Source organism: Accipiter gentilis, chromosome Z (assembly GCF_929443795.1).
Source record: "Accipiter gentilis chromosome Z, bAccGen1.1, whole genome shotgun sequence".
In the NCBI taxonomy this organism is placed as follows: Eukaryota; Metazoa; Chordata; class Aves; order Accipitriformes; family Accipitridae; genus Astur; species Astur gentilis.
In genome coordinates this window covers 21,794,230-22,082,587 of record NC_064919.1, presented here as the reverse complement: position 1 = coordinate 22,082,587, position 288,358 = coordinate 21,794,230, and the positions used below count along the sequence as shown (strand labels likewise).

At 40.1% G+C, this 288,358-nt stretch overlaps 4 protein-coding genes across 4 annotated transcripts in view; 1 reads left to right on the top strand and 3 right to left on the bottom strand.

Moving 5' to 3' along the window:
- The window catches only part of PRDM6 (PR/SET domain 6), a 74,921-nt gene extending 38,675 nt beyond the window's left edge, over positions 1 to 36,246 (bottom strand). Inside the window, exons 1-3 of the mRNA XM_049794851.1 lie at positions 36,133 to 36,246; positions 34,886 to 35,416; positions 25,100 to 25,407 (exon numbers count right to left, since the gene is read on the bottom strand). Coding sequence (XP_049650808.1) covers positions 25,100 to 25,407; positions 34,886 to 35,408 — 831 coding nt within the window. The 5' untranslated portion in view covers positions 35,409 to 35,416; positions 36,133 to 36,246. The remainder of the gene's footprint in view (positions 1 to 25,099; positions 25,408 to 34,885; positions 35,417 to 36,132) is intronic.
- Positions 36,247 to 69,420: 33,174 nt separating this feature from the next.
- On the top strand, positions 69,421 to 77,858 carry PPIC (peptidylprolyl isomerase C). Its single transcript, XM_049794871.1, has 5 exons — positions 69,421 to 69,601; positions 73,408 to 73,521; positions 74,012 to 74,105; positions 75,759 to 75,943; positions 77,342 to 77,858. Exons 1-5 carry the CDS (start codon positions 69,434 to 69,436, stop codon positions 77,468 to 77,470), a joined length of 690 nt encoding a protein of 229 aa, XP_049650828.1. The 5' UTR covers positions 69,421 to 69,433; the 3' UTR covers positions 77,471 to 77,858.
- Positions 77,859 to 79,952: 2,094 nt separating this feature from the next.
- SNX24 (sorting nexin 24) lies at positions 79,953 to 174,967 on the bottom strand. Its single transcript, XM_049795899.1, has 7 exons — positions 174,842 to 174,967; positions 126,253 to 126,336; positions 119,273 to 119,377; positions 87,247 to 87,341; positions 86,062 to 86,094; positions 85,269 to 85,333; positions 79,953 to 80,502 (listed from the first exon to the last, which is right to left on the bottom strand). The coding sequence occupies exons 1-7, from the start codon at positions 174,899 to 174,901 to the stop codon at positions 80,432 to 80,434; spliced, it is 513 nt and encodes a 170-aa protein (XP_049651856.1). The 5' UTR covers positions 174,902 to 174,967; the 3' UTR covers positions 79,953 to 80,431.
- A 6,728-nt stretch (positions 174,968 to 181,695) lies between these two features.
- SNX2 (sorting nexin 2) lies at positions 181,696 to 218,392 on the bottom strand. Its single transcript, XM_049795201.1, has 15 exons — positions 218,255 to 218,392; positions 208,005 to 208,122; positions 198,466 to 198,629; positions 197,115 to 197,181; positions 196,863 to 196,906; positions 196,631 to 196,772; positions 193,195 to 193,273; positions 191,380 to 191,455; positions 189,983 to 190,096; positions 189,662 to 189,755; positions 187,698 to 187,903; positions 185,948 to 186,091; positions 183,159 to 183,243; positions 182,984 to 183,051; positions 181,696 to 182,183 (listed from the first exon to the last, which is right to left on the bottom strand). Exons 1-15 carry the CDS (start codon positions 218,360 to 218,362, stop codon positions 182,133 to 182,135), a joined length of 1,560 nt encoding a protein of 519 aa, XP_049651158.1. The 5' UTR covers positions 218,363 to 218,392; the 3' UTR covers positions 181,696 to 182,132.
- Positions 218,393 to 288,358: the final 69,966 nt, after the last annotated feature.

Sequence of the window (288,358 nt, the reverse complement as noted above, 5' to 3'; positions counted from 1 at the left end):
AAGGCTATTAAAGGCATACATGAAAACAGTCATGGCACCTAAGAGCCTGCAATGTAAAAGACACAGATAAGGCTAAATGAATTGGGAGACCCAGAAAACATGATGAAAGCATAACCTTTCCCCACTCCTTTCCTGTCTCTTTCTCTCTCATGCATAATCACAAGAAATCTCTGCTTAAATACAAAGAGATTAATAGAGAGTGCAACTTCACAGTTTTCCCGAGCTAAGCACGAATTGCTGCACTTTGCCTCTGCCAGAAGAGAAAAGCCTTGGGTTTCCCAGTGGGGTACAGAGCTCTACCAGCTCACTCCCATTTGTGGAGAAAATAAACCCTGAATATACACGCAGACAAGCCAAAATCTGAGCCCTTTCTTGGCCTGCTAGTATGCCCTGGCTGCCAGTCCATCGGGAACGTAGGTAACTAAGCCATATGTATTAGCCCATACATTTAAGGGCAAAGGGAAGGCATACTAAAGAAAGGGCGGGAGAAGCTAAGCAATGTGTGAAATAAGAGTATATTTGTATATTTTACTTAAGGGTCTCCTCAAACGGAACATGTTCATGCTAATAGCAAGCAAATGAGCAAATGTTCAGCTTCTTTTTTATGCCTCACAGACTGCATACTTACTGTGTGGTGCCGACTGTCCTAACTGGCTTGACCACTGCACTTGTAAGATGAGAGAATATTAAAAATAAATGTGTGCTGACTCTCAGCCATACACTCAGATTAACTATTTTCAAAGAATTTGATGAAGCTGTAATAAAAATCAATTTATCCATAGAAAGAAGCGCTTCTTGTTCACAGATGGCAGATTTATGACTTCATGCAAACATGAATGTCCTAGAGCTCACCCTTTTTAATAAGGAGTCTTTTAAAAGACATAAAATATTTGTCCTAATGAAGTAATGGTTTCCTAAGGTTTTGCTTCTTTTCTGTACTGCCTACAGTTTTATGTCTTTGTTGAAATGTGTCACTTCTTAAATTATGATGTTTTCCTAAGTCTACTATATTCTTTTTCTAACCCACACTAAGAAAGCACAATTGTCAGATGTTATGTTTTGAGGGCAAACTGACCTCCAACATATTGTGGATAACATAAATTTCATATTTTATAGTTATTTTGAAAACATTCCTAAACTTAAACCCCTTGGTTTCTTAGTATCTTGAACTCACTCCACCTATCAACAGTAAACTAAAGAGGCCAATGTTTTCAGCCAAAAATCAAAGTAAAAGGTGAGAGGAGAAGATGAAAAAGTACTTTAGCGTTAGGGAGTCACTGCTATTACAGAGTCACGGCCAACTTTAGATAAGACACTGTACTGAGACAGCCCAAACAGCTGCTGCAATCCCAGGACTGTCATCTCAGCCTGCTCAAAATTTGTCTAAAAACTCTCCAAGAAACTGGGAGTATGGGAAGACTGAGATGGGAGAGGTTAATGCACTATGATTCTAGCCTCTGCTGATTCATTCTGTCAAAAAATACCGAGGATCATCCAACAGAATACGATAGCATGTCACTGTGGAAGATTTTGCTTCTTTTTCTCAAAGACTTTTCATTCTCCAGTAGAGAGCAGAGAAGGATGTGAGTTACTCCAGGCTTCAAAGGAAAGACATTTATTTTGTCCAGATAAGTAAATTGTCTAGTAATCCCATGTGGCATCTGGATAGGAAATATATTACACTTACTAGAAAATTGAGCAAATCCTTGGAATCAAGGATGAATAAACAAACTGACTGAGAGGAAAAGACACTTACCAGAGGCTTAATAATGAGGTACATTCAGGAGCATACCATAATTTAAAGGCTAGTTGCTCAGTGAGCAGGACTAATAAGCCTGGTTTTGGTATGGATGTGTGGTGTCCTTTGTCTCCAAAACTTTCACTGCTGTAATAACCTCCACTTCTACACTGACTCCAGTGTATAACACTGATATCTAAACATTTTTCAGCTATTACATACTTAGCACTGCCACTGATACCAGTGGAAGTTCAGCACATGGAAAGGCAAAATGTACAGTGGAGTGTCTCACTGTGGTTGCAGGAGGAATGGTGTCCTGGTATATCTGGCCTTGTGATGTGTAAGTACAGAAGACATATGGTGGTGACAAAAAATGCACACAAAAAAAACAGTATTTTTTGCTCGACAGTGAGATATAGACTGGGTCAGTGACCTTTGCTGAATCCCATTAATACCCACCTGCATCTTCAATAACCATCTCGACAGCATCTCAAAAGCATATAACTACTTTTAGAAGCTACATCATGAAATGTGAAGTAGCAAGAAGGTGAAATCTGGAACAGTGCTGGACAGAAAAGTCACATGCACAGTCTGCGCACGCTCAAGAAACCTCATGTGTTTGACCAATTGCACAGACAATAGTCCAGATGCGGTTGCTGTTTTCCTGAATCTCTGGAAATTTAAGCTGCTGTGTGTTTGGAAAAGCACAGTTGCCATGACAATATAGAAAAGAGTGTGCCCTGTATGCTTTTCATATTTGACTCCACTATATATACAGGATATCCTGTATTACACAGAATGTCTGGCAGTCCTGAGAGAAGAAAATGTGACATTTCCTGTTGTCATTTACTTTTTTGCTACTTTCTCCACATTTCAGGACATTTAACTCATATACCTATTACATCAAATTTAGTGAAAATGAAGGAGGGATTACTGTTTTCCTAGTGTTATAGTTATGACTATGAATTAAATAAATTCCAATCACTACAGGTAAATCATTAGCAATAACATAATTCAATTATAGATAAATTTCATATTCATTAAATTTAAATGTCATTTTTGTGACATATTTTCTCAATCTAAAATGCGATTTCTCTAAAAAAGTTCAAAATCAACTAACACTAAAAAAACCCCCTCAGTTTTTAACATTGTAAATAGGATTTGAATCAGACCCAAAATCATACTGACATAAGCAACTCTTAACACACAAAATTCCATGCAAGGATGACAAATAGTGTCAAAAGGCATGATGCTCCACAATGCAGAGCATCTATGCTTCAGTCTCTTAATCATTGTGTAAGTCAGTCCTCTAAAAGTCAGTAGAATAATAACCAGCAGCAAGCAGATAGCTGGCAGATTTTTAAATGATTGTGGTGATGGGAAAGAAAGAGCAGGAAGACCTTACCTCACTTAAAACAAATGATTGCAGCACTTTTCACCTGTAATATTACAAAAGATATGTATTGCAATTCCCATTTTACACCTGAGGTAAACCATGCCATTAACATTGCAACTCTGCTTAAACACTCTGTCAACTTTAATGGCACATCTACATATACTGCACACATAAATGAGAAAAAAATCCAAACCACATCACATACATCATTCACATATTGTATACAGTCAGTCCTGAGATTTGTATTGATTTAATATATTTGAAAGCAGAAATGAACAGGACTCAAAAGATCCATCATGATGCAATTATCCAAAGTTTTTCTTTTAAAATGCATCTATGTTTGGTCCCTGCCCAAATAATTTTAACTGTAAATTTGCAAATGTCTCAATTATAAAACTGCACAGATCTGAACTATAATAGTCAAAGCTCAACTGTTTTATAAATACATTTAAAATATTGCATTAATATAAAAATACTATACCATACAACCAAAACAATTTAATATAGCTTGCTATGATAGCCAGATCATTTTTCCAAACAAATAGATAAACTCCATCATGTCATTTTGAACTTCTTCTGACCTTCTGATGGCTACAATTGGGAACAAATGTTATCCAAGAAAAATATTGGTGGCTCTGCATTTGCAAAACAGAGAATGCTTAAATTGAGCAGCCTTTGCTTTAGTAGCCGTATCAGATGCATTGCATAGGAAAAGATACCAGCCCAGTTCTGCTTTCATATATACCTAGTATAATCACAGATCAAAAATTCTACTGATTTAGACCATGTCTACAGTGCAATCAAAGTGACTGGGACTGATGCAGACAAATCTGTTCTCTAGGTTTAAATTAGATATTGGGTCACAACAGCAGGGCAATCACAGCAGTGTGGGATGTACTTAAGACTATTTACCACACTTTACTGTGAGTTTTGTATCCCATGGTAAGCTCAATATTGCTGGAGTTAGTTACATTATTTGTAAGGCTGAAATAATTACCTCGATTAAAGCCAGTTGGCTTGTGTCTGCCCAGAGGTGCAGACACATTTTTGGCTGCAGTGTAACATGCCCTCAGTGAATTTACAATGAGGGAAACTGATAATAAATATTGGGGTACTATTGATTGTTTCCTTTGTTCACACACAGTGTAAAATGAAGTTTGTTAGTGACTTGAAAGTAGAATTCTTTTCACATAACATTAACCAACTAAGGTTAAGTATATAACCTAACCCTATTACCCAATGGCCTTGTAGAGACAATGGAGAGAAACAGGCACCATCAGAGGGCAACACATCATAAGCAAGGTTAACTGACTTAGACCAGATACTTAACTTGCTGATATTGAATGTTAGTGACTGAGAGCGCAAAGATGACCTGCTATAAATTGCCACACCCTGGACGGAGTTCACTGAGACTACCGCTCAAAAAAGTCAGCCATTTTTGTATTGCTTTTATATTGGTGGCTTTCTAATGCTCTTTAAGAAAAAAAAAAGTATAAACAAATTTCATCATCCTAACATTCAAGTGTGACTATTGTAGTGCATTTTTTACTACCAACACAAGAATAGATTCCTTATATAAATACACCCAGAAGTAAATGTATAGCATCATATCAGTCTTAAAAATCCTTAGCCTCTGTTACGACTGGACTATGAAAGCATGCTGTCAACCAATTAGGAGAAATGATGCAAGGAATATCATTCTTTTTTCCACCTTTTTTTTTTTTTTAAAATTTTAGCTTTCTTTCCAAAATATACTTCTCACCTTTTTTTTTTTTTTTTTTTTTTTTTTTTTTGGTACAGTGAACGGCAGCAACAGCAGCTTTTAGCAGAGCTGTGGTTGTAATGCTGCTGAAAGCTGCTTCCCGAAAATGACCTTTCCTACCCAGTAAATTATTCCAGCAGAGGAAGTCAAAAGCAAAAGAAAAAAAAAAAAAAATCACTTTTGTCATATTGCTCACAAAACTACTGTGTTGGGAAAGCTTTTCAGACACATGCTTAAAAGTAAAAAAAAAACCTAAAAGCATGCCACTTCCACTCAATTTTAATTTCAAGACCTGACTGGCTGGGATGCCTCAAGTCATTCTCTGGAAGCCTTGAGATAGTATGCAAGTGGCAGGAATATGACTATGTCTGGAGCCTGACAATAATTGCATACCACTCCTTGCATTGCAGCAAAATCTTGACATTGCAAACAACAGCATAAAATAATAGAGCCTGGTGAGATTAACTACTTCAACCTTATCAGATGGAGGAGAAAAAAGGCTTTACTTAAGACCTGAGGCTCTTATCCTCCCACTGGGAGAAGGGCCAAGGGAAAGCATAGTTTCTGCAGGAAAGGTGACAGTGGCTCCAAGTAGTCTATCACTCCACAGAAGAACCAGGTTGAACTGGGAGGGTAGGTGGGCTTCCAGTAAAGCAGCTGCGTCTCCCTTGCTGACCTGCTCTCTCTGAAGGCACCACCCCAGATCACCCAGCAGTTCCTGCAACACCACAGCCTTGTCTCATGGTGGACATGAGTATCTTCTGACTTCTCCAAAGGCAAAGGTCTTTGCAGGTCTCTTTCTTAACAGAGGAGAAAACACTGCTGGCAAAATTGGGTCTTTGGGATGCAGATTATATTCGGTCTTGTCCAAAATGAAGGACCAACTCTGCCTTCCAGCAAAGCCTAGTCAGAAAGATTTAATCAGACAGAAAATCGTCTTGGTGCTTGTAGCAGTATAAACTAACAGGAGCTGAGGCAGAGGAGACAGTACAGCATATCTTCAAAGACGGAACACAGGCACTAAGAAAAAAGATTGTGTGAAACTATGTAACAGTGTCATCTAGTGACTCCTGCCATAATCTTATTATCGAGACAGTGTAACCAGCTACCAGGAAGGCCCATGTTCACCCTGTTGAAGTGAGGTCTATATTGACACTTAGCATTCAGCTGTGACAAGATTTCACGGGCAAACTGAGTGCCCACATACACAAATATGACATTTGCAAACAAGTGTCTGATGAGCACACGGACATCCTTAACTGCATATGTGGAAATCCCAGTGGAATGCCAATGCCAGGCATGGTGCAGGTCCTGTCTTGCATCAGGGAAAGCATCTGTCCTGACGGTGCTGACATACAGCTCACAATTATACCACGCAGTGAGACTCCTTTGAACTTAGTCCTCCATGTAATCTGCAGAACATTTTGCAAGGTCCTGCAGACCACCAGGGAGCCCTGGACAACAGCTTAGTAGCCTCTGGTGGAAGCAACCACAGTTATGAGTAGGCAACTTGGCTGTTTTCTTTTTTTTTAACATCTGACCCTAACACCAAGGATGATGTATCTATAACCAGTGACTAAATCCTGTACCGTACCTCCTTATTTCTAAGCTCACTCACTGAATGAAAGCTAATCTGTTCATAAGGTTAATGAGAGCCCATTAGCACGATGCTCAAACAGATGTTTCTTTGATTCTTTCCTGTTTCCTTTCTTCTTGGCTGAAAGTCTGTTTCCCACATAAGAAAGCTGCTTCTCCTATGAAGACACACTGAGAGAGTTGGGGTTGTTCAGCCTGGAGAAGACAAGGCTCCAGGGAGACCTTACAGCAGCCTTCCAGTACCTAAAGGGAACCTACATGAAAGCCCAAGAGGGACTTTTTACAAGGACATGTAGTGATAGGACAAGGGGTAACAGCTTTAAACTGAAAGAGGGTAGATTTAGATTGGATGTAAGGAAGAAGTTCTTGACTGTGAGGGTGGTGAGGCACTGGAACGAGTTGCCCAGAGAGACTGTGGATGCCCCATCCCTGGAAGTGTTCAAGGCCAGGCTGGATGGGGCTTTGAGCAACCTGGTGTAGTGGAAGGTGTCCCTGTCCATGGCAAGGGAGGTGGAACTAGAGGACCTTCAAGGTCCCTTCCAACCCAAAGCACTCTATGATTCTAGTATTCGATAACAAAGACCATTAATAAAAATGAAAAAGCTTAACTAATATATTGGATTCTTTCCTTTTTTAGAGTTATGAAGTTCTTCACAAAGTGTAATACTTGCCAAAGAATACAGTTGGAGGCATGAGCATTTTGTTCTATCTCCATTATAATTAATTAAACTGCCAGAAACATTGTCCAAAGAGCATTCAGTCTGACAAACTTGGAAAATCTGGAAAATGTAATGCAAGTGTGACACTTGTCTGTAATTCATGTACCTGTTTACAGGGGTATAAACCACACTGCAACTTTTATTAGATGTTTATAAATAAAAATAACATAGAATAAAAATAGAACAAAATTAAATAAAGTTTAAGAGAATTTGATTTTTTTTGCATATACCTTGAGTTTCAAATCACATTCACCTCCTTCCTTTGCTTTATACAGTACTGCTTAAAGTGCTTTAAATGTTACATATCAAAACTTAATGTAAGCTTCCAGAAAATTAAGCACAAGTTGTATTATTGGTTTGATAATGAATTTGTCTGATCCTGCTGTGACCTTAACACTCAAAATTAAGTGTAAAAAAAAAAAAAAAAAATAATTAATCCAGTTTCAGATTTTCTTATCTGAGGTTTGCACATACCGTGCACCTGAAAGATCTGTGGCATCTGAGCAGAGACCATCATAATAAACAGCTCAGCACAACAGGCAAATTGGGACAGTTGGGGTTTTTTTTCTTCCTAGGACACTAACCTCTTACATTCAGTCTGATCAGTGAGCTCTGCTCAGAACCATGATCATTGATTTAGGTGGCTTCAGGAGCAGAATCTCAAACCTTGCTAGCATTGTGTGATGCAGCCTAATGAGTCACACCTGGGAACACTGCAATGATGCATCCAGGCTAACTATATTGAAAACTCAGCTATATTGTACCATGTAGGTGCAATAGCTCATTCAGAAATAACTCAGCTCAACACCTCAATGTAGAGGGTAGTTATATCTTTTGTGACCAAAGGACACTAGCATCCAAAGACAATGTCTTTGCTTTTGGTGGTTTCAGCTCAGCTCCATCTGGGCAAGTGACTGTAGACTGCAATCTCACTAGTTCTAACTGGTTCATTGTTGGCAGTCCCAACAGAAAAGTAAAAAAAAAAAACCAAACAAAAAAAAACAACCAAAAAAAAAAAGAACCCACCACAACAAAAAAAAAAACAGGAGAAAAGTATTTAAAGTAATGCTTTTGGAGCAAGGTTGAGGCAAGTTGAAGGAATAAAGAGGAAGAGAGAAGTTCCCAGATATGTGAAAGAGTCTTTTGGCTTTCATTTTGAAACAAAGTTATAAGCACTTTTCTTTGCCAGAACAGTCTTAGAAATATATAACAAAAGAAGAAGGGGAAAAAAAAAAAAAAAAAGCTAGCAGTATTTCAGCTTAGAAAAGTCCTGAACCTCCTTTCCATAATATGAGTAAAACAACAGGCTGCTCTGCTTCCTTTCCCAGACCTGATCCAAGGGGCAACTTTCTGGGGAACCCGAGAGCCCAGGAATAAGCTTTCACCAGAACCAAACCATCACAGCCTGTTCCCTTTAGGAAGAGGAAATCTGAACATAATATGAGATGTTCTCAGGTCCCTCTTCTCAAGGGGGACATGAGGGCCAGCAGTACCACTTCTTCAGCACATCTCAGAACAGCTCATGTCCAGCAGTCACCTTGTGTTCCTCATCTGCAACACTCCTGATCCCTCCTGTCTTACACTACCTAGATCCAGTTCTTCCTTTCCCACCCTTTATCCACCCATCTTTTCTTTTTCACCTTCACACACTCTTCTCTCTCAGGCTTTTCATCCCAGTTCCACTTTGTGTTCCAAATGCACCCATTCCTTTCTAAAATAGTGAAGCATTTGGATACCTCAGCAATTTGACAACATTCATATAACAAATCTGAGAAAACTGTATAATTTTTGTTCCCTTGAAACTCATCTTCTTTATCTGCTCTCTTCCATGATTTCTTTTATGGTACCAAAATGACCATGTGCTAGTTTTATGTTGGGACAGGAATTATTTATTTTTGAGGCACATGACTCCAAGGTGCTGAAAAAAACAAGTAATAAAAATGTGAGATGGAAAGAGATTCTTCTACAATAAGTTCTCTTACCTCTTAGCCCACTTGATGAGAATACAATCTAATTACAATACAATGAAGTTAGGAGAATGCTCTGGAATCCTTCAGCCTATGAGTTTGGTGTCCAATTTTATACAGGTAACACCCTTGATACAGCCACCTTTGGATTTACAAGGCATATCTGTAAGGACAACTAGATTGACATGATTTAATTTCAGACAGTATTTTTTCTTCATAACTGCAAAGAAAAATCAAACACATATGAATGATGTTCAAAGAAATACGTCTGATACCCTCATAAAGCTAATGCTGACTTAGAATATTTATAGCAAAATAGTGCAAGATTTTGTATGTGCTGTATAGCCTCATTTGTTAAAAAAATATATTTTATAAGTGACAAGCCCAAGTGAAAAATTTTATATGATACAGGATAAACCACCCAAGTAGTTAAATCAATTCCTTTCTGTTTAATTTTGCTATTTGTTTTTCTATCTGAGCTGCCAATTTTCTAACATATTAGAGAAGAAGTAGGAAAGTCTTTTTGATTGATAACAAGCTCAGATTTCTGTGTCAGATCAGTGGAGACTTTTTTCAAAGTAAGAATTCGGTACGTTGCTCTTACATTCTTAGACAATTATTCTACAAAAATTATTTAAATGCTCTTTTTTTAGCTGCTTTGACAAGAACACCAAAACAGTTCACATCACCCTTGACCTGCAGGGTGTACATCATCTTGTCAACATATAAACAAACACATGATGGGCTGTATTTTAATAGATTCTGTAAATATCAAGATCCAATTCATCAAAAGGTTTGCCAAAGTGACAGCTGTGGGGGTTGTGGTATATTGTTGCATGTCCATTCAGTGTTGTTGCAATAGGATCATTGCAAGAAAATTCAGAGCTACTGTTGCTCTTTGTTCTATATTATTATTTCTCTGGAGCTCTGGGTTAAGCTGCAGTCTGTATATGCCACTTCATGTATAAGGGAAATATGCAGACTTCCGGGCAGAAGCCACATGGCTGGCTTTTATAATAATCCCTCTCCTCTCTCCCCATCTTTATCAGACAATTCCTCTGATGTGCTGCACTGTGTCAGAAAAGGAGGCTGAGAGGAATTTATAAGCACAGAAACTCTTACTTGGGAGAATGAGCAGAGCTTGGTTTCAATAAGGTTTACACAGACACAGTAACTTTTCTTGGTTGGCTTCATAGCTTCATGGATTTTAAAGCCAGAAGGGACTGTTCAATCATCTGCTCAAGACTGTACTTCATAGACCATTAGCTTCCATCCAGGAAAAGGCACAGAAAAAAGGGAGAGAGCCAGTATGCCATGAGTACTTGATGGCCCCATAATGGCAGGGAATTGCTAAGGCAAGAAATGCCCAGATGAATCAGAAAGCCAAGACAGCCACATCTGATGCTGCAGAGATCATGACAAACCTGCAAGTTCATTGGCAGTCAGCCCAGGGCACAAATATGCTAGCTGTGAAATGAAAGACTAACACCTCAAACCACTGTCCCTGACCCAATCCCTGTGGCAATTCTCTGGCCCCACAAAAAAGCAAAGAGAAAACAGAATCTACCTGGACATCTGAGGGAAGAAATTCCCAGTAAGAGCCACACTGAAGATTAAACCCTTATGCAAAGTGCTATGAGGAAGAGGCAGGCAGTCTTGCTGTCCTCATGGGTGGCTTAGGAGTTAAAGCAAAGTGTTCGGAGGTTCACAGACCGTGAAGCCAAAGTCTCAGAAACTCCAACCCAAAGATGCAGAACTTGACACATCTAATGACACTTTAAAGAGTCAAAGTAAGCAAGGTGCCTGCCTGTTTTAGTAAGACATTCTTACGTTTAACTATTGCAAAACATAATTACCACCTTCTTTTAAGATGCATTTTGTCTTAACTTCAGCTTCTAGCCATGGTATTTCGCCTGTCCCATCTCATCCATTGAATAGAAAAGCCCATCTTCTAGGTTTGGGTTTTTTTCCATATATAAGTGGCCACAACTCTAACCTCTTCTATGATGAAGACAATATATTAAGCTCCATTAAGAACTCCATTCATAGGCTTTTTTTCCAGTAGACGATTACCTCCACAGCCACCATGTACTCTCTTTTCTTTTCCCACAGTTCTCTGGTTGTCGTCTCTAGACACAAGGTAACTCTTCAAAGATATTTCAGTCACATGATACTGTTCATTTTATACAATTTATAGCTACCATAATCCTTCTGCTGGAGACTTAAATGCCATAATGCTCATGGGCAACTCAAACACAAATTCTATACTCATGCACAAAGCCAAGGTCTCTCTCCTCATCCCCTGGTGCCTTTCCAACTGACTCCTCCATGATGGAAAGATTAAGAGACTGATGTATGAACTTAAAATATTTGCCTTCTTTGAAACTCCTACCATTTTTGTTTTGGTGGAATGGGGTGTAACACTGAAGTCTTTTTATTCACTATTGACTACAATCACCATGAAATATAGAACGAAAAGACCTAAAAAATCCAGCAATCTGACACTGGGACAAAGCTCAGGAGTCCTGATCTTGGAAGCCACTCCATGCTTTCTGTAAGCTCCTCAAACACCACCAGCTCTCAACAAAGCTGAAGGAAGTAAATGAAAGCTCAGAATCATGCAGCAACATTGTGGTATGAGCTTACAGCACCCAGGCCTCCACTTGTACTATTTAGAGCTGTCATGCACACAAGAGAAGAATATTCTTACCCAATTGATTGTAGTTAGGCACAGCAATGGATTTTTTTATTATTTGTTTGTTTAAATAGTGAAGTTTACTAGGAGTTTTCAAGTCATTAACATAAAACTATTCCTTTCAACATTATGATTTGTGAGCATTTTTCTCAATCATTAGTACTGACTTGATTTGTGTTTATGTGCAAAACTGCCCTATTAAACAATACAACACCTTCTTTGGTATTTGCAATTGCACCATTTGCTCATGATTGACTTGGAGTCACTAAGAAGCCCTGTCAGTAGTACTGCTAGAATAAATCAACTGCAGCTAAAGTGGAAGCTTAACTTATCTTTAAGTTTTCAGAAAATCTAGTAAGGTGTTGGTCAAATTGTCAGAAAAATTGCCCCAGCAGGCACAGTACAAAGCCATGTCAGAGGGCACAGAGATTCAGCTCAATCTAATAATAATAAACACTACCTGGGCATAATCTGGTTTCAGCCCATAAGACAATTAACCGTGCTAGGACTTGTTCCCTTGGGCATGGCACTGTGCTAGCAGACACACTCCCACATGGCTTCCAGTCCACAGCAGGCTTCTGTCTGGTCGATTTAGACCACAGACATAGCAAGTGTGTGCCCGGTTGTGCCTGCCCATGGTCCACCTTTGCTGCGATATCTTATTTCCTAGTGCAGCACTAAGGACATGCTGAAAGATCTCTAAGAAAAGCTTTGCATGCTCAAGAATATTCACAAAGCTACCTTTTGTAGTACTTGCAAGTTTTTGAAACCTTAACTAGATAAAATATTTCAATTAATCAACAAGAGTGTGGGAAAAATCCAGAGCAGAATACCACGAGAACATGAGGGATAAAATGATTAATTCTGAATCCTAACATTGCTTAACGTTTTGCCTGTGACTTTCTGTGGGATATCCACAACTCATCATCAGATAGCACCAGCTCAAAAACTGAATAATAGATAGATCAGCACTGTAATGCTCATGAGACAAGTCTAGCCTAGTTTGTGAGAGAGTGGTAAAATTACCCGTAATCTTTGAGAACAAAGAGAAAGAATGGCAGTAATCTTCTACAAAAGCCATGGTCTGAGAGAGCCCTGGCTCTTTCTCCAAGCTCACTGGCACTATGTTGCCTTGCTGTCCTATTCTCCATCTTCTTCAAACACACTCTTTTAGTAGCCTGCATTTCTCTGTTGCCCCAATTTTCCCTATGATCTAAAAGTCCACTTTTTCAGCCTCCATAGATACATGAATTTGCTGAAGAAAAGTGGAAGATAAGATATCTAGCTCTCCGATTTTTATGGTGAGACATTCAAAGAGTATGAAGGAGGGAGAAATTTAGTCAGACTTTCAGTCTTTGGCAATCTGATCCTTGGATGGTGCACTACAAAGTCTTTCTTGCCTAGAAATTTCTCAACATTACTTCTTTTAGAGATTTACCAGGTAATTTAATACCAAGTTGCAAAGACTGACTGTAGCATTATTTAAATAAAGCAATGGAATTAACTATCAAAATATTAATGTACATCCAGTCCAGCTTTGCCTGTAAAAGAGAAAACTTTTTTTTCCACAGTTAATGTAGGATGGCAGCTAGAACTAGGATGCTCTCAACAGCAAACTTACTGCTAATTCTCCAAATAAATTAAAACACCTTCCACACAGAAGGAATGTTTGCCCTCTTTGTAGAAAGCACTGAGACAAATGCACATCTTTCCAGAAATCATAAAAAGCATTTTTAATGTAAGATTTTTACTGTAATAAATAATAAAATAAGAATTTAATAAAAAGTAAAAAATAATTTAAAAGTAAGAAAAAAAACTAGAACAAAGGAAAGGAAGGGTAAAAAATAGTAAAATAAACACCATGGTGGTCCCTACCTTCACTAGGTTGGCTCTAATCATAAATTATTGCCAAGACATGGAATTGCCTTGGCTTAACTATCATTGTAGCCAGCTGTTTTATCTGTGGATGCAGTGGCAAGTTTAAATTCTTGATGTCTTTCATTGCTTAAAACAGATGATCTGACAGTCAAATGTGATACAGAAAGAGGCATTTTTCCTGAACTACCCACCAACCAGTGGCTGGGTGCAGTATGGGAGCAGTGTGCTGCTCAGCTTCAGAAAGGGGAGAAGACCTTGTGCAGACTTCTTCAGTGGTTGTCATTATTTCAAATTGTGATTGATAGTGTCCTGAGAGGCATTGCTAGCTAGTCCTGATCATAAATACAGCCACTATGACATGCAGGCCATAGAGTGGGAATAAATAGCATAAAGACCTGTGAGATTTCAGAAGAGATAAGTAATAATGTGGAAGAAATATAAACTCAGAATGAAGGATTAAGCAGATTAATACCCTACAAAGTCCTTAAAATAATCCAACATGACAATTGTTATATCTTTAAAAAAGAAGCCATCTGATTTGGCTTGGCAGCAAACAATTAAATTGTACGCAAATCAGCCTTTCAAAAGTAAAGGAAAAATCTATTTAAAAAAATGAAGTAAAACTTCTGCAACACTATTGCCACTGGGACATGTTACTTTTGGGGTATAAAAATTAACATTTTTATTAAAGAAACAAAAGCTCACAAAGGTTAAGAAAAGAGACAGACAAATGTAGTCTTTGGAGGAAAGGGAGGCTGCAGACCTCAGCCTGACCCTCAGCCATCTTTTGTTGGGAATGGCAGACCCCAAGGTCAAATAGCTACTCAGCCAGAGTTACTGTCTGAGCCCACCCAGGCTCAGATATATAGCCTACTCTAATGGATGCACCACAATATGGTGGTCTACATACACCCCTGAGCTCAGGCCATGTGTTTTCTGCTGGAGAATGGTCACTGCAAATTCACGTTGGAAATTCACCAAATCACTAGACTGGGGACACAATAGGTACCATTTGGGACAAACAAGCAAGCAAGTTAATGTTCCTGAAAAACTAGCTCTTATTCCAAGTAACTTGAATGTGATTCTAGTTTGATCAGAAAAGAAAAGACAATGAAATTCAGATGAGACAACATTGATGCAAAGATTTGATTTTTTTTTCCTAAACATGTTCATGATTAGTGTGTGGTCTAAGGAAATGCCAAAGTTCATCTTCACTTCAGTTATCTTTGTGATAAAATTGCACCAGAAACTGAGCTTCCTAAACTCCTTACCTGACTTTCAAATCTGCTGATAGATTTACAGCAAATTAAACTCTACTGTGTTGGTCCACGAATAACAGAAGAGGTTCAGCTGGGTGAAAATTTTTGGTCCCAACACAGAAAAAAGACCTCAAATTTCTCAGGAAGCAGCACCTCTAACCAGCAAAATGCCAGAGCCAGAGTACGGTACTTAGCAATTTGCAGGTTTGTGACCATGGAAAAGAGAACACTGCTGAAAATGCAGCTGAGATCTTAACTTGGTGCACTTTGCCAACTGCCCCAAAGGGTCACAGGAGCTTTAAGTGAAATTTGTAAGTCTATGTAACTCTTTATGCAGTTCTGTTACAGCTGCCCAAAAACTAATCTGCTACCTCCACTTTTCTGCACGAAAAAAACCCATCTTGTTAAAAATTAAACTATTTTTCAGGAACCTATCAGTTTAGCTTAAGTATTCTGATGATATTTTTGGATGAGTTAAAAAGAAACATATTTATTTTGATGAAATATTAGTGTTTCTTCCTTAACTTTCCAAATGCATGCCATCTAGAGGCACATAACCAACCTGTACACCAGTTTTCCTGCTCTGAAATGGAGAATGGCCCCGTGTCATGGATGAGAATAAAATTTTTAAAAACTTGAGGGGTTTTTTTTCCGTTAAATCTTTCTCAGAATGCTTGCTCTGAAAGACAACTCATTTTTTTAGAGGTGGACAAATGTCATTTTGCTACTGCAGGTGTCACTGAAATCCTGCTGGTCACTATAAAATGAACTAACACAAACTCAGGGAAATATCTGTAGCAAAACTTCACATCTCCAATTGGAAATTAAGATGTGCTTTATTAGCAACTGATCTTACTGATCTTACAAAGAAAAAGAACATAACCAAGTCCTCACTTTTCTCTAAGTAACTGTGCATCTCTTTCATCTCATTCTTTTACTGGAGCAATGGAAATGGGGACATAATTCAAGCCAACTTAGAAATAGAAATAGAGATAATAGAATATATTATCTAGAATTCAAAATTAGTGAATTCTGTGATAGTTTCCAGTTACAAGCCAACAGAAAATAGAACACTTTTAAAAAATTATTTTTACTTCAATGTTAAGCACTTTTTGTAAAATAGTGGTCCAAAAATAGTATCAGTCACCAATCCATACTGCTATAAAAGTTCTTTTGACAGATTGGTAAAAACTAATACCCTGCCTTCCACAGTGAATGCTGGCATGGCATCAAGAAAAAGCACATATAAGCTAAAGCAAAAAGTACATATAAGCCATTTTTTAAAAAATACTGACCTTTACACAACTGGAAGATTAGCCTAGGTAAAAATCGTGACCTCTAGATTTGCTTACTTAATTTACGTTATACATGACACTTCACTTAATGTAGGATTATTTTTTTTTCCCCAGTTTAGGACTGTAACAAATACTGACCACTAGTCTATTCCAAATTCAGGGCTCTATTACAAGTGAACAACATGAAAAGCAGAGCCTTCACATGGCCTCTTATTTCAATAGGAGGTTCTCATACTCATGATAAAACCACTTTTCTCTACTTTGTAGTTCCGCAGATTAAATCAAAACCTCTTTAGAAATGCCCTGGGGGTCACTAAATTTGCTTGCTTATACATCAGTAGGTCTCTACACAGAAAGTACCAGGCCGAATTACTGTTAAAATATGGAATTGTTTACATACATCTTGCTAAAGCCATGCAACAAATATGCAATGTAGTACAAACAATAAAATTATGAGCTACAGATTTTTTACAAGATACCAAAAAACTGTTTTTCTTTGATGCTAATATTTATCCAACTAAATACAATCCACTACTACAGTGTCACTGGCACTGTAATCTTCCCGTTCTTCACAGTAAAATATTATCTTTAGGTCATATGAATGCATTTATACAAGGGTACCTTTATGTTAACTGTGTGTTACTGTGGCAGACAATATGCAGGTGGCTCTGCGGTTCTGAAAGAACAGTTGGCCTATCTTGGGAAAAAATGATTTAAGAATTGTGATTAAAATGATACTGTGTTATTCAGTCATGCCTGAAGACCTCATTAAATCAAAGTTCCTAGTGACATCAATGGCTATCCTGTCTGAGCAAGGACTGATTAACAACTGCAGGATATTAGTCCTGGAAGCTCATGATCTGCATGAGGCCGGACACAAATTAGCTTGTTGCTAGCTATGACTGGACCTCATCTGCAGTTTGCAAAATGAATCTCCTGTAATCACCTGCATTTTAAGGTTTAGCATTTATGGGTTTTTCCCATGCATATTGCTTATTTTCATGCAAGTAGAAAGCACTGTGGTTTTGTGGTTGGTGGGTAGTATTTTTCAGCTTTATTATATTTGTTTTAATATAGGAAAACTTCTAGAGCGTATTTGCTTTGTGACATAATGTCTTTACTATGTCTTGCAGAAAAAATTGACTCAAATCAAGTTACTATACACTATATCTATTGGTAAATTAGAACTTTAAGATGCAACAAATAAAACACATTATTGACTTTTAAATCTTCAATCAAATAAATATTTACAGCTGCAATTTGCCAAAATTATTTACCTTTCAATAACGGATCACAAAGAGAATATGCACTACAGACTCAAGTGAATGCCTTGGCCATCAGCAAACAAATTACAAACAGAAGAAAAAATAAGTGTTCCGGCTATCATTACAGTCTATAAATAGCTGATGTGGTTCTCTTTAAAGATGTGTGATCTTCTACATTAGCAGACTTTTTCAATGCATAATTGACCTTGAGATGGAGAATAACCTCGTAGTAGAGTGGCTTTTCTTTTAGGGAACAATGAGTATAGATATTAGAGGATGTGCCTGTTGTCAATGTTCATTGCTGAAATCTGCCTATACCACACTGGGACAATCAATTTTGTAAATGATTGCAATAATCAAGGAAATTGCCTAATTTATAAATCCTGGCATACAGCATTTTAATGGATTCCTACATTTTAATGCTGATGCTTTCAAAGCCAAATGAATTGTTGTCCAAACTGTCACTACACAAAATGATAAAAACATTCAGTCTTGTGGGTAACTACATCTCATGGATATTCAGACCATCAGGTACATAATCACTCATTAGTGAATTCTGTGATCGTTTCCAGTTACAAGCCAACAGCAAAAAGCCACAGTTTTCTTATGAAAAAGCCTTCTCTGGAACCGAGGACTAAAAATAGTTGAGTACTACTGAACTAATACATTAAAAAAATTCCTAGCCTTCTTTATCCCGGTCAGATAGCACACTCTTTTTACCTTCTTCTTTTTTTCCATACATGAAAAAGAATAACCTTATTTCTGTAACAAAGAGGCAGGTCCAACAACGGTTTGACCATGAATCACATCAGTGCAGGCACCACCCATAGGGAAGGAGAACAAATGCAGGGCTTGGTGCCACGGCTGTTGCTGGTGGGTAATTCCACCTAATCCACTCTCCAATTCGCTCTCCATACTTAAGCCGGTTCTGCAGGCGTAGTTATACATGAATTGCTATTCTCAGTTAAACCTTAAGCAATTGATTTCAGCCAATAGTGGGCTGCCAGTACTTTACTTACTGCTCAATCTCACTAACCTGACATTTATGGTGTACTGATTGGCCTCTGTCAGTGGTGGTGGTTGTAAATTCACTTTGAAAAGCTTTGTGTTAACAGCCTTCAACCAGGCTCTGAGACGAGTACGAGCAGGCAAGCTGACAATTGCTCGACCTCCTGCCCTTATTACAGTGAGTAAATCAGGCTTTGAGCCATTAGGCTGGAGCCCGAGGCCTACACAAAAAGGATTGACATGACTAAAGGTCAACCTCTGTCACACACGTGTAACAATTTGGATAATGGAATTCTGTAACTTATCTGGAAAAGGTGCCAAATGCGTGGAAGGAAAGTATACCCTGGGCTGAATTTTGCAGCTCTTATGTTGCTTAAAAGTCTGCATTTTAGAGGCCATGCATGTTTGATGACATGAAACCCAGGGGACCAAAACACGTAAAGCAGTGATTGAGACAGTTCTGCAAAATATTGAACTTCACCACCACCCTGAAAAGCGTATGCTGCAGTTTTGGCTTATCAAATCTATAACCAATATATTATTGGCATCAGGTATGCAACACATTTTGGATATCCATATATCTCATTAAAATACTGCCTTTATTCCCCCACTTTGAATCAAAAGTCAATAGAAATAATTCACTCGTAATGGTACCATAAATTATGACTTATTTCAGGCCTTACAAACTAGGTTTCATCCAACAAAGGAAATACTTTTTTACTAACTAATTAAAAAAAAAAAGCCAAGTGTTTCCATAATATTGGTGATTGGGTCACTTTTGAGCAATATGGAAAGGTAGTGGTCAAATAAGGACAGAAGTGAGCTTTTATATTTATTTGTGTTCCATTTCAGTATTTTTGCGTATTACATAATAAAATCTCCAAGGTGAGATTATGTGCCATGGAAAAACAGACAGTCCCTGTGTGATCTGGCAATTTAGAAAATATTTCTTTTCTGAGAATAGTGTGTCCGGACGCGTGCATGGACGCGTGCAGTCCATGGAATTACTGTTTTCAGTAACACTGTTGAGATTCTGGGGCTGTATCCAACTCCTCACCAAAGTTTATTCCAAATTTCACTTTGTTAAATAGAAAGAGAATCAGTCCCTGTACCAAATTAGATTTATTTTGTTGCACATGTGCTTAGGCTTATTTATCTGCTCAGGGATATAAAAGATACCTTGTGTACATGGAATAAACATACCAAAGACACAGAGATACATGAAGATAAGGTGTGAAAAAGTCTTATAAAAATCGCAGGGTTTCTAGAAGAAACATCAAGGTTTAGTTTAGCTTTTCTAAGAATAAGAATTATCAAACACAAATTTTATATTTGGGTTCAAACTAAGTTTTTATTGACCTTAAGTAAGAAATCTTTAACTTTAAAAAGTTACCTGGAAAAATGTGATACTAAGTGATCCAGAAATACTAGTGTTAGCAAGCTGCTTTATAGCAGCTTAGAGCAATTTTCTTCTAAGCTACATAAATTAAAGGAGCTGTGGCGCTGAATGTGCTCTTACTGAACTTTCAGCTTAGTAAGCTACTGAACACAACTTTAGGGATATTTCCAGTAGGCAGTATGTGAACTTAAAATCCATGTAAAAGTAAAAATTATTGTGGGTTTTTTAATAGAAAATAAGCACAAGGATGGTACACCACACAAAATCCTCAGAAAAGGCAAACCAAAGCAACAGGACAGCACCAGCTGTTACTGTGCATAATTTAAGATATAATAGTAATATAACTAAGGTTTTTTCCCAAGACAAAATTATTTTAATTTCATGAACATGACATATTTGAAACAGGGCTGACAAGCAGTCTAGAATACTAGATGATGGATTGCTGAGAAACATAATTTTCACTTTAATAGAACTACGGCATGCACGTAATTCTATCCCCCAGTGCTTTGCTGTAACAGCAAATTTAGTCCAAAACTACAGCCTTGAGAATCTGAATAGAAATCTATCACCATAAGTGGAATGAGTGCTGCCTTGGAAAGGTAAGAATTCTCTCTGCATATTAATTTGTACAGAAATGTGCAGTACTGCTGCATGGATTCTGGCCAGCATGCATCCGAGCAAAATGCCTGTTCTTGGTCCAGATGAAGTCCAATGCAATGTTTTCTTTGACTTCAGATGAGGTACAAAAAGTCCAATAAGTACCGAAATGGTATTTTATTAAAATGACATGCACACTTTCTAGTAGTGCCAGTTAATCCTGTCCATTTAAGAGGTAAATCAGTAACACAGGTTTAACATTTTGTAATTACTAATGAACCCCCTGCTGTACGTATATTTTGTTCATCCCTGAAAAAAACCTAACATATGAAAAAGCATCTCTACCAGAAAAGCAAAACTTAAGTCAAGTTAAAATAAAGTGAAATACTATATTTTACATTCTTGGGCTATTCCAAGAAAAAAAAAAAAAAATTTGACCTCTGACAAAAAAAAAAATCAAGAAAGACAGCAAACTCTCAGGCAAATGAAGAAAAGGAAACTGTAAGACTCTATCCTTTGTTATGTCTGTCAGTAAAAGTTTTTTCTTCTAAACTGCATTTGCAGGGAAAAAGACCATTCATGATTTAGCTGTTTCCAGAAGTTTGCAGCCTTAAAAACTTCTACTACTAAAATGTATAAGCCGTTTAAACTTCTGTATTTTATTCTAATAGAATTTAAGTGTATATCGTATACATTCCTTAAGTCTACTCTTATTAAATTTTGATGTTAAACAGAAAGGGGAAACCATGTGCAACTAGATTAATTTATCTCCAGGGAGTAAGGACACATTAATAATTGAGATAATGTTTTCATATATGTTGGAATCAAGGGTGCCTTTTCACTTCTTTATTAGAAAATGCATTAGGGGAAAATTATCTCATTTTCATCAGTAAGACCTAATTGCTGAGAAAGTCTCTTGTTTTCTTTGCAATAACAAAAGGATTGTTCTCATTTCTTCAAAATGAAAAAAAAAAAAGAAAAAAGATCAGAATTATTATCAAGCAGAGCTGGAATAAATGCCTGTATTACCAAAGAGAGTGTTTACTTAATACACCCAGTCCTGTTTTTGTTTTAAACAAATCAGAGTTTATTGTATTTTTATAAAATACAAGCAAACTCTAGATTGGATAGAAGTGGGCCAAAGGGGAAAAAAAAAGAATTACAACTAAAAATGACTAGTATTTTTGGCTTTCTGAAGGGCTGGTCTTTCTGTAAGTTATAAAAAATTATCTTGGCTGATTGCAAGAGAACTCTATAATTTCCCATGAACACCCATAGGTGTCAAGGCCTGTTGTGAGGTAATGGAATGGTACGTAATTTACTCTGAATCGCTCTACGTTATGCTGCATGGATTACATACAAAGCAAACATTGAGTGCGTGGTGGGAACACTTGTGCAGACAGACTGGAGCATATTTCCATAGTGTTGAACTATACATCAAATGCAGTGCTTCTGATGTTTCCCACAACAAAGAGAATAAAAAAAGCCGCCAAATCAGTAACTATGCTTAAAAGTCTTTGCAATAGTCCTTCTATTTATCTGGCGTACATTGAAAACAAAGAACTGTAAGTGAAAACAAAAATCTATCAACTTTACTTTGCAGTGCTGAGAGAAAAAAAAAATAGAATCCTATTTACCGTACTAAGAAAGATAAGTTCTCTCTATAAGGTCCATCAGATCCTAATGATGAATAACTGATCTGTATTTGTAGCTATCTTGAAAAGATTGCTGGAAAAGAGTTGATTAAATCCACAACTTTATAAAAGGACAATGATGAGACATTCCTTTAATGCTTACAGCGATTTAATCCACACTCCTATACCATATAGAATAAAAGAATACAGACTATTCAGATACATACTTTCAATTGCTTTTATTTATTTTCTCAAATCAGCTTTGTAAAATCCCCCACACTTTCTGATTACTTTCTTTTGCTATACCTTTTCTTTATTAAACATGAGTTCTCTGATAGATAAAACATACCAAATCAAAAGACAAAACAAATGAGAAACAGCCAAAACTTTTAGCTAGACCTTAGAGTATGTGATTCTTTGCTAACACTTTTTGCCATTAACAGAAATAACCTCAGACCATGGGCTGCCCACAATACTTCCCCCCAAAACCTTAAATTTAATTATTATTGTTAAGAAAATTCACTTAAAATACACACACTCATTTTGCCAGCCAACAGGAAATCTGTGTTGTGTGTTAAGAGCAGAGGAGCAAACCCACAGAAAAACTCATCAATGGCCTGAATCTGGCACATACATCAGTACTACTTCTTACTTTTACTTAACATCTTTTTCTTCCATGCTTTTGGCTTTCTCCCCAGCAACCTCCCTTCCTTTATTGCTTTAAAACAATTTTTAAGTTCATCTGAAATTAGACTAAAAAATTCTTGCCTATTTAAAAAATATATTACTAATATTTGCAACTTAACTTGCATAAAACTGATTTGTAATAAAAAAATAAATTGATACTGTAAATATTTAAGGATAACGTAAAATTCTCTTAACTCCATTTATTTTAGCTAAATTTCAATGGTTTCTGTAGCTTGATGATCTGGCAAGCTTATTTTATTATTTTATATTCTGTTAATTAGCATAGTATAAACCACAAAACCCTTCTTAACGATGAAAGTAAAGCCTCCAACATCATTATAGAGTGTTCCATAAAAAAAAAAAAAAAAAAATTATTAATAACATATCCCAAAATGCTCTCATTATAATCACTGGGCTTTGGTAGGAACAGAGTTAAGTCCAATTTATTAATTTCTGCTATACAAGAGAAATTCCATCCCCACTAAAGGCAGCAACAAAACTCCCAATGACTGCAAGTCATTCAGTTTTACTGAGTACATTTAGGTGTGTTCTGAGACTGGTATTTCACTCTTTAATGTGAAAATCTCCCTCTTGCCACAGTGACTCTTTTGGGTAAATATTTTGGGACAAAGAACCTGATGTGTTATTTAGCATTTGTTTGTGTATAGGAAATGCATAGAAGCTCCTACTCATAGAAAGAAGTCATATGTATTAGATAGTATGCAAAAATAGACCATAATGATTAAAAGAGGTAATCATCACTCCCAATGAGCTGACAACCTAAATATTCACAGGTTTTCTGTGAACAAGTGCTATACACAACCTTCTGGCTCCACAACACCAAATATCTTTTAAAAATCCATTCACCTTTTCTCTATACCCACTGAAGACAGCAAAAACACTCTTTGCATCTTCATGGACTCCTTATCAGGTTTCTAATCAGCAAGCATGTCCCCTTATATTCTGAAGATTCGGGTTTGGTCTAGATGAGTAAATATCACCTGCAGATCTAAAGGCATGTTTCTACTGACTCTCCGTAGCACTTAGTCTTGAGGTGAGCAGAAGCTGCAGCTACAGAGGACTAAGCAGAACTAAGAAACGACACCTTCCAGCACAAAGCAAAGAAGAAATGAATGGTAGACGACTAGGTAGACAGTAGGCTGTTTCTGTAAATAAGAAGTACTGACACACACAGGGATTATACGTGTTCCCTATTAATTATTAGATCTGTGTGTAAAGTAAGCATATACTCTCTTTTCTTTCTGAATTAACTTACCACAAGATGCTGTTGTTAGCATCTGCGTACAAACTATACCTAAGCACAAACTCCAGTGCTTCACTGGAGAAAATGTACATGGTCACGAACAGTAACAGCCATGGATGTCCCTGTACAGCAAAGGAATACAATAGCAGGTTTATGATCTGTTCTGCCAAACCACAATCAGTGTTCATTGCAAAATAAACCAAACTATCACAGCCTGAATGTTTTCATATCAGTTATCACTGTTACCCTCTCTAAGATCGTGACAAATACAAAAAAATAACATCTTCAGAGAGCTGAATGTGACTTTCACACAAAAGCACTGAAAGCGTCATTAGGGGAATGCACAGTCAGTGTAGGACCAGAGTTGAACTAAACTGTGAACAGGCACTAATACCTTCACTGTGCAAACAGCAGGGCTGTAGAATAAGCTCCTGCTAACACCATTTTCAGGAGCCAAAAGCTCCTGAAACACCATTTGTTTCAGCAGCTTTCTTGGACTGTCTGTAGGCCACAGTGGTGGTACAATACGCCACCTCAGCCCACATGTGCTACTCACACTAAGAGGACACAGCTGGTACTGTGACCTGAGAGCTCCATCAGCTCTTGTTACTCAGGTCAAAAGGTAAAGAGCACTGGATGTTGTAACCTTCATCATTCTCTGGCCACATCTCTCTATTCTGCAGTACAGCACCTGCAACAATCTGCTCTTCCCATGCAAATCGGTTGGAGCTCTGAGGTGTCCACCGGTTTTCTGGATACCTCTAGTGCAGCAAGGCTTTTGCTTGCACTGTCTACATTTTCAAATCTGCTGGGTCGGCTTACTTAAATTGTGTTGGGTTTTTTTCATGGCTAGTGAACAGTGCTAGTACTACATATAATTATACTCAATGTCTACTTCAAAACAACAAAATCTGACAAGGAAGGAAAGATGACAACTTACTTCCCAGAGATGCTGAGTGTTCCTGATGGCTCCGGCTTGAACCTTCTCTGGCAAGAGCAGGACTCCCTGGAAGGGCCCAATCCAGGTGCCCTGTTGGATCCTCTGTGCCGCACAAATGCCGTAGGCCAGGCCAGGCACTGTGCTGGTGCACAGGCACACTTCCCGGGGCAGGTCCCGGAGCCACTCTGGGATCTCAGGTGGAGGGGCTGCTGCAGCAGCACTGCTGGTGCCCACCAGACGGCGCAGGGAGTGGAGGGGCCCATGCATGGGGCACTCGCCATTGCGGTTATCAGCGCACATGTCACACCCTGTGGGGCAAAGAGGGAAAACCACCATCAATATGGTGCTGGTGGCCACCACGCTGTGATGTGGTGTGTGGCCACCACCACAGACAACACCATGCAGGCACTTCTAATTTTCCTATCATTTCACGGCAGCTCAGCACTCACACACACCGTGCCCTTTTGCATGTTGCTTAGGATAGTTTTCCTAATCTCACCAAAGCCCTTAATAAGAAATCCCAAAGGCTGAGCAATACCTGCAGACATTTTGCAAGCCTGGTATGTTCACAGACCTGCCAAGACTCATTTATTTTAAGACAGTTTCTTAAGATTCTTTTTTTGACAAATACAAATAGCCCATTTAAACCATCCCAGTGTGTTTCGGTGAGACTTTTTAAAACACAGCCATAACACCTTACAAGTCCCCCTCATTGGCCTTACCACAGCTCAGCCCAAGGGTTTAATTGTAACAGGATTTAATTTCATCTTTATTTTAAATGAACATTCGCTCTACATTTTACATTAACGTGTGTGTGCATGCCTGTCTGTTTAGAAAATACAATAAATACAACAGAACCTCATGAATGACAAATCAGAGCATGCATGGACATTTACTTTTATATAGACTAATCTAAATTGAATTTATGTAGCAAATATTACTGATTCCTAGCACATGTTTAAAAAATTTTATTGAATGGGAATGCATGTTTTTTGCCTGTTACATATAGCGGAGGCTAAGAACAAAACCAGCATGTCCAGTTTTGTGAGCAGCTCCCATGAAAAAGACCAGTTTGTAAAAACATTAATTTCCCTAACTACTGTTATTAAGGGATGATGTTTCTCTATTTTGGGAAGATCCTACAGTGGTTTTCCTTTTTTGAGCAAAGAAAATTTTGGTTAAATGTTTCCACTGCACACTATTGCACGTGCCATGAATATACAACTTCCAGGAAAACGTTTCATCCTCAGGAAATCCATTTCTCTCAAGGTATGCTGAGTTAACGTAACAATAAATCTATCAAAATAGGTTACTGTCTTCTGCACATTTCACCTTTGTAGCACCGTAGAGGTTTTCATATAAATTTATTCCAGAAATACAAGGAAAAAACAATAACTATGCCATAGTACTCCTGTAGCAAGTCCTAGATCTTTCCCCTAATAATTTTATACAACCTACACCCATTCGTATGAAAATAAAGCACAGTATTCACTATAGAAGCTGGAGCTTCTTGGTCTAGGTCACAGATTTAGAATTGCTAGAGTGCTCGTAACCACAGTTTTAATTCTCAGGGGGACTGACTCAGCGGTTCTTCTTTCCAAGGTGGATATACTATGTGTTATGTAGGCCTCTTTCCCACAGAGCCTTCAAAGGAAAACCTTCCTCTCTATTCAGTAAAAGCTGCTAAAATATAACAAAAGCTGCGTTTTCAAAATATCACCTCTACTTGCATTCTCCAACTTTAGACACACTTTCTAAGCACTATTTCCTGTCACCCTCTTTTAAATTGTACCATGCAAAAATGACGCATTCAGCACTATGAAAATATTTGAAAATCACACGCGGAAGCTAATTTCCCTCGAAATCGTTACCCCGTCCAGCCTCGCAGGAAATGCACGTGTCCCTGCTCGGCGCTGGTCTGTGCCAAGTTCCCTACCCCTCACATCGGTGACAGATCTCAGCAGAAAGCAACCAAGCCAGCCCAGAGCCGGGCATTACTCTGACGGGTGCCCTGCAGAAGGCGGCCCCTGCGTGCGGAGCTCGCCCCACGCCACCCCCACGGGGTCACGCAGCAGCAGCAGGACCACCAGGACCAGCAGCAGGACCAGCAGCAGCGCAGGGGCAGGAAGGCAGGAGGGAAGAAGAGCCTTTGCCGGCACCGCAGCAGCTGCAGGACAAAGCCCTCTAGTGGGGACCCTGCTCGTATTGGGGAAAAAAAAAAAAAAAAAAAAAAAAAAAAAAAAAGCCTTTTGGCTGGAGGGTTAAAGCCTTTCCTTAACAATGTAATGCCTGTCGCAAAAACGACTCCTTTGTTGGGTGAAGCCGCAACTGCAGAGGGGATTTGCTCGCTCAGCCACGTCAATTAGAGGTGGCTGGAGGATGAGATTTGCAGGGCCCCAGGGAAAAGGTTTCTGGCTAGTCCTGAGAGAAGACTATTATGCAGCAGATATTCCTACAGCCATTCCCAGGCACGATAAATAAAAGGCAGCAAGTACATGCAGGGGGTGGGGAGGGGGGGGGGGGGGGGGGGGGTGTTATTTCCACAGCTAGTTTGGAAAGCGAGGTATCACCACAACATCTTTTCTTTCCTCTTCTAAACCAGTCATCAAGAAACCCTGTGGTTTTGGCTTATCTACAGATCTCAGGGGCTGCATTGGAGTTTGGCATTGGAGATCATACAGGAAAGGATCTCAAATAGGAAAAAAGAAAAAAAAAAAAAAAAAAAAACCACAACCCCAAACAGGTTGGCATGTAAGCACACTTTAAACAAATCCGGCATCCTACCATTCAAGTTGGAAAGAAAACATCTGACAGAAAAACTGAGGGCTTACAGAGAAGATGTCTAACCATGATGCCAAGCAGCATGCAGGGCAGGGCCTTGAGTCTGACCTGTTTGCATTGGTTGACCGTCTTCCAGATGCATAACTCTCCTCCCAACTACCTGATTATTAATGGCTTTCTTGGAGACATCGTGTCTCTGTAGCAACCTACATTAAACACACTAAGGCATCTTCGGGACTCCACTCAGGCAATTTCAGTGTCAATTTCCTGCATCCTGCCACCAGATAGATATCCCTAACTTTTCATGCACACAACTTTTAGTACCTGCCTAGAACAAGGTTTTCTTCATGTCGTCCTGACAATATGTGTGCGTGAATGTGGATAAAACATTTTATTTCTACCTTTTCAAGGAAAAGAAATTAAGAAATTGACGAGGAGTGTAAATGAACCCTGTGTCACTGTCATTTACCCTTACAGAAAGTCACACATGGTGATATTTATTTTCCACTATCCAAAACCACTGGTAATGTCTTAATGCTTGGCAGAGGCAGTATCTGATCTCCTGCTGTGTTCCTTTCCCTTTGTCCTGCCAAAGCCGAAAATTTGGAAAATGGGACATCTTCTGAAACTGTTTTGGCTTATGGCTTGTTGATGAGAGGGAAGGAGTTTGTCTTTAATACTAAGCAGTACTGAAAATTGTCTCAGTTGCATGCTTTATACATCTATCGTTAGCTTTTTATGCAATCATACAAATAAAATTAAAAGAAAAATCCTCATAAATGTTATAAGGAGTGGAAGCCCTACTAGACATATTTTACCATGCCTTGAGTAAGAAGTTACTGTGCATCTTTTCTGTGACTAACTCTTGTGTAATGATAGGTGGAAGGCTTTTACCCAAGCACACTCTCAGTAGTGTTGGACTACCCATTTAAAGACAGTGACTGCAAGTAGTAGATTCCTCTCCCTCAGAGGACAAGGGAAGGAAGTCCTTAATATCAGATAGGGGAAGAAAGGGAGAACTTTGCACACTATCCTGACTCACAGAAAGGATCAACAGCATCATCTTCATGGATACTGCAAAGGTGTGATACAGTGCACCAAGTTGCTTAATAATGCACGGAAAAGAAGCGGGGGATGGGGGGGTGGGGGTGGTGAGAGGGAGAGTGCTCTGGTCCACTGACAACACTAGAATCTCCAAATCAAATGGCAACCATTAAGACCCACACAGGTGTGGGAAGCTGACGTAAAAGGGGCATGGTGGGACAAGTGTGAGCTTTCCAGAGGACTGCCACACAGGGCAACAAGGAGAGATGTACTGTGCCCTTGCCCTTCCTCCTATTTTGACCTCAGAGAGCAGTTGTGTGAGTACAGGCCTCCCCCAAGGACCACTGAAATTAATACTTCCACTGGCTGTAATAGCATCAGTCAAGCCCCAAATCAAGACAAGAAGGAAGAAATGTGAGAAAACTGAAGGATTTTCTGAAAATGGAAAAAGCAAGGAGGACTGCAGCCAGAGCAGAGTATCTCCTGATAAAATTGGGAGATGTAGAAGGTAAGGTCACCGGGAACGCTCCATTGCAGGCCCAGATGCAGCCAGACTCTTTGGAAGGAGATAATTTTCTCACTTTATACGTTCATGCTCTACAGATGGGAGGATTAAGGCAAGGAAGAAGCAAGAAAAAATATTAAACTAATTCCTAGCGGAGCTGTTTGGTATGGCTCTTTGGGGAGGAGTGCAATATGTTATCGTTTATTTGCCTCCATAAAAATGAACACAGTGTAATGCCAGCACTATTAACTTCATGTGAGTACACTTAAAAGGACTAAACCTAAGCAAAAGGGAAAGGACACATAATTGCCCCCAAAATATAATTCTAAACACCCTCCAACCTAAACAACACTACTACTGCATATTTTAAAGGAAATCTAAGAGGAGAAAGCTTTTGCCCGTGAAAGGTAGAGTCCAACATAGTGTTCTAACCAGCAAACCAGCTGTAACAATAAATGAAAGAAATACATTTTTGTCTCGGCAATAATATGCTTCAAAGGTGCAGTTATACTGGATACCTGCAGTTTGCTGGTATTAAAGAAGGGTGGCCTCTGACCTTCTGCTTCATAATTCACTGCAAGCATGCAGGTATCCGGTGTAAGTGGCCATCATTTCACACGGTATTACTCACTTGCAAGTATAAATCACTGCGCTGCGCCCGGCCCTGCGTCCCTGGCTGGGGTCTGGGTACCCAGCTAAGAGGGAGGGTGGGCTGGGTAAGACGGTACCCTTTCGTTTTCAGCTGGAAACGGGCTGGAGCTCTCCTAGGGATCACGGGTTCCTCGTGCCTCAGTTTCCTCGTCGACCAGCTGGCATCGACCTCTGCTTGCGACATTAATCGCGGTTTCTCGCAGACTGCCTGACTTGAGGCAGGCTTTCGGAGGGGACGAAACACAGATGCACTTTCCCCCCCGGGCTCCTTTTGCTTGTTTGTTTATTTGTTCTAAAGACTCGCTGCGGAGAGGGGCGGGGGGGGGGGGGGGGGGGGGGAGGCAAGAGCCCAGCCTGCTGTCCCGGGGGCCGGATCGCGGGGCGGGGGTGCGGACCGGCCGCCGGAGCCCGACCAGCCACGGCCGGCACCGGGACCCGGCCGCCCCCGCCGGGCCCTGCCCGACCCTTCCCGGAGCCCGACGCCCCCCTCCCCGGGCTTTTACCCCCTCCTCTCGCCTCGCCTCGCCTCCCCGCTCTCCCCCGGCCGGGACCGAGCCGCCGCCCCCGCTGCGCCCCGCCGGCCGCGCCGCCCGGCGGTGTTCCCGCACCGGGGGCAGGGGCTGTCGCGGGGTCCGAGCCCCCCGGTCAGGGGGTCAGGCAGACCCCACACCGGCTCTTCCGGGGAAGACGGTGTGCGAGGGCTCGCCGGGGCGCCCGGGGAGGGGGGGACGGACGGGGGACGCGGCGGGGGGACCGTCCCGCTGGCGGAGCGGCTTTCGGGTTATTTTTTACGAGTCGGGGGCGTGGGGGCCGGGTTGGGGGAGGTGGGTTTGATTTTCCCTGCCTTCGATTGAAGGTATGAATGAATTAAATTTCCGTGTCAGGTATGAGAAGGGTAGGAGAATATTGTGTGTAGATAAACCTTGCCACCCCCTGCCCCTGAGAGATCCCCATATACAATGTAGAGATGATGAATAGGCTCTGGGAGAGGAGATCGAAGTTCAGTCCGCACCGGCTCCACTCTCTCCTACAAAACTATAGGGCAATTAATTGTGGCTTGTCCCCTCATCCTTCATCTCCTGGTGGCACATATCGATGGAGATTACTGCTGATGGACCATTTTATCACCCTAAATAAACAGTCACCACCTTCTCTAACCTCAATCTAATGTATGGCTATCTGCTATGTTTAAGGGTGCTGGGTAACTAATGATGTAAAATAGCTAAATCATACAGGTTACCAGCAGTCTAGAGAAAAAAAAAAAAAAATATCCAAATATTCCCCACACCGATCCACTTCACAGCGTGTTATAGATACACTGTCCTCCCGTAAACTGAACGGGAAGAGGCGTGCAAACGGCTTGCTCGCGTGACACTTTAGTTTTACACTGCATATTTGTTGCAGTGGCAGGTTGGCGCTTTCTGGTGAAGGTAGAGGAGCCGCAGGCTTTCCCGTCGCGAAAGCCTCTCCCAGCAACGAGGGGAGAGCCTACACGGGAGCAAGCCGGCCTCGCACCCCCCAGACTCACCCGCGGAGATCTCCTCCTCGGCGCGCCAGCGCCCCTCCCCCAGCGCCCAGAAATACCCTCACCCTTCAAGATTCAGAGCCGGGAAGAAAACGGTCCCCAGCCGCCTGCCACATTATCAGGGTTTTAACATAATCCCCTTTACTTCCCCGGGAGTAGAGACTGCAGGGCCCTAATTAGGGGGTTGTTTCTTGGGGGTTGGGTTTTTGGGGGTTGGTTTGTTGGTTTGTTTTTTACCCCCTAACTAAACCCCTTTCAGTTTAAAACACTCACATACAGTCACTGAACTCGCAGCTCCTCGGCGGCCCTCGCCCCCCTCCCTCGCCCAGGAGCGTGCCGTACTCCTTGGTACTTGACGGGCAAAGCGGGGGTCTGCGGGGAAACCGCCGCCCCTCCACCTTCCCACGGCGGCCGCCCGGCGCCGGGCCGGGCCTGGCGCAGTGGCGGACGCAGCCGCCGCCCCTCGGGATTTACCGGCGCGGGGGGCAGCACCGCCGCCCCCCGCCTCCGGCCGCGGGAGCCGCCCGCCGCCCCGGGGCGGCCAGCCGGAGAGCGGCCGATGGCAGCGGCGAAGTTTGCGGGCGCTTCTCCCGAGCCCGGCGGGGGGATCCTGCCGGCGCAGCGGGCGGGGTGGGGGCCCGGGGGCGACGTGGCTTGCCCCGGAGAAGAAGGGGATGCTCGGGGGGGGATGCTGGTGGTGGTGCGCGCGCATTTGGGAAAGCAGAAGAAACGGTGCGCTCGCTTAGTTCGCGAAGGTGATGCGTGTAAAATTAAAATCCCCAAAGCGGGCATCAGCCAGGGGCCTGCCGCCAATCCCAAATCGGCGGGCTGCAGTCGGGCAAGGCCGAGGCAGCGGCCCTGCGCCCCCCGCTCGGAGAGGGGGCGGGGGGGGGGGGGGGGATCGGTCCCTGCGGGTCCCAGGCTGGGGAGAGCCCCCTGCCCGCAAGGCGCCCGTTTGTCAGCCTGGGAGTTTCGGTGGGGCTGTCCGGAGCTGGAAGTGCAGCAAGTATAACTCAGCTGAAGTCGATCGCTCGCTCCCTCACCGCACCCGCAAACCCGACCTCCTTTCCCTCAAACGGGCACCTCCGGTGTGAGGGACGGAGTCCAAGCGGCTGGAAATCCCGCCTGCCCACGGAGTCCTTGCGTGACCCCCGAGGCACTCGGGGAGCCGCGCAGGGGTAGCCAGGCCGGTGCCCTGCAGCTTGCCTTGCTGCGCCTCTGATCGTGCGAGCGAGGGGAGTGCGTGGCAGGGCAGGGACTGCAATTCCCGGACTCCTTCCTCACTTACAGTTCGCTTTTTTTCCCCTTTCTGTTTAAGAACGAGTTGCCCAAAGCAAACGCACCTGGACCCAGAAGGCTGAAACACTCGGGTTAAAAAGTTTTGCTCAGAGACAACTAATAACGGCTGGAGCGAAAGTCGCCTAGTAAACAAGTTCAATGATAGGACTTTTTAGACCTCGCTGCAGAAAAAGAAGGGGGGACACCGTGCTGGCAGCACCCTGCCCCGTCCTTCAGACGGCGAGCGCTGCCCCGTCCCAGCCGGACGCGATTCACAAGCGTCCCTTCTGCAATCGACCCGTTTGTTTTCTCGAATCCACCTTTAATGTCACAGTTGGGAAGAAACTATGCAGGCTGTGCCTGCGACTCTGCGGAGTGCTATTATTCCACTCGCTCCTTAAAAATGCTCCCCCCAAATCGCTTTTTTATCTTCCTTTCTCTTTTTAAAACCTTTATCTTGCAGATTTACTGAGCTGCTCCAAGAAGTAAAACATGTATTGTCTGAACGGTTCGGTTGGCGATTCAAAGTGCATGTAATTTATGAGATCACGTTTTCTGCACCCGAGAACAGAAAATACACTAGCACGTTTCACTAAAGGCTAAAACTAAGCACGAGGAAGTCGCTCAAAACAAAGTCGGTACCCAACATAGAAAGATTTGCAGTGTTAAGAAGGGGGGAAAAATCCCCACCAAACTCAGAGTCAACTTTCCTCTCACTCCTTAAGTCGTACACACAGTGATTAAGGCTATGCTAGCAACCACGTAGTTTAATGAATATACAACAGAGTTTTACGGAAACTTTCAAAACAAGCCCCACATCTGAAATTAAATTAAACGAATCTGCAGTTTGCATGGGAATGTGCTTACGGATCGCTGGTTTGGGGTATCGTTTATCTGTTCAACAGCCTTCTTTAAATAGCCATTTTGAGGGGGAGGACAAGAAAAATAAAGACTTTTAAGAAACCTTAGGATAAGAGAGGGTATTTGAAGCAATGGAAGAAAGTGCACACGCTGAAGCCATGTTCCAGTGTTTTAACATGGACAGATCCGTGCGCTCTGAATGTTGGTAATAAGTCTGATGAATTAATATAGTTCATCCAGTTATTTTCACCCCTTGGATTTCCTCGGTTGCATAGTATCAACAGATACAGGAACAAAAGACAGGCAGAACCCATTTCTAAAATCACAAACCTCTAGTTGATACAGACGGTTTAATAATAGGGGCGCCCCTCTCCCCCCCAAAACCCAAACCACTATAATTGGCAACAGCAGTATTAAACGTTTTCTAACCACCAAGTCCTAAGTGAATTCTGACGCTCAGGGAGGCGACCTTTTTCATCGAGAAAACCAGCTTTTCTTATTAAATGACCACATCATGCTCTTCTGTAGGGGTGAAAACTAAAACCAGTGAGGTGTTAACAAGGTCTGAAAGGAAAACGATACTCCGAGATAAGAGGGAGGAAAACTTTGCCCTTGTCCAGCCGATGAAAACTGCAACTTTTCCCTTGCCCAGCTTAGAGCAATAATTGATTTCTGGATATTCAGCGAAGCCTGGGCTTTCCAGGCAGGAACGGGGTGAGTCAAGCAAGGCGGGGAAGGACCAGTTTCACAGCAAGTTGCCCTGAACCTTTTCCGAATCCATTTTCCTAAGCAGCACCCCCCACCCCACCCCCCCAAACCCCCCCCCCCCCCCCCCCCGCCGCGAGAGAAATCTAGCCCCACAGCAGCCTTCCCGGTGAAGCGTGCCTTCCAGGGAAGGACCCGGGTCTCGGACAAGAAAAGCCATTACGGAGGGGTTACCACCCGCCTCCCGAAAGCGCTGGGAACAACGCGAAAGCGGCTCAAGGCAGGGAAGGGCAGGGCGGAGGATGCTCCTCATGGAGAGAGCGGTGCGGGCGCCCACTGCGGCCCCCCGGCTTGGCGCGTCCCTCGGCTGGCCCGGTGCGGGGGGAGGCCGGAGGACGGGGGGGCCGGGGGCTGCGAGAAGGGGCACGATACGTACGGTTGTTGGGGTCACTGGTGTGCTGATTCAAGGGGATGATCTCCATGCGCTGCTGCCCGTACAGGTAGTAGTCCAGCTCCTCGGCCGTGCACCGGAACCGAGCGGCGCCGCGCTCCCCGCATTTGCCGCCGCCGCCGGCCCCGCACAAGTCCTTGCCCTGCAGGGGAGCGGGCGCTCCCCCGGCCGGGGGCTCGGAGCTCTGCAGCGGCCCGAAGACCGGGAGCTGGGTCACGGGCAGGGAGGTCAGGCCGGCCAGGGAAGCGGCCGCCGCGGCGACGCAGGAGGAGGTGGAGGAGGACGACGGAGTGGACGAGGCAGAGGAGGAGGAGGCGGAGGAGAGGGAGGCCGGGCGCTGGCGGAGGCTGTCAGCCGGAGGCTCGGCTCTCTCGGGCGGCTGGAGCTGGGCGAGGGCCCCGCTGCTCTTGAGCTGGCTGCTCTGCGGGAAAAGCTGCTGCCAGTGCTGCAGATAGGCGGGATCCACCTTTAGGAACGCGGATCCGCCGGGGTCGCCGGGCTTCAGCATCGCGCTGCCTGTGGAGAGGAGAGGAAGGGGACAGCGGGAGTGAGACCCCCGCCCCGCCCCGGCCGGGCCGCCCCGACCCCGCGGCGGCCTCCGCGCTGGGACGCGCCGGCCCACGCGTGGGCTCCCCGCGCCGGCGGTGCGGGGCCGGCGGCGGGACCGCCCCGCCCCGCTTCCCTGCCCGTGCCAGGCGCGGCAGAAGAAAAACTTCGGACCGGAGAGCTGCAGGGCGGAGGCGCGGGAAACGCGCTGGCCCAGGGCGACGAGGCTGTCCCCCGCCGCCCGCCCGGAGCAGCGGGCAGGACGAAAGGGGCGCCGGGCAGCCCCGCACGCCCGCGGCCGGAGAACCAGCCGCCCCGAGCGGCGCGCAGCTCGCCCCGTTCCCGGCGCACGCCATGCCTCCCCCTTTCATTCCTTTGCCTCTCTCCGCGGGAGCGGATTCGACTCTCCAAGCTGACAACAGGGAGGAGGAGGAGGAGGAGGAGGAGGAGGAAACTTCAGCCCCACGCACACAGGCGCGAGTCTTTTCTCTCCAGCCGCTCCTGCTGCTCCCCTGCGTTCCGCTCCAGCGTTTGCAGGAGAAGTGCAGGGTCACGGCCGGCAGCACCCTACCCCCGGGTGGAAGCGCCCCGCTGCGGCCCCGGCTGGGCTGGCTGTGCCGGGCGAGGCGGAGGGGCCGCGGCCGCGGCCGCCCCTCGCCGGCCGCGCCGGCCTGCCGCTGCCTTACCTGAGCGGGGTGCGCCGGAGCGGCTGCTGCGCGGTCGGCGTGCGGAGGTGTAGGCAGCCCCGGGAGCCTTCGAGCCGGAGGAGGGTTGAGAGGAGAAGCTTCTCTTTGGTCTTTGTCCACGGGGAAGCGGGGCGATCCTCTTCCAGGTGCCGGGGACCGGCGGGCCGGCTAGCTCCGAGCCGCCGGGCTCCCTCTGCCGTGGCTGCGCATCGCGGTCGCGCCCGGGCTCTTTGCTCGGCTCTGGCAGACTCCGGGCTGGACACGTGGGTTTTACGACAGCGCAAAATACAAGTATGTGTGGTGTGTACGGGAGGGAGGGGAGGGAGCGGGAAGTTACCAGCGAGCCTGAACGCAGCGCCCTTTTTTTGGCAACTTCCCCCACTTTGTTCCTTGCTCAACTTTTAAAGGTGTCCCTTTCTTTCCTTCCCTCCTCCTCCTTCCCTCCCTCCCCCCGCTCCTTCCTCCCCCCCCCCCCCCCCCCCTCCCTGCCTCCCTCCTTCTCTCCCTCCCTCCCCAGCTCCCGGAGCACGGCACCCCGGGAAGAGCTGGGCTCTTACCCTGGCGGAAGGGGAGCAGCGGCCCCGCGCAGTCCCCAGCAAGATCCGCGCCGCTGCGCGGTCCCCAGCGCCGGGGCGGCGGCGGCGGCAGCTCCCGGCCCCCGGCGGCCCAAGCCAGCCAGCGCCTCGCACCCTGCCAGGCTCCCGGGAGACACGGCCTTGCCTCACTTGCCTTTCGCCCCTCGGCGGCTAGGTGGGTGTGAGAGACCTTCCTGGCCTGTTTGCTGTCCTGATACCCTCCCACCTACTTAACGTGTCTCCCGGGATGACCTGCCTCCCGTTCCCCTTGGCTACCCGAGACCTGCCCCAGGAGGTCCCAGCGCAGGTGAGGGACCTCACCTCCCTAGAACTTCTCCCTCCTCGGACCTTGTCCCCTCGAGCAACCAGCACGTCTCTGTCCTGCTCTCTGTGCTCGGCTGCAGCACAGAGCGAGCAGTATGCAGGCGGAGATGCAACCTGTGGCGGGAAACTTCTCATCTCTAGCGACTTTTTCTCTCCACTTTGCTTAAAAATTGGCATTTTCTGCCCCGCTGCTCAGTTATTGAGCTCACGTATCAGTAAGTATTTAACAGCGGTGGGGGTTGTTGTGGTTTGGGTCCCCCCCCCCCCCCCCCCCAGTTTCTTTCCTACACCGTATGAAAAAATAGACGAGAACTATAATCTCTTAGGTATATCGCGTGTACGTAGTACCCCATGCGTTTAAGACAAAATACTTAACGCAAAGTGTTTCTGCCACCAAAACATTTCTCTGGTGTCAGAAAAGCCCCCATTGTCAGGTGTCACGCTGCCACTAAACGCACACTTGCTTACAAACATAACGTGTCTGCGTGTAAACTGTTTTTGCCGTTCCCCCCGCCCTGTTTGTAGTTTATTTCTTTCCCACCCTTCATTCTCGCAGAGCCTGGGAAAGCTGCTGCTGTTTAGACTTTGTCTGTGTCTAAGGCAGGACATTTTAACACGAATTTGAACAGTGCTCGGGCAAAAAATGTTTTGACTGGCGTCATTTTGACAAGGTCATCCGTCATCTGCTCTATAGATTGATAACACCTAAGTTAAAGGCAAACACGAGTAGGAAAACCCCCCGATTTTTATGGGTTATAAAGTTGGCTATAAAAACCTTCCTTATGTCTTTGATCCATCCCATTGTGCAACATGTAATGAATTTTCAGCCCCCTAGCTCTATTAATCCACCTTCTGAAGTTCTGACATTCTGCCGTTCAGCTGAGGGATGGAGGTGCGGGGTGGGGGGACTGCTTGCACGCTCGCTAGCGTGCGCAGAGCGCCGTGTTGGGTACGCTCATCTGCGGATGGGCGCGCTTGGTTTTCTCTGTTTTCATCGCATTAATAGTGTCTCGTCCTTGGCCAGCTCCTTCCCAGTCACAATTTTATTCCGCCCTTCCCGACTCTTTTTTTTTTTTTTTTTTTTTTTTTTAATATGTGCCCGTCTGCGTTATTGGTGTTTTCCTTACCGGACATCTTTTAAAAATACTGAATTGCTTTTAGTGGCAGCAATCTCTAAAAATTCGTTTCACGCTAGAAAAGTGTGATGAAGTGGGGAAAAGCTCCTAGCTAATGGGCTTAAGTACATTGTCAATATCTGCACTTGCCTTGAGTTGTTAACAGAAATATTCCATGCGGGTTCATATTAGGGGGGACTTTAATCTGTTACTGAGGGTTTGGGTCTTTTTTTTTGTCTTTTTTTTTTTTTTTTTTTTTTTTTTTACAGCTATAAAAGTAGCACTTCGAGCGATCGAGGTGGCTGAGTAAAATTTATAGACCCCCTGACACTTTGGGACCCAGCCTGACCGGAGGACAGAGGAATAAAGTAGGAGGCTCGCCGCCTCCGCCCGTCCTCACGGCCGGGCGGCCAGCGGGCAGCGGGAGGCGGGCGGGAGGGAGCCGGTGCCCGCAGGCAGCCCGGCCCCGCGCCCGCTGGCTCTGCGCGCAGCTCCGGGGCGCGGCGGCCGGGCAGCACCGTCCGGCGCTCCCCGTCGCCCAGGCGGGGGCTGCGGCGGAGCCGGTGAGCCTCGTCGTTTGGCGTTTTGACCTTAACGACAAGCACGCCCGCTGCGCCGGATTCGCCCGACAGGGCGAATTCGCAGGGAAGGGAGGAGAGCGCCAGCGGGAAAGCTCAAGCCAGCAGCGGGGTAGCTCCGGTGCCGAGCGGGGAGAGCGCTGCTCCCTGCCCCGGCGGGCTGGCGGGGAAGGCAGCGACGTGTCTCACCAGGACAGAAAACGGCTCCGGCCCCAGCCTCTCCAAAATACCACCGCTCCCGGTCCCTTCTGCCCCTCGGAAAGAGCAGAACTAGCAGATCTGCGGGCAGGGCTCCCGGCCCCCGAACCTGCCCCTCCCCGGGATGGCTTCAGCCAACCCTGACCTCTGGTCTGGCTTCCCGAGGCAGAGCTGTTTGTGCGCGTCCCTTTTGTCTCCCCCGAGTTTGTCTACGGTCTATTTGTTACTATTTCTTGGTTGGTTGGTTGGTTTGGGTGGGTTTTTTTTTTGTTTGGTTGGTGTTTGGTTTTTTTTTTTCCCTCCTGGATGTGACTTCTGTGTGTAAAGATGCAGAAAAAAAGGAGTTTTTAACTATTGCCTCCTCCTTCCCCTTCTCTCAGGCTTTTTCATTATTTAGAGGACGAGCACTGAAACAAATCACATTGACCGTTTAGAAAGCGATCAAACCTTTATAAAAATCCATCGCCTACGAATCGATTGGTGAATATTTGCTAGGAATTTGTTCAAAAGAAATAAATAAGGAGGGTAAGTGTATTAAATGCAAAAGGGGAACACGGTGGTGTTTTTCTTCATTGATTAATGACCTCTAAAATAAAACAAGCGGGAAGAGGAGCCAAGATCGATAAATTAACTACCCAAATTCATCATTTTCCCTGCTATTTTTTTCTTTGGTTTTTGCTTGTTTGTTTGTTTGGGTGTTTTTTTGTTTTGTAAATAACGCATAGGAAGGATGTCCGTCTCTTTGGAAACTCGAAGGTTTTATTTCAGGCGGGGGGTAGAAAAGGGAGCTAAATCCCTTTTCGGAAGGGATTGAATCGGGGACACCCTATCTGATTTCGTTTGACACACAATTAAAAAGTTTGCCTTTCATATTAATTAATTCTCCCGATGTGGGGAAGACAAATGGTCGGTTACCTCTGACAGGAGTCCGATAAAGGATTCAGCAGCTTTCCTTCTTGCCCTAGGCGTCTCCTCATTCCAGTTTTAAGGTCATGAGCGGCTGAGTTAATAATTCATTAATATAGACATTTATTCAGATGGGATTCACGGGGATTCGCGCTCTCCTACATCTCACCGTTTGGATTTACGTTTCCCTCGAAGAGAAGACGAGGGGGAGGAGAAGGGATGGAGGAAGGCTCTACACAATGCACGGACCTATTTCTACACACGTGGTTAAAACGTGGTTACCCCCGGCCAGAACCCGCCCGGGGCAGCTCGGCCTGCCCGCCAGAGCCCCGCTCGGCCGGTCCCGGCCCCGGCCCCGGCCCCGGCCCCGGCCCCGCCGCCGCCGCCGCCGCCTCCGAGCGGGGCCGCGCCCCGGGCCTCCCCGGGCAGCGGCGGGCGAAGGGGCGGCCCGGCGGCACTCGCCACCTCCCGAGCGCTTCCTGAACTGAAGCCAGCCGCTTCCCTCCCCCCTTCTCCTTCCCGAAACCAGAGAGCGACCGGAGACCGGCAAGAGTGGGTAAAACTGACCAAAAACGCCCTTTCCCTCCACGGCCGCCCCGCGTCGGCAGCACGGCCGCCGCCGGGCTCGGGCAAGGAAGGGCTGGGCAGCCGAACGGGCGCGCCCCGGGCTCGGCGGCGGCAAACACCGTGGGGCGGAGAGGGCGGAGGGAGGAGACCCCGCTACCGAAAGCCCGGACCTGCGGCCGGCGGCGTGCCGAGCTCCCCCCCCCCGCGCCGCGGGCGCCCGGCTTCGCCCCGCGGCCAGGTGAAGGAGCGCGGTGCGCGGCGCGGCTTGCGCTCGGGCTGCTTCCGCCGCCCTCCCCGGCGAGGGAGCGGGGGGGGGGGGGGGGGGCGGGGCGGGGCGGAGGACGGCGAGACCCCGGCGGCAGGGCCGTGCAGCGGCCGGGAGGGGCCCCAGAGGGCGCCCGCGCCCCCGCCGGCGGGGCGAAGCCGGGACGGAGGCGCCGCGGGGGCGGAGGGGGGTGGGTCGCTGCCGGCGCCGTCGCTGAGGGGCAACGCCCCCGCCCCTCCCCCCCCACCCCCCCCCCCCCCCCCGGCTCCCCGCCGCGGGACGGGATGGCGGTCCGGGACGACGACGACTCGGGAGAGGCAGGTCGGGGCTGCCCCCCGCCTGAGGCAGCCGGCGCCCCCGTTGCCTTCTCTGCGGGGGTGCTGATGCGAGGGCAGAGCCTGGGGAGCGCCGGTCCCGGGGAGCAGCCCGCTCTGGGGCGTCTGGGGGATGAAGAGGTCCCTCAGAAAGGGGGATGGGGGTCCTTGCTTGGGAGCAGGTAGCAAGAGACTGGCCGAGGAGGTCTGCCGCAAAGCCACGGCTTCGGGGAGAACAGAAAGCACCTGGCCACGTGCGATGGGGGACTGAGGTTCTTAAGTGGTTTGGCAGTGGCCACCAAGCAGATGCCAGCCAGATGCATAACGACTTTCTGCCCCTGTTGACCTGATACGGATGTGAACTGGTGACCCCTGAGGTGAAACGCTCTATGGTCTATTACCAATTCCCCGAGCCACCGAATCCCTCTCACAGACAGATTCAAATACTTACGTCCATCAACAAATCAAACTCTGCTCCAAGCAAGGCATGCTGCAGATGGGATGAGAAAAGGAATTACTCAGTTGTAAAGACCAAGTGAAAATAAATCAAGTCAGAGAACAAATAAAGTTGAACTTAAACGTGACAAATTTAGGTTAATTTCATTCCCACGTTCACGCGCAGCCCATCTGAAAGTATTCTCAATTATCTGAGAACTAAATTAACTATTCAAATGTCGGTTTTGTCTTTGGGTGCCTTTTTGTTTGTTTGTTTGTTTGTTTGTTTGTTTTAAACCAAATATGCAGTTTAATCTATAATGTAGTATAGCACAATGGTTTTCCAGATAGGATTATACAATTTAAATTCCATTCTCTGGGTGATCACAAGATTAATAGGCAGAATACTTTAAGCACACCTGACATCTTTCAGCACAGCTTTTGTGATTTTGTAAAGGAGGCAGACCTCCTTTACAATCCCTGATGTCAAGCTTTCCAAAACTAAGCAACTGAACATTTTGAATGCTTAAGCAACACTGGGTGGCTACTTCAAACAGCAAAACATAGTCTAGAGAGTTTTCCTGTACTTTATCTAAAAATAGCTCTCATAAATACGGAATCTATTAAATATGATTGTTTGCATGTGACATGAGAATGATAAGGTCTGGACAAAACTCAAGAATAGTAGCATTTCAATGGTTAGTATTGTCATGAGAATGCCATAGTTTTCCCATAATGTTTGCGGAAATTAATGGAAATGATGGGGTTCTTTTTCAATTTTGGCTTAGCATCATAATCATGACTCAATGTTTTTTAACAGAAAAAACCAGAAAAACTTACACTTTTTGTTTCCCACTTAACTGCTTTTTCATAACATGTACTTTTTAACAGATTTTTCTAGGCCTGCACTCTGGTAGTTTTTCCTCCCCCCCCCCCCCCCCCCCCCTTTGTAAGTCACCAGTGAATCTATTGATGGAGAAAGGAAAAGACTGACAGTCCCAGGGAACAAAAGTTCAAAGCAGGGACTGTGCCTTCCTTTGCCTTGTGCACCATGTGGTAAAAGGCTGCAAGAACAGGTCTGAAATACCTGCCCTTTGGGTTTTGTTGGACTATGTCTGGTAGATGATTTTTTGCTTAAAATAAGCCCATATGTGGGACTTACTTCAGTAAGTCAAATGCTGGAGTACAAGCGTTCCTTCTGACATGATTATTCAGGAATAGCTGTTTTGGTAAATTTCCACGTGTAGAGAAGGACTTGGGGAGAAGGTAATAGCTCTTTTGGAAGAGGTGTGTGGTGTGTACTGTGCATACTGTGAAAAACATCTGGTCACAGATTTAGCACCAAGTAGAAAACTTGGGGCTGCTACAGCAGTATTAATAAATAGCACCTCATGATCAATGGAGTTTACAAAGTAAGTGAATAAAACTGAGCAGCATATGAAGATGAACTCTTAAGGCGAAATATCAAAACTAACAAGTGAAATAACCAAGTGACTATGGTAGAGTTCTTGCCACTCCACAATAGTTGCTTTAGTTCAGTTTCTGATGCTTTACCAGACAAATGTTTGTTTCAGTTCTTCACGTGGTTAAGTACTTCCCATAATGTTGTCTAGAACTATGGGTTCATGGCAACTGAAGTCCAGAACTGAATCAAGAAATACAGCTGCTCAAACAATAAATGACATAGATAAAACAACTGTCTTTTCAACAGAGAGCGATCATACTGCAGTTGTCAATTTTTCTGCAGCAAGGCTTACTTTCTGACATCCTCCAGTGTGAATTATTCATGGCAAGGGAGCCAAAACCAAAACAGCTGGTGTATGGAAATACATGGAGCAACCCCACACCTTAGGCTAGAAAACTGCACTCTTCCCTTCTGACTAACAAGAAGCAGTTTTGACAATCAGACTGGCCTTATTATCTCACCTTGTGCATCCGTGTCAAATCTATACTGTGAGCTAACTCCCCTGTTTGGAGAAAACAAGTAGGCTCTCTGTATCCTGTCCCAGGTACTTAGCCTCCAGCCAGCAGAAGAGACATTAAAAAAAGACAACCCTAAAACCCAAAGCTCTTAGGGAGAAATGATTTTGTGAGCTATGCCACGTTTTGGCTGGAACAGGTTAGGTTTTCTGGATACATTGGCAATGCAAGTACTGATTCTTGGGTTTAGAAAGAAGAGGTGGAAAAGCGTAGGCTGGAGAGAAACGCTTTGGTCATTGAGTTCAGTACACTACCATTGCAGACAACTGTGGAAGAGCTGTTAAGTCCAAAAATGTTAAAAAACAAATAACTTCTTTCTACTGTATGGCCTACTACGTAAGACCCCTGCCCTCTCCTGCTTCCTTCCCCCCACCCCCCCCAAACCACCCTAAAATAAACATGACACTTTTAGTAGAAAAGAGGAAAAAAAATATCTCCAGAACACTATGTACCATAGGTAAAGAAATGGAAAGACAATGGATGCTATGGGCCTCTGCACTGGGAAAGGAATTGGTCAAGTGAAAATGCCCAGGGGACCTCAGAAAGTGAATACCCCACAGAGAACAGAGGAAATCAAAATGTCTCCAGCAGTTGCTGGTAACCACAGGGAAAGGTTCCACTAGACCAAAACATAACAGTCAATTTTATCTCATAAACATAAGAAAATCGTGACCAGCTAAAATTGAGAACCCTCCAAGATATTAAGCACATCAGTGCGCTTGCAGCAATTCTTGATGCTTGAAAGAAAAACAAACACAGATAATTTATCAGAACATGATTTTGCATCAAGAAAAAGTAGAAGAAACGAGGGCAAACGCCCCATTATGTTATATATAGATACAATGGACGGTCAAAGGAAGTGGGAGCCAGCCTAGAGCAGCTGGGATCAAGTAATGCCTGTGCTGGCAGTTTGGAATAACCATTGAGAAAAACAAAGGGTTAAGAATCAAACAACAAGCTATAAAACTCCATCTAACTTCTTGACAACAAACTATGCAGGAAAGCAGCAGAGACTTAGGCACTGGCTGTCTGTGCCCCTGCTGTGCAAACTGTCTACAGACCAGCCAGTGGCTACAAGGCATAGAAGGATCTTGCCCAGAGTGGGAAGACTTAGATGGCATTCACTTGCTGCTCTGTGTGGATGACTGGGTGAAATGGCACGGACAAAAGTTTAAACCTCTGCCTGACAACCACTGTAGACAAATGTCGCATACCAGAGCCACTGGCTAAACCGTGTTCACCTGCAAGAGTGTCAGATCTCTACACCATTCATCCCTTGCAGCCACTGCTGTGATCACAAGACTGTGGTCCCTCCCCAAAGCCAAGAGCAAATCTCAGAATGCTTTTCCTCCCACACTCCACTTCTGGTATGCAAACAGTTCATCTAGCAACATGTATGGGATATCTCCTTCCACTTAATCGCAAAAGGGTTACCACTGCAGCTTTCAATCCAGTGAGAGAAGCCCACTGCAGAGATCTTAAGACACGTTGTTCAGACCTTCACGACAGTATAGACTGAAGGTCCTGGAGTTTGCAAACTATGGAATTCAATCTTCTGGTGTTCTTCTATGTTGGTTATTTAATTTACAATATGAGAAAGTGCACTTTAAAACAGGTTCAACAGTTTATACATTACATTTGTAGGACAACATGTAAGTAGTAAGGTACAGGTGTTTCATATTTTGGTAATCTAACCACAGTATCATACTTTCACTTTGCAATTTGTTCTTAGTGCATAAGATGCTATTGTCCTCAAATAACTTATCACATCTCTTCTGAAGCTTACAATCTTCAGACAGAAGTAGGGCAAGGAATCATGTCTGTATCAGCCAGCCTAATGTAAAATACCCTCAGAGGCAGGTTAATTTAAGACTTGTGCTGAATGGAAGGGACCTCCCACACTATTTGTTGTGCTGGCTGAACATGCTGTAATTTTTAGCTGTCAGGTGATAAAAATAAACCGTAGTTGGTAATTTCTTCACTCATACAGCTACATCGGGAAGAAATTCTCTGTGTATGCTCTTTGTGTGACACAGAAGGCTGTAACAGCCTGTGTCACTTAAAGAAAATGGGTCCAGGAGGAACTTGCAAAATGGCCTCTACCACTCTACCAGAAAAGCATTCGGGATAACTTCAAGATATTTTTCTCCAACAAAAGGACTACTGAACAGAATGTGCTTAGTGCTAAACTTGAAAATTTGTTTATTGCTACCCTATTTTAGGCTAATTGGTCATATAAATGCATTTATTCTTTCATTGTAAAGCTCCTGGTAAGGACTATTTTTTCCACTAGATCCTTTATGATTTTGTATTTTCCAAATGTGAGTATTTTCAACCTATTACATCTATATTTCCAGGGAATATAAAAAAAGTCTAAGTCCTGTTGCCATTGTAATGACTGATTAGGAACTTAAATGACAAGCAGTATATGCAGTTCAATAGAGCTTTTTCAAAAGCCTGATTAATCATTGCTTGTGTTGCTTCTTTTCAGACATACAAACCCATATTACACTTCTTAGATATGGATGGATTACTGTGCTGTTTACCTGAAAAGGATTCATAACATTCTGGAATGTTATCACTACTTTTGATATGAAACCACCCATTTCTCTGTTAGAACAGACTTTTGATATATGCCAGGCAAGTCAATTAACCTAGTGTCCTCTGACATTGTCCCGGTTTCAGCTGGAATAAAGTTAATTTTCTCCTTAGTAGCTGGTATAGTGCTGCATTTTGGATTTAGGATGAGAATAATGTTGATAACACACTGATGCTTTAGTTGTTGTTAAGCAGTATTTATACTAAGTCAAGTATATACTTCAGCATTTCATAATGCCCAGCCAGCAGAGGCTGGGAGTGCACAAGAAGCTGGGAGGGGACACAGTCAGGACAGCTGACCCCAACTGGCCAAAGGGGTATTCCATGCCATATGACGTCATGTCCAGTATGTAAACTGCGGGGGAGCTGGCCTGGGGGCACCGCAGCTCAGGGATTGGCTGGACGTTGGTCAGTGGGTGGTAAGCAATTGTATTGTGCATCACTTGTTTTGTATATTCTTCTTCTATTATTATTGTTATTGTTGTTGTTGCTGTTGTTGTTATTGTTATTGTTATTTTCCCTTCATTTTCTGTCCTATTAAATTGTCTTTATCTCAAGCCATGGGTTTTACTTTTTTTCCCCATTCTCTCCCCCATCCTACTGGGGGCAGGGGGAAGTGAGCAAGCGGCTGTGTGGTGTTCAGTTGCCGGCTGGGGTTAAACCATGACAGACATTCAAAAGCTTCCACATTTCCTGTCTATTCTGCACCTATGTGGATTATTAAAACATGCCACACACTTCAAGACAATGGCACTACTTAAGATAAGATGCCCTAAAAAGCACCGATAACATAAAAATCATTAAGTGAGTTAGCTTATAGTATTTAGTCACTTAGGGTACAAGTGAGCTTCATTAAGGAGATGAAACAAACAGACTCATCACACAAATCCACCCTAATCTAAACCACGACCTGTCCTAGTCATCTAAATTAAACTTGCAATATTATTAAAGTTCAGACTGATTCTAGCAAGAAGTTAAGTTTACTTTCTCTGTCACCAGGTTGCCGTCTTTTCTGTTTCTGAACAGCAGATTGTAGTTACATCTCAAGGAGGTGAGGCGGGTAAACTCGTGATCTTACTCTTCTGCTCTGTTAAACTTCCCTTTCCCTGAGTATCCCTGGCATGTACCTTTCAAAATGTATTCTTCCTGCCATTTTAAAACTGTTAGTTTGCTTGTCCACCATGCAGTCTTGCTCTTCATCAAACTTCCTGACAGTTTTTCAGATTTGTGAAAAAAAATCACAGAAGAGGAGAGGCAGAAGAGCTGAGTAGCTAGCAAGAAGCCTAGAGACTATTATTTCAGAAATAAGCATCAAGAAATGTAGAGATAAAGAAGTAGTGTACAGGAAAAAAAAGTAAAAAAAAAAAAAAAAAAAGTACAGATGATGTTCTTCTGAGCACCTCTTAGTTCTTTCAGGCTGTAAACCCTCGTACAGATTTAACATAGAACTGCAACATTAGACTCCTTTCAGTGCATGCAGAACAATATTAAGTAGTAGAGACCATAAAGAAATGTTATATTAAAGCATTTCTTTTATGATTATATAAATAGTTCCAAAGCAAAAATAATGGTCTGGAAGGAAAGCAATATGTTAAGCAAAGATAAAACATGCCTTTTGAGAAGCTCCCTTAATATACAATTTCTTCTTTTCTATTTAAGTTTTTGGTAAGCAAGAGATAATAAGAATGGGCAAATTTTGATGCCATCAAACATGTCCCAAGTCTCACTGATTTCAGCAGGACAAGTGCTATAATAAACACCATCAGTCACTCAGAGTACAAAGCTTCCATTTTTAAATCAAGCACTTATCATCCATCTTACCATTGCTGGAAAACACTGAAGATTTGCATGCTTTGATCCATAGTTTAGACAAAATCAGTAAGAATCATTTTAATATAGGTTTATGCCATGGCTAAAGACTACAGTAATTCTCTTGAATAGTGATTTGGAGGGGAAATGATTCCTCAGCTAAAACCACACGGCCTGAAGAAATAACAGAATCATTATTACTTCTTTTTAACTTTGCCTAATCATGTACAAAGGGTGATAACAGTCACAGCCTGAATTCAGAATAACCTGAGAACCTCTTTCAGGGTCAGCAGGAGAATTCAGTTTTTCCACAAAGCTTTTCTAGGCTTTGAACAAGACAACATTCAAAGACAAAATTTTCAGAGTGTATCTTCCATGGAGTGCACTCAATGGCTATTTTCTGTAATATTTTTTATAGAAGAGACTTTTCCAGAAAGGGAAATGGTGTGCTGATGTGTGTGTCAGCAGTATAGTGTTCCCTGAATACAATTTGAACTTGAGTCACAAACCACTAGTCTCTCCATTCATTTCTGTTAAGATCTGCACATATGGACAGATACAGAATTCTGGAAATCAATCTGACAGCTCTGTAATATGTTACCTTTGTTTCCTAAGAAGTAGATTGCAAATCAATAGGCATTCAGTCAGAAGTAATAGACTGTGCATAAAACAGAGTATGATACTGGATTTGTTAGATCTGGTTTAGTATTCACTAGAATTTTGGAACATATTTTCATGTGACGAATGACCAAGGTATATACCTGAGAAAAAGACTAGTTAGTCAAATGTAGTCACCTGCTAACTTGAACAAGCATGTGGAAATTACGATTTCACAAAAGTTTTTATAGTTAAGCATACTTAATTTCAGCTTATTCAATGGGAAGTTTACACTGTACTGAAAACAGTTCCCAAGCCTTTTACACCAAGATTGGTACAATTGAATCTGTTTAAAATCAAAGTGTGACTGTGGTCAGAAAAATGACTATATAAAAATGGTACCTACCCACAGCCTTAATCCTGATCTGCATTGAGTCATAGCTACTTTTCCTTCTTGTGTTTTTCTGTGATTAAAATGTATTTTTTACCACTTTTAATTGCTGGTAGTTGTGTAGAATCAACACAGCTGTGGGAGAATGAGCTAGATACTTTTCCATTTATGTAAGATAAGCAGAATTTATTAGCTAACCTCTGATTCTTTAATTTTTATTATCTGTGATATGGTGTGATGAGAAAAAACGCAGCTTTACTTTTAGAACACAAGTTAGGTTTTCAGGATTGGCTGCAGTGAAGCCTCTCAAAAGAACAAATGCAACATAGAAAATCTAAGAGACAATGAAAAACATAACCTTCATTAGGCTATAGTTACAGTCACTTAAAACCCATATTTTAAGCATTTTCACTCATAAAGTCTGTTAAAAAAAATCACTAGTATTTGATACCTTGAATGCCTGATTACTGGACTCACCTAAAATATATTTTTTATTAAATACACCCATAATATTTCATGTATTCTTACAAATCTCTGAAACAATGACCCAAGAAGAATGGAATTAAGATTTCATTTTTCTAACCTCTTAAGATTTCACTTTCTACTTGAGGAAAGTCAGATCACTTACTGAAATATCCCAAATAATTTCAAAACATTCTGGAGAATAGATGTTAACATTAAGAGGACTTGACTATATAAACCACTTAAAATAATATCATCTACAAAGAGGAATGAACCGGTATTTTGGCAGTCTTTTTAAGAAGCACAACAAATACAAAATACGAGAACAAAAAAACGCTGAGAATAATACCTATCAGTTGTCCATAAGAGCTGGTAAAAAAGGGCATTTGATTTACGAGGCAGGAATACCCAGAGCATTGATAGAGAATGCAAACAAGGAAAATAGGTGGAATTCCTTTCTGGAACCAGTGACTAGTGATTTAGCTTTACACATCTTTGTTTTACACGTGAGTGAATGGCTGCATGGCACTTAGTTGCTGGCTGGGGTTAAACCACAAGACATGTCAGGAAAAGCTGAGCGAAAGACCTGTGCTAATAGACACTGCGCTGTGAAATCAAGTGATCTAACACCTGAATACCTATGCAGACCTGCCAGACTGTATAGCATTAAATTACATCTGGGCAAATGAATACCCAATTGACAGTGCTGTACACAAAAAATGGCCTGGAAACAAACATCTTGCAAATGACATACAAGATTTGCACTGAGACAGACAGAGACTAAAAGAAACAGGACCTAAACCTGTTTGTATCCTGAATAGTGAGCACAAAACTATATCATATAAATAGGTTGAGGCAGGATGGCTGAAAAACCATAAGACTTCAGTAATGATACCCCTTTCTTCATGATACTCTATGCTAATAGCTTGGTTTCTGTTCCCAGACTAGCTACTCTCCCTAATAATACTATAGGCAAACTTCCCTGTCAGCAATAGTGTCTCTACAGAGATACTAGTTCTTACTCATCTTTGTAAAAAGCTCTTATACCTTCTGATGAAAAATGGTGTATGTGCTAGGTATTACATCTGTGAATTGAGTTACTGTGAATAAACGCACTCATTGGCCAGGAGAGTTGATTATTAACCATCGGACCACTTCTGCTTGCCTGCTTTGTGGTGTGGTATGTACAACATACTCTTGAATGTGTGTGCCTGTGAATATATGCATGAGAGAGAGGGACAGAAAGAGAAAGGCAGAATGACTATGCACATAATAGGTCTTAGTGAAAACAAGAGCTAAATCAATCTGGGTTGCCAAGAGACCTAATATTCTATTATGATGAAAATAATGCCAAAGGAAACAAAGAGGTCAAGCAGCAGCAGCAAAAAATTCATCATCAGTCAGGTTATGAAGATCAAAAATAAACTCTTAAGAATATTGTTTCACAGTGTAAAGGACAGGGTCCAGCCTGAGAGGAAGCCAGGAGACCTTTGAAAGATATTGCCATATTTGCAATGTGTTACAATCACTAAAATAAAAAAAAAAAAAAAAAAAAAAAGAATGATGATTGAATACTAGATGGCAACATGCTGGATCTTCTATTGATAACAGATTTTTTTTTCTTAAAAACTGGACTGATAATTGTTTTACTTTGTGGCATTATTAAGAAGTTCTCCACCATCAAAGAAAGATTAACAATGTGAGAACCCAGAGGGATTAGAGAATCAAGAAAAACTATAACTGTTTAGACCAAAGATTTGGCAAAACATAATAGCGCCCTGAGGTGTTGGAGCATAAAATGCCAAAAGTATTTGTAGCTTGAGAATTGTGACAGGCTTAAGATTTGGAATTGCAGAATTGTTAGTGTTGGCAGCTTCGTTAGAGGGCAGCTGACTCACAATGATCTTAATTTTGTTCTCAAAGTGGGATGTGAACAGTTCACAAAGTTCTGTTGATGTAGGAAGAGCCAGATTAGTCAGCTTCCCTGCAATAAATGTTATAAGAGTAGGGCAGTCTGCCCATTCAGCAATTAAGTTGGAATAATAAGCAGATCTGGCTTGTTTCAAAACATCTCTGTACACATTTATATGGTCCAAACTTGTAAGTGTACATGCAGTCAAGAAGTCCTCAAACAGCATTTAACTTGCAGCCCAGAACATGCACTTTTGAGCACATCTGCCAAAAAGAAGTCTACAGAAGTGGTATGCCCTTTAGGACATTATGAGGGTGGTTCAGCTATTATATATTTAGGAGAAAATCTGGAACTTCCTGAAGCAATCAATGGTATAACAGGAAGCTGCTTTTGTCTGGCAGACAGTTATGTATTGTTAAAAATGAATAGAAAGGTAAGGTATCACAAACCTTATTTAAGTTTTACTCAGACTTTATTACATTAAGATTTTTTTTTAATTTGGCTAAGAATAACTGGTAGGAACAAGTAAAAAGTGATAGTGGCAATAGTTAGCACCTCCTTCACAATTTTTACCTACAAAGCCTCTTATCAATATCGATAAATAGCAGATGGTTTCCTGCAGATGAAGAAACCAAGTCAGTGAAAAAAATAGGTCTTGATTCTACATGGAGTAAGTATAGGTTTAGACTTCATGCATAAAAATACATTATTTTAAATCAGTGGAACAAATGTCATGTGAACAGCTAAACATACATGCAGTATTTGGGTTTTTTTGTTATTTGCCCCAGGACACAAACATAATTGTTACAAAACAGAATTAGGACACTGAAATTTCCCATTCCCACTGCCTCTGCCTTTTACAGCCAACCGCAAATAGAGATTGCACTGTCACATTTCATTCCCAGCAGCTGAAGAACAGATGACTTTATAAAGCACTGTCCGTACCTCTGGCACTTCTGAGGTGACAACCTATGTCAGAACAGCTTTATTTATATTGTTTTCCTTCAAGTGGGCTGTGTCAAAACTTGCTTAACTGATGTTAGCAGAGTGTTAAATTTAAAGATAGAAGGGATGCAAATTACGAAGTAATGTCTTACAGACATACTGTAAGAGTATCTAAAAAGAGCTCGATAATAAGGTGGTGGTGGGGTAGCAAAAAAGTTAACCTGCCCTACAGAAGACATGGAGAGAAGGTTCCTGCATGATACAGGAAGCAGGCTAGTGCCCAGACAAGAAACATGAGCATGAAAAAAAGAGCAATGCCTTAAAATGACACCATTGCTGATAGTGTAGGACTGAGGCAGACTGACAACACAGGAAAATGGATTACTTTATTCTATGGGTGCATCTTCTATGACATGTCTGTCCCAAACAGCTCATGATCTCAACTCATCTTTCAGGAAGTCCCACAGGGACAGACGATTTGATTTAGACTACAGAAAGCCTTGGAGGCATGTTCTGTAGAGGAATTCTGTGCTGTCAGAGGATACTGTACAACCTGTAACTTTAACTTTTGCAGTGATTTCAATTCCATACTTCAGCCATAGCCCTATTTCTATTATGGTATTGAAATAACCAGAAAGCTTAAACCTGGAAAACAAATTCAAACAGCAATCCATACACCACCATAAGACATTGCAAAAATTGTTCCAATGCAGTAACAGTGCCTCTCTATCACAAGGGACACAAGTCTGGGAGGCAAGATCCAAGAGTCCTAGATATTCTTCAGCTACCCCTGCTTGTACTAAGCCTGTGGTGTGTACATGCAATAATAATTCATAATGAACTAGTGACATCCATCAGGAGAGGATGGAGCACAAAGACCACAGCTTCATCTAAAAGCCTGAGAAAACCTGTGCATTGGTCTTATCCAATTGCAACTGGCAGTAGACACACTACTGCAGCATTCAGACTGTTTATTTTATGAATTTCAGAGTGGAAAGTCATTCAGTGGAAAGTGGTCCAGAAGCAAATCGATTTCCTTTGCCTGTGCCCCTAAGTTTGATGAATAGAGCCTTTGGTAAAGCTACCGAAACTCTTATTCGTGGCAGCTAGTTCATGGAGTCCAATGTTGTTCTTGGAGCTAACTCTGAGAATGGGACATTCAAGATTTGGGGGTTTAACTACATATTGCAAAATCTTTCCTAAATTGCCTCCACATTAATATAGGTTTTGCCTTGTTTCTCTTACGCTTTTTCCATACTAATTGCTAGCAGAGAGTTCTTCAGTTACTTCTGCATTATGACGAAGGGGATAACATGTTGCTGTTTGTTCTATTTTAGGAAACTGAACAATTCGCTTCACCCTCAATGGCTTCAGTGTTTATTTTTGTAAGATTAAAGACAGAGTGCATATGGCAATAATTCTGGTATTTCTTCTTGTGGATGAATCATACAGAACAGTCGGACACATTGGGAAATCATATTACTGTGTATTTTATTATCAGAAAGGGTCGTAAGCAGTAAGTGATAGAAGTTCAAACTCTCAGTAAAAACAGGAGGTTAATAGAAACATGGAACATTTGAAGTTGGAAGAGACAGATGGAGGTCATCTGGTCCAACCCCCTGCTCAAGCAGGGACACCTACATGCGGTGGCCCAGGACTGTGGCCAGACAGCTGTTGAATATCCCCAAGGACAGAGACTCTATCACCTCCCTGGGCAACCTGTGCCAGCCGTCCTCACAGTGAAAGAGTGTTTTCTGATGTTCAGAGGGAACCTCCTGTGTTTCAGTCTGTGCCCACTGCCTCTGGTCCTGTCACTGGGCACCACTGACGAGAGCCTGGCTCCATCCCTTTGGCACTCTCTCTGCAGGTATGTATACGCATTGGTGAGATCCCCCTGAGCCTTCTCTTCTCCAGGCTGAACAGTCTCAGCTCTTCCAGCCTTTCGTCATAGGAGACATGCTCCAGTCCCTTCACCATCTTTGTGGCCCTTCGCTGGACTCTCTCTAGCATGTCCGTGTCTGCCTTGTACTGGGGAGTCCTGAACTGGGGTCCAATCATCCACTCCAGCATTAAAACCGCATTAAATAAAAACTTTTAAAATCAAAATTATGGCAAATAGTAGCTGGTTTTCCTGATTTGGTATGTTAATTAATAATAGAAATTAATAATGTAACTTTCACTGATGCTACAGGGAAGAGTTCTGAGGAAAAATGCAGACCAACAAGAAAGCTGTTAGCAAGAACTGCACGTGTGTGAGCACAGCTGCATGCTTTAGCTCAACTACCTGAATGTTTTGATCAAAAGAACCCAACAGCATCATTTACCACCTAGATAACTCTTAACCTTTTTGTCTCAGTCCTCAGTTGTGTGAGGAAGAGGAATCCATTCCTATTCCTTTCAAAAAGCCCACTGCAGTCAGTCCTGTTCTGTAGGCCTAGTAAGATACCAGAAGTGGTACAAAAGCAGACAAGAGGAAGCTGGCAACAGTACGGGAGGGCAAAATGGGCAAGTCATCACCAGAATCTACAAGAAATCCTGAGAGGGACTGTGTTGTTGAATTAGTCAATTGTCTTTGCAATGCGTTGGAAAGAAAAATACAAAAGCATTTACATATCTGATGAGTGGAAAGAGAATAGGTACAGAAAGGTTCAATAGACTATGAGATCCTAGAATTGAGTCTGTCCTAGATAGCTACCTGTTGTATTTTACAGTACATCTACATGCTGTTTAATCTTACATAACAGCAGGCATCTCTCACTATCCCACTTTTCTACTCTCTGTCTTTCCTTCACCAGTGTAAAACTGGATGTATTAATTATGAGGCTTTAGAATGAGCTGTTCTGGTTCACTGATCCACCAGACAAATATTCTAAAAAAAAGAAGGGTACATTCTCTATCAGATCAGCAGGTTTGTCTGACTCACTGCATAGCTGTATGATTATTTCATATGACATAAATGACTGGGTAGAGCTTGCCACTTGCGATGCACAGGAAGAGAGAAGAAAGTATGGGAACATCTCTTTTTGGCAACAGCCGACAATTAAGGCAGATTAGGTACAACACAAAAGAGCATCCTCACAGTGCAATAAATAAAGTTTCTGAATCTGGCTTGTCCTGTTGAACCCATAAGGACTCCCATCAGTCTGGGGTTTTTTTATACCACTTCACAGACCCTGCCTCACCACAGTCAGACTTCTTGCTGATAGTAGCATCTCATGAACTATGTGCTAGGCCCTGTACCATCTCTGGTTCTTACACACATATCAGTTCCCCTCTTCAATGACTGGGGAAAAGGCCTTGAAGACAAGCAGATTAAGGAGTGTAGACTACGAAACAACAAAAAATGACATGTGGCTCCAGTTACAGAGAAAGAGGGTAATCTTCTCATCAGTGTTATTCATTGCCTAATCCTCAATAACATAAAGTAACATGCAGGGGCCTAATGTAAAATGAGGGGCTAGTATTATCATTACTGAGTGAGTACTCAGACTTGTTACCTTTTTCCTCTCCAATTCTATTTACTGCAGAGGTCTTCTATTTAAAAGTTTTCTGAGTAATTATGAGTAACACAAAAGACCTTGGTCCAATGCCCTTTCCCCCTTGTCCTGAAATTCAATAGGAAATGCTTCTTTGATGACCTTTGGATGTAATGCTGTAATGACAGCCTCATCGCTGCAGATACGTTGAAGTTACATGCTGGGCTGATGAAACCACAAAAAGTTTTGGCAATTCTTGTCTTGCTGAATAAACATGGTTCTTGGCCCCTAGACATTACATTCAGGAAGGGAAAAAGGGGTCAGTAAAAGCAGTTGAACTACAAAACCAGCTCTCTATCTACAATTCTCATTTCTCGGGCTACTGTTCTGCCATGCTGAGAGAAGAGCAAGATAGTTCTGTTCTTAGTTTTTAGGTGTCTCTTGACTAGCAACTTCTGACACATCTATTTCAGTCCTTCTTCAGAAAAAAATCCTTTGGTCTCCAAAGAGTATTCCAGTCTAATCAAAGTGATTTCTCCCTATTTCTCTACATTTTTCTCAAAGTCCAATATTGATACTCCTATTGGTTTCCTATGTGGTTAAACCAAGGCAGGAAAGTGGAATTAAACAAAAATTAAAATACTGGAAATATGAAATCCATAACTACATTCACAAAAAAGTTTATGCCTACATGATTCATACCAAGAATCCTTGAAAATATAAAGCTCATTCACCCTTGAAACTTTCTCAACCTGTTTCTTCCTAAAACAAAGTACCTCAGCTTTATCCTGTCAACTAGAATTTGACTAAAGACTGCATTTTATGTCATCCTTTCTGATCCTTACTCCTTTCAGAGTCAATAGTAGGAGCCACTAGGGCTATGTGTTGTCACTGGGAAACTTTAATAACACTTTTCTTTTGCCTTCAAGTGAAAAAGGAAACAGAAGGCAGGACTAAAAATATGTATTTCTGAGTGTAATTTGGCCTTGTTCTTATTACTTTCTTCAGTCTATCTTCTTTTTGCACTGTTGGGATTTCTTTGGGGAAAAAAGGCATACAGAATAAACATGAACTGCTTGTCTTTTCACTGATTCTTCTCCTCATAATTAGACCCTTATTTCCATGATAAACTAGAGTAAGTTTGTTCTCCGAGTCCTGTTGAATTTACCACACTAATCATGAGATGGGGCTAAAAGTGATGTGTAGTCTCTAAGTACACAAGATCTGATGTAGTTGAACATAGTCTTTCTTGGTGTTGTGGTGATAGTAGTCTCAACTAGGTCACCATGCAGCTCTTGACATCAGACTGTTACTCCTCATTTAGGGACCCCTGAAGTCAATAGCAGCTTTGATGACACCTGAAGTCAGGACATGCGTGCGCCACTTCTGTTAGCCCACTCACTCTACTCCCACATGTATTTTCTGGCTACTTTTTTAGACAATTTCCTTCAGAGTTTCTTGCAGTACTTTCCAGGCTGGTACATAAAATTCTGAGGCTGTTTTGAAAGCCAAATCCTCAAAATACCAAACTCTCTTTTCAACTGCCAATGTTTTTATGAGAGAAATGGAACTGCCACTGCAGCTTCTAAGCTTTTATAAGTAGTTGGGTCTGAGTCAGAAATGGCTGTGACAGTGTGTGAAGCCTTTTTCCTGCTCCTCAGTCACAAAATCCTCTTACATGAATTGTACTCATTTCTCCTGCTCCAGGACTGGCAGCTGCCAACAACTAGGGTCTGCTACCCTTTAAATTTTATAGAGATAATGTTCCTAATAAAACAGCAAACAGGTCATGCTCTATAGCTACGTATAATCATATATGATCATTTCTCAGTTCCCTGAGAAAAGAGTTGTAGCCACATATTTTGGAAAGACACTGGAGTATGTAAGAGACCTCTTCTTCCCACCCTGATCCAGTTCTGAAAAACACTTCCTTGGGAAGCCCAGGGTTCTGTTAAAAAACAATTCTATTATTCTGAAATGTGATGCCTTCCAAACACATCTGTTATTCAGAAAAAAAAAAACCCCAGATAATTTGCAACTGGTTAGGGGAATCAAGCAAGTAATTTAACTAATTTCAACTACTTATTCATAATCCTGAGTATGTGCTCAGTCTTATAGCCATTACCTGCATAATATTACTGACAGAACATGGTATTACTGACAGCAGCTGGGATTACTCATGCCAGAAGCTTGCTTTCCCCCCAGCCCCGCCCCCAAGGCATCACTTGTAGCTTCTGTAGCTTTGAATGCCTGGGAAGATCCTTTGAAAACATACTTTCTGTTAAATTTACTTGTTTTGCTGACATTACTGCTAGGTAGATAAGAAAGGCAAAATTCACCGTTTGCTTTATCATGTCGTTACGCAATGGGGAGAGAAAAAATTTCCAGGCAAGATAAATGTTACATTAGGCATTTGTAGATACTGATGCTACCTGGTTATCCAATTTCAGACAGGATGCCACGGCTTCACAGAGTGACACAGAGGTCTGTATACTGCTGGAAACAGTATCTCAGACAGGTAGTCAAAGCATCATCTCACAGCACAATTTTGACCTTGCTGTGATTCAGGATGAGCTAGCTGCACTTGATTTCTTGTCAGCATGCTGATGTCTTAATAGCAGAGATAATAGCATCCACTGGAAGATAGAGACACAGTTGTCATTGTACTGCTGGAAGCTGCTCCAGTGAGGACTCATCACTTACTCTCCCAAGAGTAACTTTTGAAAAATACAGATGGTACCTGCAACTGAGCCACTGATCTCTGTGTAGCAATGATGTAGTGATATAAGTCACTGTGCAGGCAGATGAGCTAAAACTTTTTGTAAATCTCTGAAAAAGTCAGTGGGAAGGGAAGAGAAGCAAAGGAAAGGAAAGGAAACCTGAAGCCTTAACTTCATGTTTATCCCAGCTTGCCACAGTATGAACTTGTGCCTGTCTTCCTTCTTAGCTGTCTCTCATAGATGATCTGCTCCTGTCCCAGCTTTCACAGAGGAGTTCTTTCTAATGAATCAATCTGAAAGCCGTCGTCATCTTATTTTCCTCTAAAAATCAGGATTGGGACACCTGACAATTTTGCTTATTCAGGTCATGGCTGAAATACGACTTGTGATAATATCTGTAGTCATGCAGACCTATTCTAGGTCTGAAGGAAGAAGTGTGAATCACACCTTTATCTATGAATCAGTAAGACATTCAGACACAACTATGGATAAGCTTCGTATAATCAGATCATAGCTGTGAAATGTCTCCTACCGCTCATACCTTCTGGCAGAAAAGACGACGTGGATACTCTTAGTCTCAATACAAAAACACCCTTAGCCAAGTTGATCTTTACATGCTGCCAAATGCACAAATCCTACACTACCAAGTGTAAAAATCCTACTCAGACAGAAAATGGAATTAATGGGGAAGCATCACAGACAGAAGACAGAGAGGAGAGAAGGTCAGCCAAAAAGGACACCCCTGCTGGAAGGCTTCCCCAACTTGCTGTTCATGTGCTCTTGAGTATCCTGCTTTGACAGAGGCAAACAACACTTTGTAATAACTGAGTTTACACTGGTGCTAAAGAGGCAGAAAAAGAGATCCCAGTTCTACTTTACATTTCAAACACTCATTTTGGTTTTCTAAATGGTTTGAATCTAATTTCCTAATGACATTATAATTTATGAACCATGTCATTAAAAGACAACACTTCAGCTGTGGATGACATGGTTTATCCCCTAGGGGAACATTTGCTGCATTGGGCATAATATACATAGCCAATGTGTTTATGAAATGAGTACCAATTTTGTCTTCATGTTCAAGAAGATTTACTGGCTCAAATTTACAGATTGGTGTCCTAAGTGTGAAAACAGTAGTTTGCACATCACATGATATATCAGTCTGCTTTTATAGCAATGTATGAACACAACAGTTGTGAATAAACTCCAGATTTACAACACTACTGAGGTCTTCTACAAAGGCATACATATAAAGATGTCACTTCCCTGGCTATGCTGTCCAAAGTTAGAGAATTTTGACACAGAACATTGCTAAAACTAAGCAAGTGCTGGCTTTTCTGTCAACTGGGGGAGAGACAGGGCATAGCCCCAAAAAGGAAAAAGCTTTCCTGGAACTGAATTTTAAGTATTCACTGTAATCCCTTGCCTTCAGCAGCAGCCACAACTGGCAATCTTAGGGGTGACTTTTTTCTCACTTGTCAGGTTGATGGAAGGAAAGATGTGAAGGAAGAGAACTGTAAAAAGTGAGTTCCCTAGAAGCTTGCAGTGCCAATGAAATCATAAGAATGCTAATGTTTAAAGAAGCCTGAACATTTTGGAACAGAGCAGTACATGGACTTTATCAATCTGATGTTTTAATGAGGAGAAAATGCCACCAGTAGTTTGCCAAGCCAAAATTTCTCCAAGAATACCACTGACATATCCCTAGATACAATCAGAGAAACATTGCTCTGTTTCTACTTTGCCGCTGCTTCTGGTAGAAACCAGGGCCATATTTTAAGATATGTAAAAACTGACATAAAAATAAATCAGCTTCCAGGTAGCATTTGTGGGATTTGATTTAAATCCATCAAAGTCCATTTTGAACAGAAAAACAATAATCAATGTAAGGCTTTTGGGGCTCTAATGAGGATTATATAGAATTTAATGGATTAAATAATATAAATGGGATTCTGTAATCTGTTTCACCATCCAAATCATTACTTTGTCAACTAAAACTGTGAGATGTGCCATACAAAACATTATGTAATTAAGGTATGCTTCCAGACATAGAGAAAACATGGCATCCAGCAAAGTATAAGCAATCTAAAGACTGAAGAAATAACAAAAGTTTCAATGGTGTTACAATTACACTAAGCATTTCAGCATATCAAACACAATGTGAAGTCATATTTCTGAAAGCATTTCCCAGTAAAATGATATTAACACATCTGATCCTTGAGCTATTTCCTTTGCTTGCAGTCACAAATTTGATACCTTTTCATAGAATCATGGAATGGTTTGGGTTGGAAGGGACCTTTAAAAGTCATCAAGTCCAATGCCCTGCCATGAGCAGGGACATCTTCAACTAGATCAGGTTGCTTAGAGGCCTGCTCTGTTTTTTCAGACCAGTTTAAATTTCCCAGACCATTTCCACTTCTTCTGACATGTTACAGTGCTTCATATCAATGGGTGATAAAACCAAAAAGCAGTAAAACATTTAATAACAACGTACTAAGAACAAATACTTACAGTTAAGGCTTAGCAGTCTTGCTTCACAGGAAATACAGAGAACACAAATGGCAAGTGGAAAACATGTAATCAGCATCAGTTTCTGATGAATTAAATATTGAGAAGTGACAGCAGTATGAGCAAATTGTCATTCCAGACAATTGCATTTCCATGCATTATGTATATTCTATGTATTTTGTAAGAAGTTCTTTTAAAATGCTTTGTGTAGTCTTCAGGGCTTAGGAGGTTGCTGACACTTTAAAAAAATCTTTAAAACACTACTCTTTTCCACTAGTTTAACTCTGTGAAATAAAAAAACAATACTGAAAAGTTCCCCAATGGCTGAAAGCTCCTTTCCCAAAAGTGAACAAGGTGTTTAAAATCCCCAGCTTTTCATGTCAGGCCTCTTGGCTCCTCTTTTGATAATGGGAGTTCAGTGCTGAGATTCTTCAGGCACCTCTGAACATCTGACTTGTAAATATAAAGTTGTATTGGGTCTGCCTAAGATGGAGCTAATTTTCCATCTAACAGCTCTCATAGTGCTGTGCACTGTATTAGTAGCTAGGAAGGTGTTGATAACACACCAGGGTTTTGGCTACTGCTGAGCAGTGCTTGCACAGCAACAAGGGTCTCTCTCCAACATCGCCCCCTCACCCCCAGAGGCCAGTGGTCTGGGGGCGGGCAAGAGTTTGGGAGGGTACATAGCCAGGACAGCTGACCCAAACTGACCAAGGGATATTCCACACCATATGACATCTGCTCAGCAATAAAGCTAAGAGAAAGGAGGAGGATGGGGGGGGGGGGGGGCATTCATTATTACGACATTTGTCTTCTGGAGCAACTGGTAGGTGCACTGAAGCCCTGCTCCCCGGGAAGTGGCCGGACATTGCCTGCTGATGGGAAGTAGAGAATAAATCTTCTGTTTTCCTTTGCTTCTGCACGCGGTCTTTGCTTTTGCTTTATTAAACTGCCTTTTTCTTGACCCATGAGTTTTTTCTCCTTCTCATTTTCTGGAGGGGAGTGATAGAGGAGCTTGGTGGACACCTGGCATCTGGCCAAGGCCAACCCACCACAAAAGGGTCCCACTGCCATCAGTGAAGCTCTCCAAAACTGAGAATCAGAATTATTTCCAAATTACCTAGAATTCCTTTCTCAAAAATAACACATTCACATTACCACTCATTACCAGCACTACAATAAACCCTTTGGTGAAATACAAGGGTGGCTGCTGTAATAAGTTACTGGACACAAAATGTAGAATTTTCAAAGCACTCTAGAGTAGGATTTCTATAAAATAGATCACTTAGAATAGGGAGAATCAACTTAGAAGAGATAACAGAGAAGAAAAGAAGACTAGCTTCAATGGCATTCATTTGAATATTGCAAAACCCATGCAAACACCACTAAAATGTCAATACGTGCAAAGTTATTGTACCATGCTAGTCAGGATACTGCTTTTTTTCAAGTGCAAGAAACCATCACACTTTCCTAGATACTGTGACACAGAAATTCTTAACGAGGACCACTGTACAGAAGTTTACATATGACTGACAGTAACACTGTTCAAACAAAAGATGCTAAGGAAAAACACCAACTATATATACTTGCCTACAGCTGAGCACTTACTGCTTATCTTGTAAGCAGCACTAGCAGCCTTTCCTAGATCCTTATGTAATCCTGACAGAGTTCCTTTAGCTACTGCATACACTTAATGTACAAAAATTTATACAAAATTATTTTATATAGAGAAAGGATCATGGTATGTATTTCTCAGAAATTTGATCTCTGATTGGCAACATCTCCAGGAAGAATATTACAGCTCTAATAAAATATTTTCTTTACTTCACTGTATATTTTCATAATGACCCCGAAACATGCAACAAATAGGGTGTATCTAAGTCAAGTGTATGCAGGCAACTGCATATGTGTAAGTATGAAATGTCTTTCAAAGTTAAAAAAAAATATGCATGTGAAGAACTGACCCCAAATCTTTGTGGGCAGCTTGAGATATCTTTCTTACATAGTGTATTCTGTAAGATAGTAAATTAATTCATCTTTTTAGTAACACTGCATCTTACTGATTAGAAACCTACTAGATTGATGGGGTCCTTCATCAGACAGTACTTTTAGCAGGGTAATAACAATGCTGAACTTCAGGGACACTGAAATTACACATATCTGTTTCCTCTGTATCTTCTAAGCCATATTTCCTGCACTAATGAAGCTAACTTTGTACTTCTGTCAGCGTAGCAGGCTGCAGAGTGAGTTTGAAGAGAGAAATACAATTTATCTTTCGCTCATCTTGAAACAAACCACCAACATATTTTTGTCCATTTAAAACTATCCTTGAAGGAGCCTTCTCACTGGTTCTAGATACTCTGGTCTTTTCTAAAATTACCACTTTTCATATAAAAGCTCTCTAAACATCTGACCGGTACCTTCATGAATCGTAAAGGAAAAACTCTTGTACTTGTCATTGTCATTTTCTTCTTGAACAGTTGCAAGCCCCACTTTTCCTCTTGAATACTACAGTCCCCTCTGGTATTTGGAAGGTGGAGATCAATCTCAATCACATGCCTGCTCAATGCTGAGCATGTTAGTCATCTTCCAAGTGTTAACCTCTGAGCTGCTACGTACCTCCTAAAAAATTAATAAGCTTTCTCTGTTTCAGTCTTCCAGTTTCCTTCTTCCCCTACTTTCACCTTGCTCAAAAAAGCCCCAACAACTATATTAATAATAATTAAAACCTCACATGAAAAGATCAAAGCTGGATCAATTCTTCACAATAATCATACAACATGATGTTGCTCCACAGCTTTTTCAACTCACCAGTTGCATTTTTAAGGAAGGTATTCTCTCCTCTTTCCTCTTAAGAGCCTAGAGCCACAGGCTGTATATCCTGATTTGCACCTCTGGGCATTATCAAGCTAGAAGTATCGATTACTGGAACTTAAAGTTATTGACAAAGACATACTTTTCAAACACCTATGTACTTACCTTTAAGTGTGAGTAGTTCCATGGCAGAGAGACTGCAGCCATAGTTAAGGCATGTGCAAAAGTGTTTGGAGAACTAGTCTTTATTGTAAGTAATAATCAGAGAAAGCAAAACCCACATACTTTTAAAATGCTATGAAGTTTTAGCTTTTTTGCCTTGAAAACAAAGAAATCTGACTGCACGCTTCCTTACAGCTAGGCTTTACTGCTAGCTTTTTTCTTTTCCCCTAAAGAATCTTATGCAATTGCAGACATTAAGAAAAACAGAATTCAAATGAATGACTATGTGCTAAATGCTCACTGCAGTGAGATATGCAATTGCAGATAGCTCTGATATCCTGTAAACAAATGTGCTCAAAGCAAAAATGGTTCTGGCTCCAGCTGCACTATTTTGAAAACACGTTGCTGGTATCACCTAAATAAATGCTTTGGCCATTAGAGTGGAAAGGGTAACACTTCAAATTGCGTTTGGGTTCAAAATTTTAAAAGCTTAAAAACTATTCACCAAAGGAAGACACTTATCCGGAGCATAGGACACATTTATTTTGCATAAGTGCACCAGATGACATAAGTCTAAGCTATTTCAATGATTTAATAGAAGAGACAGTACATATGATACACTCTATCTTTCTGAAGTCACATAAAGGAAAAGACAAAAAAACCCACAAACAGAACTCCCCATAAACCTCTTTCTTCATTATTCATGAAGACCATATACAGAGACTTACAATTTGTGGACCTGAAGCTGGTTTTTTTTGACTGTGGTCTCTTAGAATTATATGCAATCACAATGGCCCTGATGTGTTACAGCTTTTAACCATTTTATAATTCAGACAATGTATAATATGAAGCAGTGTAATTTCTTAGTCTTTGTGGGATTAAAGTTTGGCTTTAAACATATGACTTTACGCTGCCAGTGATACACTAAAAACCCAAGAGAAGTAATACAATGGCATTGTGAAGCCTGGGAAAGATTACACACTTCCAGTGATTCGGGGTTGAGAATCAAAATCCCATTTCAAAGTGAGGAAATAAAAATAAAAGCTCAGTTACAGCAGGCTTACAGAACACTGTGCTTAGTCCAAGTTTTATTCTGGCAGCTGTCAAGCAGTTAACATTGATGAAAGTGCCTATAGAACCATAAAGCATTATTATTATGTATGTCATGCCCAGAATTCTTTTTACCTGTATAACATGATATACTAGAGCAATTTGGATATGAAATATTTCTATATCACTACGATAAATCATAGCTCACTAAAATGCCATAGTGCTGAAAGGAAGTGCTAGAATTACTGCCAATGCTAGTACTACTAGAAATCAAAATCTGTCAGATGCTATATGCTTAATATATCTCTCTTCTGTACCCATTTTAAATTGTAAAGAGCCCATCAGAAGCAATGAAACACCTCATTACAGATACTATTACTTAAATTGAAGACCGTCAAACAGTAGCAAATTATTCTTTTAAAGGCTTGATTACTTCAGAAGACAACAAGCACTACAATAACGCATGTCTGCTAGCTCTAAGATGCAAAATGTCCTGTGCACCATATTACAAACACAAGATAGTTTGATCATATTCTTTTAATGGGCTACATAATTTTTGTCACAATAGCTTCAGGTCCCTTGATCAATTTAAAAAAGAAAAAAAAAAGGCAAGAAATGACAAAATGTGCTTATCTGTAACTTCTACTCACACTTAAGGATAAAGGTAATATTTCAACTAAAAACTGCGCAGCCAGATGACGCCTGCTTTAATATTTGATCCATGTGGAAAGACTGAAGGAATTGGGGTTGTTTAGTCTACAGAAAAGAAAACTGAGGGGAGAAATGATAACAGTCTTCAAATCAGCTGCACCGAAGAGGTGAACAAATTGCTTATGGCTAGGGAGGATGGAACAGGAAAGAATGGTCTTCTGTAGCAGACCCTCTCCTGATTTTGCACTTTTTTTTTTAATAGAGAGAAACTGTGCCTGTACAAAACCACAGTGAATTCAGTGTCGTTCTCAGTTTGTCTGTGTAGAGAGTTTGTGGAGACTTCCAAAATCTTTAAGATAGTTATGAACAATTAAAGCAGACAAATGAACAGGTCATAACGGATTTTTACATACTATTCCCTAATTTTACTGTAAGGATTTCCTTCTTTTCACAGTAAGTACACAGCGTACTGTTTGTCTGGCTTTTGTGTACTTTCCATTTGATAGTCATGACATCAGATTCCTCCAAAAAGAACATGTACTTCTTTCAGTGTCAGGAAGAGATTTTCCATGTAAAATTGAGTTTTCATTGAACATATTAAGTTTCTGCCTCTTTTTGAGATTTCCTCTTTAAACATTGTTTTATCTGCTTCCAAAAATTATTTAGCAGCATCACCAATGTGCATAAACTTCCCAAGGTAATGTAAACCAGATTCTGTCTCATCTTGCTGTTTTTTAAATATCTTCAGTGCTATTAACCACTCATTTCATTCTTCCTGCCTCATACTGCCATCTTGTACATGGATGAAACATATTTACACTTCAATAAACAGGGAAGACATCCTTGCAAACACCAACATTTTTACTGAGAAAGAGTGAAAGGGAACTCTGGGGAGTACTGTGGATAGTATTATTCAGCATACCTACACTGAATAGGCCTTTCTATATTAAGGAGTATTAAATTAAGGAGCTTCCCAGCCATATCACCTTTTCTTGTCTTCCCAGGTCATTGCCTGGTCCTCTGCATGTCATGATTTGAACCAGTGTACTATTCTGACTGAAGTGCTCTAAGAAAATACAGTCTCATTAGCCTATATTCGTCTTCTTTCAGATTCAAAACTTAGAATTAGTTATGGCTCCACCTTTTCCCACATTTCTGTCAACATTCGTCTTATGACTTGCATGCATCTGGAGCATCAAAAAATGCTCTGTCCCACATAGGTCTCTTCCCACTCACTCCATACCTAAAAATACTACCCGCAGAGTGCTGAGGAATTTTAACATGCCCTCATATATGTTCCAGGAGGAACCTTTTTCCATTTTCATCATATCCCTCTGAACATCCCACAGTCTGTAACATACTTTGTTTAGTGTAAGCATAATGAATACAACTTCAGAGCAGGCAAATACTGAATAGGTAGCTGTAATAAAGGTAGACGGTAGTGATAAAGAGAGATGGAAATGGCAAGTTTTCTCCTTCTAGATTTTGACTACTGACATTTATGTGATTAGGTATATATGTGGGCTGCAAAAGGTTTCTGTGAGTATTTAGTTAAAATCCCTAACTATTTTCTAATATATTTGTAAAATAATACAGTCCTTTTAAATTTTATAACCAACTGCAGCAACAAATCAGTGTATCTTTGGATTTTGTTAGGATTCTGTAGTAAATCTTAACTCCAGAGCTAGTCAAACACCATTATTATGTGGTGACGCAATGCAAGGAAGGCAGCTGAATCATAATTTTAAATTCTTAGTACCTTATCAAACAGGCAGAGAAAATAAACACATACTCAGTTTACTCTGAGTAAACTCTCATACTCACATACTCGCTGACAGTGCAGTGACACATGAAAGAATCTAGCATAAGAGACAGTGAAGGTCTGGGTCTGCTTTGATATTTAAAGAATGTCAGTGTGTGAAATATAGCAACCACTAACAACAGGATCAAAGAAGTGCTTTAACCACCTATACACACATGAACTACTTTTGTTTCAGCACTAAGATGAACAGATCTAATTAGCTACAAGGAAACTGGGTAAATGTCTTGAACCATGCCCTGAAGCCCCATAGCCCCCAGTGCTGACAGTGAGTCCCCACAGGCAGGGCTTCAGTAAAGTCCTCAAGTTTTACAAAATGCCAGCATGTAGGTCAGATGTCAAAGTTAAGCCCCAGATTAGTCAAGGTGGTTCTTTGACTGAGGAGCTACAACCACAAATATTTTACACCTCTTGAGGAAAGAGGATCTATTTGTGTCAGTCAACAACTAAGCAAGATGATCATTCCGTGTTTCTGCTCATGCACTATGTGATGCGGAATCAGTAATCACCACTCTGTTGTGCCTGGGAAATGAGTTTTTACTAGTCGCCTGATGAGAATCTCATTGCATTCAGATGCATTAGTGTAGACAGCATGTGGGGCAGAATGGAAAACAGCGGAGAAGTGACATCCCCTGTGAAAAACAGTCTATGACCAAACTGTAGTCAAAGATGTGCATGAGGGTGTGCCTATGGTACATTTTATTTTGGATCAGGAGTGCACTTTTGAAGTGGATCTTTCCAACACCCCCACTTGCTGTGCTTTGGTTCTCAATGCAGAGAGGTCTTGCCATGCACAAACTAGATTTGTGTCAGATGAAACTAAACCAGAAGCTGTGTTCCAGAAGCATGCCCAGCACTCTTCAGCTGCTAGTGGGCATTTGGTCAGCTGGACAGATCACCTGAAAAGCACACAGCACAGATATATCAACTTTGCAGCACCAACTACTGCGTCTGCTACTTGCTAGCTGAGGCACAGCCTCAAGCTGAGAGGCTCAGTGGCAGTGACAGTGTAGCTGTGCCAGTGCGGAGCTTATTCTCCCTCAGGCACTCCACCTGAGCTCTGGGCTGGCTTTGCAACCAGCACCAAACTCTCTGCATAGGTGCTATGCCATATACCCAGAAACACAGCGCTGCAGAGTTTAATCCCGTGTGTGTTTACACGGGCCGCTGTCAGCCTCCTGCTTGCAGTATATCAGTATCTACCAATTATTTTTCTTCCACATACTGGCACTTGTGAGGCCACAAATTTCACTGTTCCAATTTACAAATTTTCTAGGGACTACTGTAGCAGCGACACCATTTGGGACAGGTCCTGAATGCAAACGATTTTGGAGCAGAGAAGGTAAATGGTCAGTGTCAAAAGCAAAGTAATTTGCTAGACTGGGATCCCTCTTCCCTGTCTCGGTAGGCAACGGCTTGGGAAAGACATTTGCGTTTGCTGAAGTCGCTTGCTGCAGCTCCTTACCGTTCAAAGCCAAGGGCGCCGACACGGGTGCCAAGCACTGCACCTGTACTGCTAACACAAAGGAAACCAGAAGTAGGGCCATGTTTCTGCTCAGCCCATTTAACACCTCAGAGATGAAGGACCAACGGTCCGCTGTCAAAACCCCCTGAACGCCCACTGTTTCGGCTACTGCAGCCACTTGTGGGCTCCTCGAGGAACCCCCCCCCCGTGCACACGGACTGGTTGAAGCCAAAACCCGGGCCACTTGGCCCCTCACAGGTAACCCCTGCTCCTGTTCGGCGAGGCCGAGCCCCCGAGGAGCCCACGCGCCCTCCCACCCCGCGACCCCCCTCTCCCCCCCCAAGCAACGGGCACCGCGACCCCTCCGGCATTTGTAACCACCCGAAACCCAGCCAGGGGGCCGGGGCGCACCCTGGCGGGCCCCCGTACCGAAGAAGGAGGAAAGCCCGCTCTGAAGACAGCCGCGGGGTCTGAGGGCGGGCGGCTGCCACCGCACCCCTCCCAGCGCCCACCTCAGCCCAGGCAGGCTCCCCCGCGGCCGCGCGCCCGACAGGCCCCGCCCGCCTCGCCCCTCCCATCCACCCTCCAAAGTTAAGCAGGGCCAGCCCCGGCCGCGACTCGGAGGGGTGACCTTACCGCCGCCTCCCCCCCGTCCCCCCCGCCACATGGCGCGGGAGGAGCCTCCCGGCGGCGGGCGCAGGCGCCGCAGCGCTCGCCTCAGCGCCATGGGCCGCGGGGGGTCGGCGGCGTTCCTCGGCGCTGTTGCTTGCCTTTGCTTCCTGGCCCCGGTGGCTGAGGGCTTCAAGAAGAGGGGACCCAGCGTGACAGCTAAGGTGACTCTCGCCCGCGGCCGGGGCGGCTCCGCTGGCCGGGAAGCCTCCCCGGCCGCCGGCCTGAGGCGAGTCGGGATCGGCCGGTCGTGAGGGGGGCCGCGGCGTCTCCTCAGCGGGCGCCCGAAGGGGCTTTTCTCCCCTGCCGGCTCCGCGCCCGTTGTCGGCGCTTACTGGGGGTGTGGGGGCCGCCTGGCAGCCTTTTACCCCGGTTTTAGAGTGTCGAGCTGGTCCCTCGCCGGCTCGCTCCTTCCCGGGCCGGATTCCGGGCAGAAGGGAGGCCCCTGCGGGGGTCGGGTTTGGGAAGGGCTCGGACAAGCGCCTTAACTTTCCCGTTGTGTAAATGCGTTGTGTGGTTGGTTTGGGGTTTTTTTTAACCCCTTTGGGCATGCCCTCTTTCTGTAGCCGCTGGCACGCCTCAAACTTGCTGGTTAGCTCAGCCTGCCTCTAGCTTACAGACTAGGGTTACTTGGCAGTTGGCAATTACATCCTTGCTTCTGCCGTCTCTGCCGCTGCCGTAGGCAGCGTGGGGGCTGCGTGGTGGTGTCCGCGCTGCGCTGAGCAGCGGGCTTTCACCCGCGCTGGGGCTCAGCTGTGCTGTATTTATTTTTGTCGTGCCCACCCCCCCGCCTTTGCTGAAACTCCTGGTGTTGTGAACTGCCACCTTATTGCCCCCTTGTTTCCCGCTCCCTGCCGCCACGGGCTTGGGCAGCTGCTGTGGGTCAGAACCGAAGCCGAAGCGCGTCGTCCCTCGGGGCGCGCTGCCGGCGGGGCGGCGTGCCGCGGCGATGCCGGCCTCCGCAGGCGGGACGGGGTTTGCGCCGGCGGCGTGTGCGGGAGTTGCGAATGGCACCGCCCGAGAGACGGACTGGCGGGCCTAGCAGCGGGCCGGGGGTGGACCCGGTTATCGCAACGTAGCGGCATCCCTTCCCAGAAAGTTTTTGCTGGTGCAGGAGGTCCGGCTTGGGATAAAGTAGGGATTAGATGTTTCTGCCCCCAACAACCTCTCCACCTACACTCACGAGGGAGTGCCGTGTTCCTGCTGAAAGATGCCCGCACTGGTGAAAGCGGGGCAGGGCAGGGCAGGGGCAGAGCTGCTCCCTCTGGCGCAGCCTCAGCTTCCTAAGCCACAGGCTGTGCCTTTTTCTCTGAACTTCGTTGTCACCATTGTCTACAACTGTCTACAGTTTCTAGTCCATGAATTGCAATTATTTTTTGGGGGGGTGGGGTGGGGTGGTAAATCTTGTAGGCTTTGGCCTCCAAATCATCTTCTGGCAATGTAGTCCAGTTTAATTGTGCCAATTTTCCTTGTCCAAGCCAGTCATAACTTTACAGAGCTCAGCAAATCACACCAGTTTTCTCTCTTTCAGCTTGCATAGTTTTATTTAATCTTCCTTCATATAAAACGTATTGCAGATCTTTGAGCATCTGTGCTGCCCTTTTCTCTGCCTTTTTCAGGTTGGTTTTACCATTCTGCAATAGAGAAGCCAGAATTACATGCAGCAGTTGGGGTGTGAACGCACAGTACAGATTTATACCATGGCGTAATTATGCCCATCTCTTGTCCTTATCCATTTTTAATTACTTTTAACATTCATTTTCCTTCTCTGACCTTCACAAGTCCAGAGCCAAACTTTCCATCAAAATCCGCATCAAATCAGACTCCAGATGTCTTTTTTGAGTGGTAGCCAATTTAGGACCCCTTATTATGGCTATAGAGTCCTCTTCCACATGTAGTGTTTTGCATTTGTTGTTTTATTGCCTGGTGTCTAGGAGTCTTCCCCCCCCGAATAATTGAATACTTTTGGATGTTTTTTCATTTTGATATACACCATCTTGGGTAAATTATATATAAGTTCATGAGAACCAGCCAGTCTTACTGGTGCACTCTTTTTCATTTCAGTCATGAAATACTTACTGCAAATTGTAAATAAGATTAAGTATTTATATAAATATTAATAAGACTGAAAATTTATAATATATATTTTCTTTAAGAGTTTTTGGTGAAGAATCTGGCCAGATGTTTTTTGAGATTTGAGTTTGCTGTGTTGACTGTGCTTACTGAGTTTCCAGAGAACTTGAGAAAATATGTTTAAAAGAACATGGTTTCTTTACACAAAAATGGCATCTAGGGCTAGCAAATATTTCTGTATTTGATCTCCTGGCCAGAAATGTGCATAGACATGTTATGTGGTGCATAATTAAAGTGCAGAGCTTTCAAAAAATCACCAAGCTTGTAGCACAGGTGTGTGGAATGCTAACAGGAAGCCAGGAACTTACTGTTTGTTTACAAGCACAGAATAACCTGAAGCAATGCTTTTTGGAAGTATTGGATTTGCTGCTTAGGCGAGCAGCCCTGCCATGAATGAAAGCTTCAGGTTGGGTTAGGCTTACAACATATGGTGGATGTGTCTGCATGTGGTCTCTGCAAGTGTTTGATGTTACTACTATCTGGGGTCTTAGCTTGGTAGCCTTGGTTGTGTTACTTATATATGCTTATATATTTCAGGCTGTCTTTCTACTAGGACAACATTTCCAGGCAAAACAAGGTGTGTTTAGAAAACGTAGGCAGGCAATACCCCTTACTTAGATAACCCTGGTGGCAAAATTCAGAGAGGTATGCTCATAAAAATGTTAAGAAGTTAGTGAAAGTGTGCTGTTAATACTTTGGGAGCCACACATCTAAGTAGTATGTTATTTAGTGCCAAGTGCCAAGGAAATGAATGAGGTGTATCAAAAGGAATTTTATTTTCTTTATAGAGCTTTTATAGCATTAGCCAAAAGTTCAACAGTCAAAACCACATGGGAGATCAAGAAACGGTAGAAATGTTTAGTAGGACAGCGTGAAAGAGGCATTCATGTTGGAGAGACTGTGGCCATTTATTATCATTATTGGACTAATTTCTGAGTGTTGCAGACAAGTAATATTTGGTCAAGCACCACAAGGAACAGCAAATACCACATCATAGGAATACACGTTGCTGTTTCCTAGAAGTTGTAATAGTCTTTATGTAACTTTTTCAGAACTTCAAAATGCCTCATTTCCTGACAGCTGTTCCTATTTTCAGTAATTGTTGGAACATTTTTGCATCTTCAAATATGCATTCATATATTCCGAACTATATTAAAATGCTTCATAACTCATTTGCCTTTTTGAAGTTGCATTTTAGCAACATCTATGTTGAAGCTTTTAGGCAATCAGGTGAATAATGTAGCGTGGTTATTTCTCTTATCAGGTTTGAATTCATATTTGGGAAAGCAACTCCTTGCTTGAGTGGTAGGATTTTCTTCCCACTGTTTGTCAATTTAACTAAATTTAGGCTTTCACCTACACTTAATCACATGCATACTAATGCCTAGAACAGTGAAGATTATGAGTGGATAGCAATATTGTTTGTGGGGAGTGTCAGTACTGTAGTTCCTTGTTATTGTTCACCACACTGGAATAGCGTCATTGTTCTTCCTTATTTTCCTATTTCATCTTTTCTGTACAGCTTTGAAGATGTGCATTTCTGGGAAAAAATCTTCTTGAACACTACCTTCAAACTTTTGATACAGCAGTCTCACTGAGCCCTTAAAAGCAGTAAGAGTCAAAATGTATAGTCACCAATTCTCAAACATTTTTCTGCATAATCTGATTTTGGTAGCTCTGAAAGGATTTTTCTTGAACAGCACTCTCAGAAATTGAAGGATACTGTTAATACAGACCAGCCAGAAGCAGTTTGTTACCACCTTATGCTTTCAAAAGCTTGGCCTTTTTGTTGTGCTCATGTTTGTATCACTTTTGTTGTTTTCATAAAAACATTCAGGTGTTCTTTGATGTGAAGATTGGAGACAAAGATGTTGGCAGAATTGTAATTGGATTGTTCGGAAAAGTTGTCCCGAAGACTGTGGAGAACTTCATTGCACTGGCAACTGGAGAAGTACGTTTGTGGTTTTCTTCCACTGTTTACTCAAGTTTGGATTGGGAAGTAAATGCTTGTTTAATGCTGTTTCAATTGTGAACTGTCGATTTTAGTTCAGTAGAGCTTGTGCAAGAGTGCCATCCCCAAGGCTGTGCCCTGGTATGTGTCTTCTCATGTCCTTGGGGCTTGGTTCACAAGATGTAATTACGAGATGTTGGATATCACCCCCTCAATCTGTCCCTGCCATGCAGATCTAGCATGTAGAGGTACTGTGGTCAGATACCAGTCAAATAAAGACAATGGCTTTGATCACCTGAGTAATACCTGCTTTGTGGCAGTAGCCCAGCTCCATTCACCTGTATCTCAGTTTCATTTGTTTCTTGCCAGTATTTGTCTCTGGTGGTGGTATATTCTGTGAGATCTGGCTACTCACTACATGTGACTACTTCCATGTGACTGTATAGAATTGGATGTTACATTCATTTAAAGAATCATTTCATTTTCTTAGAGAGGATATGGATACAAAGGAAGTAAATTTCATCGTGTGATCAAAGACTTCATGATTCAAGGAGGAGACTTCACAGCTGGAGATGGATCAGGAGGTAAACACGCTTAGTATCTTACAGGTTCCCTGTCCTTTTTCGAATGTCTGCTGAGAAGATGGGCAAACCAGCATATTCCCTCATTCTTTCAGCTCCCATAAATGAAAAATAACCCAAACACTTGTATTGGAGCATCTAGTACTTTTCCAAGCATCTTGGAACACAAGGCTGTAATTATGTGGATTTTCTGATTATAAGTATGTGTAGAGCTTCCTTTGTCCTCAATTTTTGCAGATAGCTCTTTTCTGTCTGTGACTTGTCCCCATTCAAGAAGCATGGCTTTGTGTGGTGGGCTGGAGCCACTTGACCAGCTGAGCTGCTCCTACAACATACTGTCTCCAAAAGACGGATGTCTCCACCCTTCCCCTGCTCTGGCTTTGTGACGACGCTCCTTCCCTGAGGCACTCATTGATTGTGTGTATACATGAACCAGTTGAGTCATCAGCAGAAAACAGTGAAAGCGTGTAGAGGGAAGGCAGGTAGGGAAGGAGTAGGCTGTCCTTTCTGCCCTCGGGTCACCCAGTTCTGTGGAACCTTCTGAAATGTGCTGTGGGAGGGAATTCAGGAGTAGAGAAATTAGAAAATGAGGGTCATGCCCTCTGCCCTCTTTTTTCTCCTACTAAGTTTAAAACCATAAACTTACTGGTGGTGTGAGTTTTTGCTGTGTGTATCACTTCTCCCTCCTGAGCCTCCAGAAGACCAGTTCAGTGAGCTAAGGAGGGCAATCCCAGCGCAGCATCTCGTGCATTGCATGCAGTCTGGCTTCTCATTTCTTCTCTTCTGTTATGTGTACATTCAATGTTGGTGATTTCCCCGCTGGGACAGAATGGGAAACACACATTCCTTTTCCTTGCAGAGAACAATGGGGAAGGCCAAAATACCAAAGACAGTTTTAGCATTAAAGGTAGGCAGGGTTTGTTTCCCTGCTAATACTGTTTATTGGGATGGTATCTGCTGGTGTTGGAAGCAGTGTACCCATTGTGGTAGGCACTGTACAAATAAAGAATGAGGGAAGACATCCGTCTGTTTTCAAAGTGGTGATCGTTTGAACAGGACTTAAATGGTTTCCCTTCTGAACAATTTTAGAAACATCAAAATCCTTATGTAAGGATTCCATTATTATTCCACTCAGAAATTCCACACTGAGTCTTTTAAGCTAACTTCCATTTGTTCTTCATGTATTTAAACATGTCTAAAGCAATTTCTTATCAGGAGGAAAAGTTGTAAAAGTGAAGACTAAAATTGTCACAAAACATGGCAACCTTACATTTAGTGGCCATAATTATGTACTTTAAATTTGTTCAACGGGATGAAGTATACTATTGTTCAGTGCCGTATGTAAGCAGGACCTTTGAAGGTACTCGGCTTGCTTGTTAAATTCAAAGGATAGAGCATCATGAGCTTTAAATACTCTCCTCTTATATGTGGTGTTTTAGCCTATCTTTTTCTTTACACATAAAATGCTTTCAGTTATGGAATCACTGATGGAAGTGATGTTGCTGTACTTATTCAAACAATGAATCTTCAAGTTCTGAATTTATACTTTGTTTTTGCCATTTTTGAACAAAGGTGGGATGGGGTGGGTGTTTGATTTTTGTTGGTTTTTTGTTGTTTTTTTTTTGTTAAGGTTTGCTTTCGTATTTTGTGTCATAGGAAGAAGCATCTATGGAGAAAGGTTTCCAGATGAGAACTTCAAGCTCAAACACTATGGAATTGGATGGGTTAGCATGGCTAATTCTGGCCCAGACACCAATGGATCCCAATTCTTCATCAGTGTGACAAAGCCTTCTTGGTTAGATGGAAAACATGTAGTATTTGGCAAAGTTCTTGATGGAATGGTAAGCTAAAATTAGTGGCAGGGTTAATCCAAGAAAATCTGGACAAATTCTGCTGCATTTTATCTGTGTTAGTGTAATTTACACCGTTGTGGTTCGAAAGTGTTTATCTAATATGTACATGGTAGAAAATGATAGTGAAGAGCCTGGAACTGGATGATTTAGAACTGAAATAGCAAATGGTGACTGCAGAAATGGAATTTAAATCGTGCCTTTGGCTTTCACAGCTCTTGTTTCAGACCACTAACCACTGAAATGAACACTGACATCTTTGCAGATTACAAATGGAGTAAGTTCAGGTCCCCCTTTCACTAACACTGTTAGCCATGAAATAATTGTATTTCTACAAGCTAAAATCTAATTTTGTAGCATGTACTAGGCATGGAAAACACTTTCATTGTTACAGTTTTTAGAAGCATGTAAATATAAAGTTTACAAATACATGTATTCAGATCTGTGGGGAAAAAAAATGTAGTTAATTCCCTCAAACCATACACAGCTGCAAAACTGTACAAGGGCCAAATAGAATTTAAGTTTAAAAATGGTTCTTCCAACTGATTATACTTCCAATAGTCTGGTTTTCCTTTTAAATTATTCCATTTAGTCTGTGTTTTGAAACGAACAGGGGAAACATGACCTGCTGCACTGACCAGTTCTTTGAGGAGTTTGAGAACCTCATTAGAACACTTGCACTGCACTCCCACATTCATATTGAAATCTGTTCTCATGAGCTACAGTAGTAGCTGAAAATTTTTGAGGAGAGACTTGGACTAAGTTTTAGTTTAGTTAGATTAATGAACAGATATCCAAAGCCAGGTAGTCAGTATTCCTAACTAAATTTTGTCCTTTAAAAATACTACTTTAATTCGTTGCTTAGCATGAGGCCCGTAGTTTACCTGTACCTGTCTGACTGGAGGGCTTTGTACCACACTTAAAATCTGTATATCTGTGTGTTACACTAAAGGTAGAAGCAGTCATCAGATTTCTTGAAGCATGGACAGTTATGCTGTATGACTAGAAAAATAATTTTTGCTTATCCTTTATGTTCTCTGGATTCACTTTCTGCTCATAGGCTACAGATAGACCCTGTATATGTCCTACGTCGATTAGCTGAAAGGGTATTTTGTTGCCTCTTCATGATATTTTTGTTGGCTGAAAGTTTTTATAGAAGGGCAAACAGCCTCCCATGTGCTTCTCTCAACTGTGTGTGGGTTGTAGAGTGGCACAACTGTTAATGTGTGTGTGTGGGAAAGGCACATGGGAACTCAACAGGGTAAAGGTCTTTGTTCAGAAGTTGCTTAATAAATTGTAATGCTAGGAGCACTTAGTTGTTTACCTGGTACCAGACTTGAGCTATTGGAGTTTCCTTGGCTAAACTGAATTTTATTTTTTTTTTTACAGTCTGTGGTGCACTCAATAGAACTCCAGCAGACAGATGAACATGACCGGCCCCTTCAAGACTGTGTGATTGTGAACAGTGGCAAAATAGCTGTAAAAGAACCATTTGTAGTTGAAGTAGGCGACTGGTGAGACCAACAGTCAGAATGCAAAGTAAAACTTGATCACTTTTCTTTAAGGCCTGTCTTTGACTGATCTCAACTATCCATTGAGTTTGTCTCAAAACATAGGAGGCTATATTTAGACAATACTTACCATTTGCCAATATAACAACTTGATGGAGCTGTCACTCCTTGAAATTCAGGACATACCCCACTAAATACTAGATCTTGCAGAAAAAGTCTCATGAAAAATTTTAGAACTACTTCTGTTTTTTCAAGGTTCTCTGGAAATTTTTTGCAACATTTGTTTCTGCCTTTTCAACTGAAAATATTTTCTGTAACAGTATCAGCATTTTAAAAACAAACAAAAAATTAAATACAGGACTTTTTTGAATAAATAAACTTTGATTTCAAATAAATACTTAATGAAGAGGTTTTTTTATTTCCCCCCACAAAGGCCTTTTTTCTCACCTCAGTAAATTCTGCAAAATAAGCAGGGGGTGCTGCTTTCCAGGAGATGAGGTTGTAAGGTTACCGCAGGGATGGTAAATTTCTCTCAGTGTGTCAGATAAAGTCCAGACTGTCTTTCAAAAACCCACAGTATTCAGATACAATCCTGTAACCAAGAAACAGCAGCTCTGTCTATTGTTAAATAAGATCATCAGTTAGAAACTGATTAAAATAGAGTCCCTTGTTTTACAGCACAGTGAATTTTGTAACACCAAGCTAATGTTATTTATGATAAAGCTGAAATGCTTTTTATTGCAGTTTTGCTGTATATCAGAGATGCAACTTTAGGTTCATTATTTTTAATGCTTCTAAAATAACTCTTAAGCTGACAACTTAACTGGTAGCTTTTAAAGAAAGTCACCATAAGGTACCATTTAAAAGACAGCTGTATTTGTTAGGTTCTTTAAGTGAGTTATGTAGTACTCCACAGGAAGATGTGGATTATTTCTCTTGAGTTTCCAGTGTTGTGGAACTCGAAGATTGAAGAGTCAATGCCAAGATCTGACGAAGGACTCATCCACCTGTGCAGTAGGCAGCATATCACTTAATCTTTGCAGTGACTAGTTTCCTCAAGGGTGTCCTGGAGCCCATGTGAGGTATCCAGACTTTGAGTGGTGCAGGGGAAGAGGGAGTACCTACAGCACAGAGCTTGGAGGTACCTACTGGCACCCCCTTCCCAAGGAAACAGGAAAACACAGTGGGCAGGGATTTACCTCAGGTCCTCCTGACATGTCATTTGTCCTTACAAGGGTGCTTCTGTGGTTCACTATCCATACCTGGGGCCTCTCCTGAGGGTAAATACTGACACTTTTTTTTAGAGACCTGTGAAAGGATTACAGTCCTCTTTAAAAACAGAGCTAGAGAAGAATGTGTCAAGGGCCTCTAAATTTGCCTAGTACTAGGCAATCAGACTTGCATTTCACCCCTGTTCATTTTTCTACTAACTGCTTAAAGTAAAAGTCTCTGAAAAGCAGCGCTGGGAAGCAGTGTTGGGAAGTAAGAGTGAGAATGCCTCAGACTCCCTTGCCCATATAGCTTTCCACTAGTAGCTGAAAGCTTTCCTGGATGTTGATCCTGGAGACAGTGTAGAGAATTCTGCTACCTGAAAAAGTGCTGCAGTCACAGGCTTACCTGTTATACAAGTCCCAGCTTTTCACCATCCCCAAGCAGCTTTAAAACAGATTTAGTAGTCAGCAGAAGGTAACCCATGCATCTCCAGGATCAGACTTCTGTTTGTGTCTAGCTTTGCCATTACCACTTTTATACAACACCCTTCCTCTGATGAACCCAATGACTTGCTGGCTGTTCAATTACACTGAATTTTTTTGCCCCAAGATATACACTTTTTATAAGCCTAGGGTGTTCAGATAGCATGGTGCTAAGAGTTTTAAATGAGTAGACACCCAGGTATTTTCTCATGCTTCATGTGGAGTATCTGTAAAACCCATCTCTGATGATACAAGCTCAGAAAAATGCCTTGTTTGAACAAACACACCAAAAATACACTGAAGCAGTACATTCATGTTGTAGTAATTTATTTTGTAATGTCCAGTAGCACACATAACAATTTCCAGTTAAACCTGAACAAATACATATATATAATTTTATATATATGTATCAGTTTTAGTTTTGTCATTTTACTACATAATCATATTCTTGCTTTAGCTTACCCCAGAGTTTTATGCTCTGTGACTTATAAAATGTTAAGATATGGAATACAGTCTGCAAGTTGATGTGATGAGCAAACATACACACAGATTGGATATCGTAACTGAATGGAGGTGCATAAATGCCATGTAAAATCTCCTGCTAGATAAAATTGTTTCAGCTGAAATATAGAAAATTTCCTGAGAGTGAGCTATGTATTATTTCAGAATGTGGAAGCATGTTTTTGCCTTAGAAACTCTTCATACACATGCACTGGCTGTTTTCCAACCTGATATTAAAAAGCAAATTCAAAATAATTTAAGAAAAATGAACAAAATACTTTAAATCACTTTCAATTTCTTCTTGCCTTTTTTTTTTTTTTTGGCAGTTTCTTACACACTCTTTTCAGTCTCAGCACTTTTAATCCATCCACTGCCAGCAATGGGTAATGTGCTGGGAAAAATCATGGTGTAAAAATGTTTAGTGTCATTTATGATAGAAATTATAGAAGTAATTAGTAAAGCTTTCAATTCTTTTGAAAGGTTAGGGTAATTCAGTGTATGACTTTAAGCTTTTAGTGTTAAATAGTTAGAGCATGTCAATATATAGAATGTATCACTAACTTCAATACTGTTGTTTTCATATCTTCTTTTTTTTAAAAGCAGCAACTGTAGTGACATTGATTGTATTTAAAAAGAGATAATGCTTGAACTTAAACTGAGGTTGTGGCTCTTGCTTCTGAGCATAATTTTCACATCACAGAATTTTACTCCTGTTAATTCCATCAAATGTGTCTCGGAGACTTGCTTCAGCTTCTTCTAGCCACACATCACTTCTACCTGGGCAGTAAATGAGGGTAAAATATTCCATGTAGAATGCCTTCTATAACTACGTTTGGAAAGTCATCTGAAAAAAAAAGAAAAAAACCCCTTGCTTTCTTATCTATGTCAGTAAAATATAAATGTTTTTGTGAAACTTAACTAGGTGAGGCCTTGTATAATTTGGGATAGTGCATCACTCAACTGTTTATCCATGTTGGGGATGTGCTATTAGTAATGCTGTTTCAGCACTAAAGCCACTTCAGTGTAGCACTGGGCATTGCATGAATGCGCTGCCAGATTTGTAGCTTATTGATTTAAAGGGATGTTCTAATACTTAATGCTGCTAGGCTCCAGCTCTTGATCTGAATCTTTTCTCACAAGGAAGATGGATTACACTGGCAATTCAATTTCTAACAAAATCTCAATATACTTGAAGAAATTCCAAGATTGCTACTGGGAATACTTCAAAGCTGTTTTTCCATTGTGGTTTACAGCAATGTTTAGACAGAAGACTTGAGGATGCCTGTACAATCAGAGATGATTATTTGAGGCAGGAAGATTTCAGGCTGTCTAATCAACATAGAGTGTCACGTGTTACAAAAGGCATCCTATAATTTCTGAAGGAAGAAAACCCACTATGTTCTTACCACAGATGTTGAGGAAACTGGCACTTAATTTTCATGTTAAATTCAGCATGAAAGAATTACTTTATAGAGCACACTAATAGATCCACGCAGAGGAATGGCTGGATGTACATTACTGAAGTGAAAATACTTTTCAAATGCACCAACTCCTGCGTTTTTAATGAAGGGTTTACTTAAATCACTGGGCATTAAGAGTAAGAATTTCTGATGACATCTTACAATCTTAAAATTGCTAGTACACTAGGAAATGGATTTGCTTAGAATAACAGAGTATTTCTGATACAGAACTTCCACACTAATCACATCTTTCCATCACCTATCAGCCTACAGGATATTCAAAAAGGGGAGAGGCAACTTTCATAAAAATCATTAGATACTTGATAAATTAGATCACCTAATGTGGGTGGGAATTAGGTTTTGCCCCTAATTCTTTTGCTGAAATAATTTTGGAGGTAAAAATAGTGAGCAAAAGGTAATTTGGACTCGGTAGGAAAAAAAATAATCTATATTTGCTTAAAGGTGTTACCTCATAGGTATTATACTAAAGATATTATACACAGAGATATTTTAGGATGTTTTAATGAAATGCAACCTCCATCATAAACAATATATGCATAATTCTCCTCAACTTCTCATAGTAAATCATCAATATAAATTACTTGTTCATATTTTGAATCCAATAATGATTCCTCCAAGTCCTGCAAGCTCAGCTACCCCAAATAACCCTGGTAGAATAACCATATGCTGTTGTCATTAATGTTATTAAAAATACACTTGTAAGGGCAATCTGATGCTTTCCTTCTAAATTAAATGCTGCAGTTCCAGAAACCAGTTTTTACTGGTTCTTCTATAACATACAGTATATATAGGAAAATGAGTATTGATTAAAAAGATGATGCAACTTTACAGCATCAGATTTACTGTGAAGCTTTGTTGCTTAAAAAAATCAAGCATATTAATTAATTTAAGTTAAATGTATAAGTACATCGAAGCAGTCTTGCAGATCTGTGATACACAGCTTAAAGAATTGTCAGAACAATTTTCAATCAAGTGTCAGTAAATCTGAGATTCCATTTTTTAGCTTCTGAGGTATCATATTCAATTTGCAGAATTTTAGATTTTTCCTTCATTCTTCTTCAAAATAGTAACTGTTTTTTTCCACCCCCTCAAAAAGAAGTGGCCACTTTACACAAAAAAAGTGATGTGCTCATGCGCTCAGACTGTGTTAGATACATCATGAAAAAGTGACTTTGAAAATCAATGTGGTTTTTGGCAAGTTGCCTCGCAACTCAACAATGTCCAGTCATTAGACTAATGGCAAGACTATATTTTATGAAGAAAAGTAACAGTGCAATGAGGGGAAAAAAAAAAATTGATGAGTATTACGTTTGAAAAACAAGTATTTATTCCTTTAAAATCCCACAAATACACACTTTCCTATCTTATAGGAAGATGTTAACACAGGCATTCCTGTATCCAGGAAAGATAACTCCATCTCTGATTCAATCAACTGTCACAATTCACCATCTTCAGAGAGTACACACAATGAATGGTTAGTTGCTAATAGACACTTACTATTGACCATAGTTTGAACAACCTTGGCTGCTTTTTACAAAGGAATTAGGGTCTATTAAATTAAGAACTGATCTGAGAGAGAAAATTTTAGAAAGCTCATCTATATTTTCTCTTTGCTGCAAACTAAAACCAAGAAGAATTAAAGGCAATAGTAGTTGTGTAAAAACTTCGTTTCTTTCTAACTAGACTTAAGTCAACTTGTAGAACCTCTAGACTTACAGCTTGGTTTTCTTCCTTTTTAAAACTACAACTCACATTCTAATTTGTGTTTTAATCCATTATTAAAAAGCATAACTTGCAAATAAATTTGATGGTTTAGGGTCTTCAAATACAAATAATATTCACATAATTCTAAATATTGTGTGTCAAGGCCAAAAAATGCCTTGGCAAAAGCCTGAACAGTCCTTTGTTGCAGATGTCATTAATGAGGCCTACTTAATATTTAAATATGTCATGCATTAGAAGAGACTTTTATCTTACTCCAAGTAAAGCACTACTTAAAAGAGTAGTTACAAAATTCATTATAAAGTTTCTAATGATTTCAAGAAAAAGAAGCTTAGCTTTACTCAGAGCACACATTAGGGAAGGAAGATAAATACCATCACAGAACTGCAAAATCTTGAATACAAGTCTTAAGAGCAAAACCTTACATGTGGACAGGAAACATTAAGCGCTGTCTTCATTCTTCAGGATAACTGTATATGAAATCCATTTTCTCTCTTAGGAATGGTATGGAATTAAATGATGTTCATAATTTACACCCTGCTCTTGAGGAATCCAAGTTTGCAGTTACGAGGAGCATTGAATAATAAGATTAAGACATGCAATGTGCCTCACTCTCAGTACAGGCACTGTCTGGACCAACTTTTAGACAGAGGTAACTGTGGGTGCTTCTGCATTACTGTTGTCACTTGGGTTAGGAGTCATCTTGTGAAGTGACCATATCCCCTTACTCTGCTTCATTTCATTGATTTTGTGATTTGCACTCCAGCCTCAAATGGGCAGTCAGTCCACATGACCAGACTAGTGCTAAGTCAAAATAAAAACAAAAGGACTCTGTAATATGTCTTTGTCCTGGTTTCAGCTAGGATAGAGTTAATTTTCTTTCTAGTAGCTGGTATAGTGTTATGTTTTGGATTTAGTATGAGAATAATGTTCATAACCACATCAGTGTGGTTGTGTTAAACCATGACAGTCTTCTAATATGGACCTTGGTCCCACAGGACCTCTTCACTCAATGTTTCACTCTAGAACTACAACTTTCATAGGGTTAATGCTGTTGGGCCACACTACTAGAGTGGACACTGCCTGCAAGAAAGACTATTTAACCATATCAAAATACATGAGCCTAGTCCCTATGGTTTTGAAAAACGGCTTGTAAAAACAACAGAATCACAGAACAGTTGCAGCTGGAACAGATGAGTGGTGGTCACCTGGTCCAAGCCCCTGCTCAAGCATGGACACCTATAGCCAGTTGCCCAGGACCACATACAGATGGCTTCTGAGTATCTCCAAGGATGGAGACTCTATCACCATTCTGGGCAACCTGTGCCAGGGCTTGGGCACCTTCACAGTGAAAGAGTGTTTCCTGATGTTCTCTTCCTGCCACTGGGCACCACTAAAAAGAGCCTTTGTCTTCTTTACAACCTCCCTTCAGGTATTTATATACAACTTCAGAAAATCTCATGGAAGTACACTTCATTGGCCAAGAAACTACAGCAAATAAGTGTTCTCTCCTAAATTTACTGTTAAAAATGTCATGATTTTCCAGGCAGCTCAACAACCTGACTCTTGATTTCAACACAGTATTTTGTAAAATCAAACAAAATGCCACATTAAAAAAAAAAAATCTTAATTTGCAGCTCTGGGAGAAAATTCTCCCTTGAAAGTGCATTACATTTTTAATACAAAAACTAGTATAAGTAACAGTTCAAACAAGTAAAATGACAAAACCAGGAAGAACACACTACTAAAAATGATACTTTTTTTCCTGCACATATTTAATTTAAGACGGAGGGTAAGTTCTCTGAATTAATAATGCAAAGAACTTTCTATAAAAAAAGAAAAGGGGGATTATAACAAGCTATTTCAAACTCTTTTGAACCATGTATTAAGAGATGAAGGCTAATGTAAATGTCCTGTGAAACACATCAATTATACTTAAAGTATACATTCTTTTTTTTTTTTCTTTTTTTCCTTAAGAGCTCTAGAGGTTATAAACGATAAGAAATAGTAATAGTCCAAATGGAAATACAAACATGCTCGTAGTAGATCGACTGGTGTTTAGGGAAAAAGCACTTACAAAGGACTGGGCCTCGTAAGTTCAAACCCTTCAGGCAAAACAGACCAAAGGGTCAACAAGAAAAGCAAAGCAATGTTCTTTCTCTTTTGATTTGAATTCTCCGTAGGTTTGTCTGAGCGAACAACTGGGGGAGAAAATTCCACCCTTTTATAAATTACCCACCCCACTTAGTGTTTTAATGGTTTCTTACACAAGAACTATTGTTTTATTGGCAGGTTATTAGATTTTGGACCAGTGTCATTTGACTAGGCTGGTATTAATAATAATGTGGTTTATGCGGTGCAGGGTCAGATCAGTAAAGCGCTGTTAACAGATGACAGGTTTGATTACCGTTGGCTTTAGGCAAGACATATGGATCCCTTAGGAACAGCAGCACAGGCTGGTGGGACAGTTTGCTGGAAAGGTCAAGAACAGGGATGTCAGTATCAAGGGACAGCAAACAGAATATTCTACAAACTGGCTTTGACAAAGTGAGGTGGTCGAGCCTTGCAGGAGCCATGCCGGTGCGTTTCTGCACACCCACGCTGCCCAAAAGGGCAGGCTCCATCTCCTGGGAGTAAAGCTGCCCCTCAGCCACACACTGAAACCCTCAGTGTGAAGCTGGAGGTCCAGGGGCTGCATCTAGGAGGGGCGGCTTGCAGCTGGCTTTGAGACCTCCCGATCCTGCTCTGCTCCCTGGTACTTGGTGTAATGCAGGCTACAAAATCACCTACAACCAGGCTCCATGGTCTACAGGCTCTTCAGACCACCAGACAGACTCAAAATTTCACCACGTTCTTCCAGCTCCCAAACTGGTTGCTGTACACCTCACCCATGGAGAGAAAGTCCTTGGAAGCCCCTTACAGGGCTGTCTCGCGCCCTGGTTACGGTAGAGACATCCTCCCCCAGCCAGCACCAGCCCTCTCCACTCTGCTCTGTAGATACACATACCAAGTAGATACCAACCAGATACCTACAAAAATCTATCAGAGGGGAGAAACCAAACCTCTAATTCCTTCTGCTGAATCTTCTTGCTATGAAAAACACACTTTGATGGATAAAAAACATTCCCAGAAATATTTCAGAGCTAGTAGTACTCTATTATGGATCTGGTGTCCTAAAAAAGAGTAGGAATCAAGCTCACCTCGATTCTTCAGATTCTGTTTCATCAAAAGAGCTGCAAGTAAAGTGAGAGGAAACTTTGGTTACAACAAAATTAACTCTACAATAAAAAAGCCCTCCAAATCCTTTAACAGCCATCAAAGGGAGCAACCTTTTTTCTGGTCAATAGCTGCATAATGCAGTGTGATGAAATGAATGTGGGAGATTATCACTTTACAACAACCACTACTTGGAAATGACAGCATCCTTTTTACTGTAACAGACTCACAAACATACCTACCTACCTACCTACCTACCTACCTATCTATCTATCTATCTAAGAAGTGATGGGGTATGGTCCCACTGAGGGTATTGACTGATGTCATTAACTACAAGTCTGTTAGCTTCTGAATCACTCTGGAGACCGCCCTGGGCCATAGACACTTCTGAGTGTAAGAGGACCTCAAAATTATCTCCACTTTTTTCAACCCACCTTCTCTCCACTGCAGATCCACACAGCCTCCCCCAAAGTGGAAAAGGGCCACATAGCTTTTCTGGGGAGCAAGTTGTGGTAATGCTACTGGACTATCAACTACGTTAGCTTGCATAGCTAAAGAAATTATTCTCTCTACAAAGCTTAGAGCTGCAGATGATAAGAGAGCTTCCAGTTACACTGTTTTGGGTATTTCTGTAGTCATTACACTCATCATACTAAGATTCCCTTCTCCCATCCCAATCAAGAACCCTTCCCATGGGAAGGGCAATGGGGCCATTGGGATAGATGTCATCAGAAAGGTGAAAGACCCCATTTTCAAACACACAGAGGGAGATCATAAAAAGACCAAAGAATTAACTTCTATTTTGTGCAGATACTATGACCATAAAACACATGCAAAGGCTTTCTATGCAACTTTAATGAGCATTTATGAATATCTTACATTTCAGTAGATACTTCAAGATCTACGGGAAAATCATATTTTTCTCATCTAAACTCTCCTTTGCTTTCCAAGAATATTACATTAAACCTCACTTCGGTCTTTGAACAGGCTGGATTTATTTTACCACCTTTTGGGGATATATAAACATACTTAAACATGAAGCTAATACCCATTTATATTACAGTGTTAGAGTTGGCAGCAAGACCATTTTAAGTCAATGGAATTGCATCAGCACTGAGTGGATATGGGCCTTTTGGCCTCCATGTATTTTTCAGTAAATGAGAGCTTACCCACAGCTTTCTGCTTTTGGCAAGGTAGGTACATGGCGAACGTTCAAGAAATCAAGAAATATTTTAGGCAGCTCTTCATTTTCTAAGATGACTGTCTGTGAAAAAAGAAAGAAAAAAAGGCACAATCAAAACCCAAGATTTTTTAGTATTTTAGATATCACACACTTTTATTCAAGCTACCAAAGCATTTCCCACTTGCAATACTCTTCAATTCTTCTGCAGTTCTTTTACACCTATTTTGCAGTGCTTCATTTCAATAGGAAAACCACGTTTCTTAATGAATCACATATAAATACATTCAGCTTATGCTACTATAGTCTTTTTCACCTGCCATCACTGGTGCCAAGCTAGCTGCCTCTCAAGCAGAGATGTCCGATTCTGGAACTAAGTTATTGGCACACTCATTTGTGAATAAAATTGTTTATTTGAAACATAAAATAAGGCAGCTACAGCTCAGTGCTTTCACGTTCACCTCACAGAAGACTCCTGTCTGGCACATCAGTGGAAAAAGGAAGTCTCCACTTTGTGCAATTTTATTAATGCATGCCTTGGTAAATGCTAACAAGGGAAACTCTTTGCTTGGCTTGACAGATCAGCTTACAGGGTACTCCTTATATCTGTGCTGTGACTCCTAATGACAAAGCTCCGTGCAAAGAGCTGCTGGCTAGACCCGCCACATTCTTCCACAGCAATGGTGTAACAGCCTGACTCCATCCTCCTTTGTTTTTCCATTGATGAGATGATTTACAATCTTCAGTAAATTAATTGCAAGTACACTTAAAAATATGTAGCAAATACATGAGATGCTTAGGTGCGTGTTCATCATGTAAGAATGACTTTTAAAGGAAACAATAAATCTCTGACAGTTTCATAGAAGCAGACCAAAAATAATCGTTGATCTTCAATTTTCATGAGGCAAACAAAATAGTTCATAAATTCAACCAATATCTCACCTGAAAGATTAAGCTCCTACTGTTCATACTGCCATGTGTTCTGATAACACCTGTACTTCACATGCCAAGGAAAGCCACAAGCTCTTCCCTAAAGAGCTTTCCTTCATAAAAGCCTGATCAGAGTGAACATATGCATGGGAGAACCTTCACTAGATTTATAAATAAAATGACTTGTACAAGTAAAGCTATCCATGTTCATCCTGTTCATTTTCACAGCCTATGTTAGAAGAAACATTCGGGAGGTAACTTACTCCTGTTTGTGTATTCTTTTACACTACAATATCACTAGGGAGATGCAATGGTATGTAGAGGATAACAGGATCACAAAAAAAATAAGGTTGGAAGAGACATCTAGAGGTCATCTAGATTTTACAGCAGGTTTTATAGCAAATGGTTTCATTATTTGTGTAATGAAAACCTAGATAGTGTAAAAATTGCATAAGATGTGCATAGACTTAAAGAGAGAAACACATTTGAAAAGAAAGATATTTGAGGACTGGTTCTTTTTTCTGTTACATTTGCAAGTCTGAATTCAGAGTGTACATTTCTTCAACAGCTGAGGCCATCACTAACAAGTTTGAAAAAAAGAAGTGGGAAAAATGCAGCTTTTGAACTTTTCTGTTCTAGATTTTAACTGATGTAACAAACAGGGAGGTCTGAAATGTTGGCAAGTGTTAAGCCTTTCAGTTCACCTCTATATGAATATGCTGCATTAAAAAATGCCAATTCATTTGCATTCTGCAAAATCAGCACTCTGCTGCAAAATTTGTCCTGTTCTGCATTCAGGTTATGCACAGAAGGAGTGGTGGAGGTGGATGCATATTCAGAGGGTGTGTGAATTGCATAACAATGCGTACGATTTGCTCAAATAAAACCACCTTACTAATTATCTGCAATGAAGAACTGCAAAAAGTTGTATAAACGTGTTTAAGGGCATCCAATGTTTATATGCAACCTCATACTTACACTTCCTGACAGCTCTTTCCAGAAGTTGAACTGCCTGTTGAGGCTGCTGAACAGAACAGTGATTGTCAGGGAAGAAGAGAAGGCTACATCACTGTATGAAAGGAGAACTCCTGACAGCTCTTACAAACCTATTTGTTTCTACTTCCACTCACTCCAGATTAATATCTCATTCCATTTCTTTTAGTTTTTTTTCATGACATCCATCAAGTCAACCCAACCCCTGCTAACCCTGCCCTGACCAAATCTATTTCACAAAAAGGCGTAACCAAATAGCATCTGTTTTAGTGTGTTAATCTGTATAGTTTGTTAACTGTCAATAACTCTGCTTTGGTGATCAAGAAACGTGAAAATGTAGAATTTGCAGAGAAGCAAAGGTAATTTTGCACTGTACTGTATTTTGGATGCTGCTTCTGTTGATTTGCAATTTTGTCATTTCCAGAATTTTATGAAGCAAGGAATGACTGCATTGAACAAAGGAGGATTTTTTCAACTGATGTAACATAATGTGACATGCATTTTAAGGAATTAAAAAATAAATGAAAGTACAAGTTAATTATACTAATAAGGGGACAAATTATCTTCTGGCTTGGCTTCGTTGGATTTGGTACAAAAAAGGGCCAGCACATAATTCAGATGTTTAATATACATTGTAGAAACCAAAGAAAAAGAGAAAAAAACCTGGGAAAAACAACAATGACAAAAAAACCCCAGCCACACTGTATGAGGTGTGTCTGTCTAACTGCATTTCCTGCCTCTGGTGGTGGCCCAAAATGGATATCCAGAGAAAAATGTAAGCATTCTCAACTTCCTATTTAAGCTGTTAAAAAAAATACTCTTAAATCAGAAATAAATGTTATCGTAATTGGTTTAATTTACCTGGAACAACCCATAACACAACAGATCTTTTACTTCTGACTGAAAACTTGTAAGAAATACATATTTTGCAAACTTGGTGATCTTCTTTAAATAATAGCTGAGCAGAAAAGGAACCAGCAGGTAAAGTCTCTAAACCACTACCTATAATTTGTGATGTAACATGCTCAGACATAGCCTTTGTTCAAGTGAATATATGATATTGGCTTGTAAACATGACTACTACCCTGTCTGCTCTGCAGTCAGAAACTTAAAAATCTGTATTTTCAAAGAAATAAAACCTTACAATTAGTTTGTTAGTAAAGTGAATTTCTAATAAGTCCGAATTCTACCAAGCTCATAGCAATGAGTTTCAAATATGGGCCCCACAGTGCTAACTAGACTAACTTAAGAAAAAAACCCAGCATGTGTATTTCCTTCCTAAAATAAATAGGCCCCCCCCCCCCCAATATAACACCTAACACAACCTCTGGCAAGTGATTTGGGAAGTGACTCTAGAAATACATTTTTCAAAGGCATTGATTTCAGCTGAACTAAGAGTATAAGCACCATATTTTCTCAGAAAATCATAAAGGGTGTTTATCTGTTACTGTCACACTTTAATGAACTACTCCGTGCTTCAGGAAAAAACACAAGGGAAAGCCTGATGTTTATATCAGCAGAAATGTCTTTTTCATCGAAAGGGTGCGATTATTATTATGTAACACAAATCACAAAAATCCCAATTTTTCTACCTTATCAGTTTCATAAAATCATGTTCCCTAAGGATGCCATTGATTAGTTGCACATGTTCTTTCAGTGACATCTGAAATACTTAATTGTCGGTTATCTTTTCTCCTTCAGCAAGTAAAATATAGTCACAAAATTGCAAAGGGACTTGTTCTGCCTTAACCTTAGCTAGATGCCATCATGCAGTGGAAAACAGTGCTAAAATATCACAGGATAATGCTCTCCAACAAGGGAGACATATAAACAGCATAATGATTTCCCACGAGTTTCCTTTTTAGAAAATTGTCACTAAAGCCAGGGTAAATGGTGACATATCTTCACAGAGGACACTGCAAAATCGAACACTGGCATTCTAGTTAGGTCCAAACCTACTCATCAGCCAATTATAACAGTAACTGAACATCTTGCTGAAAACCTGAACGAGACCATTTTGCTAACCTTAGGAGATCATGGCACAGGAATGCATCATTTTCACAATTTTTATTATTGTTGTTGTTGTTGTTTTTAATGAAACAAGATTTAAAATTAATTTCTTACAATCATCTGTCACACTTTCTCAAGGTTGCTGGAACAGCTGTTGGAGGGGGAGAAGTGAGTGGGGATGTGAGTTACAAGGTTTTTAAGAGTCCTTACAGACTTTTCCATTCAATCGGGTTTAGTTTGAAATGCTGTACTGTTAGGGTGAAAAAGTTCATGACAGTTTTTCCTCTCTTCACAGGGAAAGATGCTTCACAATACCTAATTCAGTGGTGCAGCTAAAATGGGGGAGAAGAAAAATCAATACCTACCAGCTACAGTAAGTAGGCTGGAGTGTCAGTCTCCACTGGGACCAACCCCCCCATCTTTTAGAACACTTTAGAGTCTATATTCTTCTATTAACCTGCTTTTCCTGGACTGTGTTACACAGTCCCATGAAATGATAAAAAGGTTACCAAAAGAACACATTAGCTAAAAACCAAGTAGACAAAGGAACCAGACTTCTAAGAGCAAGCTTTCCTTTTTTTAAAGTAATAGCAGATAAAAAGTTTTATATTATCCATTGTGAAGAACCATGAAGAAACTCAGTCCCTTCTTCAGTGAGGATGTTGTTACAGGTTATCAACAAGAATTACTTCTAAATAAGTTGTCACTTAAGTTATTGTAGTGAGGACTCCACTTTTCATTACTACCAGAAACATTCACTGATGGGCAGTTTTGTAAGAACAGGAGTAGGTTATCAAACATGCTTAAAACTCTGTATAAAGATACAAGAAGCACACAAACACACATACAAGGACACAGAAGTGATGTTCTATATGAAGTACAAGCTAGCTAACACTCCCAGGCTGCATATCAAAGGGAAGTCAGAACTAAGAGTGACATCTACACAGTGGAGCTTGAAATTGAATAAGGTATGTGACTGTAGGTATTATATACCAAAATACTTCCAACAGGGATACATAAGTTACTATCCAGAAGTTAATGTAAAGTCACAAAACTTAAAAAAAAAAAAAAAAAAAAAAAAAAAAGAAGAAAAGAAAAAGCGCAGAGGGGAATTGCAGCTCTGAACCTCAAGACTGGAGAATAGTAGAAAAATTCCTGCACCAACTTTCAGATCAATTTGTTATACTTCCAGTGAGCTGAAAACTCACCAGATATCTCCTGAGTGACAAATCCATCTATCGCAGCATTCTCAAGCTACACAGAGGATGAATGAACTAGATGGAAGGGAAGCCCAATAGGTGAAATGACTGCTGGATCATCACTGAAAAATATGTATGCAGAAATTCATGGCAGTGTCTATAAGCTATTAACATTTTTACTTTAGCCTTACCTAATCTAACTTTAAAGCACTTTACTAATTTTGATTAAAAATACTAATAAGTAAGTTTTAAGGTAGTGAGTACTTTAGTTAGAAAACTAGTTAATTACACATTTACACTTCCAACTAATATTTAACTACTAAGTGCACAGCGGATTGACTTGAGGCTAAGTGTACAAATATAACCCATTTGGTGTGAAAAATACAATATTGATTTTTTTTCAGAAAACTGGGAACATAATGTAGTGGGAGCAAACAGTGAATCTGTCTGCAGCAAAATAGAAGACTAGCCCTTGAAAGATTAGAAACAAAGTGCAACAGACTACAGTTCCTTTGAAAAATAAAAATGAAAGGAAGCAGTCAATATCATTTCCTGAGACACTGCTCAAAGGATTGGAGGTTAAGACAAAGCTGGATGAGAAATGAAGAAATCAACAGAGCAAAAGGAAAAGCAGCAGAAGGGCAGGATGAGTTAACAATATTAAAAAAACCCAGAAGAGACAAGAAAGGCTTTTAAAACTGAGTAACAGGAAAAGTAGTACAAAGAGTAAGCGGATCCATTTATGACAAAGAAAGACACCAAAAATAAACGTTGATTCTAAAATGGCTGAATTGAAGTGTTTTTTTAAAAGTCAATGGACCACTAAGACAATGGACAATTAACAAGTAATTAAGACCATGTCATAATGCTGCTGACAACAAACAGGTGAAGGAATATCTTAGATAATAATACATACATCAATCAGTAGATGGAGAAACTACATATTCTAGGATGGTAAAGAAATTAGGTAGCTATGCTTGGAAAAGTCTTCTCAAGGGTACAGGGGAAGAAGGTCTGGAAAACAGCAACCACATTTACAACTCACAATACAACAACAGGTAAAGCAGAAGAGGTTTAAACTTGCAGTAGCGTTTTCTGAAAGCGTAAAGAAACTAAATACAAATATGCTGTAATGAAAAAACCCCCCAACATTCAGGCTGCAAACTACAACACCTGGAAAATCTGGAAACTGGAAGGTTTTTTGGTTTCTTGGACAGTCAGATGCTGCCCTTCTTCTATGCTGATCCTTGTGCACTGAGGAAGTCAGATGGGAAAAAGGAAACAAAACCCCACAACAGTATCTGATTAGGTAATTAAAGACTATAATAAATACATACTCTACTTTAAGGTGAATAAAGCTGGTACTGAAAATGTCTGTTCTAGATTTTCCAAGTTTGCAAGTGCTTCTTCAGTCCTAAGACTGTTCCTCCAAATATTGGGGTTTAGTGCATGTTCCTGTCATCTTAGTACGTGATAGCCCTTTCTTAGAATCATTTAGGTTGGAAAAGACCCTTAAGATCATCGAGTCCAACCATTAACCTAACACTGCCAAGTCCACCACTACACCGTGTCCCTAAGCACCACATCTACACATCTATTAAATACCTCCAGGGACAGAGACTCAACCACTTCCCTGGGCAGCTTGTTCCAATGCTTGACAACCCTTTCAGTGAAACAATTTTTCCTAATATCCAACCTAAACCTCCCTTTGCACAACTTGATGCTGTTTCCTCTTATCACTTGTTACTTGGGACAAGACACTGACACTGACCTCATTACACCCTCCTTTCAGGAGGTTGTAGAGAGCGATAAGGTCTCCCCTCAGCCTCCTTTTCTCCAGGCTAAACAACCCCAGTTCCCTCAGCCGCTCCTCATAAGACATGTCCTCCAGGCCCCTCACCAGCTTCGTTGCCCTTCTCTGGACATGCTCCAGCACCTCAGTGTCTTTCCTGTAGTGAGGGGCCCAAAACTGGACACAGCACTCGAGGTGCGGCCTCACCAGTGCCGAGTACAGGGGAACAATCACCTCCCTGCTCCTGCTGGCCACACTATTTCTGATGCAGGCCAGGATGCCGTTGGCCTCCTTGGCCACCTGGGCACACTGCTGGCTCACATTCAGCCGGCTGTCAACCAGCACAACCAGGTCTTCCTCTGTTGGGCAGCTTTCCAGCCACTCTTCCCCAAGCCTGTAGCGCTGCATGGGGTTGTCATGACCCAAGTGCAGGACCCAGCACTTGGCCTTGTTGAACTTCATACAATTGGCCTTGGCCCATCGATCCAGCCTGTCCAGATCCCTCTGTAGAGCCTCCATACCCTCAAGCAGATTGACCCTGCCTCCCAGCTTGGTGTCATCTGCAAACTTGCTGAGGGTGCACTCAATCCCCTCATCCAGACAGGTGAAAAAGTTATTAAACAGAACTGGCCCTAATAATGAGCCCTGGGGAATGCCACTTGTGACCGGCCACCAGCTGCATTTAACTCCATTCACCACAACTCTTTGGGCCCAGCCATCCAGCCAGTCTTTCACCCAGCTGTCCTGGTTTTGGCTGGGATAGAGATAATTTTCTTTCTAGTATTTGGCATAGTGCTATGTTTTGGGTTCAGTAAGAGAATAACGTTGATAACACACTGATGTTTTCAGTTGTTGCTAAGTAGCATTTATACTAAGTCAAGGATCTTTCAGTTTCTCATGCCCAGCCAGCGAGAAAGCTGGAGGGGCACAAGGAGTTGGGAGGGGACACAGCCAGGACCCAAACTGGCCAAAGGGGTATTCCATACCATGTGACGTCACGTCTAGTATATAAACAGGGGAGAGTGGGGCTGGGGGGCTGATCACTGCTCAGGAACAAACTGGTCATCATTTAGCGAGTGGTGAGCAATTCCATTGTGCATCACTTGTTTTGTATATTCCAATCCTTTTATTATTATTATTGTAATTTTATTATTGTTATTATTATCATTATTAGGTTCTTCCTTTCTGTTCTATTAAACTGTTCTTATCTCAACCCATGAGTTTTACCTTTTTCTTTCTGATTCTCTCCCCCATCCCACTGGGTGGGGGGGAAGTGAGTGAGCAGCTGCATGGTGCTTAGTTGCTGGCTGGGGTTAAACCATGACACCAGTGAAGAGTATGGCCGTCCAAGCCATGAGCAGCCATCATCGAGCCATCAGCATTCATCACTGCCAGATTTAAACTCTGAACCCTCTGCATATACTTTTGGCTTCCCCCCGCCCTTTTTTTTGGATCCTCATCAAAGGATGTCTCTAATTGAGGTCATAAAATACACAGAAGAGTATTTGCTTGTTAGAGTACAAGTCAGCAGGATCACACAGTATTCCTCCAAAGGGCCTAAGGGAACCCACTGATGAATTTTCTGAATTAGCGTTGGTGTATACCATATTGTTTATGGCTGCTTTAGAACTGGCAAACTAAAAAAAATGGCAAACATAATTAAAAAAAAAAAAGGTACCATGAGAGAACCGGGGATTTATAAATTAGTATGCCCGTATCAGGGAATTTGTAACAACTAAAATAAGGAGTAGAATTAGTGAGTGCATGGATAAATACATCTGGATGGAAAAGAATCACAAGGCTGCTTTTAAGGCAGACCCTGTTTCAAAACTTACTGCAATCCCTGAAAGGATCAACAAGCACAGATAAATTTGGCCCTGTTGATAGAGCCTACTTTCATTTCCAAAAGGCTTTTGACAAAGCCCCCCACCAAAGGCTTTATGGCAAACTCAGCAGCCACGATCCTTGCAAAGATAAGTAGTTACAAGTCCTGAAAGACAGGTTAGGAGAACACAGCCCAGAGTGAAGCATATCAGAAGAAAATAACAAACAATGGGCTTTAGACTGACCATTAGAGATCAGAGGAGTGAGATGCTGGGGGCTACAATATATCCCTCAAAAGATAAGGTTGCTATTTGGCAACAACTGAAAAAAAGCAAAGCAAAAGTTTATTAGAAACTATTAGAAAAGAAATCAAGAAGTCATTAGAAATTATTATTATTACATATTACTATTATAAAAAAGGAGGTGCTTTAGACAGGAGGGTCTTCTTCATGGAACAGGTAGTTGAACCATGGGCCACAGGACATTGCAGAAAATTTATATGTGTTTAAGGAGAGACTGAATCTTGATGGAAGAGGTTCACTGAACTGAAAATGCATGGAAATGGAGAGTTTATTCAGAAGAAATTATCAAAGCATGTTCTCTCTGTTCTCCCTCATGTACCTGCTTTTGAGCACAATTAGAGGCAGGCTATTCATCCCAGAGGAACCTCTGGTCTAATCTGCCCCAACAATTACTTTATGCTATGCCAGCTGAGTTACAGGGTTAATTGTACTAGTCCGCAGTAGCAGATGGCTCTCCCAGAGAAGGAGGGTGGATTACGGCTGGGAGATGGCCAGCTCACTCCTCCCTCCCTTTCACTCACCCTTTGTGCCATTCAGGTGGTTGGAAGAGGCTGCTCCCACCTGCCAGTTCTCACCAGCAAATCCCCACAGTGAAAGGTAAATTGTCAGCTTTTGTGCATCCACAGTCCCTCTACCTCCTTCCTCTCCCAGCATTAGCAAGGATGGAAACATGCTAAGGGGACATGTGAGCTCTGTTCTGCCTTGTGGATCCTACGTGAAGGACTGCTGGGGACAGAAGACCGAGCTGGACGCTGAGCTGGTGGGCAGCCAGCATCCCCATTTACAGGCAGTGAAGACGAAGGGGTGATGCAGGACCATAATGCAACACTTCTTTCTTGCTGTCAGCTCTAAGAAGTTTTATTTTAGAAATATACATATTACTTAAAGATTTGCAAAGCCAAATAATACTAGGTCAAACCAAATATAAAAGAGAAAAGAGTTAAAGGAACACAACAAATACTTCAAGAAAACTTAAAACATCACTTGGAACCAAATATTGTTTGCCTTGTTTCATCCATATTGAATGCAAATTATCTGAGAGCAAATACATTTCTGAATGTAAAATAAAAGTGAAATGACTGTTATTTCAATTCACTAGAAGTTTTACATAGGCTGTGAGATTTATTAAAGTAACTCACACTTCATTAAAAATGCTGCTTGACAGAGAATACAGTTTTGGCTGCAGAATGGCTGCAGTGTTTGTATTTGCATATTTACTTTCTAGGCATTCTAAAATACATAAAAAATACTTTTTCTCCTGTTATTGTTTCATTTCAAAGAGAAGTTTGAAACAAATTGTAACCTATTTCTGCACAGAGTATATTTACTATTTTTTCCTGTGCTGCTATATTTTCTATCTACTATATTTACTATGCTTGTAAATAGTCCATCATAAGGAGGAAAGGTATAAGCAAGCCTAAAGAAAAGGCAGTGATTAAAGAACTAAGCTGTACTCCATTCTTCAGAGCCAAATGCAACAGAATACTACCTCAGCAGTGAGAGAAACAGAGGAATAACTCTGCAGCATTACCAACTTTCTCTTGATCCCTGCCAAACCTCACTCTCTGTATAATGTCACAGACTATTCCGTTAAGATGAAGATGTTGGATTGGATGTTGGATTTTTTGGTTGGATAACGTGGTTCTGGTCAAAGAGCACAGTTTCAAGAGAACCAAAAAAGCCCAGAAAAATACTGAAACATTTAAGAATAGTCTTGAAATAGCATTTTCACTTCTTTTTTGCTTCATAAGAAACATCACACAGCTCTAACTCATTTTGGGTGTTTTGCTGGGAACAAGGAAAGAGTCAGATGGTTGATGAAGTTAGCTATGAAAACAACTCTTCCTCTCCACAACAATGACAATTTCATGCAAATATCATATAAAAAATCTAGATATCATATGAGGATGATTTCCTCATCTGCATTGTTTCCACAAGGTACTGTAACAAAACTGCTATTGAACTCTACAATAACTTCTTATTTTGTCTCACTGATATTTTCTTGTCAGAGGTTTTTGGTCAGAGTAAACTCTTGAGAAATGGCTCAACATTCCCTTTGAAACTAATTAGACTAAGCAGCAGGTACCCACTCCAAAATCCAAACAAGAGAATGCAGAAAGCACAGGGAATTCACTGCACCTGAGGTTCATGAACTCATTGTGTCATTTTTGCAGAGGTAAAGAAGGGGTAACATAACTGACCAAATATATTTAGATTTATGTGGTGGGATTATTTTTGGGTTTTGTTTTTTAGGTTTGAGTGTTGGTAGCCCTTTCAGCACAAAATGTGGTGTTGCATAAGTACTCTAGGCTATTTTGCAATGTTGGAAGAATAACTGCAAGGAAATTGGTAAGCTTAATTTTAAAAACTCTGAAGCTTACATAAATTTTAATCAGCGTAACAAGAAAATACATGTTGCATTTGCATGACATTTACTTACCTTTAGCAGCAAAAGCAAGGTAAAAATCTAGTTTGTTTTTTTTCCCTGAATTATTCCTATACTAACAATTTACTCTGATATCCTAATTCTGTAGTTAATGAGGTGGTTGCTTACACAAGGGCAAAGAAGCAGTAAGTTTTGACCACTAAAAAACTCAGAAATGTTAGAGATGGGGGGGCTGAGGAAAACTGGAGTCAGACCTAATAGTACAAAATAGATACCACAGGAATAGAACAAAAATATAAATGTATCTGTGAAAGCAACTGGCTTTCTCCTAGAACCACTGTAACAGAGAAAATCCTGTTTAAAAATATGCACTTTTCCAAGTCCCATTAAATTAACTTCTGTTTGTAATAATTCTTATGTTTAAAACATTTCCCTAGCCCCACAGGACAGCGAGACCCAATCAACTTAGAACAATGTGGTAAATGCTGTGCTGACAGCATTAGCCATTGATTCAAAAGCATCTGTTTTCTGAAAAACTCATCAAGGTTTGTTCTCCTGAAAAAACATTTGTAAGAAATTTCTATTCTGGACAGAAACCAACAGGTTAAAGTCAAAGATTCAGACGATCTCTTCTTGCCTGCTTATGCTACAGAAGCAGCATTGTAACAAATGGTCAAGATGGAGTGACATCTACCCATATGGATATTAAAAAAAGCTTAGACAGCATTTCATAAATTACACAAGCAAGTTGGAATCAATGTCAGAGAACAGAAGTTTGAACAGATGAAGTAGGACATTTTTTAACAGACACTAATATGCATGTTTAAATTAAATTCTTGATAAATAGCCAGTAACTATGCTGTGAGAATATTTTGTCAGGGGTCATAATTCATGGATTATTTTCATTAAAAAGGATGACAATATAAATGACATGAAAGATAGCAGGGCAGTCATAACGGAGTAAATTATTTTATTTTCCCAAACAACATCAGAGCAGGAAGATGCTCAAGACTGTTCAAAAATCAACAGTAAGCAGTTCCAGCAGTAAGAGTCACTGCAGAACAGTCAGGTGGGCAAGGAAGACTTTAATGTGTGTTGTCAAAATATTTAACTGGTCCAGTTTTGTCATCAAGAGGCTGAGTTTGTTAATTCTCATACTACCACACTTGTGGATCTTGACAGATGGGTTATTTCTATGTTAAAACAGACTGATTGAGGACGGCACCCCACTTCTCAGTACCACCCACCACACTGCTCTTCCAGAAATAAGACTTCAAATTATCTAAAATATTTTGTCTTAGAACTACCATTCCTATGCTCTATTTACTGAAACCCTCTTCTATCATGTATCTACATTTCATGAAAATCTGCCAAATAATTACAGATCTTCTTCATGCCAAAATTCTGCATTAAATACCCTTTCAAATAAACTTTCAGAGAAAGCTCTCTTTGTTCCTTGCTCCCCCACCCTCACCATTACAGGAGAGATCCAACACCAAATTATTAAATCCTCTACTCATCAGTGAAATAAACTGTTTGTGGAATCAAGCCCAGCATACTGCAGTATGATTTTGTCTTGCTAAGGAGTCGAGAGTCTTTACACAAGTAGGAAAAAACGTCTATAAATAAAAAATACAGCAGCTAAGAAGTGCGGTGTAGAGTCTGCGATGCTAAATCCTGGATGCTCTTTACAATCTTAAGTACTTGCTTGTGCACGGACTCAATCTGCAGTGGGAATTAATGTTACCAGAAGTGCTAGAACTAGACAAAGTACCTCCCTTTCTTTGCAAGCATACAAACCCTGCTTTTTGTTTGCATAGAGCTACTAACCGAAGTTGCAATGTTTTCCCTGTTTCTTCTTGCAAAAAACCCCAACCCCAATACAACCCCCAAACCCCACTGTCCTTTCCTTCCTTTTTCACTCCCGCCACCCTGGCAAAAAACCTCACCTCTCTTTCAGAGAAATGAGCATGCCTTGTTACATGCTGCTGTGTAACTATAGGAGCAAATCAATAGCAGCTGAATGCCATCTGCTTCGGGCAGCAGAACAGCACCAAAAGTGTGAGCAATGCATCTTCCCTTATTGAAAGGTTATTTTATGCAAGTAAACAATTCATCGTCTTCTTGCACGCTTGATGCTCATTTACCACTTTTGATCAATAAAATATGCAAAACAACAAAAAAATTGAATCCTAAGAGTAGTTCTGATGCCAGTGTGATAGTTAATCAATATCAGGTCTCTGTTCAGTAAGGCAGGCAGTAGGCTAACTCCTTTATTGTATGAACCCAGGAAAAAGTGAGGAAATGTGTCTTGCTGCCTCTAAAATGCAATAAGGGAGTGAGAAACACAACTTTTATCCTGCAAATTAAAAAAAGGAGAATGAAAACGGAAGTACTATTTTAACTGTTTTCTTTCCCCCTCATTATGCAAAGGGTACTTATGTCAGCTTGCCTGATCATTTGTTGCAAAGAATCTGCTGTTATGCTGTTGATAGAGCTGTACTATCATTAACACAGATACTCAGTTAAATTGTAGCCATTACAAGACATACTTTGGACAGCAACCCACTCTGTTTCCTTCTAAAGCTGCTCTATCTTATTAAGTCTTGGTCTTCAATGTATTTATGTTTCAGGTGAACTCAGTTTTTCTGTTAAAAACAAACTGCTATGGGAATTTCTTTTGCACAGTGTTTCTTTTAGTCAGACCACAAACTGCCTTATTACATTAAGCCTCCTGACAATTGTTTCAAGTAGAATACTTCTCTCCCAACAAAGAAAACGACATCATTTTTATAGATATTGCAGAACAAAACCTCCAATTTAAACAGTTTCCTAAAATAACATAAAATACTTGAAATAACAGTTGCTACTTGCAAAGGCCCTCTAGTGAGACATACATCCTAATATTTTAAAAAAATTAACTACTCCCTCATTTGATCAGCAGTTTTGCAGATTATATCACAAAGATAAAGCCACAAATTCAGTTGCACAATGTATGTTCTGATTTGCACTTAATACTGTATTTTCTTCATTGTTCTCTCCTGCTTGTACCTAGAAACACAAGTATTCAGGTACGTGGCCTTTACTCACTTTTGGTTATTTGAACTGAAGAAAAGCTTAGTGCACTTCTGTAAAAGAATATCTTCTGCAGGGCTTCTATTTAAGAGAACAACCAAGTACAAGACTTAAAAAAAATAAATACTGTTTTTCTCTATATTTGCAATGCAAAGACACTTCCCAATGTAGTGGTCATGGACTTCCAGAACAGATTTATTAAAGTGAAACGAAGCAATACCGAATACAAAATAATTTCACAATCAGGTTAGAACCAAACACTAACTTGCAGTCAAGCAGCAGCACTTATACATAGGAGAGACAGAAAATATCTTGTTCGTTGTTCAATTCTCATAATTCTTACAAAAAACAAGACAAATGGAAGAACATATCTATAGATAACTTCTATAGAATTTTTAAGGTAATTACTGGTAATTAACAAAGCACACATTTACACATACGAAAAAAGTCTTTCTGACCAACCAATGAAACTTGCTAAATGTAAGATAGGTTTGGGTTTACTTAAATCTGTGAATTAGAGGCAGATTTATAAGCAAGAGTTCAAAATTTTTCTTTTATAACCTTGTAAGACCCCAAACATTTGTAGTTATAACAGGCAGCTGCCCCTTCTACATAACGAAGCTTGGATCAAGCTCCTTCTGCATGCCTTCTTAAAAAATGCTTATTAGTTTCTATGAACTCCAATAGACAGTTTGATCACATTTATAGAAGCCAAAACAATTTTGATCAAATTAATAATACAGAACATAGTAGTGAAAGTGCAGTAGCTTTGAGTCAATGACCCAACTAGCAGCAAGGGTATAATTTAAAGTCAGAAATTTCCAGTGCATGCACCGTTAGCCACAGTGAACCTGTTACTGCTCTAAAGGGAATTGTTTGCCTCTTATTAGATTTTCTACAGCACAGCCATAAGTGATAAATGTACTGCTGTACTCACTGTCAAGTTAATCAATGCTGCCAAAGTTTTGTTGACCTAACAGTAATCCATAAAGTGAGCGGCATTTTCTCTATCCCTATGACATCTCAGTCCTCAGTGGGGATACAAATCTTACAACAGCTTCTTAAAAAAAATGAAAAAAACAAAGCAAAGCAAAGCAGGGGGAAAAAAGATATTTTCAAAATTCTGCCTTTAAATTAGCAGACTGTGAGAATTCCTTGCCTCTCTGACAAATTGTTTAAAAATGAAGGCCACACAATGGATTCAGTTTGATGGTTAAAATACTAGCAAATGGATAACTTCACAGAGGATAAAGCCTTGCCTACTAAAAAGAAGGGAAAAAACAGCTTCAGGAGTCTTCCAAGGAAACAACTCTGAACACGATTTACTTGTGACTATAGATTAGTGCACTGGTTCAAACAGAGCATGGTGCAGCAATTCTGAAGACAGTAATGTGAAAAGAATAATAAAAAATAACCACCAATAAAACTTGTCTGTTGCTGCATCTGGCTGTGATTCACAATCCGTGAGAGGCATCACCACTGAAAAGAAGAAAAAGTCAGGAAACAATCCCTAGTAGAACGAGCTGCGTTATAAACAAACTGCTGCCATGCTCTCACAAGCAATTATAGACATATGAAATATGAATTGCCATTGATTTTTCTTCTAGAGGTCACTCTGCTCCATGTTTTACGCACTCTAGGCATTTATTTGGGTGGCAAACTGACAAGTTTTTACAGAATTAACGGAGCAATGTAATCCTTGCTCAATTGCAGGTACTTCATTATGGTTCTGTTCCTTGACACTTGTCCCTCCCAAAACTTACTAGCAAGGGAGTACTTGATAAAGGTGAGGAACAATGCAATTACTTGTGAAAAGAGACCATCCTAACTTGGTCAGTGAATGCTTATTTACTTCTTCTGTGCTGATGGCAGACAAGCAGCATCAGTCAGAGGGCTGCATTTATCACAGCATAGCAATTCTGCAGGTAATGTTCTGATTTGGCTAAAACTCTCCACATTCTTGTTATTGAAAGAGGGATGACTTCTCCAGAAAGGAGAAACAAGATTACAAGTTAGCCCCCTAACAGAAGTCAGCTATCTGGATTTCTGTTAAAAATTATCGTAACATTTAAATATTCAAGAATGCCAACCTGCTCTCTATAGATCTCATGTTTTTGAGTTTATCTTCACACTTAGCAATTGCTTTATGTTCCTTACTCAGCAACTGGAGAACTACTTAATTTTGGCCAGTAAAGTCCACAAATGAGGTTGAAACCAAGAATCATGAATTCATGAGTCATGTATTCTGGCATCTTTAGACAGCAATCTTCTTTACATCTATTATTCATTTTTGGCACAAATACTTGGTCTCTGGGTTTCCCATGCAAGAATAATTTGCAAAAAGGCTGTGTGGCACCCTTCCTTCCCTGCGGTTATTCTGTTCCCTACGGCTCTGGTTTACTCTACAAGTAAGCCTTGGCATCTGAACCTAAGGTTAAATTGCTTTTTTAAGTCACATTTCTTGGTGCCTCAATGAAAGGAGGGAGCAGTACTATAACACTGTGGTATGGAGAGTTTAATCAGACTCTAGACTCCTTGATAAGCAAATAAAAGAGAGTATTCCATCAGTGCAAGTACGCCTGGAGAAGTGGTACCCCAAAATCAGAGAAGATGTGCATATAGTATAAGGGTTTAGGAAGGATTTATAGTAGAACTGAAGTCTACAAAAAACCTTGCATTCTCTGTTGACTGGACACAGAGATGACCTTCAACACATGATCATCAGAAGACAACACTATGACTGCTATATAGACTGAATAAACCAGTCAAGGGCACAAAACGAAGTTTCAGGGGAAAGAAAACAAAATGAGAAAAGGTGGGAAGATAGGTAGTGACATATGAAGTTGAAAGAATCTGCTATAGATATAAAAATGATAACATGGTGGTTGAGATAACATATAGATACAAAAATGATAACATGCTGGTTATAACTGGTAAATATACTACAGGGAAAATAATTTATATGTCTCCATCCACACATTTACAATCCCAGCTTCTCGACTGGTCCCGTAACTCAGCATCAATCAATGGTGTGATGGTGGACTTCCCCCCGACTTCCTCGGTGAACATCACCACTTTGTAAAATTGGGCAAAAATAATTGCTCATACTAGAGTAATTGGGATTCCGTTTTTATTTTTTTGGCCACATTCAATTTTTTTTGAGATGCCAAGCCTGGCTGCTAGACCTCTTCACTGAAATCTTGGCTGTACTTTTACATTAATAATACTGTTGCTGAGTATCTGCATCAGTCTACAGTTAACAACAGCCTCCTGCATCATTAGAGCACAAATTCACCACAAAACCCACTAACCTTTATTTCCAATACTACAAAAAGTCCCCAATAACCCCTCGTAACTTACTCTTGCAGTACATGTCTTCATCAGTCCAGCATTTAAAGTTGGCTAACTAATTAAGGTCGCACGATTAAACTTGTCTGAATTTGATTAATTATTAAAAAGCCCACCTGTAAAGCAGGTAAGCACTATTGCATGGTATATAAATACAATGTCATTATAAAAAAGCAAACTGCTTCCTAACCCTGAAGTTATACAACTGCTGCTGTTCAAAACTATTAGCATGCATAGCTGCATGACCTTGAGTGAGTCCAAATACACAGAGAAAGATCTGATGGGATAATGTAAAGACAGCTGCTTAAATGCTGGTGGCTGCAAGACTGCTGATTGTGAATCCTGTGTGTGGTCATTGCTCCTTCATAATCTCCTGTTGCTTTATGAGTGCTTTTGAAATGTTACATTAGGAATCTTCTCCACTGAACCAGGTATGAGAGCTGGATCCCACACTGAAAAGCACGCTTGCAGGTCTGGATGCCCTGACATATGGAGAAACTGGGAGAGGTTTCACTCGTGTATCTTCCTCATGGTTTCCTGGGGACATTCTGAACATTTTCCAGAGGCCAACATTACAGGGAAGCTGCTCAGAAAACCACAGTTACTCAAAATACAACTGTGATCTCCTAGTGACTTGCCAGCAAGGATATAAAGAAAAATACTGTAAATGACCTGTGTTCAAAGTGCTACCTACGTCTGTTGCAGCATGTCTGTTATCATCAGCTCATGAGCTGATATGACACCATACTATCACAGTTATGAATGCTGTATTTCCCTACTGATGATGATATTCTGGAAATAAAAAAACCCTGACGCTCGAAAAATGGAGGATGAACTCCCCCAGTCAGATACACATAACTGGAATGACATTTTCTCAGAATGTTTTATTGGGAAAGTTATCACTGACCTTTTCATTTTCCTAGAACAGACATACCCAGTGGGTTGCAACAGCATAAGAAATAAGATTTTTATCCAACCATTTTGAAACTGTAATTCTACAAAAGCAGACTCCAGCCACATCACTGCTGTAAAGGCCAGGGATGCACCGCACAAACTGCGGTCCTAAGAGCACAGTTTTAAAAGCTGTGGCAGCTGGTATATTTGTGCTGTCAGTTTATGTGAGTGATGACAACACACACAGCAGTGATACAACTTACCTAGCCAAGGTAGTTCTGTAAAAACTGACTTAGAAATTAGTCTGTTTAGTGTGTAACAGACTATGCGTATCCTCTCCTGCCGCCTTCTTGATGGAGCACATTACTCCAAAGCCTTATATATGCAACAAACATCAACAACTCAACCAACGTGCAATACTTTTTTTGAACATACTAATACTCAAAGCCTATAAATTTATTTCAATATCTAAGGTGACAGAGAGGCTTTCTCCTCATGCTGATGCACTCATTCTCAAAAGGGGAAAGGCTGGCACTTAAAGGGAGTATCCAGGTGGTTTTCCTACGGTTTGTCATTAAGGGAAATATCCAGAGGATCCATGTGCTGAATGATGCTCACACCATGTGCGTCAATACCATTTGGCATGCACAGACAGCTGGAAGAAAGGAACACCCATCAAAAATGTCTAGATACCTATCATTAGGGACACCCACCTGTATTAAAGAGGAATCAAAATCAAACGTGCTGGGTTTGTCTCTACCAAATGCAGGGGTTACTGGTTATTAACATAAGCAAACCACACTTAAGAGATTACCGTATCTACTACACAGTAACAAACACAAATGTTGTAGTATAAGCAGGGCTTTCTTGAGCTTTAGATGCAATTGGAGTAGATCTTGTGATCAGCTCTGAATTGTAGGATCTGTGATTTTCCCATGTTTGTTATTTCCTCCAGCATGTTGAAGGAGAAATGTACATAGCAAAGGTGTCAAATAAAATTTGACATTCCTGTAACAGAGATCTTGAAAAGAAATGGCTTTTAGTGCTTTTTTTGTGAGGAGAAACAAACAAGAATAATTTCTGTATCACAGATAAAATTTTCCTTTGTGCTTAGTGGTTACTCTCAACTCTATTTTGTTGCATCAGTGCTTCTTATTGCATTATGTAGAATTTGCATTCATTGATAACGTTGGTTTACTCTGACTGTTATACTGAGCTTTGAACTAATTGCTCTCAATTAATCTGTTCCACTCTTTGATAGCTTATTTATCAGATTGGGAAAGATAGATTTAATGGCGCTTGCTGGAAACAAGTTCTTTAATTGGAAATACCAGAGTGTTTAGCTCACTTCGTGCTCTAGCAATTAAGGACAATTTGGAAAAGCGTTTTTCCCCCTACTATTGTCTCCTTGATTAGATATCCAAAGAAGCACACAAAACAAATGACAATACCACCTAGCAATATTGGTTCAAATAAAAGCCCAGCAGCCAAATTACTTACTATGAGAAATGTGAACCATCCCCATCAATTCCAATGCTGTGTTACATTCATTTTGCTGTATCTTTCCCTCCCAAGTAGGTAAATGGCAAAATTTCTTTCAAAATGCATAGCTCTATGCCTGCCTCTATACAATTATCCCTTTCCACAAATAAGCCAAATCAACAGAAGAAATTATTTTTCTTGATTAAGCTCCCACATTTCTCTTGGGATGGAACAAAACAAACAATTAATCTTTCCTTATTTGTTCTCAGAAGAACCTGCATCCCTTAAATGCACGATAACCAGGGTACCTGTGGCAGGCAGTCGGCAGCAATTAGGCTTGTGCTGAAAATGAATGGACTAGAGTCAGAATGCCTAATCTGCTGAGAGTTTCTACAGGAGGGCAAGGTTAGACCAGGAAAATTCCCTTGCTGTGGAAATACTGTTAAAAATTACCACTTGACTTCAGCATAATTAACAAGGTTTGGGAATTTATATGAACTGAGTAATTGAAAAGAATTAGCAAGAGATATATACATTAATCTTCACCAGTTACAACATGCCTAATGAAATTAAAGGTTCTACTTCTACTTCATGCTTTATTTCTGCAAACTTTTTCCATCTACAGAAGAAAAAGTATATTAGATAAAGACAATGATAGTTATGAGAAATTAAAAAGAATAAACTGCGTCACAGAACTCAATTTGTATATCAATACTTCTTGAAGACTTTCTTATATATAATTCATCGTATTTATCATAAGAAACTCTATGAAAGTTTCTTATTTTAATGTCCATGTTTTTAAAGTCAACAGGAAAAATCCATACCTGAATTATAAATTTAGGCATCATGCAGTAATGCATATTTGCTTGTAAATGAACCTCCACTGAAATTCAAGTCTGCCTGAGTCAAAACATTGTACAATTAACAGTTTCAGTAAAATAAGCTTTTTTACACTTAACTAAATCAGTATTCTATTCAGATTACAGGGACAATAAGCAGGTGAAAATAAAAATAAAGGCAAGCAGTGCTGATGTGTGTGGAGATAGATGTTAGCAGAAGATAACAAGCATTTGTTACTCTCCTAGGCTACCCATGAGCACAGGACCTTCTCCCCTTAGTTCACTCTGAAATCCTTCAACATATCCTTTAGAAAGGAGACGTGCAAGATTGCATAAAAGCCAAGAAAAGGGAACACACACAAGGGAATTGTATCTAATGCAGGAGAGTCCAATTTACTGCAGCACCAAAGGAGAAGGCTCACTGACCACCTTCACACAACCAATCTGAGGAAGACTAGTCATCTCCTCCTCTGCTCACCTCTCTTAGCTACTATGGAATAGCTCTTCTTGCTTAAGCAGCTCTTCTTGAAAAGAATTTTTCTGTTCCTGTGCTTTTTCCTTGCAACATCTTTAAAGTAGAAGCTCAAGAATTACTGCTTATTTAATTCAGTATCTTTCTGGTAAAACCCCGTGTTTAGGTCCACAGTTTGTGGGGGATTTTTTTGGTTGCTTTTTGTTTGTTTGTTTGTTTTTTGTTGTTGTTTTTTTTCTGTCCTTTCAGAATGGTCTACACTAAATGATACAAATAATGTTAGATAAAACCTTTAAAGTTATTATGGCACACTTCAAAGTGAAGAAGTCAGGTTAAGTATCAATCAGACTTTAACTCAGCTTCCTTATGGGTAAGGATTTATATAATGTTGTTTACCTATGTAGTATGATCCCATACTACTTTTTCCCCCACAATCAGTTCTTCATCAAAAGCACAAAATGGATGGTGTTCAGTTACTCAGCATATATTCACTATTTAGTTTTCTTCCTCTCACCTCCAAATGTGGCCTGTGTCTTATGTGCAAATTCAGATCCTGCTATAAAGACAAAATTGTTCACCTCTTCATGAACTTTTTTCCCCAGCCCTCATGTGCAGTTTATAAGTGCATAAAGAATATTAATGATTGGTCTTCAGTCACACAACAAGTGTAGGCAAAAGAATACTATCAGATTGCATAAAGGCAATGATTTGCTAGCTCTAGGTCTAAACTACATGCTAATTTAGTGCTGTACACTACTGAATAACCTTAACAGAACAGTGTGTTGCACTACACATGCAATAATAAAATACTCTTTCACTAGAAAATAAGTTTTTCCCTTCATTGGCAATTCATTAAGTACAATTACAGATTAATTTTGAAGAAAAAGCCCCTAAGACTTAACTTGCCTTGAAAGGCCAATTTAAAAAAGCAATACTTATTTGCACACCAAAAAATATATGTAAAACAACACAGAGTAGGAAACGAAACTATGTTTAAAATGCTGTAGACTGAGTAAAAAGATGGGGGAAACCAAGTCTTTCTACCATACATCAGGTGGTGATAATAAAGACTCTTTGCAGGAATTACAGTTCCCTCCTTCCTTCCTTTACTATAATGGACAAAAATTGTTTGACTTTACCCCATGCCCCCAACAAGCTCAAGAAAATCTATTAAACATTTATTAAGGAAAAAGAAAATTTAATGCTTACATATCAAATGAAGAGTTGCTTTCAAGATAAGGAAGGTGACCATTTTTTCTTTCATCATGGCTAAATTAAATAAGTATCTCACACTTTGTATTGCTCTAGAAGGAATCATGGCTATTAGAACAACTGGCCATCAGCAGACTATAGTGACTACAGCAATGCACCAATACTCGAATTTTAATATCCCTAGTTCTGCTTTAACAGGCTGTGACATCTTAGGCAAAGAACTTAATTTCTTTCTCCCTCCTCTTAAAATATCTTACAGTTGTTCTGAGCATATGCAGGTCATGACAGAGACCATTTCTCACTGTATAGAAATGCACAATTAGTACAATTCAATGTTCATCTTAACTTGGGCAAAAGTATGTGATACAATACCGTTATGATATACAGTATAAAGAAAAGAGAACGAGGACTTAGACATTTTCTAAACCCGTCATGCTTCTAACATAAATTCTGCTTTTAACCCAGCAAAATTTATTTTGATGAGCTCTAACATGTAAAAGTGAAATGAGAGAGAAGTTCATGCAGCACAATTCTATATACAAAAACCAAACAGATTATTGAAGATGAAGGAAAAAATATGAATCATAAACCATAATGCAGCACCACTTGAAAAGCAAAAAATGTAACTCTTAAAACATAAACCAGGTAATTTTCCTAAGAATACTTGAAAAATGCTTGGAATATTTCTGCAGGGAACACCTCTGCAAACAGACACTCTTAATAAATGGCTCTCCTTTAAATTATCTACAGAATTATTTTGCTTTCCCATTTTCTCTTGCTTTCTGCCTATTCTTAATAAATATGCAATCCTCCATGTGTCAAGCACACTTCTTTAAAATCCACAGCCACCTAAAACCAGCTATGTATCTGGTTTTAGAAAGAAAGATGTATGCACAACAGAATCTTAAAAAAGCTGGTCGCAGCAATGATGGATTTAAGTTATTAACCGATCAAAAAAAGATGGATGGTGGTCTGCTTTTCTTAATCTACATCATCATCTAGATCTATTTAAAGATATGTGGTACACTAACAAACTTAGTTAAGGTTTCGATAAAATCAGTAGAATAATCTGCCCTGTTACATTGAGACTGTATCGATCAATAAAATCACTTGTACTAGGAAAGTACTGTTAAGTACTGACAATCCCAGCCATTAATATTATTTAACACTCTGCTCACAATCTTTAATGAGGACAAAGAACATCTTGTCTTTTTATACTTATCATACCATTTCTTTTAGAGCTCCTTACAGGTACAGTTCAACCTTGATTACTGCAGACTAAATGGAGTTAGAGAATGAAGACACTGAATAATTTTGGATAATGGAGAGAATTTTCAATGTGATTAATAGATGTGGGTGATTCAACAGACTTTCCAGCAAAACATCAGTTAAATCTTATTTCACTGTATCCAATGTTTGCTTGAAACTTTCTAAGGCTAGGCTCATTCCCAATGTATTCACCTGAATTTAAAACAAAACTGGTTTCCAGAAACAGCAATCGGGAAGATAAGCATCTGTTCTGGACTTGATGGGAATTTTTTTTTTCTGCAAATAAGCCAATTTGGTCTTAAATTAGTTAGAAATAGATCCCAACAGCGAATGTGTACATAGGATAAAGGGAAGGACTGCCTCCACAGAAATCTTTCTGGTGGTTAATGAATGAAAGAAGGAAGTCAAAGTGATTTCTATCCAGCTCCTGCTCTCAGATATGGGGTATGGTTAAACAGAAGCCTAGTAGGAAAAACGCCACAGGTCAGGCATGCACAGAATAAGGTGGAGAAGAACAAAAATAGACCCACATTTTCCACAAAAGTTTTACAGCTTAAAATTTCTTCCTCTGAGTTCAGCTTTTAAATATACAGCCACTTACCTCCTATGTGTAAAGCATTTGGTCTTAAAAGGCATTAGCCTTTACAAGCTGCTTTGCACAGTGGCATCTGACCTGCATACATCTTCATTATATCAACATGATTCAACCCCGTGTCTTCTGAGCCATATGATTCCATCTTTTTTCTTTTAAGAATAGTGTTCATGATACATACAGGGCTCAGTTCATGAAAACACATTAATGTTTAATCAAATCTAATAACAAGCTGAAGCACAAGTATGTGTTTAATTAATTTAAAGACTATATAAGAAAGGTTCAGACCAAAAGTCCATTTAGCACTGTATCCTGTCTCCAAAAATGGCTATAAATGAATGCCAAGGAAGAGTATAAATGAGCAAGAGTAACATATGAGACAATTTCTTTCAATACTCTAGCAGCCTCAATAGTTATTTCCAGCTTGAGGACCTTCTATGCTTGATATAAACTTCTCTTCCATGAACCTTTCCAGTCTTCCCTTGAACCAATTTAAAATTTTGCATTCACAACACCCTTTGGCAAAGACACACAGGTATACAGGAATAACTAAATGCTTGACACAGAGTGCATTTCTGAGACTATAAAGGAAGAACAATTGTAACGAATATTAACATTGACAGAGTACATAAATGTGATGAATGTGAACTGCACAGAAATAAAATTTGAATAGCTGAACTATCATTGAATAGTTCTAAGATCATTTTGCCATTACATTTCCAGAATTAAATAGTAACCAACTTGATTTATTTTCATTGGGCAAAAGCAAATGAATGTATCATAAAAGTACACGTATCACACATCTCATAAAAATGTACATATCACACGCAGAGATCTCAATATTTCTATACAGCTCCAACAGCACTGGTTCAAAACCGTCTACCTCTACAGACATTACATTTTTTTCTTCTTTAATATTGATAATGGAATGTCAAGAACTGTTCCATTTGGAAAGCACTTACAGATTACTTCTGATCCCAGAGAACTACATGAGCTTCAACCAACCCACAAACCAAGATCTCCCTGTCTTTATATAAAATCCTAGCTTTCGTTCCGCCTAGCAGAGCTCAGGCTGACTTTTATATACTACCATGGGACACTTTTTTCCTCCAATTCACAAAGAGAAAAGAAAAAACTGAAAAATCCTGTGCATCACCAAGGATTTGTTTTCCCCACTTTCTGATCTTACTCCAGCCAAGACAGCTGTGAAGCAGTATTTCAGCTACAGTTACAGGGTAGTGTTTGGCTATGGAAAAGCAAAGCTCTAGCCAATGCACAATGTGGAGTACTTGCAGACTGGCATCAGGAGTCTAGAGGGCTTTTCTTAGAGCAGAGCCTTCTCCAGTCTTTTTGAGGATGGACAAGGTTATAAATGACTTGAGTTCACATTCCTCCTTGTTAGAATAGCAAGAGGCCAACAGAAATTGAATCAGTTAAGCAGTGAAGAACTAATGAAACCTCCCACTGGGTGATGGAAAACTCCTTTTCTTCACAATTAGATAAAAAAGCCTGAGAAATCAAATTATTTCACTCCCCAGAATGATAGTGAAAAGGGGCAATGACTGACTAAGAAAGCAAAAGATTCTTATCCTCAGTTGCAATATGAAACACTGTATTAGCTCTGAAATGCTCTGCAACAGTGTTACCAAATAAACAAAAAGATCCTCTCAGTATTTTAATTTTTTAAATTGAATCTAAAACTTCTATGAAGCAACAGCACACAACTAGATCAACTTAAAGGAAGACAGTTCAAAAGCTTTAGAATACAATTTGGATTGATGACTAAAATCAGAAGGTTTTTTTCTGGGGCTAGGGAAGGTTATTTAATCCTTCTATCCAGACTTATTGATTTGCTCATACGCATTGTCCAGTCAGAAAAGGCTATTTATTTATTTATTTAAACTTCACCACAAGGATTTTACTATCAACAGTTATTGAAGTAGTTAAAAGAAAATCGTCATGGCCCATGAAGAAATGACACGTTGAGCCAAATCTTCTGTAAGATGGTTTTTCTTCTGCAGTCACTAACTGCAGAAGTAGTTCATTTGTCTTCATTGTTTTGCAGTTGCTGTTGAACTGTTCCCCAAAAAAGAGTAAAAAATTGCAATATAATAATGGGAGATTTTCTCCTTTATACTTCTGATTAACTTACTCATAAAGCAACTACATATTATTCATCACCCCATCCACTGTTTTCCTAACTCCACCCTGCTGGAAATTAAGACAGCTAAGGAGTATAGGATTGGATTCTACTTTAAGAACAAAGTCATAACAGATATAGTTTTATTTATCTTTTTTCAGGAAAGATTGGTAGTTAAAATATTTTTAAAGAGAACTGCATTTTGAAGAATACTGAAATATAGGTCAAAGTGCTTCTCAGATCTCCAGATTATTTCCTTAAATGGAAAACAAATCTCTCGTCCAGTTTCATAAACTCCATAATTTATTTTGAAGATTTGGATTCCTGAAACTTTTGGAATGTTCAAGTTCATCAAGTCTTCAAGTCTCACAGCCAAGCAGCACTTTAACCAATCTTATCTCCAGGAATCAGGACTGTTCTTTTTGTAAAAAGTTCAAGAATAAATAAAAGGCAAATATGTTTTCTTGACCTCAGCTGAGAGAGAAATATTAGCTCTACATATTAACTTTGGTTAGAGACACACATACATACAGATCCTACATACATACAGAGCAGCTCAGAAGGTTTACAGCCCTCTGTTTTTTATTAGAATCTTGCCAGTCAGAAGAATTTCTTCAGGTCACCCAGACCACAAGAAAAGAGTTAGTATCCTGAAGCTCATCAAAAATATAGGCCTCCTCCAAAATCTCTCTCCATAACTAAATCATGTCAGTGAAGACTAGCAGCAGCTATACAGACTCATGCTGAGGTGTGGGTGCCATTTCACAGTGAATTCTGTTAACGATGCCCGTTATCTTGTTGGACTGATGATATCAGCAAATGATGAGATTTCTTCTGCCCAAGGGGGTTAAAAAATATCTATTCCATTGAACTTTAAAAGGCAGACCTGTCAAAGGGCACGTCCCTGGGGCAGAGAGACTGGATGGCAATAACATCCAGTGTCAGATTGCTGGGACAAGGATATGACCTAACTCCAAATCAGTAGAGAGCAGGTGGCTAGATCAAATTCTTCCCCATTACCAATTCACTGGAAATAAGCTCCATAAAAACGGCTCCTCCAAAAGTACATCATATAAAATCTATTTGTAACAAATACTGATCAGATTGACAACACAGCTGCAGCCACTTCGATAACCAATTAGATAATGTCCCTCAGTGCTGCCCTTAGGAATCCCAGCAATGTTTTCAATGTCCAAAATAAAACCCCAACTACCTGTTCAGTTGGTCCATCCACAAGATGACTTACTGAACTCATATACAATAATAATTGTGCAAGAGGGAGTATTTCAAGTGATCTATAACTCCTTTAAATACACTTCCAAAGCGGACTATATTTCTGTATTGCTTCGTGATAAACAGCCAGTCCAAGATTATACAGTGGATTTAAAAAAACAACCAAACACCACTGAGAAGCTAAATGCTGATTAACAGTCTGCCCTATCATCTCCTGCATGTACCTTCACCTTCTGGTACTCTCAAACAAACATATTTCTCCAGGCTCACAAACATACTATCAGGAGTCAAACAGACTTTCAGTGCATGTCCACTTGGCAGCCCTTCTCAAATAAGAAGCCCTCTATACAACCAGCTACCTCAAATCTGTTTCTTCTAGCTTTTCTCAACACCAAACTCTTCAGGAATCATATAAAGAGAAGACATTTCATAGCCATAAACAAATCATAGCGAAATTAAAAAATCTTGCTACAATCTAATACTACTATCATAGAGATTTTGTCAGCAGTAGTGTAATCCAGTGATTTATTTTGCAAATTTTAAATCAAAACCACCTGGATTCTCATCTCTGCTGTATTAAAAGCTACAAGCTCAGATATAGAAATCAGTAACTATTAAGCCAGAATTTATATCACACACTAATTGATTTATAGTACCTCTTAGCTGATAGCCACCGCAAGGTAATTAAAGCTGGTTTAGTCATCTTCCACTGTCAGTAACAGGCATTTTCTTATTTAGCAAAGAGAAACCAGCTCAACTTAAGTCCTGTGTGCTGTAGATTATGATCATGCAGAAAGACAGTTACCACAGATCAGCAGAGGAGCAACAGCTTATTGCTTCATACTAATCTGCTTGAATGTTTGGGGCCACACTCTGACATTCACTTATCTTTGCATCTGTTTCCTCATTAATAAATTAAACATAATCTTTCTTTCCTCTCGTCAGTCAGTTGATTGTTCTCAGTATTCACAAGGGCTCTGTGTTATTATACATGCAGTTGAATTACTATGCATACTAGTGCTTACTAGACAATTGTTCCACAGTATGAAAAACGTAAGTTGTAAATTCTGGTCAAACTTGTAAAATATGAAAGTCACTTAAAAATAGTATAGATAAATCATTCTTTCACAATTCCATGAAAATTGGTCTATTATAACAAGAAAAAAATCCCCACTCAACCTTTCAAAACCAAGAGAAAAATAAAGCCATCTGATGAATATTAGCTGACAGTGGATATTGATAAATTTAAGAAAAAGACTATCTGTATCTCATAATTTAATAAGATTTGATTTATTCATAATTTTGCTATTCTTCAGAAAGATGTAATGCAATGTTTCTGAGCTCCTGTCCATCCACTCCAAGAAACAAATAACCTGTGCTGAAAGGATTTAAGGAGGCAGTTTCACCATGAAAAGGCCACAAAGAAGTAACAAGGTACTGGCAACTGCAGCACTTTCCAGCTCAGACAGGGGAATTTCTTGCTTTCTTTATTACTTGATACAGACTGATTCTACTATTCTAATTTCATATCATTATTTTTATCTGCATTTAACTATAGAGGACTATTTAATTGAAAATATATTCAGAACCTGATATGATTAGACCATGTCAGATGCAGGTCTGTATTTGACTGCTATCTGTATGGCATGTTACTTCTTGCCTGTACAGGTTTTCAAGGTGCAAAGTCCAATAATGAGAAATTAATATGTATTGCAAAAAACATATTATTTGAATGTAACACCTGTCTAAACGCTCAATCTCTGCATGAGATTCTGGCTGGTTTTGAAAAAACAGTTAACGACTACCATGACTCCATGATAGTTTACCAGCTGCACAAATGTCTGGCTACTAGTACCACCACTGACTAGTGATGGTAGTAGCCAAACTGCTCTTCCAGATTAAGTCTCATTAGTATCACCTGAAAATATGTTTGCAATATTTTATACACATGCTGTTAAATTAAAAACTGATCATGTCTTCTGAAATTGTAGCACATTCCTACACTGTGTCTTGGAAAATGCCTGGCACTATTAAAAACCTTCTGATAACTGAAGTGCCTTAATATGAACTTTTAATTATCTAAAATCAGGCTCTTATTATTTGAAAAGTTAAAATTTCACTGATGATTAGTTCTGCTTTCTATTAGCAGAAACAAAAATTAACGACTTTGACAAGAATATTAATGACTTTTGCTCTTGTTTTAATTCAGTATGCACATCAGTATAGATGCAGCTTAGACGCTTGTCATGTTTTAATCAGATGGTGTTCAGCACTCCCTTCCAACCTAAACCATTGCATGTTCCTATGATAGCCAATGGTGATCGAAGAGGTGAAAAGTTAATTAAATGTACAAGGCTGTTACAAGAACAAGAGTTGACTAACTTTTCCAGTAGGGGGAGATGTTCTTTTAAAGTTTATCAGCAATTAAAAAGTGCTAACCAATTTACCCCTGTATCTTTTTAACAAAATCAACCTCATAAAAGAAATTGGTACATGTGCCTTATTAGTGATATCCTCCAAAAGACAGCTGTATGAAAATCGGAAAAAAATAAAAAATTCACAGCAAATGGCTGTTAGAGAAAAACATATTGATGATGGAGCAAGCTGTGCTAATCACCATCAAAACCAAAGAGGCCCTACTCCTTCTCAAAACCAAAGTCTCTCCAACAGCAATATTTTTCACCCACACAATAAATGTAATTTTTAGATGACAAAGATGCTATAACTATCACAGAGCAAGAAGGAAGAAAAGGATTAGTTTTTTTAATTTAACATCATCAACTAAATATTTAAAAATAAAAAATAAACTATGTTGCCTGAAACGCTCCTTATGTCTCAGAACAAAATCCAGGCTGTGCTTTCCTCCTCATTTCCAAATTTCTTTTAAAAAGCTTAATGTCAGAAGTAATACTGTCTTGTGTCACACTATGATTTTGTTCTCCTCCCTAAGCAGTTTTCTTTTACAAATCTTCCTGAGAATCAGGGAGGTTCCTGAGCAGTGCAGGTTACCATCTTTTTTCTATGAATGCAGCTCACTGTCTGTCACTTTGCAGTTCATGATTCTTTCAGTTGTGCCACTGCAACTGTGGATGATGACATAAATCAGAGCTCTGAAATTTTTACTATTTTTACTACTCTGATCTGAGTAAAAATAGAATACTCTCACTCTTGTGTTTCTCTCAAAACAATTCTTTTTTGACTCAGATCATTTCTATGATCCCCCTTCAATAAAACAGCACTTGCTGTTCAGTACAGCTGAAGGTGCAGTGAACTGGGAACATGTCTAGAGGAATACCTTAATCTGGCTTTGTCACCAGAGAAACAGCTGTGAAACTACACCAGAGGGCATTTTTAAAGCAATCATGGTGAGAGTAGAAATTTCATTTATTAAAAAAAGCCTTGGATTTATCACTGGTATATTTAGATGTCTACATGTCTGAGTCATTCCTGAAGACTCCTTTTACAGCCTGTAGCAAAATCAGAACCCGAATAGGTAGGATCTGGGACTTCAAATGCAAGTTTCCAAACCAACTGAGATGAATATGGGATGACAGGTGCGTATTTCAACTAGATGAACAATTCAGAATCAGGCATATACAGTAGAGGTATATGGATTTGACGAGCTGATTCTTCCCTAGCCTGTCTAAATAGACATTAATTAAATAAAGCCTCCTTGGATCTCTTCTGCAATACTTTTGATTTTTCCACAGGCACAACAACTGTGGAAAGAATAACATTATTTTCACCATTTTAGGCACAGGGAAACGAGGTACTAGTATGTTCGCCAAAGTCAGTCAGCACCTTTTGCCAGAATCAAGAAAAAATGCAAAACAGTCTGGATTTCTAGCTGCTAGTCTTGCTAGGTGAACAGAAATCATCACTGCTGGTAAGTATCCAGCTCATTTCCCACCTCTAAAATTGCCTATCAGTAAAACACCCCACTACATACCTTCAAATGCTTTGGATACTACCACTCTGAAAATGGATGCCGCTTTTACTTTCAAAGTGCTAAGAGAGACTCACCTGCAAGTACAACTCCAAGCCTTGCCGTCGCTGCTCCAGGACCTTGGGGACCCAGTTTCTCACATGCTTTGAAGGGATCTCTGGAGTTCTTATGAACTTCTTGAGCTGCAAATGAAAAGAAATGCAGACAGAAACAAAGTATAATAGCATCCTTTTAAAGTAAACATGTTTATGTTAGAGATGAGGCAGTACAGGTAAAATAACCACGTATAAAGGACAACAACACGGCAATGAAGTTACTCACCATCAGCTCACGGAAGTAACAGCAGACTTCATACCTACAGGCTGCAGTTAAAAATCTCCACGTCTAGCTGCCCTGGACAGTGAAGACCCTACTAACAATTTGTTGTGACTAGCAGCCTTGAAACAAACCAGCAACAACTACATGAGAATACTTGAAATGAGCTCCCCGTTAGCCAGCCTGGGATGACACCACACAACGTCACCGCAACGTAACCAGACGCTACCTTGCTAAGTGCGGTGGCAAAATCCTGTGATGATTTCTAACTCTAGATTTAGGCTACTATGAACAGGTGGGAGAAATACAGGGAGGAGAGCTAACTCTGGAGCTGGCAATCAAGACAGCAAAATATCCATGCTCTCAAACTGCACCAAGATATTGACAGTTGTGTTTAATATCTTATACACAGAAATAGCAAGATCGCCACTGAATGTATTTCCAAGACAGCTCCATAACTATTCTTCTAAAGATTCCCACAGGAAAGCTTTTATAAATATATACAGAAATGTGTATATGCATACACAACTCCATATACATAGACACAAGCACACAATCTGACAACACTAAGAATCCTCTTGCTGGAGCAACATTTTTTTCCAAAACCAAAAATTATGACTGTTTTCCTCAAAACTACAGAGCAAAAATAATAACTGGAATACACTCCACTGCAATTTAATAGAAGGTGACATTAGACATTCCTTCTGTTGGATATTGCCTCTGAGTAAATCCGAGGCAAGGAATGCAAGAAAAGAAACTCAAAATTGACTTTGACATGCATACCCATGGGAGGCTGAGAATTTACATTTCATCTTTGAGCTTGCTGAGATGTCACTATAGGAAAAAGCAGTGCCAACATATCAACGTCTCTACAATCACAAGTAACGAAGCTGCAGCAAGGACACCTCAATTGCTGTGGAAACATTTTGCAACTTCCTTAATAGTGCTAAATTACAATTAAACGTGAAGTGAAAAAAGCAACCCACCAAAACAAAACCCCAAACCCCTTTACTTTTACTGACTTATCTTAAAGCCAGAAGATGAAACCCCATTTTTTCCTCTAAACTGGTCGAGAATGTTGAAGAAGCTATGGTCACAGCTGCTGTGAACTATGACAGCACCTGCAGATGAGTAACAAATGAGGAGAATGCTCCAGATGAGGGGAGACAAATCTGAAACAATACAAGCATCCACCAAGGCCTAGCTGCTTACAAGATAAATACTCTGTGGCTGGTACCTCAGCTGATGAGTAGCAACCCTTTTGTGTTCTGTGGCCCTGTTATACAAAGCATCCGAAACCCAGCTGTTTAAATGTGCAAGCATAGGTGCTGTGTGTAAGTATAAAGCACATGCTATACAGATATACAAAGAATAAAGGATAAATCCACTTTCTTATGCTTACAATAATCCAATAATATATTGCAACAAATAATTATTACAATGCCAAAGAATATTAAGCAAATCTAAGTATGTGTTAGCTATATTGCTTGAGACCTGTCCCTATACAAGAAATACTTATCTGAGGACAATTATTGTCTGTAATATCCTCCTGTCCATAACACTGACCTAAGGCCTATCTGATATACTGTAGTCTCTATTTCCTGCAAGACTAAAAGATGGCTCAAATTATCAAGTAAAGAATTATTTGTTCAAGTGTCATGTCAGTATGATTTAGAGTGTACACTAATTATTCTAAAATTATAAATAGCTTGCAAACAAGATGTATAGAACTTAAGGCTTCTGCAGATTTCACTGCAGTAGTTGTAATGCTGTCACCTTCTAGCATTCTGGTGCTTAAAAAGAACTACTAATATTTAAAAATGTAAAGAAAAAAAGTATAAAAAGGAATTAGGGAATAAATATGAATAAATGGTTGTACTATGTTATACACATTGAATGAATTTAATTCTTTCTCAAAAACTCTCCGTATGAGAATAATAAAACTTTTGTTCAGATTTGAATACCATACTGTAATGTGAATGGTGCACAGCCTGAAAGGTCTGGTTTGTCACTCATAGGCAGGGCAAAGTATAATGGCCTATGCAAACTACTTCAAAAAAGCCAACAGAGGTGGATGGTCTCTCTCAAGGGAATAATTTGTACTTCTGGTGTAGCATGACAGTCTTGAAAAGATTGTAAACCTTTTCCACTGCAGCCAGATTGCACAGGAGGTGGGGGTTTACTTTTTTACAACACTGGAATGTAAGAAAGGTTGAACCCAGGAAGGAGACAAATCTAGCCATGTTCCTGGAAATGGCTTTGTCAAAAAAATAAAAAAAAAAAGAAAAAATCAAAATTAATCAAAACCTTGATTGGCATTCTGATGAATGAATAAATGTCCTATACGGCAATGGAGTCGTCCTTCCTCCATACAATGCCAGTAGAGCATGTTGCTCTCCGGTGAAAGGCACGATCTCCCTTTCAGCCTCTATTCCCATTTTCTACCATGGTTGCTCTCTACAGAAGCTTTGTTTCTCCTGCTCACTACAGACAACGCCAGCACTAAGGGCACCTTGAATATGCATTAAGTCTAAAGATACCTTTCCAATTGCCATGTACTCACAGCAGTTTAGAGTGAAACTTACATTTTAAATTAAAGGGGAAGAGAGGAACAAAAAAATAAATACTCTATTGGCATGCTGAAAGCAAACTGGTATCTGGACCTGAGTATAAATAATGTCATGGGATGTGAACAAATTGTTCACAAAGAACAATCCAGATACAAGTTCAAAATATTCTTCTCCAGTAAAAACTGTTCAAATACACATCCTACTTTTTTAAGGGCGTTGAGATTTTCTGCTCTAACACAAAACAGAGAGGAGAATAAAGCGTGAAACTGCATACTGTATTACCAGGGAATGCTTTCTTCAGGATTTCTGTAACACTGAAAGGTTCAGAGCACGATCCGTTCAACCTTGTTTACTGAAATTTTACTACAACTTCAAAAAATAAGACTTAAGAAGTATATTGTTGCCAAAATAGGCTGGGTGCTTTGCATCTGTACAGGGAACAAATAAGAAAGTTACTATCAAGTTCGCAGAGTAATATAAACAGACAGCAAGCAGATGAGGAGTAAGATGAAACAAGTTGAAGAGTGGTACAAAGCATCTGGTTAGAGTACCTGTTTTTCAGGTTTGTTTATTTTGCTGCTATTTCTGGAGAAAGAGTAAGGGACCATCGTTTATGTTTTTTTCAGGTGTTCCAAGGAGAAATCCCTGCAATGGGAGTTACACTGCAGAGGAAGCAGTGTACAAGGAGACACATCTGAGAGTGAGACTGTAGTAATTTGTGACTTCTGTGTGGAGTAGCTGTGCAACTCCAGAAATTACAGTGAAATTAGACAACAACAAAGGGAAGAAGGAAAAGCAGAGGCATTCAATGCTTTTTTTTTGTCTCAGTCTTTAATAATATTGATAGACCTTGGGTTGCCCAGTCCCTGAGTCGGAGGACCACGAGTGTGGGAAGAGTGACTTCCCATTCATGGACACCGAAATTGGAAGGGACCAGCTGTATCAGCTGAATGTTCACAAGTCCATGGAGCCTGATGGGATTCATCCCAGGGTACTGAAGGAGCTAGCGGATGTTGGAGCAGGATCCTGCTCTATCATCTACCAAGGTCTTGGGAGTCTGGGGAGGCCCCTGCTGACTGGAAGGTAGCCAGTGTTAGTCCAGTTTATAAGAAGGGCATGAGGGATGACACAGGAAACCACAGACCTGGAAAAATTACGGAGAAGATCACACTGGATACTACTGAACGGCATTTAAAGAACAATGCAATCATCAGGCACAGTCAACATGGGTTCACAAAGGGGAAGTCCTGTATAACTAATTTGATACCTTCCTACAATAAGGTCACCCACCCAGTGGATGAAGGGCAAGCGGTGGATGTAGTTTTTCTGGATTTTAGTATGGCTTTTGATGCTGTCCCTCACAGCATCCTTCTGGACAAGCTGTCCATGTGTGGAATAAGCAGGTACCTGCTGTGCTGGGTGAAGAACAGGCTGGAGGGCAGAGCTCAAAGGGTTGCCATGAGTGGGGCTACATCTGGCTGGTGACTGGTCACCAGCAGTGCTCCTCAGGGCTCAATTCTAGGGCCGGTTCTGTCCGATACATTTGTCAATGACCTGGATGCAGCAGTTGAATGCACCATCAGCAAGTTTGCTGATGATAACAAACTGGGAGGTGCTGTTGACTCTCTCAAGGGACAAGAGGCCTTGCAGAGGGATCTAGATAGACTGGAGCATTGGACAATCATCATTGGCATGAAATTTAACAAGAACAAAAGCCAGATTCTGCACCTGGGATGGAGTAATGCCGGGCACAAGTATAACTTGGGAGAGGAGTGGTGGTGGAGCAGCCCTGCAGAAAGGGATCTGGGGTGCTGGTTGACAGCAGGCTCAGCACCAGCCAGCAGTGTGCCCTGGCAGCCAAGAGGGCAAACCACGTCCCGAGGTACATCAAACACAGGATAACCAGCTGGGCAAAAGAGGGGATTATCCTGCTTTATTTAGCATTGGTGCGGCCTCACCTTGAATACTGTGTGCAGTTTGGGGCCCTGCAATTTAAGAAGGATGTGAAGGTCCTTGAATGCATCCAGAGGAGGGCAGCAAAACTGGTGAAAGGACTGGAAGGTATGTCCCGTGGGGAGCGGCTGAGGACTTTTGAGTTTGTCTAGTTTGGAGAAAAGGAGGCTGAGGGGCGACCCCATTGCTCTCTACAGCTTCCCAAGGAGGGGAAGTGGAGAGGGAGGTGCTGAGCTCTTCTCCCTGGGATCCAGTGACAGGACGCCTGGGAATGGCTCAAAGCTGTGCCAGGGGAGGTTCAGACTGGACATTAGGAAGTATTTCCTTACTAAGAGGGTACTCAAACACTGGAAGAGGCTTCCTAGAGAGGTGGTCAATGCTCCAAGCCTGTCAGTGTTTAAAAGGCATTTGGACAATGCCCTCAATAACATGCTTTAACTTCTGGTCAGCCCTGAAGTGGTCAGGCAGTCAGACTAGATGATCGTTGTAGGTCCCTTCCAACTGAAATTCTTCTCTTCTCTTCTTCTCTTCTCTTCTCTTCTCTTCTTTTCTCTTCTCTTCTCTTCTCTTCTCTTCTCTTCTCTTCTCTTCTCTTCTCTTCTTCTCTTCTCTCTTCTCTTTTCTCTTTTCTCTTTTCTCTTTTCTCTTCTCTTCTCACTACAGGAGATGGTTTACTAGGGGGTAGGGTGTGGTTTAAGCATATAAAACCTGATTTTCCCCTCTTAATGTTTCCTAACTTATGTAGTTGTATAATCCCTACTCATCTGCTTTACTTTCAATTGCAGGATTATCCTCATATGTTAAATAAAGCACACATGTATTACAAGGCTTGGTGGTGGGTGAGTGAATTGTACTACTGATTCTGACACTATTGCTTATGTGGCATCATATTAGATGTGAACACAAGGTGGAAAGTATCTGAGACATATCTGAATTAACACAATAAACAAGGAAATGAGTATTAAAAAGTGGCAGCTGATACCACAACTGGAGCAAGAAGCAAAAAGGCAAGAAACACTAGCACATCTTAATTATGGTGCAGTAAAGCAAAATACATTCTCGTTCTTTGGACTTTGAGGGCCAACATGCAGATGGGTCAATAGTTGCCTTTTATTGGCCCAGGTTTGCTTCTATCCATATAAGGCTGGCAAAATCCATCCTCTCTGCCACCAGGCTAATGCTTCTTCCCTGAATGAGATGATTCCTGAGCTGATTTGGAGTTACCAGCAAACATGCTGGTGTGGATAAGCTCCTCTGACACTGCAATGGCAGGAGCTGTAAATGTTCATGCTCCTCTGTGTTGTTTGCAGAGGAAGCTTTTCCACACTGAAGGCAAGCAGCACCAGTCAAAGCAGTTGAGTGTGCACAAGCTCCACTGCCACTGAGAGCTACAAACCAACGAATGTTCAGTTGACCCAGGTCCTAGGAACAGACTGAAGCTCTTCATTGCAGCCCCACCACTGGTAACTGGCTGCAATGCTTTTCCAGAATTCTTTTGCGCAATACTTGGCCTCCATAAAGCAGAAAAAATGTAAAACTTGCCTTTCAGCTGCACAACTGTATAGCAGCATCCAGTTCAGCTTGGAGAGAAGAAATCATACTTTTCCTTTAACAGTGATCAAAACAATTTAAAGAACACTTAGTGGATAACCAATCTTGAAAGTACAGAGTTTCGGTGTATATATTAGAAAGATGATTAGTAAACAAGCTTAGCAGATATTTTATATCACATTCATTCTATGAAGTGCAGCAGAGTGAGATGGTCTACTCCATCTTTTTCATGTCTAGTTTCCTGGTGTACACAAGTTGTTTGCTCAGCTTTACATATAGCCAGTTAGCAACACAATTTATAGAACTAACAAATTATTTGTCTAATTGGATAAAAACCAAAAATGTATTTATTTGCTATAGGAATGTGTCTTATTTTGTGATTTTACAAGAAGAAGAAAACATACCACAGACAGCATTTTAGCAATACAGCATGTAAACAATAATCAAAAAGAAAAGGAGAGTTAGTAACAACTGAGAAGTCATCATCCCATTCCACGAAACAGAGAAGAAACAGAGAAGAAACAGAGTTAGTTGGAAACTCATTTCCCAAGACATGAATCACAAGATGCATTTAAGATAAACCATGTATAGTAACAATTTCAAGAGAGAGGAAAACATCACAGCTAAGGCAAAACAAAGTTACATTTTACAAAGAAAGAGATCACTACCTTTTTATGAAGTGCATGGAATTCACTATACCTCTTCTCCACAAAATGTTTCCTTCCACTCATTAGCACCTCTATCTTAAAGACCTGAAAATTACAAATAATAAGGAGATTAATGTTACTTGCACAAACAGTTCTGTGACATGGCTGTGACTGCACATTTTACCAGTCATTCCAGTAGGTGGTCCCCAAAACCCCGTGATGACTCATGAGGCACAGAAGTACAGCAATTAATGGGAAATATGGCTGAATCTTTTGTTAACAAGTTTGCTCAACAAACATACAAAAGACAAGTTAAGCTTGGACTGTATAGTGTACATTAAAAACTAAGCATTACAATATTCCCTTTTAGAAACATTTAATATATTTTGAAGTAGTTTAAAAATATTTAAAAAAAGGATGGTAAGAACAAACAAAAAAGAGAGAAAAGAAATAAAGAGTCATTCTTTTTTCCTCTTACAATATGGCATACTAACACACTCATACATGTTCAGTAAGAACTGGATAACAGATGCAGTGTGTTATGCATGGAAAAGAAGAAATAAATGCAAACACTACATTGTGGGTTAATTTCCTCGTAACCTACAATTTCATCTGTAGTCACAATTGAGCTTGTGCTACTATCTACACCCTAGGAAAAAAAAACCCACCCAAACATGGCAAATGCTTATTTTCTTTGTATGATACATGTGACAGCTTTTGTTGCTGCCTCTGGAAGGTTGAAAGGCCAGGAGAAGCAGCTCTCTGGATCCACTAATTAGCAGTCACTAACATGACATTTTCTTGATTCTCAGGTCACTGGGTCAGTTCTGAGGGCAAGTGATGAGAAATATTTTGAAGTACTCAAGAAAACACAGTCTATTAAATGAAGACAAAATCAGCAGAAAAGAAATACAGAAAAGGTGCCTGGTCTATCTAGGAGTTCTTTGTTTTCTGTTTTGCTCAGAAAATGCTGGAAATAATTATTTCCAGGACAATGAGAGACGATGTTCAGGACAGATGATTACATTAAGACCCAAGACTCAGGCCAAATAAAAAGTTCTTTGAAATAAATTTACAAACAGTGTTTATGCCTGAATGCAGAAAAAAGGGGTTTCTGTCACAACATGCCCAGCTAGCATTGATCAGAGCAAACACAGAGAAACCATGCTGAATAAACACTTTCTATTGTCCACTAGAACATGCCTTTCAAACAGGTCAAAATGCTATGGTTTTCACTGGCTAGCCAAACCACATTAGAAACAGACAGCATTTTATTTAATCCAGACTGAAATGCATCTACCTTTGTTTGAATGCAGTATGGATGGGACTGCAGTCATTTCACACCAATGTTTACATTACCAAAATTAGTTCAGATCATTGTAATAACTTATGCTACATTCTACCTCTTTGAAAAGGACTATTTCTGTGTCCCACTCATGGCGAACAGATGACCTTATTTGGGTGCATACATTTTTTTTCCCTTCCTGTCTATTTAGACTATTTTGGGAGAACAGCTATTGGCTATTGAACAATTTTCCTCTATACATGAAAAAAACTCCAAGGCACCCGTAGGAATATGTTGCAAGTTCAGAGTTGTAAAGAGAATCACATGCAAAGAAAATCAATGTAGGCTTTTTTCTTTAGTTGAGACGTAACATCCTAATTATATGAGAGGAAAACACTATTTACATATTATATTCTACACACTGTATGAAGAAATAGTTCTGCAAGGAACAAAATACTCTGGATTGCACAGGAAAGCCACTATGAGTTTCAAGGATAACTTGGTGGGAAGAATAGATAACAGAATATGAAACTAGTTAAGTTAGAAGTGACCATAAGTCACTAGTTAAGGTGTTGCAACAGTTTTGAATTAACTTGATATTAAATCTCCAGGAATTAAGAGCAACTCATAACACCCTCTTACACCTCAGTCAGCTAACAGCCACTGCACCACTGTTAGTTCAGCACTTCTGTTGGCTACAAGGTTTGCCAAACAATTCGGAGAAGTCTAAGGGGCTCCCTGCCTCAGCTATAAGCACTCCCTTGACAGGTAACTTTCTTGTGAATCATGGCTTGGCTTGTGCAGTCCCATTTTGGTTTTAGTCATATATGTGCCACTTCAGAGAAATGTATTTCCTTCTGAAGTCTATAAACCTGTCATTTCACAAAGGAAAATAGTTGGAATATGGGGAAGAAAGGAAATATAAATCCCTCTGTGGACCTTCTTTTCAAAGCATCTATCTATTTTGTTCTGTGTTTCATCACTGGTTAAGGAATTACAGAAATGGCTTCAGAACACTAAAAAGTATACAGCATTTATTCATACTCCTTCTTAATCTTAGCGAAGTTTTAATTACTGTTTCATAATTTTTGCTAACAACATGACACTAAAGAATGCATTTGCCAGTCCCTTTCGCAGAAGATGTGAGAAGAGAGAACCACAGTTTCCCATGCACAGTGATGTCATTTCCAAAAACACATATCTGCTAGCTTTACACCCTCAACTGGTTGTACTAGTATAGAGGCTTCAACTTTGCCTCCTACTGTCCACAGACCTTGGATCCAGCTTTAGCAGCCATCTAAAATTTGAAAAGCTGGACAACAGATCTGCTATGCTTCTAGTGAAAATTACTGTTTGAAAACAAAATGCTGCAAATGGCATTTCTAATCTACCCCCTGTGGCACCTATATTCCAGAAATATAAAGCAACTTGTGATAAATAAATGGACAATCTGTAAATGCTTTAGTTTAATACAAATCTAAATACTAAATTGATTTACAAAGTAACTTATAAATCAGAAATGCGAGTGAAATAACACATATTGTGCTTATGAACTTCATATTATTAAATGACTTTATTTAGACAGCATAAATTCCAAGTTTGCCTCATCACTGTTTACCAGATCACAATTCACAAGAGCAAACTAAAAGCACAGCAGTGAGTTTCTGTGCCACTATTTCATATAACGACATGGCTTTGTGTGAAAGACAGAAAGATACATTAGCTTATGAGAGAGATAGGATCTCTTCATGGATTCAAAATAGCTATAGACAAATCTCACACAAATTTAACTGAGCAATTGCAGGCCCTGACAGAAAAACAATGTAAGGAAACTGGTGAACATAGATGAAAGTGCCAAAGTAAAGACAGGGAAAAAATGCAACACTGCAAGGAAATTACTTTTCTTGTAAAAATGTTCATGTTCTATGAACAGATAACTCTGGAAAGACATATGACTTTGTATAAGTGACAGTTAGTTAAATGAAAAATGCAACAATTAATCACTGAATAAGACAAGTAAAATGCTTTTCCCATAGTCATTGAAATACCAGAAATTACACTGCACTGAAAGATTTGCAGTTCATCCTGACTAGGACAGAAGGAACCATAGATATGAAGACACCAATTAGAAAACTCTTTACAAGTACTCTGAAACTAGAAATGTCTCACCTTTCTTGGTTACTACCACAACAGCTATCAACAATGTTTGCACAAAGCCAGAAGATCATTATCCATTAAAAGCATTCTTCCAACAGAATTTAACCAGCACAAGTGATGTATGGGACAAACACCTTTGGAGTGGATATCAGTATGAATAATGTTGATCTGCCTAGCAGAACTGCAGATCTGCCACTGCAATTCATAACCAGCAAACCTGTGAAGGAAAGTCTTCTAGAAGAATTCCTAATGTTTTTGTTAATAAGACAGTAAAAATTTTCAGGTCCAACTACAAAAGATATTTACGTATGACTTTAAAAATAAAAACAAACCCAAATTTTTTTGTCCCTCTTATTTGCCTCCACTTTGCTCCAGTGGTATAGACTATATTCAGATCTTGGAAACCATTTTCTTCATTTCTTATTGTTAGCAAGCCTAATTTTGCCATTTCCCTGAATTTATCCATTTTGATTGTTAGCAAAACTCTGACTGAATGGTCCTTTTTCATTGTTTTCAAGAAGAATACTTAACATTTCTCTTCTTGCTGCAGAAACCGGACAGTACTACGTAGTAACTAAATTGGATTATATACAGGCAAATAATTGGTACCATATCACTGTGAATTTCCAACACAGAAAGCACAAATAGAAGAAAACAGGAACCAATAAAACATACAAGAACCACCCATGCCTTCCTGCAAACCCACTGGTGATATAAGCGCACATCAAGAACTGTGTGGTAGATAACATTGATACTGCGCCCCTTCAGATCTTACCTATGTCAAATGCTTACACTGGATACAAAAAGACATATTTTATCTGATAATTTGATACGAAAATACACATCTCCAGTACCTTTGTCTCAGAAACCCCTGAATGATCAGTTTAACAAAAAACACAGACAAGAATGACAAACATGACCAGGAATAGGGAGGAAAACTGCAGAGAATAGTAACTTCTCAGCTTGGTTTTCTATTATGTAAGAAATACACAGATGGCACTTTTATATTAACTCATGGAAATTACATTAACCACAGAGTTCATAATTATGGTAAATTAATACTATCATGTTGTGTATATTTATACATGGAAAAATGAATTGCAAAATATAAAAACTTCTGAAAAATTACAGATGAGAAAGAGATTTGGGGCAGCCTTGTTTAGAATGAGGAGATACAAAAACCAGAAGCGGAAAAAGAGAAGTTTACAAAAAACAGATACATTTGTCTAACACTCACCAGGAAAGAAAACCCCACAAAATTCTAGTACTGTGCTTCTCTCTCTCAAGACCAAGCTTACCAACACTAGTTCTATTTAATATATTACTTACAGAAATAAATACATCCCTTCAGATGATTTAGTATGGTTGACAGACTTTTGTCTGAGGAACAGCTAATGCATTCAAAGTGTCAAGGAACTCAACCTTAAACCTTTGTCATGGCCATATGGAAGGAATTCCAGAGCAAATGAAATGACAGCTACAGTCCACGAAACAGTAATAGGATTTCCAGTGTTTAGTGTTTCATTATTGCTCACACAATGGCACATTTTCTGTCTCAGTTGTCCTATGACTAGAACAAGACCACGGCATATAGTAGAGATCAAAAGATGACTTTAAACCTATTCTCACCCACCTGATCCGGGAGAAAAAATTATTCCACAGAATTTAAGAGCACCTGCGTGGTGGCGGTAACCAGAGCTGCACAGAGCAGCAATTTGGTATCTCAGGGGTGCAACAGCCTCATGGCAATGCTCCATGCTTCTGAATGCCCTCCACAGCAGAGGCGGAGATGAGGACAGTATTCAGAGCCAACTCAAACTTCAGAGCAGCCTCGATAAAACTGAATCTCGCTATCCCCCAAATGAAAACAAATTAACTTATTCTGACTTCATCCTTTGGAAGGGGGTACAGCAAAACTCAGTTCTGTAGTGGGCACAGGGCAGCTCAAGGGTGCAGACAGGCTGACATGGGTCACAGAGGCATGAGGCGAGGAAAATCTCCCTTTTTCTCTCCTCTCCAACAACGTGCCCCTCCCGTTCCAGTTCCCCCCGCCCCGTCTTCCACCCACTATTTACTTTGGGTTATCTCCACGATGTCCACTTGCCGAGACTTAAGACCTTCTGTGCCTTAGGTAGGTTGCTTATAGTCACATCTTTGCCTCCTCTCTGTAGCAACTGCTCTCCCCACTCTACCCAAGCAGCCCCTACACAAGCTCCTGCACCATCTTCCCATAAGGAAAGGGCGCCCTTCCTGCTGCAAAAGTGGGAATCAAGTTGGGGCACAGCAAAGAAAGAAACAGGTCAGCCCTGAAGAGCTCGGTTTGCTCCACTTGGTTTCACTGGGGCCCTAAGAAGGGATGAAAGTGGCTGCAAGAGGCAGTAAAGGAAAAGAAGTGAAAGATTAGGTATTAGAAACGGAAAGCAATCAGAGTGTTGGGGGGGAGGACGAACAGCAACAGAGCTGAGAGTCATCCCTCCTTTCTAGCAGCAGTCCCCACACATGCTGATGGCCACGCGAGCGGGCAGAAAGCAGGAGCTGCAGGCGGGCAGCTCAGCTAGCGCAGGCATTTGGAGCACCAGTCCTCCTCGCAGGCAGGCAACGGGCCCACAGCTACCGCCGCTGACCCGGGCCACTGCTCGTCCCGCCTGTGCTTCGACCTCCAGTGGTACGGCTCTGCTCAGCACAAGTGTTTTGCTTGCACGGAAGGGCCCCAAAGACATTCAAATCCATTACGTTATCCATTACAAGATGGGCTTATCTTACCTAAGTCAGCTCAAAAGTTGGGTTGGACCCACAAACAGCCCCTTTCCCCCAGCCCAAGCACTGTCACGTTTGTTACATGAAATCATACTGTTCCACTTAGTCCCAATTACAATGTACAATATTAAGTTACAGCACAAGAGAAAAAGTACCTAGTTTTATTAACTATGGATATCAAGGCTTGACATTATGCAATTATGACATTGCTTTGTCCAGACTCTGTGAAGGAGAAAGACCATGTCAGAGAAGTGAAACATTCCCTGCAGGATTTCCAGCGAGTACTCCCAACAGCTCCAGTCTGTGTGAAGCAGTTACCTGATGCCTCCTGGCCTGGAGAAGCAGCCTTACTGTTTTCATAATACAATAAACAGATTTTCTGCTGTGATATAAGCCCATTGAGAGGACAAGTATGTTGTTTCACTGACTCCTTCTGCTAAAGCTCATGTTACTGCAATCTAACTTGGACCTTCATTACTAAAAAAAAAGATGTGTACCTAGGAACAATCACAAGCACATGTTCTTATAAATGTGGCTCCTGCTTCAAATGCCTCCTTACTAATTTTATGTAACCTTCAACGATTTATTTACTGAAAAAGCTGTCCCTTCACTAACACTTACCAGTGCTACTGGTACCAGTACCTACCTAAACCAGACTACAGTCTCTTCAAGAACCATTCAGCATGCAGTTTTTCTTTCCCACCAGTATTACAAAATAATTAAGGGTATTCCCCCTCCTATGCTCTTTTGCAGTATGGGCCTCTTCCACTGATAAAATGGCACAGTGTTAACAGGAATTAGGCACAAAAGGCATGCATATAACTCAGTGGTATTCTTTCTGAAGATGGCCTTTGAGAATTGTATGTCGTATTTCCTAGGGTTTATAGGAAGACTTAGTAAAACAATTTATACTGCAACCCAGTCAGACAGTTTTGTAATTCCTACAACATGGAAGCTCGAGGGAGGCTTCTACGGAGCTGTCACTGTTGAATGAAAGAGTAGCTGACATATAAGAGTAAGTAGTTTTCTGATTTTTTCAAACTCTCTTTAAACCAATCTTTTCCAAACACATGGTTCATAAAATCCCATAGGAACTTCTCTGTCATTTCCTGAAAAATAACTTACTTGGCTTTCCAAGCTAAAAAGCCTCTCCCTTGTCAGCGAAACACTGACTATGGAAATCTAATTTGTAACCAAACCAAGAAGCTACAAGGTCTGACTTGCTTTTGATATTTTTCTTTATTAGCCTTGCAGAGCACAAGTGTTACACAGATGACACCCTTTTAAAATCTCATTGTCGCTGTGGTCAACTATTTGGCTAACTTCCTTAGAATGAAACTTAAGGAAAAATGTGTTGATCTTTTACTGAAAAAGGAAAAAAGTTCCTAACACATGCTAATGCCTACAGTTACACAGACACAAAAAAAATTAGCCTGCTCTGCTCTATTTGTCCATCTGGATCATCTCAATGTCTCTTATCGGAAGTGTTCTACTAATAGAACAACAATGGGCCTTTTTATGGAAAAGATGAACTTTCCAATGAAATAATACATCAGGATAAAATACATGGATATTACAAAAAATAACTGATGGCAAAAGTGTATTTACATGAAACAGATGAATTCTAAGTTTGATGAAAAATAAGGACTCTTCTATTTTGTCACAAAATCCTTTGGAGAGTCTATAAAGAGTCCTCTCACTTCCCAAGGCAGGATGCAACTCCTAGCCACAACGAAAGTGCCCTCATATTGCAGCCAACTAGCTGCAATAAACTCCTTTTTGCAAAAAGCTAGACACAAGACTAAGTTTTTTCCAGAAACTTTAAGTCTATGTTACTTTGTTTGAACTTGTATTTGCTGTCTGGAGAACACCAGGGCCACCTAAGACCTCCAAAGCACAGATGTTTTGTTTACAAACAAAAACATCAAATGGTGTCAAAGAACACATTAAAAAAGTATATATGCAGCAGGGTGATGAGCATTACGCTTCAAAGGAGCTGGCTTTGTACTGTTTCACATTCCATGGTATGTCTACCATGGTATGTGAATTTAGCCTTTTCCTCTGCTAGTGACTAACTATACACATATGAACAGGAAACACAACAGTATTTAGTCAAGTTACAGTATACACAAGCTATTAAAAATCAGCTCCACATTCCTCGTGGTTAGTAAATACCAGAGGAAAGAAATACTGTATATCCACCTTGCATCTTTTCTTACTAGGGTCTCTGCAGTAATCCATCTGAGAAGACTGCTCCTCTTTACCTGTAGTCACAGGAGGTTGCTTTTCCAAATGTCTGTGCAGCTTAGCAAAGATCCTTCACATATTACATTTAAGTATTGGGATCAGCCTGTCTTCAGCCCCAAAATGGAGGATTCAAATGCTGTTTTATTAATAATGAAGATGAGCAGTCAGGATGCATGCAATGTTTTCAGGCACTTCAAGGAGTTAACTCATGCAAATTTTCACTAAATTAGCATTGGTCTGCCTTCCAAAATGGAAACCTAATTACTTCTGCTATTGCATGCCATCTGCATTATTCTTACATGCAACTGACAGCACTATTCAAATATCAGCACTCATTTCTGAAAATAAGAGTAATTGTATCAATTTATCAAAGAATACCATCCTGCTCACCAAAGGCTTCCCTTGCCAGGTTAATCTCTTCTGAATGGTAATTCAAAGTGGGAAGAAGAAGTAAGCTCAAATAGCTGTAAGGCAGTTTCATTTCTTATTGGACTAAGCCTGCTGTGACTGAGACAAGACCTGAAACAGATTACCAGGATGTGGTTATTGGTACATCCAATGGCAGAAAACCAGGTGGTTCTTCATGTGCAAGGAAGGTGGAGAGAATGGGAGCAACAAACTCAGCACAGCTACTGAAGAAAATGCAAGAGCAGCTACCACAAACAGTGCCCCAAAATAACAAAATATTGTGCCCAAACTAAGATTTAAGTCTTTAAGCTTCTGAATTTAAATCCTCTGATAGTCACAGCATGTATGTTGTAGTTGGCTTGGTGGCCACAGTGATCGCAGATATGCCTGAGCCAGATTCAAACTAGTTCAGGTACTGCTGGCAGCATAACAGTAGCAGCAGTGTGGGCAGCACAAGCTGCAAAACTCATGGCAAAGGCTGAACAAAGCCCAGGGCCAAGGGCGATGCTGGCTCTATCCTGGGTACATCTGCAGGAGTTGCAGTCAGCAAGGTGCAGGTGTCCCATAAAAGGGACCAGAGGGAGTGTGAACTTGAGGGGGATGCAGGGTTTGCATTTGACATCAACACAAGGGAAGAACGCAGGGAAGAGAGAAAAATATTTCCTAATTTGCTTTTCTTAGACTTACAGCATAAAACACAGCAAGTAGCTGGATCATAGACACTTCATGCAGAACTGTATTGGTATTAGTGGAAGAGCTAAGGCAGTACAGAATTTGACTCAAACACCCAGGTCTGAGAAAAGGCAACATCTAAACTTCTTATGGATACTACATCCAGTGCAATTATGTCAAGACATTGTATAGGTTCAAAGGCAGTAGAAATACTAATACAAACCAATATCCACAATAATATATATAACTAAAGTATCCTATTAGCAATTTTGTGATAAAAGACTGAATAACCTATCAGAGAACACTGGTTGTACAATTAAATATTTATCATTTCAAAGACAATGAAAATTGATTCAGTGAGAATTATGTTAATTGGCAACTTGCCTCTCCATCACTTGGAAGATAGTGAGGCAAACATCAAGTAATTACATGCCTGCACATGTATTCAGCCAGATAAAGTATTATGTATCCAACACATTTCAGAAAGGTTTTAAGTAAGTTGTTATAAATTGAGCCTGATGCTGGAAACATGGAAATAAAAGTGTGCATACTGCAAACAAAGCGATAGGCAATGGATGACTGAAAATTGTGCTAAATGTTTAATTACTGACTGTTGCTTGAACTGAAGATGACACAATGTACCAATCTCTTCAAATGTTAACTAGAAGCATCAGAGTAAAAAAAGTATCATTCAGAGGTCTAAAAATCTGTGACTGTGTTTTCCTCAAGGAAGAAAAAAATTAAAGACAGAGCCAAGCACAGACTGCCTAAGAACTAACTTGCCTTGAACACTTCAGTAATAAAAGCTAGTAAATTCCTGAACACAGCATTGTGAGGAAACAGTATCCATATACTCATTTTTAGCTGAAATTTGAAAATCACATTTACAGTCCTGGTTCTTGGGTGTAAAAGAAATCATTTACTGTTCTAGAAAATTCTGGATGTTCACCACCTGCAGATACCAACCAAGTCTCCTATTTAAATACATACAGACTTAAACCCCTAAACTCAGTTGGATAAATTCAAAAGTACTATCAAGAAAAAATAAAAAAGATAACAATAAGATGTCATTACAGATACAATGTGATACTTCCATAGATATCACTCCTCCCCTTATTCTGAGGCTTCAAATTTTCTTTTTGCTTTATTAGGAAGTTAGTGAAAACTTCACTTCCATATGCAAACCTCATCAAATCTTGGCATTTTCCTAGTTCTCACCTTTTGTACTGAATAGAAAAACTTTTGCCATTTCTATTCACACAAAACACTGCCATATATAACTTCTTCAAATGTTTTTTTTTTTTGTTACAAGGGCTCTATTATTGGAGTTCCCAGTGCCTCCCTGCAGAAGGAATGTAAACTTTGCTTAGTTTACTTTAAGTTCTTAGTTGCAGCGAAAGTTTATTCTTCTGTGTATTTACAGAAAGTGCCACTTCTCTATTTACGGGGCAGAGAAAATGCAACTTACCTCATCCCGTATGTGTACAAGGTGCCATCTTATCTCCAACTGCCTCAACAAGCAACTGCACATCTTTCTGTACAGCTTCTGTTCCTACTTACCTTTTCTTCCGCCCACATATGTTTTCCACAGGTAAGAAATCTGAAGGGGTAACGAAGGGACATTCACATTCCATCAGCCGATTCCTCACCTTCCTGCTTCACGCTACAGCTTACTCACACTACTGCTATTTTTAATTAACTTCTCAATAACATTTGAAGAGGGCCTGAGATGGAGTTAATTTAATAAAATTTATCATAGGAGTTAACGGCAGTACTAGGATTAATTAGAATAATCTAATATTTTCCATTACAAGACTGTTCTCAGTTACTTACAGTTTTGCCAACCTTTAATTTTTGGGCTTAGATTTTCCATACCAGGTATGTGATTCAGACAGAAAATATTTTTAGAAAGTTACAGCTGAGACAGTCCAAACACATACTTAAAGAAAAATATATTTTACTTTACCCATGCCCAAAAAACCCAAACAAAAACCTGAAACCCAACCCAAAACAAAACCCAAACCATTTCACACAAAATCCCCCAAGACATGGACAAGAAGATGAGGAAGACAGCTAGGAAGCAAATTTGGCCAACCCATAAACTTCTGGAAAAAAGCATAACTCCTAACAAAACTTTGCACAGACTATGTGCATAATGCAGGTTTTCCAATGGCATCAGCACTAATGGTGCTCTGTTACTTGTACAGTGCATCCGTACTGACTGAAGTTTATGTCATCTCCACAAAGTTAGGGAAAATTTCAGGCCTACAGAATGCTTTTCTACGGTTCAGGAGCCACTATGATGTTAGGAAGCAAAAAAAGCCTGGAAGACGGTTTTAAGTTTTTGTAAGATAGAGATGCTGGACAGGAATCTACACTATGGCACAGAGGAACACCACCTGAAAAGACCATGCTGCGTTACCATTAAAATAAGCAGGCCAAGGAAGAGCAGAAGAAGGGCCTTTTAGTTTAAATCACTTGGGCTCCCATAACCTTGAAGGAAACCGACAATTTCATCGTGTATGAATCAGAAACGTATGTCACTGAATTTGCTTGCTGTGAATTTGCTTGCTTTGCCCATTGGTAACGCATGGTATCCCTCTCCCTCCCTTCACTGCTGGTGGTGCAGCTGGATGATAAACACTCAAGCGCCTCTTCGTCTAGAGGTCTATACTAGGGATCTAAAAGCTCCATGTCCACCAGTCATATGTCTGGGGCAGTACCTGTCCAAATGATATATCCCCTTCCCTTTATTCCCATTTGCCTGCTTAGGGGTAAAAAGTAGAAGAAAGGGGAAACCATTAAGAAATAATGGTTGTGAATTTAAGTACTCATAGTGTCATTTAAGCTTTTCACACAATGCAACCCAGCGTCCCTGCGTATACTTACTTGTAGCAGTCTGCCCCATGCTACTTTTCTCCCCTTAGTGTCTGCTTAGCTCAGCATGTGGGACTGACAGTGTCATGGAAACAAATGAGCAAAGGACAATGTCCTTAGGTGCTCTTTCCATGTAAGAACTAAAAACCATTTAAAAAGGGAGGAAAACCATATGTACGGAAAGTATGGCCTTGAAATCAAGGCAAATGGCCACTTTGGAAAATTTAGATCTAAAATCCAAGTATTTCTGCAATGCTGAACAACTTATTTCATGCGTTTTCCTAGGAAAACCTACTTAGAGAACCCACCTGGGAACGATTCAGGGGCCCAAGGTTAAAAGCCCAAGCCCTCAGAGAGACCCAGCAGATGCAGAGCAGAGATGTACACAGACAGCAAACTCATCCCACTTTGCATACTGTTGTATAGGTCCCTATTTCAGGACATGAGAAACTAACCCTGGCACTTACTTGCTTCCTTCTCATTTTGTCAGGAAGGCTTTTCAATAAGGATTGCATGTAAAATGTGGGTGGAAAAAACAAGAAAAACACAAAAACCCACACCATCAAACTTGGCAAGTGCACACACAAGCCCAAATATCTCCTGAAGTCAGCTCCTCCATGCACTACCAGTGCTGGCACCTAGCTGATTTAACATAAGAAGTTGTATTACTTGCAGGGACCACTGTTGTTCTACATGTATATCCAGCATTTCTCAACTCCTCCTTCCAGGGTATATTAAAGAGGTGTAGGAGGAAATAGAAGAGCTATTCCACAAAATGCAGTATTGATTTTTCTACCTGAGGAAAGAGACTCTGAGTGAAAAACACCTCTTTGCTCTTCTACCTCACGAGAGAAGAAAAGTCTCAAAAAAGACATTATCCTGCAAAACCATGAACCACTGCAGAATTTTGCTCTAGCCAGTGTTTTTGGCATACATTGACACTACGTAACTGAAAAATCATCAAATACACTTCAGGTATTCTTGAAATACATAAAAGAAAAAAAGTTATTTTTCCTCAAAACTTCTTAATCACTGCAATTACTAACAAATACTGAATGAAAACAGTGGAGGATTTTTAAGTAGAACAAACTCCTCTACTTATTCTTTAAGACCACAGAAAACAGAGCATTAAAATGTGTAGGTAAAAAACTGCTTGTGTTAAAAGGGTGACATTTTCTTACTCCTGTATTACATGTTAGCTCTGTAAGATCTTGACCATTAATTCTACATGAAATTGTAATGCCCTACTAAAACTGAACATAACATTTCTGACAATAAAGACTGACAGGATTTGTAACTGTCTTAAAGGAAGATATGAAGTATTACTGTAGTTTACAGTGACAAGATAATAGCTATAAAATAATTTCAGAAAAAAACTAGGACTTGAATGGTTTAGGACAGTTGTTGCTTGATGTATGTATTATCCAGTATGTTGGGTTTCAAAAAAGTCTTCCTCCAAGATGTGTCACCACATCAATCTGTAAAATAAATAGCTTGTAAAATTCTACCCATCAGAAATAGAAATAAATATTGTAAAATGTATAATCCTATTTCCAAATCTTTCTCTGCACTGAAAACAACATCAAACATTTCTATCAAATCTCCTTCTATTTTTTTAAAAGATCCAATGGAAAATTACTGCATGCAAAGCTCACTCAGCTTTTCTAGAGAAGTAAGACTATTACCAGATCTAGTGCCAAATCTAGCCTATTTAATGGTTTCATCAGAGAGTCTACATTAGATAAACACTGGAGCTGGGGCCCAGAGAGATGGTGAAGAAAGCTGAAATGTGATAGGACAAGACCCTGTGCAATCTGATCTGTGTTGGCCCTGCTTTGAGCAGGGGTGGGGTGGGGTGGGGGGATGCCTGGATCTCCATGGGCCCCTGCCAACCTAAATGACTCTATGATCCTATGAAAGCTCCTTCCAAGTCAGGAGGAAAAGTAAAAAGAAAAAAAAATTTGCTTTCTTTTCTGTGCTTGTTGTTTGGAAGACAGAAGATCCAGTTATACATTCACAACTCTTCCTCCATCACAAATTTTTACAGTTTTGTGCTATTGAGCCGCAATTTGCCCTTCAGCTTTGCAGAGTAACTACCCTGAAAAGTTAAATTTATTCTGATTTATCAAATTATATCCTCAACCTGTTGTTTCTCTGAAGATCCTGTTGCAATATTTTGAAGAAGGTGGGTGGGATGAGTGATGATGGATATTCCCATTAGCTTCACACTATTTCTCTTCTTAAGAGCCTTTCATCTTTCCCACCAGGTACAGGAAAAAAAAAAAGTCAGGTCCAAAAGTCACTGTTCAAACTGTAATTTATTTACAACTGACAAAATCATTCCTAAATTACAAATAATGCTGGTTTGCACAAAGAACAATTCCAGAGAGCCAGGAGAGAGTCTCAAGCATGCCTCCTCACCTTTGCGGTTCTCAATTTCCTCTGTGACTCCAGCAGTGCTTTCTTACACATTCATTATTTCCATTCCGAACTAGGATAATATTAGCTTTTACGGGTACCGCAAACAAGAAATTTCTCAGATTGCTGGTGATCTAATAGTGTCTTCTTTGTTGTTATCACTGAACAGTGTAGCACACTGCCTCAAAAAAAGTTCAAAAGCTAACTAGCAACCACAAGCACTCTCTGTATGTCATAAAAGTTGCTGGATTCATGAAGCAGTTTATCAGATTACCAACATGTATTAATCATGCATTTAAAATTACATAATGATTAATACATGTATATAACACAATGAAAGTTACTATTTAAATTTGATCTTATGTGATTAGGACTTAAGGTGAAGTTTCTAGTAAGAGAAGATCAATGCTTTTCTATGTTCAGAAGCCTTCAAACCAACAATGCATGTTCAATGAAACATACTGAAAATAGAAAATTCAGCAGCAATTTACAGTAAAATGAATTTACTATTCAATAAATAATCTGTATAAATTTACATAAGCAAAACTCTCTTTTTCCGTGTTTATTGAAATTGGTCCACAGAGTCATAAAATCACAGGATCTATGCTCTACTGATGCACACTGATCCAAATCTCACAAAATGATTCAAGCAAGACATGTGCCCAATTCTGTGAATATGTCCTAAAAAGCAGCAGAAGAAAGCATAATGCTGTCAAAGCAAACTATTATTAAATGTGTAGCATGTAAGTGGGACTGTACTGTTGGGTAAAAGTAAGGTTCTCCAAAAATGCTGAAGATATTAAAATAACCTTTCTTAGGCACAGTGCCTATTCAGAGGACAACTGAAGCAAAGCCCAATCTCAAAACACTACAGAAGACGCAAAGGTACCCGAATGATCATTATCAACAAAACAGCTCAGTTACTACATGAAAAGGGAAAGCATGTGGAGGCAGAACAGTAAATAAACCTGCTTTAAAACACAAATCTTGCAAGCACAATACACTGCAAGATCTGTATATATTTTAAAGTTGTTTGTTTTTTTCTTAAATTTTAAGGTAGCACAGAGCACCCATTTATTAAATGAGCACACTGCGCTAATAAATAAATAAATAAGTAGATTTCCTGCCTGTAAGAGAGGCATTTAAAATATTCAACATATCAGGAATAGAAGTCTGAAAATAGTTTTCATGGTTTTGCTTGTTCTTGAAATGGGAATTCAAATGCCTTAAATTTTTGGTGAAAAGTCCCAGTAACGACTAAACAATGACCCAATACCTTCTCTCTTCTACCCCCTTCATACAAGTTGGCTCACAGAGCTGTCATACCAGCCTCAACAAACATTCTTCCACAGATTATCGTCCAGTCTAAAATAAGAACTTAAAACATGCTTCCTCTTTCCCCCACCTCCCATCTCAAGGTATTTTAATCAGTGAAAAGTTGTACTTTCTAGACTTTTTGTTAATGCTAAGAAAAGAGAGGTTCTCTGACTGAAAAAAACCTCAAGTGACTTGCTTCCAAATCAGATTTGTACTGTCCCCTCTCAAGACACCTATTTACATGAAATCTCTTATAGTTTCTCAGCCTGTATAAAATGCAGATGCCACTGCACATCAGGCATGTGTTTGCCTCTTTGCACAGACAGTCCAAAACAGTTTTCCTGATCTGTTTCAACTTGAAATGTTGTCAATATATAGATTGTCTTGCTTTCTAATTCAGTGAAAAATCTAGTTTTCCATTAGTCTCTGCCTTTCTAATTTTCGATACAGCTTTACTAAATGTAATTATTAAAGGCAGATTCAAGAAAGCAATTACTGAGCTACTGGTTTGTATCTCTGAAGTCTTAATAAGGAACAAGAAGTTGAAGTGACAGAAAGACTGCAAAAGCTGTAAATAAAAAAAAAAAACAACCAACAAACAAACCTGGCTATGTGTTTACTTTAATATATGTAATACAAAGAGAAAAATCAGACTGGTATGGAAAATTGCTATGATCAGTATATGTCTGGGGTGACCACACAACTCCCTGTTGTCACAAATTAGTTTTAATCTTTATATCACTGTGCAGTGTATTAGGATTGCAAGTGTATTTCACAACTGTTGCAGAAATAGCTCTAGAAAGCATTTTAAAAATATCATACATAGAGCGGGACTGTGAACAATGGGAAAGCGGCACTTTAGCTCTTCATTTGGGGACTTTCGATGTATTCTGGACGTTAAAAGATTTGGAGGGGTTATACTGGACTATGAGATACCTAATTTCACTTGCCAGTACAAGCAACCAAGTATTCAAAGTAAAATAAAGGTGCTTTTGGAAAAAAAATAATTAATAGGTAGAAAATACACAGTAGATTGTTTTAAACCTAAAAAGTATCCTAAAGCACAGGACAGCACTAGGTTGCAGCAGAGCCTCTTGCTATATTCCAGAGAATTTCAATAACCATTCTCAAGATTTGAGTCCAGACACACAAGACTGCAGCTAGAATATTTTCCTTCTGTGTAATGAATTCCCCCATCCCACAAGTCGATCACCTCCCTTTCTCCCCCACATAAAAGTGGGTAATATCCTGGCCACAATGAAGTCAGTAACAAGTCCCGCTTAACAGCTACACCTTGACACCACTCTGGTTTTGTGACAATTATTCTACACACACTAACTTTGTTGTAAAACCATTTTGGTCATTTTAGGTATCAGAAAGAGTGACGTTTCTCATTTGCAAGGCAACACTACTGGCTCTAAGTGAGTTCATAAGCCAAATTAGAAATCAACTCAAAATAATTTTCTCATTTAAACTAAACATCAGCCTACACAGAGCTCTCCAGCAGCCTCCCTGTCATCACAATAGTTCATCATACGCAGTAAATTAAGTCAAGTGTACTAGCAAAGTAGCAATTAATGACTTAGCATCACCTACTTTACTCTCCATTGTACGCATTACATACGTGTAACAGCAGATGAGCACCTAGCCATTCCTTGTATACAACACAAAGTTAAGTTGCACCAAATAATTACCAATATAAAAGAAAAGTAGAGGTAAGACCTGCTGTCTGAGAAAATAGGGAATACAATTACAGTGGTTTTTCTTCACTCTTGGCTATTCTTAACCAAGATTCATGCCCCTCTAAAGAAAGTTGGTCTAAGTTTTCCAGCTGAGGACAACTATTTGAAAGGGCTGTAGAAAATCCCTTAAGAGATGCAGAGGCGACCAGAAGTCAAGGGAAATCGTGACCCCTGCTCTTCAGACCAGGCCTTGCAGCTGGGACATCGTGGTACACATAGGCAGCACAACAAGTGACTGGTGAGGACCAAATCTCCAGTACGTAAGCACTGGCCACATGGCACACACCCGAAGCCTGTAGCAGTGGAAGCACAGTACCAAATCTGAGGGCTCTTGAGCTTTTCTTCATAAAAATCATGCTTCACTGTAATGGTACTATGGTAGTGAAGACTCAACTGGATATGACAGAGAGGTAGCTTCATTATACACCTGTATACACAAGCACCCACCATCACACAAAGACATCACCTCTACCTTCTCAGCAGTTTTGCCAGTGGCCAGGAAAGCAGGGTGGAGGGCAACCTAGTATCAGTGAGATTGCTATTGTAAGTAGACTAGAGTACAGATCTCTTTGTTAATACATCACCAGGTGTTAATTTAGATTACTAAAACCATGGATTTTTTAGAAACATATTTCATTTTACTAATGTATTTACTTTCTCTTCAAAATCACAACTTCCACATTTTCCGTCATGCCGTAGCAAATATGGTAAAGATGTCTATGCTGCATAGGAAAGATTAAACCAACCCTCACGATGAAAAGCCAAATACCATGCTCCTGTTCAAACAGCTTAAATGTTTATCTAGCCCCAGTGATCTATTACAGAAACTTCCTCTCCTCCCAGAAAACTGTGGTCTGGAACTTGCGTTGTAAACTCCTTATGGCAAAACTGGAGCAAGAGTCTGTTCCACAGTGTGAGACCCATAATACAGCAACCATAAATGAAATACTGAATAGTACTAACCTCTCTTCTCTTTGTACTAACTCCTATGACAGTTGATCCTCACTGGAATCATGAAGTATAACCAAAAAAATTCAAATTAGAAAAATATTGCACATTTCAGCTACAATTCCCCACCCCACTATGGAATGTAATTGTTTTCTTCTTTACTCCCCTATTATCAATTTTGAAAGTTTTTTTAAGTTTCTTCACAAACGAAAAAAACCCCTCCATTTCTTGATTCTGTGGTGAAATATTGAAGAATTGAATTCTCTGATGCTTTGAAAGAGTATGCTAGCAAAATAGACATTTTACCAATTGTACACTGACTAGGAGAACATTTACAATATTTATTTAATCTTCCTTCATTTTAAGAGCAAGTAGGGCCCAAGACTGAGTATTAAAAGACAAGAATAAAATAAGAGGTAACTTGTAAGTGAGCCATTTAAAACACCGTGTTCAGAGCTGTCCTGTAATATAAAAAGCCTTTTTTTTCTTCTTCAGTATTTTTGAATGATTTGACTTGTACAAGCCACAGTCATTTTGTTGCATGCTTATGGAAAATGAAAAATCTTGTCTGTAGCAATATCAAATCATTTATACACAGCAGACATCAGCTGTCATTTGTCTGTCCCAGCAGTACAACCCCTCCTACACTTCTCTCTTCAGTCTAGGTGAGCTGTCAAGTTTCTAGTTTCTGACGTGTATTTACATCATTCAATGACATCTGACAGTAGTGAAAGGCCACAGAAAACTGCTTATTGATCAGAGCAAAACTAGTTGACGGAACAGATGAGGTTGTATCACAGAAACGCAGCCACACTCAGGTGATGACATTTTGCTCCCTTGTATACAAGTGCTTAATGGAATACAACTTCATTATATCATGCCACTAGTGCTTAAAGAATTGCACAGTTCTCATGAGTGTTTTGTCTATGCGGTGATGAGGACAATCTATTCGTACTGGTACCAATGTATTACTAACCTGTTTTGCTCATGAACACTTGCAAACTACCAGCCAATGTGTCCTGATGAATATACTAAGAGACACTGAAGACTCAATCTTGCCAAAATCTAATTGAGCTGACCTTTTAAAAAAAGATGGAATTACCATTTAGGGAGCCAGATCTACTCGAGATTTAGTTCTGCAGAATTCTGTGCTGCTTAGTAAAGACATTTTAAATGACCATTTTTATGCTTGGGACTGGTACAGTTTCCTAATGGAAGTGATAACTGATCATTAGTATTTCAGAGGTTATTATATCAACTTGCAGGAGAGTCTTTCAAACTGTATTGATTTAAATGCTGAAGAGTTCTTGGGCAGAGGGTCTCCCTACAAACTGCCCTGCAGCTAAAATATTAATTTTCTTATTTTCATTACTTTCTTCTTTTTGTTATCTTGAGTAGAAAACTACATCAGTGGAAACTCATTTTACACAGAGGAACCTGTGAGGATATAATTACAGTATACAGCCATTCGTTACAGAATCTATGTTTGCATTAGCAGTCTAACTGGAAAACTCGAAGCATTTTTAGCACCTAGTAAACTGCAGTGATTCAAAAAAGCCAGCATGTTACAAAAAGTACTTGAATAACTTGAAATCATGAAACTTCTAGGGGTACACTGATCACAGCACAGACCTCAGAAGAACTTGCTTTCCATTTCATATCTTACAGCAGACAGGAGCAGTTGGTCTCTGTTTCAAAGAAAAAATATCCAGACGGGGAAAAGATGCTGATGGTCCAAAAGTCGCTCTTCACAATGGGGAAGTGTTGCTCAGCTTTTCTAAGTTAAGCCTTGCATTCAGGTTAACTACTTATAATTGAAACAGTTTTCAGATTCAAAACAATACTGTTGGCCACCTCAGACACTCAGAAAATTCCTTCCATTTCAAGGGGGAAGAGATAAAAGACTCAGTTCTCAGAGAAGGCCTTTCCTATCCTTTGACCTAGACAAGCAGCATGAGACCAGAGGTTGACTAAATCAAGTCCTACATAACTAAAGAAATCCAAGCTTTAAAAATAACAGAGAAATGCAGGTGAATAATGTCTTAAGCAGAGCACATTTTTTGCTATTTCTCTGTAGAAACAACATGGACTATCACATACGACTTACAACAAAGGAAAAAAACGACAGCAGTCTTGCTATTTTCAGTTCAGATGTATCACTGAAACTTCTTTCAGGCAAAAAGAGTAACTGTTAGAAGTGTCTTGTTCTTTTCTTGGTGTTTTTGTAACACACTTGCAAGAAGTCTAGAAGAATTTTGCTTTCAGACTGAAAAAGACCTTGGGGTAAATCGAGATTTTCAGCGGTCATCTGGCTAAGTTTGGATCAAGTTTCAGGTAGACAGCAATTACTTTTCCCACTCTAATAAAATCCCACTCCAATAAAGCTTCCCAATTTCTATTAAAAAAAGAAAGAAAGAAAGAAAGCAGCAGCACAACAGTTACAAGACTGAATTTATTTTATTAACTCTGGCAAAACACTTTTCCCCCCCTTTGTTTTTTTTTCTTAGAAGCAGATGAATTGATCTCACTGAAACCTAAGAAGAATTTCAATGTGTACTAATTACTTGCGATGGAAGATTTCAGCCCAGAAGCCAATATTTACAATGATTCAGGAAAATGAAACCAAGGACTTGATCTTACCAAATGGCTTTCAAAAATGTCTTCAATGCTTTTCCACAGCTAGCTTGGTATACATCTGACAGAAACTGTGTCAACCATACTATGGTTAGCTGTCAGCATTTGTTTGCACATACACAAAATCATGCATTTTTAATATGTACAGATCTAAGAGGAAAACAGAAGATAAAGAAACAGTCACACATTCAATGTCTGTGATGCCAAATGTCCGAAAAGTGAACTCTCTGTAATCTTCTTGAAGTTAGTGGGAAGGGAAGAAGTACTCCAGACAAGGGACAGTATAGATGTAATGCTATTTTATGTATATTCAAGAAACTTATTTTAGCACTGACTTTTTTTTTAAACAAAGAAAATCAAGACAAAGAAGTGTTCTGCATTCTGCCATAAAATCCTTTATTACATAAACTTTTACTCATAAGAACTCAAAATTATCAGGAAGAATATCTTTAGAAAAGAAGTTGCAGACAAATTACATTTTGTCCTTTCCAAGTCTGGTTCTTGTACTCTGTGCTTATGCAGAAAACAGGAAATTCTCTTCATCTCAGTTGTCTGATATGCATAAATATCTGGGCTCAAAGCCTTGACACTGATACTGATGATGGCAGCAATTCATAACCAGTTATGAAAAAAACAAAAAACACAAGTGAACCTACTTTTAAATGAACCCTGGATCTAGAACTGTTTGCTTTATTTGAAGTGCAAAGGATCTAACCAAAGCACAAGAAACATCTCTCTTCATTCAATGAAGTTAATCTATTTTGAGTCACCCTGAAAATCAAGGATACACTACTTGGTATCAATCATTCGCAAGTTTTGCTGGACATATGTTGGAGTGAGTTCTCTCAGGAAAAGCAAGAAGCCATGCATTTCCACTGCAACAGAATAGAAGCTAAAAGGACTGGAAAGAGAGACTGTATGACAGGCTGCTGACATATGGATGCATAGAGGACATGGAGAATTTGAAAGTGAATTATAATAAACACACTTTGCTCTTTCAATCTTTAGATAACATAAAATTACTTTCACATCAGATGATGTTACTACTTAATTCCTTTCAGATTCAGCTTTTATTTTCCTAAAGCAGATCCTAACTGCAACATGCAGTAATCTAAATTATTTGCTCATATTTAGGGATTATTTTAATATTCCTTTATTACCTTACACAAAAACCATCAAAGGCATTTCTTTCCATTTTAGAAGAGACAGAAGACTTTTTCTTCCCTGTGAATAATTCACAGAAAGGCTACATCACTGCATCTGACTTCAAAAGAACAGAAACTGACTCTTTATGACAGGGATATATGAACTGGGTAAATGCCCAAGCCATTGCTCAAAGCATGCCTGTAGCAGTATCATCCTTTCTTTCTAGACAGGCACACTAAGCTGAAGCAATGACTTTTCTGTTTTCCTAGTTAAACTCAATGGAGTTAAAGTCAAAGTCAAAAGAAAAACTAATATTTTGATTCATTATGCATTGGAGGCATCTTTCTTTGTAGTGGATAAGTATAGATTTTAGCCCCATAGGCTATTGCCTTATAAAAGGTTTACAATAAACCAAGAACCTATCATTTTTAAAAGGAATCCTGAAAGACTAAGAAAAACAAGTGCATGTAGTCACAAACACTTAACAGTGTTTACAAATTTGCAGTAATTTACAGTTCTCTCTCCTCTGTCTTGAATCCCAAAGCATAAGACACTACAAACTGCATCATATAACCAGATCTTCCCACTGGAAAACACATCTCTTAAGAGAGCTCCTTTGAGCAAGGATTCATCGTTGCACTGACGACACATCATTCAAAAGGGTTCCACACTGAGGATCTATGACAACTTCTGCAGTGCACTTCATGTCACTTTTTGCTCCCTCCTCCAGCTTCACTCCTCTTACTCTGCTCCTCGGCAAAATGACCAATTTGTGTTCTGTACCAAATTCAGTGTACATGCAGTAACTTCCAAAATGAATACAACATTTATTACTGTACAATGTAACAAGTCTTTTCACCCTGCCCAGGTGGCTCGACTGTTAGCAACTCTCAGTTATACTACTAACTGCTTGGGCCTGTGAACTGTTTTTATTTTTTTTACTAATTTTTACTTTTTTAAAGTTAAGTTTTAAGGTTTTTACGTTAAATACAAGTACACCTGAAAATGAGATTGAGTTTTAAAAAGGTACATCTGTGATTTAAGAAAAAAAAAGCCTATATAGAATCAAAATTTAAAAGGTATGTACAGAAAAGCAGTACCTAAATTAAAAAAGAATCACAGGTTCATTTAAAACCACAGAAACATTGTTTTAGTCAATAAAGTGATAAAATATTTTTATCTTCTCAGATCCTGGAACCTGTTCCCTTCATCTGGTCTGAACATGCAAGTTTGGGATCTTGTCAACATACTTCAAAAACCATTCTTTGGATATATTTGGAAGAGAGATGAGTGTATTTTCCCCTCATAGATGAAGAAGCAAAAGGATTTATCTTCTTTTTTTTTTTCTTCTGGTATCTCTTTCACCAAGTTGCTGTTTGAAAGTGTAGTTCAGTATGCTGACATTTTATCATATTCCTAATTCACATGAAAACCCTGAAGTCTCCTGGAAAGCCTTATTTCAATCTACCTCAGAAAGGACAGCTTTTCTGAAGAATAAAATTGCAAGAAGTAATACAATTAATCACTAAGTAATACAACAATCATTTGCCCTATCCAAATACTCCCTTTTAAAAAACCCATACTATAATCTCCCAATTAGCACTACTCATTTATCATCAACCATCAGAATAAATCTTATGTAGGTCATGTTAAGTAGTACATGCTATGGTAACTATTAGTGTTACCTAACTGAAAGTAATAGTCTCAGTTGCTATCATGTTAGCTACATACCATTAACTTGAGCTTAACTTGAGCCACTGCAGAATTTTGCTACATACACATCTACTGAAGAGGTAGAAATATTCACATGTTTAATTTTTTAAGGTTTTGATAAACATAATAGAAGATAATAATGTATTTGAAATGAAAAGGAGAGCAACTTTTTGTTTCAAAGATCAGTTTTGAAGAAATAAAGGCTACATATAAAGGTGTTGAAATAGGTTAGGCTTAGATGACCAGAACAACCACTACACCTGGGGGCAGAGAGAATCAAGAAAAGCTGTGATTCACTTATGCAACAATGAGTTCACTGGACATGCAGAGAACAAACATTAGAAGAAGGAAAAACAAGTAGTCTAATGTTACACTAAAAAATACACTGAAGCTGAAGTTATTCTGTTAATTCAAATAAGATTTGTTGAAAAGATGCTCATAGCTTTTTATCACACGATTACTGAATTTCTTATTCTATTCTGATCAAAAACATATCATAGTCATTTGAAGACATTGCTCTGATTGTAAGATACCACTTTTTAGACTACTTAATCAAGCAAAATATCATTTTTATAAAATAAAAATACAAGGAAAAGATTGATACTCTTTTTCACCACTTGTTTCTCCACCATTCCCTCTCTCCCATACTATACAACTCTTAGTAAAGAGATGACAGTTAAGGAAAGGAATAAACAAAGATATTCTTTATTATAATGCACAAATTACCAATATAACTAGAATTTCAATCAATTCACTGAAAAAGGAAGAAAGACACACACTTGTGCAGATCTTTGGTTCTCTGATCAGAGCGGAATGTGTGCAAAAGTGATCAGCACAAGTTTTCAGATCCCACTCATCAATCAAATTAAGCAAATCTCAGCACACACAGCAAAATAAGCAATGCTGCTGCCTACTGTCTTGCTATTACCTCTTTCTGCTCCCATCTGCTGTTGTACCAGTATTACAGAAATTAATCACTTCATTCTTACAGGCAGCCTCTGAAGCAAAGACTATGAGCATTCCAAATAGGCTCTTATTCTCTGTATCAGTTTCACCTGACTCCACATGGTTCTGAAGCAAACTACCAGACCACTGTGACTTGCCTGAATCAGGCACTGAACTCTCAGGTCCTACATCTCAGCTAGGGCACCAGACTGGGGTGGTTTCTTCTGGAAAACAGGGCTTTCTCCACAGACCACTTAGAGTGAAGATTTTCAGTGGCTTCAAAATATTTTCAAATAAGGCTCAAGATCCATATGTGAGCTCCTGAAGGCACAGCTGTGGCACAGAATAACACATGTACAGAAATAACACATGTACTGCAATTAGTCTGGAAGAGGAGATCATGGGAAGGATATGAAAATAAACAGCACAGCTAGTTCCATCTAATTATGTGCAATAGATCCCTCATTAAGAAATCTCAGTAATGAAAGTATTACAAACAACAAATATCAGTCTTCATACTTAATTTAAAACTGGATAAATGCCCCATTTAAGAAAGGATTAAGATGCTTATATCCTTTCATCTTTCTTCAATCTTATATAGAAAGTATTTCAAATCCTAAGATATAGATTTTAGGGGAGGGCAGGAGGGAAGGAGATCTTTCACAACATTGCCACTACAGAAAAACAGGAAACAGATGGATCTCATATATTGGTTCAAAGTAACTATATTGATTATCAACCAGTTGCACAATAAACTACCCTACTTAGAAAGGCAGGATATTACCAGCCATCTATTTCATTTAATAAATGCATATTTTAGAAGGAAAAACATGCTTGGTATCTTTCCACTAGGCTTGTTACAATGGCCTTAAAGTTTGGGGTTTTGAGTGAAATGGAAGAAAACATTACTGAAGCTTTTATGTGGCCCATCAATCTGCCTCACCAGACTTTCCAGCCTCTTTTACTGTGTTAGGGCATGGATATACAGCAGCTCCAACCGGAACCACTTTCTTTTCAGCACACTCTGTTTTTCAGCAAGCTGAAAAGACTCTCTCAAAGTCAGACCCTCCTGAAACTGTATCATTAGACATCCAGACTCTGACATATCCATGCTTCGCAGTTAGCTTATAAAATGTTAACTATCATAAATGTTTTGGACAGATACTCCCAACTTAAAGACAACAGAATAATACAATAAATAATGAGTACAAATTTTGTCTAGGATTTATTATTTACAAGTGTGCTAGCGTATGCAATTAAAAAAAGTAATTAAAATGACTTACATATTTCCTAAATTCAATGCATAGAGTGACCCCTACTGGCCTGCTAGGCACCCCAGCAAAGATACAGACAAAACCCATCACTTTAAGGAGCGAACCTGAGCTAACTTACATGGACAATCCTCAGATAAAGAGCATGCATACTTTATTCAAGTTACAAAATGACTAATACTAATAAGTAAGTAGAGGCAAAAATACTCCAGTGCATTCTATGGACTTTTAAACATTCATTCTTCTTGTTACTATAAATAACAAAATAACCAAGTGAACAGCTTGTAAAGAACACTTAACATATACCAGTATCTATAGCTGGGAGCCACATTATTATGAAGAGTTTCAATTTTTTCAAAAAATTTTCTTAAAAAACACCCAGGAGAAACAAACATCAGTCTACTAGAGATTTTAAATGAGAAAAATGCATACTTCCTGTACTTTCCCAATTAAACATGAATAGCAACTATGACAATAAGCCCCCATGAATGAGACTGTGCTTGCTACTCTTTTATTTTATACATGAAAAGCAAGGTCAAAAAAGTATCTAATTATTTGTCTAAATACTGTCTGCTTTAATACACAGCTAACTAATAAGCCAGGTAAGCAATAATGTGCTCTGTAATACACACACTTTATCACCTAATACACTATTTTATTAATTTAAACAATTAATGTTGTAGGAGAATCAAGATCTTAACACTAATACGAGTACACTCACAGATTAATAAAACAAGAGTATGGCTGTTTATTTGAAATACTGAATGTTCCCTTATTTTTTATAAATATATATATTACACACACACACACATACATACACTTACATGTGAAATCAGTACCCAGCTAGGATCAACAACTAGAAAGCAGCAAAGCTTATGCTACATGTGAATTCCAAGTGCATTTCTTTGACCATTGGGCTTTTTAATCACAAACATATGATTACAACATAAAGCATGCAGGAGATTGACCAAACAAAGCAAACATTTGCTTCTGACTTCATTTCAGCCAGGATTAATTACAAGAATCTAGTAAGAGAAAGCAGTGCAAATTCCCACTCCTGAAGGAAACCTTTGCTTAGAAAGCTGAAGCAACAGAAGTCCACTCCTCTCTCTGCTTCACAACCCCTGCAAATTAAAAGGAATATTCTGTAGCGACTGCAAGTTTCCACTGCGTCTAAACCAAGTCAGTCCAGTGTTGCTCAATATATGCTCATACACAGAGTTTACAAAAACATTCCTTGTCCCAGCTGCTCAGAAGTCGCTGGAACTCGGAGGCAGAACCTGGACCTTGGAGATTATCCATGGTCATCAGCCGGCTGGCCTACGCCCTGCCTCTTCTGACCACTAGTCGAAGTTGTTGAAGCGAACAATTACAGCCAGAAGTTATTTTTAAAATGCATTCAACCAGTTCTAACTTAGCACACCAAATCCCTAGAGCCTTCAACAGGAGCTCAACATTTTATAGAGATTTTATTTTTGGGAGCCATATTTAAATATTTACAATGTTACACAAAGGAGAATAAAAGAAAAAAAACAGTGACATGCTATAAAACATTTAAGAAGCCTGTAACTTGGCCTTCCCCCCCCCGAAAAACCCCATACAGTGAACTTTGCTACTGTTTTCACTGAAATACTGAATACTACAACATCCACTGTAAAAGTATAAACTTAGACATTATTACGTCAAAAAAAAATACAACAAAAGTTCACTGAGATTAAAAGTCAAGCACTCCAAAGTCAGGGAATTAATGAAATAATGCTGTCCATGTAAAACTTAATCAATCCCTTTGGGCTTAATGCCTCAAGAGATAATTAAAAACTTGTTTCTCAAGGTCTTGGCGCTATTCAGTGAGCAAGTGTTCTAGCATTGTTGTGGTCAGTCTTGCTCATGTTTAATCCCAGACCTTCTAAGTGCCATCTAAACACAAAACTGAGCCAAACACCAAGCTGAGTGGTGCAGCTGATTCACTAGAGGGATGGGATGCCATCCAGAGGGACCTTGACAGGCTTGAGAGGTGCTCCTGTGTGAACTTCATGAAGTTCAACAAGGCCAAGCACAAGGTCCTGTACCTGGGTCAGGGCAACCCCCTGTATCAATACAGGCTGGGGGGATGAAGGGATTGAGAGCGGCCCTGCAGAGAAGGACTTGGGTATACCGGCGGATGAAAAGCTGGACATGAGCCAGCAATGTGTGCTCGCAACCCAGAAAGCCAACCGTATCCTGGGCTGCATCAAAAGAAGGGTGGCCAGCAGGTTGAGGGATTCTCCCCTCTACTCTGCTCTCATGAGATCCCACTTGGAAGTAATGAATCCTGCTCTGGGGACCTCAGTAGAAGAAAGACATGGACCTGCTGGAGCAGGTCCAGAGGAGGGCCACAAAAATTATGAGAGGGTTGGAGCACCTCTCCTACGAAGACAGGCTGAGAGAGTTGGAGTTTTTCAGCCTGGACAAGAGAAGGCTCCAGGGAGACATTATTGTGGCCTTTCGATATATAAAGGAGGCCTATAAGAAAGATGGAGAGAGACTTTTTAATAGAGCCTGTAGTGACAGGAGAAGTGGCAATGGTTTTAAACTAAAAGATGGGAGATTTGATTGGAGCTAAGGAAGAATTTTTTTATGATGAGGGTGGTAAGACCCTGGAACAGGCTGCCTAGGGAATTGGTAGATGTCCTATCACTGGAAGTGCTAAAGGTGAGGTTGGATCTAATCAGCAACCTGATCTAGTGAAAGATTTCTCTGCCCGTGGCAGGGGTTGGACTAGATGTTTTTATAGGTCCCTTTCCAACCCAAACCATTCTATGTTTCTATGAAAGGGGACTTTTTACACTTCCAAGCTCTCTACACCAAGAGAAGGGCCCCAAGTCTGTTAGAAACTCAGATTCCCTCTCTGTGGTAGTAGAAAGTAACACAATGCCAAAGGTATTGCCAAGTCAGCTTCAGTACCAGACATACTACTACGTCAGTAGGCTGCTCTGATCAAACTACAGCTTTTTATCTGTATTAGTTTCAAAGCCCTGATCTCTGTACAGCAGTGTAATGCCGCAGTGTGACAGCATGGGTGTAAGAGCATATTTCGCTGACTTGGGGATTTCCATACTCAACTCCTTCTCAGAGTATGATCTCATGACACTTTGTCTCTTTTGCCCCCTGCTAGTGGCTGGGCAGTCTGTGCACCTACTGAGCTTTCAGGTTAAAACCACTCATGAGGACATTAGTCAGTAATCAAAGTTAAACCTTCTGTCTCCAGGGCTTGGGTGATCCAGCAGTGAGGCCTCCAAAAGGTTGACAGTCAGTGTATGTCAGCCGTCAGATAGGTTACCTGGCTACTAACTTGCCGTTGCTGGGGAATGATAGATTAGTCCCCAATGCTCTTCTGCAATTCTGCTCATGATTCGTAAACGGAATCATGTTTTACTATCTACAAACTAGAAATTAAGAACTGTTGTAATGCAGGAGGTAAACATGGGTTTGTAACTGGGGACTGAGTAAACGTTGGCTCATGTTGCCTACTTATCACACTGCCCACCACAATCTCACCCTGCTACCTTAAGAATTATAGAAATTGTCTGCCTCTGTCATGAGGAATAAAAAATTTTCACTAGAATCGTATTCCTTGTTAGTGACCATGATTCTTGCATACTAGGGATTTTTAAATCAGTTAGCATCAAACATCTGCTAAGCAGTGAAATACAAGGGGTTTATATTTAGTGTTCAGCACAGAGGCACATCACCAAACTGCTGTACACCTTGTATTTTGTACCAAGTCTTCTGTTTTAAGGTATTACTCTCGCACAAGCTGCAGAAGATTCTTTGATCATTTCCTTGGTGTTAAGGGCAAAAAGCTACATCTAAACACCAGCAATAAATGAATTACATACATCAAGAATTAAGTCAAGCTAACGTATCTGTAGATGCCTCTGGCTAAAAAAGAGCAAGAGAGGACCAGAGTAGCATATGGCAGAGCATTATTGTATTGCCTTGCTCTGTCTGCAACTTTTGGCAAAATATACAGTCTGTGACAATGGAGCCCATCAGTGCCTGACAGAAAGCACATGCCAACAAGCACACAAGAACTTTACTGAGTCATCATGTAATGCCTCCTGCACCAGGGCAGAGACAAGGTCTGCGTTACTAGTGAACATGCAAGAAACATCAGGAAAAGGAGATGACAGTGATCTTTGAGTACCAAAGCTCACTGACAAGCAGCAGTTCATCCCACAAAGTTAAAAATATGTGCTTGACTAATTCATTAACCAAATACAAGATTAGGTGATACCTACAAGTTCTGCAGATAAAGGTATATAACTTGGCAACAATGGTTGCCCTACAAATCCCCCTGAAATACTCTTTTAAAAAATACAATTCTTTGATCAGGTCCTGAAAATATTACAAAGTGGCACAAACTGCTTGGCCATTGTTCTGTTATCTCTGTCATTAGTAAACCTGAAGAGCCTTCTAACTTTTCAAACTTGCACAGTCTACCTTCATGCCTCTTCAGATGAGACAGGACTGACGTGGAACATGTCTGTGCTCTTCAGCTGTTAACTCTGGGAATGGCACCTGCATGGCTTTCCTCTCCTTACAAAAATGTGCCTGTCTCCTTTTTTTAACAGACAGATGAGGACAAAGGGCTGGACTGGGGTTGGGAGACCCAGAGCTCTGATCAGGATTCCTGTCACTTCTGTACCTGTGCTGCTTTCTGCCTCATAGCTAAGCCACCAATCTAGCCACCTCTTAATAAGCTACCCATATAGCAGTTTAAACATATAGAAAGATTTTGTTTTATGGCAGATATTACACTCAGGAAGAGGTGTCCTGAGTAAGAGTGGGACTGAATTTTTGCAGTTTCTTGACTAGCTTATACAGGGAGATGTTGTCCCTAATGCTCTTTCTGCACCTCCCTTCATTGCTACATGCATTTACAGTTATGGAAACAGATACTAGTGGTCCAATTCTGAAGTACTAAAGATACATACTGAACACAAATGCTTTACTGAATAATATTAGCAGTGTTTTGAAAAAACAAAAAAACCCTCATGTAACAAGTCTGCTCGAAGCACTGCTGTCATCTCAAAATATAAAGCTGGGAGCAGAAAACAATGATTACCTCCCAGGAAGACCTTGCAAAAGGCTCTCTTGAGCAAACTAACAAATGATGTTTCTTCTCCTGCATGCAGAGACAGAGATGAAGAAGCTCACGATTGTTTCAGCAACTGTTCCACTATGGGATGCTTCTACAGTTCCCAGGAGAAGAGAACAGAGCTACTTTGGGTGAACTCTCAAGAGTTTTAGAAAGCCACAAAATTATAAGTAATAAGAGGTTAGGGAATGGATATAAGTAAAATTTTTTAAATAATGCAAAGGACAATTGCTGAGTGTCAAGGGAGGCTCACAAAAAGAAGCTTGAGGAAGGCTTGCTGGGAGATGGCCAGCTGGGCTTCAGAACACCCACAGAATTTTCTTACATCTGTTTTCTGCGTATTACCTCCCAGTACTGAAAGACCTCAGGTTGATTCTGGCTCTGTATTTCTGGGAGGTATCTGGCCTACCCTGCTGCCTCCAGGCAGGACCAACTATACTTCTTACTCTTGACAGAAACATCTAAGCCTCATAGAGAGTTCCATACCCTACTCTTGAAGGGTGTTCTGGTGCTGCAGTATCTTTATTATTCAGCACCATTTCATAATTAGTCTTTCCTACTTCTGGTGGCTAAGACAGGAAATTGCACAGCATAGGACCACAGCATCTCCAATCCACAGACTGATTGCCTCCTTTCCTTTTTCAACAGCCTTTTTACGTTACTGAGGATTGTTATGAAGTTCCTGCTCCGTGTTTTCTTTTCGATCTAAACAGCACCCGGTGTATTGCACTCCTCCCACTGATCAGAGATCCAGAAAGCTGTGTAACACATCGTATCTCCTACACTGCCTTCCCCTGTACACTCACATGTTTTTCAGAGTGCAATACCTAAAACTGGACACAGTACTCCATGCTTAGCATACACTCCTCATCATTGATCTCTTTTTTACATTCATCTTTCAAGACCCCAACAGGCATTTGGCTTTCCTACAACAGCATGACATCAGTGACATGGCCATCTTGCAATGCATGATAAGCCCCTGATCCTTTCAGGAATATCTGTTACCTAACCTGCTGGATCTTACTCTGTGCTACTGATTATTTTTTATAAATACAGCACTTGACATCAGTTCCTACTGAATTAGCATCCCATGTTCCTTTCTTAAATAATCTTTCCAATTCACCAAAATTATTTTTAATTCCACTCTTGTTCTCCAGCACGTTCACAGTCACTTCCACCTTGGTGTTGATGGCAAATTTAAATCAGGACACTCTTACTCTATCATCCAGGTCATTAAAACATCAACTCATATAGGACCACAAGCAGACTCCTCTGCAATACAGCCCAATAAATCCTTCCATTGTTGACATATGCATGTGCTTCTGTGTACCTGAACCCACATACGTACAAACATGCGTGCGTACGCACGTCTATGTTCTGCCCCTCTCTGATCATAAGGAGGTTACACTGACCACAGTACTTTGTTGGTTTTGAGGTATGCTTAGTGGCAACTGATTTAGATTGCCTTCAGTACAAACAAAACTTGTGTTAACAGCATGCTCACTGGATTCAACTAACTTGTACTTTCCACAACCAATCACATTTTTTAACTAGGAAATAAGCAGAGATGCTTTACTGATGCACAAATAACATACACATAAGCTAGCACATTGCAAAAATCTACATTGTTTTATAAGTCGTCCTACAAAAATCTCCACCAAGAAATAAAAGTAAAACGTACTTTCAAAAGTTGGTCTATGTCACGCTTAAGAAGAAACTTTCCTTCTTTCTTTTTATATGCAATACTGAACAGTGAGTTCTGATCCTAACCCAGAATTTATCTGAGGAACTGTGTAACACAACAGTATTTTCCTGAATATATTTAGAACAGAAAAGGAAAAAACACAGGCTCATTTTAAAATTTTGCTTAGCTATGCAAAACTGCTAAGCAAATGTGGAAGCTACAGTGGGAAAGAAAGTGGCAGACTTGCACAGACTTGCTAGCGGGGTGCCCAGAGTTATACCGCTGTCAGAAATTCCCTAGGTAAAACTAAAAAGAAATAGTTTCTGCTCAAGCATTTTTATAAATTCCTCAGAGATACCATAAATATTAATAAGAACATATTTTAAAAGTCAGTTAAATATTAAGGCATGTGCATGTATGTTATACTAATATACAACATTTGAATAAAAATCTGCTTTTCCCACAGGATTCACTATTTTTTAAATTTTTTTGGCTCTCCAGAGAAATCCTTGTTAACCCAAACTAACATGTTCAAAATAACAAGATTCAATGATCTGGCAGATTTTAAGAACAGATTACTGACATGGTTTTGAATGGTTCTTAGATGAAATCACTAACATTAACACCTTCACATTAATCGATTAGTGTCAGCAGAATTCTGGAGAGCTATGCTGCAGGCTCCAACACCAAAGTAGTAATCAATTAAGGAAGTCAGCTGAAAAAAATGATGCAAAGATCAGAGTTGTCAATGGCAAAATAATCTCATCTCAGTGGTGTCAAAGGAAGAGTAAAAAAATGCCACATACTTCATAATGCAAGAAAACTATTCCAAACAAAGATTCAGTAATCCAGTAATTGTCAAATAACTATTGCAATTAAAATCTATGAAGAAATTCTTCAGGAATCTATATTCTAGACCATATTTATGTAATTTCATATAAGATACATTTCAGTATAAATTACACAAATTTGGGTGGTTTTTTTACAGTATTAAAGAACATACTTGCTAAAAAGTCCAGTCATTTTATTTAGAGAATGCTAAACCCCAAACAATTAATACAGAGTTAAACACAAAGAAAAAAAAATATACAGTTTAGTCCCTGGAAATTAATTAACATTTTTATACATCTTACACACTTTTTTTGAATAGGGAGAAACAAAGCCACTGATTTTTGGCTATATGTTCCATCCATAAACAACTCTTAAGCACAAATAACACTGCTTTGTTGAGTTGCTAAGTTCTTGAACCTGCTGAGTTAGCAAGGATGTCCACAGCAGGGTGTTGAGAAGGGGAGCGTTAAAATTCCACTCAAAATAGGGTTCTCATTTCTCCATACTCTTTGTTTGGCTATCGCCATCATGAGGGCCTCTACCATGCTACATACCATAGAAAGCTACCTGACACAATCTGTAGTGCATTCTTTACCTTCCACAAGCAAACCATCAGAATCTATTAAAATTACTTTACGCCGATAGCACTAGAGACATGACAAATCACAGGCCAAGAGTCAGATACCAAAGAATGTGTCTCAGGGCGTTGGGGCCAGGCCCATTTGCAAGCAAATGGTATTGTGTGAAGCTGGCATGCTCAGTGCATGACAAACTGATGCAATTTCAGTACTGTCGGAGAAGCTGGGTGAGATTTCTCTGATGCTGGCTACGGTTAGTGTACAGAATTGTGCAGAGTTCCCAGATTTGAATCACTTGGGGCCTGAGAGGGCTTCACTTGACAAGCCACAAATAATTACACTACACTCTTTCTATTGTACTCTATTACTTTGCCTCTTATCTCTAGGCTTTGAGCACTCATGAACAAGCAAGGTCGCTTCTATTTTGACCATGATGCAACAAAACATTGTTCTTTTGTGATATGATAAATAAAACACAGCCCTGCAGACTAAACATTTTTATCAGGTCCATTTTCCACTTTTATAAGCAACAACTTTGGGAGCTTGTTAGAAGAGTAGAGGTTGGAAATAACCATGCAGGCAAGTTCATGAGCTTTTCACTTAGGAGTGTGATACAGCTATCTCGTTACTGTAAAAACTCATTTGAGAAATGGGGCATTAAGTTCTTAGCCTGTAACAGATAACAGTTATATCTGTGATTACTTTAAGCAGGTTTTTACCCCCTTTCAAATCAGCAATTTTTGACAATTTAGTTGGCGAGTAGCAAAAAATAGTTTTGAATGTGCAGCGTGTTGCCAGTTCTTTCCCAAACACCAAATACACTTAAAAACTAAAGTAACTGCATTTTCTGTATCAGTTCACAAAATGTATTATTTAAACACCTACGCAGTTAGGAAAGTTTTGCATGTGGTATTATCGTGGCCACTGAATTTGAAAAGAGTAATGACATTCATAACATTCACACTTTAAAAAAACAACAAACAAAACAAAGGCAAAAGAAAAAGCAGTGGCTTTCATGGTTTACGGAACTAACTTCTAGTCATATTTTCTTAGTTTACAGAACAATTCCCTCTTTCTCCCATGGTCTAGGCAAAAATGAGGCTTTTAATTTAGAATTCCATATTACACATCAGATGGTACCAGTTTTTTTCAGCCTTAAACCTATGTTTAGAGGTCTTCTAAAGCTGCAATTAGATACAAACCATCTAGTAGTAAAGGAGAAATTCAAATACAAACACTAAATGCGTGTAGAGAAAAAATGATTCTACGAAATACCTTAAAACTGTTTCTGATTCCCATTCATGTATTCTCCTTTTGTTTATTTTCCAGATAAACATATAGTAGTAAGCAGGCACCAAAAGGTAAAGAGAGAATGTTAAAGGACTTCTTAACTGCAAGTGCTGAACTTACAATATAGTCTCCTACTTTGTCTCTAATTCAGGCCAACATAAGGATGGTCTTATTTGAGAAGAGACAATGACTATCCTCAATAACACTCCTTACAAGTTCTTACCAAGCTGTTTTAAAACACATCTAAAAATATTGTTTCCCTCTTCCCAACTGGCACTAGGAATTTATGGCAAAACCTGGAAGTCTGAGATCGTAACATTTCTGCCAAGGGAAGGTAAAACCAAAACTACAAAAGGAACAAATTTCGATATAGAGGAGAAATATGGAAAGAAAAAAAAAAAGCATACTCAGCCGTACTTCAGAATCTACTTGAGCTTTGTAAACCCTGTGTCAAACAGGAACTTTTAAAACATGAAATAGTGCAAAGATTGTGCTCCTACCAATCACACATCCACATCCACATTCTGAGCACTCAGCAAAAGGAAAGGCCTGTGACATTTTCTATTCAGTATCAAAAATAGACGTTTTCAGTATTTACTGACTTTTTATGCTCCCTCACCGCAACATAAAAATTGAAGCTAGGTCTTTGGCTTTTAGAGTGAGAATGGATCTTTAATTAAAACCTAGCTATTTAATGTTCTCTAACTTGCTTTTAAGAATGGAGTGTTTTGGAGTTTCATGTAGCATATGTCATTGTGGGACATCATTTTTCTTAGAATTCAGAAGAAATCAGAAAAACAATAAGCTAATATATTTTCTGATTCTTTACTGGCATAGGACTCAACTCCAAATTTGGGGGTTTATTTTTTTCCTGAATATTAATTTCTTCACATCTTTCAAGCAAAGTAAATATTTTTATAACATTCCCTGACATTACTATAAATCTATTAGTCCATTAATTATTGTTAAACTGAAGACACATTTCTTATGTTTCCACATCTCAAAAGAACAAGAAAGTTAGATTGTAATTACCATCGCAGCTTGACTGCAAGGAAGACACATGACCAGGGAGTCCTATTCCTGGAAAGGGCTTGATTACTAAGTAAAGAGCATGGAAGGGAATCTACATGCAATGAAACAGAGTCCTGTGCAAGACCAAAAGTAAAGGCAGTTAGCTGAAATACGTATGGTCACTTTTCATAAAAGCAGTTCATTGTAATCAATACAAACTTGCTGCTGAACAATTGATTGTTTCACCACATCATCAAGATTCTTTGTTTGTCCTTATGTAAAAGATGATAGTAAAAGCTTTAGATTTCATTATTTTCCAATTTGGAGATACTGCAGCACATGAGTACCTTCTGCCATGGTATAAAAAGGGAATCCATTTTTAAGAAGTTAATCAATTACACAAGACACAAGGAATATAAAAAAATAAAATAATTAAGATTGGCAATTCTTATCTCACAGTTTTCAAGGTAGACTAGTGGGAGAAAAGATTTTCACAGAATTTTTATACCATTTTCACTATATTAAAGAATTAAAGTCAAACAAGAGTAATACCATTTTGGATAGACATTACTTTTCACAACATCTCATCAGGCAAACAACTATCACCAATTGTAGGCAACCCCTTTCAAGACCGATTTTTGAAACTTCGTGTACCATGTACACAATTCAACAACTGTCACCTAGAGGCAACTAGGACCCACAAACACTGTGACATACAAATAATATACAAAATGGAAGATGCAGTGGAGGTTTGGCTGTCATTTCTTATACATTACTTAGTCTAGCTATGCTGGTGGCAGCTTCAACATCCAAAGGCATCTTCTCAGATTTCCTACTTATACATTTTTAGAACTGAAGGTTGTTTTGAACAGGAGGTGGAGCTCTCACTACACCAGCAGAGGAGGAATGAGCAGAAACATTTTCTTTAGAACTTTTAGAGATAGTGCTCCTTTCTCATGGTATGCTCTTTCTGTCCCGTCTTACTTCAATGCCTAGAAGTATCCAAGCATTACTGTTGTGTCCAAATATTTATTTTAAAAAACCCCAACAACCACACAATGTTCATTGGTTTATGAAATGTGAAATGTTTATAACGTGATATATAGGTTGAAATAATTAAAAAAAAGAAAAAAAAAAAAAAAAAGGCTGCTCCCAGAAAGAATCTGTGTTCTAGCCCCAATATCTTTATCATCAGGACATCTATGAATAAGTAGTTTGTTAACATACTACACACACTTCTCCTTTCATTTCCCATTAAAAATACAATGCCACTTTCAAAGGTAATGATGACACTTAACGCTTCATCACCAAAATCCCCTTCCAGAATTCTCTACAAAATGCTATTTTAGCCTTCCCCAAGCCACAGAAAGTTCAGACTTCTAGAAAACTGAAAATGAAAAGCTGATAAAAGTGCTCATGTAACTCTTGTAAACAGGAGAAATAATGATTGCTTACAATGAGAGCAATCAAAATGCAGTAGCTTGAAAGCCTCCATTAGCACGCTTCCATGGTGCACACCTACGTAAGTACTTCCACTGTACCCAGACGTACCACCAAGCACCCTGCCATGCAAGCCCATCTTCTTAATGTTCTCCTCACTGCCAGGGCACCAGAAAGACCTTTCTCCACCTTGACAGAGCTAGCTTCAGACAGACTAAACTTTGTCCTCAGTGACCTATTGAGTAAGAAACACAATTAGGTCACTAAGCTGCAGTACAAAGTCCCATCAAATTTCTTTCTTATTTCTTGTGAATTCAGAGATAATCATTACAAGAACCACTAAGATTTACATATATTCAGCCACTATAGAAGCAATTCTTTAAATTCCTTCATATAAAAAATTCACAAAGGAACTTAAGAGAGACAGCTAAGGCTAAGAATGGATTCATGTAAATTAGCAGCACAGACAACATTCTTCATGAAGACTGCAAAAATTAATATCTGTAAGTGGGTGGATATCTGGTGGTATTTTCCAATGGATAATTTTGAATTGTAATGGTCTGAAGAATTGTCATTTAAATTTTTCAGTTATTATAAAAAAAAATACCTAATATTAAAAAGACAGCTTTCTAAAACTGCTCCTGCAGTACTAACTTAGTTAATTTAATAACCTAGTCACTGCTGTAGATGAAAAACATATCTTCAACTTCTTCAGGACTCACCAGCCACCCAACATAAAAATGGTATCATATACTGAAATTCCAAGATATCTTCATAAATGCCATGACAATGATGACTAATTATCAATCAAACCTGGAATGAATTACATCAGGAATTAAAATGTGCATTACAGTAATAAAAAAAGGGGGAGATCTATTACATCTTCCCTCATGTTGCATTTTAAAGCCTGGTGTATTTTCACTCCTGGGAAGTAAAGAATGCACTATGCTTAAGACCATCTTTGTTGACAAATTTTACAAGTATTACAACTTGATGCTATACAGACAGAAAACACCAGCAGGAGCAGTTAAGCATGAATCCTCTGATGAAATAACTCCACTGGTAGCATTATATTATTAACAAAGTTTTGCCACTATGTATTGGGTTTGTGTGGCAGGGTTTTGGTAGGGGGGGAGGGGCTGCAGGGGTGGCTCCTGTGCAAAGCCGCTCAAAGCTTCCCCGGCTCCAAGTTGTACCTGCCTCTGGCCAAGGCTGAGCCCATCAGCGATGGTGGTAGCGCCTCTGGGAGAACAGATTTAAGAAGGGGAACCTGCAGTCAGTAGGGGGAGTGGGACGTGAGAGGAGCCCCTCTCCAGATACCGAGGTCAGTGCAGAAGGCAGGGGAGGAGGTGCACCGGAGAAGGGGATGCCCCTGCAGCCCGTGGTGAGCCAGCAGGCTGTCCCCCCGCAGCCCACGGAGGGGACTGGGGGAGCAGATGCCCGCCTGCAGCCTGGGGAGAGAGGAGCTCACGCCAGAGCAGGTGGATGCCCCCCAAGATGGCCGGGACTCCATGGGAAAGCCTGCGCTGGACCAGTCTGTGCCTGAAGGACTGCAGTGCCTGGAAAGGACTCATGTTGGAGAAGTTTGTGAAGAACTGTAGCCCATGGGAAGGATCCACACTGGAGAAGTTCGTGAAGGACTGTCTCCCGTGGGAGGGAGCCCACAGTGGAGCAAGGGCAGAGTGAGGAGTCCTCCCCCTGAGGAGGAAGGATCAGCAGAGACAACATGTGGTGAGCTGACACCAACCCCCATTCCCCATCCCCCAGCGCTGCTGGGGAGGGAGGAGGTAGAGAATATTGGGAGTGGAGTTGAGCTGGGAAGGAGGGAGGGGTGGGGGGAAGGTGTTCTAAAGTTTGGTTTTACTTCTCATTATCCTTGTTTTGATTTGATTTGCAGTAAATTAAATTGATTTTGTTTCTTCCCCAAGTTGAGCCTGTCTTTTGCCCATGACCATAAGTGGTGAGTGTTCCATCCCTGTCCTTGTCTCGACCCATGAACATGTCTTTATATTTTCTGCTCCTCATCCCACCAGGGCCAGGGTGGGGAAGAGTGAGCGAGCGGCTTCATGGTGCTTTGTTGCTGGCTGGGCTTAAACCACGACACACTACCACCTCTCAAAGATTCAATGGAATTAAAATATATCTTTATTGTGATGCATGTTTGAATGCTCTGCTACCCCCTATCTTTCTGAAAATGTAACTTCCTCATTGAAACCATAAATGTGTAGATCTTGGGAGAGAATTGGGTAATGCATGTTTTGCAGTTATGGTTTACTGACAGAATGTGTCAACTTTTGGTCTTTCAGATAGTAAACTGATATAGGCAATCATGCTGCTGCTTCTTTATCCTACTGCTGATCCACCCTCAGGAATACAGCATAAGTGATTCCTTGCTCAGAGAAATCTTACATGGCCCTTTCCACTAGGATTTCATGACTGAATCAAGGGGGCTTTAAGCAATTGCACAACAATCAGAGATCACTGGAGCTATATGTCTCTGTCTAATCTGTCTACACCCCAAAGCAGATTAAACACACAAAAAAGGAAACAGCTTTAACTGATTGTTATGTATACATTCAGTCAGTTTTTCACTTTGGTTTTACTTTTTTCCAGTTTCTGCCTTAGCTGCCTTCATGTGCACTGAAAAATTCTCTGTGTCTTACTTTATAGTCTTCAAGTTCCTGTTGCATACCAAGGGGTATCTTTGGCCGAAATTATCAGATCTATTTCTTCCACTAATACATGCTCCTTCACTGGAAATGAAAATAACAATGGTCAAAGTAGCATTTTTCTGACATTACAGAATCATTGGCATCTGTCAAATTATCTTTATCCTCTTCGTCTTCCCAAGTAGGAGAGAAAAGCAGCTGTACAGACCTACTCTGACTCCCTTGTAGAATAACCAGGACATTTAAAAATTCTCTATGAAGACACTAAGACAATAAAAAAGTCTAATTTATCTAACAGATCTAATATTTCTGTTTAATTTCCTTGAACTTGGAGTAATTGGTCTGTCACTGATTTCAACAGGACTTGGGACACAAGGTAACACATGGTGGGCTTGTACAAGCCAGATGGGTAAGCAAGAAGTCGTCATACTGGCAGATTTCATACCCAAGGCACACACAGTCTGTTCAGATGTTTTAAAACTACCAAGTTCACACAGTCCAGAGACTCAGTGAAAGGGTTAGAATAGTAATTCAAAGTGTTTTTTACATAAACTCATGCACATAATTACTCCCTTCATGCTTTGTAACTACAATACTTATAAATATTCTCACTTTATCTTTCACATTTATCACTTGCTATTGTGGCTTACTCTCAGGCTTCATATGGAAGAACATCTAACCTTTTTCACTCTATACACATTTACTTTAACAGTAAAAAATGCTGAAATACATAAGCTATACCAGACTTTCTAGCTTTGTACTTCCACAAACAAGAGTAAAACCTATTAAACTGCTTCTTCTACAGAGGTAAAGTCTATGGGCTTTCACAAAATCCACAATACTTCAGGATCTTACATGTCATATCTTACTTGCACAACATTTGCAACTCCAGGAGAAATTTGGGGAGTAGTATTGGAAGCGTTAATTAAAAACACAGTAAGCACATGTGTCAGTCAAGTATGCCCTCTGCTCTACAACACATTTAAATGTATGTCACCTTGACCTGCAATATACCACTGTAAAATTTTTTTGGTCAATATAAATCAAATGTACACTAATTTATTCAGTAAGTTTCCTAGCATCTGAATCAACATCAGAAATCTAACTAGTATTTATTATTCTGTTATTGACAAAGGGAGCATATTTAAATGATAACAAGAACACATGGGTGTCATTTCGAAGTTGAATTGTTCCCTAGGGACATCCTTAGTAAGCGTCTACATTTAAAGGTCATTCACTGCCAAATTATGAACAACTGTTGCATTTATTAGCACAGGCTCAATAGTTTGGAAGCTCATGTCATCAATTTAAACTGACAAAGAAATCTCATTGTCCACAAGGAAAACAGACATTTTCCTTATTCTGTGTTTCATCATTTTATGTATACCTCAAACTGGAACTGGAAGTGCAAGTTTACTCTGGTTTTGTTTTTTTTTTTGCAGGGGCTGGTGCTGGTGGAAAAAAGGCTTTCAAGGTTTTATATCAGAGGAAGAGTGTTTTAGTAAAGCTGAGCTCCTGAAACAAGGACTGAGAGTGCTTCCCATTTACTTTGTTGACAGAGCCCTATCTCAAGTGCTGCATTATAGACTTTTCCCTGATTTTTCTTTCTAATCCTTTATTTCCCTAAACCGATCTTTCACTAGTCTAGACCCCACCCTTTCTATTTCTTAATTTCTCTGTAGTTTTCCCTTTGAAGCTAGGGAGACGTTTCCAGTTTCTGTGGCAAGTCACTTCCACCCTCTTCCCAGAACTGCATACTGCTTCTACAGCTAGCTGGTGGCTGATGGGTCTCTGTCCATTCTGCTTCCCAATGCTGCCTAGCCATACCAAGGAGAAAAAGAAAATCATCTGAAACAACAGGTTTCAGAGAAAGCAAGCTGAAAATCAACAAGTTGGTAATGAGCTTCCTTAAAGGAAAGGACAAACACTGTCTTTGTGACTTTCCTTTCCAGGCAGTGAGAATACATAGTGGCAGGCTGAATCCAAGAACTGTATTCTGTTCTGCTGAAGAAAGGAACCAGAAACATGGAGATATCAGGAAAGAGTGTTTTTTTGGTAGCCATGCAGACCCACCATAGAGAGGAAGCAGTCCCCTTCCAGTCTCTCATTTCATGCAGGAGGTCACCACTACCACTGTTTCTAGCAAAGAAACTAGGACGACCATCACCACACTTCTCAAAAAACCCCTTCTTCAGCACTGTTTCTCTCCAATGGCCCCTGACAGTCACAGTGCAGAAGATACTCTCTGTAACCCTCTGGCAGGTTACTGGGCTGGTGGGCAGCCAGCATGTGAACAATATTCTACCTGCCCCAAGCTCCATCATCCTCTTCTGCAACTAATCAAATAATCTCTGATAGTTCCTTGTTTCAGCTACTCAAAGAAAACATTTTCATTCTAAGCAAGTTAGCACTTGTGGGAAAGAGAATAGTAAAATATCAACTGTGTAAAGCAGTACTCCTGTGTCGTGGCTTAACCCCAGCCAACAACTAAGCACCACACAGCTGCTCACTCACTTCCCCCACCACCCAGTGGGATGGGGGAGAGAATCAGGAAAAAAAAAAAAGCTAAAACTCATGGGTTGAGGTAAGAACAGTTTAATATAACAGAAAGGAAGAAAATAATAAAGGTAATAATAACACTAATAAAATGACAATAATAATAACAAAATAATTGGAATATACAAAACAAGTGATGCACACCAGAATTGCTCACCGCTTGCTGACCAATGCCCAGTTAGTTACTGAGCAGCGATCGCCCCAGGCAAACTCCCCCCAGCTTATATACTAGACAGGATGTCAGATGGTATGGAATACCCCTTTGGCCAGTTTGGCTCAGCTGCCCTGGCTGTGTCCCCTCCCAACTTCTTGTGCCCTTTCAGCCTTCCTGCTGGCTGGGCATAAGAAGCTGAAAAATCCGTGACTTCATCTGAACACTACATAACAATAACCAAAAACATTATTCTCATACTAAATCCAAAACAAAACACTATACAAGCTACTAGAAAAAAACAAAACACTATCCCAGCTCAAACCAGGACACTGTGATCCTGATCACTGTGACCAGTTACAGAATGGTTTGGGTTGGAAAGGGACCTATAAAAATCATCTAGTCCAACCCCTGCCACGGGCAGAGAAATCTTTCACTAGATCAGGTTGCTGATTAGATCCAACCTCACCTTTAGCACTTCCAGTGATAGGACATCTACCAATTCCCTAGGCAGCCTGTTCCAGGGTCTTACCACCCTCATCATAAAAAAATTCTTCCTTAGCTCCAATCAAATCTCCCATCTTTTAGTTTAAAACCATTGCCACTTCTCCTGTCACTACAGGCTCTATTAAAAAGTCTCTCTCCATCTTTCTTATAGGCCTCCTTTATATATCGAAAGGCCACAATAATGTCTCCCTGGAGCCTTCTCTTGTCCAGGCTGAAAAACTCCAACTCTCTCAGCCTGTCTTCGTAGGAGAGGTGCTCCAACCCTCTCATAATTTTTGTGGCCCTCCTCTGGACCTGCTCCAGCAGGTCCATGTCTTTCTTCTACTGAGGTCCCCAGAGCAGGATTCATTACTTCCAAGTGGGATCTCATGAGAGCAGAGTAGAGGGGAGAATCCCTCAACCTGCTGGCCACCCTTCTTTTGATGCAGCCCAGGATACGGTTGGCTTTCTGGGTTGCGAGCACACATTGCTGGCTCATGTCCAGCTTTTCATCCGCCGGTATACCCAAGTCCTTCTCTGCAGGGCCGCTCTCAATCCCTTCATCCCCCCAGCCTGTATTGATACAGGGGGTTGCCCTGACCCAGGTACAGGACCTTGTGCTTGGCCTTGTTGAACTTCATGAAGTTCACACAGGAGCACCTCTCAAGCCTGTCAAGGTCCCTCTGGATGGCATCCCATCCCTCTAGTGAATCAGCTGCACCACTCAGCTTGATGTCATCTGTATACTTGCTGAGGGTGCACTTGATCCCACTGTCTGTGTCACTGACAAAGATATTAAACAGTACTTGTCTCAATATGGACCTCTGAGGGACACTACTCATCACTGATCTCCATCTGGACGTTGAGCTGTTTACCACTACCCTCTGGATGTGACCATCCAACCAGTACCTCATCCACTGAACAGTCCATCCATCAAATCGATATCTCTCCAATTTAGAGAGAAGGATGTTGTGGGGGATCATGTCAAATGCCTTAGAGAAGTCCAGAGAGATGACATTTGTGGCTCTTCCATTGTCCCCTGATGTAGTTACTCCATCACAGAAGGCCACTAGGTTGGTCAGGCAAGACTTGCCTTTGGTGAAGCCATGCTGGCTGTCTTGAATTACCTCCCTGTCCTCTGTGTGCCTTAGCACAGCTTCCAGGAGAATCTGTTCCATGATATTCCCAGGCACAGAGGGGAGGCTGACAGGTCAGTAGTTTCCAGGGTCCTCCTTTCTACCCTTTTCAAAAACGGGTGCGATGTTTCCCTTTTTCCAGTCTCTGGGGACTTCACCTGACTGTCACAACTTTACAAATATCATGGAGAGTGGCTTGGCAACTGCATCTGCCAATTCCCTCAGAACTCTGGGATGCATCTTGTTGGGTCCCATAGACTTATGTATGTTCAGGTTCCTCAGGTGGTCCCGAACCTGATCTTCTCTTACAGTGGGAGGGACTTTGCTCCCCTAGTCCCCATCTTGAAGTCCATCCACTCAAGCAGTGTGGGAAGAGAGGTTGCCAGTGAAGACTGAGGCAAAGAAATTTTTAAGTACCTCAGCCTTCTCCTCATCCATTGTTACCAGTTTGTCAGTCATGTTCATCAGGCAGGTACACTTTCTCTGAGCTTTATCAGCATACTGTTTTAAATGTTAATACTATATATAAGCCTCATGATGCACAATACCTGAAATTGAATTATCTATATAATTTCATAGAAAAAAAACATACTTCACTGAGACCCACTGCACTATTCCAGGATTGTACCCACCCCCTTTGATTTGAAGGTTACATTTCGAAGAGATTCAATACTTCACAGTGTCACTTCCTCCGCTTATCTCAACTTTTCTAATTCATCAGATTCAGGTAGCACAGAACTGGTGAAACATCTACTCAATCACAAAGTCTCCAAGACCCTGCAACCCCCATATTTTATAGTGGTATCTACCAAAACCACATCTTCTGACTGTTAACCCTCACATAATGGGGTTCAAAAGAATGACAGCTGATGTGGTCTGGACACAGAAATATTCACAAGCTCCAACCGTCCATGTAAAATCACCTTTTTGTTCAATGCAAAATAATTCCTGTGTTACTGTTTCTTCTTAGGTAAATATCTCTGCCTACACAGTATCTTCCTAGCTAGTACAGAGCAATGGTAAGCTCTCATTAACCTCAGTTTTGCTGGAGGGAGGGCTTATAGTGTACTCATTTGCACTGACCATGAATTTTTATGCTTGGAACAATACTTATGCAAATTATTTGGCAATGTAACAAACTGACAATTACATTAGAATAAGCCTTGCTCATGCATAGTCCATAAACTCTTTAAAACATAAAGGAAATACACCATGTTATCAGAACAGACTTCCATACCCTCTCCCACAAGCATGCCTAACCCAGAGGAACTTTAGCTATGGCTTCTAGCAGTTTCGTGGTCAGGGAAATCCCTGAACTGATGCATCTGACAGCATAGAGCATGATAATTTTTGTACGGAATGTGGTATAGAACCCCTCTCATCTGATTGAAGAGGCAAAGTAATCACACTGGAACAACTACCATATTCTACTGAGGTACAGCAAGTTTCAGATACATGAGTTTGACTCACCACCAGTGACCAGAGAGGAACAGTGCTGTAATAACCAACAGGGTTGTAATAATAAAAAATTTTCACTTTCAAGATCATTTTCTTGAAAGACTTCTAGAAAGACACAGTTTCATTTCTGGTTTCTTTGAAACTTATATAGCTTAACATTTATAAAATTTAAAAACCCAAATCCTCTAGATAGCTGGATTCATTGACAGAATTACCATTAAAAGAAATAAAAAACACACTAAAAGCAAATACTAAAAACATATATTGCCACGAAAAATCCTATTTGTGTGATATGCACAGCTTAGAAATCACTCTGCCACCCAACTAGCCTGCTCAACTGGGACATGCTGGGATCAGTATGTGCTATTGTAACCACACTCAATCGGAATGTTTTGAAGCCAGTTTCATTCCCCAAAAGCACAAAGACATCCTGTAGGGGGCCACTTGCATTTAAGTTCAACTGAGGGGCAGAAACATTAATGCAGTTACACTCCCACATTAGCACATCTAAAGTGGTTTACAAAGCTTCTAAATACTTGCCAAGTACTGAGGACCAAAGAACATACAGCATTAGCATGAGCACTTGCCTCATGCAACTATGCCTACATGAATCAATCTTCTGACAGTTCTACAGGATTAGATTTTTTCCTGGTATTTCTTAACAGCTCAGAACTACTGAACGTTCAGATTTAATAGAAGAAGCTAGCTTTGAATATCCACCTTCAGTCAAATGCCTTGGGCTTTAGTCCAGAGCATCCCGTCTTCACCCAGCAACATGTGGAAAAGTGTTACAGCTCAACAAGTCCACTGGATGAGAAAACCACTGAGATCAGAAAAGACCTCTGAAAATTGTGTAGACTAATTTGTCTGCTCGAGCAGGGTCAGTCAGGCTGCCCAGGACCACGTCCAGTCAGGTTTCGAGAACCTCCAAAGATGGAGGCTTCGCCATTCTCTGGGCAACCTGTGCCAGTGCTTGACTACCTTCACGGTGACAGAAGAGTTCCGTCTTATGTTTAAATGGTATTCCCTGTATTTTGATGCGTGCCCACTGACGCTCGTCCTGTCAAGCGGGCACCACCGAGAAGAGCCTGGCTCCCTCTTCCTCACTCGCTCCATTCAGATTATTGTACATAGTGATGGGATCCCCCTGAGCCTTCTCTTCTCCAGGGTAAACAGTCTCAGCCCTCTCAGCCCTTCCTCACGGAAGAGATGCTCCGCTCCTTTCGCCATGCTTGGCCCTGCACTGGACTTGCTCCAACCTCTACGCTGGGGAGCCCAGACCTGGACCCAGCGCCCAAATGTGCCTCTCTCAGCAGGGCCGAGCGGCAAGGAAGCACTACCTCTCCCCACCCGCTGGCCACGCTGCATTAGCCGCCGTCGCAACCGCCACCGCTCCACGACACGAAGCTCGCGTGGGGCAGGAGACGCAGACCACCCCTCCTGCGCAGAAGGGGGCAGGGCAGGGCAGGGCAGGGCAGGGCAGGGCAGGGCTGGGCTGGGCTGGGCGGCCCCGCCCCGCGGGCCCCTCAGGCCGGCACCTGCACGGCGGCCCGGCCCCCGCCGCGGACCCGCTCGCCGCCGCCGCCGCCGCCAACACATCGCCCCCCCGAGGCGCGGGGGTCTCCCGCCCCGCCGCCCCTCACCGTGTAGCCCCGCTCCAGCTCGCTCTCCTCGTAGCGGAAGGAGGGGATGTACACCTCCATGGCGGGCCGGGGGCGCCGGCTCTCCCTCAGGGCCGCGGGCTCTCCGCCAGCAGCGCCGCCGCCGCCGCGGCCCTCGGCACGCAGCACGTAACGCCGCGCACGTGACGGCGACGGCGACGACGGCGGGGGCGGGGCGCGGCGCGGCCGCTGGGCTTCGGCCGCTGCGGCCCCTCCCCTGCCCCCCCCCCCCCCCCCCCCCCCCCAGCCCGAGCGCGGGCGCGGGGCCGGCGGGTCCCGCCTCCCACCGGCCGGGAAGGGGCGGGGCGGGGCGGGGGTGGAAACCCTCCGGGAGCGGGGGCGAGGGAACGGGGCCGGCCCCGCCGCCTTCCGCCGGGGAGAGCGGCTGCGCCCCCGTCACGGGGGGCTTGGTGGGTGGGGTGTGCGGCAGGAGGGGCGCAGGCATTTTCGAAACCGGGAGGGTGGGAGCACGCGCTCTGCTGTGCCAGGGCAGCAGCGTTGCTTTGGAGCGGAGGGAAACGGGAAACTCCCGCAGGGATGGATTTTCCCAGCCCTCAGTGCGGACGGCGGCCCGAACCACCAACAGGGCCTGCTTGGCCCACAGGCTCCCGTGCGAGAGAAGCTGCCTCTCAGTTCGTTACTTAGCAGAGCGAACCAGACCCTTTCAGCGAAGCGCAGATGCTTTCTAGCCATTGGGGAAATGAAATAAAACCTTCTTACTCCCCCAGATAAGCAGCTGTGTTGGTGACTTAAAGAGCAATGGAGGCAGCAACAGGAGGTGGAATACTAGATGCGTTTCGTAGGCAACGCTGTTGCACAGGGCAGCACTCCTGCCTCACGCAAATTTGCTGACCCCAAGCTTCAAACCGTCTGGAAGCCCTACAAAATGACAACAAACCACCCCTCTATTAATTAGATGGCAGTAACTTAAAACTCGCCTTGTAAGGTTTTCTGAATGCTGGAGACTTTCAGAGGCTAAATGGTTAAGATGTGCAACTGAACCATCTCTCGCAGATCTTTTAAAGAGTAGCTACCGTTATAATTCACGTGTATGCAGGGTTTGATTTTGCATAAGCAGAGTCAAGTATAAAAATATACCTCAAAAATGGAGAGAAAACAAATGATTACTTTTATCTGACCTCTGCGGTTACATTATCTCAGTGCTTCTAAGATCAGCTTCTTGAAACGTCTTCTGAAAACTAAATTACTTCCTTCTAGACTAGTAACATCAGGGGAAAAACATTACAAGCTCTTTTTTCCCTACATTTCGCTGACTTACTGCCAGCTAAATTTAGTTATCTTTTGCTCTAAGCAAAGACCTGTAAGTTAGAGAATTCAATACAAAATACAAGGCTTTTGACTAAAACCAAGAAGACTAAAGCAAACTAACAGTAGTTCACTTCGCTAAATGAAAGCAAAGTGCATAATAAAAAAATGACCTGGAATCAAAGCACGATAGTCCTCTGACATTTGTTTCTGCACAGTCCTGCTCCTCTGCCAGTGTCCTCAACTGCTGATGACCAGCAGGACAGTCCCAGCGCTGCTCTGTGGTAGCGGTGACAACAGCAAACAGATTTCCAGTGCCCGTGTGCTCTCACTGTAGGGACTACGTCCTTGGAACATGGTGATGACTGAAGGGAGTGAATAAGGAGTCCCATTTTCCCCCAAAGCATACTCTTGATAAATACATTACAAACATCCCAAGGAAAGACAGGCCATATAACAATCGTTTAATCAGTCTGGTAAGTGCGGGCATGCTACAGAATAATTATTGTGCCATCATTATTGTTAGTTTCTGGTTAAGATTCCAGTCTTTAACCTTAGTTTCTGTTCTTCCCCTAATACAAAATGGATGGGCAATTCTAATGACACCATTTATGCCATAATGCATTTATGCTGATGAGAAGCCAGCAGAAAATTGCATAGGGGCACTATTTGCGGTTGCTTGCAATCTCATAACCAGTTATTACAAAAAGCTACTTTTCTCCCTAAAATCATATAACCTATTAACAAAGAGAAGTTTGAGACATTAATCTGGTTTCAAATTCAATAGTACATAATGGAACTTTTGACTGTGCATCAGCCAAGAGGAACCAGGAAGATTACATGGTGAGCTGAATTCAAATACGTCGATATGTTTTGGAATGTTAAATACTTAATTTGCACAATACATCATGATTAGTTGGCTAATCTTTAAAGTTACATCTAAAGAAAAAATAGGATTTCTCCACATGGCTGGCCGGCCAAGGATTGTCTTTCTGTCTCATACTTTGAGGAACAAAAATTTAAGAAACATGAATTCATAAAACGCTATCAACGTGTTGAAAACCATCCAGGATTCCTGTTTTTGAAAGCTAATTGCACAAATAGTCCAATGATTCCCACAAACAACAAAGCAAGGAGAAGAGATTTTAAAAGTCGCTTGATTTGAACTAGTGTTACATGTATTAAAATCATGTCAGTAATCTTAAAGCAAAACTGTAAAGGGGTTGAGCTCTACTGGTAACAATTACATAGGCTGCCTTCAAATTCACCTGTTGAGCAGGCCCCAAAAGGTCCTCTAGGAACTCTAGGTATTTGCCTTCAATGCTGGTTTTTGTTACAGCTATCAGTATCTTGGGTTATATTATTAAGCTAACTTGATCCAGAATGTAAAATCAATGAGTAAATACACTCCAGTTTTAACTGTTACCTGTCATTAGACTCTAGCTTAACCTTCCATTAGAGAAGCTATGAATCATCACTGTTTAGAATCAGGTCCAATCAGTGAAGTATGCCACACTTAAATAATTGATTAAAATGTGGCATTTTCACAACCAAACTTTCAGACTACCTGATGAAAAATGAAACATATTTTTGAAAACAAAAAAACCCCAAACTCCCTCTTTGTTGGCCACTGCTGTTTTTCCTTTTTTTCCAAAGTTGTCACTGTGCAATTCCTCCTATAAGGTGGGATTCAGCATTCATTGTGCTGGAATGATTTGTGAGAGAGAAAAAGGAATGAACATAGGCAACTCTGAAAGATCAGTTTCCACTAATTGTCATGATTCAAGGACTTTCTGAACAGCTAGTTTCCAGAACAGAAGTAGGCAAAGAAATGCATATAAAAATTTTAATCGAAGTGATAAGTAAAGTACACATCAAAACAAGAGGTCAGATTAAAAAAAAAAAGGTAGTCCTTTTAAGTTCACAACCTCAGTTTGCTGATTTTTCAGTTCCTGCCAGAAAGACTTGCACCTCACCTCACTGCACTCGTACAGATGGTGGTCTCCTAAGTAAATAGTAGCAAAATTCAACATACTTGATAAAACTTTTGAGTAAAACAGCATTTGCTTTTTAAGGGGTTCATGTCTTCCTCATTCCTCTAAAAATTTAGTTGCATTTTTTTTTAAAGCAGTGTAGTTTTTTGTAAAACATCACAAAGCACTTTCATCAGCCAGTGAGTATAAGACCACTTGTAAAGAAGACAAGGCTGAATCTTAACCCCAGAAAGGTTAGTCAATTTTCTACATGAGTGCACAGAATCAAATAAAAACCTCAGTACTTCTAACAGCCACAACATTTGGAGCTGGTAAGTAGGTAGTTTCCTGAACAGCTCGAGTGTGTGTGCGCACATGGGTGGGTGGGGCAAAGGGGGAAAATTTATGTATTAGTACGATGTATGATAGCTGCAGGTTTTCATATGCTGCGGTGCACCTCTACGGTGCTGAGACCTCCCCTGGAAGTTCCACATCAGATGTGAGGCCAAGATAAAGCATTTCTTTTCTCATGGTCTGTGCGATCTTCCTTCCTTGTGCTCTTCTTATCTTGATCTCTCTAAGCCATAAATACATGGTTTACCTCAAGTCTTTTCTGGCCCTTCCATTTTCATTGCATATTTCTTTTACTTTAGTTTTCATACAAATATCCTCCTACAAGTATTCTGCCTAAGCTGCCTTGCATACTCTTTAAGACTCTCTTTCTTAATGACAGATTTTCTTAATGACAGAAAACAGATTTGGATTATTTTATATCCCTTCCCTATGTTAGTCATTTCCTTGCTGATATGGCAAAAAAAAAAAGTAGTGTTCAAGCGGTGAAGTTAAAAGTTATTGTACTTATTAGCAAGCTCACCCCCCATTCAACTATGGAAGACAAGAATTTTTTAAAAAAGGAAGAATCCCCTTAGCAGACAACAAGTAACACTGTGAACAACCTGAAACATTAGCTCCTTACATGTTTTAATATTGAACTTTTTTCCCTCACAGGTTGTCATGGACTCACTTTGCCAAAGATTCAAATTATTACACAGCCTGTTCTACTATAAAGTGGAACGACAGAGATAAAAAAACTTGGGTTTTTTCTTTTTCTTTAAGACAATCATTTCACTTACACATAATTTTAGTGGATGTTGGCTGTTCACTTAAATGCATAGTGATGAGCCAGCAGCTCATCTCCACCAGAATTTGAAAGAAACTGATGTATCTGGGGCATGAATTCCAGAGATGCCGGAACAAAAACTCCCATATGAGGCATTCAGAGGGGAATATCTTAGGAGAGGTAAAAGGAGGAATAATTGATAGGGAAGCAGAATATTCCATTTTAAAAGGGACAGTGACTAAAGAATCAGAGACTTATTGCAGACTGAATGTGAGTTTAAGAAAGAGGGAACAAATGTCTTCAATTTGAGACACATTATGTCATATATTTTTAATTCAAAAAGCACCATGGACATGACGGATACAAGAATGGGGATGATTTAAAATTGTTGTAAACATCTACAGAGGTTATTTTAACCTAAAAACTAAACTAGACTTCAGTAGCACCTTGTCTTTTATACAGTATTCCAAAAGTACTTCACCATTTTGCAAACATTCATTTTGTTCATGCTATGATTCTTCAGTGATACACTGGCTTGTTGTTTCAGAGAAACACTTAAACTTGCTACAAGATCCTGTAGTGAGCTCCACAGAGAAAACAGTTCAGCAACGCCTCCATTCACTTGGTTTGACAAACATCTGCTAATATGGATGCTAATTGTACTAGGAAAGACAATAAGCAAACCTCCAGTCTTCATAATGTAGGGGAATATACACAAAATAAATTAACACATGCTTGAAACAGCAAGAGTCCTACGCTAGCCTAATGTGACAGCTGATCTGGGTCTTCTTTTCAAAAAATCACTTGTGATGCAAAAAAACCTACAAATTTTTTGTATTAGCAACCCTCTGTGACACTGAACTCCAGAAAGGCTATTATCCTTTTGTTCTTCAACAGCCTTCTCGTTTTAAGAAACAACAAAACCTACCCAACTCATTTTCAGTTGTCTAGTATAGACAAAGAAAGTCACGCTAATCCCTGCTAGGAGACTAATGTAAAAGCTATTTCCCACTCTCTCATCACAGAGAGAAGAAATCTGATCCATAATTCAACTGAATTACAATCCTGCTAGAAGAAAAAAAAAAAAATAATAAAAAATCGACAGCTAAGAAAGTTAGATAAAATACTTAAAGAAAAAAGATCATGAAAGTTTATCTTTACCCATTTTGAGCTCTGCATGTCCAAATTGAGTCTTTAATTCTGGAAGTACCCACTTTCACTCTCACTGGAATAAATCTGAAGTTTAATGTTGAGCTGTTGGTCAATTTTCATTTGCACCCAGCAAGCCAAAGTCAAGTGTATCGTAACACTTAGCAGACTGTTATGCCTAGATCCATTTCTTCATCATAAACCTATTGCATACTTGAGCTTTGCAAAAAACAGTTACAAGCTAAATGACTTAAACACTAATGCACAAGGTATTACAAGCTTAAGGTTTTAGCATTTCACCATTTAAAAAGATGCTTGATAAAGGGTTGATAAATGTTTTTAAAAAATAACAAGTTTCTGTACTAGTTTCCTCAAAAACTCCTAGAAATACTGAGTCAACAGAACTCTGTACAGAAACAATAGGAGACTCTAAGCTGGAAAGTTTACACTAGTTTCATTGCATAAGTCAGTGTATGATCTTCCAGCTGAATTTAGGTTTCCATTCTGTTCAGAATTAGTATTGGGAGTTTTGTTATGCTTGACCACAAACAATCCAAATTCATGGGCTTATCCTACAGTCTTAGATTAGCTGAAAGCAACAGGTTCTCTTATATTTTATATGATCGACATTTATCTAAAATTTGTTAATATTAGTACTTTCCACCAATATTAACACATGCCATTTACAAGCTCAGTATGTCATTAAACTGTAAGGGAGACACATCCTATGTTAAGATGGTATATTTCAGAAAGATGTTTAGCTACTCTGATTTCTTAAAAAGATATAACTGGTCCCTGCAAATGTGTTTTCTACTCAAGAAGATCCAAGTAGAGCGCTAGCTCTTACAACTAGCTTACAACACTCAGCTGAATTACCTACTTTTCTTACTCCCCAATTACCAGAATTATTGCAAGATTTTTTTTTCTTTTTGTATCCTGAGACCACTGAGGAAATTTATCAGTCCAGTAGGACATCAGTATTTGACCATGCTGGTGATCTTAGCCCTTCAGAAGCTCTGTAAAACACTGGAAGAGATTTTGGTTTATGCCTGTCTGTTGTCCAAGCATCAGTCTTTTGACCCTATGAGTATTAACACATTACAGTTTACCAAAGCAGTGATAACTGCAGGTGAAAAGAATACCTGTAATGAAGAGATTCAGAATTAAAAAAACAGAATAATTTACCACACATACTTTTTTGTGGATCTTTAGTACCATCTCCAGCATTCTTTACTAAATGTTGTTCCTGCCTTTGATATAATCTCAATTTGTTTTAAATGCTACTTCTAAGAACACCAGTAAATATCTACAGACACAAACCCAGAGTGTTCAATGTTTCACAAGGTACATCCCTTTATTATTGTAATCACAAAAACATGATTTTTGTACAGGAATGTTTAAGTGAACATTAATCAATGCAATTAAATTTGTTTCATAAAGATCAGGTAAACATACTACAGAACATTGTATTGTAAAGAAAAAAATATCAGCTTTCTGGCCTTGCAGTGCACATTTTAGTGCAAGTATTAAGACACAATAGTGTTCAATTCAGCAATGTATTGCAGAACATCATGCCACAGTCCACTTCAAAGAGGGTCAGGACATGCAGCTTGTTAATAAAATGCTGTAGTATATAAAAAAGCCACATGTTAATTCATAAAATATATAGTGGTTTATTTGGATGATTTAAAGTGATTTCACTGTGGAATTTAGTTTTATCCAGGACAAACATCCAGAGTGTCTTGTCATTTGGAATATTCTTCTTTTAGGCGATGGCTTTGGCTTCAGGTAGGAATGCCTCCCAGTATTTTATTAGCTTGAAGAGAAGGGAAAACCACTCATTATTAAGTACTAAATGTTGGAAAAGGAAACATATATACCTTCTTCCTCTTGTGGTAAACTTGTGTCCACCGGACAAAGTGAGAACATAGGTGCTTCATATTACCCATTTACATTATTACATAATGCAAGAAAAAATACAAGTAATAAATAGACAAATCTGCTCAAAGCAACAGAGGCATTACCACACATTGTACACAATGCTATAGAATACAGTTACACAGAATTTGTTTGCAAGCTCAGTTTGCTATTCATACCTAAGGGTACCACTTTTTTTTTTTTTTTTTAAATTAAACAAAACCAGAGGGCTATGTTCCCTGAAAGAACAAAGGAAAGCCTCCAGACACTCTTTTGAGAAAAAGGTCTACTTCTGAGTCATTGGAAACTGTTATAATGCTTCACAATATTCAGTAATATTTTATACTTTGAAAGAGGAGCATTAAACATTTAAGTATTCAAGTCTCTTCAATCAAAGTACATATTCATGCAATTTACTCCAATCTACAAGTGAAAGTATTCAGTTTCAGAAGACGACAAGACGCTCCACTTGCCTGTATCCCTACGGGAGCTTCTCCCTTGCTTCCCTGAATTAGAGCTGTGCAAGGGAGCGTGGCAATAGCTGGGAAACTGCAATCACTGTTATTCTACAATACAGTACAGACTAGAAGTAGTTCTTTATGTTTTAGAAACTGCTATACTTAAAGCCTGTCTTTTTTAACTAACCTAATATGGAAGGTATTAAATATTAACTTGTACAAAACTTAAAATTTATCTTACCTGCTGTTGTGTTTGCACTAACGACTCTAAGTACTCGATAATAACAGTTTTAAAGTCTTTCACTCGTTCTTTCTGTTAATAAATAAATTATGGCATATTAACCTCTTAACCAATTTTACTCAGAACGTCAATATTATCTAAAGTAAAACTGTCATTTACTTGGACAAAATTATACGTGCCTCAAATCTTCCCACTTCCTTGCGAATGGTTTTGGAGATCTGTTCAAAATCTTTTTCCCCTTGCTGAACTTTTGTCTCCCACTGGCAAAGGAAAGACATGCAGAGATAATAAGACTTTGTGTTGTCCATTCAGTCTATCAGTATCTGAACTTTTTTTAGTATATCAGTGATAGTCAATCAAGAGCTGAAAAGGACCTATTTGGGTTTTTTTGCATACTTAAGGGAGTCTTAAAACAACAATTTCAAAGTAACAATTTATGTAAAAGGATGTAATCAAATCAGTTAGAACAATAGTATCTCTAAGGTAATGCTATCTGCAGATGAAATGTGAAAATATGTTAGTATTGCTGTTCAGGAACCCTTAGTAACATTTCTTTAAAGATTCATCAGAAAGGAAAAAGGATCTCTAAAGCTTTACCTGCTATTCCGTTTACAAACACCACTATAAAAGGAATCTAAACCTGTAAGTTTTCTGTGACTACCTGTCCCATCAAGTGTGAAGGAATCTCAAAAGTCAGTTCCCTGTACTTTCCTAATCCCAGAAGAGATGACTAGATCTTCATCTCTGCCTATAGTCAAGTATATGATTATCTCTATCATGTTTCTGTTGCAGGTGACAAGCTATTAAGAATGTGTTTATTGGCTTTCCAGTCAGAACAAATGCATGTTGCTTAAGCAAGCCAAAGCACATGCTTTCTTGTTCTGTGGGAACTGTTTTCATAGAAAGCAGGAGTACAAAAGTTATTGCAGTTAAGAATAGCACAAAAGGAAAATTCAGAGGAAGTGATGCTGCTTGTGGAGTTTTGCCATACTGGGAGTGTGGCATTCATGTAACAGCACATGACACTAGGTTATGTTTCTCCTTAGTTTATGGGAAAAGACATCCAGCTACACAATAAGAGATCATCATCATCTACATTACCTTGTAACTGCTTTTATACACCTATTAATATTGTTAAAGTTAAGCTATGAGCCTCACACTTCAGATGCATGCAGGCTACCATATTTAAAATGCAGTTGTATTTGCTCACCTCAATATACTAACCAAGTCATGGGAGCCAATATATCCAATAACACTTTTCTTCCTCAGAAGAGGGCAGCAGGGAAGCAACACACTTCAATATACCATATTCCTGTTAGCAGTCCGGGGGTGCTACTTAGTCACAACAGCATTTTGTGGTGCAGTGCCAAGTTACTATTGTGGTATGAGATGAACATCATCTATTTACCAACAGATTTCTACGTATTTATATTTTTAGTTTATATTTGTTCAGAGTCCCCTTACTGCCCTTTCAGATATACATTATGAAGCTATGCAGTAAGTCCTAATAGGATGTCCTTCACAAAAGAACAGCCTGAAGAGTTATCTAATAACTGAAACAATACAAAACTCAGCCAAGGAAAAGGTAGATTAAGACTGCCTGTGCCTTCCTACCACAGCAACTAGAGGCGCCTACGACTTTTGTGAAAGCTTCTATAGGCCTAATGGATCCAACATCCCAAAGTTTCATCATGTCCAAATGCCAGGTCCTATACGAATTATCACTAGATAATAGTCTGCCATCTTACAGTTTCTGACAAAAAGAAATTTCTCCTTATTCAATATGCTGTTTCTAGGACTGTTCTTTGGCCATTTATTGGCAAAAAGCAACTAAGTCATGGATGAAGCTCAAGCTGTGTAGGCTTCCACTTTGCAGTTTCTCTGCCAGAAGGGACTACTATTACAGAATTCAGCAACTCTGAACATATTTCAATGGCAGCAATAACTTCAATCAGCACATTTGAATTGTGGGTTTACTAACAACCAAGAAAGTAGGAAAAATAAATCTTCAGGAACAACATAATTAATTCTTTTAATACTGAGACTAGAAAAGGATCACCAAGTATTTCCTACTACTTCCAATACTCAGGAAGTATTTTCAGCAAGGCATTCCAGCTCACTTGTATTGTGGATGGATGGGTGACATCAAGAGAGGCAACCAGCAAGAACGTGGTCACACAAGAGTGACACTAAGTTTTCCCAGTAAACAAAAGCCTTTTTTAAGAAAAAGAAAGCCAAGTTAATGAGTAACTTCAACACTGTATGCAAAATATATTGAAGGGCAGAAGGAACAAAGCAGCATGTGGTTAGTGACCAATGAGGAAGCCAAACAAAGTAACTGTGTAAGAGAGCTTGAAATCTGTAATGATGTTTTCCCATTATTTAATGGGAGAATACTGGTGTGTAATTAGAATGCATTAATGTTAAATAATTAAGTTGTCCTACCTCTTCAATTTCCTTAGTGAAGCATGATAGAAAAAGTGTATAAATTATGACACTTCAACATGTTAGATTTATTTTTACTGAAATTACACCATATATACATACATATATATATATATATATGGGTAGATATGCTGCATAATTAAGCAAAACATGGGAACAGTTCTCCATTAGTTATCTTAGCTGGATTTTAGCTTTAGAAGCCCAGAGATGCTTCTCTGCCTACCCACACATTCTGTTAACAGTTAAAAGCATTATTTAACTTGTCCATGTTCCCCTCCTCCCATCTCCCAGACTCTGTAGAGACAGTATTAACTGCCTTACAGATCTTACAATGAGTAACAATTGCATACATTTAATATTTTAAATAAATTCCTTTTAACAATTTCAGTAAATATGGGAAACAGCAAATGAGTAAGTGATTTGTAAATAAAAATGCTATAAAGTAGTGCATTAATGCAGAATGAATGAGTTAATGCAGAAAGTCTGACCTCCAAAATAATGTTTGATAAAAGACATTACCTCCTTTATCTCATCTTTAGCTTGCTGCAATTTATCAGGTTTGTTGGCAAGTTGGAGCTTTGCTTCAGCTTCACGTTTTTTTTGTAAAGTGACCTGAGCATCTTGCCACTTCTGCCAGCATTTCATTCGATGATCAAACACACCCTGTAAGGATAGACAAATTTATTAAACAACTGGAACTGTCAGAGCTAAATTCCTAGTAGGAAAAGGTAATTCTGGATAAAGCTGGAACAAGTATACTCAAAGAAATGTCACTATGCCCACCACATGTCGTCTTGCATTTCATTTGATGGCATGCTTGCACAGCTCAATACCTTCCACAATGTCGTGGTTTAACCCCAGCCAGCAACTAAGCCCCACGCAGCTGCTCACTCACTGGCCCCCACCCCCAGTGGGATGGGGAAGAAAATCGGGAAAAGAAGCAAAACCCGCAGGTTGAGATAAGAACAGTTTAATAGAACAGAAAGAAACTAATAATGATAATGATAACACTAATAAAATGACAACAGTAGTAATAAAAGGATTGGAATGTACAAATGATGCACAGTGCAACTGCTCACCACCCACCGACCGACACCCAGCCAGTCCCCGAGCGGTGATTCCCAACCCCCACTCCCCAGTTCCTACACTAGATGGGACGTCCCATGGTATGGAATACCCCGTTGGCCAGTTTGGGTCAGCAGCCCTGGCTGTGTCCTGTGCCAATTTCTTGTGCCCCTCCAGCTTTCTCGCTGGCTGGGGATGAGAAGCTGAAAAATCCTTGACTTTAGACTAAACGCTACCTAGCAACAACTGAAAATATCAGTGTTATCAACATTCTTCGTATACTGAACTCAAAACATAGCACTGTACTAGGAAGACAGTTAACTCTATCCCAGCTGAAACCAGGACACACAAACAACAGGGTATTCAAGAAGCCTTTTCAGAGCAGTCACCTTAGTGCTCCAGACCATTTTATGTTCCTCATTCCATCAAAACACTACCAAAACAACAACTACAAAGTGCTCTATTATGCAAATACTTCTCTAAATGCAGATTCTAGCAAACTTTTCATGCATATAGATTACATGCATATTCAGCAATACATTTTTGTTAGCAATGGACTAATGCAGCAGAATTGAAGTGCACATATGGGGGAAAAAAAAAAAAAAAAAGGAAACTAGAAGGAAAAATATATACTCCCAGCAACCTAGCAAGTTCAAAGCTATTTCTAGATGAAAGTCATAGACAGACCTTCCCATGTCAAAACCTAATTATGTTATGCAGCATAACTTACACCAAAATTGAGTATTTTCTTTAATGACATATAGATCCACAAATTGTATTTGTTTCTTATTTACAGAAACTATTGGCTATCTACTGAATACAGCCAAATTATGTTCTTGAAAAGTTATGGGCATACTGTAAAAATAAGTAACCTGAAAGAAACAAGTACATTATGCTTAGTCACAGCAGTGTATGGCATGCCCAAATACTGTGTGCAATTAGTACTGCTCAACGTAGAAGGTGTTCACCACTTACATTTTGTCTGTATCTTATTAATCCACTCCTAATTTTGATCACAACCATTTTTATCATTGGAATAACTGATCATGGATGCATCATTTTACCTAGCTACAACTTCAGGCAAAAACTTAGTCTTGACTGTGTTATGATGTGTGCAAATGCACACATTCATTTACCCTAAATGTACAAGTTGAGGAATATGACTTTAAACACAAAAATCAGTATTTTTCCTAGTAGTACTCACTTTTACTGCAGCAATGAGACGAATGTAATCACCAAGAAGTTCTGCGAACACATAGAAATCAGCAAAAGCTTGTTCTTGATGCAACTGATCTATCTTCTCCTCAACCTCTGCAAGCTGAGACAAAGCTCTAGACAGAGCAGTGTGGTCCTCAGAATTACCTAACATGGCAGCACTTTTAGCAAAGGCAGCTATGTTGGCTGAAAGCTCTGAAATACAGAAGTAATGTTCAGTACAATATAGTTAATTTGTTACATTACTCTGTAGCATAGATCAGTGGAGCAGAGACCTGTGCCCTATTTCAACCCTAACTTCACCAACTGGAAAATATTAGCTGCATTTCCTAAAGCTCATGATAAAATACACAAGGAGATCATAATGAAACCACATGTAGGAGAACAACTCCTGCACCAAAAAAATCTGCACAAGTAAATGTTTTGCTGAGCCTGTTAATGTCATGCCTACTGTCTACCAAAAGACATGGAAAAACCTGTCACTTTGCTATTATCCAACTGCCTAGTTCAGAGAAAAAGCAAGCCCACAAACCAAAAGCCAAGTCACCTACATAGCAAATCCAAAAAAATTTTAACAGGTCTACAGCACAGTTGTTCCATGCAGTTCAGAGTGGGAAAAAACCCTAACTATTTCACAAAACCACCACCCCCATGAATGGAATTTATTTCTGTTGGACTTTTTTACTGACTAAAGTACCTTTAACTGTGCATACTGTAATGTATTGCCACATTCTGACATGCCTTAAAAGAAAAAAAACCCCACATACCAGCATGTTTGGCATCTATGAATGTCAAGTTTTGAGCTTATTTATTAACAAATACTAGGGCAATTGTCTCATCAAATCCCATGAAAGTCATCTTGTACAAAGTTAAGTCCTATAAAGGAACTTTGAGCAAATGTTTAATCCAAATTGCTTCAGGATTAAAAGTGCAGGTTTGTTTGCAACTGTGCTGCTTCTGTGGAATCATTAGAACACCTGAAATGTTTGTAGAAGCAAAATGTCTTCAAATATTTAAACCCTTACAATTTAAGCACAACTCTTCAAAAAAATCCCACCAAAGCAAACCCAATTCTTCAGATCTATAAGCAGGTGTCAAATCAACAGTAAACAAACACTTTCATTTTCCATTTATTAAAATACTCCTTAGCCTTGAGGACATCTGGCCAAAGATTTTTACTGTGGAGAATAATTCCTGATAGAGTTATGAGAAAGCAACTTGTGACATTTTCATATACTTTTGAAAGTGTAGAGCTGGAAGGTGACCCCATATTTTAACATAACACAGTAGTGTCAGAAGGCACATTTATGGTCTTCCTTGAACTACAAATCAAAGTTTTAGTGGTTTAGTTTTTTTAAAATCATCTGATGGAAAGCAATATTTGACAAAACAGCAGCACAGGTGATTAAAATATAAACTTACAGGCTTTGCTTCTCTCTAAAATAAGTAAAACAAAAGCCAACATTCTGACACTAGTTATCTTTCCAGAAAAGTTTACCTTAACAGTAACTTGATGTGGACCAAGTTAAGAATAGTAAATTCCTGTTTGAGAGCTTAAACTCAGTTAACAGAACAACACTGAACCAAAAGATATCTAAATGGATTTACGCAGCCGCTTTTTGTTCAGAAGGAAACTACTCTTGCCATGAGACCTACAGATACATTTATGGATGTCTACTGTAGTAGAATTACTTGCTAGATATTGTACTGAATCTTTGCAAAAAAGAGATAAATATGCTAAATCAATACTTTAGGAATGGCAGATATTCTGGTTAAAATTAAGATTAAAAGCAGCTATAGAAAAATGCTAGGGCTGTGTAAACTAAAAGCTACAATTAGAATATTTTAGCATTAAAATATACTGCATAACTCTGACATACTAAGCTCGTTTCATCACCATTTCCTAAAGTTCTAAACACTTCAGTTCATGCAGCCACACAAAAATAAAGTTACCTTTTCTGTGGCAGACTAATGCTTCGACACTGGCATGAAGTTTCCTAAGTTGCTGATCCAGATTCTCAAATTGCTGCTGTTTTTCTTCAAACCACTGACAAAAGATGAAAGAGTCAAGCATTACAAATTAGATTACTAAGAACATTTCTGGTTTTAAAGAAGCAAATTATCCACATACTGCCAGGGTGGTCAACTGATACAGCTAAGAATTCCAGCCAATAAGCAAATTAATAACCCATTTTCTACTTCTACAGCTTTAAAATGCAATTGTTGAGGCTCATTAATTTGTCTCATTATTCAAGCCAAAAAATCAGCTCTTACTGCATCCGATTCATTCATCTTGATTGTCATTTTGTTGACAGCATCGGCAGCCTTGTTCACCATCCTCAATATTCCTGCTCCACTCAGAGCCTGGGTGTTAACCGCTCTCGGCAGCTGGAATTGAATGACAAATAAGGGCAAACAGACTGGTTAAAAGGATGGAGGTTTAACTGGGCACAAGGGGGAAAGAAAAGGATATAGGGTTTTCTTTACTCCTATGTTTTTCAATATAGTGGAATCTAATTTCTCAGATTTACTACTTTTACATTCTCAAGAGGAAAACTTAAAAATATAGACTATTTACTTTTCTTCTACATTTTTACATTTAAATGGAACAAACAACCCACTTGTCCAAAGTTATTATGCACTAGCCAAAGGTCCTAACTAGCCACCTATACGCTACAGAGAACAAACTGCCACCATAGGAACAGAAAAGCTTAGATTTACAACAAACTAGATGAAAGAAATTCTGTAACTTTTAATTGTAATGCAAGATTTGCACTGAGTGCTGATTATAAAAGGTTAGTATCTTTTTGCTTTTCAATATAGGCCAGATTTCAAAACCTACCTCATGCATATCAAGAGACCTCTGTATTTGTTCAGGTACTTAGAAATCCTCAGGAGTAAGTTAACAAACTTTAAATTTAATTGATATTGTTATTCAGGCTAGTCTGAATACGCCATACAAGGTAGCCCCTATGTCAGACCATTTACCCTCCATGAGACGTTTTATCTATCAGCAGCATTGACAAATCCACTGTAAGTTACCTATCAACGATGTTTTTGTCAGTATCGAGGTCGCTGTGACTTATTAGTACAACTAAGATACTGATGTTGACCAAAGGACAGTTCAGTATTACACTGAATCCGCTATGTACATTTATAAAGAGATATTATGTATCTTTAATATATTTAATATTGCGAAAGGTGCCAAACTGATAGCACAGGTGACTGAAGTCCTCTATTCACAAAACATCTAGCCTGGCCTGCAGCATTGATAGCACTTTCACGTTATCCTACCCATACACCTCAAGTTGGACTCCTAGAAGCAAGAGAGCTGCTTCCAAGCCAGTTTAATTCTTGATCTTATTTAACAATCAGTAACATCAATTATGGGTTTTCACCACGTATGACAAGCTTCACTCAGAACTGGACAGACCAACTCACTTGAGAAATTGAACAGCAAATAGCTTTTGGTCATTACCACTCCCAAGTTTTATCCGAGGCAGAGGCACACCATTACCTAAGTAGCCTCTGCCATTCTATCCCATGAAGGGTACAATCTAATTTCATTTCACCTGAGTTTAGGGGATTACGTCTCAGTACAAAGAGGATATATTGCTTTGTAGGTTACCATATCTAGAAACAAATAGGACAACTTAAAAAAACTTAAATACCTCGGAACTTTCCAAGAACTGTCTTAAATCTGGATCCTGTAACAAGGTTGGGTGTTTTACTGTTCGTTGTAGATACCTATGATTTTAAAAATTAAAATATTAGATAACAAAACAAATTTAATATGCCTGACAGCATTGAAAAGTGTCCTTCATCTAAAAAATGGGTACAATGCAGCACACAGTTTCCCTCGTTATCTAAAGGGGCTTGAATACTCTTAAAAAGTCACCTCTAAAGGGTCAGATGATACTTCAGTCTCCATGCCCCTTCAATCCTTTTCCTCTCTGCTGACTCTTCAAACCATATGTATGCAGTCTGTCACCTTCCTCCAACAAACACTTAGGCTAAGTCCTACACAGAGTTACAGACTAGGACCACTAATCCGTTGAAACATTCACTGAAGCCTTACTCCAGTAAGGCTGCCACAAAACCTGGACCTTTTGACTGAAAGTGATGCAGCCCCATGCACTCCATACCACAACATAACACACCAGAGGTGTGGGCAGTGGTTTCTAATATAGTTTGTTTACACCAGAAACTCCTTAAAGTGGGGCCTGCCATAATTGTATGTTCCACAGTGGTAAAATACTGTACTTCATATTTTCAACAGCTGAGTGAAGTCCTCCTCCTCTAATAATAGCCAGTTTATGCCAGAAAAAAACAGATGAGCTTGTTAAAACATTCTTGTACAGTGCAGTGGACAGGCTTTTTGTTACAGATAATTCTGGCTGACTTGTTTTAGAATTAAAGGAAATCTTGGAGAAATGAGCTGATTATGTTCAATATGTCAATCTCTCTCATGCCAAAATTCAGCTAGTCACATCAATGTACTGTAAGTATCAGAAGGCCATTTTACTTCCAAGTGACTGAAGGTCTCTTTCTCCCATCTCTCTGCCCAACAGTTGATTTTCTATGTAACAGATTGTCCTGGTTTCAGCTGGGATAGAGTTAATTTTCCTTCTAGTAGCTGGTATAGTGCTATGTTTTGGATTTAGTATGAGAAGAATGTTGTTGACACACTGATGTTTTCAGTTGTTGCTAAGTAGTGTTTAGACTAAGTCAAGGATTTTTCAGCTTCTCATGCCCAGACAGCAAGAAGGTTAGAAGAGCACAAGAAGTTGGGAGGGGACACAGCCAGGGCAGCTGACCCAAACTGGCCAAAGGGGTATTCCATACCATGTGACATCATGCCCAGTATATAAACTGGGGGGAGTTGGCCTGGGGGATCACTGCTCGGGAACTAACTGGGCATCAGTGAGCGAGTGGTGAGCAATTCTGTTGTGCATCACTTGTTTTGTATATTACAGTTATTTTATTATTATTATTGTAATTTTATTATTGTTATCATTATTATTTTCTTCCTTTCTGTTCAACTAAACTGTTCTTATCTGAACCCACTAGTTTCACTCTTTTCTCTCCCCCATTCCACCAGGTGGTGGGCGGAGTGAGTGAGCAGTTGCATGGTGCTTAGTTGCTGGCTGGGGTTAAACCACAACACAGATATACTGAAGTGCCCTAATTCCTTAAACCCAAAAAGCCTAAGTAAGCTGATAAAGTTTTACTTACTGAATCTCTGCAATCTTAATTTTAAGCACCAACCAGTTTGGAAAGAGTTAGCTGTAATCCTCTCAATGAATAAGGCTGCATTTCCCATTACTAATGGGAATTATTCCATTTCTACAGAGAAATTTGGCAGCAGCATACAGCCTCCAGTGTCCTTCTAAGCACAGATGGCCCAGAGCCCAAATACAGAGCCCATGTAGCATATTACAAGTCATTCTGAGGCCAAACAAGTTTTCGTTAGATATATACATTACCTTTCTAGCGCTGCCCTTCTTTTCTCTACAAATTCAGTAGATGAAGAATCTTCCTTGCCTACTTTAACCTTGGTCATGCCTTTGAAGAAAATAGCATCATATTGATTTTATTTTATCATAAATAAATCATGAACATAATTGATGTGATTAGAAGATATAACTCACCTAAGTTTATGTATTTAAGTCAAATTACAATGAAAAACACTAGACAGGAACAGGAAAAAATATCAACACTGCATGCTGCATGGTTTTCTGGAAGCAGCTCTGTGAAATACGCAATTTCCTGTAATATATTAATTGTGACTACAAGTTACACAAAACTAGTTTAATTTGCATTTTTAAAGACAATCTAAATGAAGATCAGAGTCTTACTGGTCACTTATGTTCAGAAGAAGACAACAGTTACCCAAATAAAGCAGAACAGGAAAATAAAGCTCAGGTTATGAGCCTGTTAATTGGTAAGCTTATTACCAATATTTTCATGCTATTACTTTTTTTAAGTTCTTTAAGAGTTTTTCAGTCAATTAAGGCAAACTAACCAGCTCTGAAAATTCTGAAGCATATGAACAACTACAAACCAAATGGACAATAATATTAGCAGTATAACATGTATGCAGCTTTACATCACTTCCTCTGCCCAAGTCAAGAGTGGCCAAAAAACTATGACAGGGAGCCAGAGTTACTAATAGATCGTGGTATGGGAAATACATTCAACCTCAGCAATGGAAGAACTCTAAAACTGTCAGATTGAGGTCAATATTTTTCATGCTAAAGACCCAAACTCAGAGAGATTAGGAACCTGTGTCCTATTAAAAACCACCATGAAACACTGAACATTCATAATTATTATTTCCTAAAACACAGGAGAGGTATGTTACGATACAGTCCAAACATCTTATTTCTACCTGTAGTGCATTCTTGTTCTGTTAGTTCTGTGCTTCTCTAGCTAAAAGTTCTAAGTCTGAGATTCTGAATATGTACTCTGTGATCTGCTAGGTCAACAGTTCCCAAAGTTGTTCCTCACCCGATCTCCCTTCTGGCTTTAGAAGTTTCACAGAGTAACCCATGGAGGGGACAAACAGCATCCCTACAGGAACAAGGAGGGACCCTTAACCTCTCAGTGAAGCCTTAGTTTTTCCCTTCTCTGTAACATGATGAAAATAAATCCAATCGGCATTTTTTTTTTCCAAAGGTATACTACACAGTGTAATGTAACTGTAAATCTACAAATTTATCTGTAAAATTGAGTGTGTCTTTAATTGCAAGGATTAAAGTATTGAAACAAAAGTGAGGTAATTCACATGCCTCATCTTTTTACATTAGAGTATTACTATTCATTAATATTTCACTGCAGAAAGCACGAAATGCTGCAGTTTAATTCAAAAGATCTTTCACATTTGATAGAAAAAACTGAATATGTAATCAAATGACCAACATGAGGAATTCCTAACTTGTGATATTGGCAGTTATTTCTAGATATCATGTCAGGTTTCTTTTGCTGCTAATATAAGCCTATTTAAATGCAAGTGTAAAGGCAGTTTTGGTAGCCCAAACATTTTAATCCTTTGCAGGAAAGGATCCATGACTTAATAGACTATTTTCTTAAAAATGGAAAACGTGATTTTCCAACACATATATGTAAATAGTGAGTTCATCAGTTTGGATGAATGTCCAACTCTAGCTCACCACTGACTCAGTTTTATCCTGTTGCTCCATAGCCAGTAATTGAAGACTTGAATTTGTGGCTAAGGTCTAAAGTGCGAGCCGCTCCCACCAGTCACCAAAATAAACTTGGAGCTTAAAACTCCAGGTGTTATCAACAGTGTAAAAGAATGAACAGACTAAGGGCTTTTGTACAATACACACTGCATAACACTGAATGTATGATATTTCGTACTAAGACTTTAAAAATATACACCTGTAATGTAAACACAATACGTCATCTCACTTTCAGCTGTTTTGCCAGCTCTCTGCTTTAGGGTGCCACATTTTAAATCAGCCTAGAATCCCTTACCTTCTCCAGAATTAGAAAGGCATGGACTACATATTTTGGGGCGGAACTAAATACCACAGTTGCACTGAAGTTCCAAGTTTAAAGCAGGAGTTTCATGCTCTTTGGAAAATGTCCTACAGAGTCTGTGAGTTTTCCCAACTTATCCGTAGCTTAACAAAGCCTCTATACGAGGTTCTGAAGTGACAGCCAGTGCTTGCTTACACTGCAATAAGTCCCATCATTTTACACTCTTCCAGGTCTATCAATATTTATGCCGGTTTTGTTCAAGTGGTACTTCAAATCCAGTCCAAGCTTTGTCTTACAGATGACTTTGACTGTGATGCAAGTACTGCATTTTCATGTAATTGCACACTGTCATAAATGCCTTAAATGTTGTATCATCCAAAGGACATGACTAGAAGCCTCATTCCATCTTTATAAGCCCTGTTAGCATTTGTAATTAAACTTATTCTTGTTACATGAAAAATTGGTTATTACAGAATCATACATTACTTTCAAGAAGTACCAAAAATGCTGATCAAATTTTCAATCTTACAGACTGAAAAATGCAGTGCTTTTCCACAGAATTAAAAGCATGATTTTCCCAAGCTTTCTGCTGCCTACATCTACTCAGTCTGGCTATTCCTACTCATATGAAAAGCTGCTGCTCCAATTAGCTTTACAGACTAAACTACCAAAAAAGAAGTCCTGTCATTCCCTACATCTCAAACAGCGTTCTACAGTCCAATCACTTATTCATAGAGGTAAGCCAAAAGACTTCAACAGGTTTTATGGTTTTAAATGTTCAGTTATTTTGAAAGAACCTCTACTATTTAGAGCTTATAAAACTGAAGTTGCTTCAATGCATCAGGCATGCTTCTTAGTTCATGAAGAAAGGATCTGATCCTTCAAGGCATTCAGGAAGACTAGCATCTCTCAAAAGTGTTTTCTGAATTAGATGTTTGAAGAATTAACTAGGGGTTTTAGTGTTCAACATAACCAAAAGAAACAAACTGAAGTATTTGAAAAGTAGTGTATGTATTAAGCTTTGCATATTGCAGGCAACTGGTAACAGCACAAGTTAAAAAAACTTTCATTTAATGTCTTTGTTTTGATAGACTAATCAGCTCTTGAAGGGCTACAGTGAAGAAAGAATGATAGGTAAGAAACAGGCAGCCATGTATTAAGACAAATGTCCTTATTATTATCAATGCCAGCCTGAGCTGGGAAGAGGCCAGTACATACCTTTCCAAATTAACCTGAACTTTTAAAAAATACAGAACGGGAAGAATATTTAATAGTTTGAACCACCTGATAAGCAGCAAGTAACATTTGTACAGAAATGTATTTATTTTACAAGCCCAACAGATATTAAAATACTTAATTTGTATTACAGTGCTTAAATGACATGCTTAAATTCAACTTTAGAGGCACTACACTTACCTACAATACTTTTTTCTGGAGCTGGAGGCACAATGTAACCGATATGCATGTACTTTGTTGCTAATTTGCTGTGCAAGCCAAGAAAATCACTGAACCTTCTTTTAACCGAGAATTCATTTTTGTGGAACATGGAAAGTGAAGTCTTAAAAAAAAAAAAATTTGTTATGAATTACTGATCTATCTACTTAGCTACAATACAAAGTTATCTGCAAACGTTCGTTGCACTAGTTACCTTTGTTGTTACTCTGTATGCCATATAAGCATTCATGCCATCTCCTGTAAGAAAATTAAGATACTTATCCTAGGTCAAATTATTTTAATCCCTCTACACACTTTTTATTCCAAAATATACATTAAATAGCTTTCATTTAGATACTTAAAAATGCCAAAAGATAACAGGATAAGAAATCATGCTAAAATCTCAGAACAGTCTTCAAGGGATAAGACAGTCTACCATCTGACTTACTAAGCTCAAGGAACTTACCAACTTTCTCTGGGTCAGATACATTGATTTCTATATCAAATAAATCTCCATTTGCTTCCTCTTCAATCTAGGAAAAAGATATGCCATATATAATTAGGTAATATGCATTCATATTATGTATGGTTACAAGGATAAGGGTATAGAGGAATGAGGAAGTCAGTACGTTTGTGTAACTAAAAAACTGTTCCAGACCAACCATCCAGTGCTAAGTAAATATAATTTCTAACATTGACTGTCACTGCAACAACGTTCATGTGGTGGACCTGGCAGAGTTAGGTTTACGGTTGGACTCAGTGATCTTAAAAGTCTTTGCCAACCTAAATGATCTATGATTCTATGATTTTAGTTTTAAGCCTTTCTGCAAAAGCTTTTAGTATGGTAGCCTTTTCACAGGACTTGTTGGCTTCAAAATTTTTAGTAAATACTTATCTTAGTTCATTGTATCTCCTACAATGCCAGCAGATACAATGGTTCAAAAACCACTCTCATTTGCGATGTTTCCATACGCCTCTAATGAAAGGACAGATATTCCTTTTTATTAATGGTATCCATAGCAGAAGAACTTGGAAAAGGAAAAGTAACAGAGAATTTTCTGATACTTGCCTGAACTCTAATCATGCAGAATTTCATAATCTTTCAGGTTATACACAGAAGACTGATAAAAACAGAGATATTAAGAAACACCATGGAAGAAGGGACAGTGTACCAGGGCTAAAGGGGAGGAAAATCAGAATAAAATGCCATCTTGTGGTATCTAGGGAAGCAGCCACCATTGAGTGACAGGCAAGTTTTGTTTGCAAACTCATTTAGCAGGGGCACTGTCTAGAAAGAAAACACTCCAGGATGAATGGCATTCGGCAATGCCCAGGCTTTGAATGGAATGCCAAATGTAAATAGCAATGTTAAAACCACCATTAGCCTCAGCTGTTTGTTAGCATGCAGGATAATGCTAGAAAGTGCTTCCTCCATTTCCCCATTAACAACAGCTTTAGAAACACAAGCTGAAACCTGTAACATGCTAGTAAGAGTTATTATAAACATTTCTGCTGTATCGAGCTAACGGCTTGCTCTAACATACACTTTTACAATATCTATTCTGAAGGAATGAAGCTTCTTACTCCTCGCACTACAGATCTCCAATATAATCACCTAAGTAATGAATCTTACGGTATTTTCATGAGTCAAATTCACACTAAACTTTATATGCAAAATAAACAGAATAGGTCTTCTTTTACATACTTCTTAACAAAGAATGATCGTGAGTCAACATTTAGGAACTGTGATTTTAAAAGAAGAAAAAACTTCAAAAAACAAAAAATACATTTTCATAATTTAGAAGTTTACTGTGTACCTCTTCTCTGGATCTATCAAAAATCACAGGGGCTGTTACACTTTTCGATTCCATTCTGGGAGCTACTAATGTAGTAGGTGTTACAGGAGTGATTGCAGGAGTAGGTTCTGGTGAAAGTATTGGATCCCTCTCTGGACTGTCCAGTGAAACTTCTTCTGTTGCTTCTAGATAAACATATTGAGTTAGCAAAGAAGTTTTTGTGCAATAGAGATGGATATGCATCACGAAGACAACACATACGCACACTAAAAAATAATGATATACAAGTTTAATAAGATCATCTGTAAACAGCATCCATTTGTGCCAGATAATTTCTTTCAATACATAGCTAAACATTTGAGCTTGTAGTGCATAATGGGTTAAAGTAAGATTAACGTTGCCTTTTTTTTTTAATATATACTGTTTAGTAAAGAGCCTTTTAAAGTAGTCACAAGTGATAAGTCATTTATATCTGCATGAGATATTGTGAAAACTAATGATTTGGGGTTTTTTTTACCACAAACAGCTCTTTTTCAGCACCTGTACCAATTTTAGTTTTTGCACTTTGAACAACAGCTGATTTAGTCATATAGGCTGATAACTGAGCAGACCAAGCCATATGTTAAATGAAATTACACAACCATAACATGCCCCGAACCCTGCCAAAAGCCCACAGTCTGTAAAATAGAAATATTAGCAGGTGAGACATTCCAACTAGTAAGACTAACTATCTTTAGTCTCTATCTATCTTCAGTCTCTTTGGGGCTTAAAACAGCTCACTTGAAACTGAATACTTTCTTCAGACAGTTCATCTATCTTTAAAGAGGTGATAAATCTCTGCTCTACAAATCCCACATGCTTTTCTCCACTGTTTTTGACCACTGGCAAACTACACACTTCCTGGGTATAGGGAAGTTCCTGTTTTAGTTTGAACAACTAATGCTGCTGTTGTTGCCAAATGCACATTTTCAAGAATTCTAGTTCCTTAAAAGATAACATTGACCACAGAACATTTGATACCAAAATTGACTTCTCAACTGATCTCCAGTCTTATTACAAACTAGACCTACTGTGGCAACTACTTTACCAAGCAGGTAAAAGGCACTAAAACAGATACTCTCTAAGTTACACAAAGTTACCAAGAAGGTTCACTATGCAATTTGGAAAAGACCTGTGCTCGCAACTTCTGTCAGTGTATACCACTGAATTTTCAAGAGAAAATACGCCATCTTTCTTCCAAACTTTTTTAAAGCCTGGTGCATAGAACTAGTCGTTACTCAACAGTTAAGAAAAGAGGAGTTTTAAAGGTCAGATCTACTTTAAAATTTGTGAGATAGTTACATTGTGTGTAAAAAAAAGTCCAATTTTTGTCCCATGGACGACTGTTTGCTTCTCCAGAACAGCCCGTAATCTACTAGCAATGTGAAAATAGAACTGGGAATAGCATCCAATGAACTGTATCATTTATCACTGCAAAAAGTAGTATTATGATCTTTCATAATCAATACATCAAAACCACTCAGCTTTATCCCTGCTGCCGCTTAGAGATACTCTGCTAGTCAATTCTGTTTCCTGTTCTTCTGTAACACTTTTTTTGCCAGTCCCTGATTTTTTTCATAAATGAACAAAACTACACTTCCCTATTTCAGGGATGAAAATGACTCTGTACCTAAAATTTGTTTGATACCAAAGCTCAAAATAAATTGAAAACCAAACTTCAAAGTCACTATGCCTTAACCTGGTTTGAAGCAGAAGCTCATTCTGGCTTGAGACTGACAAAAGTTTGCTGTCATCACTTTGTTTTGGCGTATATCACGGAATTGCTGAGCTTGGAAAAGATCTCTGCAGATTGTCTAGCCTAACCACTCTGTTCAAGCAGAGTCAGCTACAGCAGGCTGTGCTAGACCACATCTGGATGGGTTTTGAGCATCCCCAAGGATGAAGAATCCACCTCCTCTCCTTGGACAACCTGTGTCAGTTCTTGACCACCCTCACCATTAAAAAAAACCAAAACCCCAAACAAACCCAATGTTTTTTCTTATGTATTATCTGTATTTCCATTTGTGCCCATTGCCTTTTGTCCTGTCAGTGGGGACTACTGAGAAGTCTGGCTCCCTCTTCTCCATTCCCTCCCATCATGTATTCATCATACACATTGTAGGATTCCCCCCAAGCCTGCTCTTCTCCATGCTGAACAGCTCCAGCTCTCTCAGTCTCTACTCATATGTCATACACTTCAAGCCCTTAATCATCTTCATGGCCCTCCACTGGACTCACTCTAGCCTGTCAATGTCTCTCTTGTATTGGGTAGATCAGACCTGGACTCAGCACTCCAGCCGTGGCCTCACCAGGGCTGAGCAGAGGGGAATGATCACTTCCCTCAATCTGCTGGCAATCCTCTTCCTAATTTCAAGTTACAGATTTCCATAGTATTTTCAAACTAAACATTAAAACAAGTACCTAAAGCTTTCTTTGAAAAGATTTATTTTCCTACCATTGCTTTATTCTTACTTCTAAATCTTTCTGAAGAATCGTGCTGAATCTTCCTGCCCTCAGATGCCACAGGAGGCATATTACACCAATAAAGACCTTTATTTCAAAACCTCAAATCAGGTGGGAAGTCATGCTGAGGCAGTTGCAAAAAAAAGCTTTTAGATTGGTAGAAGAACAACATTTAAACATGGAAAAGAGGTAATTCTCTCCTTTAGTGGCTAACAGCATTCAACATGTGTTATACAAATGACTATGTCACAGAAACAGAAAAAAAATTATATATACATATGTAACATGTCATATATGTAATATGATATAATATAAAATATTTTAAAAATTATAAAATAAAGCCATTCCACTTCAATTCTTCCTTTTTCTATCACCAGCTATATTCCAGCATGCGTGTTTGGGAAACAAACTACTAATCACCACTAAGTACTTCTCTGTACCTTCAAATTTTAGACAGGCTTATAAAACAAGCGATGAAACAATTCAAAGCACACAGATTTCTCACTTTCATCAGCTGAAAAAACATTCCTGTTACTGCAAAATCATGACTTCATGAAAAAGGTGAGAATTCAATGTAACAAACCAGCATGCTATCTGATGAAACAAGCACACTCCTTCCCAGCACCTCTTTTTCAGACTTGTATCTACACACCCATTAATATCATGAACTGATCCAGGTTGTGTATCACATGAACTCCAACCAGAATTAGTCCCCTGCTACTGTTCAGCAGATAACTGATGCTACTGCTAAACTGGTGCATTATTTTTGTAAAAGAGAAAGCAGCAGGAAAAAGCAGCTGGAAAGGCAAGGAACTTTCTTTTCAGCAAGACCAGCAACATTAGACTTCATCCACACCAGTATTTTTAAAGCTGTGCAATCCCAGGTTGGTTGGGCATGAGCAAATTTTTAAAGGTGCTGCCTATTAGCCCTCCTTTTCTATTTTCCTGGAGGAACTTACCCAGAGAAAATAGTACCTGTTTGATTGACAGCAGCAGGTCAGCTCTTTTAGGAAGAAGAAAAGAGAATTTATGCCACCCTCCCTCCTGTTACATCTCACCCCCAAGTCTTCATGCATCCTGAACTTTCACATAAATTTGGAAGAGTGAAATGCAAAAGATAGTGGAAGGGGGTGATGGGACAGAGCAGGACAGAGACAAGGATGTTGTACTTTTGTTTAAAACAAAAGTATTAAAAGATTCTGAAGGGAAAAAGAAGTATTAGCTTTATATAACAACAGCAGGCTCTTACACTTTCTATTTTTTTCCCCATCAGAAAAGCAGTTTTTGAGTAGTACATAAGCTGAAGATCTATTTTGCAAGAAATAGATTGTTCTGATGAACTCTGGCATTTATGCTTCTTACTCACATTCTTTCACTTTGAGAAATCAGATTACATGGTCTAGATTAAAAAGTGTCATTGAAAATTCTCCTGTTTGCTTTTTGTTGGTATTTTTTTCATGGAAAGATGAATTTGGTAGGTTTCAGAGTAGAAGCTATGGCACTTTCAGAAACATTTGCTTGATTTATTAATTTTAGATTTTTCCCTGAAAACTTCAGTATTAAGTTGTGGGTTTGTGGGCATTTTTTTGTTTGGTTTGTTTTTTTTAAATATTCTGTATTAGTATTTGCATGAAAAATGAAATCTAGATGTCTTGCTTTCTCAGAAAGCTCTCAAAAGCATGAGCTCTTCTTGCATAAAAAGAGGCAACTGCCCTACCCCACTTTTAGGAGGAAAACATTGAGATCCAACACTCACATCAGCCATGGCAGTGATCAGCACATATTAAGCACTCCCACCAATCTAATGCTGTAAGACTTCTACACATAAATATCTACTCTACAATCCATAAACAGTCTTTGTTATGGATCACTGTCAAGATGCTTAACTCCAAAAGAATATGAAACATCTCATCCTGCTGCAGAAGACAACTATTTATGATTAATTAACATTCTACAGCCAACTACATCATGTTTCTATCAGCACGCAAGCATGGGGCTCAATCTCAGCATTAGACAGCTCTTGTTTCTTTACTTTTCACCATTAGTATTTGTCAAACATCATCTTAGAAAGTGCAAGTTTGCAATTCTTCACTAGCAGCTCACTTCAGCTAAGTTATTTTTACTGGTCACACTTCTAAATGTCAGACCTCTAACATTCTGACATGGCTTGACTGTTTAAATTGGCTGATTATCTTTGAAAATTTACTCAGGTGATCACATAAATGTGGAAGTAAACTGAAGTAGAAACTGTTGTCCAGAACAGAGGACAAGTTATTAAAAAAAGGCTTCGCCAGGTGTAGCAACATTTCAGAGACAGATATCCTAAGAGAACTGTGAGAACTACTACACCTAAGTCATAGCCCATGACCCTTACTGTTACACCAGGAGTACTAAGGATAATCTTAATGAGAACAGAAAGTTTTAACAGAACAGTCAGCCACTAATAAGGCTGCTTTCTGACTTCAAAACTGTAGGTTCATGGGCTTTTGTGCATTTGTTTCTCACATAAGAGATCTAGAACTGAACAACCAGCTTCTATAAAGCAGTGAGGCATCTGCACCAATCTCATCTGATCAAACACACCCCATGACAGCAGCCTGACAGACAACATCAGGCAGAAACTTCTGCTGTTCAGCTGGTCTTAAAGTACATGTCTTGTCTGGTCCACAGAATTAGCATTTCCTTTTCTGTATCAACTCCCAGGAAAAAAGCCTAAGACAAACCTATCAGGACCTGAAGAAAAACAAACAAAAAAAACCCAATAAAAACAAACATCATCCGCCTCCACCTCATCGACTTTCCCCCAGGACACAGTAACTAGATACTTGCATAAGATGATCCATTCCCAAACACCTTTCAGAGCTGAAAAAATAAAAGAACATAAAAACTAATCTTTTACCAGACTAGGGCAGAGGAAAAAAATCGTAATTTTCCATTTTTCTGAAAATGGTGACAGAGCACTGACATAACTTCATAGACTTGCTCATCATCTATGAGCACTACAGTGAGAAGGCACACACAGCTATGTCACGCACAGGCGGTCCATGGCACATTGCTGCAGCTACACACAGAACTTTAGGCCAAGATTTTAGAAGACTAATTCAAAATTTAGTTCTTCACTCTACAGCAGAAGCTTATGGACAGACAGGTTTTAAGACACAACCCAAAGCCTCACAGATACTCTTAAGACTACTGTCCTGGTTTCAGCTGTGATAGAGTTAATTTTTTTCTAGTAGCTGGTATAGTGCTATGTTTTGGATTTAGTATGAGAAGAATGTTGCTGACACACTGATGTTTTCAGTTGTTACTAAGTAGTGTTTAGACTAAGTCAAGGATTTTTCAGCTTCTCATGCCCAGACAGCAAGAAGGTTAGAAGAGCACAAGAAGTTGGGAGGGGACACAGCCAGGGCAGCTGACCCAAACTGGCCAAAGGGGTATTCCATACCATGTGACATCATGCCCAGTATATAAACTGGGGGGAGTTGGCCTGGGGGATCACTGCTCGGGAACTAACTGGGCATCAGTGAGCGAGTGGTGAGCAATTCTGTTGTGCATCACTTGTTTTGTATATTACAGTTATTTTATTATTGTCATTTTATTATTGTAATTATTATCATTATTATTTTCTTCCTTTCTGTTCAACTAAACTGTTCTTACCTGAACCCATGAGTCTTACTTGTTTCTTCCCAATTCTCTCCCCCATCCCACCAGGTGGGGGCAGCGGTGGTGAGTGAGCGACTGCGTGGTGCTCAGTTACTGGCTGGAGTTAAACCATGACAACTACCTGGTTTGGAGCATTGACCATTACTGCCTCCACATGCAAAAGCTCTACAAGGTAAGATAAGTAATTCTTTTTTGGCCAAATAATCAACACACTGACTTTTATTCTAAGAGTAAAAGTGCTTAAGTGGGTTTAGCAAGACAGTTTGCTTTTTTCCAGAACTAAGAACCACAATACTAATAAATGCAGCAGCAAAATTTACTGGTCTCCAATGACAGCTGGAAAACTCATTTTTGTTCACCTTTGAAACCCAGTTTTAATAGTTCAGCCAAAGTACTTATGAGTCACCAGAGACAAGGTAATGAATACCTAAAACATTTTATTGCACATACTATCCTGTAGCTGCCGCAGAAACACAATAGCAAAGAAGCTTTAAGTCAAATAGCCTAAAAAAAATCCCAGGTTCTGAACTGCATTAAAACAATCTAGGAAATCATATAATTTGTTCTCCCTTACCTCCTTTTCTATTAGGTTGCATTATTAGATGAAATAATGAAAAAGATTTATCAAGCCTACAATAGCTAGAGAAGCATTCCATCACATTTTTTACAAATAAGTCTGCAAAACTAGAATTGTTTATGCCCCCAAAGCATCAGAGTCCCTCCTTTCAGAAGCCACCCATAGGATTTCCTTTACCTGGATTTTATAGTGTCTAATAATTCAGTATGAAGGAACAACATAAGTTAGAAACCTGTGGAACTTCATTCTCTTCCTCTCCAGTTAAGCATTCCTACAAGCTGTGCCAAGATAGGTTCCTCTGGAATTTCAACATGTTGAGGAAAAAATACCTAGTCACACTCACTTGTTAATTAAGTTCTGCTTTCATAGAAAGCCAGGCTTATGCAATCATGCTGGAAGCAAGAAAATAGGTATCTCATGTTGCCTTCTCACATTGTTTCTATTCATTGCAAATCAGTATCAGAAACTTAATCAGATGGATTAATATCATTGTCTAGCAAAACAGTCCTAAGAAAGAAAAGAATAGTTATACTTGTGAGTGTACAGCACTGGAACACAAATTAGATGTTGTTTTTGAGAACGCCTATGCTGACAGCGATACAAAGACAGAAGTTCATCACTAGGGTACAACTGTATTACGCAAACTTCCTGCTTAGAACAGTACACCGTGAAAGATGTCATATTCTGTCTTAGGCTCCATAAATCACTCTTGGTTTTCGCCCCTCTTTGAGCATTTGTACTAACCTCTGCCTCTATATAAATTGACCTTTTGAAGACCAGTTTTGGTTGTGTTAGACATGCAGTATGTTAGATGTTTTTAATTCAGTACTGCATGCATTTAAGAGAACGTCTTCCATAGCAAAAACTCAAACTCATTAAATCAGTTCTGTGTGTTTTCCTCGCAGCATTCATTTCAGTTGAAACAATCTGGCTGCTAACATTTGTTCCTTCTGTCTGGTTCCCCTCAATATTTACTCCAGCCACCTTTTTTCTTAATATCATCCAAATGAGAATTGGCTCTCCTAAAATATCCATTCCAGATGGCTCTATGGTTATAAAAAGCTGGTTTTATATACTGAAGCTAAATAACTAAATTACTGGTACTAGAAAGTTTCGTAACTAAAGCGCTGCTGGTCTTTGCAACTCATAAGATCAGGTAATATAAATACAAAAGAAGTAAGATTACCCCTCTATTCTTTATTCACTTTTTCTCTTAAAACTCTTCCAGAGAGTGTCATGGTTTAACCCCAGCCAGCAACTAAGCACCACGCAGCCGATCATTCACTCTTCCCCATCCAGTGGGATGGGGGAGAAAATCAGGAAAAAAAGTAAAACTCTTGGGTTGAGATAAGAACGGTTCAATAGAACAGAAAAGAAGAAACTAATAATGATAATGATAACACTAATAAAATGACAACGGTAGTAATAAAAGGATTGGAATGTACAAATGATGCTCAGGGCAATTGCTCACCACCCGCCGACCGACACCCCGCCAGTCCCCGAGCGGCCATTCCCTGCCCCCACTCCCCAGTTCCTATACTAGATGGGACGTCCCATGGTGTGGAATACACCGTTGGCCAGTTTGGGTCAGGTGCCCTGGCTGTGTCCTGTGCCAACTTCTTGTGCCCCTCCAGCTTTCTCGCTGGCTGGGCATGAGAAGCTGAAAAATCCTTGACTTCAGGCTAAACACTACTTAGCAACAACTGAAAACATCGGTGTTATCAACATTCTTCACATACTGAATTCAAAACATAGCACTGTACCAGCTACCAGGAAGACAGTTAACTCTATCCCATCTGAAACCAGGACAGAGTGTTAAAGTAGTCAATACATTCTAACACTGTCATGAGCAAAATCAAGTTCAAATATATGCAAATACAAATTTAGTAATTTCAGAACAAAGGTAATAGGCATGTATATACATGTATCTATACAAAATAGCCCAGAACTAATGGCTATGAAATTTATGTTCAAACAATTACATCAGGGAATCAATTGAGATGAAGACTGTATTCAAAGCAGACTGCCAACTGACTCACTCAATAGGTAGGAATAGGTAAAATGTTAGTATTGAGAAGCAGCACTCAGAACTGTCTTTTGATGTACAAAATATACTTCAAATATTACATCTCCTTTCTTGAACAGTTAATGCTCCTACACCTGTAATTGACAGCAACCATAACCCATGTTAGGAAAGTCGAAAACCAACACCAGAGTAGTGACTGATTAATGAAGCACTAGAAATGTGTTGTCTATTGACTGATTACTTATCAGAACTTTCACACATCTTTCTCCTAAACATGCAATACTGTCAAGTATCACAGACAGAATCATGCCCTAGCAAAATGATAGGACTGGTCCCATACACCAGTTTGTTATCTTTTTATTGTAACAAGAGTCTCATGAAAAAGGAAATACCCTCCAGCTTGCAATACGACCTCAATTATCTTTGTAATTGGAAAAGACTGGGACAGGTTGTGTATGGCTATTAAGCAGAAAACAAGAATGCAACTTAAGTCATGTTTTTACACACAGATTTTAATATTGTTAATTACATAATGATAAATACTATTATTACTGTCAGCAGAACACATTACTAACCAGCTAACACTGCCACTGACAGGACAGTACACACCACTGAGAAACTTGCATTTAGTAAACAAACTTAACTAATGTTATGAAGTACCACAAGAAAAAAATTGTACATAAGTGCCAAACTATCTAAAAGGTTTTAACGCTCCTTCCCAGAAAAGCACATTTCTTTCAGCCCAAGAGCAAAAGAGTTTATGCAGACACATTAGAAGCAAAGAGTAATTACCAGCAAAGAGGTCTTCTCTGTCATCATCTAGCATGATTTCTGCTGGCTTTGGACCATTGGAGTTTGTGCTGAGGTCTTCTGCAGGAAGACTTGCTGGCTCTGGAGATGAAGGACTTGACTGTTTTAAAAAAAAAAAAATTTAAAAAGTGAAGTAATTAGCAGAGAACCAGTTGCCATGTGTCAGTATATAAGAATTACTGGAACAAACATTCTTTCATTGCAAAGAAACAAGGCAAGATGTACAGAAAGGAAACCCTGCCAGCTATTTCCATTTCCTACTCCTAGCGTGGTAACAATGAACAAAGGTTATGAGCTAGTCAACAGCTCTTTTCATTTCTTTGTCAGAGAGAAAAAAAGTAACCCGTTTCCTCAGGTTTAAGTAACATGAAACAAAAGCTGCTACAGAAATATATAGAATAATTATATTAGTATTGCTGAATGTAATTTGATTAAGTTCCTTTTGGAAAGGCTTAGATTTAAGTCTGGATTTATACATAGAAAAAAATTAATAAAGAAATCTCCGAGAGCTCTATACCAGTTTTTCAGAGATTAAAATAACACGTTAATGCCATCCAAAGAATTCAAGGCTGCTTGTGGCCGTAAGAAATTTTAATAGCTTTGCAACAGGTTGAACTTGGGGATTATTGCCAGAGGGTCATATTGTACTGTACATGGAAGGTAGGCTTGCCATAGATACAGTTCCTTTAATTCACTGAAGACTAGAACTTGCCCTGTGAAAAAGAGAAATACTTGCAGACGCTCAGGAAAATTAAAGCAATTTATAGCTTACTCACAAAATAAATAAACATCTGACTGAAGATCAGTGCTTCAGTTAGAAAATCCTTGTTGAATACAAGTATCAACTATGTTTACTGCATAGGACTAGAAAATTTGCAAGACTCTCTTCTCACAGCTTCATCCAAGACAGCTAACTAAGGAGTTTTCAACAACAGCATATTTATTCATGAATGCGTGCACTTTAAAAGGAGCATTTGTAAGCTGTGTCACTACTTGCTTCCTAGTTTTTGCACAGAGTTGTCATAATTTAAGTTCAGAACCAGAATTCAAAACAGGTAGTAAATGTTTCAGGCTACATGTCTGTGGCAACAAATGCCACAGGCTATGAAAGATTTAAAAAAGCTTGAAAAATACTGAAAAGCCACTGAAAAAGTCTGTCCAGATTGTATTTTCACATTCATAAATGTAGCAAGGCAGCAGTTCTAAGGGAAGGCCTTTCTTACAGCTGCCTGTCCAAGAACAGTGTAGGTCCTGACATGGAGTATGGCACTGCTGCTTTACTTCAAGCAGGAGAGAGCAAGATCCTTACTCCCGCATCTATCCAGACCTCAGCCACCTGAAATTCTGGCACAGAGGAATTAAGCAAGAAACAGTAAAAATCCTGCCAGACAAATTCAGACACAGTACAAAATGTTTTTTTCAGAGGACATATGAAATCAAGGCTCTGTTGACCTGGAAAGTTGTTAGCTCAAGGTTTTCCCTGCTGAAGACAGAAGGAAGATGAAAGCAAATATGAGAATACCAGAAAATTTATATTTCTTAAACAAGATTATGGTTGCAACAAGGAACCGCTCCATTCAAATGACAGAAGAGGTTATATACCCCCTTCCCTTTGCCAAAGGCTGCCACTCTCTGAAAAGCCCATATGTAAAGTGGGGAAACCAATAAACAAATCAAAGTGATGAGCAATGAAAGAGCAGCCTCTCAGACTGCTTGCTGGATTTTGCCCTAGAGCCTGCAAATAAAGTCAAAGCAGAAACACTTGGGAACTGTATGTAGGTAGTAGAGTTTATAACCTTACAAGGAACCAATCCACTAGCCCCATGTACACTTCTCATCTCATACTAAACCAATGCCGAAATGATCCCACAGCAAATAGAGTGCTCTGAGGTAAAAAGGTCTATTTGTTCACTCTGTGAAGTATGATCCTTAAGTTGTATCACAAGATTTGCAACTAATTTAGACAAAATTAACTAGGAAATGTAAGAAAACCTCACCACTTGACATGCTTTATTATTCTACAAATGATGCTACAGATAGTATGTCACATGTAATAGTCGATAGTTTTAAGTGATTTCAGAACTCAGAAGTGGCGTATTCCAGGAGAAACGGTCTGTCTCTCCAGGCAGTGCTTCACAGAGCTGCGAGTTCAAGATCTTGTACTTCAGCTAGAATAGCAAAGCATGGAAATGTTTGACTTCCCTGTGAGGTTCAAGCAGTTTAAAGTTTTATCAGCAAAAGCAACTCTTCACAAAAACGTTACAGATACTGATTCCAGGCCAGTTTTGCTGCTACTCAACTTTGAACAGCAGCCCACTTACATTTTGATAGCTCTATTTTGATAGTTCAGGACATAGTGGGGACCCCACATTACGACAGATGCAGAGTGGCATGCAGCTCATGCTTGTCAATTCACCTCCATGAAAAACAGCTGTAATACAGCCAGACATAGGGAACAAAAGCCTTCCTGCACACTTGCACATAGCAAAGGGCTTTCTGTTTTATCCCTTAATCGTGCTCTTGATTAATGAGTGGTGGAAAAGAGCCCTTAGAGAAGACTGACATCTTCAAGCTATTCCCTCAGTCTATCTTCTCAGTTTTATCTGAGGTAGCTATTTTCATTACTGATGATTACTTTTGACTATACCTGGCTTCAAATCACAAAAAGAAATGCTACAATACACAAAATTCACCTTGAACATTTAAACCTGATCAACATATGGCATAATACAAAAACCTAAACATTTACATGCCTAAAGTAACAACCAAGGCTAATAGAAAGCTATTCCCACTTTGAAAAAAGGAATAGATTCATCCTAGGAATAGCTATAAATACATGCCACCAGGTCCTGGTAGGATTATGGATCCCTTTCTATCACTGAGCTGGTGTTGTGGTTTAAGCCCGGCCAGCAACAAAGCATCATGAGGCCACTCACTCACTCACCCCCTCCCCAGCCCGGGGTGGGATGAGTAGGAGAAAATATGAAGAAAAGCTCATGGGCTGAGACAAGGACAGGGAGGGATCACTCACCACTTATGGTCATGGGCAAAAGACAACTTGGGGAAAAAACAAAATCCATTTGTTTTACTACCAATCATATCAAATCAAGGATAATGAGAAGTAAAACCCAAATCTTGAAACACCTTTGCGCCACCTCTCCTGCCTTCCTGGCTGAACTCCTCTCCCGGTTTTCTCTACCTCCTCCCTGCAGCAGCGCAGGGGGACAGGGAATGGGGGTTGGGGTCAGTTCATCACACCTTGTCTCTGCCACTCCTTCCTCCTCAGGGGGAGGACTCCTCACTCTTCCTCTGCTTCAGTGTGGGGTCCTTCCCACAGGAGACAGTCCTTCATGAACTCCTCCAATATGAGTCCTTTCCAGGGGCTGCAGTCCTTCCGGCACCGGCTGCTCCAGCGTGCCCTTTGCCATGGAGTCACGCCACCTTTGGGGGCATCCACCTGCTCTGGCTGCAGGTGGGCATCTGCTCCCCTGCTCCCCTCCATGGGCTAGGGGGGTCAGCCTGCCGTCTCACCAAGGGCTGCAGGGGCATCCCCTTCTCCGGCGCACCTCCTCCCCCGCCTTCTGCACTGACCTCGGTATCTGGAGAGGGGCTCCTCTCACGTCCCACTCCCCCTACTGACTGCAGGTTCCCCTTCTTAAATCTGTTCTCCCAGAGGCGCTACCACCATCGCTGATGGGCTCAGCCTTGGCCAGAGGCAGGTCCGACTTGGAGCCGGGGAAGCTTTGAGCAGCTTCGCACAGGAGCCACCCCTGCAGCCCCTCCCCCACTACCAAAACCCCACCACACAAACCCCAAACAGATGTGTAAGATCCTGTCCATTGGCACGGTTAAAGAAAGCCAAGAATTCTACTCTGGATACCTGGCTTCACAGCTGTCATTAGCATACCAGTTACAGATGGCTTTCTCCAAATTTCACATACCATTTCCACAAACCACAACTGGAGGATACTTGCAAAAGGAAAGGACTCAAACAGACCTTAGGAGCACCTCAGAAAGCTCAAGAGGCAAAGCTTATTCATGCAGCTAGTATAATTTGTATACAAGACACAAAGTCTAGAAGTGACTCTTTCAGGCAGATTTCCAGTGAAACAGAATTTCTGTCTGTGTGGTATTTGTTTTATAAAGATACAATAAATTTATATTTGTTATAAAACTCAAGTTCCATTTTTAAGAATAGGAGATATTAGTTATGTGGTTGATTTACAAGTAAAATGTCTTTCCTTTGAAACACCCTTTCAGCTGTGTACTGGTTTTGGCTGGGATAGATTTTCTTCATAATGGCTTGTATAGTTCCACAGTTTGGATTTGTGAGCACGCAGCGTTGACAACACAGGGATGTTTTAGTTATTACAGATCACTGCTTACACAGCATGAAGGCCTTCTCTGTTTCTTACTGCCCTGCAGTGAGAAGGCTGATGGAGGACAAGAACCTGGGAGGGGACACAGCCAGGACAGCTGACCCCAACTGACCAAAGGAATATCCCATACCATGTAACACCATGCTCAGCAATAAAAGCTGTGAGGAAGAAGGGAGGATGGAGAGGATATTTGGAGTTAATGGCATTTGTCTTCCCAAGTAACCATTACGTGTGATGAAGCCCTGCTTTCCCGGAGATGGCTGAACAGCTGCCTGCCAATGGGAAGAAGTGAATGAGTTCATTATATATTGCTTGCGCATGCAGCTTCTTCTTTACCTATTAAGTATTCCTTATCTCAACCCGCAAGTTTTCTGACTTTTACTCTTCCAATTCTCTCCCCCATCCTGCAGGGGGGAGTGAGTGAGTGGCTGTGCAGGGCTCAGCTGCCAGCTGGTGTTCAACCGCAACAAGCTGACAGCTGAAAAAGGTATTTCCTGGCCTATTTATTTTTCAATGGCTCTTTGGTATTTTTAAACAGCTGTCATTCTCAAACAAGATAAATTAAGGATGGGGTTAAATAACTTCACAGACAGTTGGGGTTTTATATGAAAAAGATAATGTGTAGAAACTTATTAAAAATCATTACCGGTCTGAACACAGCATCAGCTTGTTTTTAAGAGTTTTGCAACAAAGTTCAGTTCATTATCTTCAAAAGTTATCTTCAGAACAGACATAGTCCTCAGGGAACTATGAAAACCCAGAAAGCCACAGCTCTGAATGTATCAGAAACTACAGTCAATTAATTCCTAATAATCTGATTATTTTACATAGTCAGTGGGTCAGAGAGTACTAATCAGCCTCTCAAAAAAAGCACCCATGCACCCAAACAACAGCTATTCCAGTTACGCCCTGCTACAGGTGCAAGCTAAAAGACAGGACGCCAACTTTGCTCTTTTATCTCTGTGAAGAGATCTAAAAAGGTGATTAAAATGGCTGTTAGAAGAGTTAGTAGTTAGCGCAGTGAAAATCTGAGTATCAGACAAAAAATGGAAGATGAGCCTAACAAAAAACCTCATGGCCCAGACACACATGGATGGCATAGCTGTTTAGAAATTTTAAACTGATTTGATGCCAGCAATTCAAGAAATGTCACAAACATGTTCATTTCCTGAAAGGTACAGGCCTGTGAAATTTCTGAGAGACTCCTGAGCTGAAAGTAAGTCAGGTGAAGCATCCAACAACCAAGATACCCAATGGCCAGGACATTCAGATATGCAGGGCAGTCAGGATCTTGCTTTGCTTGTTTCCTAGAAAACAAGTTTCTGGTGAGAAGTCTATAGGCCCATTCCAATTTGCAAAGGCAATAACAAGCTCAATTTTCTTCTCTTTCATTGTGCATTACATTCAGCGGCAATAACTGTTTTATAGCTTTGACTTACAAAGAAACAAGAACAACTTCTCACATTTTCTGTTGGCTGAAATTACAGCCCTAGATGCTTGGACATCCTCCCTTCTCTTAATAGTAGAGTCCGCCCCAAACCAGTTGAACTACTTGTCTGAACCCCTCCTAGCCTCCTTCGGTCAGAACACAATAACAGGCTGACAAAAGCTAACCAGCATACTATTCTAATTGTTCAAGTTAACCAGGCTCATTGTCTGAAACAGGGTTACAGAAGCTCACACACTACAGCATGGGCAGAGAGAACAGACTCAACAGCAGGACAGTAATATTTTCAGCAGAAAGTAAGAGGACACAAGCAATCACACTAGAACGAATACCTACATACTTCCATTACAGCCTGGCTTTAACACCAAGGAACAAGACACACATTTCCAGTAGAATTACACCAATCAATCTTGGATACAGAGTTAGTTTTGTGCAGAGGTAGAGTACAGTGTTGAAGGACTTAATACTTTCCTCTCAGATATTCCAATGGGATCTTTACATACTTCCTCTACAATTGTCACTGTTAAATTCAATAGATATCATTAAAGACATCTGGACTTCTGTGTCTATCTAATGTTTTGCCTTCTGTGCAAAAACCAAATGCATATTGCAGATCTTTGACATAAACTGATAAACTGGCAATGAGATTATATACACACCCTGCCCTAAATGACATTCCTTGATAGATTACCACATCTACTGCTTACTGATTGGTTTCAAGTGCCTCCATGCATTCTTCCATTAGAAAAAAACCCAGGAATATAAACACCAGTTGAAATGAATATGTGGCAGCTTAGCTACATGTTCACACGACACCTGCTTTACAAAACAGAGACAGACAGTACAGAAATGAGTGAGAAGTTTAGGGGAAATGAAGTAAGAAGTGGTGCAACAAGGAAGGTGGCAGAGAAACACACTAGGGCAAGGAGGAAGGAGGAGGGGGAAATGATGAAATGAGGGTAACACTAAACATACAATTTTTCAGAAAATCTAACATACTCTTTTTTCATATATGTTGCCAAAAGTGACTTTCATACAGTTGTTTGTGGTCCCTCATAAGAGCAGCAGAGGACATGGACAGTAAATCAGCAATTTGTTGATTACAAACTTGTAACAGGATGATTCTTCTCCTAATGCACAGTTAACTTCCAGAACTTCTTGTTGTGCGTGGCATAGACACTTTTTTTTTAAACAAAAAACCCCAAAACAAAACAAAACAAAACCCCATGCACTTAAAAATTCAGCAAGTAGGTAAGTGCTTGGAAGATTATTAATATTGTAATGCTACCTAGGGCTCAGGAGGTCCCTGAGCTACAACAAACTGTATGTGAGAGAGTACTGCAGGTGACTACCAGCACACACATAAAATCATCAGCAATATTCTTCACACAGCATCCACCACTGAGTATTGTTGTTAAATGCAATCTTGGCTGAGACTATTTTTCTGATTCAGTCCAGCTGTTCTCATTGAGGAAAGCAACTCTGACAGGTAAAGGGAGACCACTCAGTGACCACAAATTTAATGGAGGCAGTCCTCCAGACATTATAATATGGTTGGCACAATGAAAACCAAACAATCCTTCTACTGCTCTTAGGCACTGTGGTTATCTGATGACGAAATAAGCACTCCACCAGCTCAGACAAGCTGCTGCTCAGCCAGGTACCCAGAGTTCATAGGTGCCCTACGTTCACTGAAAGGGAAGCGTTCTCATTCTCTTACATCCAACAAGTTTACAAGTCCTAAAACGTGTTCCCACCGCACTCCAGAAATGCCAGGTGTTACAGCTCAGTGTGTTTTACATTCTAGAATTAAGAGGGTTTAATTTAAGTCACTAACTTTGGGTACGTGCACAAAGAAAGTTAAAACTCCAGCTTCTTTTTCTTTGCATCAGAGAATTCAACTTGAAATAAACAATATTCTCCATTTCATTATCCAGATAAGCCACTGAAGTCAGTCAGCCTTCCTGTATTTAAATATTTCATATTTGCTGTTCATAATATACACTGAACTTGTATTTTGTCAGATGAAACTTAGATGAGTTAGCATGTGTTTTCTAAATGGAGACTTCATTAACATGGAAGCTATTTGGAAGACATGTTAGAAATCTTGTAGCTTCTCTACTGCACAACAAAATCATAGGTAAGAAAGGAACAGCCTTTTGTGAGCTGCAAAGAGAATGAAAACAAGAAAAAAATAGGAGGGGGGGCTGAAATTAATCATGCAAAAAGCAAATGGACAGCTCCAAGATAAACCAGTTGGGAACCCTTTCAAAGTACCATAGCCTTCATCTAAGTTGGCTTTGGACCTCACCGTCCCTTGCCATGCTCTCTCCTCTGGTATCAGCAAACAAATACGTGATCTATGAAAAGCAGGATGCCATTCCGTTGTTACTATAGAACTTCCATTGCCATTTAGAAACAACTACTTCATGAATATTTACAGGACTAAAACAACACTCAAGACAGAAGTTTAATTAGGCCCACACCAAGAGATAATTGTTCTTCTCTGGACTAAGGTGTCCTATACACTTGAGTTAAATAATCTACATTCAAGCTAGTGAGAAGTTTAATTTTCATGATCTCTTCCTTCCAAATTTGCAGAAAAATCACGAGATTAAGGCTCTTCCCTAAATGCTGTAGCTGATTAGACATCAAAAAAAAGCTTTACTGACAAAGCTTTTCAAAGCTTCTCTTTAAGCAAAGATGCTTCCCTTTTCTACTTAGCTACTTTCTTTCAAATAGACTGTCTGCAAACACAAAGCAGCACAACATAACTGTCAGCCAGACCAACCAAAACAAAGTGCATTTCTTTGCCAGTTTTTGCGGTTAGAGGAGTTTCCAGTAAGTATTTTTAATCATTAAGATGAGGACTTCTCATTGTAACTGTGATTTAAACTCTAAATCTATCTTATCTCTTGCAGCTTTAATTCCAGACCACATCAGTTAAGACTTTTGTTTATGTTATACTGCAGCCTTTCTTAGCGCAGAGACCAAGGCTCCAATAACACACTGTATCACACAGAGATACACAGAAATCTATTGATACAATTCTTGTCAACTGCAGGTTCACATCACTTGCTATTCCTTCACAGCACATCTCCACAGATCTTCTTCTACCAATGCACAGATTATGCATTGATAAAAAGAAAAAAAAAAAAGTGACTTGAGAGAAGGCAAGTGACTTAAAAATACATTTAAGAACCTCTTTGTATACTGGCCTTTTTTGTTAAGGACAAGCAACAGCCAGCGTAAAACAAAGAACCACGCACTGATCCTATTACCGTAAAGGTCAGGGACAGGAAACCCTTCAGGAAAAGAGGAACAGGAACAATTTTCTTTTTGAAAGGGCAACTGCATACAAGAAGAACAAAGTTTTTCCACAAGGTACTGGCAAAACACACAGGTGAAACATGACCGCAACAACTCAGCAAGAAAAGCTCCCGCTGTAGTGAATGAACGCAGAAGCATTTTTTCAGAACGACGACCTATTTACGCATTCAGTTCTTCCGGTTTTTGGTTGGGTTTTTTTTTGCCTCGCACGCACGGAAAACAACCACGGTTTGGAGACGTGTTCACCCCCAGTTTTCAGACCTTCCAGACTCTGGTTTCTCTGACCAACTGCACGTTTCACAACGCCTTGCACGCATGCATGCCTCCTGCCTTCAGCCGCCCGTAACGGCCCCTCCTGCTCGGCGGCGGCGGCGGCGGCGGGGTGGGGGGGCACCGGCGGCGGCAGCGGGTGGGGGGGCACCGGCGGCAGGTGGGGCGGCGCGGCGCGGCGGGGCAGTCACCGGGCGGCCGCCCGGCGACGCCAGGCTAAGCCACCGGCAGCCCCGCGCTGCGCCGGCTCCGGCGGCAGAAGGCTTAGAGAGAAATAATAAGTTTCTGCAAGTTTTTTTTGTTTGTGTGTTTGGTTTTTTTTGCAAACGAGAAGGGGATGAAGCCTCGGACAGAAGATGGGTTGTTATCAATCCACACAAAGGCTAAGGGGGCGGGGGTAACAGGACCAGCGAGACTGGCGTGGTGTGAAGAGGAAAGGTGGAAATACTTATTTCCCCGGCTGTACGAGAAGGGGGTAAGACGAAGGAAAGCGGCGACCTGGCACAGCGGTACTTGGAGAAAGAGTTTCGGGTTTCTTTTGGCAGGAGAAGACCTGAGGGGGACCACCGAGCCCCCGCGGGGCCGAGGCCACTCGCCCGCCGGGAGGGAAGCGCCGAGGAGTCGCCGCTACCGGAACAGAGGCAGGCGGCGGGGCCGCAGCCGGGGGCCGGGCCGGTCAGGGCCGGGGGCCCCGGCCAGGAGCGCGGCACCGGCGGCCTGGCGGGGAGGGGAGGGGAGGGGAGGGCCCCGCGGGCGCCGGCGCGGCCGCGGCGTTCGGGCCCCGCGGTGGACGGGCGGGCTCTCACCTCCAGGGTGGACACGGTGCTGGTAAAGAGGTCCTCGCCTTCCTCCAGCTCCTCGAAGTCGGCGGGCCGCGCCTCCCCCAGCGGCGGGGGCTCCCTCTCCGCCGCCATCTTCCCTTCCAGCCCGGCCGCCAGCCCCGCGCTCACGTGACGGCCGCACACGCCCCCTGCAGCCACGTGACTGGGGGGGGCCGGCAGGCGGCGGGAGCGAGCGGGCGGGAGCGGGGCTGGCGGCGGCGGCGGCGAGGGCGAGGACGGGAGAGCTTCCCTTTCCCGGGGCAGCGGGGCCCGCCGTCGCCGTCAGAGAGTTCCGCGAAGTCGGTCGCTGTCCGCGGAACCCCCCAAAGCCTGCGTCCCACGGAGGCAGCGTCCACCCGCCCCGGCGCAGAAAGCTGGCTGTGCCGGGGGTCCCCCTGCCTGCAGCGGCGTGGCGTGGGCGCAGCGTGAGGCAGCCGTGAGCCTTGGGCGTGAGGTGTCTGCTGGGAACGAAGCCTGGGGAAGCTCCCGTCCCCCGCCGAAACCTTGCGGGGCGTTTTACCTTGTCCCCCTTTCGCGAGGAGCCGGCGCGGCGTGGCGCCGTGGCGACCCTCCACCCCCTGCCCTGCACCACGGGGTTGGGGGGAACTTCCAAGAAAGACGGTGTTCCGCCTCGTGTCGGTCGTTGAATTAAGAACGGGTTTTCCGTGAGGAAACTCCACTCATCACACTCTTTCAGATGAGGTCTCGGGGAGCGAGGGTTAGAAGTGTCATGCCCCACTCCTGCAGTCGTTTGGTCGGGTGCGGTCCTATTGACGACCACTGAAGGAACCTCTCGTGCAATTAAAGCGTTTGCCGGCCCGTTCCCTCAGTTACTATTTCCGAATTGCTTTTCTTCCCTCCCTCCTAGCTCACAAATGATACCAATTCTTTCAAAATTCTAAGTTGTAATACTCGTTTTAAAAAAGATCAAGTCGGATGTCAACACTGCCTATGTAGTAAGCATTATCTTAGGGCACTTACACTGGATTTGAGCTGTTACTGTTGCTTCTGCTATATCGAATACAAGTTTCAAAAAGTATCTTGATCTTCCACATTGATAAAGCACAGGTTTCATCCGCTCGGCGACCTCATGCTTTGTGAGGGTTTTGTTAATGTTTGCTGTGTTGAAGTTAACTTCTAAACCATCTCTGATGGGGACAGCGCTCTTCACGTAGAACGGATGCGTCTGTTTCTACAGACCGTAAGCTCTTTGGGGCAAGGGTGGCACCTCTCTAGTGTTTGCAGAGTGCCTAGTAAAGGCTAAATGGAAAGAATATATGGTCTTACATACTGTTTTCCTTTGGCCTCTTGCCAATCACATCATGAGAAAGTTGTAAATATGTAACAGAAATACATGTCATCTTAGAAACATGTAAGTGTCGTGCATAATTTTACCTGTACTGTTCAAGCTCAAGACATCAGAAATTGTGGAGAGCTCTCTCCTCACATATGTGAACTGCTGACTTAAGAGAGAATGTCCCTTGTCCCTGCTGATGTCTGGGGACATTTCATGACTCAGTGCTTTGAGTGAGACCTTGTAAATCTCCTGCTCAGAAGAGATGAATTTGTGTTGAGGCTCAGGAACTCCGAGTTTCCGCTTGCAAATAACAAAGAAGTTATCAAACAGAGGAGATTTATGAGCAAAAGTTCCATTGAAAGTAACAATTTGTCTTCTTAGACATCTAGAAGTAGATGGAAAAGGAATAGCCAAGCTTTCTTGTTTTCCTCAGATCAAAAAAAAGTTGTCTGCTACTGGAGTAAAAGACATATTTCGAGACCAACATAGCTACAATATCACTGTTACTAGAAGCTGTAATAACTTGCATGTCGTTTACCAGGTTGAATAGTATTTTTAAGTTTCATAGGAATGGGACATTTTCCAGCATATCCATGTTTCCTTTTTCTGTACAAAACAAGAACAGCAGTGATGCTAAGGTTGTCTGCAGTGACTATGAGATGAAATATAGTCTATTCACATATTTACTCTATTCCTTAACTCAGCCCACTGCTGTTCAGTACATATTTACATAACATCCAGTGGCCTTTTTAAGACTTAAAAATGCAGAGTAAGAAGCTGAAAAAAATCTATTCAAAACATGCAAACATTTTCTATCCAGAAGTGCTGTTCTCTGGCATCTACAGTTTTGTGTATGGCACTATCATTACATGCTTACTGCCTTCCTAATTTCTTGTGGTATTCCTGTTTCGCTATGCTGCTCCTGAAAGCTTTTCAAATAACTGGCACGTGCACACTTTATCTAGAAATTATGATACAATCACCTCAGTAACAATTCGGTGTTCTTTGACATTATATGTTAAGCTATGTCATCATAATTTTATTTGCTGTGATTAGAAAGATCACATGATATGTATTAAATTTTTTAGATTTCTGGGAAGTATACTAATCTAGCATAGTACTTAGGTGTTTAAAAGTTTTCCAGTAGCCTGACTAGTTTTCTGACTTCATCAGGATTCACACCCATGCTTTCAACAATCATGTGGCTAGACTACAGATCGGCTCTCTCAAACACCTTAAAGTAGTTGTCTATCACACCAGTTGAGTATGCTACAGAAGCAGAATAAAGTGAAGAGCAAACAAGACAGCAGCTGTGGTGGTTTGCTTTTTTGTTTGTTTTTGGGTTTTGGGGGGGTTTTTTTTTGGGTTTTTTTTGGGTGGTTTTTTTTTTTTTTTTGGTTTTTTGGGGTTTTTTTTTTGTGACTCATTAAGAAAGGTATATAAGGAGTTTAGCTCCTCTGATTCAAAGTAACATTGCATTTATAGGCTGGGGTTTTTTTAACTTACTTTTCTAATGCTTCTGGGATGTGTAGCCACAGAAATCTATTACAGATTTTTTTGTGGCAGTGGGGTCAAGGAGTAATACAAAGGTAACTACAGGACCTCGATTTTTAACTAATTGAGATTTCAGTTTGAAAAACTGTGGATTAGTAAATCTGGGTGGAAAAATAATCCAAAATAGGGAAAGCCAATCAAGGAAAAAAAATGGAAAACCATTAATGCTGCAGAAAAACTTAGGATGATTGAAAAAAGCCAATCACACATGAGATCGTGATGTGTTACCCCTCAGTTTAAAGCCAAGCCTTGTCCCTGTCAATGTGGGTATTAATATATGTGTTATTCAACAGATACGTAATAGCTGTCAACTCTACCTCATGCTACTAAGGCAGAATCTAAGGGAGAGGAGAGGAAGCTGCCCACGTATCCTAATGGAAACTGCAGCCACCCCTTCCATTGCAGCCAATAAAGCCACCTCTAATGCTACGTGAGAAGGATATTAAGGTTGCAAAGGCAAGAACATGAACAGTAGAAACATCAAGGCTAAATTTACATGTGGAACTTTTTTCAGCCCTTTGTGTATATGTGGTGTGCCTGCTTTAATTACCTGGTTACATGCTAACACTTCTATAGGAGCCTTCTTCCCAAGGAGATTGACTGCACAGTTACAGACACTGTTTTTCCCTACTGCTTCCTTACAGTTAGCTCCATACTTAATTTATTATATGCAGTTCCACCCCTACTCTGAAGACAAAAAGATTTGTCTCCTCATGAGCTTTTCTCTGAGGCTCGTCACTATAAAATCTAAGCGTTTCACAGGCACTGATGAATTTTATCTTCAGAATATTCCTGTGGGAGTATATTGCCCATTACACAGGCAATGAGCAGAGACTGAAAATTTAAAACCTAAAGTGTTTACTGATTTGGATGCCTGACCTGAGACAGCTAGGATTTGTTTTTTTCTAGAGTACCTAACATTTCAACAGTTTCTTCACGCAGGCAGCAAGCCTCAATATCACAGTACTAGCCTTACCCACAGCCATCTTTAGGGGCGAACTTTTATTTCTTTCCTTCTCTATTCTGTCCCTTCCTTTCCTTTTGTTAGCCCTTGTCAGTTCCACACTTTCTTGATGAACCTTGAGGGGAGTTGAGAGTCCTCCAAAAATGGTCATTTCTGGTTTTGGCCCACCAGCCAGCAGTTCCTCCAACTCAATACATCTGCTGCACAAAACTTTCACCATACCTCTCCTGCTTCTGCCTGCAGCATCTGTGGGCTCTGCGAACCTTTGCAGTCCAGCCCTTCAGAGGAGATGTGGAAATCAAAAATGTCTTCTGCATAATCACTCCTGGGAGACGTTATGCAAAACCCCCCTTCCTTTCATCATGCAGAAACAAGTTTCACTGAGGACTATAATCTTGTCCATTTTAAATGGCTTTTAAAAGGAACAATACAACAGTGTTAGGGCTCCACATCATTTCCGTAGCTCAGGCCACAGAGATGCTGAAGGGGTGAAATAGTTACAAGAAATTATTTGGAGGTGGGCAATATATCATTTATTGCTTAGCTTGGATATACTTCTGTCCATCTGTCCAAAACAACTTATATTACATGCAAAATAAAGATGGCAAAGTTTTAAGCAATGTGAATCAAGGTTTTTTAATCAAACATGCCAGATTTTTGTAACTTCTTACATGTGTCAGACTTCACTGACTCCGTCTTAGTATTGTACTAATGTAATAGCCACTGCAATATCATGTCATTTCAATAATGAAAATATCAATGAAACTGAAAGAAACTCAAGACTAAGAAGCAGCTATTTTGAAGAATAGAGTGATAGTGAGTTATACAAGCTCTAGGTCAGCCCTTGTGGTTTGGATCTGCAGGGAGCCGCAGGAGGTTTTCTAGTCCATTTGCTGGAAAATGTTTATCAAACCTTTTCTTAAACATCTCCAATGATGAAGACCCCAAACCTCTGCAGACAAGCTGCTTTAGTGCTTTGCTATCTAGCACCAGAAAAGATATTCCTCATCCCTAACCTAAAATTCCATCGATATGCTGCCAGTTATAAATCCTCATATGAAGTATGACTTTGTAGCAGCATGGCGCTGTTGGGGTTCCTTCAGTTTGTGATCATATTCAGAACTGATACTGGCCTAATTTTGCATCTATGAAGTGGTTTAGTCAGACTTCCGAGTAAAATCTCACATTCCCTGCTGAATATTGTCTTTAATTTTGCTGACATTTACTCCAATCCTTTTTGACCATTTGAGTTCTCTTGCTATGCTACAGCTGTTTGGTATCACTTGAAATGCAATATGCAATCTCCCTGTTCCATCACTGATGAGAATATTAAATCATGTCAGGCCTATGGTAGACCACTGTCATCTGTCATTCAATGCATCCTTCCATAAAAATGGTAATCACTGAAAAATAGTCTTTGACTTTTTTTTCTAACCAATTTTGTACCTACTCTATGTTAGCTTAACATATAATGTGTCATTAGCTTCCTTATGAAATTGTCATAAAAGATAAATGTTCAAGAAATACTAAAGGAATATTTCCTCACTAAGAGGTATTGTAAGAAAATGGCTAAGTGCAGTGAGGGAACAACAACCACCAGAGTGCTTAGAATTAGAGTAGATGAGTTTTGGAGATTTTATTTTTCCCATTTATAAAATATTAAAAAAGGAATAATGTGATAATGTGTAGTGCCTGCACTTGCACACAGCAGTAAAGCAGTGTGGTGCCTGCACTTGCACACAGCAGTAAAGGTCCTCAGTGAGTCAGCCTTCCTAAGAAAAATTACAAAATGCTAATATTTACAAAGTCTGTGCATTTGACACATATGCCCACTCATCCAGTCAGCCAAATGAACATTACACTTCAGATCAAGATGATTGTTCTTCTGTGAAACATATACCATCTTTCCATCTGAGTATTTAACTGCATATTTTACAAAAAAAATAATTTGTTCTGTTACCTTTTATTATTCTTTGCCAGTGAGTGGTAAGTTTTTTTTCATTTATTAGAGAAAAATAATTTTTGTATATGTGAAAGAGGCTGGTTCTTTTACCACTTAGAAACTTTATTCACCTTTGGAGTAGTGACGGGTAGTGCCCTCAATCAATTAATGGGATGGGAATTTCTGCTCCCCAGTTCATCTAATGTTGCAGTACACTAAAATATAAAGCTCTAGTAGCATTAGCTGGGTATGTTTATCTTGTTACAATAGTAAGATGATGTAGAAGAATAGTAATTTTTTTCCATCTTCATAAGCATTGATGGCAGGTGACTACTAAGCAAGAAATATTGACATGCAACTTTGACATGCATTTGTCTGCTGTTGGGATTGTCCTTCACTGCTCATGCTTCACAAGAGAAAGAATGCCTTCCAGCAAAGCTTTATTTTTATTTTGGCACTACTAGCCTTAAATCTAAACTGGGCCATTGCAACTTGATGAGAGACACACAGCAACCTCTGAGATATCCTGATTTGCTTCAGGCTTCAGTCACCTGTTCACTGACCACTGTCTTTCAAAGCTCATAAGGAGTTGCGTCCCAAAACAGACATCATGCTGAAAACAAATATGAGGATGTTAGTAGGTGGTAGACCTGAGGCATTCCTTGCCAAAGGAGAAGCTGTGCATCTAAAAAGCCCCAGGATGGTTGGAGGTGGGACAATACTTGGAAGAAGCATCATATGCACTTGCCTGAAGCAAGCCCTTCTTTAAGCATCTGCTTATGGCCACAGAGAGAAGTATAGTCTTAATCACATTTAAGTATGCTAAGGGTTCTTAAATGATGAGTAATTATTTGTTCAACTGCAGCCCAGGAAAATTTTTGGGTCATGTAACTGCAAGCCCATGGTCCATGCATAAGTCAGTTTCATACATTTCTATAAATATAAAGCTGTCTTGACCTGCTTTCCTACTTTCAGAGAATATAAGGAAATCATGTAGTTTGCAGCTGGTCCCACATAAGGTATGAACATTAACAGCATTTTATTAATCAATTTTATCTCATTTTATGAGGGATAAATTGTTACAAGATTTTCTGACAACAAATCAATAAAGGCAACATCCATTTTTTACTATTTTCTAACTTGCTAAGACTTTCAGTTAGAGGTAGAAGCACTAGAAGCGGTCAGTCTGCTTAAAGATTCATATGCAATCTTAGCTGCTGGGCAGCAATTAATTTCAGTACATATTCTTTGACCCCTTTTTTAGAGCTGTCTGTTTATATTGATGTTTTGAATTGTCTTCATTCTTTCAACCAACACTGGACAATGCAAGGGTACCTAGAAAAACAGAATGGTGGGGGGAATGAGTCTGGACCTTCGTCCCAGTCTCAGAGATGAGTAAGTGCACAGTCTCTGTTGGTGCCATCCCTGTGTGGCACATCAAGTGTTACCATTTGAAAATCCCTCCAGTCAGAGAAAAGGTTTCATGTAGCTATTATGCCATTTTTCTTTAACAGATTCCAAGTTTCTTCAACTGTGAACCATTTTCTATTCCTGTTCCTCAGCTGGGAAACAGGGTCAGAGGTGATCCTCTTTTTCTGCAACTAGTTTCTGGTACTGTATTAGGAACTGCTCAGAAATGCCTTCTGACTCTTACTATCTCTGCTTCACCAGGGGAGAATTTAACATTACCATTTATTTTTATCTAATTTCTCCAGGGGAAATTTAATCTAGTGAGAACATTAGGTCAGAACCATAATGAAAACAGTTTCAGGGGAAAAAAAACCCCAAACCAAATCCCTTTCCAAATGTCCATTCTTAGAAGAATAAAAAAAATCACCTGCTGAAAGCACACACTTCGTTAAAAAAATCCTGTAACCAGAGCTGTATCTCAGTGTACGTCTTTTAGCCAGCAGTACTATCCCCATCTAGTGTAGGACTTGGTAAGATGAGAGTTCAAAATAGTTACGTGTTATCACTTGGTAGGTGAAGAAAGTTTATATTGTCTTTCTCTTTCAAAGAGTTACAATTCTCCAGCTAATCTTCATTTAGAAGATTTGAGGAGGGAGTAGGGGAGAATGTGAATGAAAAGGAAGCTTTTTTCATGTGTGAGAACCTTATGGAGAGTCATGGCAAAAGCCTGAAGGTAAAGAAGATGGCAGCATGGAAGAAAGTGGAAGTGACACGCAGCAAAAATCAGTGTAACTGCCTCTCCAGTTCACCATCATAAACATAAACCTTGGGAACACTGTATTGTTCTGCCAAGACTTGAGCCTGTGGGAAGGAAGTTTATTTTCCTGCTTGCTTGGCGCAAAGCAGAGGCTGTGATACTCACGTACAACATCCTACTCCTGTTTCGTGGGATCCCAGTGATGGGGGCCTTGCTAAATCCTAAGGTGGCTGAGAGTTTTCTGTTGTTACCATAGGAACAAAAGCAGGTTTTACTGTTCGCAGGACTTTTCTGAAAGAAGAGCTGTATTCTTAAAACATTAAACTGTAGTGCTGGCTAATTCATCCATTTATAAAATGTGCTCAAAAGGCAAGGGTAACATTGCAACTAGTTCTTTGGGATAGATAAGGAGCAATATTTGTTATTTATGTTTCAGACATTGGAGACAATGTATTTTGTATGTTCTCACGACTTTGAAGCCATTGCTAGGCAGTTGTCACGAGGGTCTCCAAAGAGCTTGTGGAGGGTTGGTGTTTCAGGTTCCAGCCATTCCTCTGCTGGAATTATGTATGTGCAAAAGGAGAGAGGTATTGCATCTGCTCTTTCAGTGCTTTAAAATAGTTGGCCCCTCTCAGCTTGCTGTGTGTGGTTCATTTGAGGTAATTCACTTTGATTTTAAAACAGAAAGTAAGAAAACGTAAATCTCTCTGAGACCACTGTTGGAATTTTAAGAACGTGCACATCCAACACATAGCTCCAAAACCCTGCCCTTTGGTTCTTCCTTAGCATTTTCACATGCATTTTGGGTACAGCTTACCCCTCATAACTTTAGCTGGCTAAAAGGCAAGAATCTAGTCTAAGCTATGCAGCTCAATTTGTAGGTTACAGAAGACAGTCAAAGGAAAAGACGATGTCTCTAGAATCCTACCTGTCTTTAACTCTTGCACTAGGATGGATTGCCTGATGAGTGCCTATTTGCATTTCCTAGAGAGGATGATTATACAAATACATAGATAGACGCTTGACTGTAGGACAACTGCAGTTAGGTGAGAAAATCTCATTCAACAAAGCATATGCATATATCCTAAATTATAAACTTTCTAAGTTATTGAGCCTTAATCTTAAATGTGGCTTGTTGGCTGATTATGGTATTTATCATGATAAAAATTATGAAGTGGTTGTAGAATTAACCTGACACAAAATACTATTAATAATACTCAATCCAAAATTAGTCTGAGAAAAAATGATTTCCCTCCCCTGCAGATGCACTGGCACATGTAGTGCTGCTGCTTTAGAAAAACCAGAGCCCTAAAATTAAATAAAAGAAAAACCACACTCAGACTTAAAAATATCTCTCAAAATGTTTACATTTGCATGGATTGAGAGAACTAGGAGCCAGAAGAAGTTGTTTCAAATGTCTCCAGTCATTTTTTTTTTTGGAGCATAATCTACAATCCACTGAGATTTTTTTCCCACTTTGTGAACATATAAGATAAGGGCATGTGAAAGCAATTTTTCATTGAAAATTGCGCAGTGAGTATGCACAAACCAGTATTTGCTTTATTTCAAAGTTCCATAGCCCAAATGCAGCTGTAATTTGCATCATTTACAATTTTGCTGTAAACTGACCTGGGGCATCTGTCTACATTATAGCCAGACCAGGCAAAAGATAAGTAGGAAAAATGAAAAACTTCTAACATAATTGATTTCCACCAAATAGTACTGTCTCTGACTGTTATAACAATTAGTTTATCAATTTAATGTTGATTACAGCTTTCCCAAAAAGCAATAAAAAGGCTTGAAAACATGCACTGAACAACAGTGCAAAAGAAGTCTGGCACTGTTGCCACTAGAGCTAATACATATGTTTGTATATGTAATACATATATTTGGTTTTCTTTAAGGTATTTTCAGACATGTTAAGCCAAAATCTGGCTTTACAAGATTGTCTTTCTTTGACAAATTTAATTTCACAATGCTCCAGCTAAATTTATCCTGTGGAGGCGTAAGTTTGGGCTTGGAAAATCTATTTCCTTCAAGTTTGTGCTTCAAGTGATAACAGTTGCTAAACACAGAGTAAGAAAAAAAGATTAATCTCTCAAGAGCATTGAGAAGGCAATCAACATATTGTCTAAATAAGTTAATACATTTTCAAATTTCTTAGTAAGAAAACATCTTCAAGACCTCATGGAAGTCCTTAGAGGAGCATGCAGTCATAAGACAGTGAGAAATCCATTGATAAAGAGGTGGGAGCTTCAGAAACTAACTGTTGAGATGCACTTGATGTCTTGGAAAAGATTTTCCAAGTACTTGACCCAGATAAACTAGAAATTTAGCTACAGAAAAGTGCATGAGGTTTTCTAATCTTCTATTTATCTAGTTTATGTTGTATCCTACAATATATTTTCTTTGCTTTGCTTAACCTAGTGTTGTGTACATCAAAAATCAGGGCATCAAGCATCTCATTTCAATCTGTAATTTACAAGTATGATTCTGCCAGTAAGTTAATGAGTGAATCACTGGGCATGTTCAGGATGAATTTAGTATGAACATAAAGTGATACTAATGAAATTCTACATAAGCATTCCAGAGTGGCACATGGTGGGACTGCCTTAACTTCACTTAGACAGTCGTCCTTAAAAAAACTAGCACTATTGTAAGGACAGACTTTCTATCCTAGGAACGTTTTCCTTTTCAGGTAAAGCCAGATTGCAAAGAGCTTTGTCTTACCTAATTTTAAGCATGATATTAAATTGCCTGTAATATAAGCATCCACATTTCTATGTTCCCTGTTTAGTTGACAGGAGATACAGACCTTCAGAGAGCAATTCCAATTTACTCTAGACCACCCCCACTTATCTCCCTTATCTCTTTCTATTGACCATGCAGGAAACCTATAACAAGTCTTACCTTACCTTTGGCTCTTACCTTGGGCAACTCAGGTGGATGTCCTCTTTGATCCACACAGAAAAAGCCACTATAGAACAATACATAGAGAGTGGAAGGGTGGGAAGATAGAATCTATCTATCTATCTATCTATCTATATCTATCTATATATCGGGATATATAGATAGGGTATTTATATAGAGAGATATATAGTGCATATATATGGTATATAAAGACTATATATATAGTCTATATATACTCTATACAGAATATATATACTCTCTGTCTATATATATATACTCTCTCTATATCTATTGGTACTCTAAATACTCTCTCTATATCTATTGGTACTCTAAATACAGACTGTATATATCTCAGTGTATATATATCTATCAGTCTCTCTCTCCCCCCACAGTCAAACATTTGAAAAGCAAATTTTTTAGTATATAACAAAAAAAGTTTGTTTGTCCTGGAGATCACTAAGTTCTTTTCCTGTGGCTGCTAGTATACTGGCACATTAATGTAAGGATAGTGGACTGATATCTTAGTTCCTCCTTTTTTTTTGCAGTTCTACATATTAAAACGGAAAAAGGAAGAGCAGCCTTCCACTTCCTACCTGATGCTAGGAATACAGATCATATATAGCTGACAAGATGATTTATCCACAACAACAAACACATCAAGTCCATGGAATTAATTATTTCGAGATATTTGAGCTCCTTGAATTATTTTGAGTAATTTCCTCCAACAAATGTACCCACCTTCCTCATCATAGACCAATTCAGTTTCTACAAAATATGTGCTATTTTGAAGCATTTGTTTTCAAAAGAGGTTCATATTTGTGGTGTTTCAAAGCTACGTGTCGTGGTTTAACCCTAGCCAGCAACCAAGCACCATGCAGCCGCTCTCTCACTCACTCCCACCCAGTGGGATGGGGGAGGGAATTGTAAAAAATGTAAAACTTATGGGTTGAGATAAAGACAGTTTAATAGGACAGAAAGGAAAAAGATAATGATAATGATGATAATGATAATATGGCAATACTAATAATAAAATAATTGGAATATACAAAACAAGTGATGCACAATGGAATTGGTCGCCACTCACTCACTGATGCCCAGTCAGTGCCCAAGGAGTGATCCACGCCCCCTCTGCCCTGGCCAACTCCCCCCAGTTTATACACGAGGCATGATGTCACACGGTATGGAATACCCCTTTGGCCAGTTTGGGTCAGCTGCCCTGGCTGTGTCCCCTCCCAACTTCTTGTGCCCCTCCAGCCTTCCTGCTGGGTGGACATGAAAAACTGAAAAATCCTCGACTTGAGTCTAAACACTACTTAACAACAACTGAAAACATCAGTGTGCTAGCAACTTCATTCTCATACTAAATCCAAAACATAGCACTATACCAGCTACTAGAAAGAAAATTAACTCTATCCCAGCTGAAACCAGGACACTTTGTCTTCCCAGCTGCTCACCTGGTTGTCCACGGTTGCTGACCTCTCGCCACAGCAGACCTGCCTGCAATGCCATTGGGAGCGATCGCTGTTGGAAGCCATCAGATGAACAGACAAATGAGTAAGATCAGCGTGCTGGGAACTGCTTGGTGGCAATGGGCAGTACAAGGTGTGTGTTGGGAGCACTACTTGCTCAATGCAGATGGGTCACCTGGCTCTGCCCAGAAGTCCAGCCCCGTTCCCTCTGTGTTAGCAGAGGATGCAATTGTGCTCTGTTTTTTGTTGCCGTGTCCTACGGGAGGTTATTGCTGTGCTGATCCTCCAACTAACCAGCTGAGATGAGCAGTCAGAAGTGATTTTTTCCAGCCCAGGCAGGATCCAGCTGGGTTTGCCATCTGAACGAGCCTGGCTGATTTTGCCCCAGGTGGCCTGGAAACAACTCCCACATACTTGGTGACAGAAACACAGGACTAAAATTATTAAACAGGTCTTGCATGGCAAATAAGTAATGAATAGCACATGTGAGAAGTGGTGAAGAAAACATGATGGTTTTGGAACAATAGTTAAGAATTAAGTTTCCTGTTTAGAGAATATTTGTTTTGTCATATTAAATGATTAAATTATTATTCAGTTGCAGTACTTTTTGATCTATAAAAATTAAATAAATCTGGTTCAGTACAAAAATCTGAAAGTAGACACGCTAGTTGAAACCTTCAGAAAGGCTTAGACATTCATATGGTGTAGCGTTAACCATAGTTAAACTAAGTTAAATATTTATAAGGTTAATTAGTCTTAATGTTTTAAAATATAAATAATCTGCTGCTTGACATTTGGAAGATTTACCCTATATTCATTTTATATGTGGGAGAAGAATTTTTTTCAGTGGTTGGGATAGGACCATAGTTCTGCTTCATTGTGGTGATTCCTCTGTTCCTACATTTGGCTAAGTTTTGTCAGCAGCATAGACAGAGAGGCAGTGCATACAACTCTGATTTGCACAGACGTGCAGTGAGACTAGTAACTATCTGCATGCTTTTAGTTATCTAAAAATTTACCTTACATCTCCAGGATCATTCAGGTACCCGTTTCCTAATGAGATCAAAAGAGTTGGACTCTGGCACACCTGTGTGGACTGAGGTTTAGTTATTCTTTGGCTTTTAATTAAACAGTCCAGACACTTCCTAGAAGTGCACACTACTGTGCTAGCAATAGGGAGCTGCTGGGAAGGTGCCTGCCTCCATCAAGGAAAAAATCCACTTGGGCCTCTCAGAGCAGTAGGAGCCATGTCCAGAGTAAGCAGCTGCCTCATCCATGCTGTCTAGAGCACAGGAGACGCCCATCCCCTCTCCAGATGACAGGCAACATGGAGCAGGAGAGGATGGAGCACAGCCCATGCAGCAACAGGATACGGTGTGCCCCCACGGGAAAGGGTGCTGGTGTCTGCGGGCGTGTGGTCCAGAAACAGACTTCGGGGCAGTCTGTGTGGTCCTCACCATCACTGCTGTCCCTGACAGCATGTTGTCAGGAGTATACATCTGGCAGCTACAATTTATTCATTTTCTGACTCTGGTATGTGCCCCAGCATTTACTGTCATTGAGCCAGGCTGTGTGCCAGGCTGACTTCTGTGTACCTATTCATCAAGGAATGGCTGAAAAAATTATGCTGGCATATCCTTTTTGTGAGCAGGCTACTCATGTAGCAGGACTTGTCCCAGAGGCAACATTACCTGAAGAACTGGTGAAGACTGGGAGGAATGGGAGAAATGCAAGCACAGCACTGGCACCAAATTTTTTGTGCAGGTGTTTAGGCAGCAGGAACCTGTGAAGACAGATGTCTGCGGTGCTATCCAATACAGGTTGCCAGGTCCAGCCACTGACTGGTCATGGAGAAAGGACGAGGAAGGCTAAGCATCTCTCAAAGAACTGGATCCGACCCCTGCTCAGCACTCTCCCTGTTCCAGGCTCCAAGAAACAGTCTGGCAATGGTCCTTGCATCCCTCCACTGGGTACAGAGTGGATGGGGATTGGGGAAGGGTGGCATATCTTGAGGCACTGTGTACACTCTCCCCTGTACTTGTGTCATCCTGAGGATATGGCTGGAGCATTCAGGAGGTATCTTGAAAGCTGGCAATGAGGACATAGGAAGGTATAAAAAGATACGGCCATTTGCTTAGTTTTTCTGTATGCCCTGAGGCAATGTGGGAATCAGGGTAGAATTAAAATTATTTAATATATCTTCATCTTTCAGTATGATCTATGCAATTTACGATACTGAGTCAAGATCATGATTAGTGTAACCCATTTGAAATTACATGGGATAAATTCCTTTGTTTTTTTTTTTTTTTTTTTTCCAGGGGCTAATATATTTTTACTTAAGCCTTTTAAAACATAGAGGAAATTAAAGTCTTCTCTGAGGTTCTGATGGATGAAAAACTTAAATGCTGACATTGTACTCTTTATTAGATCCAAGCATTAGAATATCCAAATTAAGTCAAATGGAAAACATTAGTGGATTTGTAATTATTACTTCAGTATGACAGGAATGCATTGTGGGTTTTCTGGTTTAGAGAGCAAATGTTATTTAGAAGCCACTTCTCTTAAAAAATCATGAACATAAACCATCAGCCTTAGGAAATTCCCATACTGTTATTTAACCAGAAGTATAAAAAAAATGAACCAAATGCTATTTTGAACTAGTCAGCTTTTTGTTCTCTTATAACAGCTCTAAGCTATTGCCAAGAATATACTTCTCTTTGCTAAGGCAGTATGTTGACATGGAACCTATTATTTTAGATGAGCATGTTACTTCTGGAAAAGTTAATTGGTCTCAGTCAAAAGATTTTGTATTTTGTCTGCCTCAAAGAAAAACAATGCATTGGATTTAATTTTTCTGAGACATTTATGTCAAAGCTGGCATAAGCAACATGTTACTTTATGAATTCAGTAAATTAAGAGACTTTCTTTTCTAACACAGGTGTGTAAACTACACTTGGAAACACAGTTTATACCCAGAACGTAGTTCAAGGTATGTCCTTATGTTCCATATTCTCAGACTTCTAAAATTTATGGTCTGAAATTGTCCTTTTCTTATGAGATCAGAGTATTTTGTGTTACTTTTGGAGCTAGGTAGACTCCCTCTGGTGGCTAACTTCAAACTTCGACTGTCCAGGGACCACCATTTCTCTAGGTTGGTTAAGTGGCTACATTGGTAGAGAACTATGTGCATCGAAACTTACTGTGAAAGTAATGTGACTGGAGCTTGTCTTCATGTTTGTTTATAAGGTTGACACCAAATTCAGTCACAAAAGTCACAGAGATGTACACCACAAAAGCATCATAAAGCCTGTGCACCGCTTAGCCAGATAAAAAATGCTTCACACATTGTCCATCCAAGTAGATGAGGAATATATGAACAAACAAAAGAGTAAGAAATGACTTGCAATATTGAAAAATGCTAATCTACTGAAATCAAAGCCATTGCACATCACTGACCAGCAACCCTAAGTAGTTTGTTGTCTTTAGAAAAAGCATTTCTCTTGATAGCTTTGAGTAATTACCATAATATGCAATTTCAGAGACACATCTGCTTCCCAGAGAAGCTATCTGAAACTGATGGGAAGTGGCAGCAAGTTGTTATCTCATCCATCTACCACAACAGGAGTCAACAAGCCATATCAAAAAGGAATAGTCAACACTTCACAGCCAAAATGCAAAGACATTGTAAGTTGATATCACAGGTATCTATTCTGGGTCAGTCCTTCAACTGTGATTTAGTTGATGAAACAGATTTAGACTTAATAAATTTGTAGATGCTTTATAGATAAGTGAGAGGAGCTGAAAGAGGATTAAATTCTGAAATTAAAGAGCTTGAGAATTGCCTGTTAGAATTTTAAAAAAATAAGTATCATAGTCAGGAAGCAAATATGAAATGCACAAATACAAAACAAGGACTAACTGGTGAAGAAACAAAACTGTATCAGGAAACTGAGAGTGTAGAGCAGACCACAAGTTGATCCTGAAGGCATCACCTGCAAAACAGGCAATTTTCATTCTGGGAATATTAACAGGAGCATTTTATGTGAGGCATGAGAAAGAGATTAGGGTTTTTTTTTTATCTCAACTCAGTGCTCAGGCCCCAGGTCAAGACTATTGTGTCTGCAGAGCACAGTAAGAAAGGTGTAGACAAACTAAAGGGACTTCAAGGGACAGCAACAAGAAGGATAAGAGGCTAAATAACATGATCTGTGAGGAAAAGCCGAGAAAACAATGAGGGACATGATACTAATCTATGAGAATTTGTAAAGAATGGTGTAAAGAAAAGTGATGGTGAGCCATTCTGCATTTCCCTCATAATGTGGCAAGAGGTAAAGGCTTATTTGCATATGGGCAAATTTTGGGCAGATAATAAGAAAGCTTTCTAATATGTGCAGAATTGATCATGTGTGGATCAACTCTTTCATGAGACACTACGCAGTAGTCTGAACAATGTCTTTCAAGAGTGGTCTGTATATATGTGATCTTAGTCAGAACAAGGAGAAGACTGGGTCACTTCCTTTCTTCTAGGTTGCAGGGTGGCATCTGTTACCTTTAGACCTACACAGTTTCTGTAGACTGGTTCCTTTTTCTTGCTTTCTTTTTTTTTTTTTTTTTTTTTTTTTTTTTTTTTTACTGTAGCCATAAATGTAAGAACAAGCACTGGATTCTCTCATTGCACTGGAGATACCCATGTTTCATGGATTGTTGAAAAGTCCTTATCAAAGGGAACAGAATTAACCTCTCATTTTTTCTTGCCTCAGAGTTTTTTTGAAAAAGGTGACTAGTGCATAAAGCTTGTTGTAAAACTTATTTGTTATGTTTGGCATCTGCTGCCACTGAATGGTACCAGGGAGTCTGGATTGGTTGTTTTTCCTCCTTCATCCACACTTCACATTTTTTTTTTCAACTTTATTTATATCTGAAAAAGAAGCCACAAGGGATTTTTTAAAAGGGAAGCATCCAACACAAACAAGTGTTCCAATTCACGTGAAGCAAGATAGTAATCCTGAAATGTACACCAAAATCACTTAGATCATTCTGTCACCATATAAATCCTATATACAGTATTTTCTTAAGAATTCTTAAAAAAATTATCTTGTCTCTCACATTCGTTCAACCTGATCAGTTATTTTTGTCAGTTACGTATCTGTCTGTGATAACATTCTGCCTTATCATAGTATCATAGGAGATGGAGTTGGAATGGAGCTCAAGAAATTTCTGGTTCATCCCACTGCCTTATGCTCATCTGTCTCCTATCTGACAAAATGCACAGATCCATTTTTAGAACATACTATCTTTTGTTTTTCATTCTAATTTTTGGAACAAACTGACATGAAACTTTCAAGGTAGAGGAAAAAATACTGCATGCCTAAACAGAACCTGGGACAATGTGGTGATCCTCCCTGCCTGCCTTCCAATATTTTGCTCTATTAGCTTATTAAATTATGTGTTTTGTTTTCCTTTTCCTCCTTATGCTGTTTTACAACTTATTTTTCTAGAATTGTTGCTTTCTAGCTTTTGTCTTTCTTTTGCCTTTATTTCCTCTGTTATCTTCACAGATGGTGGTGCAAGGAGAACTGAATGAAACGACTTGCTATAGAAGAGCCATCAGCAGCACTGTATCTTTCCATGGAAGAAAATGGAAATGCAATAAGCACAGAAATGATGGTGGTAATTGTTGATAATAATCTCAAAACTTTCCCAGTCCATTTTTCCCTGCTTTGATTGCATTTATGTTGTGGTCTGGACATGCCACATAAGGACACAATGATTACTCTGTGTTGCATCCAAGCAGCTCTTTCCTGCCCTCAGTTCTCTGGCAGCTGCTTGTTGTTTCCCCTGGACATCAGATTCCCTTCTCCACTCTTTCAGCATGGATGTGATGCCAGGAGCATGACTGAAAGCTGGGCCAAAAGTCATGGCTGACCTCCCACCTGGGTACTTCTTGTGGGAATCTGATCTGCTGGAAAAAAACTCCCTATGAAAAATCCAGACTGTTTCTTGGTTTACCCAATGTAAACCTGAAGGCAGGAAATAACTCTGTAAAACAGAATGTTTTTTTAAAATTAACGAAATCTGCCTGGAGAATAGAATCCCATTTTTCTAAACTCCATGATGATGCAGTACAGGCTACCCATGCGTTACCAAAGCTGTTTAGATATGCTAAAGTTAGATTTCAATAATGTAAATTCTTGCAGAGTTTTTTGCAATCAATTTTCAGCCTCCTTTGTGATTTTGTTTTTCTCTCTTACTCTCTTTCAGTAACTGTTGCTACATCTGCATTGTTCTGCAGCTAGTACTATTGTCAGGTTATGGACCAGCTGGAAGAATTGATGACAGCCTCTGCTCCAGATGACCTGCTGTCCTTTCCAGTACTGTTCTGGAATGGATCCCCAAGGCTAGCAGCTGGATTGTGAAACTCAGTTTATAAATCATGATTTAAAATGGAAAAGAAGAAAAAAAGTTTATGCACAAAGAAGAAATGTCAAGCACCGGGTTATTTATAACGTACCTCATTAGGCTTGGACCTTTATGTTTAATTTTATACTCTATTTTCAAGAAAAAGAATTAAAATAGTTGAGAAACGTGTTGTATTTCTGAACATCTGATAGAAAAGATTCATTTGCCCTGAAAGTAGGGAACAAGAGAGAGCTTAGTGCACATATAGTAACTTGCCATGTAACATTTGCTTGTATAAATGGAAAATCTATGTTGATCTGCTCTGAGCAGTTGTCTGAGTGACACCCATCCATTTCAGTGAAGATTCTGAGGAATTCCCCCAAAATATTGGGACTTATGTAAGGTACCTTTCTTTTCAGTAGGCAAGAAAAGTCAGGTGCAGTAACAAGGAACTCCAACAGTTACCAGAAAGAAAGTGTGTAGGCCCTTGGAGAAGACAAATTGATAAATATAAAAATGTTCTGTATTTCCCCAATTTAAAAAATTCACAGGAATTCTTTTTATATGCAGGGCCTCCCATCATTCCTACGAGGTGGATCTGTTTCAGAGCTGTTAGCCAGCTTTTATGCTAAGAAAGAATTCTCACCAGTCTTAGATTGTCTCCACAACATCCATCCAAAAAGGTCTATTAATGTATATGTTAAAACAGAGATGACAATAAGTAGAGGAGTCGAAGGCTCCACTGATGAAAGTAATGAGCTAGTTCATCAGAGAAGAGCTAGAAATATAATTTCTAGCAAGCTTTTCTCTAAGAAGCACTGTGAGTTGACATGGAATGTACTCAGGACATTTACACCAGCAGTGCCTGTGAATCAGGATTTAGTTCGTTGATGTTAGAATTAAAGTTCAGTTAGGAGAACGGCTCCATCATCCTCTCATTGGACACCATGGGAAAGCAGATAAACTTGATATATTTTATGTTATACCAATAGTAACGATCGCCAAGAATTCATTAATTGATGGTCTAAAGGCTATGAAGAAAAACATTACGTTATAATTCCCAGAGCAACCTGCTGAGGTTATGACTGTGCAAAAAATAAATTCAATGAAGTCCAAAACTAATGTCAGATTTGGCTTTCATGAGCTGATTTTCCCCAGCCGCATTCTCACATCAGTTTGGGATTATTTTTCCAACTCTTTGAGCATTACATCTCTTTGCATGGCTTTAAGTGTTACAAAACATAGAAGGGACTCTGGAGGGACCTATACACTGTCTTCTGCCACATCCACCATGTGATATCTGGGAGAGCCCTTTCTTAAACTGGTTGGATCCCAACTCGCTAGGGAGTGCAGAAGTGACTGGATGACTCTACTACTATTGAAGCTAGTCTCCTTTCGGTCTTGCAGGACTATCATAAGGTGAAATAATCTGCTGCTTCTTGTTATTGTTTGACAGCATCCCAAGTGCCTGGGAGAAAAGGTTGTGAATACTGGGAGGAATATACAACTTTTTTCTTACCTTATTTGCCTTTGCCTTATGTGATTTTATCCCTGTCTCTTAGTAATATCTGCAAGCTTTTTTTTTATCAGAGAGAATCCTAAATCCTTAACTTACTCTTTGATTTGTGAAAGAGCTACAGAGCTGAATATCTTGCTGTCATTTTCATTTATGAGGAAAAAAACCTTGGACTGCATTTTGCACTATGAAATTTTGTGGCATCAGATCAAGAGATCAGGCAAGTACAGGCGAACCATATTAATGCCCTGTAAAACACAAAGTGAAAAGAGTAGATTAACAAATGGGGAAGATCTGTTCAGGCAAAAGGAAATAATACAGTGCTTTCCTGGGAGAATAATAGTAAGCACTGTCTGAATATTAATTAGCAGAACTAAACAAAAAAATTACAGTATACTTGGAACGAAGGGATATTTGCCACAGGGGTACTGCAGTACCTGCTAGATGAATACACATACAGTGCTTTCTCATCCTAAGCTGCTATGTGTGTTAAGAGTTAGTGACTTTCTGCAGGTAAGCCCATTAAGTAAGTAAATCTATGTTTACTGCCTACAGCATATGTATTTCATAAGAATAGATCTCTGAACTGTCCTATCTATGTAACCTGCCCTGTGGATAATAAAAAGGCAGCGCATTCATGGTTGTTTATGGCACTTGGCATGAAAGCAGCATATTTGTCATGTCACTAGGTAATCACCTGCCAAAAGTTGCTCATACCCTGTTATGTGCCTATGTGTCAATAATATACTTATCCTAGTTGTCTACAGTTAAATGAAGTCAGTCAAGTTTCTATGGAGTATAGCACTGTTTGTATGCTATGAAAAGAGTGCAAGGGAATTTGGGTGCAGTGAAAGAAGGTGAATGTATACTTTTAAACTTTCTAAGTCATTCAAGCCTAACAATGTCAACAAAACACACTAATTATTTAAACAAAAGAGAGGAGCTCAGACAAGACTAGTATTTTTATACACGTTCCGTCTTACTCTGTATAAATGTCTTACATGTGGTAATGTTGTTTGCCACAAAAGAAATGAACCTGTTAGAATTCAAGAAAACCATCCAATGCCTGGAACAGCATAGACATATGTAATAAGGGCTGTACATTCCAGTAGTGAGAAACTCAGAGTCATACCCTAAGATGTTCCCAAAATGGTATCTGAAAAAAACCTCAACATTGCTTTTCTGGTGGTCCAAGCTGGTAAGTGTCAGGGTGCACCAAGCAAGGACAAGCGCTATTTGCTATGGCTGTGGGAGGAGGCCTGGTGGTCTCTCCTCCTTCTCCGAGCAAGCACAGGCAGGGTTAGCAAGGCAGGGTCCCTACAGTATCTGGAGGCCACAGAGATACTGGATAGTGCTCTGGACAGATTTGGCAGTGAGCAGTTGAGCTGGGTCAGTGTAAACACCTGCACTGTATCTGAGCTGTTAACTTCTGAATAGGAATTTCTCCTAATTGGTTTGTGTAAAGAAAACTAATGTTAGGTGGGGAAAAAAGCATATATTGGTCACAGAGCAGATAAGAACCTTGGTCTGACCCAGCTGTGTCTTGTCTGTGACAAAGAAAAGTGAAATAAATTGCAAGGTCATCACACCCTGCCTGTATCAGCCTGTCTTTCATGTTCAATAAATTATGTGTGATTACAGTAAGCAGCTAGCTTTGAGGGAGTATATTTTGTCAAGGCCTCTCCCCTCTCTCTTCAGCACTGGTACTATGGCTTTGTGCCATGGTATCCTCCTACCTGTCAAAATACTTCAGTCTAAGTGCACTGACTACTGCCGAGTGAGGAGTAAGCCTGGCGTTAGGCAGCTGCCTCTGGAATGCATCTCAGCAGGGTGAAGTGGCTGGGCAGAGAGGTCATTCCGCCTGTACCCGCAAAGGTCATTCTGATATCAATGGCACTTCCCTCTACAGACCAGAGAGAGGAGGGTTTGGAGCTAACAGGCTATTTTGTTTGTGGAGGATACAGCAAAGTGATTTTCTCCATCTATTTTTCCCTATTTCCCTCTCCAAAAAGACTGTGTCAAGAAGTGGTGGGTTTTTTTGTTGGTTTGGTCTGGTATTTTTTATACTTAACGATTGTTTTTTTCTCATTGCTTTCCCTCAAAAGCTCAACATTTGAATTTGTTTCTTTTATGGGTAGCATAAACTGAGGACAGATTTTGTTTGCTTCCCTTTACTGAACTTCTCTTGTTAAAAATGACTGATGCTTGTTTGTCGTCTCTTTTGTGCTTTGTAGAGATATCAGATCCCTTGCTTTGAGAAAGGAATATAGAAGGGGATCATGGATTCATCATCATTCATCATGTACTTCTATGTACATGTGTGTGCCTCCGCTGCAAACTGAGTGCACTGAGATAAATTCATTTGTCTGCTTGGAGTGAGCTGTAATTAGACTTCTGACTAGCTGGAAAGTGACTGTTCATTACACTGCAACACTACAGAGCTAGATTAACTTTTTTTGAGGCTTTTCAAAAGCACCATTTGCACTTTCTGTCATCCACTGAATAATAATAATATAACCAAATAGCTTCTTAGTATTTTGCAGTGCAGTAGCATATATGAGCCCGTGTCATCCACTGGGAGCCTACTGGGTTAGGTCCTGTACAAACACCATATGTTTTGGCTCCATCCAAAAGGTCTTGTAGTCTAACTGAGCAAAACTGAGCCAGAGAGGGCTGTTTTTGAGGCTGTCAACTTCCCATGTAACTCCACACCTTCTGGGACTTGCTGCATAACTCTGCGTCAGAACGTGAGCAGCATTTGAGACAACAAGTCTCATTTTTCCTTTACAGTAGGTGTCTTTATTGCTCCACTCTTAGTGTGGATAGCTTCTTAACGGTAGAGTTGTCTGTCATGAGTGGAGTGTCCCAATGTAAGCACCATCTGGCAGCACAGAGCCAGCAGAGAAACTCTGGTGTCAGCCTCTGGTTGACTGATAGTACACAAGGATGGCCACTGTTTGTGCCTGCAAACTTTGGCTGCTGTCTTCATCCCTAAGGTCTCCTAAGAGCTAATTCAGCTTCAAAAAGTACCAGGAGAGAAGACTTTTAGGTGCCTGGTCCAAAACACAAAAGTGTAGAGGCCACCTTAATGGGACCACCAGCTCCTTTGAACCAATGGGTATGTTCTTCAGCCACAGTCACAGATTTAGACCTGGCTGTCTAGTCCTTGAAATGACATAGGTAACCTTCTAAGCCTGTGCTGTATATAACATGCAAATATGTATTCCCCTGTCTGCAAACATCTTGGAGCAGGAATTCTTCTAAGACAAATAAACTTCCTAGCAGCCTTTAATTGGAGAGGTATTTTCTCCCTTAACAATATCAAATTCTTACCTTTTAGGCGGAAATATTCTGTTCTCTTATGAATAGTCAGGTTTTCTTGGAAATTTGAACAAAATCAATGTATGTACTTTTAAGAAGAATAAAATACAATTGTATTTCTGCTGCTACTGTGAAGAAAACACTTGGGCGTTCTTTCTTACCAGATTTAACACTGAAGCCTAGGAAGTCAGAAAATGTACATCTGGCATAAGAACACCTTTAAAACTCCAGTAGTGTCTTTCAATGCTCAGATAAAATTCTATTTTGATGAGTAGAACTATCATATTAAAAAAATTCTGTGTATATTTGAACACAACTGTTATGGACTATTATTTAATTCTGATTTCCTAATGGTGCTTGTTTGGATAGGTACACTGAATGAGTTTTGAATCATACTAAAAATCAATACAGGGAAGTTTTTGTTCTCAGTGTGTAAGAATTTGTGTCTATGTGTGAATGACTTAAGGGATGTAGAGAGCAAATCAGGCTTCCTAACAGAAGGCAAGCCAGAGAGTGCAGCTACAGTACCTTAAATGAAGCCTCAGGTTTAATAAGGTCTGTTCCTCCTCAGAGATGACTCTTTACCATTTCTTTAACCAGGAATTATGCATACAACAACACTAGCCCCTTGACACAGTCCAAAAGTTTTTGATGTCCTGAAGACATTCAGGAAAACAGGTTTTTAATGTTTCTATTTCTGTTTTAGTGTTTCATGTCTGCCAGGTTTACTGTACCATTTCAGTAGCCTTTTGCATTTGTTTATACTACTTATTGTTTCTTGTCTTAAACTATAAATGTCTAAGCACAGTGGATATCTTTCTGTGCTCTATGCACTCATCCAGTGCCAAAAGACCTATGACTTGTTATCTATGACTAGGCACTCAAAGAACTATAAGATAGCTTTGTGGAAGATTTGCTGTGACTCAGATAGAAGATACCTGGTTCTTACAGAACCTGCTATTGGAGGGACTGCTGTACTGCATTATGGTAATGACTCTTTCTATCCTGAAAAATAATAAAAAGATAACCCAACTAATCTGCTGCCAACTTTAGGATTTGAAAAATGAACTTGAAACCCAGCAAGAAAACTTTTACAGGTGCTGTGAATTCTACTGGAGGAGAAGAACTTACCATGGTATGCTTGCATTTCTGTTATTTAGTACAGGAATGAAACCCTCTGACAGAGAGTAAGTTATCTGCCTGGAGAGAGACCCCTTAATTGAAGGTCCTGAGGGAGGCTGGGTGTTGTAGAGCATTCTAGAAATACCCTCTTGAACCTTTTTGAAAAATTTGGCTATACTGAAGAAGAACTTGGGATGTACACACATGGCATAGAGAAAGGAGGGTCAGCAGGAAAGAGCATGCTGAGGAGCAAGTGGACACATCAGAAGTTACTTGCTGCATCCCCTAGGAGCTACAAAATTAAATGTGCTTTTGAAGTTTAGAGTGGAAGAACCCCAATCCTTTTCTGTCAGTGGGCCAGAAGCTGAGAGCAGCTGCAGCAGCATTAGAGAAATGTGGTGAGACCCTGCCAGGAGTGGCCAGACTTTATACAGGGCCAAGAGCCAGCGAGCTGCAAGACAGAGCGCCTACAGCTGATACTGAGGAGTACTCCTTGGTGGTGCAATGTATATGCATGCCTCCCAGATGACTAGGGGAACAGTGACCTTAAAATAATTGCTTGCTTCATGGAGTTACCCCCAAAGCCATTTATGATCCAAAAATTATAAAACTCACTCAAGTAGGAAATTGTTAAGTTCAGTGTTAAAGATGCCACAAATGGAGCAAGTGGTTGCTTGCGATACGACTGGATGTAAAGAAGCTTTATCCCACTGATTAGTTCTCTTTGAAGAAGAATGGTAATTAGGCCTAAATTTTATTCATAGATGTCAGAGATAGGAGGAATTAATACATCTTCCTTTCCTTTGTTATAGTATGTTAAGTAGCAAAATCTAGAGGAAGTTCAAAGCTCAGTAGCCCTACATTTTTCCACTGATCCTAATGAGAATGTGTTCATCATTCTTAATTTTGTCATTGCTAATGACTTACTCTGTAGTTAGACTTCATGTGTCACAAAAGATAATTTTACTCCATGCCATCGCTGCAGTAATTGTACCGTTCATTCCTGTCCCTCAGGGACAGCACTAGCTGTGCAGCTGCAACATGATCTTGAGCTCAGTTCCTTGATATGTGCTAATTTGATAAATCATTGTATTTGGCAATGGTTTAAACTAACATCCTTGCACTGAAGCAGAGTCTAAACACTAAGACAGTAAGACACTGTTCAGGGAGAGATCAGGGAGCTCTTTTTGCAACCACTGAGCTGCCAGCCCCGACCTCTGCACTTTCGCAGTCAGAACTGCAGGCTCGGTTTCACAAACGGAGCTCTAATTTTAACTTATTATTGTGCAGCTTTATTGCAGCTTAACTACAGTTTACACACGTACAGTATACACTAGATATAAGGATTGCAAATGTTTTGGTACCAGACCATGCTGACTGCTCATACAGCCATACCCTTAGCAGATCACGTAACCAATAGTACTTTAAATAAACCTTCTGTGTCATGGAGTTGGTAGTGCTGTTTAGATGTTTCAGTGAATGTGCCCTGCTTATTACTATTTTGCTTAAGAAGTCCCAGATAAAACTTTGTATGTTCAGGGAGGAATATTTACCAAATAGAAAATGGAATCAGTTTACGCCCTAGTTAATTAAAACTTTTTAATTTGTTCAGTGTGTTTTATTGTGTATAAAATTATCTTCATCTTACCAAAGTAGGAATGAAATCTGGAGAAGGCATGCACACCATGAGGTGCTTTGCGGTAGGACACAAAATATGACATGAATGTGAACAACAGGTTTATCATGTGTACTTTCTTTATCATAGATAATTTCATTTTTCCTATTCCCATGAGTCTTTGCAAGGGTTGGTAGGAAGTTCCTTAAATACTGAACATCCCTTTCATAAATAGCTACAAATAAGTATGAAAATGCAGTGTTGAAAACACAAGAGCTGGCTTTGGTTTCTGAACGCAGCTTGAGCACACACTGAGAGCTTAAGTTTTTGTATGGCTCCTAGGCAGTTTATCCACACCGACCTCATAGGGCAAGCACTGATAACAGTAACAGTCATTGCAGCAGCACAGTCTGGGTGTGCACTATCAGAAAAGAAACCCTCCAGGGACCCTTAATTAAATTAGAAGTGGTATACTAGGATGTGGTACAACTGCACTTCCCTAGGAAGACATATCTTTACTTTCTCATCAAAATCACCAAGAAGGTTAGGAGCACAAATCTTTATTGACTGCCAGTAAAATTTGTTATACTAACTCACTGAGGCACTTCATAAGTCTTCCTCTAACTTATCTTTACAGGTTATACATGTAATAAATATTGTTATTCTGTCCATCCATCAATCAATCAATCAACAAATGGGATTATTTGAGCTAATGGTGAACTAATGATATACTAACGGTTCTCTCCAGAAGAATAAAGCATGCTTCAGCTTTGTAAAAAATAATAGTGCCTTTCCTGCTCTGAATTTGACAACTAGGTAAAACATACTACATGATACCATGCTCTAAGAAAATACCATTAACTACCTCTGTATTAATAGGGGTGGGTGGTTGTTATCAAGAAACATCTGCAATCATCTTTCTTGCTACAGTTCATTCCGCTGTTACGAGAGCCAGCAAATAAACACGTGACATTCTGACAGTGGCCCAGCAGTTAATGTAGATTTTTGGAGTTACACGTTATAGTCCATAGCCATTATCTTTTAATTTATGGAGAGCTTGGGTTTGTATGTATATATGTATGTGTGCTGTATTAACTTTAGAACAACTCCTCTAATTCAGCCAGATATGCCTTCTTTTACGTACATACTGTTTATGGTCCTGAGTTCTGTTCTGCACTGGTTCATAATATAACAAAAATTTGTTAATTTCTCTTCCTTATGAAGACTTACAACAGCCCTCAAAGCCTGACAAGAAAACATGTATTTTAAAAACATTCAATAATAAGTGATCTAAGGTCCAGAGAGGTTGAGTGGCATTCCTGTAGGGATCGTCTGTTGCAGAGTAATTGTAACGTAGAAACTCTTCAAAGGACATAAGTAGTATTTTGATTCTTAAAAAATATCTCTAGGTATAATGCATAGGCTGCAGACATACAGAATAATTCTTAGAGGAGCTAGCAAGTAACATCTTAGACTACACATCTAAATGAAATAGGATTTCACATTCCATTTCAGAGCTGATTTAAGAGCTGATGGTTTTGTCTGGAACATGCAGAAAAATCAATCTGAATTAACTTTTAAAATGGATTGGCTAAACCACTTTAAATTTGTGTGTAGCCAGCTCTCATTTAGAATGTATTAATTTACTTTGGAAGTAAATATAGTTAAATCAAATTAGGGCCACTTTAATTTTGAATGAGAATGTGCACATAAAGCAGCTAAAATAATCACAACTTTAAATTCACACCTTTAGTTAATTTGAATTAGTTTTCTTGAGTGTTCCCATACATATAAACTCTAATCTCACTGAAGTCAATAAACATTTCTTCAGATGTGCATTCTTACGTATCCAGATAAAACAGAACAAGCAAGACAGCCTAAAGGAGCATGTCCTGACAGCCAATAACGCTGCTGACGCAGGGTGAAGGTAGAATTTCCTATCTAGTAAAAGCTACAGTGAAAGCAACTGTCTCTTGTGAGTGGTATCATCCAGTACCTGAACACTGGAAACATTTAAAACCACCTACTGTCAACATTTCATTATATCTGTGATAGCCAAATTTTCAACAGGGAAATAATGTTATCAAAATTGACTGCAGTGGGTTGCTACCACTTGGCAGGCAGCATCACCTATGACAACCGAGGCATTTAAAGAACTGTGGGTGTTGATTAAACACACCAAGCTCCCTGCTCTCCCTGAAAACTGCAAATCTTAATGACCTGGTTTGCTGTATACCTGATGGCCACCTGCTGCTGGGTATGCTTGCCGCTTCTTCGAGGAGCTGCAGATGGAAGAGGCTGAAAAAGCATTTACTTGAGCTATTGAGAAAACAGTGGGAGATGAGAGGGAAGAAGGCAGGGATAATACAACCTCTAATAAGACCATCTTTACTCTTACAGTGCAGATTAAAACTTGCTCGACAGTAATCAAAGTGCCAGGTGAACTGCAGGATTTCTGCCCAGAATCTCTGTTCAAAGGTAACAAAGTGCAATGACTGCATGGCTGAGAAATGCCAAGGTATTTATGTGAAGTGAATCATTTGGTAATAGCTGCATACGGATGAGTGGACTGTGAGAAACAGGACATCTGGCCATCAGAACTTGATTGATTGAAATTTGCTTTTGTGCAGGTAAAGCAAAAATACTGCAAGACTGTAAATCTCCGAATTTAAAAATCAGAGCAGTATGGCTTACAGTGAATTTAACTACCTGTGATATTTCAAAAAAAGATAAAGTTATCTAAATACCTTTAAATAAAAAAATTACTGCGTTGCAAACACTGCTATCACAGATTTTTTGGAAAGAAATTGAAGGTATAAGAAATTTCAATAAGCAAAATTTTGAGCAGAGCTAATGTGCTTCATTTCTGCATTATCTTACTTTTAAATGTGGTCTTTTTAAAAAATTGCATTGAAACAGGCAAACTGTTTCTCTTTTCCAACAGATACATCAGATTTATAATGAAGACAGATTTTAAAAACTGTATTAACTTCTGTCTTAATCTTACATAATATGAAACATGAATCCTGGACTTTCACAGTTTTGACACATACAAGCCACCTGACAATTTCAACTTAACGTGAAACTGGGCACCTACAGTTAAATGAAAATTTATAGCAGGTTCCTATATAAATAAGGTATAACATTCTAAATCTACACTTAGGCACTTAATATATAATGGCCTTCTTTTAGAAGAGTAACATTATTATATTTGTTAAAAAAAAAATAATCAAACTATTTGGTATTCATGGGCCTATGGATGACTTGTAAGTACATCAAGTTTGCTCATAGAGAGAAGTCATTAGTGAGAGCCAGGAAAAGAAAGAAAATACAGAAAATAGCTTTGATAGAAAATAGAGTCCATATGTATAATGCAATGCATGACAGATTACATTTTTGCATTTGTTGTCATGATTTTCAATTTTCACTGAGGTATCATTTTCATTATGCTCAGATTCTAACAAATTTCAATCCAACAACAAATTTCAATCCAACAACAAATTTCACTCATTAGGGTGAAACAGATTCAGGATATGGACTGCAGGCAGTTTGCTGCTGTTGCTGAATGTTGCAAATATATGATCCTATTTTATAGTTCTAACCCAGTTAAAAACTCCTAATGAATCATCAGTTTTGTGTATATGAGAGTATAAGTGTCGGACAGAATTGAACCATGGCATCCTTTCACAGGCCTCCCACTATCTTCCATGAGAGCTGGCCAGCAGAATCGATCCTCCTGAGTTTCAGTTCAGCTATAGAAATGAAATACATTGTCATAGAGATTTCCCCTGATTTGACTAAATGTTATTTATCCCAGCTTCTTCTTGTAAGCAGTTTATCAAGAGAAAATCCTCAGCAATCTTTTAATTCAGAAGCTGCATCTCAAGGTGGAGGAACCTCTATGTGCTCCAGGGCAAATCGTAATGAAAATTCCAGGTTTAACAACATCATTTTAATGGCAAAATACTTATTTTATCCTTCTCAATTGCATTTAAGCCACAGGCTTTCTATTATGATTATTTATGGTTATCATTTTGGCTGCTCTGAGCAGCAGTGTCTTGGCTTAGTTGTCTTCTCTGCTCAGGATGAAAAATGAAGTTTGAAAGAATGTTCATTACCTTCACGGCATGTGTTGACTGCACTGATTCTTCATCTGCCAAACTGCATATGCTGGCTTCTGTCTCATCTGGAGACCTCTGGAACGAAAAGTAATTGATCAAATTAATTCTAATATAATCCCACACAGACCCTGCAACCACTGCAGCTTGTTAACCTTATATGCAAACAGTTTATTTAAACTATCTGGATGACATCATGAAAACTACCCTCAATACATCAAAAATAGGAAGAAATGAAAGCCCGTTTCAACATTTATTCCAAGATATGACTTGGGTTTTGCTACTTTTTTCTAAAAAACGGAATTTGGAACCTCAATACTTACTGCATTAATTTCAATTCAGTTGTCCATATCTCCCAAGTTACTGGATTTTTTTGCACTCTTCAAAAAAACCAAACACAACAACTTTCAAATCATCAAGTTCACCACAGTAGCTTTGTGCGTAGTACAAAATAGCAACTGAAGGATCCTAGTACCAATTTTCTGAACTGTGTGCTCCCTTTTCTTTCATGCTGATGATTCTCATTCCTGCATTTTGTGGACCTTTACATCTAAATCAACTGACTTGACAGATTTCGTCATTCCTTATGGACTCCAGTCCACCTATTGCCTCCCTACAGCAGCTACAGTTTTTGATTATGCAAAATATTAAATCAGTTCTAATAAATTCCTTTAGAGTTGTTTCCACCATCCTGTTTACTTCCTACTTTCATACTGGCTGTTGGTGGTAGGGCAGTATTGACACCACACATAAATTGTGCCCCGTGCAATGACCTGGTGTAGTGTGTGAATGCCAAAATGTCTCTCATTGCACTGTCACAGCAGAATATATCATTCGGTATAAAAGTAACTATTCATAAACCTTCAGAAATGCCAAGGGTGCCTAAACCAGCAGAAAGTGATTCTCATAACAAAATAAGAGTGAGGACATAAGTGTGCACATGAGTGGTTGTGATTTATAAGCACAGAATGTTCCCCACTGCTTTGGGGTCCAGGCTGTAACTAGATACAACATGGTGAATTAAAGATAGCACAGCAGTCTCAGCTTCAAAATTTCCTATAATTTATCACTTTGGCCCAAGCACTTAGCCATGGTGATGTCATATATATATTAAATGACTTTGCATAATATTGCAGAAAGACTATAATCATGATTAAAAGGTTATAAAGACATTACCACGATCATAAAAATTAAAGTAGTGTATCTCCCAATCAGTTGCCCTCATCACTAATGCTTAGCTGGGTAGTTGCTACGAGCTGTTAGACCTTCTGGCACTGACTACCTCAGGGAAAGTATTTAATACTTGTTGAACATGGTTTCTGAATGGGAAGGATGAAGACTGTCATGAGAGCACTCCTAAAAGGACAATACATTGTCATCATGTCTTGTGATTATTATGCTACTTAATAAGGAGAAGTGTCCTTTATAGGTAAATTGGGCTGGTTCTCGTAGGCTTTCATGACAGCTTTATAAATTTTCTTGGCTCTAGCCTAGCAGGCAGTTTTCCCAAAGCACCACAGTTGTAGTAGAAATGATATAACACTCATAAAAGTTGATTTCTTCTAGAGTTGCTTTATGCTATATACTATATTCTGTATTCTAGTTAGGGCTAATTGGCAACATTTCAGTAAAAGTTTTTTCTGAAAGCAGATACCGGGATGCAAACTTTTTAGAAAAACATCATTTTTTCAGATCTAGGGTAAATTTTACAGTCAAAGTGAGAGACGTAATTCTCAAATTATGCTGTTCTTCTGGGACATAGGAGCCCTAAGTTCAAGTCCACACTCTACATCATTTCTTTTAACCTAGGAAAGACCAGTTCCACCATTTTGACAACAAAGGAAGACAATATAATCTTGGTTGAAAAAATACCTTATTTCCTCAAAAATTAAAAATTGGCTTGTTTCTGAAGTTATTCATGCAAATAGCTGCAAAGACAACACAGATATCTGGCAATAATGATATGCTCAGTCCTCTAGCCAATTTCTGGGGATATCAGGATGCAAAATGTGATGTATGGTGGTTGTTTTTTAACTTACATTATGCAAATACCAAGTGTGGAGAGATACAACTACATTTCATGTATCAAAATTCCCAGACCTGGTTTGTGTGCTGGACTGCCACTCTATTCTTTTCTTCTGGTTATATCAGCTTATGTAGTAAAAATGACTACATTTTCCCACAGTTCTTCTTCCAAATATAGTAATTCAGAGTAGTCCAGTGATCCTTCAGACCATTACACAGGGAAAAATTCCTTAAGACAATATCTTAAAACCAAAACATATTTATTGGCAAGAATAGTAGGTTGCCTTCTGCTAAGCCCTCAGTAATCACCAACAATGATCATCCGTTACCTAAAGAGGGAAGTGTAACAACCTATCCTTATAAACAATGCCAGTTAGGAGAGTTAGAAAAAGATATCCCTCAAGCCACAAACCCGAGGGACTTGTGGCAAAATTGTCTGTAAGAACCACAGCTTCCACCTCAAAGGTCCATACCACAGTCTCTGCAACAGCAGGGGTAAAACAGGCTGGCTTGGAAAGCATGGAGCACACCATAACTAATCAGCCTGTAGAAGAAGTGAACTCAAGTATTTTCAGTCTTACAAAGTCAACAGGTCACTTTATCTATTTTTCAGCTGAGCACATGCACGGGCTGGCAAAGTTCCCTACTCGCCCAATCTTTCTTGATTTCTTTCCACACAGCCTGTAATTCTATATTAGCCTTTTATAAACAGTTCATGGTAGGAACAGGCACTTTCTGTTTATAGCTAGGGATACTTTAATGCCATGTGTGTGTATTTTGAAATTTTGAAAGGAAAACTAATCCCAACAGAAATTATTACTGCAATAAAAAAGTCACAGAAGATTGTATTTATGGGCACATCAGTTTCAAGTTCTTCATGGATTAATCAAGAAAAATATTTACAAGAACTGCAAGAAACAAAGAAATAAGATTATATTTTAATTTTTTCTTTTGAAAACAGAAGCAGTGTGGACTACTATTTCTGAAAGTGCCACTGGTTTATGCATCATTGCAGTTAATAACTTATTCAAGGTATTAAATCTGTCACATTCCTTTGACTTAGAATAGAATTGAAGAATTTACAGCCAGAGACCCAAATCTGACCTAGCAATTTGAAAACATAACAGAGATATGAATCCAATTATTCTCTGTCCAAACACTGACACACATACCTTGTATCGGAGAGACATCTGAACAAGTTGTATTTAATATCAGACTGAAATGATTACAAAAATAAGAGCATGAGGATTATTAAACACTCATTTGCTGAAGACACTTCACTGCTGAAAAGAGACCGTCAACCGGCTTTAGTTGATAATGTTAAAATTCTCTTCAAAGAACAATAAATTTGGTCTGCTCTTATTTCCCACATTCCATGCCCTCACATTTTTATAAACACCTGTTTTTTCAACTTCACTAACCCCCCCCCCCCCCACCCACTTCATCTTTGCGGATATCTTTGTGACAGCAGCAACATTAACAACCTATTACTAAGGTCCAAAGGATTACTCTCAAGTTTGGGAAGGTTGGTTTGTGGGTTTTTTTAAATGTAGCAGATGATAGAATTGTGTAATTAAAAAAGGTGAAAGCACAACTGTGGTAATCTCCTTTTGCACTGTTTTTTCAAAAGAATTACAGAACATCTTTTCTCCTGTTGGGTTTGCCAGTTGCAAGAATGACTTGGATATTATAAAACACTGAGAACAAATGGCTTCTCTTGAAGATGTTAAAACACCAAACAAGGGATGGAAGACTTCCCTGGATCACAATACCAAGAAGAGGCGAAATTAGATGTGTGTGAAGTGGCAGTGAGGCAGGGGCATAACCTGCCAAACACACCTGTGATCATCGGGCACCTTGAGCTCGCGCAAGCAGGAAGACAAGGAGCCACGGAAGTGTGATGGAGGAGTACATGTGTGGGTCGGGAAGCCCGGTAAAGGCTTTTGAAGGCATGAGCTCACTTTCCAACCTTTTTCTCAGGTAAGAAGAAGGTGGAAATGTTCCTGTAACAATAAACACAGGGTCAGGCCCTCATCTCCTTCCCAAACAGCAGTGGGAGATAGGGCCGTGGCAGCAGCAGGGAGCATCTCCTCCCACCACATACTTGCTGGGTAGGTCCCAGGCTGTTATCTCGTCCCCCAGGCCATCCACGCCATCCATCAGCCCTTATCTCCTCATGGACCCAGCACTGCCTTGCGCCCTGGATGGTGACGCCGTGCAGGGAAGACAGGGCTCGGGGTCAGCAGCACCGCGTGGGGCAGCAGGGGAAGGCGGATGGGGGCCTGCTCCTCGCCACTGCTTGAGCCTGCTGAAATGCCAGTGCCCGGGTATGGGACGAGCCCCCTGAGAAGGGACAGAAGCTGAAGACTTTGACATGTTTCAGTCACATTTAAGTTCCATTTCTTTGAAGCTCAGATGGGCATATCTAATCTCTTAGGACGTCTGCACATTTTCCCCCAGCAGCCAGATGCTTGCAGACTAGTACAGGATCTCATATCAGAGCAGGGATGTTAAAAGCACTAAGGATGCCAACCTTCTCAGTGTCTTCACAGGCTGATATTACAGTATCTCTTTATAAGAGCTTTGTTGCAGCACCAGAGATGGAGTGGTTTGCTCTTCAGAAATTCAGATCATACCACTCATCAGAAACATAGAGTGAAAAATTCTTGATGTTGCTCAAACAGGGAGAAAAACCTGGAAAGATTCTGCGCCTTCAGATTTCAGACTCAACTCTGCAACCTCCTGCTCAAGTCAATAGCTGCCTGAGAGTGGTTTACGTCCTTAGAAGGGCAGCTCTTAGATTACATGAAAGCAGGAAGAAGATTTGGTGACTAAATATCCAGTTTGATTTCCAGGAGAGGAAAAAGGAGAGGGAAGGACAGCAAATACAACAGCCAGGGGCGATCACAAAACAGCGAACAGTGGAAAAGGATGTTTTTACTCCCCATGGCTGGGAGCAAGACATTTCAGCTGATGGGTATGACTGTAAGGGAAGAAGTTGAGTGCCAGGTCTCAAATGTGAGTACACAGTATATGAATCATTTGCTTTCAAATATATTAGCATTTACCCAAGTGCAGTGCAAACAAGTCAGGTAGCATTTTACACTTTCTGAGTTCTGGTAAAAAATAGGTGAAATATATACAGAGCAATGAGGGATTAGGCCTTTAAGAGTACACACCATTTTTGGTGACAGCTAAATTATAATTGACTTTCATTTTCAGCGTAAAAGCTCGTTCTTCTGGTAATTCCTTAGACTCCATGATGAGATACCTCATATAGTCAGTAAGGCAAAACTGAAACCATTGGAGCTAGAGCTTCCTGGAACACAGCTCCTAAAGAAAACATTTTTAAGGACAAGAGATGCTACTAGCATTGGACACATTCAGGGAATTAAATCACAGCAACGAGATTTTCCCAGAGGATTTCAGTTGTTTAATATTTACTGCTGTTAGTTCATCATGTCCATTACCTGTTTGCTAAGGAAGGAAGGCTAAGCTTTGCTAGGAAATGTCAGCCCAGTAAGGGGGAGTTTGAGAGGTCCCTGGCTGTGTCAAAGCTTCTTACCTCTTTACTCCATAGGCAAGAATAGCATAACTCCTGCATTTTGCAAAGCAGTAGCTTTAGATGCTGCTGGCTTACTTTCTAATTCATTTATTTGCCATCAACACAGGACATAACACACTTACGCTACCACTGGCAGTCTCCTGGGCAGATCTTTCTGCCCGGGCTACACTAGCTGTATACCACTGCTGTGACAAACTGGTCCAGCTTACACTCCCATCTCTGTAACACAGCTATTCACTGGCCAATGCTGGCATGTGTGAAAAATTGGCCAGTATCAATACCAGGGACAAGAGGTAAGGTTTCATGGGTCCCTATCCCAAGTCTGAATTTCCTGGTTTACAATGAGTGGATTTGTACAGCTGTCAGTACAGCAAAAATCCTCTGATGTAAAACATAGGTAAGTGTTAAACACAAAAAAAGGAGGAAAATAATAATTTACCTTGTCACCTAATTGAGTCTGATTATTGTTTAATGTTTCTGACATGCCTTAGAAATCAGGAGTATTTGCTTCTTTTACTTCTTTGAAAATCTCTGTGCTTTCCCAAGAGGATACATAGCCCTCAGTTAATTTTCTTAAATCTATGTTCAGAATATTCCTTTGAAGATATAGAATTTCTTTCTCTGTGTTGTATTTAATGACCCACTTGTCTAATAATGACAGAAAACTTGAATTAGCAAATCAGTGCTCCAAGCTATAACTTTTTTCCATTTAAGAAACAGACTTTGATTTCTGAGTGCTATCTTATGAATTTCATTGTTTTAAAATAAATGAAAAAAGCTTGCTATGAGCTAAGGGACAAGTGCAGCTTTTAATTATCAACTTACTTGTTAAGTGAGAGAAAATATGACGATTCTGACAGAGGACAATATTACGTAGTAATATCAAGTAGTTTACATGACACAATGCCAAAAAATACAGATGTTAAGAGGAGTAAAACTCACTATGGAGAAAAATAGCTTAAAAATTATTTTTCTAAGGGGAAGATAAAAAAATGTATGAAAACAGCATAGTACTAATAATTTGCAAGTGATCATTATTTGACCCCAATACATTGCTGTATGCTGAACAGGCAAAGAAATATTTTGTGTGGACAACGTGTGGGTCAGTGCTGAACAATTTAATGCAAATAAGAGGGCAAATGTAGAGTACCTGTAGACTTTTGACACTTGGAAGTCTGCTGAGATTTGTGTGATGTGGGATTAGGCTGGTCTAAGATGGAAGCACAGAATATCAAGACACAGAGTATCCATTGTGAGAAGACAACATTTGCCTGATGCAACAGCTGCATTACAGGTATTTTTTGCAAAATGCACGCTGAAGAAATCTTGGGGAAATTTCTTGGCCAAGAAAAGAAGTATGCTGATATACTCTCTTCTCTTCCTTTCACTAACACAATCCTTATAAAAACCTCTTACACCAGTCCCAGAAAGGAACATGTGGACAGCCTGCATTTTAATAGGAGCAATGTGTTTCCCCAAATTGGCAGTGCTAATGAGAACTAATAACAATAAATTCACTTATGAAAACATTTAAAAGCAAGATACAGGAAGAATAGGGAGCATTGCTGTCAGTCTGCTACGATAAAGCCTGAGCTGGGAGAACTCTGTTTAATCTTTTTGATTCACTTCCAGAGCTGTGCTTGAGAGAAAAACAGATTTAGATGATGAATATTTTCAAAGTACATTAAGAAAAGGCTGATGACAGTGTGATATACTTGTATTTGTGAGTTTACTGATAACACACTACCAATGGAAAAAAAGTGGAAATAACTCTATTGTGTGCAGCTTAACTCAAAATGTGTCTGTATACTGGGATTTTTTTGACTTTACTGTTTGGGCTTATGAGCTGAATTATTCTCTGCTGCAGGTTGTTTTCTGCATTTGGGAATAACAGGGACTCTAGATTGAAGGGATCTCTCTGGCTTTAACTTTTCTTTGCACATACGTATTAAAAGTATTGCTAGGATTACTGTTGTGCATACACAGAGTCTGTGGTCAGATACAGATATTTCCACGTGCTGACATAGATACAAGAAGGGTTTGTGGGGTGATGAGCCAGCTCCATATATGTCCTTCAGTCCATAAATAGAATGGAGATAGGTGTCACAGGAGAAAACATTGAAAGACAGCCAGATGGCAAAGAGGTCTCAGTCCAGGCTTTTCCAGTATTTAGGATAATGGACTGAGAATGAGCATGTAAGGTGTCAAGGGCAAGTTATCTTCTCGGTCATCTCCTGTCAATGCTGTATGGTGAAGGCAGCAGTGCTTAACAAAATGTATGGTCTGCATAAGCATCTGTTATCAATTAATGGTTTCTTACATAATATTATATGCATCGTTTACCACAAAAGAGAGAGGAATGAACAGATGCAACTAAAGGCTCAAGTAGCAATTTGCCTTTTGACCATTGCAACCTGGCCTGATCTTCAAAATAAGCCTGTGCAAAAATTAACATCATTCCAGTTATTAATGGCTTGCAGGATCAGACCTCAGTTATAACAAAGGTCAGAAGGATACTATGTCCAAAGCAGGCAGAAAGTAGGAAATAGTAAAGCAGAGGCTTTGTAAAAGTCCAGTCTGTATTTTTTTTAATTTTATTTTCTTTTCAGGATTAAACAAAACATTTACTTTTTATTTGGGTTTCAGTAACATTGCCTAAGTATGGTTTTTCTTTACTTACTGGATAACTCTCTTCTCAAAAGAATACTGAAACAATAAACTTGTAAATTAATGAACCTAAAATTACTAAAAAGTCTATACAAAAGTGAAGATTACTAAAGCTGGTCAGTGTACTTGTCACTGTACTTGATTGACTGAACTACCTAAACAGGATTATGAAAAGGCAGATGCCTCTACTCAGATACTCAACAGAGTCCTTTCTGTCAGAAGAGTGAATAGTGTCTTAAGCAGGGACTTTTTGTTAGCAATTCTTAAAAACATAAAAACCAAGTCAGGCCAACTGCTATCCTGAAAATCTGAGGCTGGCTCTGGGGATGAAACACACAATCTCCCTGTGTAGATTTTGGTATGTTCATCTTAGCTTTGCAGGAAACCTCTGACAAGTACCCAGTTCATGCCCGCAGGCAGCCAGCACCACTGCGTGGGAGCTGCAATGCTGAGGGAATCACACACAGCATCCTGTTGCCTGGTCTGGGCGGTCACTCGGTGCCTGCATTTCTGAGCTCCTGCTTCTTGGAAAAAAAGAAGAAATAACCCTTTGTTATCCCTGGGAAATGCAGGATAATAAAGGTGCCCAATGGCCTGGGGTTTAATGCTGTGACAGTAAGGAGCACTGGTCTCTGACCAGCAGCAAGTGTTGCAAGGATGGAGCAGAAATGCTGTGCTGGCACTGGCAGGCAGCAGCTGACCTGCAGCTCAAGGACTCCTTGAGCAGAAGAATGGGTCGGGCTGGCACCGGAGCAGCCCCAGCAAAGAGTCACTGACTGCCAGGAGCAAGGATGGGATGTAGGAGCACATGCAAGGTAAAGAGATAATGCTGATCTAACACTAGCTGTCCTACCAGGACAAATGACAAGATCCCCTGGGAAAAGGTCAGGGATGAAAAGGGAAGATGCTCAAAATGGCATCTTGTCCTAGACGAAAGGATGATATGAGGAGGAAGTCAACTTCAAAAATGCTTTCTCAAGAAGTGGTCCTATTTGGCAGATGGACTCTCCTTCGGCCCTGAGGCACTATCTTTTGGGAATGGATGCTGCCATGACTGAAAGGAACTTTAAATTAAGGGGAAGCAGTTACGTATCTTCCAAATCTAGTTTTAATTCAAAAAGCTCAGGTATGGAAGAGCAAAGGAGGAGAAAAAAGAGGAACAGAGAAAGAAGGATAATAAGAAAAATGAAGACTAATATGGATAACAGCAGAAGTCTTGCAGATAAAAGCATCAGCAAAAGGCTGGATATAATTCTTTGAAGAATTTGAGTGTGGCTGGAGAGAAATAACTGAAATGTTTTTATACTGGTGCAAGAAGCTCAGACAGCATGCTGCAGGAACAACCATTACCAGTGCAAGAAATGAAACCAAGTATTATAGAAATAATACAAATGGGCTGGACTAGTAATCATGCTTGCAATACTTAAGGGGGTGCTCTGCTTGGGGAAGAATGAAATAAATAATGATAAAGGCTGGAGGAGACAGTAGCCTATAAAGTTTTAGTAATGATACTCTCAGATTTATGCCCTTCAAGCCACTATTTCTTATATCTTTAGGACTGTTTAGTCTAGCAAAATGAAAGCCAAGGGTAGAAAAGACTATTCTATAAATACAGCTAGGTATGAATACCTGTGAGGGAGAAGAGCTATCTAAGGAGAGTGTTGATACAAGGAAAAATAAATATGACCTGGCAATAAATAAACTGAGGCTGAAATTCAGAGGAGCATTTCTGTCAGAGCAGGGAGGTCCAGAAAAATGGCTCAGAGGTGTAATTTGGGCAAGAAAATGCTGCTTTGACCAGCAACATCAAAACCTATATAGCCTCTAACTTTGTTCAATACCTAACTTGCTAGATGTTCGTGCAAGGATTTTCTTTTTTTCTTTTTCTTTTTCTTTTTTCTTTTTTCTTTTTCTTTTTCTTTTTCTTTTTCTTTTTCTTTTTTTCTTTTTCTTTTTCTTTTTCTTCTTTTCCTTTTTTCTTTTTCTTTTTCTTTTTCTTTTTTTCCTTTTTCTTTTTCTTTTTCTTTTTCTTTTTTTTCTTTTTTCTTTTTCTTTTTCTTTTTCTTTTTCTTCTTTTTCTTCTTTTTCTTTTTTCTTTTTCTTTTTCTTTAAAAAAATTATTTTACTTATTTTAATATATATTGAGTACTAACAATGAAAATATTACAACAACCTAGAAAGTGGCAGAAGCATCAAATACCTTCTACAGCTAAATCACCTGGCTTTAGAGAAAATCACAGAAAGAGGCAGACAAACTATAATAAGATGCTTCCCTACTAGAAAAAAAATCACCTACTAAAGAGGCGGTTGGGATAGGGATCAAGCTAATACCACAGGCAGGTAGCAATAGAGGAAAAACCTGCTGTGAAGTATTTCATTTTTGTGATTCTTTAACAATTTACAGAAGAAATGTCACATAATAGAAGTTTGGCTCTCTTTTGGGAGTCATAAATAAAATACAGCTGTAATCAAAGGACAGAAGAAAAAAGACTTTGCAGATATTTAATTCTTATTTATGCTCCCTTCCATAACTTATGACTCAAATGTAAACATGGAAGGTTGCAGCATACAATAATTCAAACTCTTATATGTTCTCCTGGTGCACCCTCCCTGCTAAGCATTTCCAAAGCCTGAACTTGCTGCTTTAATTTACTGCTTTCTACCCAGTGATTAGAGAAAGGTTTGAAAAGGTCTCCAGAAAAAAAGTGGTAAGCTATCTCTAGGATTTGTTACTGCAGCCCATTCATCTGTGATCAATACTGTGTAGTGGTCTGGGTCTCCTCCATGGTCTCCCGAGAACCTGCACTTCAGCTGGGGGAACTGCCAGAAAGCGGATTTCATGTAAGCACACAGTCAGTTCATTTTCTTCATGCCAGGTGCAGAGATCTTCAAAGTGTCTGGAAAAATTAGGACAAAATGTTATTTCTAGTAACTGTCAGTACATAGTAAAATATTAACCAGTAAATTCTATCAAATATAATTTAAATTAAATAATAAATCTGTCTGCTTTATCAATATCCCTTGTCAGAATCAGACTCAGAAGCAATAAATATACTGAGGGAATGACAAGTTTTGTGGGGATAAACTGTGAAAAATCCACTGCATTACCCTTGATTTATCTCTAAATTCAGTTTGAATCCTGTAGGTTGCATAGATGACTGGACTGTAAATTGTCTCCAGGGTATTGCCTCATCCTTTTTCACACAACAGAGAAAGGGAGGGTTAGGGGAAGAACTGAGGGACCTGCTTTGATTCCCTTGCCTCAAGCCACATCATCCTCAGCCTTGACTGAGACTGAGAACAGAGTGGTCTCTGGGATCAGCTGCTAGCCAAAAGCTTCCTAAACATACTTTCATTTCAGTCTACCCCCAGATCAACACGACCTTTACAGCAGGAGAGCTGTCAGATTCATTGCATCTGCTGGCTTTAGATCTGCTGAAAATTACCTTTTTTCTCTCCAAAGCTAGACATTCTCCATGGCAGCACCTTGACAGGTCCTGCCTCTTGGCACAAATGTTATGAGGGCATACGAAATGTGTGGGACAGGGACCCTGGGGTGTGCATTTTCTCTGTTTTCTTTTTATGCTGTAGAGCAGTGCTCTTTGTTTTAAAGGGGCAAGCCCTGCATCTCTTCTTAGCTATTACTCACCACTTGGTAAACTGTAGCAAGACACAGGAGAAATTTTGTTTCTACAGCCCTAACAAACAGGTATGTGCAAGTAAGCTCCTCCTCATTTAAGAAATATACTGCTATGCTTAGATGTTTCATACTTTATAGAGGTCAACTCCTAGACAAAGATGTCACCTCTGATGAACTTGGCAACTCACTTCAGATAGGTTGCGCTGAACAAATCTTTCTGTAGGGTTCCTTAAAAAATGTCCTCCAGTGTTACATGCCTCAGCTGCTCAGTGGCTTTGCAGTGCACCCAAGGCAGGTGAAGCAGCTATGAAAAAAAAAAGAGAAAATGGCTTTAGAGTGGTTATATTTGTTGGGTGCCTGGCTGTCAGCTGGGACCAAAGTGGCATTATGGCACCTGTGGTTGAGAAAGAAGATAGAGTAGCCCAAAGGAGCCTTGTTTTAAAATGCAGAATAGGCCAGCAACTCCTGTGTCCAGCAACAAAACTGTAAGAAGTAGATGAATGCCAGCTCCGCCACCATGGAATGTGACTGAGTGCATCTCAGCCACTCCAGTAAATGCAGAGTATGTTGTGTGATCACTATATCTGCCCTCTTTTCTCAGTCCTTCCTATACTGTCCTTATTCCAGTTTATGCATCCATGTTTTTCAACTCTGGTGGCTAATGTCACCAAGAGACTGCTGTGTGACCTCTCGTCAGAGGCCACATTTTACATAGTACCTCTGAACTATTCCAGCTGGTGAATGCTGCAGCCAGGTTTAGGAGACAACTTAGCTTGATATAATTAAAATTGCGTAATGACACTGTTACCATATCTTAAAAGTTGAAACTTTTTCAGACTGGGACGTGGCAGGAATAAGATTTACAGTGTGACTGACTATGTTCTTTTTCTTGTATGATGGAAAAACATCAAGGCAACTATGCTATGCAGTACATCTTTAGTCCACATAGAAATGTCTCTGTTTTTTGGGAGTGGAGCAACACCTATTCTTCACAGAACCATATGGCATTGCTATGACCTGCGGCACACCCAGAGAGTACAAAATACTCTCTTTTTGCTGGCCACTGAACTTGTCCCAGCCAGTGATTCAGAACTCAGTAACGCTGCAGTGATAACAACCATTACAGCTTCTCGGAGAGTCCTTCAGCTCACCTTTGTGGAAGGCTTTCCTTCAGGTTTTCCTGTGGAGCTACCATAAACAGCATAATCACAGACAGCCAAAGGCAACATTACGTGAGAATTTATGCTGCTTAGCTAAAATCTCAGTACTGTGTTCTTAAAATGTTAGTCTGCACATATGAATTTATAAAACGATGATATGCACCTCTGCATAAAAACTTATTTGCATTCCTACAAATCCCTACTTTGGTCTTCACGAAGCTCTAATGTGTTGCACACTATGGTAGTGCATAATTGTTGAATTCAAATATGAGGAATATAATTATTTTTTGTAAATATGACCCTGGTTTTTAGCAGAAGTGAAACACCACTGAGAATCAAGAAAGTGATCATCTAACTTTCTAACTTGGTGTGGGATTCTGTGGTGCTAATCTTCACTGGTGCTCTCCAAGAAAGGCTATATACATTAGAAAAATAATAGGTAGACAGAGGTCAGAAGCTCCACAATTTAGTTCTAGTGTTTATTTCTGGTTCATATAACCTGAACTATCAGGATTTTGTGTAGCAGCAGAATTTCATCCAGAACAGAGAGCAGAAGTGCAAAAATCCTGGAGAGGTAAAAAAATCTCCGCATTTCTGTTTCCAGCTTGACATTTGAAGAAACTGATTTTTCTGCATGTTTCAGAAACCTGGTTTCTAGGATTGAGTGATGATCCATGGCAGTAGGACTAGCAGGTGTGTGTTTGACAAACTGATCCACCATCCCACCAGTAAAGTCCCTGTTCTCTGTACACACAACTGCAATAAAGTTAGAGTACTAATGGGCAGTACCAGAACATACATGTACATGGAGGAGAACACCATGCAGTGCATGGAGTGGACCATTTTAGCAAATGTAAATCTGAAGAGGCAGCTTGCACTAGAAAGGCAGCTGGCTCATTTTTATCAGTTATGACAATTTGTTTTGCCTTTTCTTTGCCCACACAGAAGCTAAGGCCATTCTGAAAGGGCAGTTTTCACTCCTAGCAGGATGTGTGGATTGAATATGAAACAGCTGGTATGATCTGATTGTTGTATATCCTTAGTGTATCCTCAGTATATTGAAACAGTGACTTAAAAAAAAAAAAAAAAAATACATCATCACTGAAGCAATGCAGAACAGACAGTATTACATAGGGAAGTGGGTTTTAGTTTCCAGTGAGAAGCCTTTTTGTGTTTTGATGGAGCATGCAGACAGCATTTCAATCATCAAATTCTAGTTGTCAAAGTCATCAGCAGTCCAAGATTCATGATTATGACATACTGAAAAGTGTCGGTCCTATGGAGTTATATGTAATAATTAGGAGGGATACTAGAGAGCTCTATGGTGTCAATCTGAAATGCCATTTCTGTGGTCTCTCTGCAGCATTTACCTGGATCTTTTGAAAGCTCAGGAGAAATGAAGCAGTTTTACATTTCCAGTTCATTCTTCAAAATTCTTTGTCCTTTTCCTGCCTCCAATAAAGTCCCTTCACATAAACCCTTTTCTTTCCTACTGCCCAAGCAGAGAGGGCAGTAATACATTGCTAAAATACTAATGAGAAAATACCTTCACAGCTCAGTCAGAAGGACTTGAAATCAGCATTGCAGACCTGCATGTACAGTATATGTATGGTAATGTTTGTTACCATAGATATGAATGAAGGAAAAATAGCTCCTAATAGTTTTAATTTTGCTGGTGGTGTCATGGGGCACGGTTCTGGGACTCATGCATCAACATCCACTGAAACTGCAGCTTTACTGAGAGGGAGAACACAAGCAATGAAGACTGGAGACTTCAGCTCTTTCTTAGACTTTGGCCATTCAGTGCTGGTCACCTCACTTTCCATATGCATCTTTACAGCAGACATAAATATTATTAGTTACCTGAAGAAAAATACAACTAGATTGTTGGTTTCGTTCAGCTGCAGTGAGATTCTTAGATGTAGAGGGAGCAGCAGAACATAGTGAAAAGGAGACTGCTGCAAAAACTGCTGAGCTGATGCACAATTTCTGCTATAACTGCCCTTTCCATGGTTAACCAGCAACCATGCCTGAGCCCAGAGAAGAGGCTGAATCTATGCTAATACATTAAATGGGGTCAGCTAAGACTAAATTGCATAGAACAGCCCACAACTATATAGATAAACTCCCTTTAAGTCCCAAACAAGCTGGCTGCATGTGAACTGTCTTTTGGGAACAGTCGAGCAATGCTCTGCATACTTTGCAAGGTGCTGGCTGGCAGCACCACATGGTGCCAGGGAATTTTAGCAGGTTACTACGACAGGTAATTGTGCTCCAGTGCTAGAAGGTGTTTCCCATGTGCTTGAATACAGTGCTGTTCATATAACCAGCAATGTCATTCTCTTTCTCAAAATTGGAGACCCATGTTCTTTTAATTTTCTTCCTATACATAAAATGGCATCTCTTCTCAACTGAAGAACCGAGTTTGTCTATTGGTTTCAAATATCCTACATGCATCACATAATCACAGAAGAGTTGAGTTTGGAAGAGATAGATGGAGGTCATCAGGTCCAACCCCCTGCTCAAGCAGGGACACCTACAGCCGGTGGTCCAGGACCATGGCCAGACAGCTGTTTAATATCTCCAAGGACGGAGACTCCATCACCTCTCTGGGCAACCTGTGCCAGAGCTTGGTCACCCTCACAGTAAAAGAGTGTTTCCTGATGTTCAGAGGGAACCTCCTGTGTTTCAGTCTGTGCCCATTGCCTCTGATCCTGTCACTGGGCACCACTACTAGAGCCTGGCTCCATCCTCTTGGCACCCTCCCTGCAGGTATTTATATATGTTGATGAAATCCCCCTGAGCTTTCTCTTCTTTAGGCGGAACAGTCCCAGCTCTCTCAGCCTTTCCTCATAGGGAAGATGCTCCATTCCCTGATGCATTCTTCAGCCAAGACTTTCCATATGAAAGCTCAAGGCTTTCAGACTGATCATATGAGAAACAAATAGTTCATTTGTGGCAAGTGAGGAAGTTGAAAAGGGGTTCATACAGAAAAGCTGTTGGATGTGTTGGGACACAAATCTAGACTACCCTTATAACCCCTCAAGCTTTGTGCATGCTGGCATTATACCTGTCCTCCAAACTTGGAAATTAAGGCGGTTAACCATGGTTGCGGAATCAGCTAATTTACAAAGAACTGTGCTAGTACTGACGGGTTTTCAGTGAAAGGGATCTCTCCTCCTAAAATTAAGGACAAAAATTAATGGGATAATATAAAGGTAGGATTTCTAAATGACAGTTTTATTTTGGGGAGATAAACATCAATGAGTGAATGAGAGAGCAGACAGAGGGGTGGACAATGGTTGAAGAATGATGTTACCCTTGTGTGCAGCATTGTTAGCTCTGGCAACTGTACAGGAATGAAGGATGGAGTCCTGTTTATTTACATTTGTTTTCTGTTTGAGAGACAGCCCAAGAAGTAAAATAAAATGAGAGCCTACTCAAATACCTGCTATGTTTCCCCTTAAATTGAATTTCTCATTTTATCAGGAAGCAATACTTGCACTGATGTTAGACAGGCAGCTAAAAGGTCAGCAAGTTCCCTTGGTTGCCTTTTGTCAAGGGTTTTTGACTTGTCTGTGAATAAAGATCTCCCAGGAGGAAGGCAGACCTGAATTTCCTGTCATCTTGAAGACAGCAATGAATTTGAAAATGTTACAAAAAGCATAAGGGACTTGACGCACACCTTCAAATGCACTGCTGATGCCAATAGCTTCCCATGTAAACATGCACACAGAGTTGTTTTGGATTTGTTCTGTCAACTTTTTGTTGTGAAACAAATTGTTATACAGCTGCCCACCTTGAATACTGAATGAATCTGATCATTTTCCATTACTGCACTACGCCTAATCGGGACTACAATCTCTTTGGGTTAGCTGTGGTGCTGGTACACTTCCAACAGGGGTGTGCTGAACCACTTTCCATTTTCTGTCATACTCTCCTGTGACTTGCCTGGCTGTCCCATCCCATCCTGCTCACTTGCAACCCCTTGATAGTCTTTAAAAGTGCCAAGGGTTTAAGATGGTCTTAACAGGTATCTGGGCAAAAAGAAAAAGCTCTCTCACGCATAAGAAGCATTAATCATTCCAAGAAGCACATAAATTTCTCTCCAACAGACAGAGCTAGAGTTACCACTTTTTCTTAACATCTGTGGGGAGACACTTCTTGTTGCAGCATTAATGGGGGACATTTTTTCAGAATACACTTCAGTTGTTAAAACCTGTATAAATTGTTTTTTCCTCACTTAGCTTAGTTAGTGAAACACAGTAATATCTGTGAACAATATATTTGTATCTGCATATATATAGCATATAGGGAAAAAAAGCTTAAGAGGGTGAATGAATCCGTGTTTTTAAGTCTAGAGAGCCAGCTTGTTTTTCAGTGTTATATCATGTAGCAAATAGTGTTGAATACTACTTATTTAGTTCAGAAATTCTGTGTCGTACCAAATTTGCAAGTAAAAAGTGAAAGCTCACTGTAATCAGAAAGAACATACAAAGTTCTCAGGATGCTCAGGAAGTTGCTGTATAATGACTGCTGGTAAAATTTTTATTCTGTACTCATCTAGCTATTTACAGATACATTCTTATTGAAAACAAATGAATAATTTAATGTAAATACTGTCCTCCTGAGTAACTGATGTATCCATTATAAATTGCTGTGAAAATGAAAAAACAAGCAGAAATGACAGGGTTGCCAGCTACTGTAATATATTGCATTCTTTGCCTATTTGAGACTCCCTTTTTTTTTCTGTCCCAGGAAAGTGTGTTTCAGAATAGATTATTGAAACAAACTCCACCGGAAAAATAGACTACTCTTCGTTGCGTAGTTTGGAACATTTACAGAGAAAAGAAAACTAATTTAGACATGAATCATGACAGTTTATCTTGGCTGAGAATCTAATTATTAATATTATAAAAACTGTTCAATATAGTGAAGAACTTGGTTTCTTTAGCATTACCATTCATTTAGACGTCCTTCTAAATCTGCTTGTGGCAATTCCAGGCAAGTGTAAGACACAGATATGCTGAGACCATGGCAGAATGCGGATAACCAAGGAATATGGAGGTTTGCCATTTATGTTCCCCTATTTTATAATCATATAGGTGCATAGAGACATGCATATTGAAGCAAGAACTTTTCACACAGCCATTAATGGATTTGCAAGAACTGGAGATCAAACATGTACAAAATAATCTCTGAATTTTATGGATTTGTATTACTTTTACACAGGGTAAGCCTGGGTCTTCCAGAAGCTGTATTCTGAAACCCTTCCTTCAGCCCTGCAGATGTGCTCACTGAGATTACACTACTACAGGCAGTTATATTGTGTAGGTATTTATGTACAGATATTTACCTGTTCCTCATCTCCAGTTAAGACCTTTTTATACCTGGAACTTGCTTTGCAGTCAGCTGCACTTCTGAACATACAAAGATGTTTGTATCAAAAGGTATATGGCAACAGAGATTCAAGCCAAGTAATTTTAGATCCTCCAGCTTTCTGATTCTTTTCTAAAGTTAAATGTTACTTCAAAGGATGTTCACTTAACAGTCTTTCATTTGTGCTGTCTGATAGGTTACATATGACTGCAATTCACCAAAGTTATGTCCTGCTCTTATTTCTTTTGGTTACAAATAAAATGCAAAGCTCAACACATGTTAATAAAACTCCCAGAAGGAAAAAAAAAAGCCCAAAACTATGTAAAAGCCACAAAAGTAATTTGGTTTAATTAAATAAGGCCTAACATTTTTATTTCCCTGATGGATGCATTACCTGAATCAATAGGAATGTATACAGACTAAGGGCAGAAGAGTACAAATCCAATCACAAAGTCTTTTCACTATTGTACAGAACAACTGCAAATGGATCATCTGGTAACACTTCCAATTAAAAATCCCAAAGACGTATTTCATGTAGCTCTACAATGAAAGCAAATGCTAAATAAATACCTATTTACTTGCAATAATCAGTTACTGAAGATAACTACCCTTAGTGCAGATTACCGATACTAGCAATACAGGCCTGTGTCTAATATGTGGTAGATGCGCTTGTTCTGGTTTGTGATACTGTGTAAGTATTCAACATACAATGAAGTAATCCAGGGCTTTTTATCTTTAAAGCTTTAAAAATATTCTGCCCTGTCATTTCTTTTCCAAAGAAGAAGATACACCCAAGACTCCACCATGTATGTGTTGGCCAGATATCCATGCCCAGTGCATGCACTGCTACAGCCTCTGGTTTTCTCAGGTCAACAAGGTGCTCACAGTGGGGTTTCCTTCTGTGGGTGCCACTGGTGTGCTCTAACCTCACAGCCTTGGCTGCAGCCACCTTAGGGATATGTCCCTGCAGCACATGCAGCTGTCATAGACTCATAGACCAATAGAATGGTTTAGGTTGGAATGGACCTTCAAAGATCACCTAGTTCCAACCTCCCTGCCATGGGCAGGGACACCTTCCACTAGACCAGGTTGCTCAAAGCCCCATCCAACCTGGCCTTGAACACTTCCAGCGATGGGGCATCCGCAGCCTCTCTGGGCAACCTGTTCCAGTGCCTCACCACCCTCACAGTCAAGAACTTCTTCCTTACATCCCATCTAAATCTACCCTCTTTTTCAATGTAAAGCTGTTGCCCCTCATCCTATCACTACACGTCCTTGCAAAAAGTCCCTTTTGGGCTTTCTTGTAGGTTCCCTTTAGGTACTGGAAGGCTGCTATAAGGTCTCCCTGGAGCTTTCTCTTCTCCAGGCTGAACAACCCCAACTTTCGCAGCCTGTTGTCATAAGAGAGGTGCTCCCTCGAGAGCCCTCTCGTCATCTTCATAGCCTTCCTCTGGACTTGCTCCAACAGGTCCATGTCCTTCTTATGTTAAGGGCCCCAGAGCTGAATGCAGTACTCCAGGTGGGGTCTCACCAGAGCGGAGCAGAGGGGCAGAATCACCTCCCTTGACCTGCTGGAGATGTTGCTTTTGATGCAGCCTGGGATATGGTTGGCTTTCTGGGCTGCAAGCGCACATTGCTGGCTCATGCTGAGCTTCTTGTCAACTAATACCCCCAGGCTTTCTCCTCAGGGCTGCTCTCAATCCATTCTCTGCCCAGCCTGTATTTGTGCTTGGGATTGCCCTGACGCATGTGCAGGACCTTGTGCTTGGCCTTGTTGAACTGCATGGGGTTTGCACGGACCCAGCTCTCAAGCCTGTCAAGGACCCTCTGGATGGCATCCTTCTTCTCCAGCATGCCAACTGCACCACACAGCTTGGTGTCGTTGGCAAACTTGCTGAGGGTGCACGCAATCCCACTGTCCACGTTGCCGACAAAGATGTTTAAACAGTGCCGGTCCCAATACCAACCCCTGAGGATCGCCAGTCGTCACTGGTCTCCACTTGGACATCAAGCCGTTGACTGCAACTCTTTGAGTGTGACCATCCAGCCAATTCCTTATCCACCAAGTGATCGATCCATCAAATCCATGTCTCTCCAATTTAGTGACAGGGGTGCCATGCGGGACAGTGTCAAATGCTTTGCACAAGTCCAGGTAGATGATGTCCCTTGTGATGTTCCCAAAGCCATGAGCAACACATTTCTGCTGCTCGCCTCCATGTGGTGGGTTACTTTTATGAGAGAGGAGAATCGGCCACAGCCAGGGCAAACCTGGAGTGGTGCTGATCTCTTTTGGCCAGGGGCAGTAACGAGCCCCATGAAACAACAGCATTAACGCTCTGTCTGCCAGGCTAATGGGATCAATGACTGGCCATGTCACTGAGGGGAAAGACATGGCTGGGCACTGACTGCTGCATGCATTTGTTCCTATGATTTCCAAAGAGTTTGGTCTAAACAAGCCTCCTAGTGCCCAGTGCCAGATGCTGTGCTATGGCCTTGTCTCAGCAAGAGGGACTACAATGAGCAGCTCTCACCCATCCATCCACTGTGAGCCTCTACATAAACAAACACAACCCAAGATGAGAGGATATTTTTCCTCCTTCCCAGTTCCCATGACAGTTTTGGCTGTCCCACAGACTCATTTTACCTGCCCCACCCTTGCAGTGCAGAGTGAGTACCTACACCTCTAAAAAGAATGAGCACAACATTGTAGTAGTTTTATAGCTGCTCCCAGTCACCTAAAAGAGTCTCTAGCCACCTACCTGGAGATGTTCAGAGAAAACTAAGCCATGGCAACTTCCCCCAAGAAAGGAAGAATACTATGCATTTTCTGGGAGGCAGAACAAAACTGTAATCTTATCCAGTGCTTATATCAGTTGTGTCTACATGGACACAGTGAAATAAGGTCCTAAAAATCATTCTGGCAGTTTTGTAAACAAATAAACTATAAGATCTTATCCAGTGTATAATTTTATCTGCTCAGGTGATAGATTTATTGTGTTAATACGAAACATGACTTTAAAAAATTGTGATTGCCTGTAATCTAGCCAGTCTTGATTGTATCAATGTTTTGCTGTAAGGCAAAAATGTGACTCTGAAAAATATCCTGATCTTGTGCAATCTGGAACTTACATGGGAGAGATGTTATCAAGATGTATCCAAACATTAGTTACAACTCAAAAAAAAAAAAAAAAAGAAAAAAGAGAGAGAGAGATATCTGTATGGCAACACTAAGCTGTGTTTGTCTTCTTCAAGGCTTGGACTCCAGTTGATTGACTGCTAAAGACTGCTTTGTAGGTTTAAAGAATAGTATGATATTGTGCTTTCTGCTGTGATTGAAAAAAAATACGGTACACAATGAAGTTTCCTCCAGCCTGCTCTCTTCCTCCTTCTGGTCTTTTTATGCCAAAACAATCTAATTAATATTAATGCAAAAATAAGGTTACATTTCCAGCCACCTGCAGACAAATTCCTCTATATTAAACATTTCTGTAACTCCACTGACTTCAGTACAGAGACTCAGTTTATTCTGGTGTAAGATGACTCTGCAAATTCCTTCTACAGATTAGAACAAAGCTCAGAAGACCAGTCTAATTGAGCATCTGTCATTAGAAATGTTCAACAGTTTCATAGGAAAATATAAATTTTAAAAATGTATGAAATCCTGATAGATAAGTGAAGAAAGAACTTTAAAAACGTCCAGACTGCACAATGTGAAAGTAAAGGAATGATCACTGTTTTTATAAAACAGCTTTTTAAAGGGAGTGTGTTCATCTAGAAATTATCCTATGGTTCAATATATGTGATTAATGTCATATGTTAGTCCATTCCCTTTTGAGTGGTTATGCCCCCTGGTGTTACTTAGAGAAGATTAAGGATGGGTAAATAAGCTTTTAACCCACGCAAACACTTTTTATTTTACTGTAAATGGTTGAGACCATTCCCAAATGCAGTGAACTTACATGAAGTAAAAGGTCAACTTGGACAAAATATTAGAGGAAACCAAGTTTTGCCACAGATTTCCGATCCCTTTATGTACAAATTCTGAACACCACAACTGTGTTATTGTGGTTATCCAGCTAAGTCTGCTCACAAACCCTTCATACTGGTTTGCATAAAGGGATTAATTGAATTGCTCACTGACAGTATCTAGTACATATGCATATACTATAGAGCACTCACAATCATGACTGCCAAGACTTCACTATGCCTGAAGTGACATTTCTTAGTCCCTAGAAAGGTATTTACTACCTCTAAATTTTTAGTTTGTGGCACCTACTTTAAATACATTATTAATATTACCTAAAGAACATGAAATATCACTGGCTTCTTCTGAAATGTCATTTGCTTTTGCTAACACGAACCAAAGGTACCTGAGGGTACTAAGGTCCTCCACTGACTGTTCTTGGAACAATCTCATACCTTCTTTATAAACTTTGGAATATTCAGTTCCAAAATCTAATTCTTTCTCTGGTGTACAGTCACTAGTAAGAAAGGTCTTCATGTGAGGTGTGGTTTTCCAGCTGGCTGGAACTGCCAAGGCAGAACTCCAACCAGCACACATCTGTTGAGAAGGCTGAGGTTTCACGATGGATTTACACTGGATCATTTGACAGATCAGTTTAAGACATGATCAGGTTGGGTGTGATCTGTATGAAATTAGCAGGAGCACAGGGTAGTTTTTGTGCCATTGTTGAGCATGCAGCTCAAAACACCCTCATTCCCCAAGGAAGCAGATGTGGAAGGTGGCCTTACTGGTTGATCTAGCCTCTTGCTCTTAGCCTTCTACTCTGGCATGCTTGGTAGCCTGTTTGCTTTCTAGGAAATTACTTGATTAGATGTTTTTTCTCAAGTATGTGGTTGTGTTCTGCTCATAACACTGCTGCCAACGGATTGCAGCAGTCACAGCCATCAGCAGATAACATGCCTCCCCAGACCTTCTCCTGCCACACCACGTCTGTGTAGGTAAGAAGGATACGAGGTGTCTGTAGTTCAGGCTACAAAGCAGGGAGGATCATGCAAAGATGTTGATGTTCACAGGCAGGGAACCAGTATTCACAGGGCTCACTTCTGAGCTTGGCCTTTGTGTGTTGCATCATTGAACAAATGCACTCTTCCCTTACCCGCAAGGAAAAAAACCTGTCCTAGTCATTTGTCAACTGCTCCTGCCAGCTCCAACTTTCTTCCTGAGCTGTTTATAGCAGCAAGGTCATCAGTGCTTCTAGCAGTCTGTGAGAATACATGGCTTGTTTGCAATCCACGCTGTCTTGATTTGATGCACATACCAAAACAAGGAGCATTGCATGCATGGGCTTTAAAGGCTGCGCCAGAGGTATGGACACGATGCTAATTGCTAATTTGCTCTTCTGTGGGCCGTACAGGTCTTCGTCAGCCTAAAAACATACCGTACTATTGTGTTTTCAGGCCATCTCCACTGGTATGTGACTGTCATCAGTGGCAGGCAGCATGGGCAGCTGCATGACACCCATGTGTCCCACAGCTCTAGCTGGGCTGAGCTTAACCAGGCCTACTTTTAACAGCCACAGGAGCCTGTCAATTTGTTACCTAAGTGTGCCAATACCACCTTTGTGTGCCCCCTGCTTCACAAAGCCATTCACAAGCATCAAGACACCTTACCAAAGGACATCAGTTAACTGCTTTGGTGACTTCTGCATGACACTGCAAGGTGTGTTTGGTGGTCTGAAAGGGAAAGCAGAAGGCTATTTGGATCACAATCAAGCCCGACTCTCAGTTAGTCAAATTTTTTTGGCTATATTTTACAGCAAATGGGGAATGGGATCATCCCATTCAAAGGGGAATAGCAGGACCCATTTTTTCTTGTTTTGCTACTTATAAGAGCAAGAAAAGTCTAAGTCAATCTTTTGTAGGCAACCTAAAATGTTTGGCATCTCATATTTTCTGAGTTCATAGCTCCTTCTTTCTGTAAATGTTTCTCCCAACACCACCTCCCATTTGGTCTTGTCTTATTCTTTTGTCATTTCTTCCCCCTACACCTTCTCCCTTCCAGTGTGACTGACTGCATATGTAGGCAATGGGCTTTGCACAGATCTTAATGTTATCCTACTCCTTCATGCCTGAGCCTCTCACCTGGAAGGCAGGCCGCTTGTGCAAACAGTGCAGTGAACCAGAAACATTTAATTGGTATAAATTGTGCAAACAATGATATCAAATGCAAAGAGAGATAAGAATAGAAGTCAAATACAAAGAGATTGCATGAGCAAACTGGAAAAGTAAATGAAGTCAATGATAGTAAAAATAAAAAAATTAGTACAAACATTAAAGGAAAAGAGAACAGCAGCAAAGGTACATAAAAATATTGAAAAAACGGCATAAAACAATAAAAAAATGTAAAAACCAAGCAACTGTGTAGGCAGTGACAATTCTTATAGCGCAAATGTTCTGTAGTCTTGAGAAAACGTGGGTGGTAACGTCCACGGTGCAGTGAAAGGAAGATAGAACTTAAGAAATAAACCAAAAGGTACAAATGAAACAAACTTGTGTCAGCACTTGAAACAGTGACCACCGCTGAACATGGCAACAGCAACTGAAACTGCTGCTGCAGGAAACAACTGCTCCAGTAAGAGCAGAGAGGGCTGAGGAGAAGGTGCAAAGGCTGGAGGGTGACACACAGGCTGTGAGGCTGGAGGGTGGCTGCTACAGCCTCCATGGCTCCTAGATGACCTCTTGCTCAGGCAGGTCTGGCTGCTGGGATGTGATGGGAGACGTGCTGGTGTCACTGCTGTGCAGGGAGCAGACAAGTGGCCTGTGGGGAAGGGTGCTGGAGATTAGGTGACAAGTGGGCTAACCTGGATAGCCACCTGGAGGGGACACTCTAGCAACAGAGCAGGCATACGGGTGTTGTGATAGAAGAACTGGCTAGATATTGCTGGCCTGATCGATCTCTTCAACCTGAGAAAGTCCTGGAGATGCTGGGAAAATTCCTGACTAGTATCAAAACACCGCTTTGCTCCGCAGTGCTCTCCCAGGTGTTCTCATTCCTCCTTCCCCCTTGCAGCCAGCTTCTCCAACAGACAAGGAGAACATCTTCTTTCCCACCTTCCTCCTCTGTTGAAGCATCTGCCTTGCTGAGTTCTGGTGGGCACTGGCTTAGTCTTAACTTGTGGGCCAAGCTGATCTGCTGGGTAGACAGACCACCAACCCAGCTTTTGCCCTGGGGTCTTCTGCTCCTTCCATCCTCTTCTTGCTTTCAATACATGAACTGAACCACAACGCACTGTTGTACAATGCTTCTATTGTCCCATCCTCTGCACATTCAAATTCAAGCATCATCACTCACAGGGAGATCAATTTTTTTGTCATTAAGTAGAATAGCATAAATTATTACCATGTAGCTTCTGAGTTTGTAAAGACTTTGCCCCAAAGAAAAAGACATCTTTCCAGGTCATGGCAGAGTGACATATTTCACCTGGCTTCAAATGCTGATGAGGAGCAGAGGTAAACTACAGAGTGGGTAAATTCACACAAATTATGAATATAAAAGTGGGCAAATTCTGTTGTCCAAGAGAAACTCTATGTACTTGTGTATGCTTTTGATACCACAGCAAGGAAGCTGCAAAGATTCTGCTAAACACTAGGAAGCCTATGCTTGCCTGCTCTACCTTCCTGTCCAAGAACAGATTGGTGATATTGTGCATTTTTTTCTATGTTTTATTTCTAATTCCAGCTAGAATTCTAAAAATGCAGAAAAACTTAACTACCTGGAAACAATTTAACCAGTTTTCTCTCTAAGGCAGGAAAAAAAAGGGGGGGTGTGGTGTGGTGTGGAATTTTAGGGTTTTTTTGAAGGAAAGGTGGAGAATTAAGGTTGTACTCAAACCCCCGTCCAGACTTTGTACCTCCTCTTTAGATTTAGTTCTTAATACTAGGTACTCATCTCAGTTTACTCAGTTTTATGACTATTATAATTTAACAATAATGAGATAGAAAACACAGATGGAATATTCTGTCTAAACAAAATATATTTGTATTTGCTCTATGTTACAAAAACTCCTTCTAATAGAAAGCCTTGTTATTTCCATTCTGCTGTGTCTGATTTTCAATATGAAGCTGTTTCTATGGTCCATTAATACTATGTCCAAAATATATTCCAGCTAAAATGTTTAGGAATACTTTCATGATATATGTTAGTTTATATAGCCATATCTTGAACATGAGAATAGTAACTACTTAGTCTTGAGGCATGTAAAGATCCAAGAGAAATTACCCACAGTACCTGTAATTGGAGTTCTCTTAAAGGTCATAACCCCCTATAGATCCACACTTACCCTTCTTCTTTCTCTTGGGATTTGGAATAGATTAGGCTTAGGATGGATTGTTTAGTTCTCTTTAGACCATAAAGAAACTGATGAAGAATAAGCCACATGGTGCACCCTGTAACACTTGTATATAACTTAGCATATATAAGTCAGCCTGACAGATGGCCAGAAATAAGCTTTCCAGTAACATGATTCAAATATTGCACTAAAAGTAATCATGAGTAATCACAAGTTATTTCAGTTACATAAAAGTAGTTTAATTTCCTTCTACTGTTATACCATTTACCAAGCCTCTTCTTTTAAGGATATGAGAGGTGTCTTGGCTGATAAACAATTCCATCATCTTCGACTGAAATAGCAACAAACAAAAAACCCGCAGAAAATATTTGTTTTATGTAGAAGAGGACTGCAAAGAAATTACTGTAGAAACTTCTGGTTCTCAACTATGACAATGATGCAACACTTCATTTATCATCCCAGATGGGGCTTTCATGTTTTCTATGCAAAAGATTGCTACTTTACCTTACGTCTCCAATATTGAGTGCATGAATATAAAGGGCTGGTATGAAGTTATAGCTTTCAGTGTAGATAGCAGTTGCTGTATTATAACTCTGATTTCATCCTGAATATATAAAAATGCCTACTTTTACACAAAGATCCCCCCCCCCCCTTTGTTATACTTTCAGTTATTTATTTCAGCATCACATAGTATTAAAATGCCTCCATAGAAAAGGTCACTCTTTTTCCTTTCAAAACATTTCTTTGTGGTTTCTGTTCCCAGAGGTACACACAGAATCAACAATCGATAAGAGAACATCACATAACACTCTGACTTACCTTTGAGGAATATCATTTAGGTCAACACATTTTATCAGGGAAAGACTTTTACAGCCAATCATTTTCCTTTTAATGACATTTTCTAATCACTAGGTAAATTTTCCTTGAATAGCAATAATACAACCCAGTTATTCAGTTTGATGCATTTTAACGGGGAAAAAGCACTTAAAGACTTAATTCTGATGAATCCTCTTTTCCTAATTGCAGCCTGTTTTTTATGATTTGAAGTGTTCTCCTGTTATAATTCTGAGCATTCCTGAAATGGATAGCGACTTGATATCCTAAAGGATGTCTTAGTAAGTTTCCACTGCACTGTATAACCAGTAGGACGCTAACAGAATCCTAACAGTAGTATCCTGGATTCTCTTACCATCTCTGATATCTTGAATTTTAGTTGAAAAAGCCAAATGCATACAGTTCTGCTCTTTAAGGTCAAACACATCTTTTTAAAACCACTGTTCAAAGTTCAGGGAGGCTTTCTGATGATGGTGATATATCCTTCCAAGGTGTCACAAAACAACATAGAAGAGCTCTTTTAAAAGGCATGGTCATAGGTTGCTGTGAACAAGGTCACTGTCCCTAGGCCACTGTCAAAAACAAATCCAAATGCCACATAAAGTAGCTAACCTTATCACTTTCACAATTTACTGGAAGAGGTAGAAAACACAGAAAAATTGTGATTTTGGAATGATGTTACTCATGAGGAGATGTATCAAGGTTATTGATTTCAATGTAAGAGGGAAAAAAAATTTAAAGTATGTATTCAGCAATCACGTAGTACTTGGCAATTTCTATAATCTGACTCCTGTTTTCCAACGTGGTATGAACAAACATTGCTCTCTACGGAGACATATATGAAAGCCATTTAAGAAAAAAATATTATCTTTACAAACTATCTGCTCAGTTTCTGTATTGCAGACAAAAAACTTTGTTGAAATAATATCATGTTTGCACAATGCACCATACCCTCAAAAGTCTGATTATTCGAGCTGCGAGGTTGTCCAACTAGTCCTATGCATGATGGTCACATATTTTTCATAGGTTCATTTTATTATTCATTACAAAGAAAGAAAGCATATTCAATATTTTATTTTCTCTTAGACTCATAGAATGGTTTAGGTTGGAATGGACCTTCAAAGATCACCTAGTTCCAACCTCCCTGTCATGGGCAGGGACACCTTCCACTAGACCAGGTTGCTCAAAGCCCCATCCAACCGGGCCTTGAACACTTCCAGCGATGGGGCATCCGCAGCCTCTCTGGGCAACCTGTTCCGGTACCTCACCACCCTCACAGTCAAGAACTTCTTCCTTACATCCAATCTAAATCTACCCTCTTTCAATGTAAAGCTGTTGCCCCTCGTCCTATCACTACACGTCCTTGCAAAAAGTCCCTTTTGGGCTTTCTTGTAGGTTCCCTTTAGGTACTGGAAGGCTGCTATAAGGTCTCCCTGGAGCTTTCTCTTCTCCAGGCTGAACAACCCCAACTTTCGCAGCCTGTTGTCATAAGAGAGGTGCTCCCTCGAGAGCCCTCTCGTCATCTTCATAGCCTTCCTCTGGACTTGCTCCAACAGGTCCATGTCCTTCTTATGTTAAGGGCCCCAGAGCTGAATGCAGTACTCCAGGTGGGGTCTCACCAGAGCGGAGCAGAGGGGCAGAATCACCTCCCTTGACCTGCTGGAGATGTTGCTTTTGATGCAGCCTGGGATATGGTTGGCTTTCTGGGCTGCAAGCGCACATTGCTGGCTCATGCTGAGCTTCTTGTCAACTAATACCCCCAGGCTTTCTCCTCAGGGCTGCTCTCAATCCATTCTCTGCCCAGCCTGTATTTGTGCTTGGGATTGCCCTGACGCATGTGCAGGACCTTGTGCTTGGCCTTGTTGAACTGCATGGGGTTTGCACGGACCCAGCTCTCAAGCCTGTCAAGGACCCTCTGGATGGCATCCTTCTTCTCCAGCATGCCAACTGCACCACACAGCTTGGTGTCGTTGGCAAACTTGCTGAGGGTGCACGCAATCCCACTGTCCATGTTGCCGACAAAGATGTTTAAACAGTGCCGGTCCCAATACCAACCCCTGAGGATCGCCAGTCGTCACTGGTCTCCACTTGGACATCAAGCCGTTGACTGCAACTCTTTGAGTGTGACCATCCAGCCAATTCCTTATCCACCAAGTGATCGATCCATCAAATCCATGTCTCTCCAATTTAGTGACAGGGGTGCCATGCGGGACAGTGTCAAATGCTTTGCACAAGTCCAGGTAGATGATGTCAGTTGCTCTTCCCTTATCTACCAATGCTGTAACCCTGTTGTAAGGGACTACCAAATTTTTAAAGCATGATTTGCCCTTAGTGAAGCCATGTTAGCTGTCACCAGTCACCTCCTTATTTTCCATGTGCCTTGGAATAGTTTCTAGGAGGCTCTGCTCCATGATCCTGCTGGATGCAGATGTGAGACTGACTGGCCTGTAGTTCCCCAGCTCTTCCTTTTTTTTCCCTTTTAAAAATGGTGGTTATTCATTATTCAGAGCATAGCCCTACGCTTAGGATACATCTTTCACACCTCTCATTGCATCAGAAAAAGGTTAATTGCCTCATGAGCATTTCTATGTCACTTACCAGTTTATGCAAAGGATGCAAAGGATGCTCTAACATGGAGTGTTACATTTGCTCCTTTTAGTACAGTCTTTCTCACACAGCATGCAGTCACTTAGTGGACAAAAAGATTAAGGATGCTGGATACAACAAACAGGAAGAATACCAGTTATCGACACTTCGTTATGCAGTAGGACAGATAAAGGAAGGGATGGCTGGGGCTGAAAATAATGCAGGTTTAGTTCTAGAAGGCCATCTTGTGCTGTCTTTGTGAAGTAGTTGCACAGAGGAATGAGATTGCCCAAGCACCGCAGAGCACCAGCTGGAGATCACAAACCCAGATGTAACTCCAAATCTTTACTTCATGTCTTGTTATTCCACTGAGCCAGTCCTGTGCTAAGCATAGGCTTGAGGAGCCTAAAGTTTAATGCATGTACTTGCATTGCTAGTAAAATTTTACTGCTGGAGAAGCTTACTTTCCTGCTTTTTTTATGGTGGAAATTTGCTCAGAGAGCTTATATTCTGGCATCTCTGTGCCATGAGATCCAGGCTCAGTTTACAGATCTAAAAGAGCTCAAGATGCTCATCCAGTGGCTGGTAAGCTGCTGGGCCAACGTAGAAGGGCTGACTCCAAAAGATTTGCAGAGCAATCAAGCTATAAATAACCTGTGACAATTTATGCACAACATTTTTTTTTTTCCCTTAAAAAATTATCCTAACAGCCTGCTGATAGTATGGGAAAAGAAAAATTACTTGTACCACAGTGACTGAGCTTCCTTTTCTTCAATTCCAGGCTGTGCATGCTACAAGTTCAGCTTGGTGCAGGCAACGCATGTAAAGCTTAGTGCTACTGTAGGGCATTCTGTGCTATATCTGAGTGAGATTAACAGTGTCCTGCTGGCAGTAACTAACCTGTCAATTCAGGTTTGAATGCAATATTTAACATAACATATTTAGGAAAACTGGGAGAGGCACAGTAAACTTTCTAGAGCAGAGAAACAGACTTGATGCCATTGCTAGTGCTACCAGGGTCAGTATAGATTTCTTCTATCTGAATTTGTGTGGAAATCAGAAGAAAATCCTAGGAATCAGTTGAAAAGACCATGGTCACCTAAAGGCATTTAGCAAGGAGCCTCTAAGAGGAGGTTCAGCCATGAGCTGATGTTTTTCACAAGTATGCTTACTGTGAGTGTTCCCTTTCTGAAGCAATAGATAGATAACAAAGAATAGAGGGATGTTATAACATACCTCTCTGGTTAGTCAGATGGCTTCTGTGAGAAAAGGTTTTCCAGACAGAGTTTTCGAACGTGCAAATCAAACAGAGCTACCACAGGGTCATGATGCTAACTCCAAATCTGAAGATTTAGCTGTTTAAGAAGGATGAGTGAGTGCCTTTTGGTTCAGTGCTGTGTGCGTATGCATCATGATCTGTACTGGGAAGCCATACAGAGAAGTGAGAACACCATGCAGGCCAGTTTGCTGGGCCTGAGTTTGAGGATAGACATGTGGAAGTCCAAAGCATTTGATCACTTGTCTCTGCAGACAGCCCAAGGGCACTCCTTAGAATAAACCTGATGCATATTTCTGTCTACTCCCCAATTTAAACTATGCCTTTCCCTTCTGGGACCTCTTCAAACTCTGTAACTTCTCATGGAGAAAGGCAATTATTCAAGGAGATGAAGCATGGCAAAAGTGGTGGTGAGGGAGGAATGTTTCAACTTTTCTTTGCTACTTTTATCACTTTTCTTGTTCTATGGAGATAGGCAATGGCAGGATTGTCTCATATGAAGGTTTTCTATTACTGGCTGCCTGGGTTATGTTTGTAGAAGGCAGAAAGGAAGCACATTAAAAGGAAAGAAGATGTCTTGAAAGGGTACGCTTCCCTGACTCCTGATTCCGATTTGCAACTTAGGAAGCAAATACGGAAATTATCTTTCATGTGTAGCAATAGGGACTCAGGAGCAGAAAAGGGTTTGCCCTGAGTGAAAATGTGCTTCCTTGTGATCAGAGGATGACAAACTACAAAAAAATTACAGAATTTTTTTTTTTTTTTTTTTTTTGAGACGTTATATTTTTAAAGCATACTCTATTGGACATAAGGTCCAGGACGAATGGCTCTGGATTTGTACCATGAACAGAATCAGCCTGCAAAGGTGGTGGTGATATGAAACTGGCATTGTAAGATATGCTTTTATAAGTGATTCAGCTCTATTTAAAAGACAAATCTTATTTTCATGCAAACAAACCACAGACAAACCTATTGTGTTCTAAGGCTAAAATGATGCAAGGGAAAGATACATGTCATGTTGATAACTTAGTGCTCTGTTAAAAGGCTATAAAATATTCAACTAAATGCAGTTGAAAAGTGGCTTGAAAAATGTCACCCCAGACACAATTCTTTCGTTGCTCTAGGAACTTTAATGTAGTTTGTTTATTGTGAGCGAAGAACAAAAGGAAGGAGCAATGACAGCATAAATTCATGTGGAAATATTTGTGTCAGCATAAAGGACCCTTTGTCCTCCTGCCAACAACGCGTCTGCCTCCTCAACTTGGCCTCTGAAAAGATGGCAGAATTGTATTTAGTGCATTGCACCTTGTGGAATTAAACAAGTCTAAAGAAAACTGCTCCAGCATCTGTCTTCTTTCAAGCAGATTGTCAACAAGAGGAGGGGGGAAGGGAAGAAGGGGAAACTTTGCAAGGATGTTTTAAACCCTCCAGATAAACTGTCGCTTTGAGCCTTGACAGCTCAAGAACTTGACACATGCATCTGCTCCCTGGAGGTTGTCCCCTGCATGCTTGGCAAGCTGATCACGGCTGCTGAGCTGTGACGCCACAGCGCTTGCCTGACCTGACATAATGGGCAGCTATTTACTGCAAACAAGGTAGATGGAAGAACATAGACTTAAATGATGCTCTGGTGTAAGAAGGAATCCACTAGGGTCCCCAGTCAATCTTCAGTTGTTTTTGGTTTTTTTTTTCTTCCTTTCTTCCCCTTCTTTTTCTGGGATCGTTTATTCTTTCCCCAAGGAGCAGGTGACTGTGGCACAGCACTAAGCCTCCCCTCCCCAGATCAATAAAGTGGGTTAAAGGAACAATTGCAGGACAATAAACAGAAAGAGAAAATGAACTTTGGATAACCACACCAACAGTTTGCTCTGCTTGTTTTTCATCTATTACTGTGAAAAGTAAAAACATAAGCCCCTGGAGGGCCTGCAAGAATGCTGTCAGCTTCATTGCAACATGCAAGCACAATCACACTTGATTGGTGAAGAGCAGGTGTCAAAAGCTAGAGTGAACCCTACAAATATTGTGTTTATTACATGAATCCAACTGCTTCTGGTGTAAAGTATTTCATTCACCTATGAGTGAGTTAAGGAAGATGTACCCTACATTTCTTCTTCCCACTGTGGCAAAAAAGGCAGCGAGTTCAAGAAAACCTCAGCCTTTTCTTTTAGCATGCCAGCTGCATAGTACAGGCAGCATTCTCCACTGATGTAAAACACTAACAGCATTGATCCAATATGCTGGTTTAAATCAGCTGAAAAAGTCATCCTGCTTGGCAAATGCAAGCATATGCATGAACATGGTGATTAAACAAAGTTTAGACCTATATGACACTGGTGTAGCTTCAGCTAAAGCAGAAGGCTAAGACAACCCACTGAAAGACTCAACTTCATTGTATGTTTCCTGACCCTTCTCTGTTTTTATGACGTTACTAAGTTTCATTGTTCTGCCTAAATTACTTTGGTTTATAGAAGAAGTTTGGTAAAAAAGTCTCAAGAGATTTGTACAAAAGCTGTTCTTTCATTTATTTACTAAAGAAGGTTGTGATTTTACAGTCAATTTTGGCAACTGCTTGAATTCATATAAGGCCCATTAACTTTAATATATTTACATGTACATCCAAGCACCTGCCTTGGTCGTGAGTGAAAAAGCTGAAGTGCTCTGATGGGCTGCAGCCTTTAAATTCTACAAAATACAGAATTCTATAATGGAGGTATGATGATTTCAGAATATTTAGCCCAAGACATTATCAAAAGTAATGCACTTACATTATAATGTCCACATGCACATGTTTTATATATGCTACTCCTTAAAATATTTATTACTTCTTTCATTCAGTGTCCAAGCCTAGATCCTTTGAAGCCTTATTAAAATCTTCAGCTAATGTGTATAACTCGGGTGCTAATTATGAAGTAGGAAAGGGCACTGCTTACTCATAAACTCTGTTAGAAAAGCCTAATTACACAGGCATCTCAATGGTGGGTATATTTAAAAGCTAGCTCCCATACCATTTACTGCAAAAGACTTGAGTCTAGGACCACATTCAGCTGTGCCATGGATGGGAAGCTGAAGAAGTGGTGCAGTGGTAGCTTCATGCCATAACCTGGTGATATGCTACAAAGCATTAGCAATTCAATAGGCAGCTAAGGTACAGCTGCTCTAGCCTTCTCTGTCTTAACATAAACCCTTTGCTTGTTTTACATTCAAAATTTCAGTGGCATTAGTCAGGATCCCTGTGTATGTTAAGACAAAATTTACCTATTTACTGCATGTGCAGAGACTAGCTATTCCATGCACAGAGATGTACCTAATCTATGTGCACATGCCACACACAATACAACCTCATCAAATTCATCTAAAAGAGAGCTACAGCTTTTCCTTTCCTGCAAATCTGACTAGAGGATAAATGGACAAATCTGGCTTTGCACAAACACCAAACACACACTTGCATTTACACACAGATAATGCAATACTGAAATACAATTGTAGATAGATTTGTAGTTTAACACGTACCACCATCCATCTGCATGTTGGTATGACACACGTATTATATGCATCTGAAGGATACTGTCAAGGAGTATGCAAATGGTGGTCTGGAAATAAAAAATGTTGTTTGATCAGAAGCTATAGCATATATGACTAAGCATGAAGGGACTGACAGCAGTATGAGACTGTATTCCTCAGTACTACAGTGAACAATCACACGTGTATTTTTTATACTGGGATACAACCATTGCTGCCTCTATTTTTTGTCACAATTATTGTGATACAGTTGAAGTATACTGAAAGCCCCTTGAATAAGTGTCATGTTTTTTTCTGTCTTCTGTGAAGCAATCAGTATGCCTCAAGAAGAATAATAAATAACAATGCATGGATTTTTTTTAATGGATGGTGAATTGAATGATGAGCTGTATGATGCACGATGCATTACTTAGCTTTCCTGAAAGCATCACTGTTCCCACAAATGACAGCTTATGGAATAATTTGGGAAACACTTTGCTTTGAATGAATTCAGTCTTCTTTGCAATTTTTAGCATACAGATTGCCACTTGTTGTTTATCTTAAGGACTTAACTAATTACCATGTAGACAAGCAAAGAATAACTGAAGAAATTGTTGTGATGAAGTTAAGTTAGGATGTTCACCACTTCAGTAAGAAATACCACTACTTGCCTTTTTTTGTTTTCTTGGGTTTTGATTGAAAGTAGAATCCATTCCACTATGAACAGAGCAGATTTGAGAGCCACAGTTCTCAAGCTGTACTGGATTTTATCTTCCTAGCATAGAGGAGTATTTCCAACTTCATAATGAAACACAGAAAGGATGTTGACTGCAGACTCAGCCATTGTTGCCAATGTTTCCCACACTGCCATAATTACATTGGGAGAATTAACCAGAAAATTAAAAACAACTGCAGGGGGAAGTGTCTGTACATTTGTTTCACACTGTTTGTACTAACACTGTGGAGCTATTTCAGTTTCAGGAATGTCTGAAAATAACTCCCTCTCTGTTCATACAAGGGCTGTATGGAACAAAAATCTCCCACTGAAATGGAACAAAACATTCACTGACAGATTTTTTCAATGAGGCCAGGCCATGCTCCTACTTTGTATAATGACACAACACATGACAGAAACATAAATGGATACATATACGATCAAACTTCTGAAGGATTAATTAGTAAGGTCAACTCCAGGGTGACACCAATACTTTCAGAAGTATCTGAAAGGGATCTAAAGGGGAAAAAAACAACTATAAGAAGAATTGTTCTAATCACCATTTCACCTGTCTATGTCCTTTCTCTGTAGGTCCTTGTCTTTGGCACACCTGTACTGCTGGACCTCCAGGGGACTTCACAGTAGGCCTTACCAGTTTCATGGCACCTTGCAAGAAATCTACAATTCCAGACATGTTGCTTTCACTGGCAACAGAAAATGGCTGCTTCTGTTTACACATTTTAGAAACTATCTGCTAAATTACAAGGACAGTGATATACTAATTCCCTGGTAGGATCAGCCACTTGAAGTAACAGTACATTTCAAAGGACAAGGCTTTACACTGGTTCTAGAAGAACTGAGTTCCAGATTTGATTCAGCAGTTTGCTGTGTAGGTTGCCCCAGGGAAATCATCTCTTTGTGTCATACTCCATCTGAAAATGGCGGATAAGTTGTACATTCTTAAACATTACAGGGGAGTGACTGAAAGTTTACTAAAATTAATGGAATTCAAATGTTTTAGATGAACTTGACATCAAAACTGAAAGTCTCATCAGGCAGATTCTGTTAATCTGGTGAATATTTTAACTTTTGTGTCTTCCTTCAAGATACTGAGTTTTGGCTTCCTCATAATTTTACAAGTTCCTACATGCACAGGAAAATCTCATCTTCACAAATGTGACACATCTCTTCCCGTGAGCCTCCAAGCTCAAGCCTATATCCCTGTATTTTATTGCATGCAGAGATCCTTCAGTGTCATCAAAAGCCACTGGGAATCTTCTGTCTCCTCTGATCCCTGCGATGTCCACTCTCCTGTGGCCTGTGCAGCTCAAAGGAGTATATCCTTTGGCTAGAGTGTGGAGGATGTGCTGAGGAGCTTAAATGTTTCAGGTGTCCCCGGGTCCCATTTTATACCCTTACCACATCCTTGGGCAAGGAACATCATGTTGTCTTGCAGTTCCCTTAAGCCACTAATCAAAGCAGGCTAAGTACAGTAACTGTCCATAAAATCTAAAAAACAGGTGGAACACTTACACATACAAAAGACAAAGCTGAAGAATCAACAAGAACAGCAATTCATCTGCTTATGCTAACATTATGTCAAAAGAGCGTCCCCTTCTCTCATTCAGATGACTTGCTGTTCCACCTCTCCTCCCTTCCTTACTTGCTGAAGTGTGGTGTCTTTAACCATCTTACTTGACCTTAGTTCTCCTAATAAAAACAAAGGTTTTCCTTTTCATAAGTATGGAAATGTAGCAATTTTTATACCAGGAGTCTGCACTGGTTAGTAGACAACTCTGTCCTTCAACGCGGTGTGAAACTCATGGCTCTCCTTTTGATACCTACTTGGCATTCTTCAAGCGGGGATGTATCTCTGACTGGGTCTTCATTTCCCATCAGCTTGTACCCAAAATGTACACAATACAAACATCTATACATTCTAATTGTAAGCAGTTTGTTACTGGTTTTTGACTGAGACTAGAAAAGGTGACAGTCAAATACTTTGAAATGACCACAGGTTTGTGTTGATGGATTGCCACTTTCCAAATGGGCAAACTGTATCAATATGTACCAAAGAAATAACAAGAGAGAATTTATTACTATTTGACTGAACTATTAAGATAATTCTACACTGACATGGTTTACTTTGCTTTAGTATCTGCTTTTGATTATCTACCACTTAATTTGCAAATGTTTTTACCTTTTTACTAGAGATATCTGCCCTCGCAGAAGACCCGAGTGTTTCATGTGTTGCACGCTATGCACTATGATCAGGCACACCAAGGCATCCAAAGGGGAAAGTCTGTGAAGCTTGAAATCAGAGGGAAACAATGGGTTCTTTTTGTTGCACTTTTCCTGGTGATTTGTGGAATAATTTTGCAGTCTGCAAATACAAAAAGAGATAGCCTCCAGACAAGAGCCAATGAGACAACCTCCATCTGGTGTCCTACAGACTGGGGGTCATGATGCTTCCCCAAGTCCAGGTACAAAACATTGTTCCACATCAGAGAGAGGAGGACAGTGAACCCCTAACCAGGCATTATTTCTTGTGAGCCAATGTACCACTGAATCATGTTGTGTGAGAAGAACCGGGTTAGAAATCTACAGAAAGAAGGTTGTACCTGGTTACAGTTCTGGCTAAAAGAGGTGCTCCCCTTTCCCTGACTCACACTCCCCTCCGCATATTTCCTTTTGGTTAAGTTGGACCCCTTCTAGCTAGTTTGTCTTTTTGTGGGTACCCTATTCTTATGTAGCATTCTGTATTGTGGGGGAAAAATAGTGCTTTACTTTGTCCTGAGGATTTCTGGAAGGAGCAAGGTATTAAGTCCTTTTGTGGGTCACCCTAAATTGCCACCATCATACACAATGTCAGTGGTAGTGGAGGAAGTGAATTCAGATCACTTAAACTGTGGGCATAACTCTTTTCTTTCACGTTACTAAACCAAATTCTTATGGGATAGAGCCACCTATGGGAATATTTATTTATGGGGGGGGGGGGGGGGGGAAGTGCCTTGGTTTTCCTGAATTTACCTGAGTTTTCTTCATGAAACATTGTATCTGGATGAGGTATTTGGGGACAACTTTCCCTGGGCAATGGCCCCTCTTACCTGTAGATCTTAAACTGGTAATAAGATCCAGAAGAAGATGGTAGGACATTTAAAGCTAAGTTTGTAATTAGGAGATTAACACATAAAATGTGTTAATCATCCCAGACTAGTAACTACAACTGTAGACAATGAGTAAATGGAAGAGTATGACTGGTTCAATATTCATTCACCTGTCTGTTCATAGATGATACCTATGCTCCCCCTAACGTTGATTCACAGGTGTACTTACAGTTTTTGTGTCGAGGCCTCAGACTTTCTCCTTTAGAAGCTTGGACTCTTACAAACTCCCTTTTTAGCCACCTCCTTTGAATGAAATCCAGAAGCAAGGAACTGACATTGGTGTCTTTTCAGAAAAAAATAAGATTATGATTATACAATTTACATACTGAGCCAACTCCAGAGATGACATTCTTTGGGAAACGGACTGATTGATGTCTGTGTTAGCCCAGATCAAGCATCTGTATTCAAAGGCAAAGCTATGCTTGTGTTACCATAATCCCGCTGTCTCTGCACTTGGCCACGTGCACATGGGGGCATCTTCTTTGTGCTGGGACTACAGTGTCCTCTGTGGAAATCTGTGAGGCAGGGTAAACAACGTGTGTGTGATTTTGTTAGCATCCTCACAGAAATGCACAAGGTAGTTACTACATTGTACCTTGAATCCAGGGATCACCCACAATTGCAGTCTGCAGAGCTGGAAGCCAGCCACCTAACTGGTAACTAACTGTGGGAACCATAATCTACTGAACTCCCCTGTCACCTCACTCAGGCAATTAAGTTTCTGACCTGAATTTGGAGATACTTTAAATCTAGGGAAGAGCCAGATTAGCTTTAATTAAATATGCCCTTTGAGCTGATGCAAGGAGCCGATATATCTGGAGGGCTCCAACACAAGGGGAAAAAATGGAACAGAAAAGTCAAGGTGGGCCAT

Bases quoted from the DNA above. Each gene is read 5' to 3' on its own strand.
- SNX24 (XM_049795899.1), bottom strand. From the start codon at position 174,901: ATGGAGGTGTACATCCCCTCCTTCCGCTACGAGGAGAGCGAGCTGGAG. The intron at 126,337-174,841 runs GTGAGGGGCGGC...TGTAATTTTCAG, and splicing joins AGCTGGAGCGGGGCTACACG to GTCTTTAAGATAGAGGTGCT. The intron at 86,095-87,246 runs GTAAGCTCTCAT...CTTTACTTGCAG, and splicing joins CCAAAAGCAGAAAGCTGTGG to CTCTTTTGATGAAACAGAAT.
- SNX2 (XM_049795201.1), bottom strand. From the start codon at position 218,362: ATGGCGGCGGAGAGGGAGCCCCCGCCGCTGGGGGAGGCGCGGCCCGCC. The intron at 196,773-196,862 runs GTAACTAGTGCA...TTTTTTTTTAAG, and splicing joins CATACAGAGTAACAACAAAG to ACTTCACTTTCCATGTTCCA. The intron at 183,052-183,158 runs GTATAATTTTGT...ATTAACAGAAAG, and splicing joins AGTGGGAAGATTTGAGGCAC to AACGAGTGAAAGACTTTAAA.
- PPIC (XM_049794871.1), top strand. From the start codon at position 69,434: ATGGCGCGGGAGGAGCCTCCCGGCGGCGGGCGCAGGCGCCGCAGCGCT. The intron at 74,106-75,758 runs GTAAACACGCTT...TTTGTGTCATAG, and splicing joins AGCTGGAGATGGATCAGGAG to GAAGAAGCATCTATGGAGAA. The intron at 75,944-77,341 runs GTAAGCTAAAAT...TTTTTTTTACAG, and splicing joins GCAAAGTTCTTGATGGAATG to TCTGTGGTGCACTCAATAGA.